Here is a 240,492-nt window from a genome sequence, read left to right as displayed (position 1 = left end):
ATAATTATAAGAACCAAAAATGGAAAATGGAATGGAAAAGCATAGTAATTATTAGAGAATTAAGAATGAATTACAATTGGATCAGACCTACCAAGGAAAGGAAAGTCAGAAAATAGCCATCTAAAAAAATGTAACAAATATAAAATCAGATAGAAGGAATAAAATCGAATACCTATCAATCCTTAACCTACAAAGCAGAGAATGTCCAACTGGGTTAACAAAGAAATCCTAACTGTGTGGAAATAATTACAAGGGAGACACATAAGACAAATGATAAAAAGTTGCCTTCATAAGGACCGAGGATCGCATTAATTTCAAGGCTTCCAAAACTACAGCAAAAGATTTTGTAATGAATGAGCACGGAGCCTTAAGGAGACAGAGGAGGAGAGGAGGCAACACGAAGTTTGGGTCTGGAAATAACCAGACGTGAGATTGACAGATTCTGTGTCTCCCTCTCTCTGCCCCTCTCCCTCCTCAAAAATAAATAAACATTTAAAATATTTTAAATAAATAAGTATGGCATATTTCTAAAAAAACATTTTAAATATAAAATAAATAAAATAAGGAGGATGGGTTGAAATCTGTTTGAGACATGGTCAGACCCTGACATTTCCTGTTCTACCCCATATTGCCAGCAGATGACTGTTGTTTTATTCTCCGGAGAAGGGAAAAGACAGAAGACATGATGAGCAGGTTCACCAGCATGGAAAGTGGGCAGGGCAGGGGTGTGAGGGATGTGGGTTAAGTGAAAGTATGGGTCTTCCTGTCCTACCCTTCCACAGTGCAGGAGACTGGAAAGTTCTTCTCAGGAAGATGTGACGGGCCCAAGAAGACAAGCCTGAAGATACTGAGATGAGGAGGAGCTCCCAAAAAACACAAGAGCCAGATAGCTCACCCTCCGGTACACAGGTCCACCTGTGCCTTCACAGCTTCTGCCAACATTTAGCTCCTTATTTCTATTTTGTTTTGTTTTGTTTTCTCTTTCCTGTTTTGCTTATTTAATTTTTTTTAATGTTTATTTAGTTTTGAGACCGAGAGACCTAGCACGAGCAGGGGAGGGGCAGGGAGAGAGGCAGACACACAATCTGAACCAGGCTCCAGGCTCTGAGCTGTACTCACAGAGCCTGACACGGGGCTCAAACCCATGAACCCTGAGGTCATGACCTGAGCCGAGGTCAGTCGTTCAACCAACTGAGCCATCCAGGCACCCCTTAAATTTTAGTTAGTTAACATACAGTGCAATATTGGTTTCAGACAACCAGAAATCACCAGACACCTTAAGAGCATCTTTAACATGGAAAATAAAGAGAAAAACAAACAAACAAACAAAAGAAACAAAGCAATTTGGAAGGTACAGAGACTGCCAAGAGAGGGAAAAAAAATACTTCTTAAAATATATGTAGCTACGGTAGAGGGGGTGCGTGGAATAGATAAAGGGGATTAAGGATACACGTATCATGATGAGCACTGAGTAATGTATAGAACCATTGAATCATTATATTGTACACCTAATATAACTAATATAACACCATAGGCTAATTATGCTTCAATAAATATATGTTCAGATTTGATATATGTTCAGAATATATATTTATATTCAGATTTAAAAGAAGAGGAAACATCCATAAATAAAAGTAGGATAGCATTTTAAAAGAAGCATTAAGAGAAGGAAAAGAAATTCTTTGAAATTAAGAACATGAGAGGCGCTTGGTGGCTCGGTCCACAGAGCATGTGACTCTTAATCAGGTGTCATGAGTTTAAGCCCTATGGGGGGGCCTAAATCTCAGTTACCAAAAAATTAAGTACATGAAAGTAGAAATGGAAAACTCAATAGAAAGGATGGAAAAGAAAATTAAGGGCTTACCAGCAAGTAGAACAAAAAGGCACAGGGAAAGAAAATGGAACATGGGAAAGGGGGGGCAGATAAGTAAATTAGAGGACTAGACCCACTTTCAGAAAGTGAAAAAGTAGAAAATGTACCTTAAAGCTAATGGCTTTAGTTATGATCTGGAACTAATTAATCATGGGTGATTAAAGTACATAATGGCAGAGAAATATGAATATATGTTCATATAATGGATGTTCATATAATGGATGTTCATATAATAGATGTGCTTTTTATGAAAGAAAGAGATAGATTAATTTTGTGTTTAAAGTAAAATGTCTGGTCCCAGGATGTAATTGAAGATGGTAAAGGATAAAAGTTGAATGGGTACAAGTTGTAGAAATTTTGCAGAAAAGTAAAAGTATGCTCAAATTTATTGAATCAAGGGAATGCAAATTAGATAAACAATATCCTATCACTTTATAGGTCACTGTACTGAAAACCTCTTGGAGATGGGCATTAAGGAGGACACTTGTGGGGATGAGCATTGGTGTTATATGGAAACCAACTTGACTATAAACTATTTGTAAAAAAAAAAAAAAATGAAAACCTCTAAAAAACAGGTTAACATCGTTTTTTGGCAGGATTGCAGGAAAAACACACAGCTGTTCATCGCTACATTAATGATTTCTTGGAGAGCAACCTGACAACATCAACCAAAATTAAAAATTCTGTATACTCTTTCACCCAGAAGTCCCACCCCTGGGAGTCTACCTTACAAAAAATGAAAGCTGCAATACAGAAAGTATACGTATGAGATTATTTATTGGAGCTTGGCACATAATAGCAAAAATGGAAATGTTGATTCAATCACAGTATTCTCATACAAGGGATTGTTATACAGCCATTCAAAAGAATGAGTTAGAGGACCGCTTACCTGGCTTAAATGGTTAAGTGACCTACTCTTGATATTGGCTCAGGTCATAATCTGGAGGTTGTGATATCAAGCCCAGAGCAGGGATTTGCTCTGACAACAGGGAGCCTGCTTGGAAATTCTCTGTCCACCCTTTCTCTGCCAAAAAGAAATGTTTTTTTAAAAAGAATGAATTAGAGCCATTGAAGTTAGTTTGGAGGGATTATTCCAGAGGTTGTTGAGTGAGAAAAGCAAGATGAAAAAAAGCATGTATAAAACAATTTCTTTGTGTAAAACATATACATAGTCCTAAGTAGGCTTATGCATACCCATGCTTGAATATGATTATGGGAGCATGAAGAAAAAACTTGAAAGGACACTTTTATTAATATGGGTTGGTAGGAGGAGCAGTGGGTAATGTGGGAAATCTAAGGATGGGAAGAAGAGAAACCAAGCCAAAAAGAAAAGAAATTAACTTAAATACAGAGGCAAGATTTGATCACATTTATTCATTTATACATAGATGTGTGAAGTTTCTCTTAAGTTATAAGGAAAAATATTGTTTTCTTTTCAAAAAAGGAAGAGCATTATTCGACACAATTATTAATTGTCACTTTGTGAAGTACAGTCTGAAAAGGTAGATGTATTTCCAAAGACATACAGATGGCCAACAGGTACATGAAAGAGAAGGGATAAATACCTCCAGGAAGACTGAGAACCATCAGTGAGAAAGGCCTTCTTTAAGCATAGAATTCCCCAGGGCAATCTCTACTTCCCGTGTTGGAATCCTAGAGACAGAAAGCAAAAGATGCGGACTGGCCCAGAGGCTAATCTGTAACCTACTCCCACCACTAGGCCAGGACCAGATACCTGTGCAAAAATCAAATGGTCCCTGGGGCAATAGGAGGCAGCCAGTGAGAGTTCCTTCCCTTCTCTTCAAGAATCACTTCTCAGGGTGAGAAGTTCAATCTCCAGACCCCTGTGGGTGGTCCTTCAATGGGACCCAGAGTTTGGCTGAGGAGAGCCGGTTATTCACAACTTAACTATTAAATGTATTGAGTCAAGGGCAGAGACGGGCCCGTGTGCCCCCACAGGATTGATCAATGAGTCGCCAAGGCATGAGAAGACTGTAGGAAGGACCTGGTTGAGAAGCCGCATGCAGAAAGAGAATCTCCACCTTGGTTAATGAGGATTAGCTGGAGGACGTGGTGTGGTTCATAGCAGTCGTACTTTCGGGGTGATGCTTCCTGGAGTGCTGTAATTAGAGATGGCCACACACACATTCTGTCATTTAGGCAGGTCAACAAGTACGCAGTCCTTTCCTGTGTGTGATTCCAAGTGCTCCCGGCTCAGGACAGTGTCAAGTTTCTATGCAGGACTTTTCTAATCCAGACAAGCTTTCCCTTTGAGTAAAGAAGGTTCTCAAATTCACGGTATGTGGGTAAAGCAGGTCAGCACAAGTGGAAAACAGCAAAGCTCGCCTCCACGTGGAGGAGTTGATTACTGTTCAGACCGCTGTGCAGTTGAAAATAAAATGACCACCGTGCGAGTCCCAACGCAGACCACACACAATGGGAAGGGAAGAAGGGAACGCATTTAACTGTGGAAAGGAGTATGCTCTGCTGGGACAATGATAGGTTAAACATAAACCAGAGCTCTTTGCTGAGAGGAGACCTGGAGAATGTTTCTGGAAGGAGAACAGAAAGGACCTCAAGGGAAAATAATGTGTTGTTTTTAAAGGATCATCTGGGGCAATGCCGATGCCTCTGGTCCAAGGACCACCCTTTGAGTAGCAGGTCCTTGGGGGACACAAGCGCTGAGACTGATTTGGGGGAAAAAATATGTACCAGAAAGAAAAAAAAATGTAAATACACAGCACCACGGCTGGAGTTTGTGCTGAAGGGAGCTCAACACAGTAGGCCAATTGGACTGAAAAGCCATGAAAGATGAAGATAGGATGGCTCTTTTGAAGTAATTTGCCACACAGTAATAAGTCCCTAAAACAAAGGAATTTGCCAAGGGGCACCTGGGTGGCTCAGTCAGTTAAGCTTCTTTTTTTCTTTTTTCTTTTTTTTAAATTTTATTTAAATCCAAGTTAGTTAACATACAGTGTTTTTTTTTTTCAGCTTAATATTTTTATTGGTACTTTAAAATTATTTTCTTTTTTTTTGTTTTACAAATAGGTTATTGTCAAATTAGTTTCCACATAATACCAAGTGCTCATCCCCACAAGTGCCCTCCTCCATGCCCATCCCTCCTCCCCCCACATCCATCAGTCCTCAGTTTTTGTCAGCATTCAAGAGTCTTTCATGGTTTGCCTCTCTCCCTTTCCCCCACCATTTCCCCCCTTCTTCTCCCCCTTGTTCCTCCTTCAAGTTCCTCCTAATCCTCCTATACGTGCAAACATATGATATTTGTCCTTCTCTGCCTCAGTCAGTTAAGCTTCTGACTTCGGCTTAGGTCATGATCTCATGGTCCATGAGTTTGAGCCCCACATAGGGCTCTGTGCTCAAGGCTCAGAGCCTGGAACCTGCTTCGGATTCTCTGTCTCCCTCTCTCTCTGCCCTTCCTCTGCTCATGCTGTTTCTCTCTCTCTCAAAAATAAACATTTAAAAAAAATTTTTTTAAAGGAATTTGGCAAAACTTCTTAAGAGAAACATACAGAAATATCCTTTTTACCTTGATTTTGTCATCTGACCCACAGAACTCAGAGTCAGTTACCAAGAAAGCCAGCAAGAGATGCCCTATATAAGAGAAGAGATCTTGGAGCTGCTTTGTGTCAAAAATGAACCCAGAGATGAGAAGAGTAAGTACAAAATACAAAGCCCACCCCCACCTGGTCAATGGCAGGCTAACCATGGGAGTGGATCCCCGCAGCACAGTTCTGACTCCACCAGACCAGCCCCACTCTGAACTCCCCAGACCACTCACTGGTTAGAATGGGGGCAGGGGACAAGGCCACCAAGAAAGCAGTGGGCATGCCTTAAATGATTAGTGTGTTCTTTGGGCCCATTCTTCTTTAGGTCAGGTCTTTAATTTATTGTGAGGGACCTTCAAGGCACCAGGAAGCCAGCGCAGCCCAGTGTGTTCTGGGTCCCTTCCTACGAAGACTGGTGCAGATTTGGAAGGGAGGAGGAAATGATGGAAAGTGGGAAGTGATTTGAGGTGGAAGTAGCTGGAGTTTTGTTACGAAGAGCCTACAGTGAACCATGCTTCACTGACACATTCCCAGTTGCCTCGACAAAGTAAGATGCTTTTGAGAGGGGTTAGGCTCCTTTCACTTGCAGAGCCACTTTATCAAATGTACAGTCATATAATGAAGATGATTTTAGCTGCAAGTAACCAAAACCCCAATTCCGAGAACTAAAACAGTAAGAAAATCTGTTGGGTACAAGACAGAGTTGAGGGAGGCTAGTTCTAGTGTTGATTAATTCAGCAGCTTAATCACCTCATCACAGACCCAGTGTACTAAGCAGGATGCTCCCGAGGAAAAGAGCCACTAGGAGTCACATAGATAATATAAAGGATTTATTGTAAGAGATTGACTCCTATAATTATGGAGGCTAAGAAGTCTCACAACCTGCCATCCACAAGCCGGAGGCCCAAAGGCCTGGGAACCAGGACAGCCAGTAATGTAAGTTGCAAACTCAGACTCAAGGCCCAAGAACTGAGAGCACAACAGCCAAGAGCAGGAGAAGATATCCCAGCTCAAGCAAGGGAGTATATTTGACCCGCTCTAACTTTTTGTTCTATTCCGGTTTTCAGAAGATTGGATTATGCCCGCCCTCTCATTGGTGAGGATGATCTTCTTTACTTAATCTACAGACTCAAGTGCTAATCTCTTCTAGAAACATCTTCCCAGACACATTCAGAAATATTTACCAGTTATCTGGCCACCCCTAAGCCCAGTCAAGTTGGCACATAAAATTAACATTACACCCAGGATTTTGCTTCTTTAAGCTCTGCTATTCTCATTGTGCTGGCTTTATCCTTCAACTGACTTCTGTCATGATCACAAGATAGCAGTAACTGTTCCAGAGGTCATAGCTAGATATGCCAAAATCAATATAAAGAAGAAAAGAAAATGTCCATTCTTGTCTGTCTTAGGAATCTCTGCTATATTTCTCTGTATTACATTTCTACACTTGTGTTTGAAAAAAAAAACAAAACCTAAAAACAAAAAAAATATATTACTCCAAAAATTAACGCTTAAGTCAGAGATTGGCAAATTTTCTTTCTGTAAAGAACCAGATAATAAATATCTTTGGCTTTGTGGGTCACATAATCTCTAATCAAATTACTCAACCCCACCATTGTAGAGGGCAAGCAGCCATAGACAATATGTAAATAACTGTACATGTTGTGTTCCAATAAAACTTTATTTACAAAAGCAGACAGCAGGATGGATTTGGCCTTCAATTTATAGTTTGCTGGCTCCTGGCTTTAAACAACAAAAATCTATTGCCTCACACTGTTTATGTAGATGAGGAATCTAGGTGCAGCTTAGTTGGGTGTTTCAGGCTCAGAATCTCTCATGAGGTTACAGTCAACTATTTGGCTGGGTCAGTGGTCATCTGAAGTCCTGACCAAAACCAGAGGATCTGCTTCCAAGATGGCTACTTCATATGGGTTTAGCAAGAGGCCTTATTAATTTTTTTTTACATTTATCTAGTTTTGAGAGAAAGAGTGAGACAGAGCGTGAGCAGGGGAAGGGCAGAGAGAGAAGGAGACACAGAATCCAAAGCAGGCTCCAAGCTCTGAGCAAGTGTTCAGCACAGAGCCTGGTGTGGGGCTCAAACCCACGAACTATGAGATCATGGCCTGAGCCAAAGTCGGACACTTAGCCGACTGAGCCACCCAGGTGCCCCACAAGAGGCCTGATTAAGTGTACGTCTCCATGGGGCTGATTAAGTGTCCTCACAACATGGCATCTGGCTTCCTCCAGAATGTGGGATCCAAGAGAGTAAGGAAAAAGCCATGTCTTTTTATGACCTCATCATACATATTTTGCCACGTGCTAGTCTTTGGAATTGAGTCATTTGTTCAGCCCACACCCAATAGACAGAGGATTAGTGTCTCCCCTTTGAGAGGTCAAAAGATAAAAACAAGACGATGGCATCAAATCAGTCCTGATGTCTGGCCAAATGTGCTCCATTCCTAATAACTGAGATTTAGCCTTACTCCTGAGGCCTGTTTCTACTATGTACTTGATTTCTCTGTTCCCTGGGCCTCAGTTAATTTACATGTGCTCCTTGGAAGCAAGCCACAGGTCTGCCGTGCATGGTTGTGCACTTTGAACACTGTATAAGGGGCCCAGACAAGATGAAAAATTGGAGCTGAAATCCAGCCTACACTCAGTTCATCAGGCCTTGTTCCTTGAAGAAAACAATTTTTGTCATTCTTTTGCTTGGAGGAGCCACCTCTGTAAGGATCTACATAAGGTGACTTATGTGCCTTGGATGTTGATTTTGTACATGATTTGTCCCCAATCTTGGTATATTGGTCTGTCACTCCAGCCTGTTGAGATTTATTTGCATCCTAACTCTGACATTCACCACCTTCCCTATCTCTCCATCACTTTCTTTTGTTTTTTAATTTTTTTTTGATGTTTATTATTTTTGAGAGAGACAGAGAATAATCAGGGAAGGGGCAGAGAGAGAGGGATACACAGAATCCGAAGCAGGCTCCAGGCTCAGAGCTGTCAGCACAGAGCCTGACACAGGGCTTGAACCCACAGACTGGGAGATCATGACCTGAGCTGAAGTCAGATGCTCAAGCAACTGAGCCACCCAGGTGCTCCTCTCCATCACTTTCTATGTCAGTGGGCTATACATACCCAGAGAATAACAAGAAAATACTTTCAAGTTTGGGTTTTTAAAAAAAGACAAACTTCTATTTCTAGGAGTTGTTTTGTTTTGTTTTTATCTAGAGAAAGAAAAAAATTAAGCCTTACTATTAGTTTTGTTTTTATCTAGAGAAAGAAATTAAGCCTTACTATTAGTTGATTAAGCCTTACTATAATATTGGCAGATGCTTATAAATTATTGTTGGTAGATGTTTAAAATTTATAAATAAATATGTGTGTATTGAGGCAGATGCTCTGAAGTTTTTATTCATGCATGATCAAGAATTAATAAAGACTATTGTTTTGTATCATCATCTAAGTCACCGATAAAATTTTAAATGAGGCCAGACCGAGAACAGAACTTAGAGATGAACATTGATCCTATAGGCTGTCTGGGTACCATTACGATTTGGCCATCATCTACCTAACCCAAATCAACCATTATGTAACAGATACTCCATGCTGGGCAGCCTCTAAGATGATCCCCAGTAATCCCACCTCCTGCTTTTCATGCCCACAGAAATGACATTCTACATGACGTGTCATGCAGCTTTGTAAAAATCCTGAGCCAGAGGTATCCAGCTAAGCCACCCCCAGATTCCTGACCCCTAGAAACTGTGAGATCAAAAATGTTTGCTGTTTTAAGTTGCTACGTCCGGGGGTTATTTGTAACATGCAATAGATAACTAATACATTTTTCTAAGGGATTTGTGATCAATATCTCTAAACTTGTGGCAACCAGCAGCACTGCAACCAAGATATTATCATCCTGGTTTCACAGATGAGGAAACGGAGGCTCCTCCGAGTATTTAAATGACTTTCCCAAGTTTAAAACAGTGAGCAAATGACAAGATTCAAATGTTCAATCCAGTTTGGGTCTAAAATCCACACCTTTCCACTAACAGGAAATGATTCTCTTATCTAGCTCTATGACCTTGGGCAAGTTACATCAACCTCTTAGTTTCCTCATCAGTAAAATTAGGAACTGAAACAAATTCTTCATTTCTAATGTTATAAAATTTCATCCCCATCCTCTGTGCTTCATGCACAGCTCAAGAAGCAAGTTTAAATGATTTTTATGCTAAGGGACGCCTGGGCGGCTCAGTCAGTTAAGCATCCGACTTTGGCTCAGGGCATGATTTCACGATTCATGAGTTTGAGCACATCAGGCTCTCTTCTGTCAGCATGGAGCCTGCTTCGGATCCTCTGTCTCCCTCTATCTCTCTGCCTTTCTCTCTCTCTCTCTCTCTCTCTCTTTCTCTCTCTCTTTCTCTCTCAAAAATAAATAAATAAATAAAATCATTTAAATGATTTTTATACTAGAGAATGTTGGGGCCAAGAGGCAAGGGTTTGAAGATCACTCGATTTAGCTGAAGAAATACATAGAAGTCAAAATCCACTGAGGCTTACAAGTCTCCATTGTTTATATAGCTGATACCAACAGCTTCCCTAACATCCCAGGGCTGCCACTCAGAGAATAAAAGGGAGACGAGGTCTATTTCTTAGGAGGAAAGACAGAGGCTTCCACTCTGACAGACAGAGATTCCTCCAGCTGCAATAAATGTAATGAAAGTAATAAAACGTACACGTTTGCTGGAACTCAGTGTACACATTCTTACTAGAGTGATGTGACAGAATGTGTGGAGCAGAGCAGAGAAAGAAGTAGTGTGGTGTCAGAGAGGGATGCCACAACCAACAGTGTGATCACAGTAGATGTATTTACACATTCCGAGTGTATTTACACATTTACCTCACCATGCCTTGCTCTCATTTCTACTGGCTTTTTGTGTGTGTTCCATTTTGACTCTTTCAATCTGTTCCAGTACGCCTTCAAAAGCTAATATTTTCAGCTAAGCCTCAAATCCCAAACCATGGAAGCCACTGACCTAAGCCCTAGGACAATGACCCAACTTGGTCAGAATGGGTATCCTTCCAGTAAAAGCCACGTCAAAGCTCCATTTGCCACTCTGGCATCTTTAGGAGTTAAAGGAATAGAGAACTTCTACTTTAACCTGATGAGGAGACTGCTGTTCTCATAGTTGAGGGTGCAAATTCCAGATAAACAAACAGGTAGATAAAGGGAGATAAAGATACAGAGAGTTTCTCTCTTCTTCGATGGAAGGAGGACCAATAACAAATCTCTCTCAGGGCTTAATAGTATTTGGCAAGGCAGTCTAGTAGGAAGTTTGTGGACTTTGCTATCTGATCATTCATTTGCTTCTTCAACAGCTCTGCCACTTACTAGGTAGGTGAACACAGACAAGTTATTTGCCTTCTCTGAGACTTAATTTCCACATTTGCAAAAATGAGAGACATATGAGACTTCCCTCATGTATTACTGTGAGGGTTAAAGAAAATAGAACACTCCACAGTGGTGCATATAGAGAGAATTCTGTAAATGTTAGATTTTCTTCTTTTGCATGCTTTTTTTTCCTCTTAAGGAATTTAAATTTTTCAAATCACCATGACTGCTCTAGGAAACCATAAATACATGCAAAGAATGGAAACAAGGAGATGAGTCAGGAAGCTATTGCAGTTATACAGAAGGGGTATGATAATGGCTTAGATTCAGAGGGCATCAGTGGAAAAGACAAGTGAGTAGATCTGGGATGTATTTTAAGAGTTAAGAGTATTTACTGTAGGGCACAAAGAAAGAGAAAAATCCCTCTTAAAATTTAGATTTAGCTTACTTCATCCCAAAGGAAGGGAACTTGACCCAATTCTGTCTAGATTAGTGTTGTCCAATAGAACTTTCAGTGATGATGGAAATGTCCTGTCCAATATGGTAGACATTGGCCACATAAACCTACTGAGCACTTGCAGTGTGGTTAGCATGTGTAAAGAACTGAGTTTCTTATTTCATTTAATATTTTTATTAATTTTTTAATTTTAATTCCAGCATAGTTAATATACAGTGTTTTAATAGTTTCCAGTGTATAATTCAGTGATTCAAAAATTCTTTATATCGTTACTCAGTGCTCATCGTGATAAGTGTACCCTTCATGCCCTTCACCTATTTTGCCCACTTCTGAATCCTCTTGAAATTAATCACTTTTCTTAAAGGCACCATGGCCAAGTTTACATATTTACCATATTGCACAGTGCAGATCTAGGTAATATACTCCTCAGATGTTCCTTCCTATAATTCCTTCAGATTATACAGACACAATTTACAGAACCCACAATTTGCTGTCGCATACACTCTTACGATCTTCTCCAGTCTTAACTACTTGACCAGTTTCTACCGACTGACCTAAGTCCTAGAAAAGATTACCAAGACCCTACTACTTCTGCTAATCTCAATTATTATAATATTAATAGGTAACCCGTTTTGACCAACTGTAAGCATCATCATAAAAATTCTATCTTTACATGTTTTAATTAAGCTGGAATATTACTCTCCTGCCTAAATTTTGTGAAATCAAATACTGTGGAAACTATGTGTCATTTTGCTTGGCCATGGCACTTATGGAAAAATGATTAATTTCAGGGGAATTCAGAAGGACAGCTATGACCTAAACAAACTGGTAATGAATCTCACTGCCTTCTAGCCTAAGAACTGAAGTTGTCATCATATCACAGATACTTAGCAGGCATCTCAAGGTTGACTTACAGGGAATTGCAGTGGTTATTGTTAACATTGAAAAATGTTAACTTTGTTTTATCTCATATTTTATGCATAATAGTAATATTTCCAATTTCCTTTTCTCTTTTCTTCCTTTCTTTTCTTTTCTCATTTTCCTTAGGTGAGTTCCAAATGTCTGTTGGCTACCATTTAGTTCATATACATGTAAGCAAAGTGTTCAAAACCAAACTTATCACCTAAGCTGCATTAAATATTCCCCAGCTATAATCAGTGGCCTAGAATGGTACATGATGTGATGAGAGTTCTTATCTGAGATTTTACACACACTCTAAAAAAAAGGGAGACCTCACTTTTCTTCGTAGTAGCTAAACTGAGATGCTGTAAACCTTGAGCTAATCATGCCTCTACTCATTCTTTGTCATTCTCCAACCATGTGGAGAAAGCTCCTCTGAAAAGGAAGAGGCTAAGACCAGCACATAAAGGGAAGTAAAGGACAATAAGAAAGCAAAGAGACAGACCTGATGGGTTTCATTCCCCTTGAGGCCAACTTCACTTATGGACTTCCCAGCCCCGTAGACTGGAGAGAGGAAGATAGGAAGGGCTAGAAATGGAAAGGTGAGTCAAGAGAAGTGTCTTAGTCAAGGCGATAAATAGAGACATCTGAAGTAAGAAGGCGGCTACACATATGAGCACAGGGGAATGGGGGCACCTGAGTCCTTGAATGCATCTCCCTCCAGGAAACTGTAAGGCACTGTCTGTGCACCATCTCTGAGGTGGGGAGTCCTGCCAGGCAAAGCCTTATAACTGCCTATAATGCCACATAGATCACAGAAAGGATTTAGACCTAGACTAGCTAATATGGATTGTGCACCATTCAACAAGTAAAGACACTGCTTTGCTCTATTGACTTAGCAAAGAAGCCTATCAAATCAGACAGTGCTTATTGATGGAGCTGTTTCCAGAAATGGTTCTCAAAGTACGGTCCATGAACCGGCAACATCAGCATCTCCCTGGAACTTCTTAGAAATTCAAATTCTTGGGGCACCTGGGTGGCTCAGTCGATTAAGCGTCCGACTTCAGCTCAGGTCATGATCTCACGGTTGGTGGGTTCAAGCCCCGCATTGGGCTCTGTGCCAACAGCTAGCTCAGAGCCTGGAACTTGCTTCAGATTCTGTGTCTCCCTCTCTCTCTGACCCTCCCCTGCTCATGCTGTCTCTCTCTCTCTCTCTCTCAGAAATAAATAAAACATTTTAAAAAATTAAAAAAAAAAAAAGAAATTCAAATTCTTGGGCACCGCCCTGGACCTTCTGAATCAGAAAATGTGGGGATGGGGCCCAGCAATTTGTGTTTGAATAAGCCTTTCAGGCTATTCTGATGCACTGCTTTAGATGAGTGTTTTTCCAACTCAGCACTATTGACATTTTAGGACAGAGAATTCTTTGTTATAGGGAGGTATCCTGCATGACATAGGATGTTTTGATGAGTCTCTGGCCTCTACCTGCTAGATTCTAGTACCATTCCCCCTAATGTGACACCCCAAAATATCTCCAGGCTAAATCTCCATCGCTAAATATCCCCTAAGGGGACACAATTGCTCCCAGTTGAGAATGACTGCCCTATAGTAACAAGTATGGCCTAGAACGGTCCAAACCTAAATCATGATATGAAAACAATCATGCAGGTGTACCTGGGTGGCTCAGTCAGTTAAGTGTCCGACCTTGGCTCAGGTCATGATCTTGTGGTTCGTGAGTTCAAGCCCCACGTTGGGTTCTGTGCTGACAGCTAAGAGCCTGGAGCCTGTTTCAGATTCTGTGTCTCCCTCTCTCTGCTCCTTCCCTGCTCGCACTCTATCTCTGTCTCAAAAATAAATAAACATTAAAAAAAAATAACAAAAAATAAAAACAATCATGTCAATAAAATATTTGCATTGGAGTGTTCACAAGTATGTGACAATATGACATAAATTAAATTTTGAAGAGTTGATAGTTTACAAAGCACTTTCATATGTATGGCATTTGTTTCTCACTTTAATCCTACACAGAAGGTAATTATAATCATCATTCTCATATCACTGGTAAGGAAACTGAGATTCAAAAATGTTATCTGACGTGCCCAACATCACTGTCTACTAAGTAGCAGAGTTGGAACTCAAACCCAGATTTTTCATAGGTAAAGAGAAATATCTTATTAGATGGGGCATAAAGGGAATATTTCTGTCCTTGAAAAATATTGCTTTTGGAACAAATTCAATATTAGGTGAGACATAACAAGTGTAGGAATATTTAAGCAGAATGTTCAGTATGAAAAATATGCAGTTTATGAAAGAGTAGGATAAGCCCATCCATAAACAGCATGGGCTGTTACTTGGAAATGAAATCTGTGTGACAGTTTCCACAAGCCTTAGAGATATAGGGAGATTTGCACTCAAATCAGAGAGGTAAAAATTAGCACAGCTAAACAAAGTCAGGAATATTCTTCTCTCCTAAACCACACCTTCTAGGAGAAAGTGAAACAGAATCAGAATCATTGACCTAATGAGAAAAGCAAAGAGAAAGCCCAGAACACCGAAGAGCCGCTGTCCGGCTGTGAACCGGGTCCTTGCAGAAGGAAGTGTTGTTCAACCAGCATTAGGTTCCTAGGGAGCAGTGTGCAAAAAGCCTGCAAAGCTCACAGCTTCCAGAGAGTGGATGTGATACTCATCCCTTGGTGAGCTGGGGATTTCCATGGGCACAGTAATAGACTTTGGCTTCTGGGTGAGCATCCAATCACCAGCCGCCAACTCGCTGACCTTTGGACGGTCCTCCAACAAGGCCAAACTTGTTGCAGAGCATAAAACTGAAATTCTAAATAAAGATCAAGGCCAAATCAAAGTCACAATGAAGCAAATGACCCCAAAGAAACCTTTTGATGTCAGTTCTTTTTTGCTCTGAGAATTTGAAACCTCTCGCTTCTTCTTTAGAGAGGATTATTAATGGTCCTATAAACTGGAGTTTAAATCTGGAAACATTTCTAATCAGAGGAAAGAGCACTGGGCCTGGAGTCAGAAGGCCTGGGTTCTGATCCTGGATGTCCAACGGAGAAACCAATCATCCTCCCTTAGCTTCAGGTTTGGGTTTTATTTCTTTCCATAAACGAGAGAGATGTGATTACAGAAAGCCTAGGATTCCTTCCGCCAGTATGATTCTACTCTTTTTTTTTTTTTTAATGTTTTATCTATTTCTGAGAGAGAGAGACAGTGTGAGCAGGGGTGGGTCAGAGAGAGAGGGAGACACAGAATCCGAAGCAGGCTCCAGGCTCTGAGCTGTCAGCACAGAGCCCGTCGCGGGGCTCGAACCCACGAACTATGAGATCATGACCTGCACCGAAGTTGGACGCTCAACCGACTGAGCCACCCAGGCGCCCCTGATCCTACTTTTGACCAACATCGTAAACTTGCAGTTTATATGTCCACAAGTTGGGAAACACCATGGGTAAAGTTTAAAAAGTCAGGCAGTCATTCACACCTAGCATGAAATGCCAGTTCCGCCGTGTTAGCGGAGCCACGTGGGACAACTCCCTAGCCCTTCCTATCCTCAGATACCCCATCTTTAAAACAGAGGTGATGGTAACAGTGCCCAACCCAAAGGGCGATTGTAACTTTTATTGTTTATTTATATTTTGAGAAAGAGAGAGCACACAAGTGGGGCGGGGGGGTGGGGAGGGAGGGACACAGAGAGAGGGGGACAGAGGATCCAAAGCAGGCTCCGCCCTGGCAGCAGCGAGCCCGATTCGGGGTTTGAAATTGTGAACTGCAAGATTATGATGTGAATCAAAGTTGGACACTCAACAGACTGAGCCACCACCCAGGTACCCCCAGGTCTACTATAACTTATAAATGGAAGCATACGGATAAACAATTAGCACACAGTCCTTGGCACATAGGGAGTGAGTATAAATTAAATGGTAGTTGTTATTATGTCTTTGAAAGTGGACACCAAGAAAAATAAAATTGAAGGTGTTGATTAAAATCTATACCTCATATGATGACAGAAGAAATTAGAGCCACTTAAAAAGTGACTGGTTAAGAAATATTATTTACATGCTATTAAAATTCTCTCAGAACTGGTAGATGAAAGTCTCTCAAAGGAGCACAGGCCATTTCTCATGTTTCCTACTTCCAAATTAGTAGATAATTAAACATAAAGGGTCCCTGCATACACGACACCATTTTGTCATACACTTTTAGTTAGGGATACTCACCCTCCCCCAGACACACACACACACACACACACACACACACACAAAGGAAAAAGGAAGCCCCAAGGATATAGCAAAAATTTTTTAAAAGCCTAAGTTCATGAGCAAAGATACAGGCTTGATGACCCTAGCTCCATATAAGGAAAGGAAGACACCAAGATGGATTTTTCTATTAGCAAAAAGGTAAAAAAGACTTTATTTCCTATGCCTTTTACCTATTCCATTCTGTAATATTTGGTAGAGGAAAGAAAAGAGAAATCGTACCTTTCTCACCTCTTTTTATTGAATACGTTTTTTAAATTTTTATTATTGAAGTTTAGTTGACATACAATATTACATTAGTTGCAGATGTATGGCATAGAGATTTGGAAATTCTCATCATTATTCAATGCTCGGCACGGTAAGTGTAGCAGCCATCTCTCACCATACAGCATTATTATATTATTGACTATATTCCCTATGCTGTGCTTTTCATCTCTGTGACTTATTCATTTTATAACTGGAAGTTTGTACCTCTTAATCCCCATCACCTATTTCACCCATTGACACTCCACTCCCCTCCCTCCCCCCACCCCCCCAACCACCAGCTTGTTCTCTGTGTTTGAGTCTTTTTCTGGTTAAACGTTTGTTCTTTTGTCTTGTTTTTAGATTCCACATGTAAGTGAAATCATATGGTATTTGTTCTTCTCTGTCTGATTTATTCCACTTAGCATAATACCCGCTAGGTCCATCCATGTTGTCACTAACGACAAGATAGCAGTTTTTCGTCTTACAAACCGATTTGTTCTCTGTGGGTCAGAAGTCCTTGGAAGGACCTAAATTGAGGAAAGTGCGCCCTCTGCAGACTGTTTAGTAGAATCGTAAAAGAAAAACTAAGCACAGTGAAAGAATCTGTGAAAATCATGTAGAATGAATAAATGAATGAATTATGCGTCACATTATTGTTTTTACAGTTTCCACCATGGATTCAATGATGATGAAAATAATGGCAAGGGGCGCCTGGATGCCTCCGTTGATTAATGTCCAACTCTTGACTTCATCTCAGTTTATAATTCACAGTTGGTGGGATTGAGCCCCACATTAGGCTCCGTGCATACAGCATGGAGCCTGCTTGAAGTTCTCTCTCTCTTTTTTGTCTCTGTCTCTCCGTTTCTTTTTCTCAAAATAAATAAAATAAATTTTAAAATAAGAAAACGGCAATAAAACAGGTTTGATAATGTAGAAACTAGTATTAGGTCACACCAACCGTTTCTTCTTCTCTTCCCTGCTACCCTTTATCCTTCCTTCTTTCATTTCATTTCTTCTCTCTTTTACTCTTTGAGCCCTTCAGACACACCTTGTATATAAATGCTCTGTAAAGACAGAATCCATAAGGTCAAATTCAACTTAGAGATGTACACTGCTTATTTCTGTACAATGTCTTCATGAGGTTAATACCTCATTCACGTTTCTAAGCCCAACCACACAGACAAGGTCAAGACACAGTATGACCACAGACATTTCACCAGCCGCAAACTTAATAGGGTCAAGTACATCATGGTAAGCAGCCCTCAACTTAGGAGGGGGTTATCCTTCTTATATATTCTGCTCCAATGGCACCTTATTACACTGACTGTTTAGAATTGGATATCTTTTTCTCATTTGCTCAAGGGCAAGTTTGCAAATATACAAATACACACTACACTAATAACACCATTGTTTCTACTCTATCAAATAGTAATATATCAATATTTTTATGGGAAAAGACAAATATAAGGCTTAACTTGGTATCTCAGGAGCCCATCCTCCTTTTCCCAAACACGTATGAATAGCCCTCACAGCTCCTGGATTTAGAGATGAGAGGTACATACCTCTGGGGGACCCATGGCAGACCCCTCCAGCACTAGTATCTTGTTAGCTTTCTGTGTTGCCAAAAAAGGAAGCTAGCTCACTGACACAGTTACACTCCAAGATTTCCAAATTAGAGGAAAAGGAAACAAAGGGAATTTCTCATCCTCGTGAGATCAGAGAAAGCAGAACCACAAAAGGTAGATTGCCCTGCCTTCTCCAACACACACACACACACACACACACACACACACACACACACACTTCCTTATGTCACCAAAATTCATCCATAAATTGGTCAATTGTAGGCTAAGACTGTCTGTAATGATAATAATAACTGGGCTTCAGTAGCCTCAAGAAATATAGCATTAGTGTTATGGAATATATTTCCTATTAGCATTTTTATTATTTGCAGTGTAATTTATTTTAAAACCAATTTAATTCCTTTTAACCTATCAAATAAAACTAGCATGGTTAAATTAAACTTTGCAGGGTGTGAAATAACTTAAGGAGGGCTTCGGAGAAGGAGATTGGGAGAGCCCAGAAATTATATTTATTTCCTACGCATAATTTAAAACATGGTGAAAATGTAACGCGAGGCTGCAAACTTGCATACTTTTTGTCAAATACGGATTACATACCTTAATATATCTTAAAATAAACAAATGTAGGACAATGCAACAAAGGTGATAACACTTGTTAATTGGTGTTTCCTGTGCCTATATTTAAGCTTCTTAATCAAAAATATTTTGAACAGCCTAAATTGTGTGTCTAAACATTTCAGCTTTGCTTCCCATCAACTACTGAAAAAAACAAAAGCATCTATCTTGACCAGAGTTATTAAAACATAAGTGAAATATTTTCACAGTTTTGCTCTCTCCTGATGCATAGTCTTGAAATTCAGCACTTTTGAGAAATATATATAGGCACTATTTAATAGTGGTTCAGAAAACAAAAGTGCATAGTGGTTCAATAAAGAATCTCTTAACCCACTCAATTAACTTAGTAGATTAAAACACAACCAGAATTCTCCTTAAGGACATCTAAGTTTTGTTTTCACCTCAACCTTTGGATGAGTCCAGGTTTGATGTATAGATATCTATTAGTCCATGTCATAGCACAGTGGCTAAGAAAATGGGCTTTGGAATTAAGCCTGGATAAATCGTGCATGCATCTTTAGGAGTTGTGTGGCCTCTAAGCCAGATACCTTAACCTCCTGATGGTTCAGCTTTCTTACTCTGGAAACTGTAGTTCATTCATCTATCAAATATCATTATGTGCCAAGCACTGTTCTAAGAGCTGGGAACATAATAATAAAGAACACACGTGGTCCAAATTCTCAGGAAAGTTTACATTAAGATGAGTGGAGATAGAAAGTTTTCAAATTAATTATCATGAACATTGTCAGGGATTACTAGGTGTTAGGATGAAAATAAAGCACAGTGACTTGAAAGATGTATCAGGAGCTCCTTTGGAAGGAGTTGTAGAGCTCACCCTCTCTGGGAGGTGAGATTTCACCTGGGATCTGAATGACAACGTACTGAGGTCTAGGAAAAGAGCTGCCCAGATGGAGAGAGCAGCTGGTAGGAAGGCTTTAGGGTGGGAATGAGTTTGTTGTGTTCCAAGAACAAAACAAGGCAGAATGAGTAGAGAAGAAGCAGGATGAGAGGCAGAGACAAGTAAGATCATGCTGAGCCTTAGGGCTCCTGGTTGAGGGTCCGGTTTTTTTTTTAAGTCCAATGGGAAGTCACTAGAGGATTTTCATCAGGGTGGTTGCAAAGATTAAATGAGATAACCTCCATGAAGGGCTCCACACAGCAAACTCACGGTACATAGTGAGCACTCACCTGGAAATGATGACATCACACCATTGCTACATGACCAGCTCTGACACATGATACCGAAAGTGAGGCCCAAAATGTTTATTCCTACAAAAGTCAGAGCCAAGGCTGCAAACTTGTATACTGGGTGGCTCAGTCGGTTAATTAACTCTTGATCTCAGCTCCGGTCTTGATCTCAGAGTCATGTGTATTGGGCTCTGCACTGGGTGCGAAGCCTACTTAAGAAGAAAAAAAGTCAAGGTCAAATTATTGTAAGATTAATTGAGAATAGGGCCTGAGCAGAGGGTAGAAGTCAATTGCCAAGCATCATAAAGCCAAATTCTCATTATAATGAGGCCTCTCATTATCATGGGGCCTCTTTTACTGTATTATCTTTCTGATCGTGACTATCGTCAATTAAACTGAGGTCTAATCTTAGGCCAGCACTCTTCACCATCCTTGACTTTCGCCATCTGGACTGAAATGATAATGTATCTATGGCAAAATCAAACTGAAGGAGCAATACTTAATGTCATTGTCATTATGAAATGACATAAACGTTTGTTAATTTCTCCCAGAGCATCATTGGGTAAGTGGACTTTCTATTTCCCAGGTTTGGTGACAATCCTTCCACCCATTTCCCAGAGCTGATAGGGACCAAACACTTAACCAGACTGGGAATATTGAGAAGTCCATTTCAAGTTGGAACTCACACAAGTGCGCCAAAGATTTTTTTTTCCTGGCCACACTTGACCATCTGTGCCTTCTCTTTCTGTGACAACACCATATAAAGTCATCCTTACTATGTGGACCATTTAGTTTACTAAATCATGGTTTATTTTTTCCTCAGGATATCACATGCTATTTTAGAGAAGGTTTTCAAAAGGTCTTAAATGACTTGGCTGGAAACTGGTTTTGTATTAAGGGAAAGAACCTTAGAGTTTCAATCAGCACTTCAACAAACAGACGACTGACCTCCCTCAGACTGCCAGAGTTGGCCAACAGTAATCGTTGGATATGAGACTTCCAGGGTTCATTTCTCTCTGCTGCTTTTCTACATTTTTCCTACCCTATTTTTAATGAAAACAGGACAATGGTTGAGGGTCTTATGGAAAAAGGGTCCAGAGAGGTCTGGCATACAGTAAGATCTGTTGCCAAATCCCATCTGATACTAAAGATGCAGTGATGTGAAGGGCTTGGTTCTTCGCATGAAAGTGATGTTAACTACCCCAGGTGTCTCCCAAGGAGTGGTAAAGAGTTAGGGTTCTACATCAAAGCCATCACAATACTGCTTCAAACAACACACTAACCAGTTCGTTAGCATTCAATACTGTTAACTATAGTCACATTTCACTCATATATAATATGGGGGGAATGAGGTTTTCTACATACATGAATGTTCCAGACAAGTGAAGCTTCTCCCATCAAGGATCAAAAGATGTTTTTTCATCATTTTTGATAGACGTTAAATGTATTTTACATATTCCACAACCACTTAAATGAGATGCAAGAATCATTATTTGTTTTGTCATATTTATTTATTCATTTATTTAGAGGAAGACAGAGAGTGAAGGAGAAGAAGAGAGAGAGAGACTCCCAAGCTCTCAGTGTGGAGCCTGAAGTGAGGCTCAAACTCACAAACCATGAGATCATGACCTGAGCTGAAGCCAAGAGCCAGTCACTTAACCGACTGGGCCACCCAGGTACCTGTTTTATCTTTTAACAACCGATGATCACTTGAAGTGTAACACACTGCTGCAATGTGATAGCTTCACAAAACAGCCCCACTTGGCCTCCTCTATTCTTTTGCATCTCCTTTAAGCATATCAGCTCCTAGAGCACCTGGGTGGCTCAGCTGGTTAAGTGTCTGACTTTGGCTCAGGCTATGACTTCAGGGTTTGTGAGTTCAAGCCCCACATCAGGCTCGCTGTCGTCAGTGCAGATCCAGCTTCAGATCCTCAGTCTCTCTCTCTCTCTCTCTCTCTCTCTCTCTCTCTCTCTCTCCCCCTATCTCAAATGGAAATAAACATTTAAGCATGTCAGGTCCTTGTCTGTCTGGCTATTATCTGTCACTCCTCACTACTCTCAGTAGGTCTGACTGTTAGCTGGTGCATTCTTACACCTATTCCCATTTGCCATGTGTGAGAATGTGGGCTGTGGCATAAAGCTCATGGGACTTAGTGGCATTTTTGGACAATGATTCTCAGTCCAAAAGGCCCCAGCTAAGGGCCCAAGAGTCCTTTCATATCTTAAATGAGAAGAGAGTGGTGGGCTTCAGGATGCATTGTCCTTTGTCCTTTGTAATGTTTTGGCACAGCTGGAGAGTCGTCTGGAGATAAGTGACCGTGTAGTATTGCATTTTCCAAACATATTCCCCCATATCTCTTCATTAATGCATTAATTATCTTACTCATCTCAGAAAGTTAATTTTGGGGCACCTGTGTGATTCAGCAGATTAAGCATCCGACTCTTGATTTCGGCTCAGGTCATGATGTCACAGTTTGTGGGTTCGAGCCCCACATCCCACATGGGGCTCTGCACTGTCAGCTTAAGATTCTCATTTTCTCTCTCTCCCTCTGCCTCTCTCTCACTCTCTCAAAATAAATAAATGAACTTTTTTAAAAATAGAAAGTTAATTTCTAAGTGTTGTTAGATTGCATTTTACTAAATTGTCAAAAATTCCTGTATGGTGATGTAAGGGGATAAAGAGATCTTTTAGAAGGGATTTTTGATAGCCATTACCCTTCTTCTTCATCAGGATCTTTGATTTAACTTTGGCCTCAGTAGTACAATTTGGCACAGTCAGAAGAGTGAATATCTGTGAAGAAACAGAAAACAGTTAAATCAAACAGCAATGAGAAAATGTAATTTCTCTAGCCAACTGCTACATAAATAGACACAAGGATCCGTTCTTACTTTTTCTCCCTGAAACTGACCCTAATGAAAATCCTAGTGGAAATCGCTATAATAAAAATAGCCAAAACATTAAGAATAGGACAAGCAAGCATGACGATGGCTGATAAGCATTTGAACCATCAAGCGTCCTTACTAATTCAATCACAAAAATAAGTACTGTCTCACGGGCTAAGTACCCAAAAGAAATCAGGGACCATCTCATATGAATCAATTAGTGTACGTACCTTAAGGAAAAGAATTCTACAATGTTTCTTTAGGTCTCCCCATTATTTTTAATAGAACCTATGTATAGTAATGTGATTGGTTCTCAAGCTTGTTTTATATTTTGGTATTCTCATACTCATCGTTGGTTGCATTTCTTAGCAAAAATTAAATTCCTCACCCTAAATTAGTGGAAAAAATTCTGAAGGGAGACTTCTATTCCCTTTAATCATTCTCAAACAATCTGTAAGTTCACAAACCACTTTAAATATATTTTTTTATCCCACTTCATTCCATAAAGGATTGGTTGCGGCTTATAGGAACAAATAAAATCAATAAAGATTTTTTTTAATGTTTTAATGTTTTATTTATTTCTAGGAGAGAGAGAGAGAGACAGCATGAGCAGGGGAGGGTCAGAGAGAGAGGGAGTCACAGACTGAAACAGGCTCCAGGCTCTGAGCTGGTAGTCAGCACAGAGCCCAACACGGGGCTGGAACCCACGAACCGCGAGATCATGACCTGAGCGAAAGTCGGACGCTTAACCGACTAAGCCACCCAGGCACCCCAATAAAGACTTTTTTTTTTTAAGTTAAGACAGTCTGGGCAAAAAAAGAAAGAACAAGCAAGAAAATAATAAAACCAAGTAGTGGAGTGTCTGGGTGGCTCACTTGGGTAAGCATTTGACTTTGGCTCAGGTCATGAGCTCACAGCTCGTGAGTTTGAGCTCCATGTCAGGCTCTCTGCTATCAGCACAGAGCCTGCTTCAGATCCTCTGTCCCCCTCTCTCTGCCCTACCCCCCTCTCTATCTCTCAAAAATAAACATTTTTTAAAATTGAAAAATTGGAAAAAATAAATAACCAAGTAGTAAGAGTAGTATGCAATATGGCGTACCATTAGCCGCTATGATTGGCAAAGCTGGGTTACACATTTGGCTCAAAAATTCCAACAGTTTAACACAACAGTTGTAAGAGTCATAGAGGCCATAAAATAAAAACAATGGTTGAATAATGAGATAAGTTTTCCTGACAAGTCACATAAAAAGAAACATAATGACATGTTTGACATCCATAAAAACAGGCCTAGAAACAACAGTCCATTACATTTGGCTGTGCCTTTTGCTATTTCTTGTTACAAGACAGTGGCATGATACCAAAGTACAATTTGCCAAACTCAATTCTCCAAGGAACTAGAATTTTGATGGTCTGGCTTGATCCAATGGCAAATTTATTATCTGAAGGAGAATGAGCTGCCTGGCATTCAGGGGATTTCTCTCAAACATAAATTTTTGCAATTAGGCTTCTGCTAAGGATAAAGGATGATTAAAAGTTATATTCTCAAACTAGAATTCCAAGGTGCAGATATTCTGTGTAGCAAAATAAAGCAGAGAAAACTGAAGAACTAACCAACACCCAAGTACCTTTAGAATGGACTAATGTTATGGCAGCAAAAATTTCTGAATTCACTTCAAAATAGAAATAAATGGAAAAGACATCAAGGCTCAACAACACAAAAAATGGCCACACTATTTATTTTTATTTTTTTAATGTTTATTTATTTTTGAGAGACAGAGAGACAGAGCATGAGTGGGGAAGGGGCCGAGAGAGAGGGAGGCACAGAATCTGAAGCAAGCTCCAGACTCTGAGCTGTCACCACACACCCCAATGAAGGACTCAGACTCACAGCTTGAGAGACTATGACCCAAGCAGAAGTCAGACGCTTAACTGACTGAGCCACCCAAGGGCCTGGACCACACTAATTTTTAGCTTGAATCTTTTCAATACAGATGTTACAATCATTCACTGTGCCTCAAGAAAAAGGGGGAAAAATCCATAAAACACTGAAGGAAATGCTAATTCAAGTAATAATGCTTTCTAATGAATCCTACAAGACAAATTCATTCTGATATTTTCCTAAGATAACTTTGCTGAGTAGAATTGTTGAATAAAAAGCCAATGGATGCTGGGAAACTCTTAACAAAAAAAGATGAGTGGAGTTTGAGTGGCTCTGGTAGATTGACTGCCATGTTGTCCCCAGCTGTTAGACTTCTTTGCATCTACGCTCTCTGATACTGTCCCTTCCATACTGACTCTGGGCCGGGCCATGTGTCCTACTTCAGCCAATGAGATCATAGCAAATTTGACAAAGTGCTTGCACGTTTCTGCTTGCTCGTTTGGAACCCTCCATTCCAACAAGCACGAGCCCAGGTCACCTGCTGAAGGACGAAGCCATGCGAAGCACAGCGGAATTGTTCTAGTTGACCTCCTAATTTGCCGACTCCCAGGCTACCCACCAGCGGACTCTAGATACATATGCAGTCTTCGTCCTAATGCAACAAACCCTGGCCCAGTTCAGTCACGGTGCCCAACCAGGCCTGTATGTGGAAGGAATGGTAAGTGGCTCTTGTCTTAAGCCACTAAGCTGCAGAGTAGTTTGTTATTGATAACTGATGAAGCCGTCACTAACTGCTACAGTGCCCGAATTTGAGCTATTCTTTTATGTAGTACTAGAAAATAGGACCAAGAGTTGGAAAAGTCATTTCTTGAGCTTGGTAATATTAGTAGGTAATATTTACTACTTTTATTCTAAATAGGAGTAGGGAGGAATTCAACTAGTTCATACAAAAGTAATACTGAATAGTAAGAAAAGAGTAAAAACAGGGGTGCCTAAGTGGCTCAGTTGATTAGGTATCCAACTCTTGGTTTCAGCTCAAGTCATGATCTCTCAGTTTTGTGAGTTTGAGCCCCACCTTGGGCTCTGAGCTTGGGATTCTCTCTCTCTCTCTGTGCCCCCACTCACACTGTCTCTGTCTCTCCCAAAATAAATAAAAATTAACTTAAAAAGAAAAGAAAAGAAAAAGAAATGGGTAAAAATAAAAGAGGTTCTCAAACATCCCTGCTTCACTCATCCTGAAATAATTATTTAATTGATCAGGAAACTGTTCTTGCAAACCCAGATCTTTACAATGGTATTAAGATGCAAATTCTATAGAAGATTCAGGACTGGATTCAATGTTGTACAGTTTAGCCTACAACTGGTTCCTATCCACAGAGCCAAATACTGAGTAAGTATCAATAAAAGATGTGAACGATCTTATCTCATTCTTGAAAGACTTATGCATAAAATATACAGAAAGGAAAAATAATTTACTGTGGAATGGACTTGCCATAAGCCTGTTCCTTCCATAGAATATTGATCTGAGAAACCCAGATTTGCAATCTGTCATGAAACTAGCTAAAATATTTTTTAAAGAGACAGTAATCAAAGAAAAATAGAAAGAAAGAAAGAAAGAAAGAAAGAAAGAAAGAAAGAAAGAAAGAAAGAAATCTGATAAATCCATTATTAGGAAGGAGTAGAAGATTTATCTTTTTTTTAAGGTTGTGGATGGGGGTGGGATATATCATATACTTGGTCCATCAGAACAAAGTTAGAGGGGACCTGGGTGGCTCAGTCACTTAAGCGTCTGACTCTCGGTTTCATCTGAAGTCATGATCTCACATTTCGTGAGATTGAGCCCCACATCGGGCTCTGAGATGACATCTTGGAGCCTGTTTGGGATTCTCCCTCTCCCTCTCTCTCTCTCTCTCTCTGCCTCTCCCCTGCTCGTATGCTTTCCCTCTCTCTCTGTCAAATAAACATTTAAAACAATAACAATGTTAGAAAGGCCAATCATCAGCAGACCATAAACTGTTTTAATAACAGAAAATCTTCACCAGAGAACTTATTTAATTTGATCTTTTCAATCAGCAAGACTATGAAAGGGAATGTTTTCTGAATATGATGGAGAGAGCAATTTATCTCAAATTATAAATTTGAGAAAAGGAGGGGTTGGTCTCTTACATCATTTGCTATTGGGTCTTCTTCAATTATCCACACCAGGTTGATCTCAAAATCTCTCCTGACTCTCAGCTCTAACTTCCACATCTGGGCCAAGCACAAGAAATTACGTTTAACAAAACAAAACTTTTTTAAAATCAACGGTAAAAATTGGATTCTGCAAGATCCAATTTGCTATGTTAGCTCACAAGGCTGGCCGTGACTGCTTCTAGCTTCCTAAAAATCATACACAGGAATTTCTCAATCAACATCCCATGTGGGAAACAGAAGCCATTCCAGGTATTCTAAGCAGAAAGGCTTTAATACAAGGACTCAGATGCTTCCAACATCTGTGAGATGAGCCTCTGGGAATCAACCCCAGACGTCACAGAACTGACTCACCTTACGAGCTATATTTTCTAAATGATGGGAAAGTTGGGAATCAGGAAACACCACTGGATGGGCTGCGATCAAGAGCATCCCCACCACAGCTCTGATGCAGAGAGCAAGAGGCCAAGACAAGATAAGGAAGCTGTCGCACACCACATTTTGCATGAAGAGTAGCTATGGTAATCAGGATGCCAAAATGCCACCCATAATTACTCTGTCTGCTGGAGGACACACCAAGGACTCATGAAAATAAGCTGGGTTTCCTCACCACCTTCCAGCCCTCATATGAGTGTATCTAACTGCCAGAGATTCACTTACATCCAGAACCATTACTGCAAGGGAACCTGGGAAATACAGTTTTGCTTCCTGGCCTGGGCAACACAGGCCAGTCTAGCAGGTCTATTGGGAAGCTATGGCAATAACTCCTAGTTTTTCTACAACTAGGAACTGTTTTAGAGGGACTTATGAGCACACTTTTAGTTTATCAACAATCTGTTCGTAAAAGCCAAAAGCAAACTTCTCTCCCAGTCCCCTGAGACAGAGGTTTCATCAATCTCCGGAGATCTGAGGCATCACCAATGGAATTTGAACATGTCTTGCTCCATTTCCCTTTTTCATCCTCATAACCTAACCAGTGCAATCCTGGCTAGGTACAAATCGGCATGGGGCAACTAAGCCATCATTTAAAGTAAGAAATGATCAGGTTCACAAGGTCCAAGATCTCCATTCTCAGAATGGTGATAATCAGGGAGTGATTAACTATCACACATTTCATTTCTTTATGCTTTGCTTTTCATCCAGAAAGACTTTAGGGGAGCTATTAACTACAGCATTCCCTTGGACAGATTGACTGGGCTGCTTTTGAAACTCTAAATGTGGATCACATGCACAGCCCATTTTGGAACAAAACAGCCATAAAGCATCCTTTACACTAAAGTTAACAGATGATCCCAGCCCCTGGTCACTGTTAAGTGTGCCAGCAATTGTTGCTGAGGCCAAGGCAGCCATAGAGGCTTATAGTTTCCTTGATTTCAAAATTCAAAAGAACCAGAAGGCTTTTCTTTAGATAGCAATTAACTGAACCAACCAGATGTTCTCTTTGGAGATGTTTAAATACAAGACACACAGATACCCAACTGAGGAGGGCAGAGAAGCTAAGGGACACAAAGGAAAGGAAACAAGCTGAAGCTAAGATGTAGAAAGAAGAAAAAAGCTAAAGAAAGTGAAGAGAAGCAGATGGCATCTTAGTAGAAGACATAAGAACAGAGATAAACTAAGGTATAAAAATAGTAACTCAGAGACACCCAACCTGTAGCAGTATACATGAAAGTCATCCGGCTCTGGGACAGATGCACAATTTCTTACTTTTTTGTAATCCTTAATAGCCATCACCCTCGGGGAGGCCTGGGTGTCTCAGTCAGTTAAGCATCTTGATTTCTGTTCAGATCATGATCTCAACCATCATGAGATCTCCTTCCGTGTTGGGCCCTGTGCTGACGGCCTGGGGCCTACTTGGGATTCTCCCTTTCTCTCTCTTTCTGCTTCTCCCCCATTTGCCTGCATATGCGTGCACACACGCTCTCTCTTTCTCTCTCTCTGAAATAAATAAACAAACATCGGGAAAAAACACAAAACATCACCCTCCAAAGTGATCCTGGCATGTAGATTTCCTTTCCCTGCAACCTCAGGAGCCTAACTCATATAACACTACTCCCAGAATAGAGGGAAATGACCTCTCCTGGTTTATGCCTGTGTTACTGTTTAGAATGAGTAGCCTCTGTTTGCAAAGAAACTGGTGGGAAATTTACCATTCAACATCTCCTTGGGGGTCCCAGAGAAATGGCTCATGGGAAATTAAATCTGTCTTTTGATGTTTTGAGGTTTGAGAAATGTCTCCATCTGTTTTTCACAGACCAGGTGTTTAAATGGTTCTTCCTGCTGGGAGTTCACAGAGTAAATGAAAGTCCAAAGATGACAGAAATGTGGCCCAACACCCAAAAGACAGTGGAAAGTCTGCTAAGGGCAATGTGTGCATTGAGGGGAATCTCATCCAATTTATCAGAGAAATTAATCAAGACCAAAAAAGTTCCTGTAACAATGGAGAATGCTATGAACTGAATTGTGCCTCCCTCAAAATTTGTGTGTTGAAAACTCTAGCCCCCAATGTAACTATTTTCAGAGATAAGCCTTCAAGGAGGTAATTAAGGTTAAATGAGGTCAACAGGGTGGTGCCCTGATACAATAGAATCAATGTCCTTACAAGAAGTGACATCAGGGGCATCTGGGTGCCTCAGTCTGTTAAGTGGCCAACTTTGGCTCAGGTCACGATCTTGCAGTCTGTAAGATCGAACCCCGCGTCGGGCTCTGTGCTGGCAGCTCAGAGCCTGGAGCCTGCAGCCTGCTTCCGATTCTGTGTCTTCCTCTCTCTCTCTGCCCCTCCCCTGCTTGCTCTCTGTCTCTCTCTCAGAAATAATAAACATTAGAAAAAAAATTTTTAAAGTGACATCAGAGATCTTGCATACAGTAGCATGATGCGGCCTACAAGTCAACAAAAAGCCCTCAGAACTTTGCCTACACCTTGATCTTGGACTTCCCAGCCTCAATAACTGTGAAAAAATAAATTCCTTTTGTTTAAGCTGTTATACCCAGATCGCGGTATCCTCAACGACCAGAGACCACCGGGGAGACCGAGTCACGCATGCAAAGGCAAAGGGCTTTATTACGGCTCGAGCTCGGGCTCACAGACTTTACCAGCGCAGTGGATCTGTGCTGTGATCCCCGAACAAAGGCAGAGTAGGGTTTTTATGGGGTTTGTGATGGGGGAGTTACAGAAGTTGTGGCATGGAAACAGTGATCCAATTATAATTATACAATATTATTGACAGCGGGTTTAACCATACACATTGTCTAGAGTATTCGTTACTTTTGGCGAGACCCAGTTATAACATTTAGAGTACTTTTAAATTTAACCAATTACAGAGCGAGCCTAGGGTCTTGTTCGGCACCTAATGGGTTAACTTTAACATTAGGTAACAGAGTTCTATCTATAGTTGCTGGCCTTTCTTGATTGGGCGTTGCCAAGGTAGTGTGGTGGAGTGATGTGGTGGGCAGTTTCTTTGGCCTTGGGCATTGTGTAGCTGCCTGATAGTTTCAGGGAAACTGAAACTTAGGCCTTCTAGTTTAGAGGGGAAACTTAAAGCCTGTCGTGGAGTTTGTATGGTTTAGACTTGTGTCCTTACAAAGCCACCCAGTCTGTGGCTATATTGTTAGGGCAGCCTGAGCTGATTAAGAGAGCTTGATAGCAATATCCCTGTGCCTCCTGTAAAATTTAAAAACGTGAGCTTAACTAGCACCGTCTTATCTCTGTGAAAGTTTTTCCCCCAAACCAGGAAAAGAAGAACCCAAGATCTAAGGCCTCCTTCAGTCAAATGATTAATAGAGTGAGAATACATATAGCTAGGTTACCTAGAAGTTTTTAAAATAAAGTCTTAAGGTCCTAAGTATGCCACATGCTAATAGAGGAATTTCATTCACTGGAAGGGAAACAACATCCAGCTAAATAACCAAAAATAGAGAAGAGACATATTGGTCACGGTGTGGGGGTCGGTGTCCACAAGAGCTGCCTCTGCCTCTGATAGTGCAGCATCAACCCAGCCCCGCTTCTGATTCCAAACATGGCCTCCCCCACAGCATTTGGGTCAAAGGAAATGCACAGGCTCTCTGGACCCATATACCAATCATGATGCTGAGCTCAGGGGAGGTTTAATCATCTGGAGAGGATCCCCTTTGAATGTCACTAGATAAAGTGTCAGGAATGACAACTGAACCCATCTCAACCCACACAGTGTGATGGCCACATTAGCATGACTTTATGTGTCCCGGGATGTCTTCATCAACATAACTATTCCAGGAAACACTGACCCAAGAAGTTAAAAACTGAAAATAACTTTATAGTTTATTCCAGGAAGTTACCGAAAGATTCACCAACTCTTCAATGGAAAGCATCAAATGACAGTTTATACTTCGAGATTCTTTACACACCTTGCCTCAAATCCTTACCTTGCTGTGCTCATCAATCATATGTCATGATCTTTTTCCAAACCGACCCAAGCCCCTGCACTGAAAGAACTTCACGACCCAGATTTCAAAAACTCATCAACATCCTAACTTTGCAACTCCCCCAACTGAGGTGTTACTAAGACTGTCAAAGTGGTACTCTCCCTGACTGACAATTAACTGGCTTTGTCTCATTAACACGTGGTCCTGGTGATATTGTAGGAAGCCAGTAAACTATAGGCATAAGAAAACAATCGAGGGTAACCAAACGCTGTAAGATGGCTCACAACATGGAGCTGGGGAAGTGTTACTTCAGAAGAGCGAGGAGGAAGGGTGAGCATTCAAATGATGGAATGGTAAGATGGGCCTCCTTGAGGACCAGGAATCATGGCTGGAGGGAGCGCTCCAAGGATAGCCACAAGGAAAAACAGTGCCAAGAAACTCTAGGGGAATGGCTCTGCCACAGTACCATGGCCACTTCGCATGTATCCACAGAGACCACACAGGCTAAGGCTATGTGCCAAACCAGTCTGAGTCTTGGCAGAATCTCTTGTGATCCTTCTGGAATACAAGAGGATGGGAAGCCTGCAAAGAGCTTCTCCAAGGCCATTTCCCTCTCACCTCTGTTTAAAAAAGTTATTGAAGAAGATGATTTAGATGATAAAAACAAATTTAACACTTCGTGAAGCCGTCATCTTTATGAGGAACTGCAAAATGGAGCGCAAGGCAAGAAACTTTTATGGGATAAAGAATAAGAAAGAGACAAACGGAAAATTTCTGATTGTATTGCCTGCAGTCACAGAGTCACCCTTGTTTGGGGTGAGAAAGCCCAGGGTTGGCTTGACATTTGGGAACTGGCTGAAACTGGATATACTGCATTCCAGGTCAAGCAGAGCATTTCCAGGGACACAAAAGCAATCTAAAGTTTCAGGTTGCTGATATGGCTTCCTTTGCCAGAATGGCTCCATCTTGGGTCTAGAAAGTTCACCACCTCCCCTCCCATCTGGAAAGCTGTCATGAGGCAGTTTCCCATCATGTCCAGTGTTCTGATGAGGTATGGATCATCCTATTCTACTCCCTGCAGAATAGCAGAGCAGAATATAAAACCGATCAGTCCAGAGTTAGCACCTCAGCAAGTGGGTATCCCACAACCTCTCAGCCATTGAAATCTCCCAGCCCCTCTGTGGTTCCTTGTATCGTTTACCATCCCAATCAGTCTGAACTTGGCCTTGACCTTCCCTTGCCTCATGTGTGTTTGACAGAAACTGGTGAAGCCGGGGGATCGACATGGGAGTCTGAGGCTCAGTCTCGTACAACCGCGCCCCCACCCCATAGATAGAAGGTTAGGAGTTGGAGGTTTGGAGGGAGATTAAAACAAAGTAACATAGTGGGAGGAAGGTGTTCCTTTGCATTCTTCGGGATTTTCCCAATCCCCCTGGCCTGCTGTTTCATTCCTTACTCCCCCTGATTGGAGGGAGTGATCTTGTTTGGTGGGTAAGTGACATGGAAACACCTTTCTTGATTACATGGAATTAATCCATTAAAAGTTTGTCTTTTGTCATCCTTTTTTCTGCTTCTCCACTGCAATTCAGTGCAAAGCAGCAATCATGAACAAGCATGTCTGGGCATTCACACCAAGCATATCCTCCAAAGTCCAGAGATACCCCAAATCCCAACAGCCTGACTCCCATGGAATTATTTCCAAACTTGGAGATGGAACACAGATTCCCTAAGCCCAAAGAAATTTGATTAAAACAGAAAAAAAAAAAGTTTTAGTTTATAAAGGAAAATTAAGAGTTTAACCAAAAAAAAAAAAAATGAAGTGAAATAATAAGTCAATACAAAATGAGTCCTAAAATCCCAAAACCAAATAAAAAGAATTAAAGTTAATGGAAAATAGTGAAAAGGAAGAGATAGTGAGATGAAATAGATAATACAAATAGGTGGGAAGGGATAGAAATAAAGTCAGAAGATTAAAGATCTAATGGGAATTGGTAACATTAAATAAGAATACCAAAAAAGAAAAAAGAAAAATCAAAACACACAGACAAGGCAAAAATGTTAAAACAAGTCTGAAGTAAAGAGGTTAAAACTTTAGGCAAACAAAAGAAAGAGGAAAAAATAGAAACAGCCACAGGAAACAATTGATGACCTGAGTCTGTATCAGAGTTCTTCATTGGCTTAGACATCCCCAGGCCAACAGTGGGGCTGCTCCTGACTGGGGAGTCTGGATGGTGGAAGCAATGTGTTTCCACTGCTACCTAACAAGAGGGACCCGGACCCTTAAATCAAAGCAGCAGAAACCTACAATCTCCTTGGTCGTTTGCAAACTCCTGGGCAAACCCTTTTGATTGCTTTCTGTTGTTCTCTGGTTTTACAGCACATTTGTCCAGATGGGACAAATAGAGACTTCACCTCCCAGTTCTTTGGGCTCCTATTCTGGACACGCATTTGGTCATCCATTAGGTCTCTATAACCATGCCCTGTAATCGGTGCTGGTGACACAGCACCACCTACTGGTTAGGAAAGATTATAACTAATTTTGTCATTACAATTGTGGTAAGGACTGGGGCGCCTGGGTGGCTCAGTCTGTTGAGCCTCAGACTTTGGCTCGGCTCATGATCTCTTGGCTCATGGGTTCGAGCCCTGCGTTGGGCTCTGGGCTGACAGCTCAGAGCCTAGAGCCTGCTTCAGATTCTACGTCTCCCTCTCTCCTTGCCCCTCTCCTATTCTCTCTCTCAAATATAAACATTAAAAAAAATTTTTTTTAATTGTGGTAAGTGCTGTTGAGGAGAAACACAGAAGCTATTAAAATAACCAATGGAAAATGTCTTGAGAGTCATCAAAGTCTTTCTAACTTGTGTCTGTTTACTGAAGTAGAATGAACTCAGCCAAAAGAGAGTAGAAGCACATTCTAGGTAGAGAGAGCACCAGAGGCTAACACCTGAGGCTAACACGCCTGAAGCAGAAGTAAAGCAGACAGGAAGAATTAGTCAGGCTATTGTGGCGAGAAGACAGAGAAGGCCAAGAGGGAGAAGATACATGCGAGATCAGCAGGGACCAGAACCTAGGCCTTGAAGCCACATTAAGAATTTATGTTAGGCAAACCATGAGAGACTCTTGAATGCTGAGAACAAACTGAGGACTGATGGGTGGGGGGGGGGTGGGGAAGGGGGGTGATGGGCATGGAGAAGGGCACTTCTGGGGATGAGCACTGGGTGTTATATGGAGACCAACTCAACAATAAACTATTAAAAATAATAAAATCAAATCAAATCTTTCTCAAAAAAAAAAAAGAATTTATGTTAGGGGCACATGGGTGGCTCAGTTGGTTAAGCATCTGACTCCTGATTTTGGCTCAGGTCATGATCTCACAGTTCAGGAGTTCGAGCCCTGCATCTGGCTCTGTGCTGACAGTGTGGAGCCTGCTTGAGATTCTGTCTCCCTCTCTCTCTGCTCCTCCTCTGCTCGTGCTCTCTCTCTCAAAATAAATTTTAAAAAGGAATTTTTTTAAAATTTTCTATTCTGAGTGAAGAATATTTGACCTGCTATTTGGATCCAAAGGAAATTCTGCCCTCGATGTTTTGATTCCATGCTAATGAACACACAGTTTAACCCAAATAATGCAGTCAATGAATTTTCAACTAAAAAGCATTTTTCTTCACAATTAAATCAATTTAATTCTTTGGTAAATTACCTTACAGATAATTTTAATTGATTTCAGTTCTTTCCATTTCCTTCCAATTTACTAAAATTAATGTGAGATTGATTTTTTATTAAAACTTTCCATGGAAACTTGGTTCATCAATAGTTGTCCTCAAGTTTAATTTTCCATGGTCCTCAACAAATTTGATTCCTTAGGCATTTTTAATAAAATTTCATCAAGTGTCATTTTTAGACCCCCCCCCCCCGTTTTATTTTGTGTTGGTTATGTTTATATGTGATGCTCAGGTGCAGATGAATAAAAATGTTTATTTCTTATCCAATCCGTGAGAAAATCTCAAGTGGTTCTACTGCTCAGGTCTGATTTATTGCAATGGGTCTATGACTTTTCAGTCTCGGGCCCCCTTTACTCTTAAAAATTGTTGAGGTTCTCATTTACCCAAGGGATACAGAAATGCTGAGGCATAGGAGCACATGTACCCCAATGTTCATAGCAGCACTCTCCACAATAGCTAAAACATGGAAAGAGTCTAAGTGTCCATCAACAGATGAATGGATCAAGAAGATGTGGTTTATGTATACCATGGAATACTACATGGCAATGAGAAACAATGAAATCTGGCCATGTGTAGCAATGTGGATGGACCTTGAGGGTGTTATGCTTAGCGAAATAAGTCAGGCAGAGAAGGACAAATATCATATGTTTGCACGTATAGGAGGATTAGGAGGAACTTGACGGAGGAACAAGGGGGAGAAGAAGGGCGGAAATGGTGGGGGAAAGGGAGAGAGGCAAACCATGAGAGACTCTTGAATGCTGACAAAAACTGAGGACTGATGGATGTGGGGGGGAGGGGGGATGGGCATAGAGAAGGACACTTATGGGGATGAGCACTGAGTGTTATGCGGAAACTAATTTGACAATAAACTATTTGTAAAAAAAATAAATAAAATAAAATAAAATAAAATAAAAATTATTGAGGTTCTCAATGAGCTTTTGTTTATGTGGATTATAGTTACCAATATTTGTTATATTATAAACTAAAACTGATAACTTTTTAAATATCTTAAAATAGGGGCATCTGGGTGGCTCAGTCGGTTAAGCATCTGACTTCAGCTCAGGTCATGATTTCATAACTTGTGGGTTTGAGCCCTGCATTGGGCTCTGTGCTGACAGCCAGCTCAGAACCTGGTACCTGTTTCAGATTCTGTATCTCCCTCTTCCTCTGAACCTCCACCACTCATGCTGCCTCTCAGAAACAAATTTTAAAAAACATTAAATATCTTAAAATAACAGTAACACCTCCATCACATGTTCACCTACATTTTTTTAAGTCAATCCATGCTCATGGATTGGAAGAATACTGTTAAACTATTGATACTACCCGAAGCAATCTACATATTCTATTTTTCAAAACCAAATAATGACAAATGACATTGTTTTATATTTTTGCAAATCTTTTTAGATCTGGCTTCATAGAAAACTGGCTTCCTGTGCCCTTTGCATTCAAACTGTTTTCAGGGTGCCTAGGGGGCTCAGGCAGGTAAGCATCTGACTCTTGATTTCGGCTCAGGTCATGATCTCACGGTTTGTGAGTTCAAGCCCCGCATCAGGTTCCATGAAGACCGTAAGGAGCTTGCTTGGGATCCTCTCTGTCTCTGTCTCTGTCTCTCTGCCCCTCCACCCCTCAAAAAATAATAAACTTTAAAAAATGCTTCAAATTATTTCAGTAATTATATATTTTAAATGTTTATTAGAAATTATAACTGATGATACACTAGACACATCTGATTATTCCTTAAGGCACACCAAATCTGTCCCAACCAAAAAAAAAAAAAAAAGCAATCTGCAAGTGGCAAGTGTCCAAGTCAAAGAACAAAAATTGAACCAAAACGTTCTGCTTCACATTTTCTGTATTTTCTACAAGAAGAATGTATTACTTTCACAGTGTGAAATTATTCCTAAAAGAGATTTCTATTTCCAGGAAGAAGCAGAAAAGAGAAATATAGGTAATGGTTAAAAACTTACATTTTGTGGATGAAAGGCCTAAATCTATAGAAAGCTTCTGAAAGAAATTGAAGAAAACACCAAAAAAATGGAAAAATGTTCCATGCTCATGGATTGGGAGAACAAATATTGTTAAAATGTTATTACCCAAAGCAATCTACATATTCAATGCAATCCCTACCAAAATACCACCAGGATTCTTCAGAGCTGGAAGAAATAATCTTAAAATTTGTATGGACCCAGAACAGACCCCCAATAGCAAAAATAATCCTGAAAAAGAAAACCAAAGCTGAAGGCATCACAATTCCAGACTTCAAGCTGTATTACAAAGCTGTAATCATCAAGACAGTATGGTACTGGCACAAGAACAGACACATACTAGATCAATGGAACAGAATAGAGAACCCAGAAATGGACCCATAAACATATGGCAATCTAACCTTTGACAAAGCAGGAAAAGAATATCCAATAGAAAAAAGTCCCTTCAGCAAATGGTGTTGGGAAAACTGGACAGTGACATAAAGAAGAATGGACCTGGACCACTTTCTTATACCATACACAAAAAAAAACCCAAAATGGATGAAAGATCTAAATGTAGGACAGGAAGCCATCAAAATCCTCAAGGAGAAAGCAGGCAAAAACCTCTTTGACCTTAGCCACAGCAACTTCTTACTAGATATGTCACCAGAGGCAAGGGAAATAAAAGCAAAAATGAATATTGGGACCTCATCAAGATAAAAAGCTTCTGCACAGCAAAGAAAACAATCAACAAAACTAAAAGGCAACCCATGGAAAAGAAGATATTTGCAAATAACCTATCAGATAAAGTTAATACCCAAAATCTATAAAGAACTTATCAAACCCAATACCCAAAAAATAATCCAGTGAAAAAATGGACAGAGGACATGAGTAGACACTTTCCCAAAGAAGACATCCAAATGGCTCAACATCACTCAACATCAGGGAAATATAAAACTACAATAAGGTACCACCTCACACCTGTCAGATTAGCTAAAATTAACAACTCAGACAACAGCAGCTGTTGGCGAGGATGTGGAAAAAGAGGAACTCTTTTGCACTGTTGGTGGGAATGCAAACTATTGTAGCCACTCTGGAACAGTATACAGGTTCCTCAAAAAATTGAAAATACTAGGCATTTATCCAAAGGATTAAAAAAATGCTCATTTGAAGGGGTATCTGCACCCCAATATTTATAGTCCTGCTATCAACAATAGCCAAATTACACAGAGCCCAAATGTCCATCAACTGATGAATGGATAAAGAAAAGGTGGTACATATATACAATTGAATATTACTCAGCAGTCAAAAAGAATAAAATCTTGCCATTTGCAACAACGTGGATGGAAATAAATAAGTTACACTACATGAAATAAGGCAGTTAAAGACAAATGTATGATTTCACTCATGTGGAATTTAAGAAACAAAATAAATGAATATAGGGGAAGGGACATAAAAATAAAATAAAAACAGGAGGCGGCAAATCATGAGACTCTTAAATACAGAAAACAAATGGTGGATGGAGAGGTGGTGGGGGCATGGGCTAAATGGGTGATGGGCACTAAAGAGGGCACTTGTTAGGATGAACACTGGGTATTATAAATGTAAGTGATTAATCACTAAATTCCACTCCTGAACCCAATACTACACTGTTAGCTATCTTGAATCTAAATTTAAAAAGAAAAAAGAAAAAAACTTGCATTTTGTAGTCAATCTGGATAGGATTAACATTACTAGCGCTGTGATCTTGAACAAATTAATCATTTATAAACTTTTCTATGTATCAAATGGAGATAGTAATAGTTAACTAGTCAGAGCGACCGTTAGCTAAAATAGCGCACCTAAAGTGACACAGAAGCTGGCACAAATGTTTGTTCGGTCTATCTATCTATCTATCATCTATCTATCATCTATCTATCTAATCTATCATTTATCTATCATCTATCTAATCTATCTATCATCTATCTAATCTATCATCTATCTATCGTCTTTAAGTCGCCAGCGCTTCCCACAGTGCCCAAGACAAAGCAGACGCCCAGAGGAAGATTTTGAGAGGAGGGAATCAGGTGCTCTGCCTGGGGCCTTAAGGGGGTTAAGGGTACACCTGCCCTAATGTTGTGGGCGAATCTGGAAGATTTCGTGCAAATAAGTCTTAGGAGGAGTGGGCTCCAGGTCAGAGATGGCAAAAGTCAAACGTCCCGACCTTGGAGTCTTGGCATAGCGGTTAAACCGGAGCGAGTCCTAACGGCCCGACCGCGCGCACGAGCCACAAATCCAAACGCGAGCTGTGCGACTGGTCTAACCGATCGACGTGATCGAGGATCGTCAACTCCGTTCTGGCTGCAGGAACTGCTTTTTCTCGCGATGCTTCTGACGAAGCGTCTAAGGAAGGGGCGGGCTCAACTGGAAAGAAAGGAGGAGCGTATGGTCGCCGCACGCTGCGTTCCCAGGAGGCTTTGCGCGCCCCTCGCTTCCTCCGGGATCTTCAGGGCGAGCGCGTGAACGGCTATTTGCAGAGGCCATGGCGCTTCACGTCCCCAAGGCCCCGGGCTTTGCCCAGATGCTTAAGGAGGGGGCGAAGGTAAGGAATGGAGGAAGGGAGAGTGAGGTAGGAGGGTCGACGTAGGGCTGCGGCGGCCAGAGGGAAGTAGGGCCTGCTAACAGGCCGGGTGTGCTCTCTGGGTACAGCGGTCGGAGGCAAAGAAGATTCCAGAAAGGGAGGTGTTCGGGGCGGGGGGGGGGGGCAAATAGGGGGACTCGGCCACTAAGGCTAGCGGGCATTTCCGTTCTTCCCCGATGCCTGGAAGGGTCGACAGGGCAAAGGCAGCAATAGAGAAGCAAGGCCGCAGGATTCGTATTCTGTGCTTCCTAACTGGGCAGGTGGAAAGCCGTTCGTGCATTTTCCCTCCATCCCTAAAACCGGGCTGACTTCTCACCCTTAAAGGGTTTGGGAACCGCGAAACCAGTTGACACTGTTCAAGGAGTGGGTAATCCGGAAAGAAGAGGGCCAGGGGCCAGTTCTCGACATTTTTCCTTCAGATGAGAAATAGAGGGTTCCCCGTTTCATTCGCAGCAGTGCGTTATGTATGGTAGGAAAAACGTTATTCTCAACCCAAACGGGTTCTGTCCCAACATAGGTTAGCTAGCTTGATGTAAAACCAACCCCCAGGTCTTGCTTGTCTCGTTCCTAAATTGACGAAAAGATGGTACCTTTGACTTGTAACTATCTGACTTACTGTGTAAGTATAAGGGATACTCTGGACCAATTAAAAGTTCTTCGTTTTATGCCCACATTATGAACGTCATTTCAAGAGCATAATGTTTAAAACACCTTAATACGCTTTTGATAAATTTGTCTCTCGTGTTCAAATCAGTGTTCCTTTTTTTCCTATGCCTTGTTAAAGAAATGTAATTCATTGTGGTTTAGCTTACAGTAAAGGCTTTGGAGAACTAGGTCATTGTTTACAGAATACACTTTTGGGATAACAGCATATCAAATAAGTATCAGGATTTAATGTAAATATTTGGTAAAACAACTTTGCTGACGATGACATGGACTGCTCACTTAAATTTTTTTTAATGTTTATTTTTGAGAGAGAGAGTGCAAGCGGGGGAGGGACTGAAAGAGGGAGACACAGAATCGGAAGCAGCCACCAGGCCCTGAACTATCAGCACAGAGCCTGACACGGGGCTCGAACTCACAGCTGTGAGATCATAACCTGAGCCCAAGTCAGACGCTCAACCTACTGAGCCACCCAGGTGCCCTGTGAACTGCTCACTTTCAAAAGTCAGACTGAAAATTTTTCTGAGGCTTAAATAATAATCAAATCGGAATAATTTCAAATAATGATAAAGGAGATAAGGAATACTGTAGTAAAAATTAATAAAAAGGTAGGTAGAAAGCACTGTAGTACTGAGAATGACAGGAAGTAAGAAAGTCGGCCTCCTCCCAAAACGGGAAGAGTTCGGGATAGATAGAACCAAAAAATAAGAGGTTCAAGGAAGAACTCTTAGCTTTGTCCTGAGTAACAGAGGGAACCAGCCAAGATTAAAGAGGACAGTATTCCAGGCTGAGAACCAGTAAGTTCAAAGGCCTCGAGGATGAAATGAGTTTGACCTGTTAAAAAAAGAAAACAATGGGGCGCCTGGGTGGCTTAGTCGGTTGAGCGTCCGACTTTCGCTTAGGTCATGATCTCGCGGTTCGTGGGTTCGAGCCCCGCGTCGGGCTCTGTGCTGACTGCCAGCTCGGAGCCTGGAGCCTATTTCAGTCTGTGACTCCCTCTCTCTCTGACCCTCCCCTGCTCACGCTGTCTCTCTCTCTCTCTCCTAGAAATAAATAAAACATTAAAAAATATATTAAAAAAAAAAAAAAGAAAACAGTAAGAGCGGTAATGAGGTTGAAGCTCATCAAAGGAAAGCACAAATAGAGATGAATTTAGAGGAGCTGTAGATAAGGACCAGAACATACATGACCTTGTAGCCCTGGGGAGGGATTTCCATTTTATCCTAAGAGTGATGGCAAACCATTGATGGGATCTAATTTATGAGCACATGCCTGTTCCTCAGAATGGGTAAAGGGAAAAACTAGAAATCAGACTAAATGTAAGAGTCACTCAGCTCTTGACTCTGAAGACGCTACTTCTAAAGTAATGATTATTAACCTCGTTTGGATCACAGTTACTTTTATGAGGAGCACAAAAGCCACACCTTGTGCTCTAGTATAGAATTGTCCCCTGGCTGTCTTCTATGGTGGAAGTGTTCTATATCCGTTCTAATGCAGTATTCATGAGCCACATGTGGCCAGTGGCTCCTTTGTTGGGCACAGCAACTGTATAAAAATGTTCACATGCACCAACAGGAGGTTCATGAAACCCATCTGAAGCCACAGGTGAATCTCAGTTCTAAAAGAAGTCCAGCGTAAAATTTGAGAATTTTCGTATTGTGAGCAGTTCAGCGATTTTTCAGTATGTACGCACTGGAATTGTGTTGCAATTCATAGGAGCATTCAGAAGTCGTGTACTAAACATTTGGGCGGCAGGTATGTTAAGTGGGAATTCCCAGTGATTGGAAAACTGCTGGTTTTATAATGATCAGGTTCCTAACAATGAGAAAAATATACCATATTTCAACTTTTAGTCGAAAGGTAATGATAAACTCTGAAAAGGTATTTTTACCTAAAATACCTTATTATCTTTTGCTGATCAATCGCAGCATTCTTTCCTGCACTTTTCACTACATTTACAAATCTATGTATGTGTATGTATGATATGTTTTGACATTAAATGTTGTCTCTGAAAATGTCATTTTATTCATTTAGTGAGCAAATTTATGGATCATTTAAGAATACCAAGCACCATGCTTTATATATGTAAACCTTGCTTGATTTTTTTTTCAACAGTCCTATGAGGTGGGTACTATTATTATCCGCATTTTACAGATGAAGAAAATTATTGTTTCACTCTTGTCTAATTAGAAGTGTTTCTGTTTTTGGTTTATTCTACAGCATTTTTCAGGGTTAGAAGAGGCTGTATACAGGAACATACAGGCTTGCAAGGAGCTTGCCCAAACAACTCGTACAGCATATGGACCGAATGGTAATTTCTAAATACATGTTTTTAAAAGATAGAGTAGTAGAATTTTGTGTACTGGCTTTTTCAAACTTACTCTGTGAGAACATGATACATAAACTGACAGTTTTAGCCATAATACAGAAGTAATTTTATAGTTTGTCACCAGTGTAATGTTTTCAGTTTTTAATCAGCAACTCATCTCTCTTTGGAAAACTAGGAATCAAAAAGTTAATTTTTATCGAGAGGATAGAATAATTACGGTAATACCTAATTTCATCATTGAAATGGTACCTAATATAAGGGAGAAAATCTCTTTTGCCTACTACCATCAGCTGAATTTAATTGATACAAATATATGGAAAGCAGTAAAACTATACTTTTAAAGTTTGTTTATTTTAGAGGGGAGGAAGGGGCAGTGAGAAAGGGAGAGAGAGAATCCCAAGCAGGCTTTTCACCCTCAGCACAGAGCCTGATGTGGGGCTCAAACCCACAGACTGTGAGGTCATGACCTGAGCCGAAATAAAGTCAGAGAGTTAGCTAACAGAACCAGGCGCCCCAAAACTATACTTTTAAATAGATTATTTTGGTCTTTCTACATGTTAATATAATTTATATTTATTGAGTAAACCTGTGAGAAGATTGACATCCTCCCAGGTGAACATTATAGGAGATTGGAAAGGACAGGAATAATAATGGGGGTACCATCAGGGAATGCCAGAGTAGATAATATGTGTTGAGTTTTTATGAAGTTACCTTAAGAAACAGAAGTTTATAGGGGCGCCTGGATGGCTTAGTCGGTTAGGCGTCTGACTTTCGCTCAGGTCATGATCTCGCGGTTCGTGGGTTCGAGCCCCGCGTCGGGCTCTGTGCTGACTGCCAGCTCGGAGCCTGGAGCCTGTTTCAGAGTCTGTGACTCCCTCTCTCTCTGACCCTCTCCTGCTCACGCTGTCTCTCTCTCTCTCCTAGAAATAAATAAAACATTTAAAAAAAAAATTAAAAAAAAAAAAAGAAAGAAAGAAATAGAAGTTTATATTTCCTGACTAGGTTTTCTTGGGTATTTGGAGAGAGATTTGAGTGATTTTTTTTTCCCCCTAACTTTTTTTCTTTTCTTTTTTAGGAATGAACAAAATGGTTATCAACCACCTGGAGAAGTTGTTTGTGACAAACGACGCAGCCACTATTTTAAGAGAGCTAGAAGTAGGTTATTTCCTTGACGTTTTGGTGACGTCAAAAATTAAGGGTGTATATGTCAAAAATTAAGGGTGTATATATAAATATTTAAGTTTATTTGGGGAAAGAGAGGAAGCGCACAGGTTGGTGAGGGGCAGAGGAGGAGAGATAGAATCCCAAGCAGTCTCCACACCATCAACGCTGTGCCCGATGTGGAGCTTCAGACTCACAAACTGTGAGATCATGACCTGAACCGAGATCAAGAGTCAGATGCTTAACCATCTGCCAACCAGGTGCCCCAAAAATTAAATATATTTTAACATAGAAGAAACCCCTTAGGATAATAAGGGACTATTTTTTTTCAACTTGAAAATTTATTATGTAGATTTTCCTAATTATGCAGTCCTCTTTAGTTTTAACTTTTTAGCCACTTAAATTTAAAAATCTCCTGAGTCATTAATTTATGGAGGGTTGCTTGTGATAAAAATACATTTGCTAGTAATAATATCCAATTGAGTGTGTTGTCTCATTCTGCAGAGTATGACACCAAAGTGAATTATTCCATATGTAGAAACAGCTGGTGCCCTAAAACAGTTGTTTTAAAAAAAAAAAAACAAACCACGTCTTTGGCTTTGTGAAGATGAAACCCTTGGTGGCATTTTGCTTTGCTTGCCTACAATTTTGATATTGCAGAGTCTAAGATAGATAGTGCAGGCAGAGTTGTGAGACAGGTCTGGTACCTGAACATCAGAACGATTCCCTGTCTAGCTGCTTTGTAGTTGAAAGATCTCTTCAACTTCAAGAACTTTTCCTGAACTTGGGTCTTTGAGGATTGGAGCTTAATGTTTTTGAATTAAACTCTAGATGTAACATTTCTCTAACTGCTTAAATAAATAATAATCTTAATATAGCAAACGAAACAAATTTAATTCCACAAGGTATTTGCAGAGGAGCTAGTAGTTGTGAGTGTTAACGTTGGGGGCTGTGGTGGTTTCAGCAGTTACTCGGGAGTGATGGGAATATTGCCACAGTAAAACTGTAGTGTCAACTTTGTGGTATCCTCACTGCGGGCAGTTGTTACTTCTTGCTTGGTTTTTAAACCTCTAAATCCAAAGGAAAGACTAGTTAAATTTTTGATTTTTTTTTTTTTTTTTTTTGAAGAAACCTCTATTTTCTAAAAAACCACAATTGGTACCCCTTACAATAGGAATGTACATAGCAGTTGAGACTCATGAGTAAACGAGGTGATTATTTTGTTTTTTAATGCCCAGGTTTGGTCTTTGGAGTTACTTTTTTAATTTAATGGACACGTAATTTCCTGAGCCTTATGTGCGGAGATGTGTGAACTGGGTGACTGAACATCAAAAGAAGATGCAGTTTTAGTTGTTTACGTTTGTAGTCATGCATTTGTGCTGATACGTCTCTGAGGGATCGGGACTGTCTAGCGACCCTACAGAGTAGTATGTAGCAGTGTGATTGTGGCTGCCTGGCCCACAGGGAGATTGAGGTCCATTAGCTTCAGAAGAAATGGAAATGAGGAGCACCTGGATGGCTCAGTTGGTTAAGCATCCGACTCTTGGTTTCGCTCAGGGCATGATCTCACAGTTCATGGGTTCGAGCCCCACATCGGGCTCTGTGCTGACAGCTCAGAGCCTGGAGCCTGCTTTGGAGTCTGTGTCTTCCTCTCTGCCCCTCTCCCACTCCTGCTCTGTCTGTGTCTCTTTTCTCTGGCAAAAGTAAATATTTAAAAAATTAAGAAATGGGAATGAGAAACTTCATGTTGCTTTAACAGTCAAATGTTTTGATATTTAAGATTCAAATCCCTTCTACCAGGTACAGCATCCTGCTGCAAAAATGATCGTAATGGCTTCTCACATGCAAGAGCAGGAGGTTGGAGATGGCACAAACTTCGTTCTGGTGTTTGCTGGAGCCCTTCTGGAACTAGCTGAAGAGCTGCTGAGAATTGGCCTCTCAGTTTCAGAGGCGAGTGTTTATTTTATAATGTACTTTTACTTAGTTTGTGCCTGTATAGAGTCATCACTGTAGTAATCATTAAAACGCTGAGGAGTATACTCTGCCAGGCATTGTAGTACGTGTGCTCTATATGCAGTATCTTACTCCATCCTCACAAGAATCCTGTAAGTAATTAAAAATTAACAAAAGTTCTATCTTAGATGAGGAAAGTGACGCTTAGAAAAATCTTACTCAGGATCTTACAGCTAATGAGTGGCCATTACATTCAAATTCGGGCCGTCACAGAAGCCTGCACTCATGATGAGTAGGCTCTGCCATGAGCGTGGTGTCAAAAGTGTGCTTTGTCATTTTACACAGAGACACATACCCTTGTTCGTTGGGTTACCAAAGTAAGCTCTTTTAAACTTGTGACAAAATTATGTCTTTTGAAGAAACATTTTTGCTTTTTACATTTAAGGTCATAGAAGGTTATGAAATAGCCTGCAGAAAAGCCCATGAGATTCTTCCTGATTTAGTGTGTTGTTCTGCCAAAAATCTTCGAGATGTTGATGAAGTGTCGTCTCTGCTTCGTACGCCCGTAATGAGTAAACAGTATGGTAATGAAGTGTTTCTGGCCAAGCTTATTGCTCAGGCGTGTGGTGAGTAAATACCAGTAAATGAAAAGATGCAAAATAAAAATATCTTAATGAGACTAAGATATTTTTTCTGTTGTCTCCATATATCTTATGACATGTCTCGTTTTCTTAACAGTGTCTATTTTTCCTGATTCCGGCCATTTCAATGTTGATAACATCAGAGTGTGCAAGATTCTGGTAAGTTTAGAAAATGCAACAGTGTTGTCTAATAGGTCAGTTATATTTTGCAAAAAGAAAAAATGTGTTTATTGAAACCCAGATTTTACGTCAGATTTTAAACATTTAGGACTTTGTTACATTTGTAACATTTTGTTATTAGTAGGTTGTAATACTAGTACATATTAAATTTTAAAGGGTGTTTAATATATTGTTTCCTTGTGAAATCATTTTTCAGTGACAACTTGAAGGTTGAGAATAGTGCATAAACAAAATATGCGTTTTGAATTCATGTTTGCTGAATTTAAACAATAAACTTCAAAACCAGTTTTGAATGAGATGTTCTGTTGTACAATAATAGAATTTATATCTTCATGTTAGTATGAAATAAGAGTATATTTTGTTAAAAAAATTTTGTGATTCCTGTAGGGAAACCTATAATTGCAGTTGAGTTTTTAGCTTACATAAATATATGTGTTACGTGTTTATATAGATGCTGTGCATTTTGACACTGTTAACTGCCACCACCTCCTCCATTAAATTGTAAACTTGTGAGATCAGAAACTTTGCTTTGTTCCCTCTTCTGTCCCCAGTACTAACAGCTGTGCCTAGCACATTGTCACCAATTGAGTGAATGAATGGCTTAGAACGGTTACTCTCGCTCTTTGGTTGTTCCCAATACACTGAAGGCCCCCGTTTCATTAATAGCTCATTCTCAGAATGGTTTCTACATTAAGTAGACCAGTGTGTTTTACACCCACCACCCCACTCCTTGTTCCCAGGGCTCACTGCCTTGGCATGTTTTATTCAGAAAAGGTTATCTTTGGTACATGAGGAATTAACAACTGAGCTCTAATGTTATTTTCATGAGGTCACTGATGATTTTGGTATTCAATTCCTTAGGGCTCTGGTATCTATTCCTCTTCAGTATTGCATGGCATGGTTTTTAAGAAGGAAACCGAAGGTGATGTAACCTCTGTCAAAAGTGCAAAAATAGCAGTGTACTCTTGTCCTTTTGATGGTATGATAACTGAAACTAAGGTATGTAGACTTCAAAACCTTAAAAGTACAAATTTGGGGTTGCACTTTCAGATTAACGTTCTATGATAAATTTTCAGGTAGAGATTGTGCTCTTCGGTGAATACTGCATAATTACGGAAGATTACAGGATCATATCTTTATATATGTGTGAATATTTACTTATTTTGAGAAAGGGCAGGGGAGAGTCAGAGGGAGACTGTCAACACAGAGGCCGACGCAGGGCTTGATCCCCCGAAACCGTGAGGTCAAGACCTAAGCCCAAATCAAGAGTCAGACACTCAGGCAGCTGAGCCACCCAGGCGCCCCAGGATTATATATCTGCTTTTTAGAGTCAGAGTCCCTCTTCTTTTTTGAATAGGTAATTCAGATACTAAATTTGAAACAGGAGATGGCAGCAGTATTGTTTATGTTTTAGTATACGTCTCTTCTAGTTCTTGCATGCTGGGCAAGTAAAATGCTCACTGAATACAAATACTTGTGCGCTCCTCCTTAATACATTTTAAAATTGAGATCCTGTGGCATCCTGAAACAAAACATGCCAATGTAATTTGAAATTGGTAGGTTTGTTTTTAAAAATACATGTTAGGAAGTTTGAAGTTCTTGTTCATAGGTCACTCCTGTCTTTGTCCCTAGAATTCTTATAATCTTAGTTGATAGTTTTAAAAGTTCCACAGGTTGTAGATAGGCCAGGGGGAGTCATTTAGTTCATATTTCAGAAAAAATTGAGAACCACAACGTTGTTATTTTGGTACACTAGTTGATGTTTGTCAAAAGACAAATGGTAAGACACCTGCCCAACATGTCTAAAATAACAGTATTTCTCCCAAATACTCCATAAAAGTGCCTGTCGAAGAGGAAAATGTTTTGGGAGTGGGGTTTCTAGGAATAAGCTGAGTTTCTATTAGCTTCATACATATTTTTGTATTGTTTCATAATGTGTATATAGTCTCATATTTTTCCCCAAATCTTTATTTCGTCAATAAAATGTTATCCTGTGACTTCAGACACCAGACTACTAAAATGGTTCTAAAGATCATGCTTGTTTTGCTAGGGAACAGTGTTGATAAAGACTGCTGAAGAATTGATGAATTTTAGTAGGGGAGAAGAAAATCTCATGGATGCACAAGTCAAAGCTATAGCTGATACCGGTGCAAATGTCATAGTAACAGGGGGCAAAGTGGCAGACATGGCTCTTCATTATGCAAACAAGTACAATATCATGTTGGTGAGGTAAGACCACTGTATTCCATTAATCTGTATAGTAAATGGCCTTTTGGTGGTGAAACAACAAACACATTCAGTACATGGTGAATTCATGCCTGTTACAAAAGGGCAAGCGTAAAATATTGGATCAAAAAGCAGGACTTAACTTGAACTAAAGAGACTGGAAACCCTTGTGAGAAAACTTACATTTACACGGAGAGGTGAAAGAGCAATCAACATATTATTTGAAGGAGAGGGAAAAGCATTCCAGACAAAAGAAACGGCGTAAGAGACCAAGACGCAAGCATGGTACTCACTGACAAAGTGTGGGATCAGGAATGTCAGTTTTAGTCTGTGAACCCATTTGTGGGCGCACCAGACACCTGGCCTACCCGTTCCTACCTCTCCCAGCTCCAAACCAAATCTGCAGTATAAATCACTCCTCTTCCTCACAGCTTATGCACTTGCCCAGAGTAAAGCAAGTTTCTGTATGCCAGGCCTTCTTTAGTGCTTTAGAACTAGGATTTGTCACATTCTAGTGAAACTTGAATTTTCCCAATTCTAGAACACTGCCATATACACTTGTGTCTGGATTACACTGTGCAGTCCAGACTTATTTTGAGCTTAAATTCAGAGTCAAAAGAATGTGATTTGGGGACCAGTGTACAGCTTCCTGTTTCATCTCTGCATTTTATTATAGCATCTAATGGTGTTAAAACTCTGATTAAAGTTTTTGCCTTTTCTTAAAGGTTGAATTCAAAATGGGATCTCAGAAGACTATGTAAAACAGTTGGTGCTACAGCTCTTCCTAGATTGGTATGTTTTTTGGACAACATTAAAAGATAGTAGAATGTATTAGAATTACTTTGTTTTACAATAGTCCCTTTTTACAGACTCCTCCTGTTCTTGAAGAAATGGGACATTGTGACAGTGTTTATCTCTCAGAAGTTGGAGATACACAGGTGGTGGTTTTTAAGCATGGTATGTAGAAATGGTAAAGTAGGTTTATTTAAGTGTGGGCTGTTCGTTTGCTTGTATTAATATACTTAAATTTATTGACAGAAAAGGAAGATGGTGCCATTTCTACTATTGTGCTTCGAGGTTCAACAGACAATCTGATGGATGATATAGAAAGGGCAGTAGATGACGGTGTTAATACTTTCAAAGTTCTCACAAGGGTCAGTATTAGCAGTAATCTTAGTGTTAACTCTCATAAAAAGAGAGTATGGTTGTTCTTGATTTAAATGTGCCTTCGGTTGCTTAAGTATCTTCTTAGTGCTACATCTGTGGAAATGCAGATGAACTATTGTGTCTGGCCCCATTCTTCACTTTGGTTCTCTCTTTTCATGTATCAGACACTTTGTACAGTAAGGTAATTTGCCCAAATTACTCCATTTTTATAAAGTTTGTAATTAGAATTTGATTAACGGTACCTCCCTCAGTCTGGTTGGAGTACTGGAATCTGAGAAGATTAGGAAACTAAATTGCTTCTTATATATTCTAGGATAAACGTCTTGTTCCCGGCGGTGGAGCAACAGAAATTGAATTAGCCAAACAGATCACATCATATGGAGAGGTACGGCTTTCTCTGTATAAATTGACTTTCTTCATGTTCCTTGAATACAGTACAGCACTAAACACATTTTTCTTGTAGACCTGTCCTGGACTTGAACAGTATGCCATTAAGAAGTTTGCAGAGGCATTTGAAGCTATTCCCCGGGCACTGGCAGAAAATTCTGGAGTGAAGGCCAATGAAGTAATCTCTAAGCTTTATGCAGTACATCAAGAAGGAAATAAAAATGTTGGATTAGATATTGAGGTATTTGGAAAAAATAAACTATGAATTTAAGTTTTATTTCATGAATGTACAACATAAAAATAGGAGTTGTTTAAAAGGAAAGCCTAAATGTTCTGATATTTAGGCAAATGATTTTCATAACAAAGAGCTTGACAGTTTGTCTAATATGGTTTTTCTTAAAATCTTTATAGTGTGTGTAGGGGAGTACTTTTGCCTGGCAACTTCTATATAAAGGGCCACAGGTTTTTGTTAATGAGTTAATTTTCACATAAGACAATTTAGAGTGAAGGAAAAATTGTTTTGTGCCAACAGGCTGAAGTTCCTGCTGTAAAGGACATGTTGGAAGCTGGTATTCTAGATACTTACTTGGGAAAGTACTGGGCTATCAAACTGGCTACAAATGCTGCTGTCACCGTGCTTAGGGTGGATCAGGTGAGTGACAAGTGGAATCTTGATCTTTAGTAGTACTAACTCATGTGGGTCAGTAGTGGCACCAGAATATAGCACAGTTCTCATTCTAGTCAAAAGCATGTTTCTAAAGTGCTCCCCCGAATTTATTTTTTCTATTACAGTTTTAAGATGTATTTAGTACATTTCAGCTAATTTGAAATGAAGATCTTTCCAGTGAAAGAAATTTGTTTTTTGTTTTTTTTTTTAAGTGTATTTACTTACTTTGAGAGACAGAGACCACATAAGCGGGGGAGGGACAGAGAGAGGGAGACAGAATCTCAAGCAGGCTCCAGGCTCCAAGCTGTCAGCACAGAGCCTGATGCAGGGCTTGAACCCACGAAGTACAGGATCATACTTGGGCCAAAATCAGACACTTAACTTTTGAGCCACCCGGGTGCTCCTAAACTTGTGCCGTTTTTAAACTGGAATAGTTAAAACAAACTTAAGGTTTATTATAGTTTTTGGCCTTTTTTTTTAGCCTAAGGATCTCTTTATACAAATAGTCTGGAGAGGGCGTTTACTGTGTAATGTGGAATACGGAAGGCCGTAAAGCCCTGAAACATGTGCCACCAACTTTAAAGAAAATGAAACCTCTGGTTGTCCATGGAGGTAGAACTTATGTGTGTAAAATTCTCTTTGCTGTGACAAATTATATCTTGAAGGAACTAAAAGTGTTAAGAATCATAGAATTTTAACATTTTTTTTCCCCAAGGGGGTAGTGGGAGAGATTATGGCACAGAGGAAAATGGTAGGTTCAGATATAAGTTTGATTTCAAAGTTTTTCAAAAAGATGTTTTCTAGTAAACAGTGAAATCCATTTTCTTGCAGAATTCTAGAACTGATTTTTAAGCAATGAATTACTTAAATACTTAATAGAAAATTGCAGTTGTGAGGGTCTTAGGGCAAATCCATTAGGTGTGAATCATGCCAAATTAATTTTGGGAGAAGCAAGTTGTAGGTATACTAAATGTAAAGGAAATTAGACTTAATCTAAGCATGACAAGGACTAGTTCTTGGTAATTATAATAAACATTCCACCTCAGTAAAAGGAAGAACAGTTTTGTCCTAGCTTGAGATGATCAGAAAATGGAGCTGGATGTCCAGTTTCAACGTATTGGAACTAAACAAATTGGATGTTCATGTACTGGATTTGTTAACAGGGTGTTTTTATATCAGCAAATTAGGTACTTTTCAGTGGAAGAATATGGTTTTGGAGTTCTCAAATAATAATAGAAGCCTAAGGAAATGGTTGTTCTAAAAATTAGCATGTGGCTAACAAGGGAGACTTAAAGTAGAAAGGGATAGGAGAAGCTAAGTATATTGAAGCATGAGGTAGTCTGGAATTCTAATAGAGGAACTTTTTTGAATGTTACCCAGGTAACACAGTAATGGTAGTAACACAGTGCCTTGATCACAAAGGCACTTCTCAATTTTGGTTTTAAACTGGGAAGTCTATTTTGTTTCACGGTAGAGGAGGATGTTCATTGTTATATGTCCCTGGCCTTTGCTACAAATACATTATCTGAAGATCCCATGACTATCAATAACGAGTTTGTTAATAACTATAATGAACTTATACTCTTAAATAGTTCTAATTTTGTATAGTATAGTCTGGAGAGGGACATGTAAAACAAGTTTTAAAGTGTTGGATAATGTAGAGCTGGATTCATCTTTGTTCGAATGTTTATTTCACTAGGTGTCAAAATACAGTCCCCAAATCAACAGCATCAAGATAACCTAAGAACCTGCTAAAAATACAAATAAATCCTCAGGCCTCTAAGCAGGCCCACTGAATCAGAAACTCTGGACGGTGGCCAGGAGTCTTATTTTTTTATTATTTTTTAAATGTTTATTTTTGAGAGAGAGACTGAGTGGGGGAGGGGCACAGAGAGGGGGGGACACAGAATCTGAAGCAGGCTCCAGGCTCTGAGCTGTCAGCACAGAGCGCGATGCGGGGCTCGAATCCTTGAACTGTGAGATCATGAGCTGAGCTGAAATCAGATGCTTAGCTGAATGAGCCACCCAGGCAACCCAGGAGTCTGTTTCAAATAAGCTCTGCAGTGATTGGCTCCTACCAGCTTGAGAACTGTTGTTCTGCCTGTCTTTTCTAATCAAGCGACACTTAGGTTCTATAATTGTACTTAATGCCTTTAATTCAGTCTGAACTTAACCTTAGTAAAATGCTACTCCGAGGATTTCAAGGTTAGATTTCCTATAGAAGCTTCTGAAAAGGGGTGCTGAATCTGTTGAAAGTGGTAGTGAAGATGTTTACAGTTAGTGTTGCTTGAGACACATCGCAAACCCCTTGATGTTCTACATAAAGATCTCAGTCCTGTAATTGGGAGAAAAAGAATACCATTTACAGTCTTGAGATTCAGATTATAGATTGGAGTTTGAGAGTTCCACTTTGAGGAATCTAATTTAATTTAGCTTCTCCCAAATTGATTTGAGCCCAGAGTTGCCACCACCCCACTTTTTTCGCCAAATGAATCCTATAAAAATGTTAGATGGTTATATTTGCAAAGTACCAATTAGTGTATTCTAGATAAGTTAGAGGTTTCTTGCTGTGTTCTTTTAAGTTACCAGGGAAGTGTACATACTTGGGTAATGTTTTTTTCAATACACACTTCCTGCTACTTGGTTTTTATTTACAGGTTACTAGGGAATTTCAGTATTAAATTTATATATATATTTGTTTATGTACCAATCACTCTAGATTATAATGGCAAAACTGGCAGGTGGACCTAAAGCTCCTAAACCACAAGGAAATTGGGATAAAGATGGTTGGCAAGACGATCTTCATATATAAATAGCAAATCAGGTGCCAAGCTGACTGATTTTTATTAGTAATGCATGCAGGTATTTTTCACACTCGGCTCACAGGGTCATGGAGTTCTTGAAGTGCATGTCTTAGAATGCCCTTCACTAACGTGTGTGGATTGTGTTGCTGTTAATGTCCGTAAAAGCAGGAAACAGCATTGCTGGAAGCTAACAACTTTATGTTGACAGAGCTCATACACAGTTTATAACAGATTGCTTACATTGAGAGGATTGCTTCATCTTGAATCAGTCTAATAGAAAAATATTCTTTCTCTTAATTGAAAAGGTTGAGTTTATAAGTATGTGCTTGTGGTTTTCTTTTCTCAGATCATCATGGCAAAACCAGCCGGTGGGCCCAAACCTCCGAGTGGGAAGAAAGACTGGGATGATGACCAAAATGATTGACTGCCTTAGTTTTTACTATAGGTGAAGACTATGTTTGTAGTAGTAGTCTAGGAATTGCCTGATGTTTTCATATTTTCCTTAAATTAAGAAGTGTTTTGTGTTTATATCTTCAGCTGGATGATAACAATAAACATGTTGCTATCAAAGCCTCATAGTCTGAGGAGCACTATTCTTGGATATGAAGGACCTGTTTGTCTCAACTTTGGTAATGAAATTAGCTGTGGGACTGAAGGCAAGCCACCTAAGTAGGTAGGGGCCTGTTTGGAACACAGCTGTGCTTGTGTATTTACACATAGTCTGTGGCTGCTTTCTACAAGGAAATGGCAGTGAAGTAATCGGGATAAGGGACCAAGTGACCTACAAGGCCAAAAATATTTGCTACTTGTTCCTTTCCGGGAAGTCTGTCAACCCCCAGACTGGATTTCAGGGGGTTTTTTTGTTTACAGCTCTGCTCTGGGAATTCTAAGACCTGAGATAAAATGTTTTTAGTGCCCATGATTTGTTGAATGACTAAGTTAAAATAGCCTAGTAGTGTAGTAAAAAAATACTTGTAATACAACTGAAAATGTATCTGCTAATAGAGATAAATTCAGTTTTTATAAAGTAGATATTTTTTTCTTAAAATCAGGAGTTTTGAAAAAAAAACATGAAAGGCTAACTGATTTTATGTGACATGTACTAGCTACTATGTTTCTTGGTCATGTAAGGTCTTTGAATAACATTATGAAGTTTTATATTTAAGGGCACCTGGGTGGTTCAGTTGGTTGAGCATCTGACTCTTGATTTCTGCTCAAGTCCTGATCCGTTTTGTTTGTGAGATGGAGCCTCGCATTGGGCTTTGGGCTGACAGCACAGAGCCTGCTTGGGACTCTATCCCTCTCCCCCGCACGCACACTCTCAAAATGAACAAACATTAATGGTATTTGGAAGCAGTAAGAGTGACTGGGTCTTAGATAAAGTCAGTAAGTGTTGAGAGCCAGAGGCTTAATTAGTAGCCTTAAGATTTAGGATGCAACTTCGAGATGCTGGCTTCCTTGGGTAATAAACAGGACAGTTCGCAGGCTCTCTGGCATGCAGGTATTCAGGGGACCTGGAACTCAATTACTTCAGAGTCCCAGGAGTGTCTGCTTTGGGTCTGTTCACAGAACAAGAGCAGAGTCACGCCTACACCCCAGCTTATGCACACTGTATGGCCTCAGAGGAATTGTAAATACAGGGATTTCTTCCAAGTATATGCTACTGCCAATATCAAATGTCTGCTTCTAAAAGTCAACACATTTTTAAAATACATTTGAAGTTTCATTAGCCAAACGTTTTTAAAAATGTTACATGCTAGGGTAAGAACACAACTTACAGTCTTCCAAGTAACAAAACAAGTTGGGGGATAAGTCAGTTTATTGATGTGTTACAACCCATCACCCAGACATATTTAAGCACAGAGGACTTGAGTTCAAAATCCTTTCCAGAAACTGGAAGCAAGAATAAAAACCACTATGACAATACAAAACCATTGTAAATTTTTAGGTGTTTTCCCTTCAATATTTTAATAAACATGATTTCTTCTGGCAGGTACTTAAGTGAACATAATTTTAGTCTTCACTTCTTTATTATTAATTACAGCCATTTTAAAAGCTATAAACTTGTTTGTGGAGAAAGCACTTTTTCAGAGGATCACAGTACTCTCTCATAAAATAGGAGGTACGCCTGTGAGCTCAGGACTTTAGCTGTCGGCACTGCTTGCACATGTGTATCACTGATGTGAAACCACTGCCCTTTGGTTGACTGCATTTCAAAATCTGTCAGGAGAAAATTAGATGGGAAGATTCAAGTTCATGATTTTCCGGTGTTGCCATAATCCTCTGAATACCAGTTTCCCAGGCCCTCTTACCTTGTGGAATATCCCCGTGGAGAACAAGGTTAGAGAGGTGACTGTTGGTAGCTCTTGCCTTTGCATAGGCAGTATAATGCCCTGACCTCATGGTGCCACTGTGCTCGACGACTCCATATAAGGAATAAAGTACCCTTGTGCTTTCTTCAGCAACATTCTTTAAAAATGAAGAGAATTCAGAAGTTAGCTCTAGTCCCATTTATAGATGACATAGGCAAGATGAGTTAAAGTGAAGGGTTTCTAGCCTTTACTTTGGAAGTGTAGAAACCCTTCAGAAGTCTGACCTTGACTATTTTCTCCCTGCGTTTTCCCAGCCTAGTGTCACACTTAGGTTTTATTAGAAAGTCACCATTGTGGTTTGCCACAATCACAAACCAGAGGCCACTTGCCACAATTGCAGTTTCCTGGCCCAGATAATTAAATAACTGAACTTGCCAGTTTCTATAGGAGTCCTGGGCTCAGATAATTGCAAAATAGCTCAGCAGTTCTGGCATTCCAGTTCCTGCTGAGACTGTCAGCCCTTAACAGCAAGAGGACAGCGTTTAAGTCATCCCAGAACCACCCCTTAGATTTACAGATGTTCTTCAGAGATTCAACTTCTCAAGGGTTCACTTCTGCCAGCTAGACGGTGCAGGCTGCTTATTCTTTTAAGACCCCAAGTGCTGTAGGGTTGACTGGTGATAGGGACGGGCATTCTCTGAGCAAGCTGGGGGCTGTTTTCAGACAACTATACCACTTGGGTTCTTGTGTAAAAAGTCCCCCTGAATGGGCATCATTAATCACTCAATTACACTGTCATCTCTTTAATCTGTGGCCCCCTATTCACAGAAGAACTTCGTACTTCAAGTCCGGTCTGCTTTCCTAGGGATTTGAGTGTCCATCAATAAGCTTCCCAGGACTTCTGCCATCTGATTTTAGGTGCCACACCCAGGCCTATATTCTGCAATCGATCCTCACCCAGAACTGTTCAACTTCAAGTCTCTCCACTTTTCTAGTCTCCATTCACAACACTTCTGCTCTTCTGGGTTCTCTCACCGATTTCTCTCTAACCTAACTGCATCCTGCAACCCTGACTTTCTCCTGGCCGAGGAAGCCTCTTGGCCTCATTTCCCCTATCAAGTCTGTCTCCACTTCTCAAAATGGCAATGAACAGGAGTGTCAGCATTCACCTGAGGGCTTATCAGAAATGCAGAATCTTCGACCCTCACCCAAGAGATTCTGATGCCCAAAGGACATGCATATTAAAGCTGGAGAACTTGAACCAGTGTATCAGTCTTACAAATAACCTCTCTTACACCCACCACCAGCCTTGCCAGGACACTGATCACAGAACTCTGGGAACGCCTGGGTGGCTCAGTTGATTAAGCATCCAACTTGAGCTCAAATCATGATCTCACAGTCCAGGAGTTTGAGCCCCACATCAGGCTCTGTACAGCCAGCTCAGAGCCTGGAGCCTGTTTCGGATTCTGTGTCTCCCTCTCTCTGACCCTCCCCTGCTCACGCTGTCTCTCTCTCAAAAATAAAACATTTAAAAAATTTTTTAAAACCTAAACAAAACAAAACCAACTTCATTCTGAATCCTACAATGAGCCTTCCCAACCACACACCCAGACAGCTGCTATTGCCAGGAAGCAAAATTACATATCCCTGCAGATTGGTAAACTCAGGACTCATCAGGGTCTTCCACGTGACTGTCTAATCCTGTAACCTGTCCCTTAGTTAGCTCCTTAGGTCAACAGCTGTCCTTCATAGCAACAGGCCCAAACTTAAACCACTCCTATAGCCTCTCCTTATCCCTCAACCTTTTATTATTCTCTGCAGCTGACCTCACCTCTCACTTTAGGAAAACAGACCCAACTGTAAGTTGCCCATTCTCAGGCAGATGAAGTATCCTCTCCCCTTTATTCAGAAACAATACTACAACTTAGTGTCCCCATCGCAGCCCTTCTGGCCTCCTCCAGGCTCTTGCTCAATCAAATCTTTAACTTCTAGATTTTCCTCTTGGTCTGCAAGCCTACCTAAGTTTCCCAGACTTTAAAAAAAGAAAAACAAACACTGATCCACCACTTTTCCTTTTTAACAAAGCCTCACACATACCTATGTGCTTTATTTCCAGTATTCTCATTCACTGCTCAATCCACTTGAAATCACCAACACTTCTTTAAAAATTTACCATGACCTCTATACCATCTAATCCACAAATACTTTGAGTCTTTTTCTCTGATATTCCGACACTTGAGGCCACCTAGTCTTTTCCATGCAACCTGAATACAGGGCGATGTAGGCCAACAATGGATTCCTAATATTCTTGTGTTTAATCCAGCCAAAGGTATTCTGCTTACTGGCAAAAGTGGCACTGCCCCATGGTGAGAATATAAAAACAATTACAATTCACTCTACCCACCGGCTTTGAAATACCTTTCTTAGAGAATTTTAAAATTTTAATTTGGGAGGGAGGACAGGAGAATTTCTATCATTTCAAGTTTTGCACACAAATTATTAATGTTTATGCTGAAGTATCTGAAATCTGAATATAACACAACACTATAGCTTTTCCAATTGTCCACATTCTTCAACATGGAGATCTGTCGAGACCATTGGTGTGTCCTCCTCTTCAACATATGCCTCATACGCTCAGATGCTCACCAGAGCTGTCATTAACCATCTCTTCTCTTTCTCCATGCTCTAGACAGGAGATCCTAGCCTCATAGTTTTAACCATCATCTATATACTGATTTCCAAATCTTTATCTCCAGACCTTACCTCTCTGCCCTGAGCCTCAGACATGCACATCCAAATGTTTCCCCATGAGTATTTAAATTCCTGAAACTCCATGTATCCAAAACCAAATTCCTTATCCCTTCTCTACCTCCCAACCTGTTGTTCTTCCTGTATTTCCTACCTCAGTTAATGGTACTCCCATCTGCCAGCTGCCTAGTCACTCAATCCAGGCTTCAAGAATCATGCTCAACTCTTTTTTGTGCTACCCTTACCATCCATTTCAAGGCCTCTTCCTTACCTTCCAGGACCTTATATTTGTATCAGTCATGAGTCTGGATAATTTTACTCCCTGAAGTATTCTTTCAAGTCTGCCCTCTCCTACCCTAGTTGAAGCTCTCACCATGTACTGACTAAATTAATTGAACAGCCTCCTAACTAGAGAACCCCTGCCTAAAATCCAACCTCCATGCTTCAGCAACTAATCCGTGTATACACAGATCTGGCTGTCACCCCACTGCTTTAAACTCTTGAGTGGCACCCCACTGCAAACCTATTTAAGCCCAAGGTGCTCACCACGATAATCCTCCAAACCTCATTCTCATCTCACTTCTCACCTCCCAGTGTCCTCTAGCTTTGTACTGGAAGCTCTACAACTGCTTCTGTGGCTGGTCCCTAGTCCTCACCATGTCATTTGACATGTCTTTGCTCTGGCTGTTCCCTCTGCCTGGAAAACTTAATTTCCTCTTGATCCATCACACTAACCCTTACTACTGTAAATAGTGGTTAAGGTGTGGTTTACTTCACAGAGCCTTCCCTGAGCCACCAACATGCTGGATTAAGTGCATATCACCCCGGCTCTGTGTACACCAATCTTCACACTCAACCATATTAAACTGAAATTACTTACTAAGTCTGCTGATCTTTAGTTTTGTGCCCTCAGCTCCCAAGACGTCTGCCACAATAACAGAGATTCAAGAAATGAACAACCTAATGTTCAAAATGATTCATCACAGATCTTGAAATTATAATGGTACAAAGATCAAAGAACCACTCTACTCATTCTTATCAACCTCATACTTCAGTGAGTTACTGTTGGAGTATCTGGTACATAAGCTATGATTTCTCTTTAAAGAATTTTCCCAAAAAGACCATTTTCACCTACCTTACATTTAAGGGTACAAAAAGGAGCCAAATCTAAGATTTCTGGAAATTTTACGTGTTTGTTAACTTTGCGTAGGTTAAAACCAGCCTAAAAGAGAGAGATAATAGATTGAGTTCTTTTCCTAGAAAAAGCTGTACACATTAAGTAAACTGTAGACTCACCCCAATGCACAAAAAAACACCAACATTGAACCCTAGCTCAGTCTTCTCAGGAGACTCTCTTCTTTCTGACCGCTCAATGAGTTTTGCTAAGTGCACACCAAATACACACCCCACACCCCAGGGGATTAAGAAAGCTGCTCCCAGGGTGCCTAGGGGACTCAGTTAAGCATCTAACTCTTGATTTCGGCTGAGGTCATGATCTCATGGTTTTTGTGGGTTCAAGCCCTGCCTCAGGCTCTACACTGACAGTGCGGAACCTGCTTGAGATTCTCTCTCTCTGCCCCTCCCGAGCACGCATGCATGCATTCTCTCTCTGTCTCTCTCTAACTAAATAACCGTAAGGGAAAAAAAAATCTGCTCCCATGAGAAAATTCTCAATGTTTCTGCTTTAGCTACCCAGAAAAGCTAGATTAGACCGGAGGTTTTAAGTGCTTTAAAACTCAGCAACTGGAGAATACTTTCCTGTAAAGCACACACGCTCAGTGTCCCTCTGTAAACAAGCTTAGTGCTTATTTCAGAGAGACCCACCCAATTAGTCAAACCCATATACCCACCACAGGAGGGAATACATTTTTAGGGTACTTTGGGAATTTGAATTTAAAACTTGTACTGCTTACAGTAAAAATCTTGCAGAAAAGACAGGGTCACCAAAATAATGACAATCCAAGGTATCAATGTCTTTTTAGCAAGGGTCAGTCAGTACAAATAACGTACCACACGCACAACAGAAAAACAGCACTGATTTCTTAACTGTGAAATACAGCTAGTAAAATGGACTTTTTTTTTGGCCTGAAATTAAGGATAGAGTAAGATACTCATTTTACTAAAAAAAGAGCAACATCAGTTCTAGTAAAACTGAGGAAAAGATTGTGCCTAAGTTTCTCCTCCACCTTGACACCTATCTTCATCTAAGCTTTTGTCACACCCATATACATTTATACATTTACTTCCCTGCTTTTTGAAAGTCGAAATTAAGAAATAACAGAAAACCAAAGAAACACAGGAATACGGTGAGACAACAAATAAAGCATTACGTAGTTAAAACAAAATTTGAGGTAACAAAAGGGTACCTGCTGAAATCTCTTTAAATGGAGAGTGAGAACAGGGGGAGCAAGAGAGATGAGCATCTGCTTTTTGGCATTGGTATACACATGTCTCCTTTCGCCTGAAGAAGAAAAGAAACTTCAGCAGTGTAGAAATGATTTTAGACTTCTAAAGCATTCACATTTGCTATAAAATCATTTCAAACACCTAAAGCAATCAATCATCTTTAACCTTTCTGGAAAGGACCAGATAATAAGTATTTTGGGCTTTGTGGACCAAGAGGCAAGATTAAGTATATTTTGTAGGTATCAGTAAAAATTTCCACAAATTCCCACAAGTTTTTACTGATATAATTCTAAATGTAGTAACAAGTGAATAGGACTATAGTCTACTGAGGAAAAAAATGAAATTATTTTTGAACAGATACCATTTAATTCATTGGGGCTCATACTTAGCATTTTCTACTCTCAGATCATTTGCAAATACTCATCAATAAAAACATGTCTAGACCCCACATAAAAACAGATGGCAGACCAAACGTGGCCTGTGGACAACAGTTTGCTGACATCTGCTCTAAAGCAAACAGAATTGCTATAAAATCAACACAATTTGCTTTCGGTATCGACATGCAAATAAATAAAAAGCTAGACTTTTAAAATGTTTCATCAACTCGAGGAAGAATCCTTAGGAATCCATTATCCTGCCTTACCCCACTTAACTCAAGTTCAAAAACAAAGGGGTGTGGGGAGAAAGGGAACTGTCCGTTTTTCCTGTTCTGTATCTGAGGGAGATTAGAAGCAAGCGCTGTCCTCCCAGCGCCTGGCACGTGGCATGTCTCGTGAGGACACTGATGAAGTGAAGCTTCCCGGATACAAGCGAGGTGAGGGCCCTCGCAAATGCTGACAAGAAACAGCATGCAGAGAAACAGCCACTATCTCTAAGGGGAAGGACCCTGTTGTGATAAATCCCAGGGGCATGACTGACCCACAGAAAGGGGTGTTGGAGAGCAAACTGTCCCGCTCTATCTGCTGTCAGGCTGCCATTGAGCATCAGCCACTTCCATCTGTTTGTCCATCCTTCTATCAAATATTTACTCAGGAGAAGGAACATCCAGATGCCGTCCATCTCCTGATACAACTACAATAGCTGTACTCTACCTATGCAGTGCAAAATGTGTCCCTGAACATTATTTCACTTTCAGAGAGAGACTCTATATACCTTTTATGTTTGTCCTTGGTCCACTATACTGTCTCCGGGTGCATACTTCACAAAGCAGTTTATTTGCATCTCGAAGTTTCTCATTTCGGGTGAACTGATATAAACAATGTTGGATTGAACATTCATCAGTATGGAAAGCTTCTCTGTTTGCAAGAGTACAGAAAGCAGTCTCTGGATCTTCGTTTACAACTTCATATACCTTGGTCCCCAGAGAATGACTCTCATTCAGAATCTCTATATTTATTTCATCAGGTTGAAGAGCAGCATTCAAGTTAAGGTTTTTGAAATCACTGGAAATGTCCACTTCTTCACTGCTCCCTTCTGTCAGATAGGCACCATTTAAATTCCTAGGACACTCAGTGGGGGAAGATGCCAGACCCTCCAGATCATTATTCAGGCTGACATTTCTCATCTCTACTTCCTCTGTAGATTTCTGATTGTCAGTTACATCTTCTGCCATTTTTTCTTGGCCATTCAAGTCTTTCTGATTAACACAATATTCTTTATGTGTGATTTCCTCTTCTGAGATATGGTTGGATTTAGCATCCACTTCCTGAAGTGACATTTCAGCCTCACATTCATCATCTTCAGGATGGTCAATGGTACGAATATCATTTAAATGAAGAACTTTTCCTTGAATTTTTTGTTGCCTTCGTTGGTTCTGTGCAAAAAGCATAAAACGTTTTTTAAAAATAGGAAGAGAAAGAGCATGCATGTACCACATTGGGCTTTCATGCTTATTTTGATTTATCAATCAAAGATAAGTTTATAAGGAAGGGTTCACTCCCAGAATTCTGATCCTAAAAGTTCCTTTACTATCAGGGATCAAATAAATTATGAAGAAAGTCCTTTAATTGAAAGCAGGAATAAACCATCACCAATCATCAAAATACTATCACACGGGGCAAATAAAACTCTGCGAGACATGGTCTGTGCTCTAAGAGAAGTGGCCTAGACAGAGCGGCAGACTAGATGGAACCGTTAAACCCAAGCAGTACTGAACCAGGCGGGGGTCTGACTACACACCCAATAGGAAGGGGTATCCCTGTGCGAGTTAGGATTACTGGGTCAAAAGTTCACTGGGGGAAGAAAAAACAAACTGAAAACTCAAGGATGCACAAATAAATACAGGACTGCTTTGGGCAGGATGGAGAACATTCCAGGAAACAAATGGCCCAAAATTAGGGAGCAAGCAAGGAAGCCTCGCATACAGAGGACGACAAAGGACTTCCCTCCTAGGAGCAATTTATTTTCATTTGCAGCCTATTTGCACGTAGAAGGGGGAAGGCATGTCAGCGCACTCCTGTCACTGGACTGCCTGAAGACGCCAGGCAAAATAACAGTCCCTGTGAAGCTAATCTGTAACTCCAGGTGGCTGAAGGACAACACGCAGGACACATTTTCTAATGTGTTTCAGTTAAAAACAGAGATACACCATCAAAGAAAAATGGAGAGCAGCTAGAAGCCAATACTGCAAAGGAAAGGGAACACAAATGACTTAAACATAAAAACATACTTTACTTATATTAAAATAAATGGAAAATAAAACCGCACTGAGATAGTATTTTTCCATCAGACTGGCAGAAGTCCAGAAGTCATAGAACATAAATGCTGTCAAGGATAGAGAGAAACAGCAAGTCTTGTGCGTTGCCGGTGGGAATATACGTTGGTACAACCTATGTGGAGGGCAGGTAGATTGCAAATGCAAGCCCGCTTGCATTTTTGCATTTGTCTCAAAACGTGCCCTACAGATGACAGGTGTACAGGGCTATTCACTGCAGCACAGGTTATTACCTAGCAAAAGCCTACAAACCTAAATCAACAGGGGAACAGTTAAATGAACTATGGTTACATCTATAAGACAGAATAGCATACAGGTGTTTAAAACAACTGAATCCTTGTGTCCTGAAGTGGAAAAATCTCCAAGAATCTAATGAAGTAGAAACAAACAAAACACAAGGTCCAGAATAGTGTGTAGAATTTTTTTTTAATTTTTTTTTATGTTTTATTTATTTCTGAGAGAGACAGACAGCGTGAGCAGGGGAGGGTCAGAGAGAGAGGGAGATACAGAATCCGAAAACAGGCTCCAGACTCTGAGCTAGCTGTCAGCACAGAGCCTAATGCGGGGCTCGAACCCACGAACTGTGAGATCATAACCTGAGCCGAAGTCGGACGCTTAACCGACTGAGCCACCCAGGTGCCCCGTGTGTATAATTTTTTAGAGGAGGCGAAACCAAGACTATGTATTTGTACTTGATCCTATTTTCCAGAAGAAACTGCGGAAGGACACATGTGAAACTAATTAAGTGGTCACCTATCTCATAAGAGGGCAGGCTTGGAAGGAGCCTCTCGTTCATCTTCCTACATTTTTAAATCTTTACATTTTAAGAGCTCAAAAAACTGTTAAAAATGAACTAATATTCTTAGAAGTTCTCACAAGTAATGCAAGATTTAAAAAAAAGCACAACCTTTTTTTTTTCTTTAAATTTTTTTTAACGTTTATTTATTTTTGAGAGACAGAGAGTGAGCAGGGGAGGGGCAGAGAGAGAGGGAGACACAAAATTGGAAGCAGGCTCCAGGCTCTAAGCTGTCAGCACAGAGCCCAATGTGGAGCTTGAACTCACGAACTGCGAGATCATGACCTAAGCCAAAGTCGGACGCTTAACCAACTGAGCCACCCAGGTGTCCCAGAGTACAACCTTTTCTTTCAGTCATTTGGACTTCAAATGCAACAGCTGCAGATACAAGAGTAGAAAAGCACAGTTTTCTTCCCAGTTACCCACCTTGGCTTGCTTTTTGGCTTGCTTCTTTGCTTTCTTCTGTAAGTGCTTACTTGTTCCTGAAGGAATATCATTCCTCTCTTTCATGTAACTGTCGTTATCTTTCTCTTCCTCACTGTCTTTATCTTCATCCTCCATCGTCTTTTTCAAATTTTTATCATTTATACTTTTCTTACCACTCTTCAGATATGGGCCAAAAATAAAATGTTACAACTACTATTTGGTGAAGAGATTTCATGTTACCTAAATATTCTTCTACTCCTATTTCATGCTACATTTACTTCCCACAATATTTGGAAATATATCCAGGACAAAATTCATTCAATTACTAGAAAGCAATCCTCACATGCTGAGAAAACAAGGAAACAAACAGTAAAAATGGCAACTTCACATGTGAGTACACTAGAAAGAGACATAATGAATGTTATTAAGTATATGCTGTATCACACTGTAACTGTGTCTATTTCTAAATGCACTTTGTGTTTATCAGCGATCTACTTGTCTCATTAAGGCAGCCCTTCTTATCCTTCTCCTTTCCATGTAAAAGAGTTTTAGAAAAAGAAAAAATAAAGTTTGGTAAGACTTTAATCATTAAGTAACAGTGATTAAAGGGATCTCTAACTCATATTAATTTGAATAATGATTTATCCAATTTTTATAACGTTTTCTTTTCTCCTACTACTACTTAATAGGAACCAAATTAATATGGCTAAAAATTGAGATACTCTCCATTAACATGTATGAACTGAAGACTGTAAGGAATTTGTGTTTAGTCTTCAATAATGAAAAGAAACAGTAACTTTTAACATGAAGAAAACACTTCCCTATGTGCATACCAGTGAAGTTAATTATCTATAAAGAACTCTAGACCTACCAACTATCCTCTTTAAAAAAAGGCATTTACCCCAATTTTGATTCAAATCTTTTAAGGTCTCCTATCTCATATACATTTTTAAAAATTTCTACAAGGGCTAATGTACAAACTTGGAAAAAAGTGACAAGGCTTCCCTCATAAAATCTAACAGTGGGAAAATATCTACTTAAATAAAATAAATTCAGTAAATCTTACCTGATCATCTAAAACTGGTAGAGACAAATCAAGGAAAGATTCATGAACCAAAGAGACCTTAATCAACCCAAAAAAAAAGTAAAGGGAAGAAAAAGATTTACTTTAGACATTATATAGTAAGATCATGTGGAGAGGGGGGCATTTTAAAATAAAGGCTTAAGAAAATGAAAACTTACACAACATTGAGGACTTTGGGTTAGGGGAAATAAATTAAAATGTTAAGCTAACTTCTTTCAGATCTAAGGAGTGTTCATAGTCCCAGGACAGAACTATATAGATTTGGGCAGTTCAACAAAGAATAGCTTATGACTAGATACTTCTGTTTTTGAAGGACACAACCCACAAACTATGCTCCATTAATCTTAATGCCTGGATCCAGTCCACACCACAGCCACTTACAGTTCTGCACTCATCACACATGATTGTACTAGTTAGTTCACCACCAAAGATGCGGTCCACAAAGCTTGGTACGGATTTTTTCTTTTCATAATCTATGAAGAGAAAAAAGTTTATCAATTACCCTTACATAATTAATTAAGTTAAAACTATTTACTTACCTAACTTTAAAATTTCATTTTTAATTTCTGAATTTCTCTGTTCCTAATTACTATAATTTCTATTTTTATGCTATAATCAGCAGGATATATCCACTTTTGAACATAACACAATTTAACACAATCATGCCTTGTGAAAAAGAAACAGTTCTTACCCTAGATCTAGTCAGTGCAAAACAAACCGTGCAAGTCAGTGAGACTTTCTATCAATCCCTACTAGTCAAATTAACAGATGCGGCTAAGCTGGATGATATTCAAGATCACTTCTAGCTCTACCATTCTAATATTCAACAGCAAATTTAGGAGAGAATGCATGTAACTTGTTTTGTAAACTATAAGGCTGAATTCCATTTAAAATCAAAACAAAACAGAAAAAAACCATCAGGAAAATGTTTCAGACAAAATCTTTCTTTTGATTTTCCTATGTTCCCAGAAATAATCTTAGTAAGTTCAGTGTAAGGTGACAATTTTACTACCTGGCCACCCAATTTTCTCAACACATAAAATGTAGTAACTCCTATTCAAATGACAGGTGTACCCATTTATACAGAAACACACTTGATGACAGATAGTGCCAGCAGGGCGGGATTCTCTCTGTGACTGGCCTGGCCCTAAAAGACATCAAGGAGGCAAACAGGTGCTATGTGGTGATTCTAAACTGTGATTTACAAGTGTGCCTGGCTCTATCAGTTGGTTGAGCATCGACTCCTGATCTCAGGGTCATGAGTTGAAGGCCCACATTGGGCATGGAGTCTACTTTAAAAAACCAACAACTGTGCTTTACAATACAATAGCCACTAAATGCTTGTGAATATTAAATTTAAATTAATATTAAATAAAAATAAACATTTAGCTCCTCAGTTGCCCCAGTCACATTTTACGGGTTTAAATGGCCACATGTGGCCAGTGGCTGCTGGATCAGACAGCATAACTATGGAAGAGTTCCATTACCACAAAAGTTCTATTGGGCTGATCTGTCCTAAATCTTTAAATGCCACACCAAACAGTAATAATGAAGTTGTTCCACAATTAATAAGCCAGTTACTGACAACTCACAGACAAGTCTAATTTGCATATCACGCTCATTAGAAATACAGTTGACCTTTGAACAACATGGGCTCGAACTGTGCGGGTCCATGTGTGATTCTTTTCAATAAATACAGTACAGTACTGAAAGTGTGTTTTCACTTCCTTATGATTTTAACAACATTTTCTTTACATGATAATAAGAATACAGTACATAATACATATTACACACAAAATATGTGCTACTTTAGTATTTATGTTATCAGTAAGGCTTCCAGTCAACAGTAAGCTATTAGTAGTTAAGTTTTTTAGAGAGTCAAAGGTTCTATATGTAGATTTTTGACTGTGTGAGAATGGGGAGGGAAAGGTCTGGTAGCCCTAACCTCTGCACTGTTCAAGGGTCAACTGTGTAAGCTTTTGAAAAATAAAACTGTGATATCATCTTAGCTCTATCTTTATAAATTTCACTACAATACTCCATACAAATACACTAAATGTAAATTTTTCTAAAATATTCACCTTTGTAGTTCTGAATAATTTTTCTAAATCAACAGTGATAGAGAAAAATTTATGTTAGTAACTGTGAATTTGAAATACATGTGCCAGCAATCTTGTCCTAAGATACAGAAGAATTCGACTATAGTGTTTTAGTTCAAAAAGTCAGACATTACCTTTAACTTTATTTTTTAGTTCTTCATCCAATTTTTCAGTAGAATTACCAAATGCTTTAAGAATTCCTTTACTCACTCTCTAAAAGTAATAAAATGGATATATATATACTATTAAATTTTTAAAGGTTTATAGTTTATTTTCCTTAGAAAATATGTAATCAAGTCAAGAAAGTGATCAAGAATTAGCTCCCCAAACTTACTGAATAAAAATCAGTATTTCTAAAATCACATTTTCAAAATTAATTCAAGGAGCTAAAAAGAATTATAAAACAAGCACTAACCCCTGAACAAAGGCACTGTCTTACTTCAAGATTTTAATCTATTCAAACCAAAGCTTTTCAGCACATGCCCACCTCCTTTGGAACGACCACTGAAATATCATGTCCTAGAAGCAGACTGTTTAAATGAGAGCTACAGGGGACTCCAGTGCTCAAAGCCAAGCGCCATCATTACCAGGTGACCCTGAACCAGGTAAGGTACTTTTCTACACCCCAGTTTCACAATCTATGGAGAAAATGATTAACAGCATCTACCTCAGAGAAAGGCTGTAAGGACCAAGTAAGGTAATTCATATAAGATTCTGAGAATAGTGCTCAACATAAAATAAGAGCAAAATAAATACTACATTAGTTGTCACTTGTAATCACTAGTATTATTACATTTATTAATTATACTCAACATCCCCCAATACTTTACTTTATATCCTGGCAATTTACAAACATTTTTAAACGTAACTATGTTCGCTGACTCTTATAAATGAACATACTTCCCAGATTCAAAAAGCTGTGTTAAGTCATACTCAGAATTAAGAGTAAGAATGCGCTGCAACTGGGAACTGTTTTGGGAGAAACATTTTCCAAAGCTTTGGAGCAATCTGGCATAGGCTAGTACAACAGAATTCCTAAAGAACAATAATGACCTAACCAGCAAGGAAAACAGAGCATCATGAAAAGGAGAATCATTTCTAATTCTCTTCATTCATCCTACTTAGGAAACATACTGGTTGAAAACACTGGTATAGAAAAAAAAAGCTTTAAATACAATGGCCTCAGTAACTAGTTTTCATTGCTTTACCAACCCTTAAGACATCAAATGACAGACAAGTTAATGAGGATGGGATTATAAAATATACGGATTGAAATATGCTAACCTGTTGCTCTTCTGCTCTCATTCCATCCAATAAATAACGAAGCAGCTCCTGGCTGTCTTGCTGCTGATAGCCTTTAAACCGTACTGCTCTACAGGGAAAAAAAAAGAAAGAAAGAGAAAGAAAGAGAGAAAGAGAGAAAGAGAGAAAGAGAGAAAGAGAGAAAGAGAGAGAGAGAGAGAGAAAGAAAGAAAGAAAGAAAGAAAGAAAGAAAGAAAAACAGAAAAGAAAATAAAGCAATGATGAGTCTATTAAAATATGAAACTATTTTTACAAAAATCTTAGTATCATATCCAAAATGTCACAGTGTTCTAGTTTCTCAAAATTTCCCTTTAGTTCAACATCCTTGGCAGATTTAATTTTCATATAAAGTTCATGTTTTTTAATCTAAATGAAATAAACCATGCTGTAATATATGTATTGGGTTGACTTCTAATGAGTTTTTCATATTATTTCTCAGCATCCTAATGATGCACTGAAAACATAATCAAGGCAGATACTCACTTTTTACAGACCTGAGAAAAGAGTTCTTTAGGTGTCACGATTCCCTTTTTGGTCTCTTGCATCTCATTAAGAAACTGGCTCATGGCTAAAGTAAGAGGGCCTGGAGGCTCAAGGTTTATTTCTAAGGGTTCCTGAATATGGGAATAAAAATTACTTTCTTCAGTCAAATTTTGGAATCATTTATATTATCAAAACGTAGCTAGCCCTGCCTGCATTGCCAATGTTCCTAACAAAACCGTCCCATTTAAAACTGTACAGGGGCACCTGGGTGGCTCAGCCAGTTAGGCATCTGACTTCGGCTCAGGTCATGACCTCACGGCTTATGAGTTTGAGCCCCGTGTTGGGCTCTGTGCTGACAGCTCAGAGCCTGGAACCTTCAGATTCTATGTTTCTCTCTTTCTCTGCCCCTTCCCTGCTTGTGCTCTGTCTCTCTCTCCTTCAAAAATAAATAAAACATTAAAAAAAAAAATGTCAAATGTACATCCAAAAACAGAAAGTTCCTGGTCATAGACTATTGATGAGAAATTCAGTTCTACTGTTTTAGCTTTAGAGTATCAGGAGCTCACCACCTGAGAACTGAAAGAGCCAGAGCAAAATATGAATACTTAAAAAAGGGTAGGAGGGCACTTGGGTCAGACTCTTAGTTTCAGCTTCGGTCATGGTCTCAGAGTTCATGAGTTTGAGCCCAGCATCAGGCTCCATGCTGAAGGTGCAGAGCCTACTTGGGATTCTCTCTGCCCCTCTCTCTCTGCCCCTTCCCCACTCACACTCTCTCTCTTTCTCTCTCAAAATAAATAAACTTTAAAAAAATACCTGATAGGGTAAAATTCATTTGGCTACACAGCATTTAAGTCACCTTAAAAGCTGGTAAAAAAAAAAAATAATAATAATAATGCATGCCTAGGGCTTCACACATATCAACAACTTCCCCAAGAACACTGAACACTAGAGCACAGCAGAATATGACATACACATAGCAAATAAATCTAAAAGCTAAGTCTATTAGGCTGTAAATCTTTGACTCAGTAGCCTAAAACAAAAGCAAACAAAACAAACAAAAATGGTGAAAATGAACATCAATTCTTTAAAATAATTTAGAATGTGGGGGCCCCTGGGTGGCTCAGTCAGTTGAACGTCCAACTTCCGCTCAGGTCATGATCTCGCGGTTCATGTATTCAAGCCCCACATTGGGCTTTGCGCTGACAGCATGGAGCCTGCTTCAGACTCTCTGTCTCCCTCTCTCTCTGCCCCTCCCCTGCTCATGCTCTCTCTCTCTCTCAAAAATAAATAAACATTAAAAAGTAATAGTGATAATAATTTAGAATGTGTATATTCAGAAAGGAAAATTACTGACTGTAAAAGAAAATCCTGGGGCGCCTGCGTGGCTGAATCAATTAAGCATCTGACTCTTGATTTCGGCTCAGGTTAAGATCTCCCAGTTCACGAGTTCCAACCCAACACTGAGCTCTGTGCTGACAGGCGAGCCTGCTTGGGATTCTCTCTCTCCCTCTCTGTCTGCCCCTCCCCTGCACTTGCATGCAAGCTCTCTCAAAAATAAAACAATAAACTTAATTAAAAAAAAAGAGAAGAAAAAGAAAATCTTAAAGTACATACAGTTAGTGCCAAATCAGGTGGTTCAATTTTTACAATTGTTCCAGACATTTTTACTTCTTTTAATAGTTCTCTCAGCACTGGTGTTTGTGACAAATTCTGAAATGTAGGATGGAAAAGAAAAGGAAAATAATTTAAAGGCAAATCAAATATTTATTTCTTCATTCAAATATTTAAATAATCCAAGTTTTTCTTAAGTAACTATTCTATCAAAACAGAAAATCACTATCAACACTGAAGCCTTTATAGCCTCTCTCTCAGGAAACAAAAAGCAATGGTATGCTCTTCTCCCTACTTTACTTGGCTCATCAGTGCTTCAGTTTAGAACTTACTCCTCACTTCCAAAGGGCACTGCCTACTACCAACATGAAGTATTACCCTACCAGCATCACCACTGGTAACCAGGCATGTTTTTGTACTAGGTTATCCTGTGCTTCCCCCACCCAACTACAAGTTCTGTGAAGGCACAGGCCACGATGGTTTTGGATTCTAACGCACCCCAATGCTTAACACTGTGTTTTACTGCCATGTGAAGTCAACATTTCCTTAAGTACTCTTTAAGAACCCAGAAATAAATTACTAGGGAAAAAGAAACCAATACTGTAAGTAACAAGTATGCAAAAACATCCTATAATATGAGGGGAAAAAAATTTTAAGAGGGGGAAAAAAATAAAATTGGCACCTGCATAACTGCGTTGAAGAAACATGTATTTCCCAAATTACTGAGTCCTTTCACAGTTATTTGAGAAGCAGAATTCATGGAAGGATTTTCTTTAGCCAGGTTTTCCTTTTTTTCTCGCTCTTGTTCATTTTTACTCTCCTTTTCTAATTTTTTATTTTCAAGTTCAATGCTACCATCTTTTGCTGCTTTAAAAAAAAAAGAAAAAATTGGCAAAATGTGTACTACAACTATACTAAATGCAAACTAATACTTGGGACAGAGTATCTGTGAATTTTATCCAACATTATTCGCCAGCTGTCTGATTTTAAATGTTTTCTAATAAATCTAAGTAAATTACCAACAAAAGAGAAAAATCAATGGAAAAAACTTCAGAAGTGATATAAGCAATAGTTTGGCAAATAAAATCAAACAGTTTATGTCTGGTACAAATATTCCATTTCTTACTACACGGAAGTTTTTCACAAATGAGCAAGCACATCCTTACGAAATTAGAGTAGAAAGCAATCAAGTAAAGAATGTAGACATGAAATAAATTTTTAAATGAAATTCCATGTGTCAAAAACAAATCCTGAAGTTAAGAACAAACAATCCTGGCTGTGCCAAAGATACTTCTGTGACTGTGAAAATCAAAACAAGGCTAAAGCAGATGATGTATGCCAACCCTATTTAACTACGTATGCAGAAAATCTGTGAAATATCTAGCCTTTTGAAGGAGTCACAAATACTTCACTTGTATATCATCCAAATATAACAAAGCAAATTCAGTGTGAAGCACACCCACCTGGAGGCCCGTACAGAAAGGGCACCACTGCTCATTACTCACTCCAGACTCATCACACACTCCATCATATCTGACTAGATTGTTTCTGAGATCTATTCCCACTGTTCTACATTCTTAACCAAAAATAGTTTCACACTTCAAAATCAACCACAATTAATGTTATTCAGAGTTATGTAATGCCTAGTACAGTAAATTAATCTAAACACATTTATAAGACAGGTAAGATATAGAAGTCAACATTACAGAGTATATTGAGAAAGAAATTATTTTACCTGATTTTGGAGTTGTAATTCCAGCTTGTTTTCTAACATAGTCAACCACCTGACCCAATCTGTTTGAACTACAATACTGGACCTCATCATCACATAGGTAACACCTGTGTGCCAAAAGATCATAGAGAAGAAAAGTGACAAAACTGTCAACCAAAAAAGGGGGAAAAATTATAATTCCTGTAACCCAACGTGTGTAACAAACAATTTATTCTATTAAAGAAACTGAACATAAAAATTCTGTGTTTTATTGAAGAAGGCTATCCGTAGCGTCCAAGCTTTACTAATAGGAGACTAGTAGTAAGGTTAGCCAGAACCATGGCTACATATAAATACTGTGTAAAAACTCCAAATATTTTACTGAAATAGCTATTTACAACGTTAAAGTCAAAAAATTTTTCTACACATATTGCAAACTACAGATCTAGATCATCAAAATTAACAGTCTTACAACTGATAGATGATGCTCAATGTACACCACCGTGTAAATGGTTTTTAAAGATGGGAAAAATTGTTTTGATGAGGTTACAATACGGGAAATGTACATACGAGCCTCACATTTATTGTCATGCAAATTCACTGCCAAAATTTTATTATATTCTCAGTTCATCTGAAATTTGTTTTTAGTGTCCAAATTTTTAAATAATAACCCACCACATGCCATTTATAGTACCACAAGCAAGAAAAACAAAAGGATGAAAGACTTAGGTCTTCTACATGCAGTAATTTCTACATGTGTACAATATGAAGCAAAAGGTACTCAAAGATTACATTCTCTAGCCTCCTAAAAGTGATGGTATTTAAACAAATTCTACAAAAATTGTCTTTCTTGCTCTCAAACACCTCCACTCTCCAATACTTCAAATAGTTTCCAGTCAATTGACAAGCACAAGAATTGAAACTTACCATACACTCCAGTTGTCCAAACTAAGAACTAGACAATGAGGTTCAGACCTTGGTGTCATATAGTGCTTCAGTGCATGCTGCTCCTGAGAATCTCTGCCACAGCCCTAGAGAATCATAACCATAAACCTCAAAGCCACAGAAGTTCACCAAAAGAGAACTCATAATCCATAATGCACAAGGAAGTGGCCTGAGAAACTCATTCTTAACAATTTTGGAAATAAGATGTTAGATTCTAGAGAGAGTCCAGATTTTATGAAAACTTAAATACGAACAGGCAACTGAGGACAACTAAAGAAGAACGTATTTAGGAACTGTGCAAAGTACTCTTCCTCTCCAACTTGTCCTTTCTAGTGCCAAGTACACCATGCTAACGCAGTCATTCACTAGGTGTGGTCTGAACAACTTAACACCTTCCTAAGTATTTTTCTCACCTCAACTTCTTTCTTCACATTTATATTTTTTCAGTTTATTGGTATCTAAAACAAAGTTCTGTTCATACACTCCATTCAAAAATTCCAAGTTGGTTTTAAAACCTTAATTAACAAACCCGATACCACCTGACTTCAACCTACCTTTCCAGGGTTAACCCCCATATTGTCCTATATCAAATCCCACCCAGTCTTCAGGATCTAGCTCAAAGGCCTCCTCTCAGAAGCCTATGCTTCTCCTCCCAGATAAGAAAACACTGTAGTCCTACTACACAAAATATGGTGTAAATTCCTGGTGGCATTCCTAATTTTCCACTTTATAGTAAAGTTGTTGATATTTGTATCCTTCCTCCCCTGGACTATAAATATTGAAAGTACAAAAAACAGAAGTAATCTGTTACCCAAAAAATTTAGCAATGGAAGGTCAATAAGCATTCATTGAACAAATGAATGGGAAATTTCCATCTACAAGATGTATAGGCTTATTCATAAAAGAACATGACTGGATTTTCTGCCTTTCACTGGTCAAATCACTGCTAAGAATCAAATCTCCCTTGTGTATGCATCTGAACCAGGCCACTAACTCACTCCCCTGGACTGCACTACAGAATTGGTCTTGTTTCTATAATAGCTAAAAATATATTCTGAAGGAGAAATGTTCATTAATCCTAATCTTTCACCTATGATATCAACACTACTGATTTAATTTATTCCACTCAACATTCAATTGAATAAATAAAATAAATGAGTTAAAATTTGACATTAATTTTGAAATATTTAACACCATTTAAGACCACCTGAAACCTAAGAATGAGGTCACCTCTCCTGAGAGAATCACCTGCTAATATTGCAAAAGCTTAACTATAGTAAGACAAAAGTTAACACTTGATAGTGATACTGTCTTACCCTTAGGAATTAAAAAGATAGCAAAATCAAATGTATAATAGGAAATGTATTCTGGAAAATTTTAAGTAACAAAATATATTCATTCTCACCTACATATTTAAGACCTTCAGTGAAAACCTTTCAAATACAAATAATACATATGTTCTTTGCAAAGATTCAGATATCATCAAATTGACACATGAGCTATCACTATCATAATGATTAAATGAATGATTTAAATAAAGTCATCATGATTTTATCAGAATGATTAAAATAAAGTCATGACAATACTAACTGCTAGCATGAATGAAGAGAAAGTTGATCACTCATGCACTACCAGTAGGAAAAAAAAACATTACAGACACTCTGGAAAAGTTTGGCAGCTTCTTAAAAACTAAAAATTCAAGTAATGCATGACCTAGTAACTGCACTTTTGGGACATTTTTCCAGAAAAATGAAATATTACATTTACACAAATGTTCACAGTAGCTTTATTTGTAATCACCAAATTTGGAATGGTATCAGCCCAAATGTCTTCAACAGGGGAACAGGTAAATAAACCGGGATATACCAGGGATATTTATACCAGGAAATACCACTCAGAACAAAAAAAGAACAAAAAAAAGAAACAAACTATTGATGCACACAATTTAGATGACTCTTTAGGTGACTGAGCTAAGGGAAAAAAGCCAATCCAAAAATGTTGTATACTGTATGAATCTATTCATGTAAAATTTTTGAAATGACAAAATCTTAGAAATAGGGAACACATTAGTGGCTGTCAGGGGCCTGGGGAAGAGATGACAGTAGGGAAGTGGGTATGGTTAAAAATGGGCAACACAAAAGATCCATGTGATTTGAAACTACTTGGTATCTCGACTGTGGTGGTGGATACATGAATCTTCACAGGTGACAAAACATCTGTGACATTTGTAAAATGTTGCCACTTGTAGAAACGGGGCAAAGCATACACAGATATCTCTACTATTTCTTATACTGCATGTGAATCTTTAATTATCTCAAGAAAAAAAGTTCTCTGCCTCATCTTGAAGCTTCAGGACAGGCATGCATAGCAGACCAGTTGCCTAACATATGAACTTGACATGCCACCACTAACAGAGACTAAGAGTCCCTGACCTTTAGCACCTTGGCAATATCTGTCAACTGTTCTGTTACCTAGATACCCCCAAAATGAAGTTACCCATTCACCCAGCTGCCATGAATGCGGCCTCCTTACAGCTCACAGTTCAGTCTGTCCATCCCCAGGAATTATCCTCAGTAGAATGGAGCTGCTTGCCCCTCCTCAGGGGCATGCCACAATCCAATGCTTAGCCTGTGCACAAGTACAGACACCTGGCCCCTTGCCTCAATCCAGGACCTGTCTGAAGGCCAGAATTCACTGTAGGATCAGGTGCGGTCCCACAGCATTTCACTTAGTTCAACTTCTCCCTGTGCTTAATCCTGCTTCCCTAATTCTCCTCCTGGTTATGGTACCAGAAAACACTCTCCAGTAAACCATCTACCTATACACAAACCTCAGTCCCCAAGTTTGTTCTCCAGGGAATAGGGCCTATGCCAGCTGGCACCCTACCTACCCAAACTGGTTTTAGGTAATAGCTTCTAAAATAAATTCAGAGTTTTACAAAATCCCACGGTGTTCAAAACCTACGCATACCTGATGGCCACATTTAAGACACAGCCAAACTGAAGGGTTTTCTTCCGTTTCTTCTTCAGATTTATCTTTTACTTTATTGTCCGTCTTACAATCTTGACAAATATTCCATTCCACGTTCAATAAAGCCCTTTTCAAATTACCTTGTTCCAATCCTTTCCTAATGTGTCTGCACATAGGTTCTATTAAAACAAATAATAAAGGAGTATGTGAGGTAAAATAAAGCTTTCTGTGGTTAATCTCAAAACTTACCATTAATTTGAACATCAAAAATGAATTTACTCCATAAACAAACTGTTAGATAATCTAAGAACTTAAATTTCTGCTTGATACTTGAATATTATGATTATATGAGAAAGAGATTTTATACAAATTTGAAATTTTGTTTTTTGAAGTCCTAGGTAAACTATCACCATTCTAAATTCACTTCTATTTATTTAACTGTTTCCTTTAAATTAAGGCCTTTATCATATTAGTTATTCTCTTGATCTTAAAAGGTTCACGGAGAAGGTCCTTCATTCAGTCAACAATAAAACTACTGCAGGGCCAGCGCTGTGGTAAAGGCCAGGGAACCTAAAAAAGACCAAGTCACAGCCCTTCTCTTTGAATAGTTTATATTCTGGCAGAAGCAGATAAATAAATACATTAAGAATCTCCAAAATGTGCTAGAACAGTACACGAAGGGCTAAAAATCAATAAAGGTTACATACAGTAGGTAACATCTGCAGTCTTGATAACAGTAATAAAATGCTGACATTAAGTACTTACTATGAATCTTACACTGTGCTAAATATTTTGCATACATCATCTCATTTAGTTCTCAGATCCCCCTACAAGAAGGACACTACTATCCGCAATGACAGATGAGAAAACTAAGATTTAGTGCCCAAGATCACGTAACTACCGAGTGGCTATGCCAGAATTTGAGCTCAAGTCTTTCTGACCTCAAAGCTCCCACTTGAAGCTATGAAGTCAGGGAGTGAAGAACAACTGAAAAGGCCACATCCCACAAACCTAAGTATGAAGGTATAAAATGTCAAAGTGCATTCTGTCTCCTCAGACTGGCAGTCACACGTGTGTAAAAATGAGCAGCTGGACCTGAAACTGAAAACCCTATTGGGACCAGACCATTAAGGGCTGTGCAAGCCACTCTAAAGCGCTTCAGTTGTTTCAAGGACCCGAGAGGTTCAGAAACTAGTCAAGTGGCACATTTGGCTTATGCACAATGAACTTGCATCAAGAGAAAATAAATAGAAAGGAGATCATATTAAAAAACTACTAAATCCCAGCAAGTGGCCAAAGAAACACAAACTAAAAAAAGAAAATACTCTTTTCAACTAGCAAACCAGCAGATTTTTACAAATGACACTAGCCAGTATTGACAAAGGTTGGGGAAATTGGCACTTTATTTCACGCGAGGGGGCCTGTAAATTAGTAAATTATTTTTGGAGAGCGTTTTGGCAATAAAACCAAAAGAGCCTTCAATATATTTATGCCATTTATTTCAGCAACTCTACTTCTAGAATATGAACTAAAAAGATAACTGATGTGCAGAGAGATTTAGCTACAAAAATATTTTAGATCACTCAATTCACATCGCTGAAAAGTTAAAGGTTATGTAAATTTATAACAGTGATGAATTACCTAAGCTACGAAATATGTACCCCTGGTCCTTTACATCAATAGAATATTATGCCATTAAAAATGTTGTCAAGGGGTGCCTGGGTAGCTCAATTAGTTAAGCGTCCGACTTAAGCTCAGGTCATGTTCTCACAGTTCGTAAATTCGAGCTCTGCGTCAGGCTCTGTGCTGACAGCTCAAAGCCTGGAGCTTGCTTTGGATTCTGTGTCTCTCTCTCTTTCTAACTCTACCCTCCGCAACTCATGCTCTGTCTCTCTCTCTCTCTCTCTCTCTCAAAAATAAACATTAAAAAAATTTTAATGTTGTCAAGACTATTAAATGACATGTAGATATAAACATTAAGTTAAAATGCAATTATAAAAGGATAATGTTCACTTTGATCCCATTTGTACATATTAAAATATATGTCCACTTAGGGATATAAACATAACTTTAAAGATTCAATTGGTGAAATATACCTAAAGATTCAGAAGAATCATCAATTGGAACAGTTTTTCCCTTTGTCCGTTTCTTTCCCATGTTGGCACTTTATGGATTACTTACTGACACAAAATAACAATCTAGAAAACAAGATAAAGTTAGCTTGAAAAAAAATAAAGGTATGTTTTATATTTCTCTAGGAGATAGTAATATAACTAAGTTACATACTTTGCATGCCTATCACACTTTATAATATACAAAGACCATTCACATATTATCACATACTATCTGAAGTAGATAGAATAGTATTACCCCTGTTTTTCATAATTTACAAATCTGATTCTTAACAAGGTTTAGAGTTTGGCAATGAATGTAAAGGTCAGGAAAGAACCTGTGTCTTTCTTGAGAAGTCTCAGCACTTCCACACTATTAGGAATTCAGTTTCTCATTACATAAATGTGGAATGGTGGTACGCACTTTGAAACAGGATAATGTCCCTTCCTTCTAAACTATCCTTCTAAGCTCTGCAATCTAAACTGATAATTTCTCCAAGAAAAAAATTTAAAATTAAAGTGAAGATACTCTACTAAAGGGAGTTCAAAAATTTACAAGAATTTCAAAGCCAAATATAAAAAGTGATCCACTGTTTCACATTTCCCATACCAGGACTTCCTATGGATACTAGCTGAGAATTTATTACAACTACATTCTCAACTGTTTACATTATTATGTTATGGCCAAAATCAGGTTGGAAGACTATGACAAATCTTGCTGCACATCAAATCTTCACGTCCTTTGTCAACAATTCAAAATTAGAAAACATCAAAAGTGCTGAAAGTACATGCAGGTCTATGTAACTAAATAATACTGATTTTAAAAACTTGTACTTCACATAAAATAACTTAGTGCCAAAGTCAACTAAATGACTATAATAGTTATTTTACCAGTGATGCTTATTAAAATTCTGATTACATAGTGGAAAGTAGGACCTGGAAGATATATTTTGAAAACAATTCCCAATTAATTTGATACTTAGCTGTCATCCTGCCCTGGCTTAGCATCTTAGAAGTACTCCTAGCTCTTAATTGGTTAGTGCAAATAAGAGTTTTGAAATATAGTTAATTCAAAATAGTTAATGGAAAATGACTGCCACATGGAGTAACTGTTAAACTTTCCAAGGATCATCTAAAATGTAACAAGTCTCCATGTCTACAAAATACATGAATTAACTAACAACAAAAGAACACAAAGTATATTGGTATCTATAAAACTAGGGTATATTCTGTGTACATTTTGTCGCCCTAAAATAACATGTTATATAATTTATCATATTCAGAATTGTAGATTTTAGAGGAAAAAAACAGTACTCAAGTTCTTGCCTCCACTCCACTACTCTACTCTGTGCTGCATTCCAGTACCAGATATATCTTCTAATACTATTTTCATCACATCCATGCTCCTGAGCTGCGCGCTCATGGTCCCTTTATAAATTGTCCCAATGCTCTGGTAATCCTGACTCTCATTACTTTCTCAGAGGACCACTAAAGTTTAATTACACAGTGCTTTTGATCTTCCATTTAATAAACATTATCTTATTTGCTTTTCACAACACCCCTTTAAGGGGATCATTTTGCTATAGGAAGGAATTCAGAAAGAAAATGACAAAAGATTACAGGGTGGCAGAGATGGAATTAAAACACAGGTCTTTCAATTCCAAGACCACCACTATTTACATTCCAATCAAGCCAGTCTCTCCCCTAACATCCCCTCCAAAACACCAGGGCCCCATCTCTATGCCTTTGATCTCTAGCTGGGACATTCTCTCCATCTATTCAAATCTAATCAATCCTCCAGGCTGTCCATTTCAATGAAGCTGTAGACAATCATTCTACTCTAAATAAACTTCTCAACTGAATTTCCCCAATTCGCTATAATGTGCGCTGCTCATTTGATCCCCTAACTTGAAACAATAATGGGCTGCTTCTTAAATCTTTGACCTGGACACGTGTTATTTCTATCTGGAATGTAAAGTTCTAGGGCGTGTTATTTCTATCTGGTATGTATAGATCTAGGAGAAAAAAAAAGGTTTTAGGCATTAGTTCCGAATTACCTAAAGCATCTAATGATTGTGAGTGCAAAGTAGGTCCTCAAGAAATACTTCTTGCATCGAAATAGAAAAAGAACACAGTACCTGAGACAAAAGGTGATTACAAGGTACAAAGATAGGCACACATTAGAATGAAGCAAACAGGTTCCGGTGAAAAAGAAAAAGGTAGGGGCGCCTGGGTGGCTTAGTCGGTTAAGCGTCCGACTTTCGCTTAGGTCATGATCTCGCGGTTCGTGGGTTCGAGCCCCGCGTCGGGCTCTGGGCTGACTGCCAGCTCAAGAGCCTGGAGCCTGTTTCAGAGACTGTGACTCCCTCTCTCTCTGACCCTCCCCTGCTCACGCTGTCTCTCTCTCTCCTAGAAATAAATAAAACATTAAAAAAAAATTTTTTAAAAAGAAAAAGGTAAAGAATGAAGAAGTCTCCAGTAGTGAAGAAAACAGAACTAGCAAATCCGGTTTGAGGACTGCAGTCGCCCAGACTCCAAAGAAAACTTGAAAGACTAATTGTAATTAGTTCAGGGAGAGGACAGTAGGGGGGGTCACTGCAAAGCTGTGGCAAACGCTGCAATAAATCTTTAGAAACTATAAAGGGCATCAAATGAATCGAGAAAAGAGACTGGTGAGTACCATCAGCTATAAAACATCAATAAATCTATTAAGTTTTTCAGGGGAGTCTTCCAGATGAGAGTCAGCACCTTAGCCAAATTACTCTTTGCAGGACTCCACACAAGATGTAAATCAAAGCTGGCCTCGACAGCTCGCGTATGAATCCAGTTCCCTTCCCTTCCCAGTCTTCCCATCCCTGCTCGATTCCATTAAAAAAAAAAAAAAAAAAAGTAAGGGTTTGGAAAACTTTTGTCAGCCGGTCTTCAACACGGCTTTCAAGTTTGGTACAGACCTGACCTACCCTAGGTTCACTGGCTAAACCTATCATCTGGGGGATGACAGATCCTTTTTCCCACGAACCACTGCATGGACGCGGCAGCAAACCCAACCCCAACCTGTAGAGCGCTCCCGGCCGCGCGGCGCCCATCACACCTCCCCTTCCCGTCCAACTGCTCCGCACCCACGGAGAAACCTCGGGGTCTGGGGTCGAACAGGGCGCCAGCACCGACAACTCATTGGCCAGCTCCTGGAACTGACAGGACATGAAACCAATGAGAACGCGGTACCGGGCCGAGGCCAGGTAACGTGCTTAAGGAAGAGGAGCCTTCGAGAAGAGAACGAGGTCAAGGCAGGAAATTCGGGCTGTCGGAACGCAGGACGTGCTGCGAGCGGTGACTGCGAGTCAGTGGGAACAGAACTCACCCACGGCGACAGCGCCCATAGCTGCATCCCCTAGTGGGCCTTTGGGCTGGGCAGCCTGCTCCGTCTTCCTCCTGGTGACAGAAAGAGAGCGACAGGGCCGAAGCCAGAGTAACCCCCAGAAAGCAACAACTTCCGGTGCGCGGCATCATGGGAAGTAATTTAGCCCCAAGGGCCGGTGGAGCCCACGCTGTTTTATTGGCGCCTGCGCGCGGCTGCCTCCGGAAGTTCAGACTCAGCTGCTGGGAGGAGTCTAGCTGTCAGTTTTCACCACTCTGATTAACGATGGGGTTGTTTAAATGCTCCGGAAGCATGAGTACCTGATGGCGGTCAGAGTTTTGGGATGTCCTGGATGGTTACCTTATTCACATTACATAGGAAGGCTGGCTAAAAGGGTAACATTTACATTTCACACAGTTCCCCTAATTCTGTCCAATCGACTTCCGAAGTTAAGTACATACCTTGCCGAGGGAGGGTAAATTTTTCAAACATTTACTGTGTGTTCGTTTTCAAGATGTGTACGTGCAGAGCCCGTGAAGTGAACTGTAGTGAATTAAACAAACAGGCTCGCTGCGCTGGTGTTTATTTAGTCTTCTACAGAAGACACATAATCACTTTGGGGGAAAAAAAAAAGATAGGAAATGGTCACCCATATTAGTGATCATATTAAAAAAAAGAGAGAGGTTAAGATAGTGGCATCCTAACCTGTCGAATTGGCCAGAGTAACAATGGTTACATTTGTAACCTCCAGCTATTTACCGCTGATACAGTCTTCTCTCAGCACACAGGAATTTTTTTTTTCCATTCTAAAACACAGCCTTATGGACATTGTACCACCTGCTTCCTCTGCCTAGAATGCTGCTCCCCATGATCTTCTGTGGTTGGTAATTCTAATTCTGTTCACACCTTAAGTCACTCACAGAGAAATTGGGTGGGCAATCTAGTTATATAGCCACCTGATCACTTCCCAGCAGTTGTCACTACCTAGTATTTTTTTTCCTCATATTTACCTATATATTTCTTCCCCGCCCCATTCACAGAAATGCGCAAATGTAAACTTTGAGAGCTGGGACATCTTTGTCTTGTTCATGGCTGTCTCTAGTACCCAGAAGTGTCGGGAACATAGTAAGTGCTTAATGCTTATTGAAGGTCATTAGAAACGAAAACTTTTACAAGAATGTTCACAGTAGCCTTACTCATAATAGCCAGCAAATTCTTTGTTGTAGGGGGATGTCTTGTGCACTGCCGAAGTCGAGCAGCATGGCTAGGTCCTATCCATTCGATGCCAGAAGCACTCCAGTTGAAACAACTCAAAGTATCTTCGGACATTACCAAAAGTCCCCTGAGACATTGTTGCCTCCCTGGGCAAAATCCCTCCTTCTCCACGCCCTTAAAGAATTGTTACTGTTTCACTGTAAAATTCTCTCAACTTTACTGTATGCTTGAAATTTTTCAGAGTAGTTGGAGAAAAAAAGATTTAATGACATCGAAAAATGCCCACAAAGCACCAAGTAAAAGATAAAAGGTGCAGCCATGAAAACACGTGTACTAATCTTATTTTTGTAAAAAAGGGGAAAAAAGTTGTGCACTAATTGGTATTAGTTGGAACACTGTGAATGTGTTCACAAAAAAAATCTTGAGATTTCTAAAAATATGTAACAGCACAAAGAAAAAAGTGCATTACCGATATTGAGATTGTAAAAATTATTTTAATGGTGGGGTCGCCTTCAAACTATCCTTTAATTAGCCGAGATAAATTTCCATGCATTCACGTGGCATTTCCTAACGTCACCACAACCACTATCCAGGCTCACCTCTGCCTAATGCCTTGGCCTTCAGGGGACAACACCATCCCCATTGTGTGCGAAGACATTAGGAGCGCAGAACAGGGACCCTACATCTACCTACCGAACCCTAAGCTGCATGAAATCGAATGATTCCTACACGTGTTTGAATCTGAGGAGCGTTTGTTACTCTAATAGGCCATTTCTTGACCCAGGAAACAATGCTGGCTAATACTTCTCCGTGACAGCGGCAGCGGCTGGGAAATGCCGTAGGATGGAATAAGAAGTCTGTGCTAGGGGCGCTTGGGTGGCTTAGTCGGTTAAGCGTCCGACTTTCGCTTAGGTCATGATCTCGCGGTTCGTGGGTTCGAGCCCCGCGTCGGGCTCTGTGCTGACTGCCAGCTCGGAGCCTGGAGCCTGTTTCAGTCTGTGACTCCCTCTCTCTCTGACCCTCCCCTGCTCACGCTGTCGCTCTCTCTCTCCCTCTCCTAGAAAAGAAAAAATATTAAAAAAAAAAGAAGAAGAAGAAGAAGAAGAACTCTGTGCCTGAGAACAGCAGAGCCTAGAATCCCAGTCACCGAGCAGCTGGGCTTCCGGGGCGCGCCGCCAGCGAGCGCGCGCATGCGCCAGGCCGGGAAGGCGTTGTCTCACTTCCCCTAGGCCGCCCCGCAGGAGTGGCTTGTAGCCTTCGGATTCCCTGGCCCTGGAATTCCGAGGCTCCTTCTGGACGAGACCTGAGCTGTCCATGCAGCCAGAAAACCCGGTGTTCCAGCACAGAGGGGGTCCATCGCTCCAGGTGAGTCTACCGTCCACTGCCTCCCAGCCGGATCGGGGGTTCCCAGGGCGCGGGTTCCCAGGGTTGCGGCTTCCAGTTTCACCCTCCGGGAACTTCACGACGCAGTGGCACCGCCTCCCCGCGGGCTGCACACTGCTCATTGGTTCCAGCCGGAAGTTCCTGACGCCGCCCGCATTCCCATCCCCCCCCCCCCCCCCGCTAGTCGGTTGTTAGGGGCGACGGCGCCTGCGCACAAGGCTTCGGTAGTATGTTTCAGCCAGTTGACCGGTGTCAGGTCTTGTGCAGCCTGGACCCGATCTCCTCTATAGAATAAAAGTCTACGAGGAAAAAGAATGATTCCACTTAGGAAGCTCAAGTTTTATTCTGCATTCGTACAGCATTCATTGAAATCTTGAGTCGGAAATTTCTCCTCAAGGTTTTTTTGTTTGTTTACCTTGAAATGTCATCAACGGAAATAAGTCTGACAAGTAAATTATATACTTGTGACATCACTCCCATAGTTATCTGCACACGGGTCGCTTGGCCCCAAACTTCTTTGCTGGCTCCATCTCATCTTCCAGACCTCCAGACTCGGTGGGACTTTCTCCCAACTTCACTCACTCCCTGAGTGACCAAACAAGCATGCCTTTCACTATATGTTGGTTACTCGCAAAATTAATCTCCACCTGGATACCTCATAAACTACATAATTACATCCAACTGTCTGCTGAACATCTCTACTGAATAGGTGTCTTAATAGGCACTTCATTCCATATTTCTTTTTTTAATGTCTTGGTAGAGAATTATTTATTTTCATTTTTTTAATGTTTATGTATTTTTGAGAGAGGGAGTGGGGGGGGGGGGGAAGGCAGAGAGAGGGAGACAGAGAATCCCAAGCAAACTCCAAGCTGTCAGCACACAGCCCAATGCGGGACTGGAACTCACGGACCATGAGACCATGAGCAGAAATCAAGAGTCGGCTGCTTAACCAACTGAGCCACCCAACAAACTCAGGACTGTGAACCTGAGCAGAAATCACAAATCAGAGGCTTAACCTACTGAGCGATCCAGGCAGCCCCATTCCATAGTATTTCTAAAACCAGACTTCAAGTTTCCACCATTTTCCCTACCTAAATAAATGCCAAATCCATTCTTCCAATCTCTTAATGCTTTAGGTTCATTATTCAGTCTCTTCTCTATAGTCACCTTTAGCAGAGAGGTGGTCCCTGAGTACCCTGTGTACAGTTGAACAACCCTCTCCTCCCTCCTACCCACTTGTTCCTTATCCCCCTCATCTTCTTCAGTCTTTATCATAACAGTTATGCTAGGCATACATATTTGTTTTTTTGTTGTCATGGTCTTCTCCCATTGAATTAAGTCTTAATGATAGCCGAGATTTTTGTGTGATTCTTGTTCATTGTTATAGTCTTAATGCCAAGGACAATGCTTGACACACAGTAGGTACTCAAGAAACATTTGTGGATGAACAACAAATAACAATAATAGCAACCACTTTTATAGTACTCTGTTGCCACACGTTGTTTTAAGCACTTTCCACACATCATCATTTAATCCTCAAGCGACCCTATAGAGGTGAGGAGATTGAGGCACAGAGAAATTAAGTCACCTACCTGAGGTCACACAGTTGGTATGGGCACATTGGCATCTAAGTCACAGAGTACATACTTAAACCACTGTGATGAAAAATACAAAGTAAATTCACTTCCTCTAATAACCATCTACTCAATTGTTTCTTGGATTCCTCAACTTTAAAACAGATTAGGGGTGCCTGAGTGGCTCAGTCAGTTAAGTTGTATGGCTCTGAATTTCAGCTCAGGTCATGATCTCACAGTTGGGTACCTGAGTTTGAGCCCCATGTAGGGCTCTGCACTGACAGCACGAAGCCTGCTTAGGATTGTCTGTCTGTCTCTTTCAGTCTCACCCCTTCTCAGTCCGTTCTCTTCTCTCTCTCTCCCTCTCTCCTCTCTCTCTCTCTCTCTCTCTCTCAAAACTAAACATTTAAAAAATAAAACAGACTAGAAAAGATATTCATGGAATTCCAGTGAGGTCAGGGATTTTAAGTACTTACATGAATATTTTTTAATAACAGAGGAAATGCGTAAGGTATGATGTCAAATGGAAATAGGATATAAAATTATATGAAGTCATTAGTTAGTAAAGGAAACATTGTGTTTAAGGGAGGGAAGTGTTTGCTGCTCTAACAGGTTTTGTAAAGAACTCAAAAATGGTAAGTAGCATTGGTAATATTTAAACTACTTGAATTGGGGTGGCCAGAGGACAAAGCAGGGGTTTCTGATCTGTGTAGAAGAGAGCTAATATTAGGTCTAGGGAAAAAAAAAACAAAAAACAAAAAAAACGTTCTGGGGTCAAATAGGTTTGGGACACTCAGTATACTAAAACTTCTTAGAAATTCACAATGCATATTGGAATCTAACAACAAAGATTGAGATGCCACATACAAAAAGTGTGTCCATATAATTTGTTTTCCAAATGGGGTTATTTTTATCTAAGATAAATGCTAACCTAGTTGGTACAATGGCATGACCCATGGTCACCCTGAAGAAACTTGTTAAACTTAGTGTCATTTAGCATTTCCAGAACTTATTTGAGCAAAAAATGCTTTGTGGAAATTTTTTTTTCCCAGCATGACAGTGGCACCCTGATAAACAGTGTTTTAATGACTTTAAGTTGAAAAAGCACTGGGATTAGGAATGAAGTATTGGCATTGATTTATACTCTGATCTGTGGACATAGCCCAATGTGTGCAAGAGTGCCTCAAATTGTTCTGATTCCTATCGAGTTAATCCTAATGAACTCAACACCCCACCACATTTAGTCATTCTCGTAATCCTTGATGTGTTTGTGACAGGACCCACTACTGTTACTGATCTAAATTACCTGTGAGTAATTTACATTTCTATTTAAGTAGAGCTTTTTCATTCTTTAGAAGTACCATATAGTGAACTAGCTCAACTGTTGACCAAATACCATTTTCTAATATTAAAGAAATGATCCAATTGTATTGGATACAATAAAGAAGATTTGAATAACAGGAGAGACATGTTCCTAGAGGGCTTGATAATGGATCATCCAAGGCAGACTTCGTAAACGGGATCCACTCTACGTGTGCTGGCATTTTGTGCCACCAGTCTGTGAAACTCACAGCCAGATCAGGAGCTGGAATAAATTCACTTCACTAAGTAGCTGTCAGGGTTTTTGGCTAGTTTGCCTTCAACTAAGGGAAACCTAACACACCCGACTCCTCCTCTCAGACTGCAGCCCTCGTTCCCAATCACAAATCATGTGAACATTTTTCTATTAGATAGACGGTGCCTTCCTGAGTGTCTTGTAGACCTCTGTTAGACACTGCATACAATACATATAATGGCAATATGGAGTGTGAGTTGATGGAGGCAGAGTCTAGATAAGAGGAGTCAAAGTTCTAGAAGGCGACAGATACACACTCAACTTTGAAATCTTGAAGAGACTGCTTAATAAAGGGTCTGTTTACAGAGGTGTGGCCAGGTTTAAAGAAACCTCCACTACCCAGAGGCCTGAAAGGTCTGCTGGAGCTGAGGAAGAAGGACTTCCCACAAAAGCTATGGTCTTAGAGGGTCATGGCCATTGTCAGAATCCCACCAAAACAGGAAAGGAGTAGTGGAGAAATACTCTAGGGTCTTTCTCCTGCCATCTTCCTTCACGACAGAGCCATTAGCTGAACCTAACCGTAAGAAAGGCAGAAAGGTTGAATGGTATAGGCTACAGGGGTCAGTTTTTCAGAGTCCAGAGCAGGGAGAAGAAGGACCAAGCATGTGTTTAGGGGACAAACAAAAAGTAACTAGCACAAGAGAAAATAGTCCAAATGATGAGCCCCTGAACCAGGCGTTGGTAGTTGGGGTTGTGAGGAAGGGACAGGTTCAGGTCCATACCAATTTTCTTGTGCTTTCCTGCCTCGTGGATCTTTCTTCTCTCCTCACTATGCCTCCTTCTCTGCTTGTCTCAGCCCCTCTTCAGGATTTGACTCAGATCCTGTCTCCTTCCTTAAATCTTTCCTGATAACCCATTTCATTGATCATGCACTCCTCTCAATCCCCACGATAATGCCTGTACTAGTCATTTAACACTTAACCTTTTTATCTTCATTGTTCTATATCTTATTAGATAATATGTCCTGATCCTCAAACTAAATAGAAAACCACAGGAAGGAATGAAGGATGAAGCTCTACATATAGTAGTTATTCAATAAACATTTATCAGAAGTGAGAAGAGTTCCATGAAGACAGCATTAACCAAGATAACGGTGCTTGATTTCACAGAGTAAATTCTCTTGGAGAAGGTAAGTCATGTTTCCTTTGCAGCAGTGGGACTGAGCTCTGTTTTCTTTTCAGATGTGTAACCTTTCTTTTTTTCTGAATTCAGAAGCACTAAATACTAATCCTAAAACTTCAAACAATATAGAAACATACAAATTAGTCCTTCCCTTCTTCCCTCTACCCACATTTAGCCAACTGTTCGTAGTTTGGTGAGTTATCTTTCTGACTTTGTTCATGTATGTGTAATGATGTAACAAGGATAATAAGACCATAACCATTTATATCCTTCTATAATCTGCTTTTTTTTAGGTAACCATGTATCATGAACATCAGTGTTAATATACATTTTCTAATGATCTCATGATATGTTTACTATTTATATGTATATTTACTTAACTATCTATTGTTGAACATTAGGTCATTTCTGATTTTTTTTATTATAAATAATAAGCAGTAAACATCCTTACAAACACTTTTTTTATATAATGTCTGATTTTTTTCCTTAGGTCGGTTTCACAGAATTGGAATATTTAGATCAGTTTTTCCTATAGCAACCTTTTCTTCTATGACAACTACCAGACATTAACCATTTGTGTGTGCGTGTCTGTTGCGGGGGAGGGGGCGTGCGCACGCACGTGTGTGTGTACATGCCAATTTGGTAAGTTAACAATATTGTGTTGACAGGACTTCCACTTTTGGAACAACAGAGTAGATATATTTTTCCTAATTTGTCCTGCGAAGTACAACTAAGGATCTTGAACATTATTTCTAAAGCAAACACAAAAGACTCTGAAACGTGGAGAAGAAGGCAGACCAACTAGGGACCTTGGGACCCAAGGAAAGACACAGTGGTGACTTTCTTCGGTATCCTTTTTTGCCTTAAATATCCAAGACTTGATTTAAAAAGCAGCAACCCAGAAATGCCAAGGGTAAAGACCAAAAAAGAATTTTAAAGCCCCCCAAAAGCCTGCTCTTTCTAGCTAAAGTACCAAGAAATGTCCAGCTGAGCAAGACGGAAAACATTTAGATAATAAATGCTCTACACCAAGCAAATACGACAGAAAACACTGTGTCCTCTCCCCCAACCACACCAGCAAAGGGAGCCTTGATTCCACTGTCACGACCCCGTAATAAGCACTTCAATTCCCACTCCTTGTCAGGATGGTATCAAAAACAATCCGATTAGGGACCCAGGACTTTCCTCCCTGCCTGGTGATAAGAAGGACCTTACCACAGTTTTGGTGTTAGACCCCATGTCAGGTCCATGTCAGACCATATGGGGAGCCTGTAATTCCACTCTGATGCAGCGATAACAAGGTATCCCTCCTTCACCTTGCTGGAGTAATGTCCTAGTAGGGAGGCCAGACTTTCACCACTACCTGGCAGTAGCAAAGCTACCCCTCAACATGGTGTTAGTGGAGGCCACATGCGTAGCAGTAAGGAGGCCCTCCCACCGCCAAAAGCTCTCCCCCCACCCCCCACCCCCGCTTTTTTTCCTCCTTTCAGGAGCAGTACCAGAAAAAGTATGCTAAATGGAAGATTTGAGTAAAATTCAGTCTCATAATACCTAAAGTCTCATAATACCTAAATAAAATAAAACACTTGTCATACCAAAAACAAGGAAAATCTCAAACTAAGTGAAAAAGACAATAAATAGATGTCAATGCCAGGATGACAGAGATGGTAGAATTATCTGACTTTTTTTTTAAAGTAATGTCTGTACCTGTCTTGGGTCTCAAACTCACAACCCTGAAATCAAGAGTAGCATGCTCTTCCTACTGAGCCAGCCAGGTGCTCCTGACAAAGATTTTAAAACACCATTCATAAGTGTGCCTGGCTGGCTTAGTTGGAAGAACATGGGACTCTTGATCTCGGGATCATGAGTTCACAACCCATATTGGGTGTAGAGATTACTTAAATAAATAAATAAAACTTAAATAAATAAACAAAACACCTATCATTTCAGTGGGCAATGACAGAGACACTTCAAGCAAAAAAATTGGAGGTGGTGCAGCTGGTGGCTCAGTCAGTTGAGCATCCAACTCTTGATTTCAGCCTAGATCATGATCTCATGGTTCATGAGGTGGAGCCCTGAATCAGGCTCTGCACTGTCAATGCACAGAGCCTGCTCAGGATTCTTTCTCCCTCTCTCTGCTCCCACCCCCCCCCTTCTCTCTCTCAAAATAAACAAGAGTCTCAGTAAAGAAATAAGATATACAGAAGAACCAAATGCAAATGTTAGAACTTAAAAATGCAATAACCAAAATTGAAAACACAGTAGATGGACTCACCAACAGAAGGAAGGGGACGGAAGAAAGGATCAGTTAACTGGAAAACATAATAATAGAAATTATCCAGTCTAAACAGTGGAGACAAATAGGCCCAAAATAAATTAACAAACAGAGTTTTAAGAGCATGTGGGACTATAACAAAAGATCTAACATGTCATTCCAAAAGGAGAAGACAGAGCGGAAAAAGTACTTGAAGACATGATGTCTGAAAATTTCCCAAATTTGTCAAAAAGCATTAACAGATTCAAGAAATTGAATGAATGTCAAGCACAAAGAATTCAAAGAAATTCACATCAAGATATATCATAGTCAAGCTTCTGAAGACTAAAGACAAAGAAAAGGTCTTGAAAGCAAGCAGAAATGAACCGTAGCTATAAGGTTCAAATAAGAGAATATTTCTCACCAGAAACTGTGGGGGGCCAAAATGAAGAGACATGATATTTTTCAAGTGCTGAAAGTAAAGAATTGCCAACCTAGAATACCACATCCAGTGAAAATATCCTCAGGAATGAAGGGTAAATCAAGACAATTCTGACATGAAAGAAAACTAAGAGAATTTGTCACCAGTAGGTCTACCCTAAAAAATTGCTCAAGTAAGTTCTCTATACGGAAAGGAAACAAGAAAGGAATTATTATGGAAGAAATATCATGAAAAAGATGAAAGTATGGTCAAATACTTCCCTTCTGCTGAGTTTTCTACATTCTATTTGATGGCTGGAGCAAAAATTATAACACTCTTGTGGTTCTAAATGTATATAGAAGAAATTTTTAAGATTATTATATTATAAATGGGGGAAGGTAAAGTGACATAAAGTAACAAAGTTTCTGTACATCACTCAAGCTGTTAAAATAAGACACCAGTGATATTTATATGTGTGTGTGTGATGTTTTATATAGGGTGTGTAGAATAACCACTAAAAGAGTTATAAAAGTAATGCAAAGACATTATACATTAACCAAAATGGAATTTCAAAATATTTTCAAGCTACAAAAGGCAGGGAAAAGAAAACAAAGAAATTAAAAATATAGAAAGCAAACATAAAATAATATAGTTGACTTAAGCCTCAGTAATTGTATTAAATGTAAATCATCTAAATACAATAATTAAAAGAGATTCCTCCACCCACCCACCCACCCCGGCACACATACCCATACATACAAAGAATTATCTGGTCTGAAATATCAATAGTTCCAAGATTGAGAAATCCTAAACTAGAGTCTAGTTAAAGTCTAGACTCCAGACTTTCAACAAATTCATGTTGCCTACTGCACACTACATTGCTGCTTTCTAAGGTACCTGGTGCTGTTTCCTGAGCCTTCCTAAGGTTCTGCAGCTTCCCTACCCACCTGACCAAGCTTTCCAATAGAGGAAAGAAAGCTGAAATCTAAGTTAGTTATAACTCATTTACCCCTTTCCACCTTTCAAATTTTTGTTAATAGCTTTTGTTATTTCCTTTCCCTTTGTCTTTGAGAATTTATCCTTTTACTCTCATTTTAATGGGGTCACAGAGAAAGGGAAATATTTATACAAGGCTCATTCTCCATGTTTTACCAGAAGTCCCCACATGTTTTCTTGCAAATGAAATTAAATTTATATTTTAAAAAAGTCCTACTTGGGGGTGCCTCAGTCGGTTAAGTGTCTGACTTTGACTCAGGTCATGATCTCATTATTTGTGGGTTTGAGAACCAGGCTGAGCTCTGCACTGACAGTGTGGAACCTGCTTGGGATTCTCTCTCCCCCTCTCTCTGTCCCTACCCCACTTGCTCTCTCTCTCTCTCTTTCAAAATAAATAAATAAACTTTAAAAAAATCCTACTTGATTAGCATCTCAGTAACCTTTATAAGTCTGGAATGGGGAAGACTTTTATAACAAAGATTCAAAGTCCAGAAGCCATGAAAGCAAAAGTTGATGAACATGCCTAAATGGGGGAGGTACACATAGACACAAACAAAATGCCATAAAAAGACTATGTGTTAAGAATTCTTTTAGGGCTGCCTGGCTTGATCCAAAGAGTGTTCCAACACTTCATTTCAGGGTCGTGAGTTCGAGCCCCATGTTGGCTGTAGAGATTACTTAAATAAATTTAAAAAAAAATTTTTAAAAGAGAGGTGGTACTATATAAAAACGTAAACTTCAGTATGGCAACTTTTGGAAGGCAACTTGGGAATATCTGCCAGCATTTAAAATGTTGTACCTATTGCTCCAACAAGCCCCCTCTACAAACATATCCTTGAGTATATAGTATTAACAGTTTGCCAAATTGTATATATACAAAGAACTATTATATAAGTATTCATAACAGCAAAAGTGTAGAAACAACCCAAGTTCCCATCAATAGGTAAAGAATGCAGTACATTATGACATATCTACATGATTCAGTCTGACAGTCAACTACTAGAAAGAATGAGATAAACCCCTATGTACTGACACTGAATAGATCTTAAACATATATTTGGAGAGGAAGGAGTGGGGGAAGAAAGATATGTATATATGATCCCTGGGGATATATTTCGATTATATATCTCATTCTTTACATTCCTTTAAACTTTATACCACCATCTATTTTATACAGAGGTATATGTACAATGCCTAAAATGTCTTCTGTTTCTGAAACACCAAAACTCTGCCTTAGGTGGGAAACTTAGGCAGGTAGATCAGCAGAAACTGTATCTTCATTTCTCAACCTTCTACCATTTGAACTTTTTAACCTTGTACTTTTTTTGTTTTAATGTTAACAGGGGTTACTTGAGCTATGGGATTATTAGAATTTATTTTCTCTTCAGATTCTTCTGCTTTTAAAAATGAATAAACACTAATTTTTAAGAGAAAAATATTAACCATCTCTTACTAAATCTCTTACTTATTCTGTTCATTCTAGGTTTCCAAAGTGACCAGTCATAGCCTCTTTCCTGGCAATGTCATTGATAAGACTTTTGACTACGTAATTAGTTTACTTCAATGAAATTGCTCATTGTGGTAGCTCAAGATGCCAGATCAACTGTCTAGATACAGAGAAATTTGGTGCCTGGTTATTATTAGAGTTTTATGGCATTCACTGGATTGGCCCATGGTTTGGATCCTTAGCATATATTGCACCTATTTAAATTTCACATTTTATGAAGAAATCAAATACACTTTCAATAAGTACCTATATTGATCTATTAAGTTCTCCTAAGATTGTATTTGTAAATTATCTCTCTTATTATCTCATCTCCTTAGAAATTTATGGATATCCAAAAATGATTGAGATTGAACAGGCAGAGGCCCAGCTCTCTGAGCTAGACCTGCTCACCAGTATGTTCCCCGGTGAGAACGAACTCATAGTGAATGACCAGCTGGCTTTAGCAGAAGTGAAAGATTGTATTGAAAAGAGGACGATGGATGGACGATCCTCAAAAGTTTACTTTACTATCAATATGAACCTGGATGTATCTGAGGAAGAAATGGTAATTCAGTTTGCTTTTGGAAGAACTAAAACAAATCAAGACTTAAAACAGCACTTAGGACATGTTCTTTTTTTTTTTTTTTTTTTTAATCAGGTGATGTTTTCTCTGGCCTGTATTCTTCCCTTTAAATACCCTGAAGTTCTGCCTGAAATTACTGTCAGGTATGTTATAGAAACTGGCCAACACAACACTAGAGTTCAGATTTATCTGAAAATAAAAGCAATTCTTAAGTTTGTTTTCTGTTCCAAGAAAATTGATTTAATTTTTGTATTCCATATCTTTTCCATCAGATCGGTATCATTAAGTAGGTCTCAGCAGACTCAGCTGAACACAGATCTGACTGCATACCTGAAAAAGAACTGTCTCGGAGATGTCTGTATATTGAATGCCACAGAGTGGGTTAGAGAACATGCTTCTAACTATATCAGCAGAGACACCACACCTTCCCCTGCTCCAGGAAGTGCAGTCCAGCCAGTTGATCTCATTCTCACAAGACTGTGGATCTATAGCCATCACATTTACAACAAGTACAAAAGAAAGTATATTCTAGAGTGGGCAAGGGAGCTTTCCCTGTCTGGATTTAGCATGCCTGGGAAACCTGGTGTTGTTTGTGTGGAAGGCCCACAAAGCGCCTGTGAAGAATTCTGGTCAAGGTTTGCTTTCACAAATTTTGTATGCTGGGTCAATAATTTTAGTAGTAAGCAGGATACTAGAGATATGGAAATTAGTGTATCCCTGGGGCTGTACCTTATGGGGATTCAGTGTCAAGCCAGTGGATAAGACAGAGCTCACACATGGTCAGCATCACCGTCTTCCCTGACACAATGCACATATGAGATGTTCTATAAATAGCTATTAAATTGAGCCCCTGCCCTATGTGCTATGATCCCCTCCATTTCCATGGATCTGATTCTTCTCATTGATGGGATAAACTGTGCATACCCTGTGAAACAAAGAGATTTCTAATTTTCTCATTTCTGTACTGATTTCCTAAATGATTTTCTAAAAAAGTCCTGTTGAGAATTTGAGAGCAGTTTCCACATTTCTAAAATCTTGATATGAGGCAGCAGCAATAAATAAAGCTTGGGGATAGGATGGTGACCAGCATCATATTTGATTAAAATAACCTTGTGAGATAAAACTAGATTTCTTTACTTCCAGGAAAAGGCATTGATAAGTCTGTCATAGAACTTGTATTTTCAGTGCTTTAGAAGGTAAAACAAATTCCCAATATTTCTACTTTGAAACTTTCTTTTCAGACTCAGAAAATTAAACTGGAAGAGAATTTTAATTCGCCATCGAGAAGACATCCCTTTTGACGGTACAAATGACAAAATGGAAAGAGAAAGAAAATTTTCATGTTTCGAAGAAAAAGTGTTCAGTGTGAATGGAGCCAGAGGAAACCATATGGACTTCGGTCAGCTGTATCAGTTTTTAAATGCCCAAGGATGTGCAGATGTTTTCCAGATGTTCTTTGGTGTGGAAGGACAATGACTGGGCAGAGGAGTAGTTGAAAGTATTTTGTCACTGTTGGCCTTTGGACACTTTCCCCACTCTTTCCTGAACGATGAAGTAATTTTATTTTAGCCCCTTTGCAGAATGTTAGGGGGGAAAGAAAGAAAGGTAGTAGAGCTGAAATGTATCTGTTTTAAGTACATTCTTAAAATTGTTGATAGAAAATTCTTGACATAGCAACTACCCATTTTGAAAGAGAAATTAATTATACCAGAGGGAGAGGCCCTGCTTCCACTAAGAATGTGGAAAAGCTAGATGTTCACTCTTCAGCCTCTCTTGCAGCTAGGGGTGGTCTCAAGATGCGGCTTTGGGTGGGGGGCTACTGGGGGAACTTCTGCTTTCCCAGTCAGAAGGGCAGATGCAGCTAGAGCACCTCTGTTTCCCTGTTCTGCCACAAACACTAAAGAAGAGGCTGGAGCTGCAGTAGTTCTTCCAACCATGAAGGCAGGAAGGGCCAAGTGAGCCATGGAGATTCCTGTCCCCACGTTGCTGAGCTGCTGACCCAACACCAGCCCCCGCCTGTCTCTAGACAGCTGGTTATGAAATAAAATCAGTTTCATTTCGTTTTCTGTGCCTGTTACTAGCAGATGAAATCTGGATTGCCAAGTAGACTTCCCTCAAAGCTTTAGTTTTGCATCTACCCCAGCCGTTTGATACACAAACAGATGAAGTTTTTCTTAAACGGAGTTTGCAGTTCATCTCTGTTTTGGTATACTTCCCTTGCATACTTCCCTGTCCCTGGGCTCGCCTCACAGAAGGCTGAGGCACCAGAGCTCAAACTAACAGCCTTCAACAATTCATCAGATTGGTAATAGAGAATTTGTTTTTGGCAGACTGGATCTTGACACATTTTTCATTCTGGAAATGGCTTTCTGTAAATCTAGTTTCAACAAATTGACCTGGAGTCAAATAAACACACTACCTGGTTTTTGAGGCCCTCCAAAAATCAGTTACCTAAATACTTATTAAATAATATTTACTAGCTGCCAGCACTCCGGTCAGTACAATGCGATGAGTATTCCTTAAAAATTCAAACTTGGTTAGAGGAATAGGCGGGGGCGGGGAGCAGATACAATGCATTATTTAACTTAGTAAAAAGTTGGAGGCAACCTATGTGCCCAATTCTAAGTGAATCAGTAAGTGCAACAGATACATATTATGCAATACTTTGTAGACTTCAGAAGGAATAAAGCAGAACTAACAAGGCAATGTGAATAGATCTTAAATATAAAGGCAGTGAAACACCATTCTGTAAAAGGGAGTTATATGCAAAATGACCTCCAAAAACCAAATCCCTAAGACTGAAAAGGCCAATGAGTCCAGCTTGACAAGAAATGGTTTATTATGGGGGGTGGGGGGTTACGGACAGACGGGACAGAAGCATGTCTTGGAAGGCCACAAATGAGTAGATTGCCACAAGTACCTTTTCCCAGGACCTACTTTTATAGCCCTGGAGGCTGGGAGTGCTGGGGGACCACTCAGGAGGGAAGGCCTGAGAACAGCTGTATCTCCAGAGCACATCAAGGATGTTACGCCCCAAGGGTCTACCTAAGGGTGTAGTTGGGCCAAAAGAAAGAATGGGAGAGGGTGGCTTGTGCTCAAGAAGGGTTCCAGTCACAGAGCGGTCATCATGGCAGATTAGTCCAAGATGCTTTAGTCGGCTTCGCTTTAGTCGGCTTCACACAAACACAAATAAGAACTAGAATGGTGCCTATATTGGATGCAACTCCTATGCAGCTCTTCAGATTCCATGCCTACTGCCCATTGTTGTGTCAGTTGCCCTGTAAGTACCCATCCTTCCTTTGCTGCCACAACACAGCCAGATGGACCAGCTGTTCATCTAGGGTGTCTGCTCCCGTCACTTCCAAATGTGAATGAAAAATCTTATAAAGCAAAGGATCTGACATCCCTAGGAGCCACCAAAGGGGCCAGATGATGCAATTACTTTTAGCAGGACCAAAAAGCTAAAACTTTTTTCAGTCTTTGTACATTATTTTAATTTACATACCAGTTTTCTTTGTACAGATACACAAATCTCAAGTGTAACATAAAAACAGAATGAAATAAAGTAGCTTTATAAGTTTTCATCCTCAAGAACTTCTGTCAAATTTAGACATAGATTATTAAGACATAGCAAGAGGGGCACCTGGGTGGCTCAGTCAGTGAGACGTCCGACTTCAGCTCAGGTCATGGTCTCACGGTTTGTGGTTTGATCTCCACATTGGGCTCTGTCCTGACAGCTCAGAACCTGGAGCCTCCTTCAGATTCTTTGTCTCCCTCTCTCTCTCTCTCTCTCTGCCTCTCCCCCACTCTCTGTCAAAAATAAAATGTTAAATAAATTTTTTTAATAAAAAAATATTAGAGCTATAGGAAACATAGCTTCCTTAGACTATTAACAATGATTACATACTTGGTATATTAACATCCTTAATAGGTAAAATTGCATGTACATTTATTCCACAATGACAATGTATTAATTTGACATATATCATGAATTGGAGTCATCTACCAAGAAATAATGTTAAACTCTGAAAAGAAACTATTAGTCCCAACTCAAAGTAAGGTTAAAAGTTAAAAGGATATTTAGGAAACAAAAGTGTGGGCAGGAAACATTGGCCACATGTCCACTTTTATTTGTAAAAGTAACTCCTGTACAAACAATTCTTAAGTAACTTTTTTTAAATTGTAAAATTAATCCCATGAATCCAAATTAGTTGAATCTGCACTAGCAAGGTCAAAGCCACTGTTGTCATCTGCACATTAATTTGATAAATTGCGTTTTAAAACAAAACTGCACGTGCTGCTGTGCAGAACTGATGATCACTTTTAGCACTAATATAAAAAATTTCAGGCCTTTTTCTTTTTGGAAAGCTATATAGTAGGATATTAGAGAAACCCAACAATATGTCATTTGTGGAACTCCATAAAGACTTAGCAAGGCAGCTAAGAGTTTATGGCATTTAAGGACTGATGCACGTGTTACTTCCCAGGCACCCACCCCCTCCAACAATGATTACAACTATTTAGAACCAGCTGAGCCCATAAAAAGTTCTGCAAAGGGACACAATAAGCCTTCCGCGTAAGCACAATTGGCACAATTTGGCAACGTGCTCCCGTCAGGATGGGGGAGGGATGTAGGCATGTCTTTTGCCATCCCCACCAAATATCAAACATCAAAGGCGGAACCCTTCAAGAAGCACGAAAGGCGAGTGATTGGCAACCTGCTGACACCCAGATCCCCAGAGGTTTTCAAAAGCTCCGGGGCTTGGGCACTTTGACGTTCCACGGACTCTGCACCTGGAGCGCGCGGGACAGGCTCACCTGGAGCGCAGCCGGTCGGGGGGGAACCTCACGACGCTTTGCGCAGGCGCCCCACCTTTTACCGACTTGCCTGGAAACTGCTAGCCCGGTATCGGGGACCTTAGTGAGTGTGGGGGCCGATGGGGCAGGTTGCGAAACCTCAGCTACCAGAGCTGCATCTTAGGCTCTCCGTCCTACTGGAGATCTCACAGCCAGACAGGTGCGGCTGTGCTGCCAAATGGGCTTTTTATTTTTTATTATTTTTTCTTAACGCTTATTATCTTTTGGAAAAAAGGTATCGATCTGCATTCTCCTGGGTTTTCCCAGATGTTGCCGCAGTCGGAAGAATTGATGGAATGATGCTCTCTGGGATCCGGGTGATGCAGTCGAGGTCCACCGTGTCTCCAGATTATAATCAGGGAATTACATCAATGGAGGTTTAATCTACTTCCACCCCCTCATCCTATCCCCTGCATTTGGCTGTTTGGATTTTGTAACTCTCTTCTGTCTCGCTCCCCACCCCCACAGATAAATACGTATATAATGCATTTTTTCTAGAAAAGATGATCATTACAGGAAATGCAGAAATAACTGGATATAAAACCCACCCTAAGGGGTGCTTGAGTGGCTCAGTCATTTGAGCCTCAGACTCTTGATTTCCGCTCAGGTCATGATCACAGGGTTGTGGGATCAAGCCCTTCCTTGGGCTCTGAGCGGAGAGTGGAGCCTGCTTGAGATGCTCTCTCACCTGCTCCCTCTGCCCCTGTTCACCCCACTGTCACAGGCCTGCATTCCATCCCCCCCTCTCAAGTAATTAAATAAATAAAATCCACCCTAAGTCTGCCCCCAAGAAGACAATATTTTCTAGTATATTATTTTTACTCACGTGTATATGTAGTATATTCTTTTTTTTTTTAAGTTTATTTAGTTTTTGAGAGAGAGAGAGAGAGAAAGAGAGAGAGAGAGTGCGCAGGGGCAGGGAGGGAGAGGGAGAGAATCCCAAGCAGCCTCCGCACTGTTGGCACTGAACCTGAAGATGCAGAGCTCATCCCCTCGAATGCTGGGATCATGACCCCAGCTGAAATCAAGTATGACTCTCAACTGACTGAGACACCCAGGCGCCCCTGTGTTATTTTCTTTTTTAAGCAATTGAATTATACTGAACACACTGTTTTGTATCTTCCTTCTTTCATTAAACGCTAGATTTGGGGGCACCCGGCTGACTTGGTGAGTTAAGCATCTGACTTCTGCTCAGGTCATGATCTTGCAGTTTGTAAGTTCTAGCTCTGTGTAGGGTTCTGTGCTGGCAGCTGGCAGCCTGCTTCAGATTCTGTGTCTCCCTCTCTCTCTGTCTGTCTCTCTGACTGTCTCTCTCAAAAATAAATAAAACTTAAAAAAATAATTAAAAAAATAGATTTAAAATGTCTCCGTGATAGTGATATAGATTTTTCAGCAACATTGTCAAAGAGCATTGTATTTAGCTGAGTGTACTATAATTCACCAATTCACTGTTACGTTACAATGTCATAACCTTTTCCGGGTTTTATTTTGTTAATTTTCATTTTCCAATCCACAAAGGTATGGGCATCTGTTTTCTCTTCACCTTAGATTTTCAAAAGTGGAAATCCACTCTCAAGCCTTGGCTCTGTCTTGTTAAATTGTATTTGTGAAATACTAACAAATGAAAATTGCAACTCTTTTGAATTTTCCTTTTCTCTAGATTTTTATCAATGCCAATTATTATTACTATTTTGTCAATTTTATAGATAAAAAAATCTATGTTTTATTTTATCTTCATTAAAATTTTAGGGTGGATCAATTATATATAATTTGAAGTAAATGACTATTTATGTTTTACTTATTTTTATTTAAATGAGCAGCCTTAAAATACTTACCTGTAAGAGTTTTTTTTTTTTTGACAATAAGCATATTAGCCCCCAGTTAATGTTGCAGATTTCCTCATTTGTCTATTTGTTTTTTCTGACATAGGAAAAAAAACCCCACTTTTTAATTTAATGTATTTAAATCCATCAATAGTTTACCATATTCTCTCTTTGGGGTATCTATTGGGAAGGCTCTCTGTTGTTTCAAAACCTTGGGAGCTTCTCAGGTATAAACTCACGCTGGGGGGACAAGGAGGGACGGAAGAGGCAGGCCTCTGGTGGTAAGTGGTACCTGGTTTTTGTTTTGTTTGTTTTATAGGAGAATCATAGGGCATTTGTCTCATAGTCATGAGATTGAGCCTCAGGTCGGGCTCGGGATTCTCTCTCTCTCCCTCTCTCTACCCTGGTCTCCTTCTCTTTCTCTCAAAATACATAAATAAATATTTTTTTAAAAAACCAAAAAAATGCTTATCAGACTTTGTGCCTTTCCAAGGACTATCTTTTTACAGCAATACTTTTGATAGATATAGTATATGGATGTAGTATTATCTCACTTCACAGATGCTAAAACTGAGGATCAATGAGGCTAAGTAAGATGTACAAATTTGCACAGTTAGTAAGTAGAAGAGCTGGGCTACAAAGTCAGCATGAACCCAGAACTTGTCTTTTTCCCATTATTTCATTTTTCCATCCAGAAACAAAGATATGTTTCCATTTATCTTTTATGCTTCTGACTAAATTTTCGTGTTTTTTTCAATTACGTTTTATTATTTTATGCGCTTTTCCATTATATTTTCTGTTATTGTTAGTCAAATCAATACCTTTGTTAATACTGGATATTTATATGATATCTGACTTCATTTGTAGAGTGTTTTACTCTTTTGAATATTTCTTTTATTAATATTCTTGTGTTTTTCAAATAGACGTAATCTGCTGACAATACTCCACTGACATATTTTCCAATATTTAGACTACTTATTTTTGTTTTGATATATTTTTGTGGTAGTTGGAACCACAGAAGCAGCTATCAAGTAATTGAATGCTGTTTTCCCCCTAAGCTTATGTTAATACTTATTATTTATTCAATAACTCTTTACCCACTCTGGAATGGATAGAAGTGGACCCAGTCCTCATCAAGTCTGGATTCTAGTTTGAGAGTAAGGCATTTGACAACTATTGAGACTAGTATTTCTTTTCAGTTTATAAGTAGAGCAATCCATGAGAATGCATAACAGAGCCTGACCCAGTTGAACTTTGGAAGAGTCGGGGGTTTTGGACAGAGGGAGTGGCAAAGAAACGTTGACCCCAAAAGAGAGCCTCAGTGAAGACCCGGAAGCTGGAAAGTCTGTGACATGCCTAAGAGATGAAGTAAGGCTAGTGGGGCTTGTGACTGACAAGTAGTGAACAGAGTGGCATGACAAGTTGGAGGGGTGGGCTGGAGGCATGTAATGCATGATCTTAAAGGCCATTTTTATTTAAAAAAAAAAATTCCTCTAGCTGCAGCATGCATCTTAGATTAGAAGAGGGAATGCACGTTTATAAACCAGTTAGGAGATTATTGCCAAGGAATGATTCTTGGCTTAGACAGTAGAGATGGTGATGAAGTTTGAAATGTGAAAACATTTGAGAGGTATATAGGAGGTTAAATTGTTAGATTTTTGAGGGGTTATTGAACAGAAGGACAAGGGAGAGAGGTATAGGAAGGTTTATTCCAAAAGTGTAGCTTGTGAAAGTGGATTTACTGTGGTGCATGTTACCAAGATAGACACCCAAGTTTGGGTAAAATAATTCCATTTTGGTGAACTTGAATTTGAGTGTTCAAAAGACTTCAAATTAAGCCCTCTTTTATTTTAATTCTTAAAAAAAAATCAACATTTATTTTTGAGAGGGGGAGGGGGCAGAAAGAGGGAGACACAGGGTCTGAAGCAGGCTTCACACTGTGAGCACAGAGCCTGATTTGAAGCGTGAACCCATGAACCATGATGAGCTCATGATCTGAGCCAAAATCAAGAGTCAGCCGCTTAACCAACAGAGCCACTCAGGCACCCCTTAAATTTTTTTTAATGTTTATTTATTTTTGAGAGAGAGCACCCATGACCTGATCCGAAGTCAACTGCTCAATCGACTGAGCCACCCAGGCACACCTCAAATTAGGCCTTCTAATAGAAATTGTGTATGTAGGTCTGGACTGGATATAAATTTGAGAGAAAAGTTGTGAATATGGATGAAATTGCATAAGCAAAGACTATGGATGAAGACAGCAAATGGCCTGAACCGAATCCTGAGGGACTCCAACATTCAATATTCGAAAACTCCGTAGAGGTAAATGAGTCACCAAAGGAGAACAAGAAAAGGAAGATTAAGAGGAAAAGCCTGAGAGTATGGCATCAGAGTATCCAGGAGAGTATTTTATAGGTACACTCACATTTCTTTTTTTTTTTTTTTAAATTTTTATTTATTTCTAGGAGAGAGAGAGATAGACAGCGTGAACAGGGGAGGGTCAGAGAGAGAGAGGGAGACACAGACTCTGAAACAGGCTCCAGGCTCTGAGCTGGCAGTCAGCACAGAGCCCGACGCGGGGCTCGAACCCACGAACCGCGAGATCATGACCTAAGCGAAAGTCGGACGCTTAACCGACTAAGCCACCCAGGAGCCCCGGTACACTCACATTTCTGCTCCTACCACTTACTCCACTGAGTTTGTTGAAGCAAATCCCAGACATCATATCTTTTTACCTGTACATGCTTTGATGTGTATTCTATAAAGATATTTTTTTAATGTTTTTCAATATTTAAGAGACAGATGGTGAGTGGGGGACAGGCAGAGAGAGAGGGAAGCACAGAATCCAGAGCTCCAGGCTCTGAGCTGTCAGCACAGAGCCCAATGTGGGGCTCGAACTCACAAACCATGAGATCATGACCTGTGCCGAAGTCCAATGCTTAACCAATTGAGCAACCCAGGAGTTCCTCAATATGTATCTTAAAAGCCAAAACCTCTTAAAAAAAAAAAACATAACCAAAATACCTTTATCACACTCCCAAAACTATTAATTCTTTAATGTAACTAAATATCAATATGTGTTCACATTGCCCAATTATCTCAATTTTTTAGTTTGTTTGGATAAGGATTTAATCAAGGGCCACGTTTGCATTTGGTTGATATGTCTCTTTAGTCTCTTTCAATCTGTCCCCTTTCTCTTCCTTCTTTTCCCTCTCCTTCTGCTCTTCCTTCTAAAATGTATTTGTTCATGAAACTGATGTGTGTCTTATAGAATTTCCCACATTCCATATTTTGTTGATTGTGTCCTTGTGTATATTTTAATAGTGCTTGTTGCTACTAGGTTTGCCATTGTTTCTAGACCTTTTCAGTACACCAAGCTTGAAAATACTATTATTATACATATGTATACACATACATATAATGAGTTATACTAATTTTTCTAGTTCAAATTTATAAATTTATTTTTGTACCTTTATTTTTTAAATTTATCTTTTTAATTTAAATCCAGCTTAGTTAACATATAATGTAATAACAATTTCAGAAATAGAAGTTGGTGATTCATCACTTACATATAACACCCAGTGCTCATCCCTTTATTGCCCCTCACCCCTTTAGCCCTTCCCCCACCCAACACCCCACCAGCAACCCTTAGTTTGTTCTGAGACTCTGTATTTAAGAGTCTTTTATGGTTTGTATCCCTCTCTGTTTTTATATTATTTTTGCTTCCCTTCCCTTATGTTCATCTGTTTGTATCTTAAATTCCACATACGACTGAAATAATACGATATTTGTCTTTCTCTGACTGACTTATTTTGCATAGTCCTATCCACTTTAGTTCTATCTATGTCGTTGCAAATGGCAAGATTTCATTCTCTTTTATTGCCAGATAATATCACATCTTTTTTTTAAGTTTTTAAAAATTTATTTACTTTGAGAGAGAGAGAGAGTGAGAAGGAGCAGGAAGGGCAGAGAGAGAGAATCCCAAGCAGGCTCCTCATCATCAGTGCAGAGCCTGACATGGGGCTCGAATTCACGAACCATGAGGTCATGACCTGAGCTGAAGTCAAGAGTCAGACAGTTAACTGATTGAACCACACAGGCACCCCTTTACCACATATTCTTTATCCATCCATCAGTTGATGGACATTTAGGCTCTTCCCATACGTTGGCTATTGTCGATAGTACTGCTATAAACATTGGGGTGCATGTGCCCCTTCCAATCAGCACTTCTATATCCTTTGGATAAACACTTAGTAGTGCAATTGGTGGGTTGCAGGGTAGCTCTATTTTTAATGCAAAAATTTTAAACATTTATTCATTTTTGAGAGACAGAGAATGAGTGGAGGAGGGGCAGAGAGAGAGGGAGACACAGAATCTGAAACTGTCAGCTCAGATTCTGACCCGGGGTTTGAATTCACAAACTGTGAGATCATGACCTGAACCAAAGTCGGATGCTTATCTGACTGAGACACCCAGTCACCCCTCTATTTTTAAGTTTTTGAGGATCCTTCATACTGTTTTCCAGAGGGCTACACCAGTTTACATTCCCACCAACAGTGCAGAAAGGGGAACCCTTCTGTTTCTCCTTTCTGCACATCCTCTCCATCACCTGTTGTTGCCTGAGATGTTAATTTTAGCCAGTCTGACCAGTTGAGGTGGTACCTCATTGTGGTCTTGATTTGTATTTCCCTGATGATGAGTAATGTTGAGCATCTTTTCATGTGTCTGATAGCCATTTGGATGTCTTCTTTGGGAAAGTATCTATTCATGTCCTCTGCCCATTTCTTCACTGGATTATTGGTTTTTGGGGTGTTGAGTTTGATAAGTTCTTTATAGATTTTGGGTACTAACTTTATCTGAGATGTCATTTGCCAATAACTTCTCCCATTCTGTTGGTTGCCTTTTAGTTTTGCTGATTGTTTCCTTCATGGTGCAGTAGTTTTTTATCTTGATGAGGTCTCAAGAGTTCATTTTTGCTTTTATTTCCCTTGCTTCTAGAGGGAAATATCTGATAAGAAGTTGCTGCGACTGAGGTCAAAGAGGTTGTTGCCTATTTCCTCCTCTATGATTTTGACGGCTTCCTGTCTTACATTTAGGTCCTTTCATCCATTTTGATGTGTATGGTGTATGAAAGTGGTCCAGGTTTATTCTTCTGCATGTCACTGTCCAGTTTTTCCGATACCATTTGCTGAAGAGGCTTTTTTTCCCATTGAATATTCTTTCCTGCTTTGTCAAAAATTAGTTGGCCAATATGTTTGTGCGTCCATTTCTAGGTTTTCTATTCTATTCTATTGATCTATGTGTCTGTTTTTGTACTGGTACCATACTGTCTTGATTATCACAGCTTTGTAATACAGCTTGAAGTCCGGGATTGTGATGCCTCCAGCTTAGGTTTTCTTTTTCGAGATTGCTTTGGCTATTTGGGGTCTTTTCTGGTTCCAAACATATTTTAGGATTGTTTGTTCCAGTTCTATGAAGAATGTTGGTGTTATTTTGATATGGATTGCTTTGAATGTGTAGATTGCTTTGGGTAGTAGTGAAATTTTAAAAATATTTTTTCTTCCAATCCATGAGCATGGAATGTCTTATCATATTTTTGTGACTTCTTCAATTTCTTTCATAAGCTTTCTATAGTTTTCAGTGTATAGACTTTTCATCTCTTTGGTTAGGTTTATTCCTAGGTATTTTATGGTTTTTGATGCAATGGTAAATGGGATAGATTCCTTCCTTTCTCTTTCTGCTGCTTCATTATTGGTGTATAGAAATGCAACCTATTCCTGTACATTGATTTTATATCCTGTGATTTTGCTGAATTCATGGATCAGTTCTAGAAGCTTTTTGGTGAAGTCTTTTGGGTTTTCCACATACAGTATCACGTTGTCTGCAAAGAATGAAAGTTTGTTTTCCTCCTTGCCAATTTGAATGCCTTTTATTTATTTGTGTTGTCTGATTGCTGAGGCTTGGACTTCCAACACTATGTTGAATAACAGTGGTGAGAGTGGACATCCTTGTTGTTTTCCTGATCTTAGGGAGGGAAGTTTTTCCTCATTGAGGATGATGTTGGCAGTGGGTCTTTTGGATATGGTATATATTTTATTTTAAACCTTGTTTAAATTTTCAATTTATTTTTTAAGTAACCTCTACACCCAATGTGGGACTTGAGCTCATAATCCCAAGATCAAGAGTCTCATGCTTTGGGTGACTAGGTGGCTCAGTTGCTTGAGCTTCCTGTCTCTTGATTTTGGCTCAGGTCATGGTTCCATGGTTGTGGAATTGAGCCCTATGTCAGGCTGAGTGCTGGACATGGAGCCAGCTTAAGATTCTCTCTTTCCCTCTGCCCTTCTCCCCCATTCACACTCTATCTCTCTAAGAAAAATAAAATAAAAAAGAGTTACATGCTCTACTGACTGAGCAAGTCAGGCACTCCTATCTTAAACCTTTTTCATTTTATATTTGTATTTCTTTTCTTAGTTCCTAATGGCATTAACATAATTACATATTTGCTTTTTAAATCAAATAGGAATTTAGATGGAAATTTGTCATTTTTCATGTAGAATTCTATGTGTTTCAACAAATGCATATAGTTGTAACCATTACCCCACTCAAGATATAGAATATTTTCATCAACTCCAAAATTCTGAGTACCTTTGTAATAATTACTTATTTGATTTGATTTCAGAATAATAGTACTGATATTATTGTTATTATAATACTGAAAATAGCCTAACAATTTTTTAAAGTGTTTTTGTTTGTAAGATATATTTCATACAGATACATAGTCAAATGGATGCGCTCTAGGGTCCATTGAAATAACTCCTCTTTGTGTTACAAAGCCATCAATTTTGTTGATATACAGGTGTATTTGTTTCATTTTGCTTTTGTTTTTTAGGAACAGTTTTTAACTTTTTTGACTTTTATGTTAAAATCATGTGAAATATTTACTTGATTCTGAATTCCAGTCTACAGAATAAGCTATATTCGGAGAAGTCAAGAGCTTGGAGGAGGTGCCCCACGGAACCCGGAGTCAGACCTCTCAGGATAAGATTCCTGCCTGGCTGCCACTGCTGGTACCCCTAAGGTGAACAATAAGGGTGATAGATTCTTGAGTAAAAGAAAAAGATGCAGATTGAAGCCAACTGCCACCTAAATGAATTGATGCTGCTGGGGCAAAGCACTGCTGCTGGGATGATGCTAACAGAATGGAGCAAGTCACTTCTCCTCGTGTCAGTCTCATTCTAGTCCCCACTACTGATGCAATCTAACAGGAAGCCAGTTAATAAAGGGGAAATAGTTTGTATAAGGGGGTGAGTGTGTGGACATAAGCAACATTGAAAAACAGAATCAGTACAAGATCTGTACATTTTAAGTTTCTATAGACTTTTCTAAAAACTGCACTTAACACTTTTGATACGGCGGGGGGGGGAGGGTGGGGAGGGTTAGAAAATATTGCCTAGAGCATAACTTCTCAAGTCTTAACAAGACCTGGGAATCATGTTTAAAATGCAAAATCTGGCGACGCCTGGGTGGCTCAGACTGTTCAGCTCAGGTCATGATCTCAAGGTTCGTGGATTTCAGCCTCGCATAGGGCTCGGTGCTGACAGCTCCGAGCCTAGAGCCTGCTTTGGATTCTGTCTCTCTCTGTCTCTCTCTCTGCCCCTCCCCCACATGCCTTGCACTGTCTCCCTCTCTCTCTCAAAAATAAATAAACATTAAACAATGCAAAATCTGATTCAATAGTCCTGAGGTGGATCTGACAGTCTGCATTTCTCACAAATGCCCAGGTGACGCTAATGACTGCATTTTAGAAGGTCTAACATTTTGCTATCTTTCCACAGCCAAGACCATGTCACTCTTCTGCTACCATATGAGAAAATACCTTTCGTGACTCATGCCAGTTTCCTACCCGCTAAATAGGGTACAAACTTGGCTCGGGGAAAGCTCGAAAGACAGAATTTGGACCTTCTGCGCTCGTTTTGGCCTCTCATTGGGCATGGGTGACGTCATTCGGTCAGGCAGGGGGGCTCTAGTTGTGACGTTTCTCCCGGCGGATGGTCAAGGACGCGGCTGGAGGCGGGAGCGGAAGTGGGGCGGCAGGAGGGCGGGGTGGGTGGCGGAAGGGGAGGGCCGGGGAAGTCGCTCCAGTCGGCTCTTTTCCGGCGCAGGGGGCCGGAAGTTGTGGCGCGGCCGTGTCAACCTGGCAGCTGCGGGCTGAGTGCGGCTGAGACCGCGACCATGGGCGGGAAGAACAAGCAGCGGACCAAGGGGAACCTGAGGGTGAGTGCGACGTGGCTCGGCCGACCGGGGAGTTCGCGTCCCGCAGCGCCTGGCTCTACCACGCGCGCGGCCGGAGGGCGTGTGGAGCGTGGCGGTGGAGGCGTGTGTTTGCGTGTCGAGTGTGACCTCCCGGTTGTGTGTGTGCGTCCCCACGAGCGGGGTGCGTTGTCTCCGAGCAGATTTTGCGAGGGAAAAGATGTTCCATGCCAGAGCTGTCTCCGCCTGAGCACACGCCCCACAGTTTCTATTACGAAATGGTTCCGTGTGTGTCTTAACTGGAGGGTTACCTGGCCTGGGCAGCGGGGGTTCGGGTCGGGGGAGTGGCGTTAGGAACTAGGGAGTCGGGTAGGAAGCATTTAAAGTGAGCATGGTGTGCGGGGCATCTCGGGTCATGTCGCTCTTTTGCTCAGAAACCTACGGGGTCCCCCGCATTCCTCGGGGGGTAAAGGCCAGATCCCCAACGATGGTGTGTACCTGGTATGTGGTCCGCCTTTGGCCCCTTCCTGTCTCTGGCACGGTCTTCAACTTCCTTCTCCTCGCTCCCTCCGTCCAGCCACACTGACCTCGTCACCAAGCCTTGACCTTGCCTGGCAGGCTCCCCAACGCTCTTTTGTTAGGTGGCTACAGATATTGCTGGAGACACCCCTTGAGGTCTCGCATGATCGCCCAATTTTAAATTGTAGCTCTCCCCCACTCCCTGTGCTCCTTTCCTGCTTTGTCTTACTCCTTTGCACTTACGACTTCTTGCTTCACTGGGATGTAAGTATTCTGAAGGCAGGTGTTTTCATGAAGGCTGTTGTTCTAGGAACCTCGGACAAGGATTGGCATATAGTAGACACTCGCTAAATACTGTTTAAAGAAGACCCACGAGTGGATTAAACCTACGTGATTAGGGATTTCATAATGTATTTTTATGGTACTAGGTTTTGTTTTGGCACAGTCCGATTTTATGGGAGTGCTTTTTCCCTGTGTCTGATCAAATTCTAGTGATATCAGTACAACATTTTCTTAGATCTGCCATTTGATCTGTTTTTGGCAGGTAGTACCAACAATCATAGTAACTTGCCTTGTGCTGGTATTATGTTAAGTACTTTACTTGTATCCTCATTGGATTTTAAATTTTTTAATGTTTTTTATTTATTTCTGAGAGAGAGAGAGAGACAGCATGAGCAGGGGAGGGTCAGAGAGAGAGGGAGACACAGAATCTGAAACAGGCTCCAGGCTCTGAGCTGGCTGTCAGCACAGAGCCTGACGCGGGGCTCGAACCCACAAACTGTGAGATCATGACCTGAGCCAAAGTCGGATGCTTAACCGACTGAGCCACCCAGGCGCCCCTGGATTTTAATTTTTTTTTTTTTTATGAAAATGCTTTTCTTGTTTTATTTTTAAAAATATTCCAAATATGAGGAAAAGTCACAAAAATATTAGAGTGACAAGCCATATGTTCTTTACCTAGAATCACCAATTGTTAATATTCAGTTACACTTGTTTTCTCTCTCTCAATATATGAGTTTTGCTGAACCATATGAGAATTAGTTGCATATACCATGACACTTAACTCCTAAGTACTTCAGCACGATTATTCTAAACCAGTGCCATTCTCCTGTATAACCTTTAGCAATTACAACATGAGGAAAATTTAAGGTCAGTAAAATGCTATTATCTAATAACATGGAACACTGTATCTAGATTTCTGTAGTCATTTCAATAATGTTCTCTATAACTTGTTTAAAAATTTTTTAATGTTTATTTATTTTTGAGACAGACAGAGACAGCATGAGCGAGGGAGGGGCAGAGAGAGACGGAGACACAGAATCTGAAGCAGTCTCCAGGCTCTGAGCTAGCTGTCAGCACAGAACCCGACACAGGGATTGAACCCACAGTCTGTGAGATCATGACCTGAGCTGAAGTCAGATGCTTAACCAGCTGAGCCACCCAGGCGCCCCACTATAACTTGGTTTTAGATATAGCATTTTAAATAACACCTAAGATCTAATCAAGGATCGAGTGATTCCATTTAGTTATCATTTAGTTCTAGGTAGTTTTCCCGTGGTAGTGTTTTTTTTTTTTTTTTTTCTTCTTTTTTGAAGGCAGTTCTTTTGTAAGAGGGACAGTTTGGAAAAGTCTAGGCCAATTATTTTACTTTATTTAGAATTGTCTAGTTGTTCCCTTGATTAGATTCAGGTTAAACAATTTTTGATAAGAGTGCTTCATAGATGATGTAGCATCATCAGTGGGTCAGGTGCACACGATGCTTACATGTCCCATGAGTGATATTTAATCACTTGGTTAATGTGATGTCTATTGTAAAGGTATCTTTTTCTACTACCTATTAATGTATAACATAGGGAGTGGTATTTTGAGACTGAGAATAACCTGTTCCCTCACAAACTTTCACTTAATTGTTTTAGCATCCTTTGTTGATTTCTTGCTGGAATCAATTTTAATGGTTTAAAAACTACATTTAATTTTGACAGTAACCCAAGTAAATGGCTTAGTTGCTGTTTTTTCATTTTAAAGATGATGGTTCTGAGACTTAGAGAAATTAGTTTACCTAAGATCATGTCGCCAGGAAGTTGCGTAGTTGAGAGTTGAACCTCAGAGTGATAGTCTTTCATTCAACAGAAGACTTTGAGTACTGAATGTCGTGTGTTCAAAGATGATAGACAAATGTGTCTTGTTCTTGAACTGTTAGTTTGATGATAGACATATAAGTAAGCAAATGATTATTATATATTAAAGAATTATGATATAGGTATGAGTGGAAAGAAAACGGTAGAACAGAAAAAGAATGGTAATTGACCTGAGGGATACAAAGGTTGAAAATGAGTGTGTTTTGAAAGATGAGTAAGAGTTTGTCAGGCAGTGGAAAGGAAGAAAAGGTTTTCAGGCAGAGAGAAGAGAGTACACAAATATAAGATTGTGAAGGGCATAACCTATGCAGAGAACTGTGAATTCACTTTGGGACTGGAACATACGTAGTGGCAGCAAAATTGGGAGAGGAGAGGAAGGCCTGTGACAAGGGAAGAAAAGAGTGTTGGGAGATGAACCCGGGAGAAGTAGAGGTCAGATGGTGAAAGATATTGTATGTTTTCCAGGGTTGAGCCTGTAAACTAGAGTCAGGATTGCCACCTCGAATACCTCTAGAATATAGGCACAAAGGAATGAAGTAGGGGGTCACCTGGGTGGCTTAGTCAGTTAAGTGTCCAGTCTAACTCTTGGTTTTGGCTCAGGTTATGATCTCACAGTTGGTGGTGAGATCAAGCTCTGCCATCTGGCTCTCTGTTGACAGCTCCGAGCCTGCTTGGAATTCTCTCTCTCTTAAAAAAAAAAAAAAAAAAGGAATGAAGCATGTGTAGTATAAGAAAATTAACTGCCAGGAATAAAATCAAGGTTTTTAATTTTTGAACTGGGTATAAGCATTTAACATACAGTAGAGGAAGTAACAAGAAACAGTAACTATAATTTAAACTCAAAGTAAACATTGAATAAAAGATACAATTAGCCTATTTTAAAAATTACTTGTTACTTTACTATTGGAAATTGGAAATCTGATACCTTTTCTTCACCCAGTTACCTCTAGCAGCTCTGGTGTTTCAGGTCAGTTCAGAATTTAGCCTTGACTCTTTTAGCTTTTAGCACTAACTAGGTTTTTAAAATATAATTTCATTATTCTGCTTTATAATAAAACTTTATAGATGGTATTATAGATAAAATTCTGATGTCCTAATGTCATCATAGTTTTCAAAATTGTATTATAATTCACTAACTTCCTTTGTACCTCTTTATTCAAGTACCAGTATTGAGAAAGGCAAGCTGAATAATGTTCATTTTAATAAAGTTCCAAAATAGAGAACCTTTTTTGAAATTAGTCTTAAATGCTACTATTTTGAAAAAAAAATGTAATTCACGTTACCGTTTTCATTTCTGGTCATTCATTTCAGTTTAGAAACTGGCCTAGATTATTCCTTGATAGATGAGTTGCCCAAACACAATTTTGCTAGGTATGAGCAAATTGAATCACACATTTGGATAACCCTTTCAACCAGTTATTAAAAATTTTGTTTTTAACATTTTATTTATTTTTGAGAGACAGAGTGAGACAGAGCACAAGTGGAGGAGGGGCAGAGAGAGAAGAAGACCCAGGATCTGAAGCAGGCTCCAGGCTCTGAGCAAGAGTTCAGCACAGAGCCCAGTGCAGGTCTCTAACTCAGGAACTGTGAGATCATGATCTGAGCCGAAATCGGACACTTTACTGACTGAGCCACCCAGGCACCCCTCTTTTCAACCATTCTTACAGAGAGGTCAGGAACAGGTGAATTTAGATGGGTTGTAATGTCATCCAGGACATTGAACTGAGGCATTTTTCTGTTAGATAACAATGTATGTCTTAGTTTCTTTAGTGTGTATATATATGTCACAATCAGCCCATTAGCTTTTTGTACTAGGAAGCTACTATATTGTGTATTGATTTAAGAAACCACAGGCTATGGTTCAAAGGACTGTATCATATATTCTGACCATTGTATTCATTTTGTGTCCATAGTAATATAATTTGTAACCGTTATAGCTCAAAGAAGTTAGAGTAACTTTGGGTGTGTGGAAATGAGTGTGTCTGCCTTTAAGGAACTCCTGGTCTTAGAAATAGCTATCATTAGATTGGTCCCATGGTGGTTGTTTAATAAATGTTTGTTGAATGGATGAATGAAAAGATGTAATTCATTTATGAATCAATTTTATAGCATTACGTAGTACACATTTGTGTGTATATATACTCTCAAATTTGGAAATTAATTTTATAATAGTATTTATTCTTACCGTATGTGATGCATTCTGAGTTTTAAAATTTTTTTCTGTTTTTTTGAAATGCTGTCATGATCCATTAAGTTAATATCTTAAGCCACTAATGGATTGTATCCAGTGTAAATAACATTGTTCTGATGTTTAGCAAACCAGGAAATAGTTCCTAGGATTATTATTGATAGGTTCTTAGTGATGGGAACATTGCAGTGGATGAAATCTTAGGCTAGGAAATAAAAAGTTCTTGGGGCACCTGGGTGGCTCAGTCAGTTAGGCTTCTGACTCTTGATTTCAGCTCAGGTCATAATTTCATGATTCATGAGATCAAGCCCTGTATTGGGCTCTGCACTGTTAGCACATAGCCTGCCTGGGATTCTCTCTTTCTTTTTCTCTGCCCCTTCCCTGTGTGTGTGTGTGTGTGTGTGTGTGTGTGTGTGTGTGTGTGTACATGCATGCTTGCTCTCAAAATAAATAAATTAAAAAAAATTTAAAAGGAGAGGCTTTATTAAAAAACAAAACTTCCTCAATAAAAGCTTGTTCTTCTCTGGGAATTGTGAAGGACAAGAACTCAAAATTAAGTTTTGAACTCTTCCTGCACTCTGACTTTGTTCTCCCAACTTTCTTATCAGCCTTCAAACAGTGGCCGAGCCGCAGAACTCCTTGCCAAAGAACAGGGAACGGTGCCTGGATTTATTGGTTTTGGAACATCACAGAGTGACCTAGGTTATGTTCCTGCTATTCAAGGAGCTGAAGAAATAGACAGTCTTGTAGATTCTGATTTCCGAATGGTGCTGCGGAAACTTTCTAAGAAAGATGTCACAACAAAATTAAAAGTAAGTTTTATGTTTTTTTTTTTTATAAAAATGATCAAGAAAATTCTTTTGTTAGAACAGCATGTCAGTTGGCATATTTTATGTGAAGAAAAACGAGCAATCATTTATCACTAATAAGTTCTTTTACAATTGTCCTTTTTTCTGACATGTAGACTTAAGTTTAGTTTACCTTTTATCTTCTGGATTATAAATTAGTTTGTTCTTGTGCACTTATTTGAACCACTTTGGAATTCTAGCTGTACAGTTCTTCCCATTAGAGAATGTAATTTTGACCCTGTAACATTAAATTGAGTTTTTTGTTTGTGTACATCTTATTTTTTTAAAAACTTGAGAAGTTTCTGTTATAGCACGCTGTGAAGGAACTCTTCAAATTGGTCCCGTATGGCACAGACAGAAGTAACACATTCTCCTGTTACGTAGACTAAGTTTCTAGCATAGAAAAGATACAATGAATAGCCATTATTATGGCTATTGATGCTTAGTAATGTTGTTAATTTACTTTCAGGCTATGCAGGAATTTGGAACCATGTGTACAGAGAGAGACACAGAAGTTGTAAAAGGAGTTCTTCCATACTGGCCAAGAATTTTCTGCAAAATTTCACTTGTAAGTATTAAAGACTTAACACTAGCTTATTTTGTTGTACAGTTTTTGCTTGAAGTCATTACATTTACACCATTCATTTTTGGTGAGGGGTATAAAATGGTATGTTGGTATTGTTATGCACATTGGATCACATTAGGTTGTATAATGTGTATTGGAAGTTTGGGTTTTCAAGAATTACGGGATTACTAGAGGATTACCTAGATACTTTCTGGTTATAGTAAATTGTGACAGTTTAACTTCTTTGTGTTTTTGCTGGAAAATAAGAGTGAATTGCTTAATATTGAAGGCCTAACCTTGAGTCTATCTTGAATAGTTTTTCTAAAAACTTTGTGAGGGGGAAAGGGAAAATTGATCAATTTTTTCACATAATTATTAATTTTAGTCTAGTTCTGCACATAGGTGAATTCTTATTTATGGGTCATCATAGCATATCTGGCAATGTCTGTGTTTGTTTTTTTGGGCTAGAGCTATTTTAAGCCGTATTATATTTTCAATAGGATCATGATCGCCGGGTTCGAGAAGCCACACAGCAGGCTTTTGAAAAGCTTATCCTTAAAGTAAAGAAACACTTGGCTCCTTATTTAAAAAGTTTAATGGGCTATTGGCTGATGGCTCAGTGTGATACTTATACACCAGCTGCTTTTGCAGCAAAAGATGCCTTTGAAGCAGCTTTCCCTCCAAGCAAGCAACCTGAAGCCATCGCATTTTGTAAGGATGAAATTACAAGTGTAAGTTCTTGGAGCGATTCTGTATCTTTTCCTCAAGTATTTAGGGGATATGAGGCATATTATAATGACAGCTCTTTTGCCTGGCATTATGAAGGAACGAGTAAGTGAAATATTTCTAATGGAAGATTGCCTTTTAAATTTTTTTTTTTTTTTTAACATTTATTTATTTTCGGAGAGACAGAGAGAGACAGCACAAGCGGGGGAGGGCCAGAGAGAAAGGGAGAGACAGAATCCGAAGCGGGCTCCAGACTCTGAGCTGTCAGCACAAAGCCCGATGTGGGGCTCAAACCCACAAACCGTGAGATCATGATCTGAGCTGAAGCCAGATGCTCAACCTACTGAGCCACCCAGGTGCTCCGAAGATTGCCTTTTAAAAATGGTGTTTAACAAAATTGACCATTTTTGATTTTTAACATAATTAGCATTTTGGATTGGATCTTTCTAAGTTATTTAAGTTTTTTATCTTTAATTTATAAATCGTAATCATACTACCTAAAAGATTTAAGTATATGCGTTATGTGACATAATCTGAAAAAAGATTATGTCTAAAAAGTAAATCTAATTTTATTCTCCCCCATATTTCCATATCCACACATGTATACAGATATACTTCAGGGGTGCCTGGGTGGCTCAGTTGGTTGGGCGTCTGACTTCAGGTCAGGTCATGATCTCACAGTTCGTGGGTTCAAGCCCTGCGTCAGGCTCTGTGCTAACAGCTCAGAGCCTGGAGCCTACTTCGGATTCAGTGTCTTCCTCTCTCTCTTTGCTCCACCCAGACTCATGCTCTGTTTCTCTCTGTCTCAATAATAAATAAACATTACAAAAACATTACAGACGTACTTCATTCTTTTTGTTGGCTTTCTTACATTCCTTTGTACAACTGTGTTTAACTCTTTTGTATTATACATTTGGGGTTTTCCCTGTTTTTTATTATAACAGATACTGCTTCAGGGAATATTCTTGAATAGATTTCTTTATACCCTGTGGGAATGATAATAGAATTTCTAGTTGGGTCAAAGGATAAAAACATTTAAAAATATTTTTATATTGATAAATTGTCTTTCAAAAGGCCATATAAATTTATATTGTCATTAACAGATATGAAAGTTTCTCCAAAACTTGGCCAGTGTTCTTGCAACTCTTTGGAAGACTGATATCAGCCATAACTTATGTGGATTTCAGTTTGTATCTTATACTGTCTTTCATTTCTTTCCTCTTTATCTGTTATTCCTAATATATGGGCTGGAAAAGCCAGACAACTGAGCTTATTAGTATTCTCTCAAGAAGTAAAAGTAGACGGACTGTGAATGATGGGGGGAATTGAGGATTTTAAAAAATTCATGCTGACATTCATTCCTTTATTTAGTACTTCTGTGTTTCCATAGCAGCCTGTGTACAGTCTTTTTAAACCATCATCGCTCCTTTCAGTCAGCCGGCCTCCCTGTGGCTTCCCTTTATATTTACAAGTCCAGATTTCGTATCCTGGCCTATAGGGTTCTGCATGGTCTGGTCCCCACTTAACCAATCTGATCTTTTCACCTAACACCTGTACACACACACACACACACACACACACATATGTGCATTCTCGTTCCCCATTTAAGTTCTTGTTTCTTCCATTTTTCATTTTTCAAGTTTACCAAGTTTGTTTTTCTAGGGAGAGGGTTTATAGCTTTAATGATATTCTCAGAGGGCGTTCTTTAACCCAAGAATCATTGGTATATTTGAAATACCAAGTGATAAGTGTTGTGAGAGTAAAGTGTCATGAGTTTGGGTACTAAGAGTTTAAGAAAATGGAATTTGAGACAACCAATTTGGCTATTCATAGTTTTTTGTTTGGTTGGTTTTTTGTTCTTGGCTTCGTTATGGATGGATAACATCATTGAATATATGGATTAGTTACTGCATTATTTTCCCTTTAGCTGGTTATGTCACAGTTCCTTACAGATACAGGGCTTGAACTTTCCTAAGTTCAAGATCAGTTTTTTAGAGAGGGGTTAGGCGCATGAGACCAAAATGTCAGATTTACAGGCATTATGTCATACTGTCTATAAGAACATGAGCTCTGGGTCATACCATTGGGGTTCTGTCCAATTCTGCTGTTATTTATGCATATGACTCTGGGTAAGTTTCTGTGTCTCCATTTCTTCATCTTTTAAAGTAGAAATTAACTTGTACTTCATCGAGTAGTCGTGAGGATCAATTTAGTTAATGGGTGAAATGTGCTCACAGCAATACCTGGCGTGTGGAAAAGTTCAGTAAATGTTAGTTATTGTAGTTGCTGATAAAGGGGGTACTGAAGTAGTGAGTTCCCTAGGACTGCGTGCTGGAAGTAGACACTCACCCACTTTAAAGTCCATCAGGCTTTCCTCTCTGATGGACCAGAGTACGATGTGTATTCTCCCTTATGGGCAGGGAGGCACTCAAAAAGAGAGGAGAGGAAAACAGCCTGAATTTGTCTTTCAAACTTACTAATCAGGAATTCTACTTCACTGTTGCGTACAGGAGGAATGGAGAAATGAGAGCAGGAGTAGTTAGGGAAATATTCTTCTAGATGGTTATTGGAGATGTTCAGAAGAAGTACCCTCTCCTTACCCCAGTCAACCTTGGGGATTGATAGGGAAAGAAAAATAGGTAAAATTTAAACCTTTTAGTTTTGCTCCTTATTTTGCTACTTTTGTGGGGGAAGGGATAGAAGCTTTTAGGTAAGATGAGGTTAATACTCTAACTGTTCACTATTGACAGTTCAATAAAGCTCAAGGCTATGGGATTTTTCCTCCTCCGTAGGTGCTGCAGGATCATCTTCTAAAAGAAACACCTGATACACTCAGTGATCCACAGTAAGTTGTGTTACATCGATGTAACTCATGTTAAGGATTTGTTTTGCTCAGACGTAGTAAGATGGTAATTTCAATGTGACATTTTTGAAAAAGCAATTCTAAAAGTAGACATGAAAATACTTAATATAATGCTATGTGCCAGGGGCTATTTTAAGTGTTTTTACTTGCAAGTGTCCTGCTATTTAACTTGAATTATTGTTTTACATGTTTCATTCTTTAAAAAGAGATATTTTTATGTTTTTCCCACATTTATCTTCTGATTGTCCTAGCAGGAATCATTTTAAGGTCTGATTGAATGAATTGAAGAACTCAGAATAGTTCTGTTGAAAGAGTGGTAAAATCACCCATTTACTTTTGTGTACTAATCAAACTATTAGGAGCCCCTAAGGGCAAGTAACCTTAGAGGCACTGATATCCATTCTCTAGAATCATCCTATTACTTGCTACTGAGAGCAGTATATTGCCCACTTTTTTCAAGCCACAGCTTTTCACCTGCTTTCACTTGTATTAGTTGAAAAATATGTGATTAAAATTCTGTGTATGTTTGTATTTTAAGGGATGAGGGTTGGCACAGTAAGAATAGAATATAGAAATAAAAATAAAGCAACTTTGGTAGATATTTAAAATAGAAATGCCAAGTATGTAATTGGGCTTATTCTCAATTCTTATATATATTTATTTTCTTTTCACATTAAGAACGGTTCCAGAGGAAGAAAGAGATGCTAAATTCTATCGGGTTGTAACTTGTTCCTTATTGGCATTAAAAAAATTGCTTTGCCTCTTACCTGATAATGAGCTTGATTCTCTGGAGGAGAAATTTAAGTCTCTTTTATCACAGAATAAATTTTGGAAGTATGGAAAACACAGTATACCTCAGGTATCTTAATCTTTTACTGTAAACATCTGTGATTCCTTGTTTCCACCCTGATCTTGTTAGTTTATGTTTGTGTTTTATGCTTATTGTTCATGTTTAAAACTCCACAAGCATATCTTTGTGGTTGGACTGAATTGCCTCTTTTACTGTAGTGTTATTTTTTTTTCACTTTTTAATTTAGTTATTTAGATTTCAGATTCAGAGTGGTATTATAACACTGTTCTGTTCATGGTACTTTAAAATTGTTGGTATGTGTGAAGCTCTTATAACTTAATCCATTTTTTTCTCTTATGTTTCTGCCTCCTTCTCCACCCTCCACTTCTACCAGCTCACCATTCTACATGTGCTTAGTGTATGTCCTTTTGTGTGTATTGTTGATTCTTCTTGTCCATGGTAATTAGCTTATATGAAGAACCCATGAATATTGATTAAGTGAATACTGTAGCATTGCTCTTAGGGGAAATATAGGATTGGTGCCTGTGAGTGTCTGGTCACATTTTTGTCAGTTCATCAATACGTAACCTTGTTTTATGTGTATCTGTTTAAAGACATCTTATTGAATGGATATTGTTGATTCATTAGCACTGCCATAGACAGCAGCACTGGAAGTCATGCCTGAATGAAGCTTAAACACTTTTTTTTGTTGGGCACATCACAGCTTTTGGAATGTATTTTTAAAAAAATTTTTTTAAATGTTTTATTTATTTATGAGAGAGAGAAACAGCATGAACAGGGGAGGGTCAGAGAGAGAGGGAGACACAGAATCCGAAACAGGCTCCAGGCTCTGAGCTGGCTGTCAGCACAGAGCCCAACGCGAGGCTCGAACCCACGAACCGCGAGATCATAACCTGAGCCGAAGTCGGACACTTAACTGACTGAACCACCAAGGTGCCCCAAGTTCTCAGTACTTTTTTACAAGTACTAAACTACTTTAAATCTGTCGTGTTCTTATACAAGTGTTTGATCATGCCTTCTAAATACTACGTAGGATTAAGAAATTTGCATCTCTTCCATTTTACTTCTGCATTCTCTCAGTGATAGATTTCCTCCAACTCTCTGCTGTCACAGACTGTGCAGCAGTGAACGTCTTCATTCATGTGCCTTCAAATCTGCAAGGATTTCTTTTTCTGAAATTCTCTTAGCTTTTGAATTGCTGAGTCAAAGAGTATATGCCTACTTAATTTTCTGAATGGTGCCAGATTGCTCCCTTAAATGGCTGCATTACTCTACACTCAACCATCATTGCCTGATGAGCCCTGTGTATCCTTATATCCTGGCCAGCCATAGTCATCCTTCAGTTCCCTAATTTTTATCAGTCTAATAGGACTTCAAATGATATGTTTTTTCACTACCCTGCTAACTAATGACTTTTAGGATCTCTCTATAAGCTTTTAAATTTTGATATTTCTTCTATAAACTACTTGTTTATGTCTTTCTCCCCTTTCTTTTGAAGTTTTTTTTTATTTTACTGGAGTTCTTTGTGTATCCTAAATACTTGTCCTTTTGTCGTTTTTAGGCATTGCAAGTAATCTTCCACTTTGTTACCTTTCCTGTGTCCTCTTTAGAAAGACATTGTAATTTTCATGTAAAGTTATTGATTCTTCATGTGTAGTGAGCCAGTATTCCTAAAAATCACCTAGTGAACTGTTCATTCTTTCCCTATTGATTTGTGGTCCTGCCATTATGGTACATTAAATTTCCATATGTTCATAAGTTTGTCTTTAAACTCTGCCTTCTGAGCCATAGGTCTTTGTTTCTTCTTCTGCCAGTACCAGAAGTTTGCACCCATTCCATTTTCATATCACATGCTAACATGACATTATGATATGTCCTGATAACTGCTTAGGTGAGTCACTTTTTTTGTCCTCATCTTCAAGATTGACCAAGTTGTTTTAGAACTTTATTCTTCTGGGGCGCCTGGCTGGCTCAGTTGGTACAGCATGTGACTTTATTCTTCTATATAAATTACAGTAAGTTAATTGAATTTCTCAAAAAAGTGAATGATTTGGGGGAGGCTTGCTCTCTTTATAAAGTTATTGAACCTGATATTATAATGAATGTCATATCTCAATTTATTCAGGTATTTAAAAAACATCCTAGAATAACTTTTTAAAAAAAAATTTTAATGTTTAGTTTTGAGAGACTGAGAGACAGAATGTGAGCAAGGGAGGGGCAGAGACAGAGAGAGACACAGAATCCGAAGCAGGCTCCAGGCTCTGAGCTGTCAGCACAGAGCCCGACATGGGGCTTGAACTCATGGACTAGGAGATCGTGACCTGAGCTGAAGTCGGACACTTAACCAACTGAGTCACCTAGGTGCCCCTATCCTAGAATAATTTTTAAACCAACTTTATTGAGGTATAATTTACTCACAACAAAATGTAATTTTAGGCATAGTTTCACAAGTTGTGACAAATGTATTTACCCATCTACATGTACATGTAACCACGACAGTCATGATATAAAACATTTTTATCATCCAAAAATGAGTTCTTTTTGTTATCCTTCCCCTTACTGTAGGCAACCAGTGATCTCTCGCTTTAGGTTTTCATATAAGTGGAGCCAAACATATTCCCCCTCTGGCTTTTTTTGCTCAATATAATGTTTTTAAGGTTTATTCATTGTTGCATGTATCAGTGGTCCATTCCTTTTTATTGTTTAGTTTTATATAGTCTTTGTTATGGACATGAATTTTCATTTTTCTTGGGCAAGGAGAGAGACTGATGATTCATAGAGTACATGTATGTTAAATTTGTAAGAACGTTCCAAACCATTTACCAAAGTGGTTGTAGTGTTTTATACTTGTATCATCAGTATATGAGATTTTTAGTTGTTCCATAGTGTTACTTCAGAATTGTCAAGTGTTTTATTTTAAGTCATCTTCATTGGTGTGGGATTCAGGGATCAGCAAACTATATATACATCTCATGGGTCAAAATCTGGCACACCTATTTTTGTAAATAATTTTTTGTATTGTCTGTGACTGCTTTCATGCTAATAAAGCAAAGCAAAGTAGTTGGGAGAGAGACCATATGGCTTATAAAGTCTAAACTATTTTACTGTCTGGCTCTTTAAAGAAAATGTTAACTGACCTCTGAGACATATAGATTTTTCATTGTGATTTTGATTTGGATTTCCCTGATGGCTGACAGTGGTGGACATATTTTAATGTGCTTCTTGGCCATTTGTATATCTTTTTGAGGTATCTGTCCAAGCTTTTTCCTCACTTTTTAATTTGTTGTTGTTTTTTTTTTTAAATTTCTAAGGGTTCTACTTGGCTTTTTGTATTTTCTGTTTCTTTGACAAATTTTCTTGTTTCTTTAAAGACTTTTTTAAGAGCAGTTTTATGTGCACAGCACAATGAAAGATGCAGATTTTCCATATATGTCCTCTGTCCTTTCCCCTGCCAGATGCCTAGTCTCCCCTTATCAGCATCCTCTACCAGAGTGCTACATTTGTAACTTTTTTTTTAAGCAAGTTGTATGCCCAGTGTGGCGCTTGAACTCACAACCTGGACATCAAGAGTCACATGCTCTACCGACTGAGCCAACCAGGCACCCCTGAACCTACATTGATAAATGATATAATCCAGAGTCCATAGTTTATTTACATTAAGGTTCACTCTTGGAGTTGTACATTCTATTTCTTACTTATTTATTTTTGTTCATTGTTCTATTTTCCTTTACCTCACTGAGTGTAGTTTTAATAGCTGCTTTTAGAGTTCATGTCTGATGATAACATCTGGTCATCTTGAGATTGATCTCAGTTAACTGCTTTAGGAGATGACATCACATTTTCCTGACTTTTCATTTGTTGGGTAATTTTAGACTCGATCCTGTTCATAGATATTTGGACTATACCCTGAAATGTTATGTTTTGGAGACTGGATTGTTTTATATTGCTCCAACAGGTGTTACACAGAGATTTTGTGATGGTAGGAAATTAACTTGGGCGGACTCTTGACAGCAGATGGTCATGCCTGCGGGTGGGAGCATCTCAGATCTCAGCTCAGTTCTTTCAACCTTGGCTTTAAACTGCCTTCACGTTACCCTGTGCATGCTTCCAGGGCCAACTATAGTATTTTTAGGCTGCAGACAGAAGTGTGGAGGTCCCTTCTCTGGCTCTCTCCTTCCTAGAGTTCCCGCCACTCTCTTGCCGCCTTCTCCTCTTCCTGGTTCTTCACTTCCTCCCACGAGGCTTTTTATTGGCATTCCCTGTGCCTCTGTGGCGGTGACTGTGGCCACCTTCAGGGCAGAGCTGCACAGAATGTAAGTTCGGTCTCAGCTGACCTTATATCTTGGATTTAAATTTTAGACTCTTTATTCTGTTCCATTTATTTATATGTTTATCCTTATATCAATACCATACTCTCTTGGTTATTATTGTTTTATAATAAGGCTGGAAGCCATCCAGATTTGTTCTTTTACAAAAACTTTTAGGTTGTGTTAGACTCTTTTCATCTTAAAGTAATATTTTATAGTATGTTCCATCCTGAACATGTTCATGGTTTTGTTGCTAATGTGAAAGTCACCATTTGTTTTTTAATTACATTTTTTGTTTCTACTGGTGCATGTATACTGTGCTTTCTTATGTAAATTGTATATTCAGCAACTCTCCCAACCTCTTGTTCTAATAGTGTTTAGATCTTTTTGAATATTTTTTTATAGCCTGTTATTTTGCTATGATTATAGCTACATATTTGTGTTACTTTCCAATTCTTTTTTTTTTCCTTGTCTCTGTGTGAATAAGGTTCTCTAGGACCATGTTGAGAGGTGGTAATAGCTGGCATCCGTTTCTTGTTCCCGACTTTAATGGAAATGGTTGTAATAGTTTCTTAATATTTTGAGTATGATGCTTACTCTAGATTTCATAAAGTTTAAGATTGCTCTTTTATTTTTAGTTTGCTGAGTATTTTTGTCATAAAATAATGATGAAATTTTCTTGATTGCTTTTCTGATATGTTTAAATGATCGTACGATTTCCCAGCCTAGCATTTAAGAGATGTACTCAGTCATGCTATACAGTTATCTTTTTAAATACACTGCTAACATCATTTGGTGATATTTATGTACAATATGCAGAAATAAAGTACTTTGTGGGGTTAAATATATGTGTATGTGTTTTTTTAATCCCAGAAAACATTGTTATTATACTCTCAATCTTCATTTAGATTTATCTTCATATTTGTTGCTTTATTTGCTCTTTATTCTGTTTTTCATCTCTTACCTTCCCTCTGGGATCATCTACTTTCAATATAGAAGGCATCCATTGGATTTCTTTTCTTTTTGTGTTGGTCTGCTGATGAGGAAGTCTTTTTTTCTATATCAGAAGATGTTTTTATTTCACTCTTTTTTTTTAAGATTTTATTTTTTTAAGTAATCTCTACATGCATCGTGAGACTCAAACCTACAACCCTGAGATCAAGAGTCTCCTGCTTCTCTGACTCAGGCAGCCAGATGCCCCTTCATTCTCATTCTTGAAATTGATTTTTACTGGGTACAGGAATAAATATTGGCATTTAATTTCTTGTTGAAAATATTCCATTGTATTCCGATTTACGTTGTTGCCATTGAAGTCAGCTATTACTCTTAGTGTCCTTCCTTTGAACGTAGTTTGTCTTTTTCCCCTGCTTTTTTTTTTTTTTTTTAAAGTTGCACCATTCAGTGTCTTAATGTGGATTTCTTTTTATGTATCTTGCTTGGGATTCGTTGGATTTCCTGAATGTGTAGAATGGTGTATTTCAATTGGCTCTACAAAATGCTCAGCTATTAACCTCTTCAGATATTTCCTTTGCTTCGTTCTCTCTTCTCTCCCTTTGGGATTCTGATTAAATATATGTTAAACCTTCTTTATCTTGTCTCTTACACTATCCTTGGTGGGTTTTTTTTTTTTTTTCTTTATCTCTTCTTGTCTTTCCATGCTACTTGGTGGATAATTTCTTTTGTGCCTTCAGTTCACTTTCTCCTTATCTTCTCTTAAACTGAGAATTGAATTCTAATCTATCACCTGACTTTCTGCCTGTCTACTTTTAGGAATAGGAATTGTGCTTCGTACTTTTTCACGTCTGTGCAAAATTTTTCTAAGATCCTTTTCCTTTCAGATTTCTTTATACTTTTATATCTTTAAATATACTAAGAATTGTTGATAGGGAATTTGTAGCTGATAGACCTAAGATTAAAAGTCATCATCTCTGCTGATAGTGGCTCATGGTTTCTTAGTTTTTGTTTGGCTGTATTTAACTTTGTGTGGCCTAGTAGTGTATTAATAGGAATAATATGAGGCCCAGGTGAATGCCTTGGCCTTTAGAGAGGATTTGTATTTTCTTCAGCCAAAGAAATTGAAAGTTGAATTCTTTCTGCCTTCACTTTTATGTGGTAATTCCTAATGTCCTTTCAGCCATTTGATATTCTACAGAAGATTTAAAGATCTTTTTTCTAGCCCTTTTAGTTTTACTAATGGGAGTATATTAATGAGTGTTACTAATGGGAGCCATTAAGTTAAAAATCTTATCATAACTCAACTAGGCTTTAATTTAATCCAGCTTTTCATTTTTTGTTTTAGATCCGCTCAGCTTATTTTGAGTTAGTTTCTGCTTTGTGCCAGCGTATTCCACAGCTGATGAAAGATGAAGCGTCCAAAGTGAGCCCATCTGTTCTACTTAGTATTGATGACAGTGACCCCATTGTATGCCCGGCTCTCTGGGAAGCTGTACTTTATACACTTACAACTATTGAGGTGTGTAAGAAAGGTAACATTTAGTACATTTGAGATACTTGTCTTCTTTGTATTTTAGAAACCTTAGATATGATATGAGACAGAGCCTATCAGATGATAATACCTAAAACTTACTGGAAAATGCTTCCTTGGAAATAAAATACTTAATACAAAACTTTGTATAAATCTTAAACTGACCATAAAATGGTATAGAGTTTTTGTTTTACTTTCAGTTTAGCCAGCCAGTATTGATCATTCTTTAAACTTCATGTGGCCCAGTGACGTCAGTATATCTGAATCTTATGTTTAAGATTAGATATTAGTGTCCCTTTTAGAAAGCAGCTTTTATATAAGTCTTTTAAGTTAAATCATGATTTCTGATCATTGTTGTCCTAAGCATGTGGGGCACATGATTACTATATGTAATAAATTTCTTAAAATTTCTGAGTTTAGTTTTCAGTAGTGGTGAGAGATTTTATCCTTTTTAGGTAGAATACTTGATTTTTACTTTTGAGAGCCTATATGTCTCTGAATTGGAAAAAGTATTTTCTGATCGCTAATTATTCTTATAATCTTATTTTTGGTTAGGACTGTTGGCTTCATGTAAATGCAAAAAAAAGTGTGTTTCCAAAGCTGTCAGCTGTGGTTCGTGAAGGCGGTCGGGGTCTGGCTACTGTCATATATCCTTATCTTTTGCCATTTATCAGCAAACTGCCTCAGTCCATTACAGATCCAAAGTTGGATTTCTTCAAAAATTTCCTCACCTCAGTAGTTGCAGGGTAAGGAGTTTCAGTTCTTGATCTTTAAAGCAAAAGAGATTTTTCTTGTTTTCATTAATTTGTAGAATGACATACTCATTATTGTCTTTCTTACTTAAATTTCTCCAGATTGTTCTGCTGTTCAGTAAACACTTTTAAACTTTTCAGAGAATTTCAGTTGAAATTTTTTTCCTGGGTACTTTCAAGGCTTTAGTGGTCATACACAACAAAAGTACAATGAATATTTTAAGGGCCTTAGATTGAAATAGTCCATTTTTTAAATGAGCATTTTTTGGTATATTGATAAATACAAATGTCCAAATGGAAAAAATGAATCAGTGAAGAGTTTAAAACTTCCATAAACATAAATATGATAGCTATTTAAAGTCACAATTTAAAAAAATTATTACAGTGCATTTGTTGAACTTAATTAAAGGTACTGTTTTATTAATGCTTACAAAATTGTTTGTTACTACTCTATTAGTTTTATTTGATTAAGTCCTCTCTTTGAAATTTGCAAATGGATTTGTTCCTGACTAGAAAATAAATACGTATTATCTTTTGTTGACACCTGTTTGAAAATGTGCTTTTTCCCACTCTTTTTCAAGTTCCTTTTGTTCTGAGTTTTTAGTTTAAGAATTTTATGTTAAAAAATCCTCCTCCTTTTGTGTGATACTTTTTCCATGTCTTTATTGTGGTGTTTCTGAGTTGCTTATTTTTTTATGAAGGAGTAAGCTATGGTTATTTATTATTTCTTAGGCTATCAACAGAGAGAATTAAAACCAGCTTTTCAGAGTGCTCAGCAGTAATATCAGCTTTTTTTGAATGCTTACGTTTTATAATGCAACAAAACTTAGGTGAGGAAGAAATTGAAGAGATGCTCGTCAATGACCAGGTATTTATAATGTAAAAATCACCATGCCCTCCCACATTGACTATAAAGTGTCAAGCTCATTGTATCTTGTTGCCATTTTTAAATTAGCCATTATAAAGATTTCATTTTTATAATTTACAGATTGAGTAATGTGTACTTCTGACCATATAAATAAAAATTCTGTATTGTAGGTTGCTAGAATAATACCATAATGCCTGAGTACTAATTAGTCTCTGGGTGTGGGGGCCGGGCCCTAACTGTTTTATACAGTTGCAGCACAAAGCATAATTTTGAAGATGCTATTTGTGATACTTTATATTAAGTATAAATTATGCAATAATCATTCTGTTACTTTGAAAATATTCAACTACGTTTAGTTTTTTGTGAACAATTGTGCTTGGTGTTTAGAACCAGTGATGAGAGCAGATTCTGGAATATGGTTCCTTATGTTAGGAAATTAATGAAATTATATAAGCCCAGATCCTAGTTGATGTCTCAGTTAACTTATCTTTGAAATTTAAGAAAAAGAATTCTGAACTCTGGGTTCTGTCTTCATATTGGTTTAGAAAAAAGTAAAAAATTGGATTAAGGTCAGAAAAGGCAAAGAAAACTGTATTATTTGGTAATGATCAATATTCTTGGTTAATTATATCATAAAAATAGTAATTTAGAGGAATGCAGTGAAATTATTAACCTCTTTGATATGCAAATGATCTTCAAGTTAACTCTTAAAAGTTTTGGGGGGAAATCCATGTTTTTCAGTTATTAAATGTGGAATTTTATGTTTTACAAATACTTTGTTCAAATTTTATCTCCTCTGAAAACTGAACTTTTATATGTCTGCCTTCTCTTTTAGTTGATTCCTTTTATTGATGCAGTTCTCAAAGACCCAAGATTGCAAGATGGGCAGCTCTTTAACCATTTAGCAGAAACCTTATGTTCCTGGGAAGCCAAAGCAGATGTGGAAAAAGATGATAAAATAGCTCACAGTTTGGACAAAGTACTGCTGAATTTTTGGGAAAGACTGTCAGAGATCTGTGTGGAAAAAATCAATGAGCCAGAAGCTGATGTGAAATCTGTGTCAGGTGTATCTAACCTGCTACAGGTCCTTCAGAAGCCGAAGAGCTCACTGAAGTCAAATAAAAAAAAAGTTGGTAAGGTTAGATTTGCTGACGAGCTACCTGAAAATAATAAAGAGAATGAAAAATGTGTCTCCTCTGAAGGCGAAAACAGTGAAGGCTCTGAATTAATGGCTGAACCTTCTCTCTCTCATAATTGTTCAGACCTTGTATCACCACTAAGGAAAAAACCTTTGGAAGACTTGGTCTGTAAACTAGCAGCGATGAGTATTAATTATGTCAATGAGCAAAAGTCGGAGCAACATCTAAGGTTTCTTTCCACTCTACTCAGCTCTTTCTCTTCAACCCAAGTATTTAAAATGCTACTAGGTGATGAAAAACAGAGTACTGTCAAAGCTAAACCTCTTGAAATAGCCAGGCTCATACAAAAAAATCCTGCGGTGCAGTTTTTATACCAGAAACTGATAGGTTGGCTAAATGAAGATCAAAGGAAGGATGCTGGTTTCCTGGTGGACATTTTGTACAGTGCCCTCTGTTGCTGTGAAAATAATATGGAAAGAAAATACGTCTTGGATGACCTCATCGAGGTATTGTTGTATATCTCTTTAAACTGTAGGGGCTTACATCGCTACACTAATTATAAATGAGTAGAATGAGACCTGCATGGAGGTGATTCCTGTGTTGTTTCTTCACTGAATATCTGTTTAAAGAAGAGCAATATATTCTTTCCAGTTTTAGTCTATGTGCTGTAAGCACAGGCAAGCAGTATATTCTTGATTGTGATGGGGAAGTGTGGAGGCTTATGGGTATGTGTTGAGTCAGTATGGTTAAGATGACAAATGCTTGGTAATAAAAGGCTTAATCTATACTTTTTTAAAAAAAATTACATCCAGGTTAGCATATGGTGCAATAATGATTTCAGGAGTAGATTCCAGTGTTTCCTTCCCTGTGTATAACACCCAGTGCTCATCCCAACAAGTGTCTTCCTTAATGCCCCTTCTCCTTGAGCCCATCTCCCCACCCACAATCCCTCCAGAAACCCTCAGTTTGTTCTCTGTATTTAAGAGTCTCTTACGTTTTGTCTCCCTTCTTATTTTTATGTTATTTTTGCTTCTTTTCCCTTATGTTCATCTGTTTTATATCTTAAATTCCACATATGAGTGAAGTCATATATTTGTCTTTCTCTGACTCATTTCACTTAGCATAATACCCTCTAGTTCTGTCTACGTAGTTGCAAATGGCAACATTTCATTTTTCCTTGATTGCCAAGTAATACTTCATGGTGTGTGTATCACATTTTCTTTATCTATTCATCTGTAGATGGACGTTTGGGCTTTTTCTATACTTTGACTATTGTTGATAGCGCTGCTATGAACGTTGGGGTACATGTACCCCTTCAAAACAGCGCACCTGTATCCCTTGGATGAATACCTAGTAGTGCAGTTGCTGGGTTGAAGGGTAGCTCTATTTTAATTTTTTGAGGAACCTCTATAAAGTTTTCCAGAGTGACTGCACTAGTGTGCATTCCCACCAGCAGTGCAAAAGAGTCCCTCTTTCTCCACATCCTTGCTAACATCTGTTGTTGCCTGAGTTGTTAGTTTTAGCCATTCTGACTGGGGTGAGGTGGTATCTCATTGTGGTTTTAATTTATATTTCCCTGATAATGTGTGATGTTAAGTATCTTTTCATGTGTCTGTTAGCCGTCAGGTTGTCTTCTTTGGAGAAGTGTCTATTCATGTTTTTTGTCCATTTCTTCACTGGATTATTTGTTTTTTTTGGGTGTTGAGTTTGATAAGTTCTTTATAGATTTTGGATACTAACCCTTTATCTGTTATGTCATTTGTAAATACCTTCGCCCATTACATTGGCTGCCTTTTAGTTTTGCTGATTATTTCCGTCACTGTACAGAAGCTTTTTATTTTGATGAGGTCCCAATAGTTCATTTTAGTTTATACTTTTAAAAGTTGGAGTAGCTAGAAATGTTTCAGCTTTTTTTTTTTTTTGTGATTACATAATGACTTCATTCCTTTTAAAAAATTATTTCTAACTCTTTTTTTCTTTTTCAGGGGAATCTGAACTGGAATTCTATTCTTCAGGTCATTGAAAAGGTATCTTAGGGATTTTTTTCTTTTCCTTCTTTTTTGCATTTATGGGTATAGAAAAATGAAAAACCAGTCATATTCACATACTAGTATGTGGTCAGATGTCTAAGTTAGAAACATTATTGTAACTTTTTCCCCATAGTTTGGGAAGGCTTTAGGTTTAGGTGTTTACCTTTCTATAGTATTATTTTTTTGGTTTGGAATATCAGCAAAGACTGAAAAGGCTCTGGTAAATCTAGTATTTCTTCCTGGGTAACAGAGGGAGAGCTAAATATTTGAATATCTTTAAATTAAGACTACAGGTTTCTACTCTTATCTTAGTTACTTTTTCTTCTATAGAAGTGGACTGAGAGGTGTTCGCTTTGGCTCAAACATCTCAGGAAATTAAGTTTGTCCTGCTTTGGAATACTGTACAGGCAAATTAAAATCTTTCAGATTTTGTCTGATTGCCACTTGACTAAATAAGAAAATTAGTGATAAAAATAATGAAAAGAAGGAACATAAGCAATTTAGAAGTTTTAAAGTATTTTTTCCCAATAAACATCTAAGTGATATAACACTTTTCAACCATAGAAATGTTTTTTTTTAAATTTTTTTGAAATGTTTAGTGTTAGTTACCTAAAATTCTTTCTTTTTTTTTTTTTTTTAGCATTTTTTATTATTTTTAAAATTTATACAGATAACTCTTTAATTTACAAGTTTCTTTTTCAATTCTGGTAAAAGCCACATAACAAAATGTACCATCTTAACTATTTCTGAGTTTACAGTTCATTAGTGTTAAGTATATTCTCTTTGTGAACCAGTCTCCAGAATTTATCTTGCAAAACTGAAACTCTGCGCCCATTAAAAAATGACTCCCTATTTCCCTCAATAGTTTATTTATACAAAATAAATACAGAATATTCATTTATTCTTTTTCAATGAGAAATAGAGCTTATAAAGTACAGCATTGACATTAGTTTACCCAATACCTTCTCTCTGTGTAGGCAGGCTACATGAAAAGCCAAGTTATCAGAAAGCTACTTGATAAGTCTAGAATTAGGGCAAAGGGAGTTAATAATTTGATAAGAGAAGACTGAACCCATTTCCAACTTAGGAATGTGCCTGCTGGTTAGCTCAAATTCTCATAACCTTTTGGAAGTCTGTCTTCTTCCTGGACAGTATTTGGAAGTTCATGGCCAGTGTTTGCCTCCTGTACGTCCATGACTAACTGATTTCTCCATCCCTTTAAAGCTGGTCAGGTTCTTTTTATGGATATGTTAAAATGAGTATTGTACTTCATCTCTTTCTGATTTGAGAGACATTATTCAAAAGTTTATTTCCTGGACTCAATAAAATAAATTGATTTTACTTAGTAAACTGTGTTAGAAAAAGCAGTATTATAGCCATCTAAACTACAGATTATTTTGTTTTTATGCACCTTTATACTTTATGATCAGAGTCATAAACTCAGCTTCTTTAAAAAACAACCTGAATTTTGTAATCAGAAGAGGACTTTAGTGATTTTTCTAGGTTAATCTTCATTTTTAAAATAGGAAATAGGCCCATGTTGGTTAAGAGATTTGCCCAGGGTCATAAAGCCAGAACAGTGGTAAAGCTTGGGCTAAAATAAAAGCCCTGGTTATCTACAGTTTTTTAAATAAAAGATAAACTAGTTTTTAGGCACTACCCAATCCGCACTTGGTTTTTTTTTTTTTTTTTCCAGATTGCTTTGAAATGAACCAAGTTGCAAATTCCTTTCTTGTCAGCCCTTAAAGCAAAAGAAGCTCTGGGAACATGGATCAGCATGCTTTTGGGGGTGGATTTACAGTTGTTGTTGTTTTTTTCTTCCCCACCCCATGAAAATAAACCAGTTGCTGTTAGCTATCTGGCCCCAGTTACTATTGCAGAGAATTCGGGAAAATAATAAGTCCCATTGTTCATTTTGAAGTAATTTACTACTATCAAATATTAATTCTTTAATTTTAGTAAAATTAATGAACAAAAATTTAATATATAGAGCATTTTTAATACATGGAGCATCTGTCTTCAAAGTTCATCTATTCATTATTCATTGAACATACCTGCAGTGTTGGTAGCAGGTATCAAAGAAGTTTAAAAAGACAGTCTCTGCTCTCAAGGAACTTACAATCTCATTGGAAACAAGACATACACAGATGAAACATTATAAATAATAATACAATCCAGTAAGTGCTTTAGAAATTCAGACAAAAGCATTTATGAGTATGGGCTTGAGTGGATGGGGGGAGACTTCATAAAGCAGGTAGGCTTTGTAATGGTTCTTAGAGAATGGATGGGATTTTGATAAAGAAGACAGAGAATATTTATGGTTGGGAAGATAGCCTGAAAAATGCATGAAGGTGTATGTAAGCAAGGCTTAGTGGGGAACAGGGATGATATCAGCCTTCTTAGAACTTGAGGAGGAGTGGGGGATAGTGTTGGGGCCATGATGAAGGGAGATAATATGGTACAAGTAATGTTATAGACAGATATGCTTTTTGGTCTTGTACATCTTTGCTTTAATTTTATTATTTTAGGCACGTTCTAGTTCAGATAAACATGCTTTAGTAACTCCTTGGCTAAAAGGAGATGTCCTTGGAGAGAAATTGGTAACCTTGGCAGATCATCTTTGTAATAAGGATTTGGAATCCACAGTATCTTCTGATTCTTACTTCTCGGAAAAATGGGCTCTTCTAAGCTTGGTATTATCTCAACATGTTGAAAATGGTAAGCAAAAATAGGGCTTTGGTTTTTAGTAGGGAATAAATCTTTCACTTTTGGAGGGGATTCCATGTTACAAAGTTTGTATGTTACTGGTTGAGAATAATGAGACTTAATTTATGCAGATACTTTAATTTTGTAAGCACCCTAAATGTTTAAGCCTTGTGACATGACTTGGAAGACATTTTAATATTTTTAGTTTTATATTCTAAAGGGTTTTGAATAGTTTAGCAAAGTTATTCACTAATTTTGTAGAGCATTGCTTTTTTTTTTACTTAATTTAAAATTGCTCTTCAACATGAGAGATTTTATATGTGAGAGATCAGATTGATTTCTTGATATAATTTTGTCTAATACATAAATATTTTTAAACACATGTAAAGACTTAAGTAGTTGTTAACCCAAAGTAAAGTATTAAAAAATACACTGTTAATATTTTTTAATTTTTTGTTTGTGTGAACTTTTTTTCCTCTAGATTACTTGATTGGAGAAGTGTATGTTGAAAGAATTATTGTTAAACTTCATGAAACTTTATCCAAAGTAAAGGAATTGTCAGAAGCTGAAAATAATGATTCATCAGTGTCTTTTATCTGTGATGTGGCCTATAACTATTTCAGCTCAGCAAAAGGATGCTTGCTAATGCCATCATCTGAAGACTTATTATTAACTCTCTTTCAGTTATGTGCTCAGAACAAAGAAAAAACACATTTGCCAGGTAATAGCCTACTGCTCAAATGTTTTGTTGGGAATCTCCGGCTCTGACCTTCATAGTGTAAGTGCCCAGGCTTTATTAATTGAATCATAATGTACTTGAAAGTTGAAAGCATTTTGAGTAAAAGGCTGCAAATCTTAAACAATTTCAGCTTTAAAAACCAAGTTAAAAGTATATGTAGATATTATGTCTAAATTCTTTCTTGTTGCCAAAGAAATAGTTTTAGAAGGGGCTATGATAAGATGAGTTAGAATCTTAGCTCCTTCACTTAGAAGCTGTTGTTTGGCAAGTTGCTTAATTTCTTGATGCTTCAGTTTCCATATTCATAAAGAAGGGTATATTAATATATCCTTCTCTTACTCTTAATATATATCAAAATAAAACTGAGATTGCCTTTGTAAGGACTATATTGCCTTATGTATTGAGACTTAATTGTGAAAGGCATTATTTAAAAAAAATATTCGTATTGATAGAGAGCCCTCCTCCCAAACCCTTTCTTTCATATTCCTCTGTTTGGAAAAGGTATAATAATTTTCACATCTCCAAAAGGACAGTGCTCTTATAAATAAGAACAGAAAAGAGCTAACTAAAAATCTTAACATGTTTACATTTATATGGCATGAGCTAGATTGTATTATTGCATATTTATGACATAGTTCTTTTGTTTTGGCACTTGAATGGTAATTTTATATTTTCTGTTTTTTATGGTACCTTAAAAACCTCAGGTCTGCATTGAGTTATTTCACACATTTTATACTGATTATAGTTGCTTCACAGGGATTAAAAATTACTGTTGACATCTTGATTTTAGACTTTCTTGTCTGTAAACTGAAAAATACTTGGCTCTCTGGTGTGAATTTATTGACCCACCAAACTGGCAGTACATGTAAACAGAGTACCTTCCTGTGTTTGTCTGCTCTGTGGCTCAAGGACCAAGTTCAGTCTTCATCTTTGGATATCAAAAGGTAACTTTTTGTACTCATTTGCACTCGATCTCTTCAGCATCCTGATCACTGTCTTTAAATTCAAGCCTGTGATTAGTGCATCTATGAAAAATGACTTGTTATGTAAGAAATCTACAAGACTCCTAAAAGAAGACCCAGACAAAAATATTTTTTCAAAAGGAATTTGTTTTAATGATCATTAATTTAAACTCAGTTCAAGAATGATTTGTTACAGCATATCTGCTGGACTCCTAATTTATCCTGGTGAGGTGATGGTAGTGCTGTCCTTTGTCTTGTGGGCTGGTGTGGCTACCTGTCACGGCTACCACACATAGTAGTTATTCTTCATTGTTTAATTTGGGGGCCCGGTAGCCTCTGTTTTAAGATGTTGAATTGCAAATATATTTCATACCACGTACTAAATCTATCTATAAAGGTGAAAAGTAAGAGAAAGCATCCAGAGGCTGTTAGGGTTGAGTTGTATCTTTTTCTCATCATCATGGCTTTTTTTTTTTTTCACCGTATAATAAGGTGGTTGTGTTTCAGAAATACCTGTTCCAAAATAGGTCAAGTTCCCTTCATTCTGATATAGAAGTGGTGCTCAATTTCAAATTATAAATGTTGTATTAAATCCCTAATTTGATGGTGTATATGTCGGATACAGAGGAGAGGACTTGCTTAGCTTTATTTTTACTTCTTTTTGTTCAGGTAAACTGTTCCCTGCCATAGGGTATTTAATGTGTAGCAGGGGTGATTAAGTTAGTCATAGCACAACTATAATTGTTACGTTGTTTGCATTATTTTCAGTCTTCAAGTCCTCTTGTGTGCTGTTGATGATTTGCTAAATATGCTTCTAGAAAGTGAAGATCCTAATCTTCTGGGAGTTTATATTGGAAGTGTAATGCCAAGCAACAATGAATGGGAAAAGATGAGACAGTCTCTTCCAATGCAGGTATGTTTAAGATTGGACAGTGCTTATTTCGTTCTTAAGTTTGGACTTCATGCAAGCTTAAACATTTTAATTTTATTCCGGGGAAGAAAAAAAAAAACAACAACAAATCTTTGGTTTTATCTTGGGGAGGGAAAAAAGGTAAATGAAATGAGTGTCTTGCTTTGCCTTGACATCTCTGAATGCTCATATATTGGATGCTTTGTGGTTTGTTATGACACTGGCAGTTGCTGTGGTACAAGGTGAATTACTTCTTGTTCTGTCCTGAAGGAGTCTTAAAGAAATACACATTCCTTAATTTCCTGAAGCAAAACCCAAACTTGTAGGCTTCTGTGATTTTATTAATAAAGTAGTAATAACTTCATTTTTGAAGTTACACTAATAATATTTTGAAGATTGATAACTTCATTTTTGTTCCCTGTCTTACTTGCATAGATAGTAAATAATTTAGAATATCTAATGATTTTGTATATAATTTAATGTATTCTTTTTACAGTGGTTGCATAGACCTCTTTTAGAAGGAAGATTGAGTTTGAATTATGAATGTTTCAAAACAGATTTTAAAGAACAAGATACAAAGAGTCTTCCCAGCCACTTGTGTACTTCAGCATTATTGAGCAAAATGATATTAGTTGCACTGAGAAAGGAAATAGTCCTAGAAAATAATGAGCTTGAGAAAATAAGTAAGTATATATGAGCATTCAGATATAATAGCAATGTTTTGAAATAATTTGTAATAAATATAATTTGAAATAACTTTGATTACCCTGCAATTTAAATCTTTAAAAAATCAGGAATCTTCCATTCCTATTAACTATTGTAGTGATGAGAAACTCGAAGTTACTTAAATGATGAATACTGAATTGCAAATTGGATGGAAACAGACTGAAATCTTGCTATGATCTTGTTAGCTGTAGAGCAGAATTTGGTATAAGATCAGTTACTCAAGCTGGCAAGACATCAGTACTAGATCCTGTGGCACATAACCCTAAAGAAAATGGTTGAGTCTGGGGCGCCTGGGTGGCTTAGTCGGTTAAGTGTCCGACTTTCGCTTAGGTCATGATCTCGCGGTTCGTGGGTTCGAGCCCCGCGTCGGGCTCTGTGCTGACTGCCAGCTCAGAGCCTGGAGCCTGTTTCAGTCTGTGACTCCCTCTCTCTCTGACCCTCCCCTGCTCAGGCTGTCTTTCTCTCTCTCTCCAAGAAATAAATAAAACATTAAAAAAAAAATATTTAAAAAAAAAAAAAAGAAAATGGTTGAGTCTGGTGTTTCATCAAGGATACTGAATTTTCAGTTAGTTTTTAAACCACTATACTTTCGTGCTGATAAGTATATATAGATATCTATGTAGATAGATATTTTTTCTTGGCAAGTGGAGGTTCAAATGTTGAATCCCATTGGGAATTTGAGATTTAAAATTCCCCCATCCAGGAAATGACGTAGAATTGTAGGTAGCAGTGTGACCTATACAGAATGGTATTAGAGTTAGAAGTCTTACATAATTTCTCTGTCAGTCTTGTTTGTAAAACTTCAGCTGTGACGTAGTTACTAGAAGAAAACATATGCCCTGTGGAAGGAAGTTCAAACACCTCTTGATTCGCCAGCTCCACATGCATTTAAGGGCAGGGAAATTAGCCTGCAGTTACAATAGTGTGTTTTTGTGGATTGTGTTACTTTTACAAACTGACAACATTATGTATTTAATCTTATCAGCCCTGTCAGACATTATTATTATGGTTTTTCTTACTGGTTTTCTTAGCTTGACTTCATTAGAGTTAGCTTAGTTTATAAGGGGTAGGATTAGATTTTTGAACAAAGTCTCAAGTCTTCTGACTCTAAAGTCCATATACGGCTTTATAAAAGAGAGTTGTGATAATTCTGTACTAAAGCCTATTCGTGTGCTAGATTTTATGATAGATTCTTGGTCATTTAATTCTCACAGCAGTCCCTGGGCTAGATTTTAGTACTCTAATTGATAACTATGCACACAGCTCATTTGCGTCCAGACCAGTCTCTCACCGAGGTCTACTCCCTGTTTATATAGCCTGGTGTTTCCCATTTCTTAACACATTGACTTGAACTTGTACCTGATACAACTGGTACCTGGTGTAACTTGTTACCACCTGTGGCAAAAACAGTAGGAAGATTATTCCAGTATTTCTGGTGACTTAGGCCTGTCACATTATTCACTAATTAGAAAAGGGACCAAGTAAGATTTGGGAGAGGACTGGCATTTTGTATCAGACAAATGTTCTCAGTTTTCATTATCATTGAATATCTCAAAAAAGATTTGGAAATCAGTTCACAGATATTTTGAGACTGGTGGGCATAGCAGTATTCGAAAATGGGGTAGTGGAGTGAAGATGATTGAAAGGTTTTTTCACAGAGTCCACCTGATAATGTGTTGTCCATTCTATAGTTGCAGAACTGCTCTATTCACTGCAGTGGTATGAAGAATTAGACAATCCACCTATTTTTCTAACTGGATTTTGTGAAATGCTTCAAAAGATGAATATTACATATGATAACTTATGTGGGCTTGGTAATACTTCTGGCCTTTTACACCTGTTATTTAACAGGTAAGAATCCCTTTCAGCTTCCATTTTTATATGATTGTTTTACTAGCTTTGGGCTTTGTTTCTGTAAAATGTAAGTTCACTTCATGCTAATCTTTCAGATGGTTGATCTAAATTAGACCCAGTTCTTAATGATAAGTACTTCATGGATTCTGAGTACTTGATTTACTCATCTGGGGAGATATTTGAACTTTGCCTGTGTTCTTAAATCCATAAGTTACATTGAGGGATGGGGCAGATGACAGTAGAAGAAATAGAAGCCTTGTAGAAGTTGTTTTGTCATCTGTGATCTATTCTTCCACTACTCTCAAACCTTAGGTTTTGCGTCGTTACAGGTATGTCTTAAGATTATAAACACAAAACCTTCCCCTTAATGGATGGGAGCTTGTTGAAATTACTGTGTTGAACTACCTCTCTTTGTTTTTCACTTGCCTGTAGTGTATTGAATATGCTTTGTGGTATCAGAGGTCCCAGGCTGAGCCTTTCTCTTCAGTCTCCATCACATACTCAGCGGCACTCAGAACTTCCCCCAGCAGATATTAACATCTCTGTGATTCTTCAACATTAACCAGGCTTGGTGTCCTCTGGGATATGTCCTTTTTCCAGCTACAGTCTCTGATCCTCAAACCTAATCTCGTCTATTGGGATTTGAAGGGCTTTGGGATGAGAGCTCAGTACCAGTTGTAAAGGAGTGTTGGAAACCTAAGCTCCCAGTCTGTTCAGTAACGGGCATTTGTTTGGGGCAAAAGCCATGGTGAATTGATACCCTCACAAGGTGATCTACTTAATTCTGTAAAAGGAATCCAGGTAAATAGTCTTTAAAAATCTTAAACACTTTGAAAATGGATTTTTTTTTCATTTTTTAGGTCCATGGAAAATGGCACCCTTTGGTCTCTTATTATTGCTAAGTTGATCCTTTCCCGAAGTGTTTCATCTGATGAAGTAAAACGGCATTATAGGAGAAAAGAAGGGTATTCTTATTTCAAATGTTTATACTTTGTAATTTGCTGTATTGGTCACTTCGGCAAGCCTAACTAATAAATAATCTCTAATCAGTCAAGGAAACAAGGTTTAAGAAATGCAGAAATTCAAGGAAATGAGATTAAAGACTTTAAAACAATTTAAATTATTTTGGGTTTGGGACACATCTTCTCATATAAGCATTTTTAACTTTATAATATTTTGTTGTGGAATTTTATACTTGGTTTAAAAAGTTAGCACCTTGTTAACTTGCTCTCTTTTCCCCAGAAATCTTTTCTTTTTTTTTTTCTGGGTAATATCCTTCTTCTGTTACTTTATTTGCTATTTGGAAGTGATAGGGAAAGTTACTTATCCTTGTCTTTAGTAAGGATCATCCTATTGGAATATAGTCTAGAAATGCAATAAATGTGTTTTTAAGACAAAGAAATAGATTATGGGGCTGGACATACTAGAGTTCTAGAGTTGATCATATTAGAGAGGCTGAACGCTCGAATTAAACATTTAGTTGAAATTTACCAAGATGCATTGTGAATTTACTGATTTACCAAGAAGAATTCTGAAATAATATGTGTATGTTGTGGTACAGTAAAACTGTAAACTAAATTTCAATTTTTAAAAAAAAAAAATTTTAAACTTGTTATTTTGAGGTAATTATAGATTTACATGCAACTGTAAGATAATATAAAGAGATTCCATATACCCTTCATTGAGTTTGCCTCAGTGGTACCATTTTGCATAACTTTAATACAATTTTACAGCTAAGAAAATGGCATCATACAATCCACGGATCAGGTTTACATGTACTTATTTATTTGTGTGTATTCTGTATAGATCACATGTGTGACCACTACCACAGATCAGGTGACAGAACAGTTTTATCACAGGGATCCCTTCTGTGCTCCCCTTTTACAGCCAGGGCCATCTTTCTTCCTCCCATTCTCATCTCTTGCAACCAGTAATTTGTTCTTGTCATTTAGGAAAGTTGTATAAATGGAATCATACAGCATATGGTCTTTTGATACTGGCCTTTTTTATTCAGCATACTTTAGTTTTTTTCTGATGATAAAAGTAACAGGGAAGTAACTAGAGACATATTAGAACTGATTACTAATAATGGATATATACTTGACAGAAAAATCAAAAACTTTCTTATTCAGTAGTGATAATTAAAAATGTCATAGGAAAAAAGATTGGCTATACAATGACAACAAAACTATACCTAGAAATAAATTTAACAACCACAAAAAAATACAATTATGAAACTTTAGTAAAGATTACAAAAAAAGTAGGACGATAAATTGTAAAATTGGTTGTATCAATCTGTAATTGCAATGCAATCTCAATAAAAATTCCAGCAATATATTTTGAAAAACTTGACAGACTGCTCTAAATGCAGTATGCATTTGAAGAAAAAAAGTGCTCAAGAATACGTAGGAAATATCTAAAAGTGAAAAGGACTTGGCTTACCAATACAATTATTAAGCAGTATTAAGTTGGGAAATAGACAAATCAATGGATCAAGATAACAGAATCCAGAAACTGATCCATACATTTATGGGAATTTAGTTTTTGATGTAGGTGGCCTTTCCAATCAGTGAGGTTAGTGGGGCGCCTGGGTGGCTCAGTAGGTTAAGCATCTGACTTCAGCTCAGGTCATGATCTCACTGTTTGTGGCTTCACACCCCACGTCAGACGCTGTGGTGACAGCCCAGAGCCTGGAGCCTGCTTCAGATTCTGTGTCTCCCTCTCTCTCTCTGCCTGTCCCCCACTCATGCTCGCGCTCTCTCTCTCTGTCTCTCAAAAATAAACATTAAAAAAACACACAAATCAGTGAGGTGAGTAAATATTAGATGATGTTAGGAAAATTGGATACGTATTTGAGAAAATACATTATATACAAGAATGAAGTCCAGATGAAAGCTAAATGTAAAGAACAGATCTATAAAAGTATTAAAGGAAATTAAGAGACTGTAAAATCTTGATATGGGGAACACCTTAAGCAAAGCACAAAAACCCAGAATCTATAAAAGAAGTGATAGATATTTGATTTTGTAAAAGTGAAAACTTCTAGCAACCCAAGTGCCATCAAAAATCAATGGATAAACAAAAATATGGTATATACATACAGTGGAATATTATTTAGCCTGAAAAAGGAAGGGCATTCTGACATGTGATACAACATGGATAAACCATGAGGACATTATGCTAAGTAGAATAACAGTCATAAATGACATATTTTGTATGGTTCCACTTCTATGACATACGTAGGGTAGTCAAATTCAGAGAGAGAAAATAGAATGGTGGTTGCCGGGGCCTGAGGAGAGAGGAAATGAGGAGTTCTTGTTTCATGGTTGTTTTTTTTTTTTTTAAGATCTTATTTTTAAGCAATCTCTGTACCCAGTTTGGGGCTTGAACTCTCAACCTCAAGATCAAGACTTGCATGCTCTACAGACTGAGCCATCCAAGTGCCCCTCATGGGTAGAGGTTCAATTTTGTGAAAAGAAAAGACTTCTGGAGATTGGTTGCACAACAGGGTGAATGTACTTAACACCACTGAAATGTACACTTAGAAATAGTTCATTTTGTGGACACCTACGTGGCTTAGTCAGTTAAGCATCTGACTCTTGGCTTTGGCTCAGGTTATAATCTCACGGTTTGTGAGTTTGAGCTCTGCGATGGGCTCTGTGCTGACAGCACAGAGCCTGCTTGGGATTCTCTCTCTCCCTCTCTCTCTGCCCCTCTCCTGCTCATTCTCTCCCTCTCTCTCTAGCCTTCCTCTGCGTATTCATGTGTGTACTCCCTCTCTCTCTAAGATAAACCAAAAAAAAAATTAAAAAGAGAAATAGTTAATTTGATAAATTTAATGTGTATTTTATCCATAATTAAAAATTTTTAGAAAAAGAAAACTTCTGTGTGAGAAAAGTATAGTAAGCAAAGGTTAAAGGACAAGTAACAAAATGGGAGAAAACATTTGCAAATTAACAGAAAGTTAATATCCTTAATATACAAATAGCTTCTATTAATCAGTAAAAGTTTCCAAATTGAAAAATGTGTCAAGGTCTTGAACAGGTAATTCATTGGTGAATTTGAAGTTTTTTTAATGGTAATTTATTTATGAAATGCGAAATATGAAAGGATTTGCCATAGTAATAATGATAGAAATACAAATTAAAAGAAGCATACTTTATCTGCCATCTTGCTAGAAATTAAAAAGATTCATTAAGTGTGTAGCAAAACAGTCACATTTGTACATTTTTGGTGAAAGTGTATAAATTAATTATGCTTTTTAGGAAAGCCGTTTCAAATTATCAAAGTACAGTGCATTCAAAGCCTTTGCTCTTGCAGTTCTACTTCTAGAAATCTAGCCTAAAGAGTATTATTTTTGCACATAGGCAGAATAATATCTGCCCATGTGGGCATTTATTGTGACATTATTTGTAAGAGTAAAATTTGAGAAAAAATATCAATGTCCACTAATAGGGGAATAGTTAAGTTTATGATAATGTCAAATGTTTCTGTTTTTGTTTTCAATTCAGTTATATAGCTTCAAAATAGAAAGTAATTTACACTCATATGTATTCTGACATAGAAAAGATCTACAGTGTAAGTGGCAAATAATACAGGAGTATTATTTGTGTGATTATAGTGTGATCTCATTATGTAAATAAACTTCAACTATATATATGCACATATATGACTATCAATTCATAGAAAGGACACACAACTATACTCTTTCAATGAGTCAGTTGACTCTTAAAGAGAACATAATCATTGTATAATTTTAAAAAATTCTACATGGGGGAGAAGTTATATATGATTATTTTTAAAATTAGAAATGTGGGACGTCTGGGTGACTCAGTCGGTTAAGCGTCCGACTCTTGGTTTTGGTTCAGATCATGATATCATGGTTCATGAGTTTGACCCCACCTGGGGTTCTGTGCTAGTAGCGTGGAGCTTACTTGGGATTCTTTCTCTCCTGGCCTCACTGCCCCTCCCCCTGCTTGTGCATGCTCTCTCTCTTTCTCTCTCTCTCTAAATGAACATTAAAAAATGTTTTTTTAATAAATAAAAATTAGAAACATGTAAAAAAGAGAAAGAAGCAGTAAAAAATACCCACAATCTCATCATCCAGAATTAGCAACTGTCAATCTCTTTTCATGGTTTCTTTTTTTTCTATACGATTATTTTGTATAGTAATTAGTCATCTTGAATATTCTGAACAGGAATTTTCTGAAATAACTGCATACTTAGGATAAATATAATTCATACTTTTCCTTTCCTTTAAACAGGTTTTTCCCACTGACGGAAGGCAATATGCATACCATTCAAAGTCTCTGTCCGTTTTTGTCGAAAGAAGACAAGAAAGAATTCATTGCTCAGTGTATACCTCCCCTTTTGGCCTGGACTAAGGAAGATCTTTGCAGTACTAATGGTTAGTGCCTGATAATAAATATTTATTTTATTTAATTACTGTTTAATATCTAAATTCAGATCTAGTAGAGGTAATTTGAATTACAGCTGATTTTATTGCTACTTTAAACTTTGCTACATAACAAGTTGACAGTCAATAGGATGAGTGTCTTTGGGGAGTGGCTGTTACCATTTTGCAGTACAGAAATGCTGCAGCCTCAAGGGAAGACTTAGACCACAGTTGTATCAACAAAACAAAACAAAAAACCCCACAAATACCCTCTCATTATTTCCATCCATAGGATTTTTAGCTATGCCTAATTCCAATTTCTCCCCAGTCAGCTAATGATTGAACATAAAAAGTAACAGAGAATAGCTTTTGTTGTATTTTAAACCTTTTTGGACACTCTGTACTCTGTTAATTTGTTTATTAATTTAATAAATGTTTACTGAACATGGCTCTGTGGCAGTTTCTTTTTTAGAGAGGACAGAGCATAGGGGGGGAGATCAGTGCTCTAACTCCCACATTATTTGAGGTTTAACTGTATTCCCAGAAATGGAATTACTGGATCATATGGTAGTTCTCTTTTTAATTTTTTGAGGATCTTCCATATTGTTTTCCATAGTGGCTGTATCATTTGACAGTCCCACAAACCGTGCATGCAGATTCCATTTTCTTCATAGTCATGCTAGCATTTGTGATCTCTTATCTTTTTGATGATGGCCCTTCTAATAAGTGTGAGGTAATATCTCACTATAGCTTTAATGCATTTCCCTAATGACTGGTGATGTTGAGCATCTTTTCATATATCTATTGGCCTGAAGTATATTTTCTTTGCAAAAAATGTGTTCACATCCCCTGTCCTTTTTAAAATTGGGTTGTTTTTTTGCTTTTAAGTTGTATGGGTTCTTTATATACTTTGGATATTAGTCCCTTATTGAATATATAGTTTGCAAATATTTCTTCCCATTTGGTATATTATCTTTTCACTTTGTTGATGATTTCTTTTGCTGTGCAGAAACTTTTAACTTTGATGTACTCCCACTTGTTTTTTATTTTGTTACTTATGCCTTAGGAGTCCTATCCAAAAATTAATTACCAAGACCCATGTCAGGGAGCTTTATTCCCCTGTTTTCTTCCAGGAATTTCATGGTTTCAGGTCTTACATTTAAATCTTTAATTGATTTTGAGTCAATTTTACAAGTAATGTAAGATATGGGACCAGTTTTATTATTTTACATGTGAATAGCTAATTATCCCAGCACCATTTATTGAAGAGACTATCTTTACTCCATGAGTATTCTTGAATGAAGTCATATATTAGTTGGTCATATATATTTGGGTTAATCTTGGGCTCTCAGTTCTGTTTCATTGGTCTATTTGTCTGTTTTTATGCCCTATTATACTGTCTTTCAGGAAACGTGATGCTTCCTGCTTTCTTCTTTCACAGGATTTCTTTGGCTAATCTGGGTCTTTTGTGGTTTTATATACTTTTTAGGAGTTTTTTTTTCTACTTCTGTAAACAACGCCATTGGAATCTTGAATAGGGATTGCATTGACTATAGATGGTTTTTGGTAGTATTGATATTTTAATATTAATTCTAACCCATGAACATGGGAGACCTCTCCATTTATTTGTGTCTTTGATTTCTTTCATTAATATCTTACAGTTTTCACAGTAGAGATCTTTCATTTTCTTAGTTAAATTTATTCCTAAATATTTGATTTTGATGCTATTGTAAATGGAATTGATTTCCTTATTTTTCTGCAGAAAATTTGTTATTATATAGAAATGTTACTGATTTTGATACCTGCAACTTTACTGAATTCATTGATCTAACAGTTATTTGGTTGAGTCTTTAGGGTTTTCTATATAATATCATGTCATCTGTAAAGAGACAATTTTACTTCCTCCTTTCCAATTCTGACCTTTCATTTCTCTTTTTTGCCTGGTTGCTTTAGCAAGGACCTCAAGTACTATGTTGAATAGGAGTAGTGAAAGCAGGCACTGTTGTCTTGTTCCTTACCTTAGAGGAAGAGCTTTCAGCCTTTCACCATTGAATATGATGTTAGCTAAGGGCATGTCATATATATCCTTTACTATAGTGATATGTGTTATTTCTACGCCTGATTTGTTAAAAGTTTATATTATGAATGGATGTTGCATTTTGTCAAATTCTTTTTTCTTTGTGTATTGCAATGGTCATATGATTCTTTCATTTTATCACTGTGATGTATATATTGATTTGCATATTTTGAAACAAATTTGCATTCCAGGGATAAATCCCATTTGGTCATGGTGAATGATCCTTTTAATGTGCTGTTGAACTCAGTTTGCTAGTATTTTACTGAAATTTTTTCATCTATATTCATTAGGAACATTTGCCTGTAGTTTTCTTTTCTAGTAGTATCCTTTTCTGGTTTTGGTATCAGGATAATGCTGGCCTTTTAAAAGGAGTTTGGGAGTGTTCCCTCCTCTTCTGTTTTTCGGAAGAGTTTGAGAAGAATGGATGTTGATTTTTCTTCAAATAGTTGGTAAAATTCATCAGTCAAGCCATCTGGTCCTGGGTTTCTCTTCATTAGGAAATTTTGGTTAGAGTCTCAATCTCCTTATCAGTAGTTGGTCTATTCAGATTTTCTGTTTCTTCCTGATTCTCTTAAGTTGTATTTCTAAGAATTTTTCCATTTCTTCTAGGTTGTCCAGTTTGTTGGCATAGATAGTTCATAGTAGCCTGTTACAATCCTTTGAATTACTGTGATATCAGTTGTAATGTCTCCTTTTTCATTTGCAGTTTTGTTGATGTGAGTCCTTTCTCTTTTTTATTCCCTTGGTTAGTCTGTTTAAGGATTTGTCAGGTTTTTTTCTTCTCGAAAACTAATGCTTAGTTTATTAATCTTTCTTATTATTTTTCTGTTCTCTCTTTAATTTATTTCTGCTTTAATTTGGGCTCAGTTTGTTCTTTTTCTAGTTCCTTAGGTATGGAGTTAGGTAGTTGACTTGGAGATCTTTTTTGCTTCTTAATTGTAAGCATTACTTACACTTCCTTGTTACTATGAACTTCCTTGTTAGAACTGTGTTTCCTGCATCCCACAAGTTTTGGTATGTTGCATTTCCATTTTTGTTTATCTCAAGAAAGTTTTTTAATTCCAGTTTACTATCTTCTTTGATCTGTTGGTTGTTTAGGAGAGTGTTGTTTAATTTCTGTGAGAATTTTCAGATTTTCCTCTTGTTACTGATTTTTAGTTTCATGCCATTGTAGTCAGAGAGAGAGTACTTGGTATGAATTCAGGGTTTTTCTTTAATTTGCTAAGACTTGTTTTGTGGCCCAGCCTAAGGTCTGTCTAAAAAATGGTCTGTATTCTGCTCTTGTTGGATAGAATGGAAGCATAAATGTTCTAATAATTATCGATGTAGAAATGTAAGCTGTGATTTTGTTATAAATACATATATATTAGTTAGGATACAGGAATCTGTTTTCCTTGTTTATGTCTGTTAGGTCCATTTGGTATGCTGTGTTGTCTATAGTTTACTTATTCTTTGGATAATCTGTGTTCATTGTTGAGAGTGCAGTATTAAAAGTCCCCAACTGTTATTGTATTACTGTTTATTTCTCCTTTAGCTTTGTTAGTTTTTGCTTTATAAATGTAGGTGCTTCAGTCTTGGGTGCATAAATATTTAGAATTATACTATCTTCTTGAAAAATTGACCCTTTTATCATTATGTCTTTGTCTCTTTTTATCATTTTTAGTCTGTTTCATCTGATATATAAGTAAAGTCATACTTTGTTTTATTGCACTTTACTGCACTTGGTAGATACTGTTTTTTTCTTTTTTATAAATTAAAAGTTTATGGCAGCCTTTCATCAAGCAAGTCCATCAGTGCCATTTTCCAACAGTATTTGGTCACTTCATGTCTGTATGTTATATTTCAGTAATTCTTGCAGTATTTCAGACTTTTTCATTATTTTTTTTTTCTGGTGATCTGTGTTCAGTGATCTTTGATGTTACTGTTGGAATTGTTTTGGGGTGCCATGGGCTATGCCCATGTAAGATCTAACTTAATTGATGAGTGTCGTGGTGTGTTCTGACTCTTCCACCAACTAACTGGCCATTCCCCTGTCTGTTTCCCTCTCCTTGGATTTGCTTATTCCGGGCCAGTTAATAACCCTACAATGACCTCTACCTTTTCAAGTGAAAGAGTCATGTGTCTCTCATTTAAAATCAAAATCTAGAAATGATTAAAAAAACAAACAAAAGGCTGGAAATGATTAAGTTTAGTGAAGAAGTCACATTTAAAGCCAAGATAGGCTTGAAAGCTTGGCCTCTTGCACCAAGCAGCTAAGTCGTGAGTGCAAAGGAAAGATTCTTGAAGGGAGTGAAAAGTCTTTCTCCGTTGAACACATAAATGATAAGAAAGCAAAACAGCCTTACTGCTGATGTGGAGAAGTTTCAGTGGTCTGGATAGAAGATCAAACCAGCTAAAACATTCCCTTTAGGCCCTAACATTCTGCAATTCTAAGAAGGATGAATGAGGTGAGGAAGCTGCAGAAGAAAAGTTTGGTGCTAGGAGAGATCGGTTCATGAGATTTAAGGAAAGAATCCATTTTTGTAATATTAACAGTGCAAGGTGAAGCAGTAAATTTGATATAGAAACTAGCAAGTTATCCAGGAGATCTAGCTAAGATCATTAATGACAGTAGCTACACTAATAACAGATTTTCAGTGTAGACAAAACAGCCATGTTTTGGAAGATGCCATTTAGGACTTTCATAGCTAGAGAAGAGAAGTCAATGGCTGGCTTCAGAGCCTCAAAGAACAGGCTGACTCTCTTGTTAGAGGCTAATGTAGCTGGTGACTTTAAATTAGAATCATTGCTAATTTACCATCATTGTTAGTTTGCATGTTTTTTATATTATATAACTGCTATATTATTGTAGTTATGGTTATTTTTACTAAATTGTATTTATTTGTTTTTAATGTTTGTTTTTATGAGAAAATGCACAGGGGAGGAACAGAAAGAGAGGGAGAAAGAGAATCCCTTGTGGGGCTTGAACTCACCACCTGTGAGATCATATCTGAGCAGAAGTTGGGCCTTTAACCAACTGAGCCACCCAGATGCTCCATTTTTACTATATTAAAAAAAAATTTTAACTAGAGTTATAAGTGAATTATGTACCACTGTTACCATATTGCAGGATTCAACTCTATTTATTTACCAGTGTACTTTTACTTCAACTCAAAGAACTCCCTTTAGCATTTTTCTTAAGATAGATCTGGTGGTATTGCACTCCCTTTGCTTTTGTTTTATCCAGGAAACTTTTTGTCCCTTCTTCATTCATGAAGGACAGCTTTGCTGGGCATAGAATTCTTGGTTGGCACTTATTTTCTTTCACTATTTTGAATATGTCATCCCATTCTCTCCTGGCCTCTTTTGAGCAAACCATTGATAACTCTAATGGGGGTTCCCTTATATAAAACTTACCATTTGTACTACTCTTAAAATTCTTCTGATGTCTCACAATTTAATTATGACATGACTGAGGGTAATAACCGTATTCTCATTCAGTTTATTCCCAAGTAATTATCCTTATGGATCTGGATGTCCATTTCTCTCTGCAGGTTCAGGAAGTTTTAGCCGTTATTGCTTTAAATACTTATTGTCCCTTTCCCTTTTCCTTCTGGAATTACCATAATGTGAATATTGTTGGGTTTTTTTTTCTTTGTGTCCCATAATTCCTGTAGCCTTTACTTTTTTTATCTTGTTCCTCTTTGTAATTTCCAGTGTCCTATTCTCAACGTCTCTGATTCTTCTGCATAGTTCAGTCTACTTTTGAAACTATTGAATTCATTTTATTTTACTGTATTTTTCAACTCCAGGATTTCTGGTTTTTTGGGTTTTTTTTTTTTGATGATTGCTGTTTCCTTATCAGATTTCACATTTTGTCCATTCATTGTTTTTCTAATTTTGTTTGGTTTTCTTTTCTTATAATTTGCTAAACCTTCTCAAGAGACCTATTCTGAATTCTTTGACAGTTTAACTGATTGCCATTTCTTTAGGGTCATTTGTCAGAGCTTTACTAGTTTCCTTTGATAGTGTCAGATTTATCTGATTATTTGTGATCCTTTATTCCTTATGGTGGCATCTGCACATTCAGTTGTGCTCCTCTTCCAAATGTTATAATTTATAGGTTTGTTTTGGCAGAAGTAGTTCTTTACCAGTCAGCACAGTTTAGGTTTTTAGGTATGTCTGCTGGTACTGTCCTTGTGCAAGCGGGGCCTGTTGGTGTAGTCTATTTTCAGACAAGGCTGTTTGAGCTCTAAGGACAGGCCTGGGGAGAACGGTTGCATAGGACTGCTAGCTTGGTTCCCTACGTTAGGGTATAGGAGAGGGCTGCAGTTGACTTGATATCTGGTCAGACTCACTAGTTAGGACTGGGTACTGTATTCCGTAGCAGAGTGGGCTGTGAATTAACTTCCCTCCCCAGGCAGGGCTGCAGAAGAGATTCCAGAGTCTATACAATAGCTCATTGCCGGGGGACCTGAATTGGCAAGAGTGTGCACAGAATTCCCTTATCAGGTGTTGCCCTACAGCGGGTGAAGCCACAGCTTCTGCTGTCCATTCAGGTGCCACCTTTTGTAGGTTGATGGGTGGGTTATGGAGCTTCTCGTGTGCTCTGGCTACGTTCTCAGGTCATACAGATGAAAGGCGGTATTTGGCGATGAGTAGAGCTACAAATGAAGATGTCCTGCCTGGGCACGGTGGCAGAAGCAGCTCTGAAGCCAGTAAGGCTCTGATTGTCTTAACCCAGACAGAACTACTTCCCAAGTTCCTTGACTGAACAGGGCCGCTGGCTTTGCTCTGCGAACTCTCGGCTCTGCTCGCCTGGCTCTCTCTTGTAGTGTTGCTGTGCTATACAGCTTTCTGGAATTTTTGCTAAATTGGCCCTCTGGTCAGATTGGGCCGAAGACTCTCCACATGTGGGGCTAGGTCTCCGCACCCTTGCCTGGGTGGGCTACTCTTCGGTTTCCCAAACGTGATCTGTGATTGCCAGGGGCCAGGAGCTGCGTTCAGCCTTATCTCTGAATTAATCACGCTGCTTGTGTGTAGCCAGGGAAGCCTCAATGCACAGTACTGTCTGTGCTCTGGGGTGATGAGCCCTGCTCAGCTGCCTCTTGGCTTGAGTGCCATTGGGCCACACAGCTTTCAGGAGTTGTCTTCAGCCCTTCTGGTCTGATGAGGCTGGAGGATGCTCCGCAGTGGGTGGGACTGTGACTCCACTCCTTATATGCGTGTGGGTAAACTGGCTTCTGGGGTTCGCAAAACTCCTTCCAAGATCAGAATCAGGCAGATCTGCGCCCCGCTGTGTTTACTGGTCAGAGTGCACCCTTGACTTGGTTCTACAGATAAGGAAGGCCGCTGGTTAGGATTACTACTGGGCAATGCAGGTATGAACTTGGTCTGCCAGGATCCATGCGCTTGCTGGTTGTTACAGTCACCTCCACATTCTTTGTCACAGTCTGATTCCCAATGGTTGAGCCCTGAAGATTCTCCACAATCCTAGTGGTGCAAGATCAGAGTAGGGGCTCCCACAAAGCAACTCACAATAAATGGGGGATGCTGGTTTTTCCCACAGGGTTCTCTTTTCCTACCGAAGGAACCAGAGTCTCGGGAGACCGTGCCACATGGTGTTGCACTCTCCTGGGAGGGACAGTGAGGTCAGGATGTAGCTGCTTCTCTTCCCTTTCTAATTCATATTGTCTTGGTCTCAGAGGTGTAGGGGTGCTTCAGCCTCAACCCCGTAGGAGTCTCTCCATGATGTGTTGTTCTTGAGTGATGTTTTATTCTTGAGGAAGTTGTTAGTTGTTTTACTTTTGAGGGGGAGCAAAGTCAAGAACAACCTGTGTCGCCATCCTTCATGATGTCTCTCCTATTCTCTACTCTTTTACAACTTTGCCCCTTAACTGGAGTTTCCTACTTGTTTATCCTTTGATAATGATCATCCCTATTTTTTTTTTTTGGTCAAAAACCAGTTTAATCAGAGAAACAAAGCAATAATTTCTACGTCTACAAGACAAGACTTTGGTTTAAGGCAATATGTATAGATAGATGTGGATGTGTACGTGTGTACATTTAATTTTCATTTTGAATTTTACTTTAGGAGGTTTTGGACACCTTGCCATTTTTAACTCTTGTCTGCAAACCAGAAGCATAGATGATGGGGAGCTATTACATGGTATATTAAAAATTCTAATATCCTGGAAGAAAGATCATGAAGATGTTTTTCTTTTCAGTTGGTAAGTGATATTTTACACTATATTCCCCACCCCCCATTACAGAATGTATCCAGAATTATTTATCTTATAGTCACAGTTTTATACAGTAATAAGATGGTAAACATTTCAATCAGACTTTTGTAAGTAAGATTTAAGATAAAATAGTTTCTAATTGAATGTCCATATAATTCTTTGATTTGTTTTGTTTTGTTTTTGTCTTTATCACAGTAATCTATCAGAAGTAAGTCCAGAGATATTAGGTGTAAATATAGAAATAATCCGGTTCCTTTCCCTGTTCCTGAAATACTGTTCATCTCCTTTGGCAGAGAGTGAATGGGACTTCATCATGTGCTCCATGTTGGCTTGGTTGGAGGTAAATTAACCTGAGGTGTCATCACCTCTGTTGGGTCTTCATGCATATCTATATACTAGAACCAATTACTAATCTTATTCTTTAAGTAATGATAGTAATTAGCTCTTTTGCAAACATTTAAGCACTGTAGATATATTTGTCACCAGGTAGTATTTGATAGAACAGTAAAGTGATAGAGGTTTAATGCCTGCCAGTATCATTCAGTGACCAAATCCCCTACTATTAAAGTATTCTCTCCATTAGCTCATTTTAATGTAATATATGTAGTACACTTGCAGGTTTTATCTTTCATGACTATTCTTTTGGTCTTTTTGACTCTTAAATTATTCTTAAAATGCACTGTGTCAGCAATAAGTTAAATATTAAGCAAATTCAGAGGCAGTTAGTGTTCTTTTTATGACACAAAGCAAGTGTGATATTTGTGGGCTCCGATGTAGCAAGTCATCTGGGTTGAATTGGTTGAATTTCTCTTTCGTTTGCTAATATCTGTGTGTCTGAGGGTGTTCAGATTTTACCTGCATGAGACTCAGTTTCCTTGTTTTACAGTGACTTAACAATGCCCAATTAGTCGGGTTCGTTGAGATTATAAATGTTTTTAATACATGTCACTTGGTAAATAGTAATTGATATTTTCTTTCTTAGTCTTAGAAATAAAAAAGTATTTCAGGATAGATTCTAATTCTTAGTATTTAATTTTTAAAAAAGCTATTTTGATGTAAAATGTGTCTCCTGAGACGCTACACTTGAACTGCTTTTTATTTTAAAATTTAGAGAAACAAGAGCCTTTTCTTTATTGCCTTGATTTGTGTTGTTCTGGCAGACGCCTGCTTACCTCTTATGTTCTTGTCTCTTCAGACGACAAGGGAGAATCATGCATTGTATTCTGTGCCCCTGGTACAACTGTTTGCCTGTGTCAGCTGTGATTTGGCCTGTGAGCTCAGTGCTTTTTTTGATTCCACAACTCTGGATACCGTTGGCCATCTCCCTGTGAATCTAATCAGTGAATGGAAAGAATTTTTTTCCCAAGGCATCCACAGTTTGCTTTTACCTCTTTTGGTGACTGTTACAGGCAAGTGAAAGGGGAATCATAGTGAGATTCATTGCAAATGACTGGTTGAAAAGTTCAAAACAAATACTTTGGTTATTTAAGTCAAACAGTGCAGAATAATTAAGAAAAGAGCCTGAGAGAAAGCTTGGCATCTCAGAAGCGTCATATATGCTTCTGCTTTTTACAGTCAAGAATTGAAAAATAGCAAAGTATCCAAAGTCTGTTGCCTTAAAATAGTAAATAGGATAACATGAATAGATTTATAACTCAAACTTCTTTTTTCTTACTTGTTTTAAGTTTATTTATTTAGCACCAGTAGGGTAGGGAGAGAAAGAGCGGGAGAGAGAATCCCAAGCAATCTCAGTGCAGAGCTCTATGTGGGGCTTGAACTCACAACCTGACCTAAAATCAAGAGTTGGGACACCTAACTGACTGAGTCATCCAGACACCCCAAACTTCTTTTTTTTTTTTTTAAATAGAGGTTATTAAACAGTTAATGATCACCAGTTAAAATTACATTAAACAGTTTCTAGCTAGGACTGCACTAATGTTTGTGAATTTTTAATTTCATTTTCTTAAATGACATTTGGCTGGGGGCGCCTGGGTGGCTTACTCAGTTGAGCATCCGACTTTGGCTCAGGTTATGATCTCATAGTTCATGGGTTCGAGCCCTGCATTGGACTCTGTGCTATCAGGACTCTGCATCGGACTCTGTCCTCTGCCCCTGTCTCTCTGCCTGTTTCCCAGCTAGGCTCTCTCAAAAATGTTTTTTATAAAAAAATGACATTTGATATTTGTGAATCAGTTGAGCTGTATTACTTACTTTATGTTGGGATGTGCATATTTCTTTCCTTTTTGACATCAGGAGAAAGCAAAGACACATCTGAAACATCCTTCCAGAATGCAGTGCTGAAGCCCATGTGTGAAACATTAACCTATATCCCAAAGGACCAGCTGTTGAATCAAAAACTCCCTTCAAGATTGGTTGCTGGCCAGAAAACAAACTTACCAGAATATCTTCAGACTTTGCTAAATACTTTGGCCCCATTACTCCTCTACAGAGCTCGGCCTGTGCAAATTGCTGTTTACCAGATGCTGTACAAGTAAGAGTTGTTCTAAATGAATTTTTGTTGTGGAGGTATAAAAAACCAGAATGTATTAGTTCTCTTAGTCATTAAAAAGTCAAAGTAAAAAAAAACAACAACAACAGCAAAACTTGGCTGTGCATTTAATAACAGGGATGCCAAAGTTTGACCATTTAGGTCACTATTCTCCATACACAGTTTCCATTTAGATAGTCCTGGCTATTGTTATTCCAGAAAACAACCATTTAAAAATATCCTCATCACAAGTAAGTATTTGTCTTTCTGCTCTTGAGCATGATTTAACAATGAACAATTTAATATAATATGAAATATATTCTGGCCTGCAGGTTGATGCCTGAATTACCACAGTATGATCAGGATAATCTGAAGTCGTATGGAGATGAAGAAGAAGAACCAGCCTTGTAAGTTTTTTTAAATAATTTGTTTTATTAAATTCTTATACTCTATCTTGTAACTTTAGAAGATCTGGAAATACAAAAGCTCTAAATTTATAGTATATTAATTCAATAGATCTTTTAAAATCCTCTGTAAGATATAAATGAAATCTAGAGTTCAGCCAAAAGGATAGTTTCTCTCCTTAATTGTTGCTAAATTACATTTTCAATTTGCTACAATTTAGCAAAGCTTTCTTTGACCACATAGCTGTGGAAACTGTATATCAATTCCAGGATCCATTGAGTACCCACTTTATGCAGAGTAGTAATGAAATGCTAACGGGAGAATGTGGTGTTCAGACAGTATTCCTCTACAGTAGTAGCCGGTGTGTGGCGAGTGGTATGGAAAAGAGTAGGCAGCATGCCGTGACGGCTTACTCAGTTGAGCATCTGACTTTGGCTCAGGTTATGATCTCATAGTTCATGGGTTCGAGCCCTGCATTGGACTCTGTGCTATCAGGACTCTGCATCAGACTCTGTCCAATGAAGGAGACAGCTGCTGTGCACCAGCAGGGAAGACTTTTCTAGACGTTTATGCTGGATCTTTAAAGTTAGGTAGCATTTCCACAGGGCAGGGGAGGCCATAGAAGTTAAGGAAATACCATGTGCAAAGGTATTAAGGCATGAATATTCAGGATATGTTTTTTATTGGCCTCCACTGGAATAGAAGCTCTGTAAAGTCAGGAATTTTATCTCTTGTTCCCGACTGTATTCATAGCACCCAGAATGGTTCCTGGCCTAAAGCAGACTCATAAATACTGATCATTTGCTGAATAAAAGGATAAATGAGTGAATATGTGGAGTAGTCAGGGAAGCTGTAGTGGAAAAATAAGGCTGGAAAGGTATTTAATAATAAAAAGCCCTTAAAATTACATTTTCTGGGATTTGGGGCATATTGGTGGAAGATGGGAAAAGTACCAGCTGATTCTGGCTATAGTGTGAATCGTACAAAGAAGCAAGCAGATGTGGAGACCATTCTAGAAATAGTAACAGTGCATGGAGGGCAGTGTGGAAAGCAGAGAGATATCTGAGCTGGTGTTTGTAAAATCTAGTCACTGTTGGTGTGGAACAGAGAAGGGTTTGTACATGGGACGGTGGTGGTGAAGGTAAAAACTTGAGGGCAGAAGCTTGAAGCTGGGAAAAGGAGGCCACAGGGGAAGAAACATTACAGACGTGAGGGAGAAATGAAGTATGCTGTCAGAATCTGACAGGAGACACACAAGGAGTTCGCTTTTCGAGAATCTTCTAAGTTTATCTGAAGTGTTAACGAGTGCCCTAGTTTAGTAAAGAAGAAAATTAATTTACATTGTCGTGAGTTAATTTGAATATTGAATTTACTTTCCTGGAAAGATCTACAGTCTTATGTTTTTGTGCCTTTCTAGGGACCTAGTAGGAGTTGGTATCCCTCATCATTCCCTTTACTAGCTGACGGGCTTGAGACCAATCATTTAGCCTCTCTGGCTGTGTAACTTTTTTTTCCCCATCCATAAAACAGAAGGTTGAAATATATCTTTTCTAAAAGGGTCTTTCCTTTAAGGGCTAACTTCTAGAGCCTGTATTTTATAGTATATTTCATATATTTTTAAAATATACAAATATGAATAATATTTTACATGTTTCATAAATATACAACTTAAATTTTATGTATTTGTGGGATGTCTGCATGGCTCAGTTGGTTAAGTGTCCGACTCTTGATTTTGGCTCAAGTCATGATCTCTCAAACCCTGCTTTGGCTCTGCACTGATAGTGCGGAACCTGCTTGGGATTCTCTCTCACCCTCTCTTTCTGCCCCTCCCCTGCTCATGGTTTCTCTCTCTCAAAAGTAATAAACTTAAAATATATATATATTTTTATGTATTTGTTAAATATAAAAAAGTATATATTTATATATTTTATTTATACAACATTTTATGTCTTCCGGATTCTGCAATTGCCATTATGCAAAATTAGAAGTTAAAAGTGAATCTATAAAGGGGGAATTAAAAAAACTTTTTTTAGTTAATTTATTTTGAGGGAGAATGTAAGTTGGCGTGGGAGCAGGGGAGGGGCAGAGAGAATCCCAAGCAGGCTGTGTGCTGTCAGTGCAGAGCCTGATGTGGGGCTTGAACTCACAACTGTGAGATCATGACCTAAGCCAAAATTCAGAGTTGGAAGCTTAACTGACTGAGCCACCCAGGCACCCAAAAATGGTTTTGGAAAATACAGAAGGAATTTTCTAAAATGTGTAAAGTTTATACATATTGTCAGTTTTTTTAAGTGATAAGTTATAGAGAAAATTATGGTGTTTAATCATTGATTCTTAGGTCACCACCAGCAGCCCTGATGTCTCTTCTTAGCACTCAAGAGGACTTACTAGAAAATGTTTTGGGGTGTATTCCTGTTGGACAGATAGTGACTATTAAGCCACTGAGTGAAGACTTCTGCTATGTTCTGGGATATCTCCTCACTTGGAAATTAATACTTACTTTCTTCAAAGCTGCTTCATCTCAAGTACGTAAAGATACAGTAACTTTTGACAGTGTTTCTTTGTTACTGTCCTAAACCCTTTGTTTCCTCTCCTTTTAAAAAGGGAAATAAAGGGAAATGCCACACATTTTAATCTAATCTTATCTGGCTAACTTCAGACATTCTGCTAAATTTATTTCTGTCTCTTACTTTCTTATCTACCCCCCCTCCCCAACTCCCTACACACACACACACACACACACACACACACACACACAGTGTCTGCAAAAGTAATTAATCTCTGGAATGTGCTTGAATTTTGTTTCTAACTGAATGTAGCCACCAAGTCCTTTAATTGCAGGAAACAAGAGTTATATAATTTAATTTTATATTGCCATAGTCATAATTTCAAAAGAATTTGATCTTGCTGTTTTTTTCTTTGGTTAACTTCTGATCCTTGTGAAGATTCTAGGTAATACATCATTGAGAATATACCTTATTTGAAGATCAGTGATTAGAGAAAGATCTATGAAATGTTACCTGTGTAATTCAAACTGTTATCTAATTGGTGAAAATACCAGATAACTCTTTTGCTCAAATTATTCTGGCAGCCACTAGATGTCTCTCTTGTCTAATGTTTAGGAAGAACGACCTCATTGTCTAGGAGGGAAGCTGGAAAAATCTACTTCAGTTTTTTTTTCCTTTTCATTCTTTAGGCAGATTCCCATTTTAAAAGTTTCAATCAGATACTGATTGAGTCAGTTTAATAAACTTAGGACTTTTTAAATATAAACGGTGGCTTTTTTGACAATATAAATACGGTTTATAACGTCATTTAGGATGTGACTAAATAGGCATTCTTTTCAAATGTGATTTTTCAGAATTCTTAAGTTATAATTTATGTTGTTGCTAATAGCCCATACCTTGATACAAATACATGAACAGATGCATCTTTTCACTTGTATATCTAAGGGGAAAATGAAATCACAGAAGCAACAGTGATCTAGATATTTAAATTGTTTTCTTTTTCTGGGTTAAGCGTCTGACTCTTGGTTTCAGCTCAGGTCATGATCTCATGGTTCATGGGATCGAGCCCCATGTCTGGCTCTGCATTGACAGTGCGGAGCCTGCTTGGTATTCTCTCTCTCTCTCCCTCTCTCTGCCCTTCCTGCATATTCTCTTTCTCTCTCAAAACAAATAAATAAACTTAAAAAAATAGTTTTATTTTTCTTCAGGTCTGCCACTTATGTTTGTGACTTGAGAAGTTTTATTTGCTGGTGTTATAGTTTAAGAAGTCCTTGTTGGGCTTTTATATTTGTTTCTTAAAATATTGTTGATCTCTAAAAAGTTGGAGAAAATTGAGGCTTCCACGTGTAACTGTTTTGTTCTTATCGTCTTGTATTCAGAAATTTAGAAAATGGCCATGCAGGGGCACCTGGATAACTCAGTTGGTTAAGCATCCAACTCTTGATTTCAGTTCAGGTCATGACCTCACAGTTCATGGGATTGAACCCCACATCAGGCTTTGCACTGTCAGTGTATTTTATGTACTACCAAATTTACTTAAAGAATACAGTTTGGTGTTTCTGCTATATTCACAGAATTGTGTAAATATCACCACTATCTAATCTTAGAACATTTCAGCACCTGAATAAAGGGACCTTTACCCATTTGCAAACAGTTCCCATTTCCTCTCAAACCCTCCACCCAGCTCCTGGCAGCCACTAATCTATGTTGTGTCTCTGTGGATTTGCCTATTGTGAACATTTCACATATGTGGTCTTTTTCTGTGTCTGATGTATTTCACTTAGGACGATGTTTGCAAACACATGTTATGGCGTGTATCAGCACTACATTCCTTTTTTTCTTTTAATGTTTATTTATTTTTGAGAGAGAGGGAGAGAGTGCAAGCAGGGGAGGGGCAGAGAGAGAGGGAGATATAGGATCCAAAGCAGGCTCTGCACTGCCAGCAGAGAGCCTGATGGGGGCTCAAACTCACGAACTGTGAGATCATGACCTGTAACAAAATCAGACGCTTAACTGACTGAGCCACCCAGGGCCCCCAGTACTACATTCCTTTTCATGACTGGAATATTCTTCATGAATATGAATTCATTTCATGAAGAATATTCCAGTGATGAAAATGATACCACATTTTCTTTATTCATTTATCCATTGATGAGCATTGGATTGTTTCCACTTTTTGGTTATTGTGAATAAAGCTGCTGTGAACATTGTGTTTGAATTTTTGGGTGGACATATGTTTTTATTTTGCTTGTGTTACATACCTTAGAGTGGGATTTCTGGGTAATATACATACGTTTTAAAATTTTCATTGATTTTTTTTCTTTTTCAGGTTTTTATTTAAATTCCTGTTAACATACAGTGTAAAATTAGTTTCAGGAGTATAGTCAGTGATTCATTACTTAAATATAAAACCCAATGCTCATCCCAACAAGTGCCCGCCTTAATACCCATCACTTATTTTTACCCATCCTCCTACCTACCTCTCCTCTGGGTAACCATCAGAGTTTATTCTCTATAGTTAAGAGTCTGTTTTCTGGTTTGCCTGTCGTTTTTTCCTCCGCTATGTTCATCTGGTTTTTTTTCCCCTTAAATTCCACATATGAGTGAGAGTGTATTTGTCTTTCTCGGACTACCTTATTTCGCTTAGCATAATATTCTAGTTCCATCCATGTTGTTGCAAATGGCAAGAGTTCATTCTTTTTGATGGCTGAGTAATATTCCATTGTATATATTTACCACATCTTTATCTATTCATCAGTAGATGGAGATTTGGGCTTTTTCCATAATTTGGCTGTTGTTGATAGTGCTGCTGTAAACATTGGGGTGCATGTATCCCTTGGAATCAATATTTTTGTAGCCTTTGAGTAAATAACCTAGTAGTGCAGTTGCTGGATTATCTGGATTATAAGGTAGTTCAATTTTTTTTGATGAAATGAAATAGTACTTTAATTATTTTAGTGCTACAGGTCAGTTGATCTGTGCCACACACCAGAGACCTCTTCTATTTTTCTGAGAAGATTACATGACATTTGTTGTGTTTGTAGGCTCTATGCCCCGTGTGGGGCTTAAACTCATAGCTTATAGATCAGGGTTCATGTGTTCTACTGACTAAGCCAGCCCATCGGCCCAGGGTAGTTCTATTTATAACTTTTTTGAGGCACTTCCATACTGTTTTCTAGAGTGGCTGCACCAGTTTGCATTCTCACCAACAGTGTTATAGGATTCCCCTTTGTCTGCGTCATTGCCAACACCTGTTGTTTCCTGTGTTGTTACTTTTAGCCATTCTGACAGGGGTGAGGTGATCATTCATTGTAGTTTTGATTTGCATTTCCTTGATGATTAGTGATGTTGAGCATCTTTTCATTTGTATGTTAACCATCTGTATGTCTTCTTTGGAAAAATGTCTATTCATGCCCATTTTTTAACTGGATTATTTGGGCATTGAGTTTTATGAGTTCTTTATCAAGAAAATTCTTTGATGTATATGATTAATTATTTTCCCACCCTTCCCCCTGATTAATTTTTTTAAATTCTACTTCCAACTGTTTTTGAAGAAAGATTCTGACTTACAGAGGAGGCACATGCTTTCTATATATTTACTTTTTTCCTGCTGACCTACTTGACAGTAAGTTAAAGACATCATGATGCTTTACCAAAAGTGTTTAAATAGATATCTCCTAAGAAGAAGATATGTTTCTACATAAGTTGTATTAATATAGTTATTACACTCAAATTTAATTTTAATGCAATAATATCTAATTTGTATCCACATTTTCTTGGTTGTTTCTGTATGTCCTTTATTTTATTCCTTTTCTATTGAGGATTCAATCAAGGATCACGTTTGCATTTGCTTGTCCTATTTCTTAAACCCATAATTTCCCTACCTTTCTTTTCTTTTTTGTCAAATCAGGTTATTTTGTAGACTCTCTTTAGGATTTGGGTTTGTCTGATTGTTTCCTCATGATTAGTTTCTGGTTAATTTTCAGCAAGAGCACTACTTACTGCACAGTGGTGATGTGTCATCAGTTTATCACCTCAGGAGACAAAGAATGTCAGTGTGTCCTTTATTGATGATACTGAGTTTGGTTACTTGGAAAGTAGTATCCTGCAGATTTCTCCATTGAGGTACTCTGATCAACATATTGTAAAAATAAATTCCATAACCTATGGCTTGATACATATTTGAGCATTTATAGTATTCAGAAAATGGTGTCTTTGCACTAAGCAGAGATCTGTACTTGAGTGGGAAAAATAATTTTATAACAGGTACATATACCAAAGAGCTGCAAAATAAATGTGAACAGATGAAAACTGGGTTATTGAGGAATGAGTCCTGAAGCACACAGGTGCCTATAGTGCACCTAATGGCGCCAGATTTTCCCATTTTTTAAAAATTTTATTCTAATCCCAGTATTGTTAGCATACAGTACTGTATTAGTTTCAGGTATACAATAGAGTGATTCAGCACTTCCATATATCACCCAGTGCTTGTCACAACAAGTGCCCTCCTTAATCCCCATCGCCTATTTCACCTATCCCCAACCCACCTCCCCTCTGTTAGCCATCAGTTTGTTCTCTATAATTAGGAGTCTGTTTCTTGGTTTTCTACTCTCTCTCTTTTCAGCCTGTGCTTTTTTTTGTTTTGTTTTTTAAATTCCATATGTGAGTATGTGGTATCATATGATACCAAATCATATGGTATTTGTCTTTCTCTGACTGACTTATTTTACAAGATCCTCCTATTTTTTATAAAGTTTATTTATTTTTGAGAGAGACAGAGTGTGAGTGGGGGAGGAACAGAAAGAGAGGGAGACACAGAATCTGAAGCAGGCTCCAGGCTCTGAGCTGTCAGCACAGAGCCCAGCGTGGAGCTCGAACTCACGAACTGCGAGATCATGACCTGAACCGAAGCCAGCACTCAACCGACTAAGACATCTGAGTGCCCCAAGATTCTCCTATTTTTTAAAAAGGAACCAGAAATCCATATTTTTGAGTAAATCCTACTTTATAAAACCAGAAGTCCTCTAAGAAATTTTGGACTAGTAGTCCAAACTACCAGTTTGTGCTCTCTCTTCTAAAGAAATGCTGGAATGTTTGATATGGTTTGAGATCAGCCATAAAAATGGGATTAGTTTTAAGCAGCATTTTGAAAGATAAAGGACTATGGTGCAAAAGGTATTTGGAAGACTTGGGAGGGAGAGGGAGCAAATCATCTGGGGAGTGGGGAGTTGATTTCTTAGAGACTCCAAGTAGACGTGAACTTATTAGCAGGGAGATAGTTGGAGAAAGATGTTAGAAGCATATGTCTACTAATGAGGGGATAGTGAAAACTTCTGCTTGTTTGTGAAGAAAGAGAGCAGTGTCATCAAATGACGTGTTTGGAAAGTACGAATGTGGCATATGTTTTGTAGGACTCCTCCATGCAATTCTAAGTGTTCAAATTAATGCCTTTTTCCTTGTTGTACAATCTATTCTGTTTTGGTTTTTTCTTCTCTACTGATTCTCTTGTTTTATTTGGGTTTACTAACAAAAATTCTTTACTTCCCGCCAGCTTCGGGCACTGTATTCAATGTACCTTCGGAAAACAAAAAGTTTGAATAAATTGCTCTATCACCTGTTCAGGCTGATGCCAGAAAACCCGACCTATGCAGAGACAGCTGTTGAGCTCTCCAGTAAGGACCCTAAAACATTCTTTACGGAAGAGCTCCAGTTGAGTATTAGAGGTAAGATATGTGTTTGTGTTTTTTCTTGGAGACTATGTCCAGGTTGAGTTGTATTTATTATGCTTTATTCTTGCGAGTTTGGAGAATAACCCCAAATGTGGGTCTTGGCCACAAGAATGTTGAAGTACACGATTTCCCATGTTTATTTAAATAGGACAAACATCTGTGGTAAAGGTAAGAATTCTATACATTTTTGAAGCTTCGTTGAGACTGTTATCTTTTATTCTGTAAGCAAATATATGATAATGTTTTATAAAACAACAATATATTGTTTTATATATACTACTTTTAAGTAAGTAGACTTAGAGACTTAGAGTCTAAGTCTTATATAAGTTTTATGGTCTTATAAGTCTTTATAGTTATAAATAAGTAGTTTATATTTATAATATATGCTTATATATAAGTAGTGTTCAGTTGGGGAAACAGATGAGTAAATTTATTTCCTTCACTACATGAGCTCAAATTTTAGCTGAGGGGATAGATATACATGCAGCTAGTTGTACTATAGTGTCTAAGCAGTTTCCTTACAATTGGAATTTTTTTAAATGCCTTGGAGATCTGAGGAGGGTACTGTGTCTTGTGAGTATTAAAGTGGATATTCTAGGACTTTTATATAACACATCAGTGAGCTCTGGGGAAAGTGTAGGGACCAAAGTCCTTTTCATAATTTATAAGAAAGACAGTCTTTAAATTTTTCCTCCTTTTTATTTAAAATTTTTCCACCCCTGGGGGTGGGGGGGTTAGGGTCCTACTTTTAAAAATATGCGTGTTCCTCTTTTTTTGTGATCTATCATGTGAAATATAAATTGCTATTTCTTGGCAGATTTTTCATTGTCGATTGGGATCTTCATTCTTTTCACTTCTTTTTTGCCATTCTAATGGTTTACTTTGAATGTATGAGTTTACTAATAATCCAGAGTTCTGGTTTCTTTGGTATGTTTATTTTATGAGCTCTGGCTCTAGTGTTAAGGAATTAAAAATGATGTTCTAGTCTGTTATTCTATGTAAGAAATACATGTTACTAACTAAGACTTTGTTTTTTCCTCAGAAATGGCAACTCTCCCATACCATATCCCACATTTGGCTTGTTCAGTCTATCATATGACTTTAAAAGACTTACCTGCCATGGTGAGGCTGTGGTGGAATAGTAGCGAGAAGCGTGTTTTCAATATTGTAGATAGATTCACAAGCAAGTATGTCAGCAATGTTCTTTCTTTTCAAGAAATTTCTTCTGTACAAACAAGTACACAACTGTTTAATGGCATGACGGTTAGTATTATCTTGAACTTTTTCCAGAAGAGCTGTTTGAATATTGATTATGTCTGTCGTTTGTAGTGCATATCATCTCAATATTAACCATTTGTTCAGAACTGTAGAAGCTGTCTACTCTATTTTCTGATTCTTGGGTATCAAATTTCAATATTAATGTATAGATTAAAGCAATGTTATAATTTCATTTACCCGCATCAAAGTTTTTGAACATTCGTTAGTTCATTTAAAATATATATTGGAATACCATTCCAGGCACTGTCTGTCAATCACTTGGGAAATGAATGGTTTAGTAGGGTCAGATCCTTATTGTGTAATAACATATAATCTGATAAAGGGGAAAGCATGATCCTGATAATCTTTTCTGCACTGGACACTAAAAAGTGGCTCATTAAGAGGAAGAATGCTATTCAATCTGAGTGGGAAAGGCTCAGCCAGCTGAAGGGATTAGGTGCAGCTTTATGGAGAAAGATCACTTTGAAGTGGGCAGGATTGTGTTTCAGGGATAATGAAGGGAAAGGGATTGAATATTACAAGAAAACAGTATGGCAAAAGCAAAAAGTTTGAGAGGAGAATGTAATTTCTGTGACTGCCTAAGAAATGATAAATAAGCCACAGAGTAGGATTCCTGAAAGTAAATAAAGAACCAGCTGCTTCCGTGATAAAGGAGGCCATGTTGGGCAAGGCCTCAAATGATAGTCTAAAATAATTTGGTCCTATTTAGTCACTGAACATTTCCTTTGAAGCAAATGACATTGTCGGAGTTCTAATCTGTGAAATTGCTCTGACTCCAATATATAGTACTGGCTGTTAGCATGGAGCTTGGGTTCAAATGCATAGTCAGTGGATACTACTGGTGTAGACATTAGTAACAAGGAGGGCCTGAGTGAGGTAGTATCAGTGGGAGTGTTCCATAAAAGGAGAGGAATGTTAGAAATTTTGTGGTGATTTATTCGAACTTGTAGCTGGTTAATAGGTGGAAATGGTCTAACAGTTGATGGTTGGCTTTAAAGCTCAAGAGAATGCTATGGCAGAGAAAGCTCTGGGAGACTTCTAAATGGAAGTGATAGTGCATACCCTGTGTGGAAGAAAAGGAATAATCAAGAACTCATTCTGTCATTGGTCTGTTCAAAAACTATTATGTGATAAGCCCAATATTAAAAAACATATGTTTTTTATGAGCAGAATTTCTTTTGAAACTAACTTTGAATTTCATGAAAATCACTTTAAAATGTCAGGTATATAAACCTGTTTATTAAATATCTCTTGTCTAATAAACCAACACGCTTACCTGTGTTGTCTTTGAATGACGACTGACAACAAGATGTTCTTTGAACAAAAGAAAGAAATTTGCAAGAAAATATTACCTTTCCCATGTTGCAGGTTAAAGCTCGGGCTACCACTCGAGAAGTGATGGCTACTTACACTATTGAGGACATAGTTATTGAGCTTATAATCCAGCTGCCTTCAAATTATCCGCTGGGCTCAATTACCGTGGAGAGTGGGAAGAGAGTGGGAGTGGCTGTTCAGCAGTGGCGGAACTGGATGCTGCAGTTAAGCACTTACCTCACCCATCAAGTAAGTCTGTGTCCACATTTGACTTCCCAGATAGAGCACTGCTGACCTGTTCTTTGAAAGGGCAATCAGACCCTTCTGCTTGAGTTTGAAACCAATAGACTGTATTTCCTTGGATCCACACAGATGTATGCCTAAATGACTTGAATCTGCCAAGCTGTTGTGATTTGTAAGGTTCTACAGTCTTCTTCCCGGTGTTTGAGAGGAATTGACTTTACTCCACTGGCATTGTGGATGACCTAGAACATTATGTAGTGTTACGGAAGTTGTTTGAGAGGGAATCTTCTTGTAAGATACTGGACCGATAAATGTCTTGGAGCTAGTTTTAGTCTAAGATTTCAACTGTCCTTCTGTGATTAGAGAAATCCCACTACTCTCAGAGATCTTTGACTTTGAAACAGATTATAGTTGTTTCCACGTTGGTACTACAAAGCTTGATGTATTGGTGTAGAAGCCTCCCTTTCAAGTCTGTCTTTAATGAAGGGAAATTATACCTTGTTCCTACAACTTGGGAGGTCATTTTAAAAACCAACATTCAGAAAACTTAGGAGGTGTGAAGGTAGCCAAGTAGATTCTCTTTTCTCAAATTCAAATTCAATTTTACAGTTTATGAAATTGAATAAAAATAACTTTGGTGCTCTTCAGAGCATGTGTACTCTATTTTCTTCTTCTTGTTAACAGAATGGAAGTATTATGGAAGGCCTCGCATTATGGAAAAATAATGTAGACAAACGTTTTGAGGGTGTTGAAGACTGCATGATCTGTTTCTCAGTCATTCATGGTTTCAACTATTCTCTTCCCAAAAAAGCCTGTAGAACATGCAAGAAAAAGTTCCATTCAGCCTGCTTGGTAAGTCCAAAGAAGAATTAACTTATTTATATTTTATGTATTTTTTAAATGTGCGATAATCTAATTTTGGAAAAGAAAACAATGTTAAACTCTTAGGTGTCATTAATATTAAAATGATTTTTCAAACTCTGTAAAAGGTAGTTAGTAATTCATGGAGGCTAGTAGCGTAAAGGAGACTGAAACCATTGGAAGCAGGGGCCATCTGGCATCAGAGCTCTTTGCTCTCTTTCTTTAATCATCAGCTGCCCCATGTACAGTTGCTTCATATGAGGTCTTGTCTTACTCACGTCTTCGTGGTTGTGTGTGGGAAGAAATCATCATCAAACTGTAGCCGTTGGAGGTAATAGTGAGTTGTGTTGATTTTGGAGATGAATGGAGGAAGCTAAAATTTTGGTAGTTTTCCTTTTCCACTTTATCATTGTTAAGCTTATTTTAGATGTGTATGTAATATGACAGCTTTAAGAAGTTCTTTTAATATTTAAAACCCTTTCTTTTTCAGTACAAATGGTTTACGTCTAGCAACAAATCCACTTGTCCACTCTGTCGTGAGACCTTTTTCTGAATTTTTGTTTCCATTGGAAGTGATCCCTGAAGTAAATGAAGCAAAGAGTGCAACTTTGGATCCATCTTGAAGTATTGATGTGAGGAGGCCAGTAAGGTTTTAAATGAGACCTTCTCTGGAAAATTATTTTGGTTAATGTAATGATCCTAAATCAGGTTTACTTATCTTTAGATTGCTTTGTAAATGTTTGGAAACCTTTCCTTTTACATAAGAATATTACATATTTGAGAGAAAATATTTATATTAATAGTTTAATCTTTTTGTATATTTAAAAATAAATATGGAAAAACCCTAAATTACAGAATTGAAATTTGTGAAAGCACTGTACAACTATATTATACTAAAAATCCCAGTTTGTTCATCTATGCTCTAGAAGAATCCAAGTGAGGCAAATGAGTTGAGAGGGTTGATTTCTATCTACAGATATTTTAAGACTTATTTATCAGTTATGACAACAAAATTAATTAGTATTCTGATATTTGTAGATTATTTTAATGATAAAATGAGGCTAAGCTATTAATATAGCTTATCAGAAGCTATTTGAAGCATGCTCTGAAATACTATATCAAAGAGTGTAAATTGAACTTTCAGGTGTTTTCAAGGGTTATGAAATTCAGACAATTAAATTCATGGCACTGACCTTTTGCTGTGGAAGAATTACCATGGATTAGTGAAATTTGAATTGCAAACCTGTCAGAGAATATATTATTACTCAGTTTGAGTGAGTCTCCTGAGGATATGAATTTGAGAGAAGCAGGAATTAGATTATTTCATTCATGAAGCAGAGTGGTAGTGATCCCTCTATTGAGAGGGAAGAAATAAATGAGTATTTCTGAAATTTAAGATTGGTGGAAAAAATAAAGAATTATAAAATGTTGCAGGAGGCTTTCAATTTTCTAAGCAATCTTTGCTGTTCTTACTGGCCAAGATTACACTAAATTAGAGATTTGGGGGAGCTTATTTTTTCCAGCCTTTAGAAGTACAAGTTACTAATTTTAGTACTAAGTGAAATTCAGTATAATGGGCTGAAGTGAAGTAGGTAGAAACCTGCCTTTTGCCTCAGCACTGTTACCCTTAAAACATTGTACCCAACTTATAAAAAAGTATGGAAGTTTGGAACTTAGAATAATTTTATCGCAGTCTTCCATTACATGGGAAATATTAACATATCTAATAGCAAGTTTACTTGAAAGATCAGCTAATCATCTCTGTTGCAAATGTTTAATTGGCAAAAAGCAAGTCCTGTTAAATAAAATCACTGCTTACCATCAACTGGGTAAAATGGCTGTTATTGAATTAGAATGAATGTGGTCAGAGTATTATAGTCGAGAGTGAAGTATTATGCGTGAGTTATAGATCTCTTGAGTTGAATTTGTAGATACAGTATCCTACCCAGTTTTGTCTTGTCTCTTGGATTTTTCTCTGTAGTGTTTATTATCTTATAGCCTCGAGACTCAAGGAGTCAGTAAGTGAAGAACAGATAGCCAAAATTCTACTACCTCTTCTTAACCCCTTTCTTAAAATATTCTTTTACATCTCTCTCTGACATAGGAATCCCAAAGGATTGTGTTACTCCCCTGTGAAAGTTACACACTTCTCCTTTAAAAATGGTTTTATAATAAGACTTTGTTTATAACTTTTCCAATATTGGTACTTCTTGGCTTCTGACCCAAAACTCAAGTAGAATAGAAAAGGGAATAATGGAGCATTGGTTTTCCACATTAGTATTTAGGGCATCAGGTTCTTGGTGAAACACTATAATAAAGTGGAATACCTTCTCTTCATACTTAGGACTGTTAGCCTTTGAGACTTGTAAATATATGTAAAGCTTGTTACTGTTTATATGCTACAGAAAAGGCTTTCCAAAATAAGACTGAAATACAGAATACGATTAAAGTTTTATTTATATAGCTTTAACAACTCTGCAACATCCCTTAAAATTCTAGTATAAGGACATTAAAAATTGCATGAGATTCAAAGTCCATTAGCAAAATTATTAATTTAAAACCCTAATGTAAATTGCAAATTTTAGAATTTATTTTTAACTCTTATCACATGCTCTAATATATGTACATAAGTTTCTGTGGCTTAAGTAATTAATGTTATTACTTAACAAGTTTTTGTGGTGTGAATGACTAATGTTATTATTTTACTGTTAAACCATATGTGCCCATTACGATTCTTTTTAATTATAAAATATTTCAAATATACAGAGTAATAATATAAATGCCCTTGTACTCTTCACAAACTATTTTGCCATATTTGCTTCTGATTTTTAAAGAAATAAAATGTTCCTCTTTTGTACTCCTCCCTGATGCCATCTCCTCTTTCCCTCCCTAGAGCTAACCGGTTCTGAAGTTGGTGTGACTGTTTCCTATTTAAGACTTTATACTTTTCCATGTGTTTGTATCCATAAGTAATTATATAGCAGTTTAAAAATTTTTTTATCTGCGATAGCCTATCGTATGTAGTCTTTTGTAACTTGCCTTCTCAGTCAACATAATTGCTGTTTACTGTATTAGTTTACTTGCCAATTCCACCAATAATGGTCATTTCAATTATAACTTTTTGCTTTTTTGAAGCGTGCTGTAAGTGTACATTCTTGATAACATTTTCTCATGCAAATGTGCTAGGTATTCTGGACATATGCCCCCAGATGGATTTTTAGGTGGTAGATACATATACTCCTTGACTTGAGATGTTCTCGAATTGCTCTCCAAAGAGGTATGCAAGTTTGCACTCCCAATGACAACTTAAGAGAATTCTGGAGAGCTGTGATATAATAGCTTTTTGTTTTAAATTTCTATTTCCTTGACCACCAGGAACCTTAGCTTCATTTCCTATATTTACTGGTCATTATTTTGTGAATTTATTATCGATATGCTTGTTTTTCTCTGTTACATGGCTGCTTTTAGTGACTTCATTTTAATGTGGTCTATGGCTGCCTTTAATTATATAGAATTCTGCAGTTAAATTTAGTCAAATTTATCATCCTTTTCCTTTATGATTGAGCCTTTTTTGTGTTAGGTTTTAAAAATTTATTCCTCCCCTGAGTTTAAAAAAATTCTGTTTTGTTTCAAAAGATATAAATTTCAAAATATGCCTGATTCACCTGAAATTAAATTTAGTGATTGTTGTAAGGCACAAATCCTATCCTGTATTGATAGCTGGTTCTCATAGCATCCTTTATTAAATAACATGCCTGCCCCCCACTAACTTTGTAGTGCCTCCTCTCCTATATTACCAAATCCTCTTCCATGTGTGAATTGGTTTCTGGGCTCTGTATTCTGTTCCACTGGCCTACTTACCTATGTTAATTCTACACAGATTTTTTTTTATTCTTTAAAAAATAGCTTTATAATTAATCTTGAAGAGTAGGTAAGTAGTCCTCTCTTCTGGCTCTTCCAAGACTTTCCTTGGGTAGCCATATTCTCTGCTGTCCAAGTACCCCTTTCCCTTGCTTGTTTATTATCATGGCTAGTTTGTCCTCACTGTAATAATTTGATTTATGAAAGAATTTGACAAATGCCCATCTTAAGTTTTATCTGTGTAACCAGGTGGCCCTTCTGGCTTTGCCAGATCTTATCCTTAGGGTCTTCCAACCTAGTTATTCTCAGTTTGTTTGTTTCAAAATTAGAAGCAAAATTTTTGTGAATGAATGCTTGAACCTCTCTATGAATTTGTCCTTTGGTTTTATAGAAGTTCCTTGCAAAAAGACTTTGGGCTTAGCAAGGTGTTTATTATGGAGGTCTACTAATTCAGTAGTTTTGATAAGGTTCTTTGTTGTTGTTGTTGTTTTTACTGTGAATTTCTTTCTAAAGTTAGCAACTTCTTTGGCACCAGAGCATCAAATAATGTGTATAATTCATATCCAGATTTTATGAGGGGTATCGGGACATTAAGAAACCTCTGTGGCATTCCAAATTGATATGTTATTTCAAAAACATACTGGCTATTGATTTCCTCTTTTATTTTTAACAATGTGATGTGTCCTAAAAAAGACTCATAAAAGGAGACCTTATAAAAGACCACAGGTTTGTTCACCTGAGCCTGTTTGGCCTCCGGTATTCTAAAAGACTGTGGTGTATTGTATATGCAGGTAGTAGTCTTTCTTTTCATTCTTTAAAACAAAGCCCATTAACAAGCAGTATTTGTAAGAATTTACTAGTGCAGTGTTCAGAATGTCTTTTCTGGGCATAGACACTTCTCGAACTGCAGAACCATAATCACGGGATTCTCTTTCATTTCTGGATTTGAGAAAGCTATACCAGTAGATGGTAAAATGAGAACGAGAAAGTGATAATATATTTATGTGGTACCATCAGATTTAATTTGCATATTAATCGTCTACCATCCAACCTTGTAAACTGATTTTTTCCAGTAGGTTTGTGTGTATGTGTATGTGTGAATTTTGTATATAAGGTCATGTCACTGGCAAATAGAGATAGTTTTACTTTTCCAATCTGGATGCCTTTTCTTTCTTTTTGTTGCCTAATTGCCTTGGCTAGAACATCCAGTGTTGAGGTGTTGAGAGAGGAGATATCCTTGTCTGATTCTTGATCTTAAGGAGTAGGCTTTCAGTCTTTCAGCACTGTGATATTACCTGTGATTGATAATCAGACTTAAAGGTGAACTTAGTACAAATGTGAAGATGCCTCAGTTAATTGTTCTAGGCTGCAGTTTCTGTGATGTAAGAAAATAAGCTGTTGGATCAAAGGATAAGCTAAGAGACAGTGGTGTTTGTTTGTGTTTTATGTATGCTGTGCTGCTGAAAGACAGTTTCTCAACTTCAGTACTTCTGGCATTTTGAAGAAATGTGCATAATTTTGCATAAAGGTGCATAATTCTTTGTTTGGGGGACTGCCCTGTGCATTATAAGATGTTAAGCAGCATTCCTGGCCTCTAACTACGAGATGCCAATGCAGCATCTCAGCTGCCCAGACAACCAAAATGCCCAGACATTGCCAGACATGCCCTGGGTGTCAAAATCATGCCTAGTTGATCGCCTTAGAGCATGGACTAATCAAGCATTATTGAATAGAAATATAATGGGAGCCGGGGCGCCTGGGTGTCTCAGTCGGTTGGGCATCTGACTTCGGCCCAGGTCATGATCTCACGGTTCACGTTTCATGGGTTGAGCCCCGCGTCGGGCTCTGTGCTGACAGCTAGCTCAGAGCCAGGAGCCTGCTTCAGATTCTGTGTCTCCTTCTCTCTCTGACCCTCCCTGCTCTTGCTGTCTCTTTCTCTCTCTCAGAAATAAATAAAACATTAAAAAATTTAAAAAAGAAAAAGAAATATAATGGGAGCCATATATGTTCTTTTGTATATTTTTTATTTAAATATTTATTTTTGAGAGAGAGAAAGTGTGTATGCAAATGTGGGGAGGGGCAGAGAGAGAGAGGGGACGGAGGATCCAAAGTGAGGTCAGTGCTGATAGCAGAGAGCCCAATGCAGGGCTTGAACTCGTGAACCACGAGATCATGACCTGAGCTGAAGTCAGATGCTTAACCAACTGAGCCACCCAGGCGCCCCTTTATAGATGCTGTTTTAAAGTTTGTTAGTAGCAAGGCTCCTGAGTGGCTCAGTCAGTTTAGCATCCGACTTTGGTTCGGGTTATGATCTCGCAATTTCACGACTTTGAGCTTCGTGTTGGGCTCTGAGTTTGACAGCTTAGTGCTTGGAGCCTGCTTCAGATACTGTGTCTCCCTCTCTGCCTTTCCCTGCTTGCGCTCTGTCTCTCTCAAAAACAAATAATAATTTTAAAAATTAAAAAAATGAAGTTAGCTAGTAGCTACATTAAAAAATGTAAGAAGAAATAGGTGAAATTAATTTTTAATAGCACATTTTAACTCAGTATCTAAAATACTATTTCAACATGTAGTCCATATAAGAATTAGATGTTCTACATTTTCTATATTAAATTTTTGAGATCCAGTGTGTATTTTAAATTTACAGTACATTTCAATTCAGACATGAAATTTTCATCAGATACTACACTTGATCTTAGCCAAAAGGCCGAAAAGCGATGATGAAATTTTCATCAGAAATGCTTGATCTGTATTTAGATTTCAGAAAATTTATAAAGTAAATTCACATACCTAAGTTTTTCCAAACCTACTTAAAAGTTTTCCAGTAACTGAATTACTTTTCCTTTTGGAATTTAAATTAATTGAAATTTAAAATTTAAATAAATTTAAATTTAAAAATTTATTTTAAAAATTAATTTAGTCACACTTTAGTTCTTAGAGACACTTGATGTATTTCAAGTCTTATTAGCCACGTGGGCCTATTGGCTGTTGCATAGGACATTTTTAGTGTAGCCCTAACTTTACAGGTACATACAAAAAGAAAGTTTTATGATAATCTAGGAAGAATCCATCTGCACTTCTCCAACTACTTCACCTCTGTCTTTTTTTTTTTAAATGTTTACTTTTGAAAGAGACAGAGTGTGAGTGGAGGAGGGGCAGAGAGAGAGAGACACATACACAGAATCTGAAGCAGGCTCCAGGCTCCAAGCTATCAGCAGAGTCTGACATGGGGCTCAAACCCATGAACCATGAGATCATGACCTGAATCGAAGTTGGACACTTAACCAACTGAGCCACCCAGGCGCCCCTTCACCTATGTCTTGAAAGTGTTTTGCCTGTGAGAATTCTGGGATCATAGCTTATCATTTGGTTATTTTTTGAGTCACACATACACAGTATAGTTATATGTCCAAATCAGCCATAATTTGATCATATATAAAAAATAATCCTGCAGTAAATTTTACCTGGCAGTGCCATGCATTAAATAGGCCTTACCTATTACGTGGTTGTGTCATGAAGAAAGTATTATATCCTGATATTGGTCCCAGAGTAACAGTTATAGATTTAGACATTTCTACTACTCTTTGGGGCAGTTTTAGTACTCTTGAGGGATCTGGTGTTCTGTGGAATTAATAGTGGATAAAGTGACCTATGTCTGTATTTTGTTGTCCATCTATATTTGTAGACCTATCTCCCTAGTTTAGACAGTCAGGGAAGTTTTAAGTGCTAATGTCTACTGGAATAGCATTACTAGAGAGATTTTGGATAGTTGTCCTGTTTTTAAGCTGTTATAGGACATTAGTTTTTCCCATGGCCCTTCTACTTATGGTATCCTTTACCATAGCTTTCTAATTCTTAAAGAACCCAGAACATCTTGAGGGGCAGAAATTTGTTTTGATTTCTAGCTTTTTGAAATGTTAAGTGACATCTTCTACATTGGCATTTTTAAATCCATTTTGTAAAGCCCAATCTGCCTTTACAAATGAGTTCTTGAGAATACCCCAGAATATTGTTTGAAAATTTTTCTGGGTCAGTTTTCAGAATCTGCTATTTAATTCAGCTTGTTTGCTTATAATTTTGAATTTTGTCCAGTCCATCCATAAAGGAGAGGCCCCTGGAATGGCTTTATGTACTACATTTCCTATTTGCTTTTCCTTTCAAGATCAGACCTTGAATTATGAAGAACTGGGTTATTTATTTATTTATTTATTTTTATTTATTTATTTTTCTTTCATAATTTATTGTCAAGTTGGTTTCCATATAAAGAACTGGGCTATTTAAACCATCTCCTAGTTTTGGTATTTTTATTGTTGGTTTTGCTGCCTTTTTTTTTTAATGTTTATTTTTGAGAGAGAGTGTGCACGCATGAGAGCGGAGCGGGGCAGGGGCCGGATAGAGGATTGAAGCAGGCTCTATTCTCACAGCACAGAGACCAGTGTGGGGCTCAGATGCACAAACCGTGAGTCAGGACCTGAGCCAGAGTTGGATGCCTAACTGACTGAGCCACCCAGGTGCCCTGGTTTTGCTACTTTTAACTGTTTTGTTCCCAGCCAAGAAGCTAATAATTAAGTGAACTGGTTGGTACAGACTCCAGGACAATAAGTATCTAACAAAATTTTGAACCCTACAGCAGATTTGTCTTCCTAAGTTTAAGAAAATCCTTTATTATAGCTCTTGGCTTGATTCCAGGCTAAGGATCAAATATTAGTTTCTTTAGATCTGCATTCTACCCCAGTATTTTGAAGGGATGTGATTAGATGTAATTGTTCTTTCCTAAAAAGAACCTTGAGCAAAAGATTGCAGAAGGATAGAATGAATGACTGGTAAAGATTAAGCTGGGTAGACAGAAAGGTGCCAGCAGGGTGGTTTCAGAACGTTTGAATGGCAGTGAGTCACTATTTCATTTTGAGGCCTCCATGTAACAATCAAAAATTGACTGCTGTATACTTTAGGCTTTCCCCCCACTATTTTTCTAGAGCTCCTTTGAATGTAGTAATTTTGGCATAGGAGAAGGTCCTTATAATGTGTATAACTAATTCCAAGTCATTTGGTAGCAAAATTTTGCCAGGTTAAGCACAAGAGTTAGGACTGTAGTGAAAACTGTCAGGAGGAGGTCATGCCTTTGCCACAGACAAATCAATGACAAGAAAAAGACACTGCATTTGTCAAAAGTGTGTTTGTTAATGGTAGATGAGGTTGCCCAGCCAAGTGGAGGATAGGAAGGAGCTGGTGGTCAGTGACCCCCAAACACTGATGATCCTGAGACATGGACTAAACAAAGTGAACTTGTTTTACAAATTGCCCGGACTTGAGGAATACTCATGAAGATTTCATAGATGACCGAAAGCAAAATTTGACCAATCATTTTAGCAGCCAATTGTCATCAGTCTAATGGACCATTAGTCTTTAGGGCCAGTTTATATTGATTTGGAGTCTTAGTCTATGCCTCCATCCATTCCCTATGAAGCACTCACTTCCTTATATATTCAACACACACGAGACAATAAGGGACAAAACAAGAACACATAAAACAAAATTTTGTATACATTTGTATGAATAGATGAACAAAAATGAAAAAAAGCAGTGAGAGAAAGGCAGGATAATGGCAAAAATATTTATCAAATGGTTCACCTCTAAATCAGAAGGTCTGATTATCATATAGATAAAATAACAAAGCATAATAAATAACATTATAATACGACGAGCTATTTGTTTAGAAGTCTTATATAAAATAAATTTAGCAATAAGAACCCAATGAAACTGCTCAAAGTTTAGATTGTTTTTGAGAAACTCATCTGGCAACATATCTGAGAACTGTTGGAGTGTGGGGATCAAGAAGCCACTGATCTTTGCTGTTGGTCCAAGGATCCATTGGAATACTGTCAAGTGAGGTGTTATAAATAATCTTGTGAGAATTGTCCAAAGGAGAGATCAAGATTTACCACCTGATAACTGAAACAAGAACTAGGAAAGGGAGAGTTAATGCTGGTTGGACCCATCATTTTGAGTAACCAACTGCTAATTTCATATAAGGTTTCTGAGTCCGGGATTGTTTTGGGATTGTGTTGGTTACAGAGGTGGAGAGAATTGATGTCAGCCTCACAAACATTCTGACAAAACATGGTGGTCAGCTGGCTTTCAGGAGATTACTGATAAGTTTGTTGATTGGTTGACCTTCAAAGTATGAGACTGCCACTGAATGATTGGCTTCCAGATATAAGTTGTCCTTGATCAATTAAGATTAAACTGAGGCAAGTTTTAAATGATCAGATAGGTTTAAAACTGGTTCAGATTTACTTGTTACTGGCTGTAGAGCAGTCTTTTATTTGGACTTTTACTAGGCTCTTTTATTCCTGATAGATTTGTTGGTTCTATAGAAGTTTTTGCTAGCCTTACTTTTTAAAAAAAAATGAAACTGACGTGATGTATAATTCACCATTTTAAAATGGGCAGCTTAGTAGCATTTAATACATTTAGCAGTTACTCTCCAGCCTGCCACCCTACCCTGATGACCAATCTGCTTTCTGTCTCTGTGGATTTACCTATTCCGAGTACCTCATATAAATGGAGTTGTACACCATCTGACCTTTGGTGTCTCCTTTCTTTCACTTGGCATGTTTTCAAAGCTCATCCACGTTGGAGCACGAATCAGGACTTCATTCCTTTTTTATGGCTGAGTAGGATGCCATAGCATATGTATACTACAATCTGTTTATCCATTCTTCTCTTAATGGACAATAAGAGAAGGTATCTACCTTTTTGCTGTTGTGAATAGTAACACTGAACAGCATCTCTGAACACTCATGTACAAGTATTTTTATGAGTACATGTTTTCAGTTCTTTGGAGTATATACATAGGAATAGAATTGCTGGTAGTTCTATGTTTTTAACTTTTTGAGGAAACACCAAACTGTTCTCCACAGCAGCTGCCACATTTTACATTCTCAGCAGCGTATGAGGGTTCCAAAGTCTTCATCCTCACCAACACTTGTATTGTTTTTTTCCCCCAAACATCGCCATCCTGGTGGATGTGAAGTGGTATCTTATCATGGTTTTGATTTGAATTTCTCTGATGACCATTGATGTTGATCATCTTTTCCTGTATTCATTGATCATTGGTGTATCTTCTTTGGAGAAATATCTATGCAAATCCTTTGCTTATTAAAAAGTTGTTTTGTTGTTGTTGAGTTGTAAGACCTTAAGATACACATACACTCTCTCTCTCTCTCTCTCTCTCTCTCTCGACTGGATACTAGAGCAAGATCTACCTTTTAGCGGGATGTTAATGCTCTTTAATTTGGGGAGAAGTGCTGGAGAACTCAATCAGGTTTGGCTCTGAATGACAAAAAATCCAAAGTAAAATGTGCTTTAAACGAGAAATTTCTCTCCTTGTAAATGAAGTCCAGAAATTAGCAGATCAGGGCTATAAAAAGCTCTATAATTGTGACAGACCTAGGTTTCTTAGTTGCTGCTTCGCTGTCCTCAGATTGTGACTCCACTCCCAGGGTCCAGGCTGGCTGCTGAGGCTGCGACTATTTTTGAGCACTTTACAGTTAGCACGAAGGACGAAAGATGAATATATGCGAACTCATCAAAGCACTTTTGCTCCACTTTTTCTCTCCTCTACTCAACTAGGACTTTTCACCATGAAACATGTAACACGTGTCTTAGATCTTTTCCTGTTTTCTTGTTTTATTCTTTGTTCTCTTTGTGTTTTTATCATTTGTGTTCTAGTAGTTACTGAAAAGCTCAGAAGAAAATTATTTTTAATACCTTTAGTCTGGTCACAGAAGGTTAATTTTTAAAATTTCAATTTACATTCATATGTTGTTAGAGGACAGTATTATAGAGGGAGGAATAAAAATATTTTAAGCACTGAAATATACTATAATTCTGTGAGGAAAGTGGAATAAAAATCCTGAGCCAATGAACGATGTTAATTAAATGTCTGACTGTTGAAGAGTTTGTTCTCTTATTACTGTATAGATGATAGTGGGAAGCAGGTGGGATGGGGCGCGTTGAGGGTGGTGTGGAATCAGATTGCTCTTGTGCTGATGAAATGGTTACGGCAATGATCTTATTTAACCGTACTGAAGTTCATGAGAGTACACGTTAGTTATCAATCTAAAAATATGTGAAGCAGTACATACTTTCCCAAAACTTGTGTAGAGCTCTGCAAGGAATAAAGTTGGAAGATACTATCCTGGGAGATGACAAGTGTCAGGTGGGCTGGCAGGTTCCCATACCAGACTCCCACAGACAGATCTTTGTGGATAGTTTTATAGAGATTTAAAAATATTTTTCACTTGAGATTTAGTGCTAGAGGATCTGTCATGAATAGCATGTCACACTATGTGTCTTCTGGGCGAACTAGTCAAGTTACGGTGCTAGAAAATGTTAAAGAAACTGCTTTACTGCGTGGGCCAGACCTTCCAGAGGCTCTGTCGCTAGGATGCTAACCATTGCAGGAAAAGAGAGAAATCAAAAAGAACTCTTTGTTGTCAGAGCTTAATTCTTCCCTAATGACAGAACCGACAGCCTATTGGAAGTGAAATGGTTACATTTTCTATCAACAAAAGAATATACATTGTGACATGTCTTACTAGCAGTGGTTTTGTAGTTAACTGTCACAAGATTACAATGAATTACATTTTGGAAAACACTTTCCTTAATTTAACACCTCCTCTAATGTGGACCTTTGTCATAGCCGACTTGCCAGAGGCTCTGAGGACAGAGCCTCTAGAATGTCACATCTTGTCTTACTGTGTTGGCAAGACCTCTCAGTGAGCAGTCTTCCTTGATTAAGCTTTAGGATGGAATATTTCAAGGACTAACCACAATATACATGTATACGTTTGGGTACATACTCTGTGTTAGGAAATTTCTTTCTATTCTTTGCTTATATTTTAAAGTCCTGAATGGATGATGAGTTTTATCAAATGCTTTTTCTACATCGATTTAAATGCAGGTGTTTTTTTTTTTCTCCCTCTGTCCTTGAGGTGGATTACAAAATATATTTTCTCCTGTTGAACAATTCTTGCATTCTTGGGATAAACCCTACTTGGTCTTGATCCATGCTATTATTACTAATAATATACTTTTGAATTTTAAAAATATTTTTTCAAATTTTGCATCTTTGTTCACAAAATTAACCTATGATCTTTCTTATACTGTATATTCATAAGTGAGATTAACCTACAATTTTTCTCATGTTTCTGTTTGATTTTGCTATCAGTGATATACTAGAATCATAAAATACCTATAAAATACCTGGTGCTTTTATTTTATGGAGTGAAGGGCGAATGGGCAGATACTCAACTAATTCAATGGCTTCAAATGTTGTAGACTCTTTAAAGTGTTCTATTTTTTCACGGGTTGCTAAGTTTTACTTTTTAAGGAAGATATCTATTTCATCTGTTTTCAAATTTATTACTATAAAGTTATTCATGGTATTTTCTTATTGTTTTTAATATTTATATTCTGTTTGCAAATATGATCTTTTCATCCCTAATATTTACTTGTGCCTCATTTCCTTTCTCTTGGTCTACTTTATTAGAGGTCTATCTAGTTAATCTTCCCAGAGAACACGTTTTCATTTTAACTCCTTAGAGTCTCGTTTTATTAATTCTATTATTTCTTTATATTTTCTGATAGTTTATTCTTATACTCTCTGTAACCTGTTGAGTTGAACGCTTACTTATTACTTTTCTCTATTTTTTTTTCCTGATAGATACATTTGAGGGATGTGTTTCTATATACTTCTTAAACTATATTCCACAAGAGGTGATATGTGGTGCTTTTTCATCTTCTAATTTTCAACATGATTGTTAATTTGGCCCAGTTATCTAAAAGTGAGGGTTTTTTATTCTTTGTTTCAAAACTAGAGGAAGCATTTTGGCTATTTTATTTTCACTTTTTGAAATAAATTTCTACATGTACTTCATTGTGGTTATGATTTGTTTCAAATCTAGAGGAAGCATTTTGGCTATTTTATTTTCACTTTTTGAAATAAATTTCTACATGTACTTCATTGTGGTTATGATTTCTACTTCATTGCGTTTTTCTGTTTTCCCTCTGGCATACTGTCCTCCTTAGGCGTGAATCACTAAGTCCAGCTCACACCCTCAAAGCGGGGCAGAAATAGGCTCCACCTTTTGAAGGGAGGACTGGCAAAGAATTTGTGGACCTCACTAAAAGCCCCACGGTGGAGAGAGCACACATACAGATTTTGATGGAGCAGTGTTATGCCAAAAACAGTGTTCTTTTTAAGAAAGCTATGAAGCAGAAATGAATTTAAAAAACAACTCATATTTTATTTATGACTACATGCAAACTGTGCTGTGTTATCAAATAGCCTGTAGTTAATTTGTACACGTACACACTCTTTATACTAACTAAACTATAAACGCTCCAGCTGATACTAAACAATATCCTTCAGCAAAGCAGTGCATTCTTTTTCTCTTTGCTGCCCAGCATAAATTAGGCCGTAGGTACATTTGAGACTTTGAGCTTCTGTTGTAATTCGCTGTGAGTGTCCTACAACAGCATCAAACCTCTTCTAACAAGTCCTCTATATTCTGGTTGCATTGTACTTACACTCAGTCGGAAAACTAGTGAAAGAAAACGACATTTACCATACACCGTAGCAGTGAGGGAGACAGCAGCACTGAGCACATCCACTAAATAAGCAGCACCATCCTCTTCAAAAATCCATGATTATTTTAAGATGACTGCTCAGAGACCATGGCTTTTTCACATACTACTGCAGAAAATAACATTTACACATAACTTTGTGGAGCATGACTTTTCATTTGAGCAATTCAAATTAGTGATTATTCTAAAATAATTTCACTTTCTGTTCTAGTGTTTCTGATTTCACATAGGAAAAGCAAAGCTATAACTGTGGATGTGTTTCATTAGCAGATCTTTGAAATTAAAGGCTGCCAGTTTTCTGTTAATGTCATCAGATAACGTCAAAAGAAATCATTTTAAATCAATGCCAAAATTGGTTCAAGATTTTAAAAATTCAGTTCAGGGAACTAAATAAACTTTTTGGATATTCATCCTGTTGAAGATTCAACATCTGACAATATTGTGCAAGTTGCAAATTAAAAAGCTCAACACTGAATAGAAACCTGTTTGTTTTGATGGTTTTATTATCTATTACTATGTCACGAATCACCCCAAAACATTGCAGTTTAATTTTTTTAATGTTTTATTCATTTCCTTAAAAATTTTTTTTAATATTTATTTTTGAGAGAGCGTGAACAGAGGAGGGGCAGAGAGGGAGACAGACTACGAAGCAGGCTTCAGGCTCTGGGCTGTCAGCGCAGAGCCCGATACGGGGCTCAAACTCAGGAACTGCAAGATCGTGACCTGAGCCAAAGTCACACGCTCAACCGACAGCCACCCAGGGGTCCCCAAGCATAGCAGTTGAAAACAACACACATGCAAGACACATGTATGGTCTAACACAGTTTCTGTAAGTCAGGAATTTGAGGATGGCTTATCTGGGTGCTTCTGATTGGACTCATGAAATTGAGGTCCAGATGTGGCTCTGCCTGCAGTCATGTGAAGGCTTGATTGGGATTCGAGGATCCTCTTCCAAGTAATTCACTGACAAGGCTGTGAGCAGGACACTACTCCCTCACCGGGTGGACGTCTCCATGGGCCGTTCGAGTGTCGTCACAAACATGGTGTCACAAACAGGTCATATCAGGTTAAGGAAGTTCTTACTCATCCCAGTTTCCTAAGAGTATTAAATTTTAAAACTGTTTTTCCACATCTTTTGAGGTGATAATGTGGGGGAATTTTTTTTGGCCTTTAATCTATTAGAATGATAAGTGGAATTTATAGATTTTTCTATTAAACCATGCTTACACTCCTGGGATAAACTCAATTTGGTCATGGTGTATCATCTGTTTTATATATACTGTTAGACTTAGTTTGTTGAAGTTTTATTATTTTTTTCCTCCACATTGATGTGACAGCTCTATAAATTTCCCTTTTTTTTTTTTTATATGATCCTTATCTGGTTTTGTTATTAAGGCTATACTTGCCTCATATAATTAGTTGGGGAAAGAATCATCTCTTCTTAGGCATATGATATTGGTAACATCTGACTGAAAACTGGTCAGTGGAATGTGAAGTGAGTTATGCTCTTTCCAGGTCTGGTTCGTAAGAATCTCCTCTGCAGGGGCGCCTGGGTGGCTCAGTCGGTTGAGCGCCCGACTTCAGCTCAGGTCATGATCTCATGGTTTGTGGGTTTGAGCCCCGCGTCGGGCTCTGTGCTGACAGCTCAGAGCCTGGAGCCTGCTTCAGATTCTGTGTCTCCCTCTCTCTCTGACTCTCCCCTGCTCACGCTGTCTCTCTCCCTCTCTCAGAAATTATAAAACATTAAAAAAAATTTTTTTTAGAATCTCCTTTGCATAGTCCACCATTCTTTTCTTTACCCAACCATGTTTACTTAAAAGCTGAACGTGATGGTGGTACAAAGAACCCTGAGTCTCTGAATGAATGAATGGAACAGGGCACTCTTCACCCCTACAGGAACACAGTACACCATAAAATGAACAAGCAATAAAAAACTTGTATTGTGTGTCACTAATAAAGAACTTGATATATTGAAGTGGACTGCTATTTTGATAAAATCGTAAGACACATCATATTGGGTTAGTCAGGGGTTAGGGAAAGGTGAAGAAACGATAACAGAAACTGAATAGATGGTAACCTATTGGTTACCTTTGGCAAAATAATGGGTAAAACTGTGATCGACAGCATTCAAGTACTAGCTGAGCTTTAGGAGAAGAGGTTGGTAAACTGTGACCATAGTGGAGGTGGACTGTTACTGACTACATTTGGCAGTGTTAGAGGAGAAAACATACTGGTTTATAGGGAATAATGGAAAGTTACAGGGAGTCTACAAATGCAAGGTATTGAGTGATTGAAAAGCATCTAGATATCAAATAGTAAGAACACAGTCTTCCTAAGACTGGATCAAGAGTGCCATCTTCCTGTCCAGTTTCCACCACTTAATTGAGAGAAAGACACAGGTGTAAAGTTAAGTTACATAGCAGGTTTAAGAACTATGCCAGGAACAAATAAATTGGATGTTGTGATTGGTACACGAGACTGTCAGCAAATGGGTCAGAACCCTACTAAGTGTTTGAGGAAATCTATTGTCAAAGAAACACAGTGTCCCCATCCCCTTCCTCCCACAAAAAAAAAAAAAAAAACCCAAAACAACAACAAAAAAAACCCACACAAAAACAAAAACCAAATAACCCCCAACGTTGTGACTCTAGAATGTGCCTTAAACAGCACATTCCAGCAGCCCTTACTTGGGCAGGAAGCCGATGGCAAAGATTTCTCAGCCCCCAAGATGTTCTAACCATTGGAATGTGAACAGAAGTAACATACGCTACATCCAGAACTGGCCCATGAAAATCTCCATAGGGGTCATCCTCCATTCTCTTTCCCTTTTTCATGGTGACTTACAGGTTATGTGCTATATGTGGTAGTGGTACCAGGCAGCACCTATGTCCAATGTGGCTAAGGGGAGGCACAGACGAGGCAGTACTGAGTCAGAGACCAATGCAAGAGAATTCTCCCCAGAGAGCAACAGCTGCTAGCTAGGGCTCTCCCATACCCTTCCATCTCCTCCCCTCCCTGAGTTGGCTAAATTAATTTTGCAGACCTTGGCAATTAGGTTGCGGGTATACGTCAGCATTCTGGCCAATGTCATTAAGGAGGAAGTGAGGGAAGTCACTTATAAAACCAGCCCGTAAGAACCTCCCTCGGGACATCCTCCATCCTTGGAAGTTCACGTTGGAGTCGGTGGTGTCACAGGATGGGAGGCGCGGCTCCTGTGTAACTGCCTGCAATAGACGGAGCTCTGCTGCCAGTCTCCTCCCCACAACCATTCTGGACTGTGACCTGAGCAAGCACTCACTTCTATTTTGTTAAGCCATACAGATTTGGAGATCGCCACAGCGTTGGCTTACCCCTGCTACTACAGGCTCTCTTTCTCAATTCTCTAGAACAAAACTGTATAAGACCAAAATCATCTTTTTTTTTTTCTTTGAAAATTTTGTAAAACTCACCTGTAAAACCGTCTGTGTCTGACCTTTTAAACTTTTTTGAGGGGGAGTTCATAATAAGCATATACTTATTCAGGCTTATTAGTTCTCATTAGTTTTCCTCCCAGACCAGTAGCATCAGCATCATTTGGTATGTCAGTTTCTTGTGGCCGCTGTAACAAATTGTGACAAATGTGGTGGCTTCCCACAATTGAGGTATATTCCCCTCACAGTCCGGAGCCCAGGGATCTGAAATCGGTTTCAAATCTGAGCCAAAATCAAGGTGACAACATGGTCATGCTTCCTCCAGAGGCCTTAGGAGAGGGTCTGTTCTCACCTCTTCCAGACAAGGTGGCCGCTGGCATTCCAGGCACTCCGACCTCTGCTTCCATGGTCACAGAACCTTCTCTGTGGTCAGATCTTCCTCTTCCTCTTATATGGATACTTGGGACTGCGTGTAGGCCCGCCCAGATAATCCAGGACTCTCCCCATCTCAAGATCCCTTAACCACATCTTCTGTCTTATAAAGTAATACCCTTTGCCGTCTAGGTACTAATTTATAGGTTCCAGGGATTAAGACCTGATATCTTTGGGGACAATCATTTAAATCTACCACACCTGGAACTTGTCAGGATACAAATCTCAAACCCTGCTGCATAAGGAACCCCACGGGTGTTTTAACAGCAATCTCGGGGTTTTACAAGCCCCCCAGGTGACTCCAGGTGAGCGCTGAAGTTTGAGAACCACTGCTCTAGGATGTTGTCCATCTCATCTCCATTTAAAAATTACTGGCATCAGGTGCGTGGATGGCTCAGTCAGTTAAGCATCCGACTTCAGCCCAGGTCATGATCTCATGGTTCAGTTCATGAATTCGAGTCCGGCATTGGACTCTGTGTTGACAGCTCAGAGCCCTGAAGCCTGCTTCGGATTCTGTGTCTCCCTCTCTCTCTGCCCCTCCCTGGCTCGCACCCTCTCTCAAAAAAATAAATAATAAAAGAAAAAAATTATTGGCATCAAAGTGTTCATAATATCATCTTCTCATTTTGTGCCTTTTCTTTGTATCAATATAAACAGATTTTCATCTGTTATAATTTCACCCTTTGACCATTTATTGTCTCTTAAAATTGATTTTTGCACTTTATTTTAGTCCCCATTTTCTACCTGAACTTATTTTAACTTATCAAATTGGATACTTAGTATACTAATTCTGAGCATTTCTTTCTTTGTTTTTTGATAAGCACTTAATGGGGCGCCTGGGTGGCTCAGTCAGTAAGCATCTGACTTCGGCTCAGGTCATGATCTCACAGTCTGTGGGTTCGATCCCCACATCAGGCTCTGCGCTGACAGCAAGGAGCCTGGAGCCTGCTTCGGAATCTGTGTCTGCCCCTCTCCCCCTCGCACTCTCTCTGTCTCTCTCTCAAAAAATAAGTGAACACTAAACATTGTTTTCTTAATAAGCATGTAAGGCTATAAATTTCCTTCTCAGGAAATTCCTCGCTGCATTCCCTAAATTCTGATACTGAAATTTTCTTATCATTCAGTAATTTAAAAACTGTCCATTACTACTTACTGTTTGGCCTATGAATTGTTCAGAAGCAGGCTTTAAATTTTGCAAATGTATGAAGTTTTATACCATTTATTAAAAAAAATTTTTTTTAATGTCTATTCATTTTTGAGCGAGGGACAGAGCACAAGAAGAGGGAGGGGCAGAGACAGAGAGACAGAGAATCTAAAGCAGGGTCTAGAGTGGCTGTAACAAAGCACCACAAAGTAGGTGCCTTGAAGCAACAGAAACGTTTTTTCTCCCAGACACCTGAGGCTAGAAATCTGAAGTCAAGATGTCAGCAGGGCCATACTCTCTGTGAAGGCTCTAGGGAAGAATCCTTTCTTTTTTGTTTTTAAATTATTTATTTATTTATTTATTTATTTATTTATTTATTTATGGGGGGGAGAGGGAACATGAGTAGGGGAGGGGCAGAGAGAGAGGGAGTGAGAGAATCCCATGCTGTCAGCACAGAGCCCAGCTTGGGGCTCAGTCTCATGAACCATGAAATCATGACCTGAGCCCAAATCAAGAATTGGACACTAAACGAACCAGCCACCCAGGTGCCCCAGGAAGCTTCTGGTGGTTGCTGGCAATCCTTGGCACCACTTGGTCTGAGGACTCATCACTCCTAATTTCCCCTGCATTTTCCATAGCTGCATGTCTACATCCAAATTTCCTTCTTCTTACAAGGACACCAGTCATACTGGACTTAGGGCCCTCTCTAACCCAGTATGATGTCCTCAACTTGATTCCATCTACAGAGAGCCTCTTTCCAAATAAGGTCACATTGATGGCTTCTGGTTGGACATGAATGGGGGGGAGGGGGCACTATTCAATCTGGTACAGTCAACTACTAATGTAGCTATCTTACAATGTCTTACAATGTTGATTTGTCCAATGTATCTTCCTCCATCTCTTTATTTCCAGCCTTAAAATGTGCTTACACTTCAGGTAAGTCTTTTATAATCACTATAATGGAAATTTTAAAAAAATCAATCAAATATTTATCTTCTATTTACATAGTTTAATTCCATTAGTTGGATAATGGAGCCATTCTAAATTATATCCCTTTACCTTTTTTTCTTTAAAGATTTTTTCTTTTTTTTTTAATTTTTAATGTTTTTTATTTATTTCTGAGAGAGGGAGAGAGACAGCATGAGCAGGGGAGGGTCAGAGAGAGAGGGAGATACAGAATCTGAAACAGGCTGCAGGCTCTGAGCTGGCGGTCAGCAGAGCCTGACATGGGGCTTGAACCCATGAACTGTGAGATCGTGACCTGAGCCGAAGTCAGATGCTCAACCAACTGAGCCACTCAGGTGCCCCTAATTTTTTTATGTTTATTTTTGAGAGAGAGAGAGAGTGTGTGAGCAGGGGAGGGGCAGAGAGAGAGGGAGATACAGAATCTGAAACAGGCTGCAGGCTCTGAGCTGGCGGTCAGCACAGAGCCCAACATGGGGCCAGAACCCACAGACTGTTGAGATCATGACCTGAGCCGAAGTTGGATGCCCCGCCAACTGAGCCACGCAGGCGCCCCTAAAGATTTTATTTTCAAGTAATCTCTACTCCCAAGATGGAGCTCGAACTCACAACCCTGAGATCAAGAGTTGCACGCTCTACTGCCTGAGACAGACAGGTGCCCCGCCTCTCTCACTTTACCTTTGTACTTGCCCCCTTTTCTATTTTTTTTTTAATTGAGGCTTTTTGTTTTCTAATTTGCTATTTACCTCTCCTGTTTCCACTATTTTCATAGTTGCCCTTGAACTCTGACCATACTGTATTGGCTTCCTGGGGCTGCTGTAATAAATTACGACTTCAGTGGTTTAGAACAACAGATACTTACTCTCTCACAGTTCTGGAGGCCAGAAGTCTGAAATGGGTTTCTCTGGTCCAAGTGTCAGCAGGGTCTGACTCCCTTGGGAGGCTCTCGGGGAGAATCATTTTCTTGCCTTTTTTAGCTTCTAAAGCTCATTCCTTGCATTCCTTGGCTTGTGGTCCCTTGCTCCTTCTTGAGAGTCAGCAGCATGATCTTAATACCCTCTCTCCTCTTTTGATTTAAAATCTCCCTCTTCCTGTCTTTTATAAGACACTTGTGATTCTACTCAGGGCCCATCTGGATAGTCTAGGATAATCTCTCCATCTTGAAATCCTTAATCATATCTGTGAACTTCCTTTTGCCATATAAAGTAACATTCACAGGATTCTAGGGATTAGAACATGGATATGTTGGGGGCTATTATTCAGCCTACCACACATGCATATCAAAATTAAGTCATATCTTTACCTCCTGAACAATAGTACAAAGAGGACTTAGAATACTTTCACCCTTAACAAAAGCCTTATTCTGGGGCACCTGGGTGGCTCGGTCAGTTGAGCATCCGACTTCGGCTCAGGTCATGATCTCAAGGTTAGTGGGTTGGAGCCCCACGTCGGGCTCTGTGCTGACAGCCAGCTCAGATCCTGGAGCCTGCTTCAGATTCTGTGTCTCCCTCTCTCTCTGACCCTCCCCTGCTCATGCTGTCTCTCTCTCTCTCTCTCAAAAATAAATAAAACATCAAAAAAAATTTAAACAAATGCCCTATTTATATGCAACTGTTCAGTATTTCAGTTATTATTTTTAACCACATAAACCACACTATAACTTTAGTATTTTTATAATGTTTGCATTTATATACATATTTTCCACTTTATTTGCCATCAGTAATTTTTTCATTTAGGACCTTTGGGATGTTTTCCATTTTTCCTGAAATCTTTTTAATTTTTATTTTTTAATAGTTTTTTAATTTATTTTTGAGGCAGAGAGAGAGATGGGGCATGAGCGGAGGGAGCGTCAGAAAGAGAGGGAGACACAGAATCTGAAACAGGCTCCACGCTCTGAGCTGCCTGCACAGAACCCGACACGGGGTTTGAACCCACAAAATGTGAGATCATGACCTGAGCCGAAGTCGGACGCTTTACCGACTGAGCCACCCAGGCGCCCCTCTTGAAATCTTTTAAAAGTTTCCTTATTATAGGTCTCCTGTTGGTAAACTCTGTCATTTTTATCTCTAAATATTACTTTTAAAAACTGCTCATTTGTGGGGCACCTGGGTGTCTCGGTTAGTTAAGTGTCTGATTCTTGGTTCTGGCTCAGGTCATGATCCCAGAGTTGTGGGATCAAGTCCCCCGTTGGGCTCTGTGCTGACAGCGTGGAGTCTGCTTGAGATTCTCTCTCTCCTTCAGTCCCTCTCCCTTGCTTGTCTGCACTCTCTCTAAAAACAAAAAACAGCAGCAACAAAACAAAACCTTCATTTATGCGAGTTTTGTTGGAACACAATAGATGGGCTGTTAGTCCCAACACTTTGAGGATGTAATTCCACTGGTTTCTGGCTTCCTTTGTTGTGAGGATATTATTCTACTAGCTTTTGTCTTTCTTTGTTGCGGTTTAAGAAATCTGTTGTTACTTTGATTATAGCTTTCTTTGTAGCAGTGTTGGCAAACATATTAAAGGGACAAATAGTAAATATTTTGTGGCTTGTGGGCCATATGGTTTCTGTGGTCTCTGCTGTAACTACTCAACTCTGCCACTGTGGGCCAAAGCAACCCCACCCAATACATCAGGGAGCTGGCATGGTGGTTTTCTAGTATCTTAGAGACAGCGACTTTTGCCAGCCCCTGCTGGAGCGGGAGTTGTACCTTCCCTTTGATTAATGCCTTTTTGTTTGTTTATTTTTTATTTTTGAGAGAGAGAGAGATAGCATGTGAGCAGGGGAAGGGCAAAGAGAGAGGGAGACACAGAATCTGAAGCAGGCTTTCAGCTCCGAGCCGTCAGCACAGAGCCCGATGTGGGGCTCGAACTCACGAACCACGAGATCATGATCTGAGCTGAAGTTGGAACTGTGGAGGTGATTATGGTACAAAGACCCAAGAGAAGCCTGTAGAAGGTGAGAATTATCCCTAGTGGACACCCAGAAAACAGCAACATTAGCCCTACAACCACCTGAAAAAGGACCTTGAGCCCTGGCTGAGATCACAGCCATGACCAACACCTTTACTACAGCCTGGAGAGATTGATTCTAAGCAGTGAATCCAGCTCAGGATACCCACGCTCCTGATCCAATGATACTGGGAGACAGTAAATTTGTGTTGTTTAACGACACCACCAGTAAAGTTATAGTTGTCAGCTGTGCAGAAATAAACTAACACAAAAAGCCAGGCAATGGGTTCCCTTGGTGAGTAGGAGGTGATGACTGGGAAGGAAATCTGGTGTAGCTTCTGGAATGTTGGTGATGTTCTATTTCTTGATTTGGGTATAGTATAAATGGGTGCTGACTTTATAAAAATCCATCAAAGTAGGCACTATAACATATACTGTCTATAAGCGATGTTCCACTTCAATACAAAGTTTACATGAAAAGACATTGGTATGTATTGTATTATTTTATATGCAGGGTAATTTTAGGGCATGTATGAATCAACTACAAACAAAATGATTTACATTTAGTCCTAAGGGCTCCTAACATGGCTATATTTCTCTTAAATCTTTACTTGAGTCTTTTCAGTCCTGTCCTAATTTTTCTCTTTTTTCAGTCCTGTCTCAATTTGTATTCCTTTTTCTCCCTAATATGAGGGGGAAAAAAAGATCTACAACTAAATTTGGGAATGGAATATTACCTCTTACGTTTTTAAAATACACTGTGTATATTTGGTAAGTACAAATTAACGCTAATGCACTTCCATGTTTCTATTTCTCACTTTTAAAAGTCGACTTCAATTTGTTCTTTCCAAACTATCTTCTTGTGAGCTTTTCTTTGATTATGTTAATTCTTTAAATACGTCAAACATTCCACAATCTGAACGTAACAATTCCACTATTTATATTCCTTAGGTGTCCAATTCTGTTGGTTTTTTTTTTCTGTTCTCATTGATTGTAGCTTCTCTATGATCAACAGTTTAGATAATTTTAATGTTAGTTTTTTCATGTTAATGTTGCTGCCTCAAATAGACATGAATTAAATCCTACAAGAGAGGGTAGCACAGACCCAGGGTCTGATTTCTCATACCTTATTGCTATTTTTCTTTTCATTCTACGTACTATTTTTTTTCATTCAAGGTACTAAGTTTTTTTTGCTGCTTCCCTCGGGCCAAATGATGTGGTTTTACAGGTCCTCATTTTTCCTGTATTAACAGCTGTTTTTAACATGAAGGAGTTGGATTTGCAGCTCTCCTGAAGGCTCAGAGCTACGGTTCTTACTGAGCACCAGGACACAGCATCCACTTTTCACACTAGTATTGTTTTCTCTTCTTTGTAGAAATGTGGGTATTTCCATCATTAATTATTGTATTAGTCTCTTAGGGCCACTATGACAAAATGCCACAGACTGGGTGGCTTCAACAACAGAAATGTCTTTTCTCACAGTTCTGGAGCCTGGAAGACCAAGAGCAAGGTGTGTGCAGGTTGGGTTTCTTCCGCAGTCTTTTTCCTCAGCTTGCACACGGCTGCCTTCTCACTGCTTCTTGTAGGGTTTTTTCTGTGTGCAAGCTCCCCCCCCCCCCCCATGTCTCCATGTCCCAATCTCCTCCTCTTGTAGGGATCCCAGCCAGACTGGATCAGGGCCCATCCTCACGGCCTCATTTAACCTTCATCACTTCTTTATGGCCCCGTCTCCAAACACAGTCACATTCTGAGGTACCAGGGGCTAGGATGTGAACATAACAATTTGGGGGAGACACAGTTTACTCCGTAACAGCTATGCATGTGAAGTTTTGGGGGTTTTTGAAGTTTTTGAAGTTATTTTTATGTCTTTAAGCTGACAGAAGTCCTCTATGCTAATTATAAAATGTTTCAAACATTGTCTGAAAATATTCAAGACCCCATTCCCCAAAATTATAACTAAAAGCTCAAAATAAAGTTCTAAGCTTTTTTTAACCTTTTTTTTTTCTTCCTGGGACACAAGAGATTGGTTATAAGATTTCAGATGGCACTATTTCTGAGAAGGGGAATAGGTTTTTGGATATTAGATTTAAGTAACTACTAATTTTGGCATCTTTACTGCTGAAAGCAGCACGAGTACAATGAAAGCAAGTGTCTGGGAGTCAGATCTGTGTTAAGTGCTGCCACACTGGCCTGACCCTTCACTACTGTGCTGCTCTCAACAAGTGATTTAACCTTTCTGAACACCAAAGGTAATCTCCCTCCTTCTGTGGGCTGTCCTAAGGATTAAATAAGAAAGCTATTTAAAACAATAGTTCTAACATTTGGATGGTGACCATAAAGAGCACGGGGAAGCACATTTTAAAAGACACAGGTTTTAGGTCTGCTCAGCAGAGGGTCCCACTGGTCTGTGGTAGGGTTTAGGAATTTATAATCTTAAAAAGCTTCCCCAGGTGACACTGAACGTAGCTGAATTAAAAATTAATGTTAGATTCCGCTCACTCAGGTCCTACACAGACCTGTTCATTGATTTTGATAAATATATTTTAAATGGTATAGAAGTTATGGAAGAAGAGGTTCCTAAACTTAGTAAAGGTAATTTGACATTTGCTTAAAGATGCATGTCAGATTTTAAAAATGTGACTAACCTAAGAGTTATAAGTTTGTTTGTATACAACTCTCCTTGGTCTAAGAAAAACTGCATATCAGCTTGCAATATATATGCAAGAAGAAAATGAAACTATATTTTAAGAGGGTAAAACGGAGGAAAAATCTGACCAGCAAGAAACATGGAGGCTGGAGAAATTCTAAATAACAGAAATAGAATGGAGACAATGAACAAGTGAAAGTAAATTAAAAAATGTTTTAATAATGAAAACCTTCTTAAAATGATACAAGTAATCTGGGTTGTGCAAATAACCCAGAAAAGAGTGAAAGTCCCTCTGTTCCCTCCTGTCATTTCTCTTCTGTGACTTTTTTTTTTTTTTTTTTTTTTTTTTGAGAAAGAGAGAGAGACTGTGTGAGCTGGGGAGAAGGGTAGAGGGAAAGAGAGAATCTCAAGCAGGCTCCACGCTCAGCACAGAACTCAACATGGGACTCAATCCCATGATGCTGGGAGCATGACCTGAGCCAAAATTAAGAATTCGACAGTCAACTGACTGAGCCACCAGGCTCCCCATAAGACTTACTTATATATACATATGGACATGCCCTCTCTGTTGGGTTTTCAAAATTATACATATAGGATAATACTGTTTTGTAATTTGCTTTTTTTCACTCAATGGTACATTATGAACACCTTCAGGTTCAGTGTACACAGACCTAACTCATGTTTAGTGGCTGGACAGGTCACTCATGTTTAGCTTTTATATATAAAATACAAATAATATATATTACATATGCATTTACTTGCACTTATGTAAAAATTTCCATAGACTTGACTCCTGGATAAAAGGGAATGCTATACCCTTCTACCTTTTTCATATAACCTAACAGTTTTATACTTGTTAACCAAGAAATTACTTCAGTTTCAAAACATGCTGAATACATTCAGCTTCTATCTCCATATATTTATATATACATTCAACACAATCTATATGATCAACGTATGCATACTGAGTACAATACGCAGCACACAAGGCACGTTAGGACTTGGTGAACTTCAGGACTGAGAGGGTCTCTCGGCCTGCTTGCCTGGAAAGTGCAACAGTTCCTTGCAGACCCTTCGTTGTCATTGTTTGCAAAATTTCCTCTAAAATAAAAACAAAAGGTAAAGTCCAATTAAAATCGTCTGGTGAAGAGGGTATGATCACTAAACAGTTTGGTAAGATGATAGAGACAGATGATTTACAAATTCTACTCATCTGTGAAAACAATGTATTCCAAGTAAATTTCTATTAAAATGGACTTGATTCCAATGGGAGCATTTTGTAGTTTCTAGGTGTCGTTGAAAGTCTTAATCAGACTGACGGGCCTTGCTCTGCAGTGGTGACTACGGGCTTGACAGAAACATTAACTACACCTATCATTACAGCAAGTGGCTCGTTCAGTTTCTTGGCCCTAATCTTGGCCTCACACGCTTCCTCTAGAATGAAAAACGTCAACGAAGGTGGGCAAATGTATAGTGACAGCGCACAGTGGAAGGAAGCAGCTTATCTCGTTCAGGCATATTGAAAAAAGCAAGACCTTCCCTTTTGTAAATAAATAATACTAAGAAGACTGAGTTAAGAAAATGGAGCTACAAACAGAAACAAAACTTAGTCATCATGATGTGGTTTGCGGGGCTGAGAATGTAAGGTAAAGATAAAAATCAAACTTGTATACAGAGAAGAAAGATTCAGGTCAGTCTAGTTATGGAGTAATCTGACCAAGATTTCAACATCCACACCATGAGACGGCCTTCATGGTGGAACTTCACATGAACTCAACAGTATGCAGCACAATTGTCAAGGGCAAGAAGATTACAAGGGGAGAGAACATCCAAAATATTCAGGGTGAGGTGTTAAAAGAAGAAATTACAGATTTTGTGTCTGAGTATTAGTTTAGTAATTGGAGGAAAAACTGCCCCCCACCTTAAAAAAAAGTACTTTCTAAAACCAGAAAAAACTGTGTCTTAAAAATCTCTCTCTTCTTTCAAGATGAATGTTATGTTTGTATGAGCTGTTGTCAGAGATTATATTGATAATATTTCAGGCTACTTTATAAATTATAGTCTTTAACATGATTAACTTTTGATTTCAGCAAAGTCAGTGGTTAAAAGATAAACTGGTCTGTATTACCTGGATTATTTTCTTTAACGGTAACTAAATAGAATAATCCTCCTGGTGACAGAAGATCTGGAGCCAGTGGGAAGAGCCTGTTCATGACTTCTCGACCATTTCTGCCACCGGCCCAAGCAGCTTCTACTCCATGACTTCCCACCTGTAACCAAAGACTTTGGTGTCTATTCAAGTTATGTTTAGAATCCCCAATAGAATCTTTTTGACAAGTAACATTTACCAGACAAGTGCTGTGTATACTTTGTATCTTACTGTTGTCCCAGAGGCAGTAAAGCTGAGTGGGCCCCATCATTTCTTAGCCATGTGACCTTATGTAAAGTTTGTAATTTTTGTGATTAGTTTCCTCCCTTATCTATAAAATCAGAAAAACAATAGTTCTAACAGTAAAATTATAAAAATTACATAAACTATTTTTTCCACTTTTAGGAATATATGTAAAGTTTGAAAACAGGACCCTGCACATCAGGGCCAGCTTAGTAATAGCTGTTACTATTTCTGCAATGCTTATATTGATAGACATAGGTAATTCTTATACTTAATATAGAACACTCAAGAAGAAAATAAAAGACAGATCCTATGTTATAAAATATCTACTTTGTAGGAAGTTAGTTTCAAAGTGTGCCACTGCATCTGGCTCTTTTCTAGATTAAAGTATGACTCGTATAGACCTTTTTTAAGGAAACCACTTACTATATAAAGGCTCACCAAAGCATTTTTCCCTGTAACAATCCAATTCTATTGTAGAAGCAAAGCCCATGACAGTTCATACAGTATTAAAAATCTTTACACTCTTATGATTGTCTATTATTTTTCAAAACTAAAGAATATTTTGAAGAAGCCATCCAAAAAATATTTTAACCCTAACAATTAGTTTCTTTCTAAAATTATGGTTTAAATTAATTATATAAATCATGCCTACTGCTTTTATTCATATAAAATGGGATGTTTCTCCATTAAAATGAGTTTCTTTATTCCTAGGACTATATATATTATCTTTTTTTTTTTAATGTTTTTTATTTATTTCTAGGAGAGAGAGAGACAGCATGAGCAGGGGAGGGTCAGAGAGAGAGAGGGAGTCACAGACTGAAACAGGCTCCAGGCTCTGAGCTGGCAGCCAGCACAGAGCCCGACGTGGGGCTCGAACCCACAAACCGCGAGATCATGACCTAAGCGAAAGTTGGACGCTTAACCGACTAAGCCACCCAGGCGCCCCATATATATTATCTTTTAAGGAAGGGAGGTATGTTCATACACCTGCCTTCAGAAGAACGGCACGTCCCCTTTCACTGTTTTACTGGTCTGCTCCTCCCTCATATTATATACATACGTGTTTTCCTTTTTCATCCATGTTTTACAAAGACAGGATTATATCTACATCTTGCACCGTAGTTTGCTTTTCTCAGTCAACAGTACCTTATGGAGAGCTCTTCCCATGATCAGGTGTGGTTCTAATGTGCTCTTTTAATGGTCGCCTACGATTTTATAACGGAAAAGTAGCATATCTTAATGTAGCTATTGATGGGCACCCAAAGTGTTCATTTGCTTATTTTTTGAATCTAATTCAAATTATTCCCATATCTATAATAAACTTCTCAATACAATTTCCACGAAGTTAATCACATCAGGAGATTTACCAGTTCCTCTTTTCTGTCAAGGGTTTCTTCCTAGAGAGTTCGCTTCCTGGCATTCCTAGAATTACCTCTTTTTCTGGGGTTCATGTGTTCCTCTTCCTTGGTTTAGCCCTTATTTGGGGGGAGCCCATTCCCTGGACGTTTTATCAGGCAAAGTGTCTGTGGACAGAGTGCACGGGGAGGACAGGCTGTGCTGAGCCCGTCTCTTGTCATTCCCTTCCAGAATGGACTAGGGTCTCTGTGCTGGACCCTGATTGAATGCCTCCCCAGGGATGCTCAGCCAGGTTTATGTGCTGGCATTCGAAAGGCTCCTCCCGGAAGGTCTCCAGGCACATTAAGGCCACGGAGGAAGAGTTTCTATCTTTACAGGGAGGTCATGTTTGATGGTGCGCTGCTTGCCTGCTACCCGAGCCTTGCTGGGCCTGTTTCTGTTCCTTTAGAGCTCACAGGCACAAGCCAGAGGTCCTAACCTCATGTTTCTAGATACACTATTAAGAATAGCCATAATTTTTTATATACACAGACTCTTAACTATTTTTTTTTATATTATATCTCCTGGATTTAACCTCTAAGTCTCTTTTCTTTTACCTTCATGATTTCCTCCTTTTTATCTTCATGCTCTGTGCACTGAAACCTTTCATCTGGTTTCTGGAACACTGATTCTGGTCTTCGCAGAGAGCATATTCTCTTTTAATTCCTTTCCTAATGTCTTATTTTGTAAAGCATGCTTTTAAGCTCCAGGAGACCTTCACTGTGCTGCACTGTGGTTCTGCTCTTCAGGTAACAGCTCAACTCACCGGGATTATGACCCTAGTGCTCTCGGTTGGGGATGTGTAATAGCCCAAGGTGCTGTCTACACTCAATTATCTATATGTCCCAGCAGCTGTAAGGCTCAGCAGAAGTATGTAACTTAGTAGTGGCAGTGTGGAAGGAAAGAAACCCATTTGTGTCCCCATATTTCCAGAATCTTCTCTTTTCATTCACAGTCTTGCCAGAAATTTGTGAACCATGATTTACTTAAGCAAGCCTTAGTTCATTACTAAACTCTGTCTGCCTTGACCATTCTCGCTTGAAATTGGGAAATGGTTGATTTATCTCTTCATTATTGAAGACTTTCCAGATCATATATTTCAAGATGATTTATTTTCCCTACCTGAATTAAGAATCTTCCCCCCACCACCTGTGAAAAGAAGAAAACTGAGACTTTCGGATATATATGAATTTAAGGATGATTTAAAAATGCTTTTTTGCAAATTTGCCATTCATGATAAAGGACACACACATGCAAATTTAAACACATGGCCTGATTTCAATGGGAATTTTACAGGTGAATATGGGTCACTGTATTTCATTAGGTTTAGATTCCTTTCCTATGTCTACCAACATACTTAATTACTGATGACTGGGAGTAATATCAGAGCAGTTGATGACTATCATAATGAAGTTCATTTGATTATATAAAGAAAATAGATGAAAACATTAATAATCATATTTTGTTACATGTCTTACCTCTTCAGATGGAGTCACTACATAGGGGGGATTAAACACCAGAAGATCAACTTTTCCCTTCAATCTTGGTAGCAAGCCTTTGACCTAAATGTTCAATAGTCAGAATTTTAAGCTGGACTCAGAATTAAAATGGATAAATAAGTATATCGTTAAAAATACTCTCCTCCCTTGTTTTTAGGGAAAAATGTGTTAGAGAGCCAAAACTGTATACAGAGATAGAGATAAATATTTTTACATTTTCACTCATGTGTATAAAGATTACATGCATTTACCTAAAAATAAGAAAAACTATCTATCAGAATGAACCAAAAATGTTCAAGAAACCTTCTAATTTTCAACAGCTAATATGTTTATACTCTGGGTTTACTTTTAGAAGATTAAATAAGGAAGCAAGCACTCTGGTGTTCTACATAGATATACACACACTTTAAGGCTATAGATGTAACTTAAATATTTTCTATAATCTAGGAAAATGTTTCATGAGATGACAAAAATATCAGAAGATATACATATATAAGCATGTAAATATAGATCCATACATATTTACCTTCTACTGCTCTAATGACTCATAATGTATTGTCTGGAACAATTAGAGATCAAAGAAAGAACTGAAAAGAGTGGAAGAGACACTGAAAACATTAGCTGCTTGGCATTTTGTAAATCTTTAAACTGGGTACCAATTTTCTGTGAAACCACAATAAAAATGTCTTTTTAGGGTACTATTTTTCAGGGAAAAATGCCATTTAACGTCTTCCTTTGACTCCTCTGATGACTGAATTAAGTAAGTGTTTTCAAGAATCGTGTCTGGTCACGTCACCCTGCACCTTCACTGGCACAGTAAACTGAAAACACGGTATCTGGTGGTCTCACCTATCAAGCTAGTTCCTTCAATTACCACCTTGCAGACTCTCACCATGACTTCTGAGGCTATTCCTGAGATGGAATAGCTGAAGTGCTTCATGGCAGTGTCCAGAGTGTTAGCTGTTCTATTAACATTCTTGCAATTTCCCCATTTATGCACATGTACTTACTATTATTTACTATTTTTCTTTAAATGAACTTTGTTTTCGTTAAATAAATTTGCTGTAAAGGGAAATCACTATTACTTTCTGGAAATAGAAATCACTAGAAGGATACGTGAGATATAAAAATTATAGTTAATAGTTACTGTTGCCAGGCTGAGAGTGACCCAAGCCATCTGTCTCTGTTAGAGAGACATCTGTAAGTGTTGAAAAGGTGTTAAATAACAACAAACTGAGCCCTTTCCCTGGATGTAATCACAGTGGCTGAAAAAGAATTAAAGAGGAAAGAGCTTTGACATGTGATTCAAAGTTATTTAAAACTCAGTCATATCAGGGGCACCTGGGTGGCTCGGTCGGTTAATCGTCTGACTTCGGCTCAGGTCATGATCACACGTTCCTGGGTTCGAGCCCCGCATCATGCTCTGTGTTGACAGCTAGCTCAGAGCCTGAAGCCTACTTCTGATTCTGTCTCTCTCTCTCTCTCTCTGACCCTCCTCTGCTCACGCTGTCTCTCGCTCTCTCTCTCTGACCCTCCCCTGCTTACGCTGTCTCTCTCTCTCAGAAATAAATAAAACATTAAAAAAAAAAAAAACCTCAGTTATACCATCTAAGCGTTGGGCATATCACTGGGCTGTTATTTATATACATTGTGAAACACTGCCTTAGAACTTCTATTTTATCCTGGTTTCTAAAAGAAATACTCTATCACTTTTAAGCCAATTGACTATGTAGTTCAAAGAGAATGCTGGCACGGTATCTTTGTGGAGATGTTATAGGGTAACTTTTCTTTCTCCGTATCATTTCAAAAGAGAAAAGTAACATCTTTGAGAGAAGTAATCAAGGTGCATGCTTGTCTGCAAGTAGAAGAAGACTGGTTAATTTGCTGTTCCTTTTAGGAGTAACACTGGAGAGTGAGGAAATACATCTGAAATAACTAAAAGCTTTACTTTCAATTCCATAAAGAAATTAAGTTTCTTACATTGTAAAAAGAAATCTGGAAGGTAATTTTCCAGAAATGCTGAGTACGGAAACTAGGAAAGAATCTGCTTTGTAATTGTGTACAATGGCCCTGAGGTACTACATACTAATAATCACTGTGGTGCTGAATTTTAAATAAAGGAAAAAATTGATATTAAAACATGGAAAATGATGTAGTTTAAAAGAAAATGATTTAAATAAGACAGTCACTGACATATCTAATCACAGGCATCCCTCACCCATCCATATTCAGCTTTTGTGTGGTCTCAGAGCATTAGAATAGATCCAAGAATTGGAAAGGTAAGCAAAAAAGGCCCCTGACAAGAACTTTTAAATCCATATAGCAAAACATACTTTCTTCATACGAGAGGTACTTATTCAGAGTCCCTGAACTCTTAGTTTAAACACAAGTCTAACTAAATCACTTGTTTGGTATTCTAGCACAGAGCATATGAAAAGAGAGAGGAAATAACACTAACAGGTAGCAGTAAAATAAGACAACATAAAGCAAGTAAAAAGAGAAGACAAGGAGGAGAGAAGAGATAAAACTCAAAATCGCTGCAAGCTATAGCTACTCAGTGTAAAGGCAGAAACACCCAAAAAAGGCTCTTTATCACAGCTCAGAATAATAACTAATGTTCATATTAATGACCTTGAATCAGTAAAAGGTAAAGTTATGTTTAGTTTGTTGTAGGAATATAAAGAAAGGCATGTGACGGATTTGAAAAAGTCTTTCTTCTAAAAGTAAAACAAAGAAACAAAATGAAAGTAGTACTTTGGTAAACAGGTAAGCTTAGTTACCTAAAACAATGATTTTATTGTGATAATCTATGCCTATGTTCTGAATATAAGCAAATGTAGAGTTTTGTAAATTGATCATAACACCTATGCTCAGGCTCACCTCTTCCTCCTTTCTTTGCCATATATCAGTACTCAGCGTCAAGGTCACCTTGAACCACTGAAAGAGCTGACGCTGGCATGGACTACCATCAGCCATGTCATGAAACAGTTGTGAGACACCTAGATTTAGATTCCCAAGATCTGGATTTAAATTCTGGCTTTATCACTTTATTAGTTATGTGACTTTAAAAAATGAACCTCACCTCAGTTTCTACCTCTGTTTAAAAAAAAAAAAAAAAAAAAGAGGGCGCCTGGGTGGCCTCCAACTTCGGCTCAGGTCATGATCTCACAGTTCGTGGGTTTGAGCCGTGCATCGGGCTATGTGCTGACAGCTAGCTCAGAGCCTGGAGCCTGCTTCAGATTCTGTGTCTCCCTCTCTCTCTGACCCTCCCCCGCTCACGCTGCCTCTCTCTCTCTCTCAAAAAAAAAGAAACATTAAAAAAAAGATATTCTGAATTTATTATTTTATCAAAAACATATTTAATACTAATTATGGACACATTTAAGAAACAAATTAAAATCTGAAAGGGCAACACCACTTCAGTGATTCCGTGTAAATCACTGCACCTAAACTAGTCATCTCCATCTTTCCACCACCCTTGGCCACAGTGAGAGACTGAGAAATGGCATATGACCCAAGCTGATCCAAGCAATACTCATTCTGGGGCTTTTGCTAGACTAGCTGAATAGAAAGAGTTTCTTACCATGGGAGGCGGGGGTGGAAGGAAGGTGTTTGCTGAGGAATAAGATACAGACACACAAGTATCCTGTTACCAAGAAATTAAAGGCTACCTAGGAACAGAACCAATAGAGGAGAAGGTCAGAGCTAAGAAAAAGATGCCTGTCATATCATTTGAGTTCCTGGAGCCAGCTGTGCCTGAAGCCATGTGCTCTTTTTCCTTAAGACGGTCTGAACTGGATTCTCTGTGACTTCTGACCAAAAGACGACTGACACATACAAGCCAGAAGAAATTCCCTTTGAACTGTGGACAAGATGAACTACATCAACCAAGAATTTACTTTGCAAATGACGGGGTATACTATTTAGTGGATTAAAAATTAATGATCACTCAAGCTTCCTTGACCTAAATCATCTTAACCTTCTTTGGAAAGGAAATGAACTATTACTGGACAAGGATGAAGAGCTCACCAAGTCTGTAACCACAGGCTGAATGTGGACTTTGTTACAGTGTGCCGTCTCCAGGGTACATGCTGCTGCCTCGGGGTTGATATCAGTGCACCTATACACAGAAAGGAAAGAAAACTGTATCTGTGTCCCTGAAGCACGGCCATTACTGAAAAAGTTTTTACGTGTTCCACGGCTTTTACATAAAGCAGATTTAGAAAAAAATTAAAATGATTTAATAACGGTGAATGAAAAGAACAAAGACTTGTTATATTAATGGAAAAGACTGTTAGTATGGACATACATGTGCAAGAGTAGAAAAATACACATACATGCGTACAGAGCTGAAAGGATTTTTTGAATTATGAATCCAGGGGCACCTGGGTGGCTCTGCTGGTTAAGTGTCTGATCCTTGATATCAGTTCAGGTCATGATCTTATAGTTCGTGAGTTCAAGCCCCATGTCTGGCTCTGCACTGAGAGTGTGGATCCTGCTTGAGATTCTCTCTCTCTGCCCCTCCCCTGCTCTTTCTCTTTCCAATGAATACTATGCAGCCACCAAAAATGAAATTTTTAAAAGATTTTAAAAGAATGTTTATTTATTTTCGGTGTGTGAGAGAGAGAGAGAGAGAGAGAGAGAGAGAGAGAGAAAGCAGAGGAGGGTCAGAGAGAGAGAGGGAGAGAGAGAATATCAAGCAGACTCCATGTTCAACCTGACTTGGGGCTCGATCTCACAACTTTGAGAACAGAACCTGAGCCGAAATCAAGAGATGGATGTTCAAATGACTGAGCCACCCAGGTGCCCCCACAAGATTAAATTTAAAAGGAATTTTTGAAAAATGTTCATGATACAATAGTAAATGAAAAACATAGAAAATGGGGAAAAAAGAAGGAAACACATTTGGACCATCTGTAGTAAAATTTGGGAAGTAATTTTTATTTTCTTCTTTATGCTTTCCATATTCTCAAATTTTCCTTAAAAATTTCAATAACTTTCAATTCTTTCTGGTAATCAGACTGTTTATCTAAAACAATTTCTTTTATTTTTTTTTTTAATTTTTTTAATGTTTTATTTATTTCTAGGAGAGAGAGAGAGACAGCGTGAGCAGGGGAGGGTCAGAGAGAGGGAGTCACAGACTGAAACAGGCTCCAGGCTCTGAGCTGGCAGTCAACACAGAGCCCGACGCGGGGCTCAAACCCACCAACCGCGAGATCATGACCTAAGCGAAAGTCGGACGCTTAACCGACTAAGCCACCCAGGCGCCCCTAAAACAACAATTTCAAATTCAGAAGTGACCTAAAATTGTTTTATTGCTTCTATAATTGAATAGTATGATGGAACTGTTTTGAACATGCAGTTATAATTTTTAGGGAAGAATAATTTACCATGAGTCGTTACTACACTTAAATAGACACTTTCAGATACGAAGTATTTACTTACAAAAATGATTTCATTCAAGTAGTCACCCCTAGTGAATTTCTTAGTGGAAGATGTCAATAAATTTGATATACTTACACTTACATGTACAAGGCCTGAGGGCCTATCATAGAGGCTAGGAATGCAGACACCACTCCAGACCCTGACCCTACTTCAAGGCATATTTCCACTCTAAAAAAAGCAAAATAAAATAAATATTAGTGTAGTAAGATTAAAATACACATTACAGAAAATTACTTTCATCCTACTTTTAATGTATATTTCTCCATCATCACCAGTTGTCTGCAAATATATGGAAATATTTTTAAAAATGTACAAACACACTAATTTCTGACCATTGCTTTGTGCACATTTAGTACTGTTTACTCAAAATCGGGCATGCAATTAAGTTCATAAAATAGATGACTTTCAATTAATTTCTACAAAACATTACATAAAAACTGTGGAATAAAACTGAGGATTGAAAATATCGGTGTGAAGGGCATCTGGGTGGCTCAGTTGGTTAAGCCTCCGACTTTGGCTCAGGTCATGATCTCACAGTTCATGGGTTCGAGCCCCATGTTGGGCTCTGTACTGACAGCCAGCTCAGAGCCTGGAGCCTGCTTCAGATTCTATATCTCCCTCTCTCTCTCTGACCCTCCCCTGCTCACACTGTCTCTCTCTCTCTCTCTCTCTCCCGGAGCCTGCTTCAGATTCTATATCTCCCTCTCTCTCTGACCCTTCCCTGCTCACACTGTCTCTCTCTCTCTCTCTCAGGAAATAAATAAAACATTTTTAAAAAAAGAAAGAAAGAAAGAAAATATTAGCGTGAAAGACATCGGCCTTTCCCACAAGGAGCTTCTGGTTTAGTGTTTCCTAAAATGACAGGGTTAGTATTATTATAATATTTATTTATGAATGAGGTTTTCTCTATCATTTAAAGGTACATAACACCCATAAATTGATCAGCATATCTGGGTGGGGGGAGGGAAGTTCCACCTTTCTACTAATAGATTTAGAGCTGCAAAGAAATTCCATTATTTGTACAGCTATACACTAAAGTGGGAAAATACGAGTATTTGGTTTTAGAATATTAACAATAATCTTTAAAATGCTTTTGAATACATTCTTCGTTATACTATATTTTATCCTTCAATTAAATTTCCCTGCTTATAATCTTACATATGCATCAAAAGCACCAATTATCTCTATCACAGAAATGGGTTTGGTGGGATTTAGGGAGTCTCTCTAGCACCTAACTCCTGAAACAAGGATCCCAACAACAAATGCTAGCTGCTTCTGCCTTCTGGAAATCAGTCCACATTATCTGACAAACCTTTATTATTCTGTAGGAAGGTCTGTTGAATCTTACCAGGCGGCTTTTATTTGAAAATAACTATCATGGTTTCATAAACAATTAGAATTCCAAGACCAGAAGTAATCCCACTTTTGTAACAAATTCGGCTCCTTTCACAGCATACTTTGCAATGCAATTTGTCCTTATAAATCTTCCTGGGATATTTTGAGACTAAATGACAAGTTATAAAAACAGTACTTTTTCTATTTGGTATCCGGTAAATCCAAAAGTTCCATCGTTTACAGTGAAAAGCTAGTTTAATAAGAGTTGTGACATTTCATATCTGACCAGATTTAAGACAGATAAACACAATACATATCTTTAAAGCCTGACAGCTGTCTCATCTTGAGAATATCAATTTCAACTCTTGATCTTTAAATAAATCTAATTACTCAAATACCTTTCATTAAGAAAATTACAATGTAGGTATTCATACTTTTTTTTAATGTTATTTAAAATTTATGGGGGCACTTCAACACGCAAATTTTAGTATTTATAAAGTGCTAGGGAAAATTCTGTAGGCTGCTAGCTATGGAACTATTTGAATTTGTAACAATTAAATGAAACATGAGGTTCTGCAGTCGCCCTTGCCACATTTCAAGCGTTCAGTAGCCAAACGTGGCTAACTGGCAATTGTTAGAGTATCGTCTGCAATGGATTTAAAAGTCCTTCCCCGGGCCAGTATCTCACAACCTCATTTCATTTTTGCACCCTTCCACTGCTCCCGGGTGCTTCGGTGAGTGAAGTTAAACGCCACGCGGCTTTTAACATTTACTAAAAAAATGTAATACTAATAAGTTCTGTTGGTGTTTGAACCTGTTATAATCTTGCTGCGCTCGGGGGCTTTGTGTTCTTCAGACTATAACAGGTGAAAGGAAAAGATCCATCCTGGCGTGGAAAGGAGCTCCGGAGCCCAAAACAACAACTGGCAAACGTAGACAGATCCCTGGCACGCTCATTACGTGTATCTACAGGAAAACCCGCAGTCACGGAGTTTTGGCGTCCGTGTTCGCCAAGTGGGCTGACGCTGCCTCCCCTGCGGGCGGACAGCATCGCTCCGCTCCTTGGCCCTCCTTCGCTACCGCCACTCCAGGACGCCCGAGCCCTCTCCCGCGGGAACCCTCGCCCTCCTCGCACCCCATGAGCTCGGCCGCTGCCGCCTCCAGCGCGTCCAGCAGCAGGAACGTATCCTCCGCTGGCTCGTACACATTGCTGAAGGCGCCTCGGCCCACGTGTCCGTGCAGCGGCGTCGGAAGACCCGGCGCCGCCATCTTTCTCCTCTCCATCCCACGCGCATGCGCCAAAGTTGCGCGTGCGCAATCTCGGCAGTGGGGGGCGGGGCGCCGAAGGCGGAGAGGCAAATCGGGACTTCTTTCTAGCCGGCTATGTAAATACTTTTGGAATTTCGAAGTGAACAGTTATATAATCTGCAACTGCTGATGTTTGCTTTCTTATTCCGAGTATTTAAATTTGTTTCATTTTATGGATTCGCAGTTGATGCAGGGCATCCTCGATTGTATTTGACTAAGGGGAGCGTTCTTTTTTTCTCTTTTCTACATTTAAAAGTTTTCTTCTGTTCCTTCTTTGCAAAGAATTGAAAAAAGACGTAATGATTACTAAATTTTACCCTTTTTTTATACATCAACTGAACATTTAAGCTTTTTTCTCATTGTTTTTTACTATAGCATATTATAAAAAAGATCTTCCTGATGTTAAATCATGAATGCACTCTTTTTAAAACCTCACTCAGGCAACATGATTTTTCTTTTAATACCCTGCTGAATTTGGAATGCTAATAATCTAGCTCTGTTTTGATTATGCTATCCTCACGGGATGAGTTAGGACATTGTTTCTGGAACATTTGGTAGAACTCATCCATAAAATTGGCGGGGCTTAGTGCTTTTATTAGTGGGTGGTTCTGACGTTTTGGAGCATCTTTAGGTTATAGACTATTCAGGCACTTACATTCTTTTTAAGTCAATTTTTGAAATTCCCCAATGGAATGTTTTTTCATCTAGTTTTTAAAATTTGAGTAGTAAATATACAGAAAATTATAGTTTACATTTTTAAAACCCTGAGTACATACCCCCCAGAATTTACAATTAACAGTACGTTTTCATGTTTCCTTAAAAGTTTTTGTTTTATCTTTTAAGTACATAATATACTATACATTATTACTTAATATGTATGCTAAATATAATATTTATTATAGGGAATTAGCTCACATCGTTATGGAGACTGGAAAATAATCTGCAGAGCTGATTTCCATCCTTAAAAGAGTTTTTAATAGTGTTGTTGTTTTAAATTTTTAGTTATTTTTGAGAGAGAGAGTGAGATGGAGAAGGGCAGAGAGAAGACAGAGAATCTGAATTGGGCTCCACACTGACAGCAGAGAGCCTGATGTGGGGCTTGAACTCGGGAACTGTGAGAGCATGCCCCGAGCTGAAGTCTGATGTTTAACCAACTGAGTCACCTAGGCACCCCAAAAGAGTTTTTAAATATAAGAACTAAAATATTATAGATGAAGTGCATGTTCTTTCTGTATTCACCTTCAGTTTCATTTTGTAACCCTTTCTCCAAATTAACTTCTCTCGTGAACTTAGCATGTATCCCTCTAATCAATGCTTTTATGCTTTTACATTCAGATAATCATGAGCAGCATATGGTTTGTGTGTTTTCAAATTTGTTTCACTGGTAATAGGATGGACATCCTGTTCTTCATATTTCTTTTTCACTCAAAATTTTCACTATTTGTTTTCATATATATCAAGTTAGTTTATTCCTTTTAATTGCCAGAGTATTACATGAAAATATAAATACCCTATCTGGAATGGATAAGTATCTATTGGTAAACATTTAATCCTTTCCAGCTTTTCACTATTATAAACAACACTGTAATTAGCTTTCCAAAACATGTTGTTTTTTTTTCTGGGCCTGTACGAAAGTTTCCTAGGATTCAAGCCAGAGTGGATCAACAGTGTTGTATACACATTGTCAATTTCACTAAACATTTTCAAGTCTCCAAATTTCTCTTCAAACTAATTGTGCTTAGTTGGTGGCAGATTTAGTATTTGACTTCATATTATTATACTTATTTACTTATTTATTTTAAATTGAAGTGGTCTAATTGCTAATTAAGTTTAGGCGTGTGTTCTACATGTTCTTCATTTGAGTTTTCTTCCTTTGTGAATTGTCTGTTCATTTTTGCTTATTGTTCCTTCTTAGTTTTGTTTTTATTTTCATCAGAGTTGATACATGCATAATTTAATAGGCCAAATAACTCTACATGATTTCTTATGAAAAACAGCCCATGCTGGTACACCAATATCCAGTTTCTTATGTGTCCTGCTGCAGCTCCAGAGGTGACCATTTTCAACTTTTAGCTGTTTCTTTGGCTGTTTATCCATGTCTCTGCATACCAAGCTTGTAATGATATTACTTCATTTCTCAATTTTTGCAATATCTGTTGAGTTCTCATGATAGAAGATAAAGTTCACATGAAAGAAGGCAAGAATTTGATTCTCCTGCCTCCAGTAAACAAATGTAATTGCCAGGTCCCCCTTCCTATCTGCCCAATATGGTTATATAATGATTTTTTTTAATGTTTTATTTATTTCTAGGAGAGAGAGAGAGACAGCGTGAGCAGGCGAGGGTCAGAGAGAGAGGGAGTCACAGACTGAAACAGGCTCCAGGCTCTGAGCTGGCAGTCAGCACAGAGCCCGACACGGGGCTCGAACCCACGAACCACGAGATCATGACCTAAGCGAAAGTCGGACACTTAACCGACTAAGCCACCCAGGCGCCCCTATAATGATTTTTTTGTTGTTGTTGTTTTTGCATTATTCTGTCTATAGAAATCCTCCTTGGGACTGATCTCTGTATTATACCGTTACTTTTTGTCCTTGCACAACTATTTGCTTTTCCTTAAGGTTAATAATTATCTGGTATATGAATTTCCTAAGTCTGCCATAACATATGATCACAAACTGGATGGCTTAAAACAACAGAAATGTGTTCCCTCACTTCAGGAGGACAGAAGTCAGAAATCAAGGTGGTGGGAGGGCCATGCTCCCTATGAAGGCTCTAGAGAAGTTTCCTTCCTTGCCTTTTCTAGCTTCAGGTGGTTGGCAATAATCCTTGGCATTTGCGTGGCTTGAGGCATTTCTGCCCTGGTCTTCAAGTGGACTTTTTGATTGTATGTCTTTCTTTCTCCAAACCTCTTTCTTTATAAGGACACCAGTCATTGGATTTAGGACCCATCCTAATCCAGTATGACCTCATTTTAACTTGATTACATCTGCAAAGACCTTATGTGCAAATAAGACATATATATGTATATAGGAGTGGGGTGGAGGAGAGTTTAGGATTTCAGCCTATCTTTTTGAGGAATGTGACTTAACCCACAATACTTAGTAGTAACTACTATTTCATTTACATAGTTTTTTCTATCCTATAGTTGTTTATCCTCTGTTTGGCCTCTGCCCCATCCCAATACATTTAAAGATGTTGAGGGGTACCTGGGTGGCTCAGTCGGTTGAGCGTCCAACTTTGGCTCAGGTCATGATCTCACAGTTTGTGGGTTTGAGCCCTGCACTGGGCTCTGTGCTGATAGTTCGGAGCCTGGATCCTGCTTCGGATTCTGTGTTTCCCTCTCTCTCTCTGCCCCTCCCCCACTAATGCTCTGTCTCTTTCTCTCTCTCAAAAATAAATAAACATTAAAAAAAATGTAAAGATGTTGAGCATTCTGGCTATTTCTATCTAATCTATTTAGGCACCTATATATGTCTATGGAATTCATCCCTTGATTCTGCTTCTTTGGCTTCATTCTCAGGCCACCCCTCCCCCTGATACCAGGCCGCATCTTGACAGCTTCACACCAACAAATTCAGTGGAAGAGTCTTTTTCAATTGCTTGCGCTGAAGTCCTTTCATTCACTCTTTCTTGTTGGCCCCAAATGGGTCATATGCTTATGCCTGAATTGATCCTATGGCCAGGTAGATGAAATGATTTCCTCCCACTTGCCTGGGGGCATGGGGTGAGGCCTCATCGCAGCCAGATAGCTAAAGTGGTACCCCAAGAGCAAAATTGTGGTGCTGACTTGAGTGCTGGGCAAAACCGCAAAACATCTACTACAAAGGAAATGTCTCACATACGGTTGGTATTTATGTCCTTCCATTTTGCTTTTGCCTTTTGGTTTTGTTTACAATATTTTTGCTCTGCAGATATCTAAAAATTATTAAATCTGTTTTTTGGTTTCTGATTTTTGTACTGTGCTTAGAAAATGCTCTTTAAAAGTTTATTTTCTGGTTTCAAAGTATAGACTTCACTATATTACTTGGATCTACCATATTAACTAGGTCTTTAGATCTTTTAGAATCTTTTTTAAAAAATATTTTTTAATGTTTATTTATTTTTGAGGGAGACAGAGCATGAGCAGGGGAGCGGGAGAGGTAGAGAGAGAGGAAGACGCAAAATCTGAAGCAAGCTCCAGGCTCTGAGCTGCCAGCACAGAGCCCGATGTAGAGCTTGAACTCACAAACTGTGAGATCATGACCTGAGCTGAAGTTGGTCGTTTAACCAGCTGAGACACCCAGACACCCCTAGATCTTTTAGAATATTACTTTATATTAACTTGATCTTTAGTGGCCTGAATGAAGTAATTTAATTGTTTATAATAAATGTAAGCAAATTTATTTTGCTTTTGTCCACTTCTTATATGTTTTGGTAGTTTTAGTTTTTGACTTTTATTGCTATGCCAAGAGCAATATTTATGATTGATGCATTTTAAAAAATAATTTTAAAAAAGATTTTGTTTTTAAGTAATCTCTACACAGTGTGGGACTCAAACTTACAACAGCAAGGTCAAGAGTTGCACGCTTTACCAACTGAGTCAGCCAAGTGTCTCAATTGATACCCCTTGACTGATAATTATGTCTGCTGTAAAATTGGCTGTCTATGTCTTGCTTACTGCTTCTTATTGTCAATTCAACCTTGCCTGAATTGAAGAATACAACCTTACCTTTCTTTTTGTTTTTATTTTCTTAATATGCTTTTTTCTTTCACTGTCATTCTTTGACCCTTAAACTCTGAAACACACACACACACACACACACACACACACAAACACACACACACTTTCTCACAGTGTTCTGTTGATCAATACCATATCTGCTCTTAAGAAAGATGAAAGTTCTCAGGGCCCCTGGGTGGCTCAGTCGGTTAAGCATCTGACTCTTGATTTTTGCTAAAAAATCAAGCCCCACGTTGGGCTCTGAGCTGACAGTTTGGAGCCTGCTTGGGAATCTCTCTCTCCCTCTCTCTCTGCCCCTCCCCAACTTGTGAGTGTGCTCTCTCTCTCTCTCTCAAAATAAATAAATATTTTTTTAAAAAGAAAAATTTACTGGACTTTGAAAATGACTCAAAATTCTCATAGACACACTCACAGGCAGTGCTGCAAGGGGACTGGTGTGCCTTTGGGAAAAGGACATAACCCTGGGCAAAGCAGCTCTCTTTCCCAGGGGCAATTCCTGGAGAGAGACTTGCCTGTAAACTGCCAGCAGGTGGCAGCACTAGTGCCTTGGCCCCCAGTGGGAATCGGGTGGTACCACAGCACCCATTACACCATTCTGCCATTTTGAGGGAAATTTAGGCTTCCAACTAGCATATCTTCTCTTCAGTTGAATATATTCTGCTTTGTGGCTTATTTATTGAGATTTTTATTTGGTAAGCATTTTTTTTTTTCTAATATGGGTTTTGTTTCGTTTCATTTTGTTTTCTTTTAAGTAGGCTTCACACCCATTGTGGAGCCCAACATAGAGTTTGAACTCACGACCCTGACATCAAGACCTGACCTAAGATGGAGAGTCATATGTCCAACCGGCTGAGCCACCCAGGCGCATCCAAGCATCACGTGAGCTTTAAAGGCACAGAGGGACACTCCGAGGTAGAGGCTGACTTCTGTTGCCTCTGTTATTTCAACTGGGAAGCCAGGTTGTAGACGATCTTGATTTCTCTGCAATGACTGTGGCTGGGGTCTCAGAGCTCTAGCTTCATAGGTGTTGAGAAGTAGGGCACAGCTTCTTTATTTTGATGCTGTGGCTGGTGTCATAGATGGCCTGGGTCTGGAGCCAAGAGCTGCAGCAACCAATTCCTCCTGGCAGGGCCACAAGCTCAGTTCTATAATGGGACTTTAAGAGGTATTCCCTGAAGCTCAGCCCAGAGCTGATCTTCTTCAGACCTCCTGATGACTCTGATGCCCATTAGATATCCTGTAATAAATTCCTTTTAGCTTAGCCAAACTGGAGTGGATTTTGTATGCAATAAAACCTTCACTGATACATGTGGATGCCTGGCATTTTCTGGTATATTACAGTTGTGCTTTCTTGTTTCAGAGATGTTTTACATTTGTTATTTTAGGGGTATTACTAGTGGCTTTGGTGGTATTAGGATCAAATGCTTAGGCATTTTGATTTCATCTTCCTAGTGAGAATTCACTTTACTCCGAGACAACAGAGTTTAATAACCTAATGTAATAAGAGATATATTCACTCTTAAAAAGGTTTTGGTCCAGCCTCTTGCAGCTCTTGCAGTATGATAATATCTTTCTCCTCCTCCTCTTCCTCCTCCTCCTCTTCCTTCTTCTTCTTCTCCTTCTCCTCCTCCTCCTCCTCCTCCTCCTTCTTTTGGCAAGAGTTATTTAGCAAGTTCTTATCCCACCTAAGCCTGGCTTGCATATTTTAAAATTTTATTTTAGAGAGAGAGTGTGTGTGTAAGTAGGGGAGAAGGGCAGAGGGAGAGAGAGAGAGAGAAAGAGAGAGAATCTTAAGCAAGCTCCATGCTCAGTGTGGAGCCCGATGTGGGGCTTGATCCCACAACACTGGGAGCATGACATGAATTGAAATCAAGAGTCAGATACTCAACTGACTGAGCTACCCAAGTGCCCATTGCTTGTGTTTTAATAGAAACCACAAGTTGCAGCTGGAGTTTTCCATGACTTCAAGACTGACACAAATCTTGACTCAATTACAAGTCTTCTCTTGATATAAGGGGACTCCATAGGGGGTTTAAGTTAATTCTACCATAGTCTAGTAGTTAGTGAAATAATTCATGAGCCTAAAATAGCTAATATTCTGTGCATCTTTAAAAATTCTTAATTTTTACAACCAAATGATTCTTTCTAAATGTTTTTATTTCCATAAAGCATCAATCCTTCAAGGTTGATCATTACACTTACAAAACACTATTGACAAAGGAGCATCTTGGTAGCTCAGTTAGTTGAACATCTGACTCTTGATTTTGGCTCAGGTTATGATCCCAAGGTTGTGGGATCAAGCTCTGTGCTGAGTGTGAAGCCTACATAAGGACCTCTCTCTCTCCACCTCTGCATCTCTCCCCCACTGGTGCTCTCTCTCTAAAATAAAAACAACAAACAACAACAACAACACCAAAAACATACCTTGAGACAAATTGGGAGAAAATATTTGTAAAAAACACAGTTGATAAAGGACTGTTACCCAATATATACAGAGAATCTCAAAACTCAACAATAAGAAAAAAGAAGCAGATTAAGAAAATGGGCAAAAGATCTGAAATGACAACTCACCAGATTGCAAATAAGCATATGAAGCTATGTTCAACACTATATGTTATTAGGAAATCTCAAATTAAAACAACAATGGGATACAACTGTTTACTATTAGAATGGCCAAAAATGAAAACACTGACAACACCAAATGCTGGCGAGGATGTGAAGCAATAGGAACTCTCATAGACTGCTGGTGGAAATGCAAAATGGCAGTCACTTAGGAAGACAGTTTGGTGGTTTCTTACAAAATTAAACAGACTCTTACCATACAATCCAATAATTACACTCCTTGGTGTTTCTTTACCCAACTGAGTTGAAAACTTCTGTCTACACAAGAACCTGCACACTGATGTTTGTAGCAGCTTTGTTCATAATGCCCGAGCTTGGAAGCAACCAAGATTATTTGGTCTTTCAGCAGGTGAATGGATGAATAAAATGGTGATACATCCAGACAATAGACTATTTTTTAGCCCTAAAAAGAATTGAACTATCAAGCCAAGAAAAGATATGGAGGAAACTTACATGTGTATTAATAAGTGAAAAAAGCCAATCTGAAAATGATATATATATGGTATGATTCTAATTATATGGCATGCCAGAAAAGGCAAAACTATAGAGACAGTAAAAAGATCAGTAGTTGTCAAGGGTTAATGAGGAGAAAAGGATGAAGGTGAGGCACAGATTTTTAGGGCTGTGAAATTATCCTGTATGATATTATGGTGATACATATATACACTTGATAAAACCTTTAGAATTTACACCAAGTGTGAATCTTAATGTAACCAATGGACTTCAGGTGATAATCGTGTCAGTATTGGTTCACTGATAGTAACAAACGTATCCCTGTGTGTGTGTGTGTGTGTGTGTGTAGGAGGTATATGAGAACTCTTTATTTTCCAGTCAATTTTGCTGTAAATCTAAAACTGCTCTAAAATATAAAGTCTACTTAAAAGAAACATTAGGGCAAATTAAAAAAATATATTTTTAGGGGCACCTGGGTTGCCCAGTCAGTTAAGTGTCCAACTTTGGCTCAGGTCATGATCTCACAGTCCGTGGGTTTGAGCCCAGCGTCAGGCTCTGAGGCTCAGGTCATGATCTCGCAGTCCGTGGGTTCGAGTCCAGCGTCAGGCTCTGTGCTGACAGCTCAGAGCCTGGAGCCTGCTTTGGATTCTGTGTTTCCCTCTCTCTCTGCCCCTTCCCTACTCATGCTCTGTCTCTCTCTGTCTCTCAAAAATAAATAAACATTAAAAAATTTTTTAAAAATATTTTTTTAGGAGCACCTGGCCGGCTCATTTGTTTTTTGTTTTGTTTTGTTAAATTTTTCTTAATGTTTATTTATTACTGAGAGGGAGAGAGAGAGGGAGAGCATGAGCAGGGGAGGGTCAGAGAGAGAGGGAGACACAGAATCAGAAGTAGGCTCCAGGTTCTGAGCTGTCAGCAGAGAGCCCAATGCGGGGCTCGAACCCACAGACAGTGAGATCATGACCTGAGCCGAAGTCGGACGCTTAACCGACTGAGCCACCCAGGTGCTCCCTGGCTGGCTCATTTGGTACAGCATACATCTATTGTGGGTTCTGCTTTCAGCTTTCTCCTGCAAAAGGCAGAAAAGATTACCCAACACTCCATGCAAGTGAAGAGAGATGAGAGGGAGGCTTAGGGAAGTGTTCCTGAGCTGCTTTCAAGCTCCCATATTTATTAAGCATACATTCAGGGAAACAATATGCAATAGGTCAGTGGACTATGTGCCAGAAAGAATGTAATGAAAACCTGCAGAAAAACAAGTTAACACAGGATAAAATATTCCATGGGATAACATGGTCTAAGGAATTTATGAGCACAGACAGGACCTAAACCCTAGATGTACATTAGCTAGATAAGCTAAGCATGGCTGCTGTTTTCAGCAAGGCCAGAAGCCAGTGTTCTGTTTTGCAATGCATTCCCTATAATCTCCTAACCCGGGACATAGCTATTTGATTTTCCACAACTCTTGATCTTGGGGTTGTGAGTTTGAGCCTCTGTTGAGTGTAGAGATTACTTAAAATAAAATCTTTAAAAAATGTTTTTTAAAGTTTATTTATTTTGAGAGAAACAGAGAGCAAGAGAAAAAGAGGGAGAGAGAGAATCCTAAGCAGGCTCCATGCTGTCAGTGCAGAGCCTGACGTGGGGCTCAAATTCACAAACCGTGAGACCATGACCTGAGCTCAAATCAAGAGTTAGATGCTTAACTGACTGAGGCACCCGGGTGCCCCCAAAATAAAGTCTTTAACATATATATACATATACATACATATACACATACATACATATATGTATATACACATTTGTTTGTTGTTTTTATTTGCTTACACTTACAAGGTAATTTTAAGTATTTTTATTAAAATTATACTTAGAGTTAAAAGATAAGCATGTTTTAGTTAATAAAATGCCTCTTACTATCACTATTATCATAATTATTATTTGACTTTAAAAATTCCTCAATAGGCTTTAGAAATTTAGTGATCAGTGAGAAAAAATTGAGAAAAAAACATTGAGAAAAAATATATCTATACTTGACAACATTGCTTTTTGTCTTCTGATGTTGCTATTGTTAATATTTTCATGCCATAATGACCCCAGTTAAAAGTGTGGAAAAGAATCCGTGTAATACAGCATGACCAGTACAGTAAAGCTGTATTTAGAGCCAGTCGAATTGTCGAGAGGTTTACTCATCCACTGGGTAATTTCACAACCTTCTTCTTAAATTTGGTTGCTTTGGACACATCTTGTCCTGGAAACAAACTCTAGGCTCCATAATACATTCAGAAATAGTAGATTCACGTCTTTTTTTCCAGCTGGTCCTGGTAGGGTTTACACATTTACTCCTACACATATCAATTCCATTACTTTGGCACAATAGAAGGTCACATGAAAGAGGGGACTCTCTCAGCCTGTCCATAGTTGGAAAATTAATTCTTTTAAGTGCTTTTAAAAAATCTCTACAGGTGGTCAGGTCTTATGAACTTAGGACCAGCAATGACCTCATCACCTTCAGCTGGTCTAAATGTTATCTTTGGCTGCTGAGTACTTTTTGAAATCTTGTTAATTATGATTGTTTTTCCTAGTTATAAGTCCTTCTGGATAAATTTTTATAAAACATTTATTTTTATTGCTTACATAACTACATAAAATATTTTCATTGGTGTCAAAATGTCATGTTATTGCCAAACAGATTCCATTTCAATTTCTAGAAATTATTGGAAAGTTAATATTCACATTTTAATGGCACCCTTGCTATAGTATTAAATCATGCTTTGCTGAAATTTACAACAGAAGTCATAATTACATTGTGTTTATACAGAATAAAGCACAGGATAGACAACCATTCCAGTTAATCTCTATGGTTAATAATTATATTTTCCTTTCTCTTAAAGATAAATCATGAATGAAATTCAGTGTTTTTTTGAAACTGAGTTTTCACGGAAATCATTTTCATGGAGACTCAACACTCACTTCTCTTTTCAGCACAATGGTGTTTTAGTTTAGGAGTCATAAATTCAATCTTTCTTCTGGTTTGGAAAACTTTACCCTATCCGTTTCTATGTCAAGAAAAGAGAACATATTTTAAAGAGTAAGATTAGGTAAGAAAATCATAGTGCTACCTAAGCATTTAGTTTCTCCTCAGAGATGTTGTTTCAAGAAAACTCAACCTCCATAGATGTCATTTCAGGATGCAACTGTTTTTTCTTTTTTTTAAATGTCAATTGATTTTTGAGAGAGAGAGAGGGAGAGTGAGCATGGGTGGTGGAGAGGCAGAAAGAGAAGGGGACAAAGTGGGCTCTGTGCTGACAATTCCCTCTTAGCAACTTCTAAATATACACCTCAGTATTGTTAACCATAAACATTATGTTTTATGTTACATTCCCAGAACATATTTATCTCTCAAATGAAAGTTTATTATCTTTTGACAGTTTTGCACCTTTTGAATTGGGTGAGGCTGGCCAAAGGTACAAACTTCCAGCTTAAATTACTACTAGAAAATGCCAAATCCTACTGAATAAAAACAAACGTGTATGTTTAATATTTATCATACTACATTTTTATTTTTATGAAATATTGCTTTAAATAAGCAAGAATTCATCTAGGACATAGCTCTTTTTTTGTGTATGTGTCACATGCAGATCTATGTTGTAACTAAATGTTACTAAATGTGATAGAATTCTACCTATAGACTTGAGTAGAACACATTCTATTGTGATAGAATAATGGTCCCCAAAATATCCACATCCTAATCTCCAGAATTTGTGGCTATGTTACCTTATCTGGCAAAAGGGGCTTTGCATGTGTGATTAAATTGATACTTTTGATAGGGGAAGATTATCCTGGATGCTCTAGGTGGGCTCAATATCATCATAAGTCTCCTAAGAGAGAGAAAGCAGAGTCAGAGTAGATGTGATGGAAACAGAAGTCAGATTGAAAGGGAGAGAGAGAAAAAGAGAAGGAGGGAGAGAAACAGAGACAAAGATATTGAGATTTTAAAAATGTTTGGTTATTTTTGAGAGAGAGAGCACACACGCATCCCAGCTGGCAGTGGGCCCTGTGCTGACAGCAGCAAGCTGATAAGACGTGGGGCTCAAACTCACATACTGTGAGATCATGACCTGAGCCAAAGTCAGATGCTTAACTGATTGAGCCACCCAGGTGCCCAAAGATACTGAGATTTGAAAATGCTAGACTGCTGGTTTTGAAGCTGGAGAAAGAAGACAAGTTAAAGAATTCAGGTGCCTCAGCCGGTTAGGCGTCCAACTTTGGCTCAGGCCATGATCTTGCGGTTTGTGAGTTTGAACCCTGTGTTGGGTTCTCTGCTGACAGCTCAGAGCCTGGAGCCTGCTTCGGATTCTGTGTCTCCCTCTCTCTCTGCACCTCCCATGCTCATGCTCTGACTCTCTCTGTCTCTCAATAATAAATAAAAACGTTAAAAAAAAAAAAAAAGAATGCAGGTGCCTCTAGAGGCTGAAAGGCAAGGAAACAGATTCTTCCTTAGAGCCTCCAGAAGGAACACAGCTCTGCCAACCCATTTCAGACTTCTGACTTCATGAATTAGAAGAACATAAATGTGTGGAGTTTTTGTTTGTTTGGTTTTTGTTTTTAAGTAGTCTCTACACCCAACATCGGGCTTGAACTCACAACCCCGAGATCAAGAGTCACATGCTCTATGGAGTCAGGTGATCCTTCCAAGCCACTAAGTTTGTAATCTGTGACAGCAGCAATAGGGAAATAGTACATCAATCGCCACTGATTTCATTTTCTTCACATGGTATAGCTAACACCAATTAAAAGCAATTTAAACTTTAGACACTAGTTTTCAAGTCTCCAAAGAAACAAGCATGGTGGGTATAAGACTGGCTAATTTACCCTTCTGACCTTCACTCAAATGTTGAAAGCTGGGAGAGCTGGTATTGAGCACACAGTGCCTGTCCATTACTATTCAACACGCTTCAGAGCCACATTGTTCACCCAGCGGGGGCTACTGAGTGCTGGAAATGTGGCCGGTGTGAAAGAAGATGTGCTGCAAGGCTAAAATACACCAAGGATTTTATAAAGAGGATGTAAAATAGCTCATTAATAATTTTTTAGTACTGACCACGTTATCATTGAAATGATACTATTTTGGATAAGTTGCATTCAATAAAATGCATTACTAAATTAAATTTCAATTTCTTTTTACTTTTTGAATGTGAAATGAAAACATTTAAACTACATCTGTGGGTTACATTATGTTTCTATTGGACAGTTCTGCTCTAAACAGACAATTCTAGTGGTGCCTGGGTGGCTCAGTTGGTTGAGTGTCTGACTCTTGATTTTGGCTCAGGTCATGATCCCAAGGTTATGGGATTAAGCCCTGCATCAGGCTCCATGCTGAGTGTAGAACCTGCTAAAGATTTTTTTCTCTCTCTCTACCCCTCTCCCTTGATCGCGCACTCTCTCTCTAAAAAGAAAAAAATAGTTAAGCAGATAATTCTATGTAATGATGTAATTAACATAATATAGACTATTTACCATGCTCATTAATATATTATTGAGTAATGGGCGCCTGGGTGGCTCAGTTGGTTAAGTGTCCGACTTCGGCTCAGGTCATTATCTCAAGGTTCGTGAGTTCAAGCCCCGCATCGGGCTCTGTGCTGACAGCTCAGAGACTGGAGCCTGCTTCAGATTCTGTGTGTGTCTCTCTCTCTGCCTCTCCCCTGCTCCTGCTCTGTCTCTACCTCTCTTTTTCAAAAATAAATAGACATTAAAATAAATTTAAAAATATATACTCTTGAATAATGAATACACCAATCCAGCTGAGTTAATGGATTGATTTTCATACATTTTACACATTTGAAAGCTAATCATCTACCTTTTTTATAGTCACAAGCTCCTAGAATCTGACCTCTACAATCTCAAGTTAAATTGTGGTGAGTTAAGTCAGACGTTAAAGAAATTCTAGAGGGAAAGCCTGAGGGATGTGGGAAATACTATTAGCAGTTCAAAGATAGCATTTGGCATGAGGAAAGGCAGTGTTTTCTGTAGGGGATGAAAGTGATCTTTGCACATTTTGTCGTTGTTTTTTTTCTGAGGAAAGGTGGTGTGTAAATATGAAGACATTGTTACTAGGAAAGCCTCAATTTTAGGTGATGTTTCTTTTAACAGCCAAAACATCTTTTTTCCTGTGATATAGGAATACTCACAGTGAAGGTTTAGAATTAAAAAGAAGAGGCAGGTTGCCTGGATGAAATAATCCAATTGAAGCCATTAAGAAAAAGCTAAAACCTCTGGGCTCACAAACACAGACATGTCTGGATGAAAACAGAACATGCCGTCAGAGGAGTGCTCGGGTCATAGATGCCTGGACCGTTGGTGGACTTCTATATGGTTTAGGAACATGGAGAAAGTCAATATAACAGCTTCAACATTTGGGACACATATACCTTTTTACCTGCAGATAGAATGAGTATCTCTGTCTTCTTTCAAAGACCTCATGGATATTATATCTTTCTCTTCCTGAAGAAATATAATTTCTTTTGAAATCCAGTTAATGTTTCATGAAGGCATCTAGCCAATGTAATTTCCTGGATCAGATTAATGTTTGTAGATTAAGAAATCTTAGGAAACTAGACAGAATCTGTAAGCAATTATATTTGGGATGATGATTACCTTAGGGTTCAGAGAGGAAAAAACTATATATGTGTATTAGGAATATATATATGTATATATGGAATGTATGTGTTTGTATATATAGAATATGTGTATGTTTTAGAATTAAATATACATATATATAAATGCATATATTATGGATATGTATAATATATGGATATGTATATATATGAGTGTGTACATACATATGTCTATGTATATATATATAATATATATATTTCTAACGCATACATATACATAGTTATATAAATGCGAAAGCAAAGCGATGAACATTTGGTAAAAGACAAGACAGCCATTTCTTCCTGGGTCCTCCATGCCATTCCGAGAATGCCAAGTATCATGTAGGATACGGGGCCCATGCTTTGACCTTCAGCATGAGCAAATCTATACATTAAGGAAATTATTCCTACTTTAAAATTTCAATAAGTGGGTAAATGTTATAAGCCATTCTCAGTGGGAGGATTTGTCCGCAATTTCTTGGATCACCCTCCCTCATCCCCATTTCACTACTTTATTTTGTAAGGGCTGCCTCACCCTGTATCTCCCATGTGGTGTGTCAACCATCTCAAGTGGTCTATAATGAAGTGGTAGCCTTGGAAAAGCTTTCCCTACTTCCTGATAATATCCCTGTGTATATATGTCATGGTGAAACATGCACAGAAAAGTTATCAGGGAATAGGAAAAGCTTTCCAAAGACTACTGGCATTGGATGGAAGTCAGCTATCAGCGGCATATATCCAAGTGGACTTCCATTGGAAAATGTCCTCATTTTTTTCCCCATGGGGAGTGGAGTGTAAATTTCTTGGCTTGCCAAGGATATGAAAAGAGCCCATTCATTAAAGTAACTTAGCTTTCATACTTCAAAGAAATAATTTCTCTGATTTCTTAGATAAGATACCAACTAGATATAAAAGCCCTTAGCAGGACCTCTTGTAAATTGTTAGGCCAAATCCAGAACTGTTTTTTATGTTTGCAAAGCAGGCACTTCAAATCTGAGTACTCGTGGTTAAAATTGTCAAGGCACGAGGCTGAGTGAGGACATACCAGATTTACCTGCCTTGGGGCACTACTAAGACTGGTTGGCTTTCTTTGAGCCATAAAACTTTTTATTATTTTTTCTGCATAGATTATGCCATGGAACCGTGTAGCCTTCTGGGACTTCTGTTGCTTGTAAAATGGCCCAACATTTTTGTTGGCTCCACTGCAGGGTGAGAATTGCTCATCACCCTTGCAGAGCAACTGGAGACCTCTTTCGGGGTTCATTGGCTAACCTGCACTGGAGGGCAGTTAATAAGCCAGTGAAGGAAATGTTAACATTAAATTAAAATATGTGAAGGAGGATTCCTGTGAGCGTCAGATAGGTTAGATGCAGTAAGTGCACTGAAAGTCAGAATTCAGGGAGAGGACCAAGTGCTTTGTTCTTTTCTAAGGCATGCAGAACTCATTATTGTTGATGGAAATGAAATCCATGAGGCTGAGTGCGTCAAATAAGTCAGGGGTTGGAAATCCTTTGGCTCAACTTTACTCGCCAAAGAGTTTCTCTAAAGAGAAGCTTGCTTACCCTACTGTGAGAACATTCATTATAAATCATACATAAGTAAATAATATTTCATAAATATTATTATAATTATTTCATAAACAATCACCACACATCTTTCTTTATATAGTTTAATCACATTTTTTTTTCAAATCCAGCTTCTTAATGGTGAAGGTATGGATGGATTAAAACCAAATGCTTAATGGGGCGCCTGGGTGGCTTAGTCGGTTAAGCGTCTGACTTTCGCTTAGGTCATGATCTCTCGGTTTGTGGGTTCGAGCCCTGCATCGGGCTCTGTGCTGACTGCCAGCTCAGAGCCTGGAGCCTGTTTCAGTCTGTGACTCCCTCTCTCTCTGACCCTCCCCTGCTCACGCTGTCTCTCTCTCTCTCCTAGAAATTAAAACAAAAAAAACAAAAAACAAAAAAAACAACATGGGGCGCCTGGGTGGCCAGTCGGTTAAGCGTCCGACTTTGGCTCAGGTCATGATCTCATGGTTCGTGGGTTCAAGCCCCGCATCGGGCTCTGTGCTGACAGCTCAGAGCCTGGAGCCTGCTTTGGATTCTGTGTCTCCCTCTCTCTCTGACCCTCCCTTGCTCATGCTGTCTCTATCTCTCTCTCAAAAAAAAAAAAAAAAAGAACCAAATGTTTAAAATTTACTCCCAGAGAATATGAAATTGGTCTTAGAAGAAAGTAATCTTTGGGCTGATAAACATGGTCCTAGACATCTCTTCTTGGTAGATCCTACTGAATTCTTAAGATTCTCAATGGTTATAATTGAGCCATCTGGAGTAGCCAAAAGAGTGACAGACAGAAAGTGTAACACAGCAATGATAAATCAGGACTTGCAGTCTGCAAACCATGTGCCAAATCCCCATTAATTTCAGTCTTATTTGACATATAAAATTTAGTAGTATATATTATAACAAAATGATGGTGGAGAGTTTTATTTAGCTCTTTGTGTTGCAAAGATTAGAGTCACCTATTCCAAAAATTCTTTAAAGGTTTAATGTAGCAGTATCCACATATTGCTTGGGAATACTGATAGTGTCTCAGAAACCCAAGCACAGTGTTCATAGTAGAACGATCCCTTTGGAAAATGGAACAGGAATTAGAAAATGATTTGGGATCAAAGACAAGTCTGAGATCCTCAAAAGTAGGAGCCTATTCATTTCACTCCTGGTGTCCAACTTTAAGGTGAAGTCATTATGCATCCAGTGTCTTCTCTATGGCTACCAAATGGCCTATTTTTTCTATATATTACTTTTCTGATTCCTGGAAGAGGCATTCTGGTCTCTTTGGGTAAGTATTGATTGGCCAGGCCAATAAGTCTGCTACTTCTTGGGAATTTGTTGTGGTTGGGTTTGACCTATATGCCATCTTATTTTCTGATTACATTTCTTCACAGTCACTGAGGCACAGGTGGAAAGAAGACAAAGACTCTTTTTATTTGAGAACACATCTTTTGAGTGTCTGTGAATGTAAGTGAAACTCAAGATACCTTCTCTAGGTAAGACTCAACCTATTAACCTGTCTACCTCACAGTTGCAAACCTTAGATTTCCCACATGTAAGTGACAGAGCAGAGCCAATATTAGGCAAAGAGTCAAGTAGGCAATGAGGTTTTGTTGTCAGGGTCATTCTTCCTTCTCAAACCCAGAGACATTTTATATCCTAGTAAATTAAAGACAGGCTTAGTGTGCTAGGAAGAAGATGTGACTTAGTGTCCAGAGATATGCTTATATTACACCTTTGCCCATATTCAGTAGCCTTGGGTAAATCAACAAGCTTCTCTGAGCTTTAGTTTCCTCACTATAAAATGTAACTATCATAGAAAGTTGTTTTAAATAATGTATGGAAGAAATGGGCACATGGTACATCATTATTTAATATATACTTAAAAAAAACAGAGGTGGAAGGAGTTCTTCAGGGTTCCATTTTCCAGATGTGAAAACTGGGGGTCAGAGATGTGATTTCACCTAAGTTCAAGGGACCACTTAATTGACCACTTAGTCAATACTAAGACCCAAATCTCCTGACTTCCCACCCCAACGCTGCTACAAGGTCTCTCTAGGTTTCTACACAATTCTCAAAACTTGCTCTTTAGAAAGAATGTGTGTATGTGTGTAAAGTTAAAACCTCTAGTTTCTTTCAATGAACAAGATAGATATATATTTTAAAGGACATCCTCCTTCTTTTTTTGTAATGTTTATTTATTTATTTTGAGAGAGAGAGACAGAGACTGATTGGGGGAGGGGCAGAGAGAGAGAGGTAGACAGAGGACCCAAGCAGGCTCCATGCTGTCAGTGCAGAGCCTGACTTGGGGCTCAAACTTATGAACTGTGAGATCATGCCCTGAGCTGAAACTATGAGTCGGAAGCTCAACCAACTGAGCCACCCAGGCTCCCCAAGACATACTTTTACAATTATACTAAGAATTCCTAAAGTTCTTTTTTTTTTAAAGAAAGAAAATATCTGATTCTTATTTGCTGTGAAGAGGGAATAAAAATTAAATTGGCTAAATTACTAACTGTCCTTGAGGAACATGTGTTTTAATGGTAATTCAAGTCTTAAAGGAGTGAAAGTCTTCAGCTAGTTGTCTCTGGGCCTCCGGCAGTCACTCTGGCCACATTTTTGCCTCCTGTGGCTCTGAGGTCGAGAGCAAAGCCAAGCCTCCTAACTGGCAGTCAGATGATGCAGACTGAATGGCCACAAAACCCAAGGTGATCTGGGCTCACCTGGCTGAACCCCACAATCCAGAAGTATGCTCCATGCCACACATTCCTCTGCCTTGTGAGCAAAACATGGCATGATGCAGTGGAAACTTTGTGTAATCCATTATATTTTCAAATACCAAAGAGCTGACTTTTAAGAAATGTTAAAGTACTAAATCCCAGATCTCCTCAGCAGGATACCATTAGTTTGTCCACAAAATTATCTAATTTGCTCAGGAGTTCAAGATTGTCGAAGTATGTCTACCTTCTTCCACACATCATTATTCCTTCACAAATACCTATTCTCTCTTTTGTGCAAAGCACCCTGAGAGATACAAAATGATGTCTGATGCACTTCTTCCTAGTTGAATCTACTTTTTTACTGAGATGAGAATGGAGGCTCCTTGAAATCTGGAATCTTGTCAATCTTATTCTCTGTTAGGGTTCAGAGTCTAGGACAGTATCTGACACAAAATAGGCACTTAGGAAATACTTGCGGAATGCAGCAGTAGATATATTTATATGAAACATTAATCATAGCTAACATTCATGCTCAGTAGTTTTCTCAATGCTATGTCATTGATCCTCACAACTCTGTGAGGTAGGAAGTATTAATATTCCCATTTTGGAGATGGGGAAACCAAGGCTTAGAGAACTGAGTGACTTCCCAATGGTGATCTGGTGCTTTGTCCCAAAGTCATCTGGCTCTGAAGTCCATGCTCTTAGTCACTAGGCTCTGTTGCCCCATGTGTTATGCTGCCATCTTGCTTGGAGCAAAAGGCACTCATTCCATGGTTTTAGAACTAAAATCAAAGAATGTTTACAATGAAATCACATTTGTGGTCTAAACAACAAGTAAGTTAGAAAGTTTTCTAGAGTCTGAAACAGATGTGGGGCCAAAACTTCCTGGGAGGGATAGGAAGGACTTAAAAGGTGAAAAGTAGCATTCATCTCCATTTGACTTCTAGGAGATGACCTTGAAAATCCTCTTTATAAGATGATTATATTATAAATGTATACAACATTATAATATTATTTTTTTCTTTAACCCCATTTCATCATCTTAAAAAATTTGTGTGGGAGAGAATCTGGTCTTGTTTATACTTCAGTTCACCCTCAGTACATGCATGGCACCTTTCCATTGATTTGAAAGGAACTGAGTTATCACCAGGATGCTATAAGCTTGATGGACTGGGGAAGGCTAATTACACCAAAATATCCTAGCCAAGTTTTATTTCTGATAAGCTTCCCTCTTTCATGCATTTCTTCAATTTATCCCCTTCTTTGTAAGAAGTCCCAAAGAAGAAGGAAAAAACCTCTCTCAATTATTCATATGAAATAATTTTTGATGTCTTCAGAGATTTCTCTAGGTTCTGGTCCAAGCCAGACTATTGTTCAATTGTACCTACATTCTTCCTACACTTGAGGGATTTCAAAAAATGTACTTCATGGTTTGGACCTGTTTTAATTTTCTCTAAGTTATTTATTTTCTCTTGGGGTTAAGAACATTTTGTAAATTTGCAAATACCAAAAGTATTTTGCACACAACGAGTAGGCTTAAAAAAACAATCGGATCAGATTCAGAATATTTCCCCATGGAAAGGAAGTGCACAAAATAGGCAAATGATTAATTGAAAAACAAAGCGAAGGAACTAAAATATCTTCCTGAACTAGTTCCTAAGGTATGCTCTTTTTCCATTATGAAACACTAACTAGTCTGCACTGTTTGTTTTTTGAAGTAAAACTTTGATGGAAAAATTAATAACTGAATCTGCTGTGTATTTCACACTAATATTAACATTCTTTTTCTTGCCAAACATTTTGCTATGAGCTTGGGCATTCATGCTCAGTACGTTTTCCAGCCTGTTCAGGTGTTCATCTATTTTGTTCCCATAAGTTTTCTACTAAATTTTCAATTGAAGCTCCTTGAAAGTTAGAACACTACTGTATCTTCATAGAGATTGGTAATAAAGGCAGATTTTCTTTTGTTGTCTGCAGGAAATAAGACAAACTCCTGGTTTGAATTTCACTCCATTGAGTAGGGTCTCCACAGTATGAAGATCTAATGTTGATAACCAGATCTTTTTTGGAAATGCTTGGTATCGGAAGAAGGGTGACAAACTATGCATGACTTAATTGATAAGTTGATAAATTCATTAAAATTGCTAAATTGACAAAATGACTGAAGTTGATAAATGTTTCTTGAGCACTATCTGCAAAGCCAACTTCACAATTTTCTTTTTTAATGTTTATTTATTTTTGAGAGAGAGAGAGAGAGAGAGCAAGCAACCAGGGGAGGAGCAGAGAAAGAAGGAGACACAGAATCCAAAGCAGGCTTCAGGCTCTAAGCTATCAGCACAGAGCCCAATACAGGGCTCGAACCCATGAACCGTGAGATCATGACCTGAGCCAAGGTCAGATGCTCAACAAACTGAGCCACCCAGGTGACCCTACAAAGCCAACTTCAAATTGAGATTTGCTATCTATTAAAAAAGGCAAGGATGTAGGATCTTGGAATACAGACCTAATTAGGGATGTGCTTCCTGGTACCTTGCCAGCAAATCATGGACAAGAACCAGCTCTTCTCAGCTTGTTGTTCTTTCTAACTTAGAATAACTGGGCAAGAATTTGACTTTCACACCTAAATCAGTTCCTCAGTGTAACTGACACCTTCCAATGGCAAGCAGTGCCACCATAGAATACGACTCTTGAGTTATGCTGAAATTAACACAAACTTTTTGTCCTCTGGGTCACATCTTGCTAGGGAAACATTCCCCATGCCTGAAAGATCTAATTATATCTATTTGCATAAGTCAAACTAAAAAATGTTGATAGACATTTTGTGAGTCCCTTATGTCAGGGACTCAAGAGACTCTAAAGAGATGTGACTAATATTTGCAGAAGCAGCAGTAACAGTAGTAGTAAAAGTAATAAGAATGATGAAAGTGCCAGTTAATATTTGTTGAATGCCTTCTCCCTGGGCACTGTGCTAGGCACTTTGCATGCGATAATGACTTCATTTTCTAGAACAAACCAAAACTCAGAGAGGTGAAATAACCTCAGTTCCTAGGGTGGACTTGAGAAATGATTTTTCTGTAAAGTTTAGCAGAACGTACCATGTGGGAATGTTTTTTTAAGAGGGGAAGTTTTTGTCTATCATTTCAATTTCCCACTTCTTATTGTATAGGTTTTCTTTTCTGGGCTTAAAAACTATACAATCTGGGGCGCCTGGGTGGCTCAGTCGGTTAAGCATCTGACTTTGGCTCAGGTCATGACCTCACAGTTCATGGGTTCAAGCCCCGTGTCTGGCTTTGTGCTGACAGCTCAGAGGCTGGAGCCTGCTTCGGATTCTGTGTCTCACTCTCTTTCTGCCCCTCCCCTGCTTGCCCTCTGTCTCTCTCTCTTGAAAATAAATAACATTAAAGAAAAATAAAAGCTATACAGTCTAATTTTTATTTTTATGGTGGTTGCTCTTCACTTAAGCCCATTGTCATACTTATTTTTCTATTGAGTTCTGAAATTCTTTAATGTCCGTATTTTCCCTGAACCAGATAAGTAATTCGTATATTCTCCTATAATTTTGTTTTCTTCCCCCACCATTACCCCACTTCTTATGCTGATATTTTCTAGAATAATTCTGGGTCACTGAGGCATATATTATCTTTTTCTTTGCTTTTGTTCTGCCCTTTTAAAAACCACTTACATGATGTTTAAGTCCTCTATGCCTTTGCGGATTTGCTTTTGTCTTCTTGCTCTATCATACAGAAAGAGATGTGCTAAAGTCTCCCACTAGGATTGTGAATATTCTGGTTTTTTTTCTTTTAGATTTTTTCAAATTTTGCATTATAGATTTTGAACCTCTGTGAACAAAGGATCACATATGCAAATAAATATGTATTCCCAGGGAGTTGAATCTTTACCATTGTGAAAGATTTCTTTCAGGAAAGTTTCATTTTCTTTTAAAAAATTTTTAATGTTTATCTATTTTTGAGAGAGAGAGAGTGAGAGAAAGAGTGTGAATGGGGAGGTGTAGAGAGAGAGGGAACAGACTCCAGGCTCCCAGCACAGAGCCCGATGCAGGGCTTGAACTCACAAACCGTAAGATCATGACCTGAGCTAAAATTAAGAGTCGGATGCTTAACTGACTGAGCCACCCAGGCTCCCCAGGTTTTTTGTTTTTAATTTACACTTTTCATATGAAAGAAAGTGCAGCTGACCCTTGAACAATGTGTCAGGGGCGCTGACCCCCCTGCACAGCTGAAGATTTGCATACAACTTTTGATTCCCCAAGAATTTAACTACTAATAGCCTACTGTCAACTGAAAGCCTATCCATAACTTAAACTGTGGATTAACACATATTTTCTGTGTTATAGTATATATTGTATTCTTACAATAAGATAAGCTAGAGAAAAGAAAATGTTACTAAAAATAATGAGAAAATATTGTACCGTATTTACTTAATACAGTACAACAGGATTGTACTGTATTTACTGAAGAAAAAATCTGCAAAGAAGTGGACCTGTGGTGTTTAAACCTTTGTTGTTCAAGGATCTGCTGGAATAGGACAAACGGTTCTGTGTTCTCAGCTTCTGTGTTTGGTCTCCAATTTTTGGCTCAGGGCTCATCAGCCTCTAAAGCCCAAGGCTCACCTCTTAGGAGATTTTTGGTATTGCTAAATGCCCCTGGCGAGCTTACTGTACAGACCAGGATAATGGGAGAAATTTGGGAAAATAGAAATTGGCAAAAGGAAGGAATAATTGATAAAAGGGATAAAGGAGAGAGAACTAGAAGAAGCTGTTATAGGGAAGAGAAAGAGATTGGAAGGTAGTGTTTTGTGGAAAGAAACATGTGATGACCCTACTTCAGGTGTGTGGAGTATCCCATTAAACACAGCACCATTGTATTAAATTATGTTATGAAAAAAGGACATTTCAGGAATGTCACATTGTTGAATTATGAGGTGCAAATGGTTTAACTCCAAGGGGCATGGGTTGTGTGAAAATCTGCTTTTTCCTGGCCCTGTAACCTTAACTTCTTTAAATTGTCATTTCCTCATCTGTAAAATGAGCACCTTATTAGAAGCTACCTCATAAGGTAGTTCTGGAGATTAAAGACAATATTCAGAGTTAAGATTTTGGCACATTGTAAGTCCTCAGGAAGTGTTACCTACTTTCAATGTTATTATTGTTGTAACTATAATTGTCGGCATACTAGGTCAGCAACAAAAAGTTACAAGCCTGTTTTAAGTCAGCTCTAACTAGAGATTATAACTCACTCTGGCAGCTACAAGTATCAATGGGCACTTTAATGAAGAACTAGTTGTCATAAAATTTAGATTATATCTGGTTTTTTTTTCTTTTTTCCCCCAAGTCTGCTAAGAATGGAAAAGAGCTTTCCTGAAATATTAAGTTTGTTTAATAGTTTTAAGGACCATTGATTTCTAACTTTGAGATGTTCTGACTTTCAATGTGGTTGTAGAATATAACCTGTGTCCCTGCTATCATTGTTTTTTATATGAAGTTGCTCTGACTTATTATATGGATAAAGTAAACTATATTTATTAGAGTATATTTACTAGATTATATAGATTTATTAGATTATATATTATACATTAATATTATAGATTAATTGTAATTAATATTTATAACAATTATATTAATTATAATATATTATGTTAGTTATAATATATTTATTAAAGTTATATTTATTAATATTATTATATTTATTAGAATGTGTCTGCTGTAGGAATTACATTTACCCACCAAGCCTTATAATGTACAAACCAGTACTATAATCTTTAGCTCACTATCCATAATTTCTGACTTGAATCTGTGACTTCCTTAGAGTAGGGCTCGAACCCACGAAGCATGAGATCATTATCTAAGCGAAAGTCGGACGCTTAACCTGCTAAGCCACTCAGGCGCCCCAGTCAGCTAAGCTTCTGACCCTTGATTTCAGCTCAGGTCATGATCTCACAGTTCATGAGTCTGAGCCTGGCAACAGGCTCTGTGCTGACAGCATGGAGCCTGCTTGGGATTCTCTCTCTCCTTCTCTCTCTGCCCTTCTCCTGCTCATACTTGTGTGCACGCTCTCTCTCTCTCATAAATAAATAAATAAACTTAAAAAAAAGTATATACTATTATTCTGGTGTGGAAGGTTATTGTTCCTCTTTTGCCAGAGTACATGGGGATCACGGGCTCCATAAGAGCCAACAGCTGCTTTCCAGTGTGACCAAGACCAGAACCTGAATCATTTATTACAAATTCTCTTTCCAGCATACACCATTGCTGTACAAAATTAAAATACTTACATAACACCAAAAAAAAAAAAAACCCTCGCAAAAACCTAACCTAGTAAATCCTAAACTAGATGTAAACCCTTTAAATAGTCTCCAGATATGAACGCTACTCAGAAACTAATAAAGATTATTTGCCCCATTGGATGGTATGGTAAGAAGCTATTTTTGTTGGATTGTGAAAATTCATTAAAATCTCTATATAAGCAGCTGTAAAAGTGTACTATCTATTAAAAGTTACCTATATGCTGATTTTGTTCACTGTTTTCAGATATGAGGTTTAGCATTTCAAAAAAATTAATGACTATCTTATTTTGGGTTTTGCAGATTATTATTCCCCAGAAATCTCCCTGGCCCAAGTCTTACTGCCAAACGAATTCTTTAAGAAAAAGTAATAATTGTGAATAGGTGTAATAGTGCCATAAAGTCTTATGAAATAGATGGAGCTGGTACTGTTTGATAAATTAAGAAGATAAATAAATGAAAAAGAGTAAATAAATGTCGCTAAGAAGTAGTACCTTTACCCTTCCACCTGCCAGAAATATCACCTTTGGTGGTTGTGGGTAATGCCAATTATTGAAATAATTGACTATGAGAGAAACCCTTAGACTAAAATATTGAACAACCAACCAACCAATCAATGTGTTAATGTCTATTTGGTGTATGACATTTCCTTAGATTATGTGGGAGGTAAAGATATGTTTAAGGTACAGTTACTATATCTAAAGACTTCATAATTTGATTCATAAAGCAATATTTGATACAGAAATAATAGAATTTTGGAGTATGAATCAAATAGAGAATTTTTGATAACTGGAAGAGACCTTAGAGATCACCTAGCCTAACCTTCATGATTAAAAAATAATTAAGTGAGGGGCACCTGGGTGGCTTAGTCGGTTGAGTGTCCAACTCTTGATTTCAGCTCAGGTCATGATCCCAGGGTCTTGGGATTGACTCTCCTTCCCCTCCCAACCCATTGGGCTTGGAGCCTGCTTAAGATTCTCTCTGTCTTTTTTCCTCTACCCCTCTTCCCTCCTCATTGCTTTCTCTCTCTCTCTCTAATAAATAAAATAAAATAAAATAAAATAAAATAAAATAAACCAATTTAGTGAGACTTTAAAATGAGTTGGCTCCTTATAATTATAACTGACATGACAGGCTCACTCCTATCCTTTTTATTTTCTCCCTTCATACTGAGCATTTTGGTTTCAGTTGACCGTATATATTATTAATTCAATTCGTAATTGAATTATGAGTAAGAATTTTCAGTCCATATGTTGAAATCCTAACCCCCAAGGCAAAAGCATGGGCGGTGGGGCCTTTGGGAGGTAATCAGGTTATAAGGGTGGGTTCTCAAGAATGGGATGTGTGCCCATACAAAAGGGATCTCACAGGGCTCCCTTCTCTTCTTTTGCCATCTACCAAGGCTGTCCCTTTATACTGGAAGGCTTTTGGTTTTAGATCTCACTACACACTTAAAAGGGGGGTGAGTGGGTCAAGTTCAAGCTTCAGAATGCTAGCTCTTTTGTTGCCATAGCTTATAGCAGCTTCTTTCAGCCAGAGGAAGGATTCTGCTCAGTGGGATGGTTAAGATGTTTCTGGGAACAGGGCAGCAAATGTTCAGTAAGGCCAAGGTTTAAGAGCAGTTTCAATGACGCTGCTGCTCATAGTCTGAGAAGCAGAGGAACGACAGAGCTGTTGCTCTTTGGCCATCTTTTAAATTGAAATTCATGGACTTCAGAGATCTGGCCACTCTGAATATACACGGAGGCATTTTCCTTCTAGGGAAAGAGTGTCTAGCTTTGTCCACTGTCTCACCCATGTCTGTTATCCCTTCAAAATTAAGGACTGCTCATTTCTCCAAGGTCTGGAAATATGATAAAGTAGAACTTCACTTTATCTTGTGACAAAAAATAAAGCTCAAATACTTCATTTAATGTTTGTTTTAACTTTGTTCTTAGTACTTTATTTTTTAAAGTTTATTTTGAGAGAAGTATAAATAGAGAGTGCAGAGGAGGGGCTGAGAGAGGGGGAGAGAGAGAGAGAGAGAGAATCCCAAGTATGCTCTGAGCTGTCAGCACAGAGCCCAACATGGGGCTGGAACCCTGGAAACATGAGATCACGATCTGAGTGGAAATTAAGAGTCCAATGCTTAACCCACTAAACCACCCAGGTGGCCCTCAGACATTTCATTTATTAATTCATTAAAAACAAACATTGAGGAAAATTATGGAAAGCAGTAGCGCTTTGAGAAAAATGGTTAGCCAATTTTGGTTCCTTTTCTCTCTACAAGGGAGAGCCTAAGGGGGTTTCCAGACCCACAAGCCTTCGGCTCAAAGCCTGCTTGCTTCTCCTGCCAGCACCCACGAGAGCCTAGCCATTCAGAACTCTCCAATCAAGACTGGGCCCAGTGAACTGTCAAAGGTGAATAAGAGCAAATCTAAGGGTCTCATAGGTGAGAGGGCAAAACAGGCAGAAAAACCAGAGCACAAGTCCAGTGCAAGAGAATTGTGGGAAGAGCAGAAGAGTGATTAAATTGAAAACAAACCAAAACAAAACACAAAACTGTTTTAACGTGCAGCAGATACAAGGCTCATTCGAACTTGACAGCATGATTTCCGACATAAACAACCCAGCCAGGAACTAAAGAGAAGAATGGTGGTTGTTGATGCCTGGATTGGTTGCTTGCTATCAGCTTCAGGGTCAAGCTCAGAAACAAAGGGAAACCCTGAGTGTAGGAGGCTCGAGGGATGGGGGGGAGGAGGGGGCGGCCAAGGCCGCAGATGCAGGGTGAAGTCAGGGAGGGGGAGGGCGTTGTTGGGGGTGCGCGCGGAACCGCACAGGTGCACGCGCGCAAGGGCAGCCGCGCCCACGCGGGTTCCCTCGGAGTCCTCTGCGGGATTGTCACGTGTTGCGTTGCCACTCAGGCCTGCAGCTGTTAGGGTGTGGCCGCCTCACCGGTGCCTGGAGGAGGCCCGTAGGCACGTGGGCTTCAGGGCCCTCGGTGTTCAAGTGCGCGCCACTCTGGGAGGTCTTCAGCTTCTAGGTGGCGGTGGTCGCCTCCGCCATGCGCTGCGCGGTCAACCCTGCTCGCGTCCATGGCCTTCCTCCCCCGAAGGGGCGAGCAGCGAGACACGGGCCAGGTGAGATGGTGCAGGCCTCCTACCTCGGTCTTCAGAGCGTGAAGAGCAGCGACGGCGGCGGGGAGCCGGGGAGCGGGCTGACCTGAGCCAGGGCTCCGGAGCGCCGGGCGGCGGGGCCAACGGTGTGGACGAGGGTCCCTGGGCCCGTTGTCCGGGAGGCACGCCGCGCGTGCAGGAGATGGTGGCCTGGTTCGTCTGCCCCCAGGTCCACCTTCAGGATGTTACCCCGCCTCCCCTCCCCGCAGCACACAGCCTGCGTCCCGGGGGCCCGAGCCAGAGGCCAGGGTCTGCCCTTCTCCCTGGAGGGCCAGGCCACCGCCACCGCCCGGCCGCCTCCACGCGTGTCCAGCTTGAGACTGGTGGGTGACATCCGCTTCCGGGCTTGGGGGTCCCGCCCGGTGCGTGCTGCCCTGGAGATTCCACAGACGTGTCCTGTCCCAGGGAACACAGCCAGGACAGCTTTTATACATAAGCTTCCTTGAAACCGACGCTGAGGTTCTGGAACCAGCTGCAGCCTCCCTCTAGCCCGACTCCTTCAAAGTGGCTGGGGGACATTGTTTTGTTTCATTGAGAGAATCCCAAGCTGGCTCTCCGCTCTTAGTGCACAGCCCCATACAGGGCTCAAACCCACCAACCCCTGAGATCATGACCTGAGCAGAGTCTGATGCTTAACGGACTGAGCCACCCAGGGGCCCAGTGGCTGGGGAAAGTTTTCAGCATTTAAGAACGTTTGAGAAGCCAGCAACAGCCTTCTCACAGTTACTGCTGGCTGTGCCTGTAAGCTGGGACACGCTGGGTGTTTCATACATTATCTGCAAAGCAGCCAGGAGAGGTAGGGATTTGAAAGAAACAATTCTAATACTGAAGAAAAAATGTAGGCAGCGCGGATGTATGATATGAGGATCCCTCCCATGGCAATAATTGGCATTTTTAAAGTGAAAAAAGACCAGATGGAAGAGAAGCAGAATTAAATTCTACAAAGACATCATCTGGAGTAAATAAATTCCTGACATTGCAGCTTGTAAAGGCTTCCCAAGTTACAGGCTTTACTGATGAGGAAAGACACACACCTGGGCATATAATAATAAAGTCCTGGAACTTTATTCTTTTATTTTTTAATGTTTTTAATTTATTTTTGAGAGCGAGACAGAGTGTGAGTAGGGAGGTGCAGAGAGAGAGAGAGAGAGAGAGAGAGAGAGAGAGAGGGAGACACAGAATCAGAAGCAGCTCTAGGCTCTGAGCTGCCAGCACAGAGCGCCATGCGGGGCTCAAACTCATGAACCATGAGATCATGACCTAAGTTGAAGTTGGAGACTAAACTGACTGAGCCACCCAGGTGCCCCAGTCCTGGAACTTTAAATAATGAACAAACTATTATAATAGAATATAATGAAGAGAATATTATAATAAGAGAATATTGTAAGTACCTAAGGTACTCTCAAGTAAGATACCATTGGCCTGGATGATATAGTGAAAGACATATGTGAGCATAAATGAGAATTTAAAGTATATCAACTGTACACCTTGTGAAAATATCAATAAATGAACCACAAGGGAAATCTTAAGATGGAGAAGATAAAGAGGTAAAGCAACAGTGGTGAGCAACCCTCCCTTTCTCCCCTCTTCCTTTCTTACTTCCTTCTTTCCTCCCTTCCTGTTTCATGTATACATCTATCTGAATAGAATTTATTACCTTGAAATGTGATCCATAAGTAATAGGCAAGGTTCTTGAAACAGGAAGAATATGCTTTAAGGAAATTCCCTCTCTCCCTTCTTTCCTCCCTTCCTTCCTTCCTTCCTTCCTTCCTTCCTTCCTTCCTTCCTTCCTTCCTTCCTTCCTTCCTTCCTTCCTTCCTTCCTTCCTTCCTTCCTTCCACAACAAGTCTCAAGAACAAGGAATAAACTTCATACTGAAGAATTCGACCCTAGTGGACATGGCATTTCTCCTGATCTGTAAGTGCCTCTTTTCTTTGTTTTTAAACCACTTTATTGAGTATACAACTTGGTCATTTTGGAAGTACACACTTGTGAAACCACCACCATAATCAATACATAAACATATCCATCGCCTCTGAGTTTCCTCCTGCCCTTTTAATGTTAATTTTTTTATTTTTGTGATTTTGGAATCATGTGGTATTTGTTCTTTTGTGTCTGGCTTATTTCCCTTAAGGTAATATCCTCTTGGTTCATACATGGTGTCACATATAACGGGATTTCCCTCTTTTTAAAGGCTGTATAATATTCCATTGTATTTACATATCATATTTTCTTTATCCATCTGTCAGCAAACATATGGGTTGCTTCCGTGTCTTGACTATTGTGAATAATGCTGCAATGAACATGGAAATCCAGATTATCTCTTTGATATATGCACGATTTTAATTCTTCTGGATATATGCCCAAATATGAGATTCTGGATCATGTGGTAGTTCTATTTTTAATTTTTTGAAGACATTCTATACTGTTTTCCATAGAGGCTGCATCAATTTACATTCCCACTCACAGTGCAGAAAGATTCCATTTTCTCCACATCCTCACCAACAATACTATTTTTTGTTTTCTTGATAATAACATTTTTTTGGATAGACATCCTAATAGGTGTGAGGTGATACCTCATTGTGGTTTTGGTTTGCATGTCTCTGATGATTAGTGCTGTTGAATACATTTTCATATACCTGTTGGCCATTTGTATGTCAACATTTCGGAGAAATGTTGATTCGGATCCTTTGCCCATTTTTATATTGGGCTATTTGAGGTTTTTGCTTTGTTTCTTTCTATTGAGTGGTTTGAGTTCCTTATATATTTTGGATATTAACCGTTTATCAGATATATGGTTTGCAAATATTTCTTTCCGTTCTGTGGGTTGCCTTTTCACTTCGTAGATTTTCTTATTTGGTGTGCAGAAGTAGTTTAGTTTGAAATTTTTAATATTTACTATGCTGATGAATTAATATTTACTATGCTAACTCAGAAAAGCCTAGGAATTGGTGATTGTGGAGAGGGGTGGGGAGTTGAAGCACTCCATGGTTCTCATTAGGGGCAGACGGTCAAAGAGGGGAGGAGAAAGGGGAACGAACATATCCTATGGACTTCATCTTAGGGGTTGAGGGAAAAGTAGGGGTGCACCGGAACAGCTAGGTAGGGACATAGTTGACAGCCAGTGTAGTAGAGGGGCTAAAAATAAAATGTAGCTCTATGCTATTTACAAGAAAACACAACCTCATTTAGGCAGTGTTAACAACAAAAATGAAAGATTGAACATGTAGATATGAGACAAACTCAAATAAAAAGTAAAAAGGAGTGTGCAGTGAAACTTTGTAGCTGTTATGTGGTCCAGTCACATAATAACAACAAGGATAGAAGGTCTTCATAGTGAGATTACAGGCTGCATTGGGTCAGCATGACCTCTGAAACAAGAATCTGTTATTGTCTGAAAGCAAAAACCAACCACGCTACCTGATGTAATCTGGATAGTGTTTCAGTGAGTATCTGCACACTTAAGAATAGGGTTCTTAGAACATATATAGCATGAATGCCTGCTAGTTAAACTGTATAAAGACTTATATGGAGAATAGCTCATAAAATGCCTTTCCTGAAAGGAGGGCATTCTCTGGCCATTCTATATAAGCCCTATAACATCTATTTTGTGATATATGAGTGTAATTTGTTTTATGCAACAAATGCAAGTATTGATAACAGACGAGGTCTAATTTG

At 38.5% G+C, this 240,492-nt stretch overlaps 5 protein-coding genes, 1 long non-coding RNA gene and 1 pseudogene across 10 annotated transcripts; 4 read left to right on the top strand and 3 right to left on the bottom strand.

Moving 5' to 3' along the window:
• The first annotated feature begins 39,559 nt into the window (after nucleotides 1–39,559).
• Nucleotides 39,560–54,487, top strand: CCT8 (chaperonin containing TCP1 subunit 8). The gene is made up of 15 exons (XM_039237280.1): nucleotides 39,560–39,696; nucleotides 42,619–42,709; nucleotides 43,803–43,882; nucleotides 45,689–45,838; nucleotides 46,287–46,467; nucleotides 46,580–46,641; nucleotides 47,524–47,661; nucleotides 48,713–48,891; nucleotides 49,614–49,680; nucleotides 49,758–49,845; nucleotides 49,927–50,042; nucleotides 50,369–50,440; nucleotides 50,519–50,683; nucleotides 50,975–51,094; nucleotides 54,260–54,487. The coding sequence occupies exons 1-15, from the start codon at nucleotides 39,637–39,639 to the stop codon at nucleotides 54,335–54,337; spliced, it is 1,647 nt and encodes a 548-aa protein (XP_039093211.1). The 5' UTR covers nucleotides 39,560–39,636; the 3' UTR covers nucleotides 54,338–54,487.
• A 1,227-nt stretch (nucleotides 54,488–55,714) lies between these two features.
• On the bottom strand, nucleotides 55,715–83,138 carry USP16 (ubiquitin specific peptidase 16). 4 transcript variants are annotated; one of them, XM_039237281.1, is made up of 18 exons: nucleotides 82,992–83,138; nucleotides 79,616–79,717; nucleotides 77,520–77,698; nucleotides 74,532–74,635; nucleotides 73,629–73,732; nucleotides 72,576–72,760; nucleotides 71,897–71,992; nucleotides 70,283–70,413; nucleotides 69,782–69,869; nucleotides 68,632–68,710; nucleotides 66,780–66,871; nucleotides 66,381–66,437; nucleotides 65,315–65,491; nucleotides 62,532–63,192; nucleotides 61,340–61,434; nucleotides 60,109–60,195; nucleotides 56,226–56,382; nucleotides 55,715–56,133 (listed from the first exon to the last, which is right to left on the bottom strand). In XM_039237281.1, the coding sequence occupies exons 2-18, from the start codon at nucleotides 79,674–79,676 to the stop codon at nucleotides 56,009–56,011; spliced, it is 2,478 nt and encodes an 825-aa protein (XP_039093212.1). In that variant the 5' UTR covers nucleotides 79,677–79,717; nucleotides 82,992–83,138; the 3' UTR covers nucleotides 55,715–56,008. The 4 variants fall into 4 exon arrangements, with proteins under 4 accessions (XP_039093212.1, XP_039093214.1, XP_039093213.1 ...); XM_039237283.1 differs by having other exon boundaries at nucleotides 72,576–72,757; XM_039237282.1 differs by lacking the exon at nucleotides 82,992–83,138 and adding an exon at nucleotides 82,591–82,670.
• Nucleotides 83,139–85,328: 2,190 nt separating this feature from the next.
• RWDD2B (RWD domain containing 2B) lies at nucleotides 85,329–97,701 on the top strand. Its single transcript, XM_039237297.1, has 6 exons — nucleotides 85,329–85,568; nucleotides 89,730–89,904; nucleotides 95,393–95,619; nucleotides 95,713–95,780; nucleotides 95,910–96,272; nucleotides 96,879–97,701. Exons 3-6 carry the CDS (start codon nucleotides 95,413–95,415, stop codon nucleotides 97,111–97,113), a joined length of 873 nt encoding a protein of 290 aa, XP_039093228.1. The 5' UTR covers nucleotides 85,329–85,568; nucleotides 89,730–89,904; nucleotides 95,393–95,412; the 3' UTR covers nucleotides 97,114–97,701.
• Nucleotides 97,702–110,458: 12,757 nt separating this feature from the next.
• On the top strand, nucleotides 110,459–172,078 carry LTN1 (listerin E3 ubiquitin protein ligase 1). The gene is made up of 30 exons (XM_039237279.1): nucleotides 110,459–110,591; nucleotides 116,021–116,224; nucleotides 116,730–116,828; nucleotides 117,326–117,556; nucleotides 120,344–120,396; nucleotides 121,093–121,273; nucleotides 127,832–128,005; nucleotides 128,573–128,763; nucleotides 129,502–129,637; nucleotides 130,473–131,282; nucleotides 132,762–132,803; nucleotides 135,335–135,524; nucleotides 135,994–136,233; nucleotides 137,042–137,195; nucleotides 137,982–138,126; nucleotides 138,620–138,806; nucleotides 140,541–140,700; nucleotides 141,564–141,668; nucleotides 145,968–146,110; nucleotides 154,249–154,384; nucleotides 154,592–154,736; nucleotides 155,592–155,805; nucleotides 156,650–156,887; nucleotides 157,217–157,291; nucleotides 159,628–159,814; nucleotides 165,348–165,519; nucleotides 166,568–166,788; nucleotides 168,172–168,366; nucleotides 169,045–169,212; nucleotides 169,712–172,078. Exons 1-30 carry the CDS (start codon nucleotides 110,550–110,552, stop codon nucleotides 169,772–169,774), a joined length of 5,301 nt encoding a protein of 1,766 aa, XP_039093210.1. The 5' UTR covers nucleotides 110,459–110,549; the 3' UTR covers nucleotides 169,775–172,078.
• A 3,629-nt stretch (nucleotides 172,079–175,707) lies between these two features.
• Nucleotides 175,708–175,801, bottom strand: LOC120235146 (annotated as a pseudogene).
• Nucleotides 175,802–195,746: 19,945 nt separating this feature from the next.
• On the bottom strand, nucleotides 195,747–208,657 carry N6AMT1 (N-6 adenine-specific DNA methyltransferase 1). 2 transcript variants are annotated; one of them, XM_039237271.1, is made up of 6 exons: nucleotides 208,471–208,654; nucleotides 206,082–206,168; nucleotides 204,585–204,675; nucleotides 200,535–200,618; nucleotides 197,395–197,536; nucleotides 195,747–196,367 (listed from the first exon to the last, which is right to left on the bottom strand). In XM_039237271.1, the coding sequence occupies exons 1-6, from the start codon at nucleotides 208,617–208,619 to the stop codon at nucleotides 196,261–196,263; spliced, it is 660 nt and encodes a 219-aa protein (XP_039093202.1). In that variant the 5' UTR covers nucleotides 208,620–208,654; the 3' UTR covers nucleotides 195,747–196,260. The 2 variants fall into 2 exon arrangements, with proteins under 2 accessions (XP_039093202.1, XP_039093203.1); XM_039237272.1 differs by lacking the exon at nucleotides 206,082–206,168 and having other exon boundaries at nucleotides 208,471–208,657.
• A 5,469-nt stretch (nucleotides 208,658–214,126) lies between these two features.
• Nucleotides 214,127–229,455, top strand: LOC120235119. Its single transcript, XR_005529311.1, has 3 exons — nucleotides 214,127–214,276; nucleotides 226,034–226,135; nucleotides 229,337–229,455. It is a non-coding gene; the product is annotated as an uncharacterized LOC120235119 (long non-coding RNA).
• The last annotated feature ends 11,037 nt before the right edge of the window (nucleotides 229,456–240,492 follow it).

Source organism: Hyaena hyaena, unplaced genomic scaffold (genome assembly GCF_003009895.1).
Source record: "Hyaena hyaena isolate Hyena2069 unplaced genomic scaffold, ASM300989v1 scaffold_122, whole genome shotgun sequence".
Classification (NCBI taxonomy): domain Eukaryota; kingdom Metazoa; phylum Chordata; class Mammalia; order Carnivora; family Hyaenidae; genus Hyaena; species Hyaena hyaena.
This window is presented reverse-complemented; position numbering and strand designations above follow the sequence as displayed.

Bases quoted from the DNA above. Each gene is read 5' to 3' on its own strand.
- CCT8 (XM_039237280.1), top strand. From the start codon at position 39,637: ATGGCGCTTCACGTCCCCAAGGCCCCGGGCTTTGCCCAGATGCTTAAG. The intron at 48,892-49,613 runs GTAAGACCACTG...CTTTTCTTAAAG, and splicing joins TACAATATCATGTTGGTGAG to GTTGAATTCAAAATGGGATC. The intron at 49,846-49,926 runs GTATGTAGAAAT...ATTTATTGACAG, and splicing joins GGTGGTGGTTTTTAAGCATG to AAAAGGAAGATGGTGCCATT.
- RWDD2B (XM_039237297.1), top strand. From the start codon at position 95,413: ATGATTGAGATTGAACAGGCAGAGGCCCAGCTCTCTGAGCTAGACCTG. The intron at 95,620-95,712 runs GTAATTCAGTTT...TTTTTTAATCAG, and splicing joins ATGTATCTGAGGAAGAAATG to GTGATGTTTTCTCTGGCCTG. The intron at 95,781-95,909 runs GTATGTTATAGA...CTTTTCCATCAG, and splicing joins CTGCCTGAAATTACTGTCAG to ATCGGTATCATTAAGTAGGT.
- LTN1 (XM_039237279.1), top strand. From the start codon at position 110,550: ATGGGCGGGAAGAACAAGCAGCGGACCAAGGGGAACCTGAGG. The intron at 116,829-117,325 runs GTAAGTATTAAA...TATTTTCAATAG, and splicing joins TTTTCTGCAAAATTTCACTT to GATCATGATCGCCGGGTTCG. The intron at 128,764-129,501 runs GTAAGGAGTTTC...ATTATTTCTTAG, and splicing joins CTCACCTCAGTAGTTGCAGG to GCTATCAACAGAGAGAATTA.
- N6AMT1 (XM_039237271.1), bottom strand. From the start codon at position 208,619: ATGGAGAGGAGAAAGATGGCGGCGCCGGGTCTTCCGACGCCGCTGCAC. The intron at 206,169-208,470 runs GTGCGAGGAGGG...TGCTTTTTTTAG, and splicing joins GCAGCGGCCGAGCTCATGGG to AGTGGAAATATGCCTTGAAG. The intron at 197,537-200,534 runs GTAAGACATGTA...CTTTGGTTACAG, and splicing joins TAGTGACTCCATCTGAAGAG to GTGGGAAGTCATGGAGTAGA.
- USP16 (XM_039237281.1), bottom strand. From the start codon at position 79,676: ATGGGAAAGAAACGGACAAAGGGAAAAACTGTTCCAATTGATGATTCT. The intron at 66,438-66,779 runs GTAAGTGGCTGT...GGGTTGATTAAG, and splicing joins TGTGTGATGAGTGCAGAACT to GTCTCTTTGGTTCATGAATC. The intron at 61,435-62,531 runs GTATATAGAGTC...TTTCTTCTTCAG, and splicing joins ACCAAGGACAAACATAAAAG to GCGAAAGGAGACATGTGTAT.